General features: G+C 40.2%; 7 protein-coding genes and 1 non-coding gene across 16 annotated transcripts; 3 read left to right on the top strand and 5 right to left on the bottom strand.

Annotated features, from left to right (window-relative positions):
• Positions 1-9,359: 9,359 nt before the first annotated feature.
• On the bottom strand, positions 9,360-30,355 carry POP1 (POP1 homolog, ribonuclease P/MRP subunit). The gene is made up of 15 exons (XM_058815810.1): positions 30,235-30,355; positions 27,609-27,776; positions 26,596-26,771; positions 24,189-24,437; positions 23,570-23,657; positions 23,082-23,257; positions 22,213-22,463; positions 21,987-22,080; positions 21,111-21,222; positions 20,053-20,172; positions 14,974-15,089; positions 13,461-13,652; positions 12,422-12,576; positions 11,327-11,668; positions 9,360-10,539 (listed from the first exon to the last, which is right to left on the bottom strand). Exons 1-15 carry the CDS (start codon positions 30,353-30,355, stop codon positions 9,876-9,878), a joined length of 3,024 nt encoding a protein of 1,007 aa, XP_058671793.1. The 3' UTR covers positions 9,360-9,875.
• A 264-nt stretch (positions 30,356-30,619) lies between these two features.
• RIDA (reactive intermediate imine deaminase A homolog) lies at positions 30,620-39,305 on the top strand. Its single transcript, XM_058809091.1, has 6 exons — positions 30,620-30,737; positions 34,862-34,967; positions 35,510-35,564; positions 36,405-36,473; positions 38,011-38,066; positions 38,507-39,305. The coding sequence occupies exons 1-6, from the start codon at positions 30,676-30,678 to the stop codon at positions 38,567-38,569; spliced, it is 411 nt and encodes a 136-aa protein (XP_058665074.1). The 5' UTR covers positions 30,620-30,675; the 3' UTR covers positions 38,570-39,305.
• An 8,089-nt stretch (positions 39,306-47,394) lies between these two features.
• Positions 47,395-54,164, bottom strand: ERICH5 (glutamate rich 5). Its single transcript, XM_058819377.1, has 4 exons — positions 54,012-54,164; positions 49,761-50,180; positions 47,679-47,795; positions 47,395-47,579 (listed from the first exon to the last, which is right to left on the bottom strand). Exons 1-4 carry the CDS (start codon positions 54,064-54,066, stop codon positions 47,524-47,526), a joined length of 648 nt encoding a protein of 215 aa, XP_058675360.1. The 5' UTR covers positions 54,067-54,164; the 3' UTR covers positions 47,395-47,523.
• A 9,759-nt stretch (positions 54,165-63,923) lies between these two features.
• On the top strand, positions 63,924-67,779 carry RPL30 (ribosomal protein L30). Its single transcript, XM_058815349.1, has 5 exons — positions 63,924-63,984; positions 64,073-64,122; positions 65,002-65,147; positions 66,237-66,367; positions 67,611-67,779. Exons 2-5 carry the CDS (start codon positions 64,102-64,104, stop codon positions 67,658-67,660), a joined length of 348 nt encoding a protein of 115 aa, XP_058671332.1. The 5' UTR covers positions 63,924-63,984; positions 64,073-64,101; the 3' UTR covers positions 67,661-67,779.
• LOC131569291 (small nucleolar RNA SNORA72) lies at positions 67,239-67,373 on the top strand. The gene has a single exon (XR_009275783.1). It is a non-coding gene; the product is annotated as a small nucleolar RNA SNORA72 (small nucleolar RNA).
• A 1,454-nt stretch (positions 67,780-69,233) lies between the features above and the next one.
• Positions 69,234-137,636, bottom strand: MATN2 (matrilin 2). 8 transcript variants are annotated; one of them, XM_058804637.1, is made up of 27 exons: positions 137,495-137,636; positions 127,689-127,850; positions 112,567-113,136; positions 108,405-108,527; positions 104,962-105,084; positions 99,327-99,449; positions 95,251-95,373; positions 91,188-91,310; positions 88,861-88,983; positions 87,897-88,019; positions 87,616-87,738; positions 87,208-87,330; positions 86,998-87,120; positions 86,663-86,785; positions 83,819-83,941; positions 83,602-83,724; positions 83,386-83,508; positions 83,095-83,217; positions 82,773-82,895; positions 82,511-82,633; positions 82,223-82,345; positions 79,883-80,296; positions 77,320-77,472; positions 73,227-73,298; positions 72,618-72,722; positions 72,281-72,376; positions 69,234-69,518 (listed from the first exon to the last, which is right to left on the bottom strand). In XM_058804637.1, exons 2-27 carry the CDS (start codon positions 127,819-127,821, stop codon positions 69,466-69,468), a joined length of 3,810 nt encoding a protein of 1,269 aa, XP_058660620.1. In that variant the 5' UTR covers positions 127,822-127,850; positions 137,495-137,636; the 3' UTR covers positions 69,234-69,465. The 8 variants fall into 8 exon arrangements, with proteins under 8 accessions (XP_058660620.1, XP_058660654.1, XP_058660645.1 ...); XM_058804645.1 differs by having other exon boundaries at positions 69,413-69,546; positions 72,251-72,376; XM_058804671.1 differs by lacking the exon at positions 86,998-87,120.
• Positions 137,637-151,204: 13,568 nt separating this feature from the next.
• LAPTM4B (lysosomal protein transmembrane 4 beta) lies at positions 151,205-210,002 on the bottom strand. The gene is made up of 7 exons (XM_058809100.1): positions 209,781-210,002; positions 192,184-192,295; positions 185,148-185,221; positions 184,424-184,546; positions 176,910-177,008; positions 170,263-170,358; positions 151,205-153,195 (listed from the first exon to the last, which is right to left on the bottom strand). Exons 1-7 carry the CDS (start codon positions 209,874-209,876, stop codon positions 153,121-153,123), a joined length of 675 nt encoding a protein of 224 aa, XP_058665083.1. The 5' UTR covers positions 209,877-210,002; the 3' UTR covers positions 151,205-153,120.
• Positions 210,003-223,033: 13,031 nt separating this feature from the next.
• MTDH (metadherin) lies at positions 223,034-257,612 on the bottom strand. 2 transcript variants are annotated; one of them, XM_058806424.1, is made up of 13 exons: positions 257,107-257,612; positions 251,221-251,325; positions 246,969-247,050; positions 246,376-246,555; positions 244,946-245,014; positions 242,213-242,464; positions 239,453-239,539; positions 237,556-237,654; positions 235,380-235,504; positions 234,704-234,823; positions 232,205-232,324; positions 228,380-228,536; positions 223,035-226,778 (listed from the first exon to the last, which is right to left on the bottom strand). In XM_058806424.1, exons 1-13 carry the CDS (start codon positions 257,509-257,511, stop codon positions 226,708-226,710), a joined length of 1,872 nt encoding a protein of 623 aa, XP_058662407.1. In that variant the 5' UTR covers positions 257,512-257,612; the 3' UTR covers positions 223,035-226,707. The 2 variants fall into 2 exon arrangements, with proteins under 2 accessions (XP_058662417.1, XP_058662407.1); XM_058806434.1 differs by lacking the exon at positions 232,205-232,324 and having other exon boundaries at positions 223,034-226,778.
• Positions 257,613-288,358: the final 30,746 nt, after the last annotated feature.

Consider the following 288,358-nt stretch of genomic DNA (forward strand, 5'->3'; position numbering starts at 1 on the left):
TAGCCAAAATACCCTTTTCTTTGCCAACATATCCTTCTCCTATTGCTTCTCTTCATGTTGGCATCCTGCAACTGATTTAGGCAATGATTTACATTAAAACCTAGGGTGAGAACAGAGACCAACACGGTGAAAAGGCTTAGGTTGAAACCTCACTTTCAGTCCCTAACCTGAAGAAGCTGTCACCTCCTGATTCCAAATTTCCTAGGGTTTCAGTTGCCTGCAATTTGGTGGGATTGTGTATTTTGAAACATTTCATTCACAAGAATAAAGGAAGCAAAGTTCAGTTATTACTGAATGAGCAAGAAATGGAGGAAAAAGCCCCTCTCCTCATTAAAAAAACTACTCAGACCTTTCCCTGGCTTTCCCTACAGTCCAAGCAGGACTTCAAGCAGAAGGCAGTTTCAGGTAGTACTGGCATACATTTGCTATGGGAGTACGTCCATGGAGTGCAACACAGAGCCAGGTCCTGGAGGAAATTTCTGTTGTTAATTGGATAGTTACATGAATTTGGATGTCACCTAAGGAGCATATGAGATTGGGTGTTACTGTCTCAGCCACTCATTAATCCTGCACCTGGTACATTTCTGTGCAGCAAACACCACGTGCAGGACCATCATGTCATGAAATAAACAGTCTGAGGAAACCAAGGGTCTGGAGAGGACAAACCCCTTGCCCAGGGTGAGCTCTTGCTATGACAAAACTGTTAGTAGAGGTCTCCTCTGTAAGCCTCAGCCCTGCATGTTTAGCTGTTTGCTGGCTGCAGAATGAGAGTCTGGACAAAGCTTGTAGGCCATCCCCTGCTCACTGTGTGAGTTCTGCTGTGCCACCTGCAGAGGCTGTTGGGCTACAAAAAATGCACCTTGCTCCAAAAATGCAAACAAGTTGGACATCTAACTAGAGAATATGGTCACAGTGGATCTAGTTCTGAAGATCAGTTTCTTTGAGAAATGGGGAATAATAGAGCCCAACAAACAACACAAGGGTACAGTAAATATTGGCAATCTCTTCTGAGTCCTTCACAGAAGAGTGACATCTTTGTGCAGGGATCATCTCTTCTGTCTCTTTTTTTTTGTTTTTTTTTTTTTTTGTTTTTTTTTTTTTGGTTAAGAGTGGCATCTCTACTTAGTAAATACCTGATCTGTCCTCAGTGCATTTTGTGCTACTGAACAGCTTTATTGTGACAGGAGATGGCACAGAGGCACAGAAGCCAAAATGTCTTTAGGGCCTCAGAGAAATCACATCAGCTGTATCAGAAATCGTGTATAACATCCAGGGGAAAAAGATTAAAACACCATACTTGTGAAAAACATTGTTAAAAAGAAGTTTCAGACCTGCCTTGTTTGTTGCATGGTTAGCAGCTACAGCTTAGGCAGAGTAGTTACTGCTACAGCAGCTCTGCAGCCCTTCCTTGCAGACAGAGCAAAACACAAATATTGAAGCATGTTAGAGTCTGTAGCAATATGGGAAAGGGCCAAAATGGATGGTGGCAAATAGTGGGGAAAAGGTCATGAGAAAAAAAGTGAGGGAAGTAAGTTGTATTAAGCAGAAAAACAGGGCATGACCCTACCATTTGGCAAAGTTACAGAAATGTTAACCTTTGGAAATGCTATTAGTTCATTGCTGTTTGGAAAGTTGGCTAGAAAGGCAGCACTCAGGACTGACTCAGTTCTAGGGTTTCTGCTGTGGTAAGCACAGTAACACATGAACACACCTCCTCCCCTCTTGGAGGCACGCTCATGAGGAACAGCCACTAAATACTGTTATTCCTAATATTTTGCTACCCTAGGCAACCAACCATCAACTCCACACAGCATGACATAGCCTGCAAGAACTAGATTGTCTAGAATCAATTTGCTACTCCAGTTGAGTTTGATTTTATGATCTTAACACTTGTCATTTTGGGAAGGAACAAAACATTCACTGTTCCCAGGGTATGTAATGCTACTGGGAAGCCATAAATTTTAATTTGGTGCTTTATTTCCCTCATGAAGAGATGTTGTTCATATGTGCTGTCACAGCTGGGGGTTCCTCCTTTTTTCCTTGTCCCTTCATTAAGTTGGAATATACTCAGAAACACGACAGCTTTTGTTTCCATCAATGATGGATGTTAAAGTGAGAGTTTTGGTCTGGTTTTCTTGGACTAGGAATAGTTTTACATGAAATTTTCTGCTGGATGAGCTGGCACTCCTGGCTCCCTCTCCAAGCTCTGCCAATCACTATTTTTTTTCTCTTCAGCATTCAGCTTGAATTTGAAGTGGCAGGACATAGAGATTGATGGTTTTATTCTTTAGAGGAATGGAACTAATTCCGAGTGCATGCTGGAGCACAAAAGAGACTTGGGGAAGAGAAATGCCTTGCCAATTTATCCAAGTGTTTTTCAAGAATCGAAAGTGGAAACAGAACACTTACTAAAATATTTGTATTTTTTATTTTAATGACTATCTTAACTTATTGGAAAACCCATACCGTATGGAGTCTCCTGTAAGATATATTGCTTCATATTTAGGAAAAAATACCTGGATGTCTAAAAGCTTAGAAAAAATATCTGCTTTTCATTCTTTTCCATAGTATTTTCCACTTGAAAAAATTTTATCATGACAAAAAATATAGGTACATACAGCAGAAGGCTCAGTTAATAAAAGTATGCCTACAGGAGGCTGTGAAAGAAGACAGGTGTTACACCAAAGGAAATGTTAATGACAGAAGTCAAAGTTCAAAGGACAATCTTTTAGGTTTTCTTACAATTTGATGATATGGAATAAAGGTATATCCTGTCTGTAATGTCAGAAACCCTGTTTGGCTCCTGTTTGAGAAGTAGACTCAAGCTTCAGTCAGATTGGCTGAAGCTTTTAATATTTTTCAATACTCAGTGGTCCTAGCATTTTGAGGACTGAAAAGGAGGAAATGTATGTTTTCCTCCAAGTCTAGGTCCCTGTAGAGTAATTTATGTCCTTAAAAATATGCAAATTAATTTTACAAATGGATTTGGATAAGAATCAAGTTTTAATGGTCATCAATTTCATGACCTTCTAGATAAAAGAACTGACCTCTCTTACTGCTTAATAGACTCTGAAATCCAGCTGACATGTGGAGTTCACTATGTTCAATGGTGAAAGGAAGTTATTATTTTTGGTGGGGTTTATTTGTTCCCATCCCTGAAGACCACATGAAACCTGGCTACTGTCCTGGGACTTGTAGTTCAAGTTATTGTCTTTATAGTCCCTGGAGTTAATCTAATAGCCTGGGATCTTGACTGCAGAAAACATTTGAAGAAAAATGAATTTATGTTGTATTTCCTGCATATTTGTGATAGTTGTTTGGCAAACCTAACAGCATCCCTCCTCTTGTACTGTGGGACAGTAATCTTTCAGCTTTTGATGGTCTTTTACAGAAGGAAATCTGAATTAAAAAATAGTTTTCAAAATAAAGATCAAGATTTACTCAGAATAGGATCAAAGCAGAATTTAAAAGACAGATACAGCATAGAAAGATTTTCACAGAAAGAGTGACAAAGCTCTGGAATGGTCTGCCCAGGGATGTTGTGGAGTCACCGTCCCTGGATGCGGCACTTGGCGCCATGGTTTAGTTGAGGAGTTAGGGCTGGGTTGGACTCGATGATCTTTAAGGTCTCTTCCAACCTTGTGTAGTCATTCGCTCTGCTGTGGTCTTTACACTTCTACAGGAAAGCTGTCAAACCATGAACCATTCCACACCAAATGGCAAGGGCACAGGGTCTGAACTCATGGTGGGAGCCAGGCATGGGGCTTTGAGCAACCTGGTCTGTTGGGAGGTGTCCTTGCCCATGGCAGGGGGGCTGGAGCTAGGCAATCTTTAAGGTCCCTTCCAACCCAAACCACTCTATGTTGCTATGATCTTAAAGATGTGTGAAGATCTTCTGCGGCTCAGGCAATCAAAAGAATTATTTGCTCTAAGGGAAGCAGAGATTTGAAAGTCTGTTCGTTAGGAAGCCCCTTACCTTGTGTGTTGTGTATTTGCCCATGTGCAAGGCCTTGCACAACCACACCTTGTAACATCAGTGAGCTCTGGCCTCACACCAGCGTGCTGTACCACAAAAAGGGGGTGGGTGCCTCAAACACCACAAACAGGCCTTCAGGCAAAGAAGGAATTGCTCTTTTCTGGATATTTCTGCTTTCGTTGGATAATCCAAAAAGGAGTAAAACTAATCTTCTACATGTCTTTTAACCTAAAAAAGGAAAGTTTAGAGGTTGTTTTTTTATTCTCCCCCAAATTAACACAGAATGGCAGGATCAGGATCTCCGAGCTTACCTTTCTTACCCTTCCTTCTCCAACATGGAACGACTCCAGAGCTTTGCATGGCAAGGATTGGCCTCCACAGCTGCTGACACAGGGTGCTGTCTCACTGCTCCAAAAGCAGCTTCCACTGAGGTTGTTTCCTAAGGCTCCAGTGTGTGTCCCACTGGGTGCTGCTGGACACCTGCAACACCCCATAAACCTCCTCTGCCCCAGCATCAGGTGCAGGGAGACTTCAGGGGACACAGAAATCTGTAGTTTGGGGTTGCCATTTTAGAAGTTGGGCCATTGTGTGCTGCCTATTGGCATAAAAGTAAGTTCTTAAAGATACCAACACAAACTACATCTATTTTTTTGATAATTAAGTCTTATGAATACAAATAATTAATGCCTCAAAATACAGTAGCTCAGTGAAAGCCCTAGAAGGACTAAGGGAAACTTCAATTAATTCTTTTTTAAGACATTCCTCCAACTACTATGTACTAATGCTCATTTTCATCTGCTTCTCTTTGAAAAACAAAAACAACTGATTACAGTTCTCAACCAATTTAATAAACTTTTGTGCCTTCATTTGGAACCCCCTTCATGTATTTGCCAACTAATTTAAAAGAATTATTGCGTTGCAAAAATATTCAGAAAAACTGGATGCAATTGATTCCTGTAAGACACATTGTTCTACATGAAAATAAATTATCTATTTTTAACCCTTTAATCCCTGCTGGTCTGTACCAAAACTACTTCCACATGCATCTTAAAAAGAAAAAAAATCAAAAATCACTGCATTAAGCAGCTGCCCATCTGAAAAGTGTATTTTTAATTGCAGATTTACTGTTTTTCTGTGCATGCACTCTGGATTTTTTTCAGTGCTGAGGAACAGTAAAGACTTTGATGCGGATGACCCCTCTTTCCCACCCAACCCTACTCATTCTGAACAACTGGCTTTGCCTCTGGGTCAAAGCTTTCTTGGATGACACCTGATACAACCCAGGTAAGAGTTTTAGAAGTATATGTATGGTATTTATAAATAATTATAACTGTAGACACACAGGATTCTTCACTAGAGCCACAGTCAAAACAACTGGGGTGTCTCCATGGGTAGAAGGGGCTCACTTCTGAGGTGGCATTTAAAGTAACTTCTGAGTAATAAAGCTCTAGATAACTCAGGTTTTGCCTGTCCAAGTTGGTTTTTATTTCATCCTTTTGTTAGAGACAAAAAAAAAAAAAAAAGCCTTTAATATTACCTAATATGAAAAAAGAGAGCAAACCCAGAAGAGAAGTGATGTGAGAGAGCTTTGATGGACACAGATTTTGAGGTGCTTGAGCTCTCCCATCCACCACAACCATTTTGGTCTTCTATTAAAAAAACACAGTTTCTGGGCTAAGAACAGGATGCTGAGAGAAGGACTGAGCTGAAACAGCTTTCTCATCCTGGCTACTTATTTGATTTTGAGATGAAATGAAATACTGAATTGCACCATCCTTTCTGGAAAGTTGCAGAAAATCCTCACATATCTGGATAATGAAAATTTGAGTTACTCTCTTCCTTCAGACTGCTTTTTCATTCTCTGCTTTACTCTTGTGTCCTGAATGTCTTTTTGATTTTATTTCTTAAGAACTGGACTTAGCTAGTCAGAATAGCAGCACTGCTATAGGCCCATGATGAAAAGACAACTAGAATGGATCAAGCAAGCTGATGCTGGTAGACGTTACACTCATCTTAGAGTGTCTAAAAATGCTTTAAAAAATCATCCTGTGCAGGCATATTGCTACTGTAGAAAAAAACTGCATTTCTTTAAGAAGAGACCCAATGCAATAAATAAAAACTGTGCTTTGTCTTTTGTCACTTCACCTACTTTGCAAACTACCTTGAACTCATTATTTTGACCAGAGCCAAACTGGCTCTGACTTTCAAAGCTGGCACAAAATGGTTTCAGGCCATATCCCCTATCCTTTCTAAGTTCTCATTACTCCATAAAATTTTACTTGCTCTTACAGGAATTTGATGAGACCAGTGTTGCAAAGAACTGTAGTACAGCTGAGTTGAATTTGCACAAGGTGATTTGTGGGTGCTGTTTATATTGCTGACCTCTGTGAATATCATTTAGAAGCATGGGATTTTGGGTTGGGGTTTTCTGTATGTTGATTTCTTGGAAAAGGTAACAATGCAATTGCTTTTGTGCTTTTCTCAGTCTTAGTGCTTCAGAAATTGGCCTTTGGTGGTTTACTCCCCCAGGCTCTGCTCCTACTACCTATCTCACATGGACATGAGACTGGATCAGGTTTGACGTATCTGGCTCTTCCAGATTTAGAGCACTGAAAGCAAAATGTCATGCTGAATTTGACAGCTCTTTGTCTGCGTATGCCATGATCCCCCAAGGCTTCTATCGCCATCAAGCAGTCTAACACCCTGTCAATTATTTTCCCAGATTTGTTTCAGCAACCCCAGCTGCCTTTCTGCCAGATAACTTCTCCCATTACCTACAGGCTGCTAAACAGATTTCCCCTGAACATCTTTAACAAACACACAACAATCTGGCCCCGGTCCCACCTCACTTCATCCCACAGAGTAATCACCATCCTCCTCTGCAACCTCATTTTCTGGACTTGAGATGGTAAAGAATGTGTGTGTTGGATCCCCTCAGCTTGGTAGGTCCATTAGTCACTGCACCTGTCAGCAGAGCAGGCAACTGCCATGGAAGTTGTGGTTCAGCCTGGGAAAAGACCCCTCACCAGGTGAGTCAAACGCAGCATTTCCACAGCTGCTCTGAGGGAGCCACAAAAAGAGCTACAGGAGCCGTGTGTTACCATTCAACCTCCTCACTGTGCTACAGAGAATGCCAAAATTGCCTTCTGTGCTTCATTTCAGCTTCCAAAAGCTCTTGCCAAGCACAGAACGAGAGCTAAGGGTCTGGCCTGGCACCCATTTTGAGAAAGTTATCTGGAGGATAGCATGGGAACCTGAGAGCTTGTGAGAGCTGCTTTCACCAGGCCAGAGCTTCCTCGGTTCCCAAAAATGCTCGTGCATTACAGCCCACAGGAGCTGATCCAGATGCTCTGGGGTAAGTTAACCAATGTGCAGCAACTGCAGTAAGAGCAGATGTGTGCTGTAAACTACACCTGATTCAACATGATGAGCACAGGCATACTGTGCAGCTGATGCACAGATAACACAGGTTTAATTAGCCACAGTTTGATTATCCGGTGTTGACATGGTTTTTATGACTAAATCACCCTTGAGACACATGGAATCTGGAAATTGCAACCACAGATAAAAATTTCCTTGCAGCTACATAAAGTCACAGTACTTTTCTGACAAATTTTGGCTGAGAGTTTTGAGCATTTTTAACTTATCTGGTTTGCAGTGTATTTTACAAGGAGTGAAGTCTTAAGGCATAAATCACTGACTTACAGGAAAACAACTGTGTAACAATATTACAAGATATACAGAACAGGATGCACTTGAGTTCCAGTTTCTCTTCACTGGCTCACTAGAGATAAGGATCATAAATCAAAAATAGAGAATGGAAATCAAAGAAAAGTAACAGGAAGTGTCAAAATGAAAACCTGGCAGAAATTACCAATAGAAAGAAAAAAAGGAAAAACTCCAGATGTTGGTTTTGTTTTTTTTTTTTAATAAAAACCTTGCAAAGACTCAGTGAACAAAAGATCTACAAGCAGAAAAGAAAAAATGATAGCTTGGGTAGGGGCTTCTCTTTATTTCTCACATACAAGCCAGGTCTACTGAGGCAAGTAAATATCTATCTATTAAGATGAGGGAGGTGATGAGGAAAAAAATCATACAAACTTCACCTGCCCTCCTTTCTTCCCATGAAGCACAGCTCTGGAAACTGTGATTCTAGAACTATTTCAGTCGGGCTTACAATTCAAAAGGTTCATTGCATCCAGGATTATTACCATGAGAGAACTTGATCAGAGCAGCCAGGCTGTAAAGTTTAAGGGGCTCCTTATTCTCACATACCTACAGGCTGCAGCACTCACAGTCACAGCCAGGAGCGTGTGAATCCCAGCCCTGCCAGAAGCAAACTCTTTCCTCTGGGGCCATCTGCTGGCTTTCCTGCAGATGCTTCCCAGGACCTTTCTGGGACCATGATTGCTTTATCAGGTGCATCAAAGGTGAGCAGTGAAGAGCCATTCAGCATGATTTCTCAGGGAGCTGCAATCCAAGCTGTGCTGGAAACTGCATCTTTCTTTCCCACATGCCACCACAACTCCCACTGCTGGTGCACACTCTACAATCCATCTTCTGAAGACTTTAAAAACAAAATCCAGCCTCACTTCCAATATTTCCCTTGCAATCAGATGTTCCTCCTCCTTCCCCATGTGTGTGCCATATTTAAATGGTCCTATATTTTAATAATTTTGAGGGTAAAGGCACACTAAATCTTACCTCCAACAACTCCAGCCAACATTAATAAATTTGCATAAGAGTTTCAAACAAAACTGTGAAAGAGGAAATTAAGTTGAACACTGACATTTCGAAAGAAAAAGTCATTAACTAATCCCTACTTAATTTCTCTAAGAATGAAACTTAGTCAACAGACTATTAATTCCAGAATACATTACATTTTTATTTGTCCATGATCATTTCAGGATAATTTTACCAACTGACATATATTTGTATCATGCTGCTACTAAACTACAGCATATTACTGTAAATTCCTTTTCAAGTTCCTTAACTCAGGAACAGCTAGATGATTAAAGCTATCATTAAAAAAACCCAAACAACAGAATACCAAACACAAACAACCTACCCACACTACCCCAGGCAAATCAAACAGCTTTCTCCCTTTACCCCATAGCATATTTTACAAGTTTTATGTTTGTTTGAACAACATTCATGAACTGTACTGTAACATGAAGAAATCTTCAATTCTAGCACATTCCATACAAAACTAAATTCAGGTTTTGAGGAACAAAAATATCCCCTATTATTAACAGAAAATATGTGCTGACCCACTGTGGCATTCAGTAGCAATTTGCATGTGTAAGGCTTATTACCTTTCAGACCAGGGAGACAGACTGACATGCTTTCCAGTTTAAAAGCTCCAGTTGCCATAATTCCAAATGACATAGCTGGTCTATATTTTATTTGTATTTCATTTAAGCATTCAGCTTTCTCTGCATAGCTCTGGTGCACTGCAGCCACACCTATTCAGATACGAGGAATCAGGAAAGCCACTTGCTATATACACTGGATCAGACTGCATGCAGTTACATGTGAAAGTGCACTGTAAATTTACAGTCCATCTGAGCAAAGACTTCTAAAATTAACATGATGATTTCCTGTATATTGTTATAGCATCCACTGCTTTGAGGAGAAAAAATGGAAGAATATGCTTCTTCAGAGATAAAGAAGATCATGATAATGATCTGTTAGAAATCCTTAGCAATGCAGACATCAAAAGTAACTCTACTCTCTTTAGGCATTAGTTATTTTCTTGAATAAGGCTGAAAAGCTTTTTAATTATTTCATAGAGCTGTTTTGGCTCAGAATAACCTCAAATTTGAGACAAATCAGAAAGGCCACAATACAAAACAAAATTCTTTGGTATTTTTGGCATTCTACTGCACTGCAATGATGCTTAAACCTCAATAGTAAGTCTTGCAAACCTGTACTGTAAAGATGCTGGAGTCCTTAACAAAACAAGCCCTTTCTTATCTGCTGGCTGGTTGTGTAACATATAAATTAACCCAGTCAAGCTAACAAAACCCAGTGCTTCTCCACAGCCTACAGCCAATGAAAAATCCCCTCGAGTGACATACCCCAAGACAGTCCTGGAGCAGTGGGAAGTAACATCTGGGAGAGCATCTGACCAAAGACCGAGAACGAGGTCTTCATGGTCCTCAGCTGCTTCTTCATCTGGAATGCCTGCAGGATCACTCTCTAGGGACTTCACGTTATCCTTTTTCTTCTTCTTCTTCTTCTCCTCTTTTTGCTTCTGTACCTTGTCTTTGAATATGTCACGATGCTTGGGTTCTTGTGGACCACAGAAGAGTTTGTCTTTGCTTAGGCGCAGCAAGTCATCTTCTTTTGGGATGCAAATCATGGCATGTAATTCAGGGTTCCCCTTTCTCAAGAGTGACAAATGGACCCAGACAAGAGCCCTTGGGTAACTCATCAAAATTGGCAAAAACACATCTTCAGTCATTTCCTTCTGTCCCAGCCGAGAAACGAGGCGGATCCGCCGATCTTTCCCAGCAGTGGGGTAACACCAGGCTGACAGCTGCATTAGTAGTTTCTCACTCCTATTAAAAATTTTTGAAAACAAACATCACAGATAGTTACTAATGAGCAGTTTAACAGAAATCCAGGACCCCACATATCTGCAAGAGCACATTTAAAAAAAGCCCTAGGGCTTTCTGTAACCTTCCAAGCTGGTAATTGTATCACCCTTAGCCTAAAAAGAACTTTGGTGAGTGGAACTCATGAGTTGTCTTCAGAAGGAAGGAGACATCACTTGTTAAAACCCCCAAAGCTTGTTAAAACCACAAACACTCTAAAATCTCCAGTGATACTAATGCAGTCCAGAACTTTCAGAGTTTTCTTCCCCTGGTAACCACACAAAAATGAAAGACCTGTGCTCAGGCACTTTCCAGTACTGTTGCTGCCCTCATGTGTTGCACTGGAATGCGGGGGATTCTCTGTTTTCTGGGGACCTTGTTAAGGAGTGCAAGAATCACCTGTGGTGATGTATTAGGGAAGAGAATGCAAGATGATTTTCACAGCCAACAGTCCTAAAGTCACAAATATGAGCCTCTAAAAGCTCCATCGACCTGGAAGCAGACAGAATATCTAAACTCTAAAAACACAGTAAACTCCAAAGTGTTAAACTTAAGATACTTTAAGGAGTTTTCTTTATGTAGCCATCAAGTTGCTGGAGAAAAGCAGGATTTCCACTCAACAGCAGATTCTGATTTGTGACAAAACTATTTAATCTCACTGTATTTGGATGCTAATAATCAAGGCTGAGCTCTTCCTTTTCCCCAATTCAATACCAGTTAAGAAATAAATGTGTGTATAATTTTGTCATACCTGAGAACAATACAGTCACTTGTCTTAGTTTCATCTCTCTCACCAAAATCTTGGGTGCTTGTAAGATCCTCTGTCTTTAGGGCACCTTCAGAACTTGTTATTTCCATGGTCTCCTCTGCCTCACCATTCTCAGGAAAAGCTTCTCTGACCACTTCTGCCTTGGGGTCACAAAGGGTCTGCCCTTCAGTTGTGCAGCAGTCAGGATGTGGGGAAGAAGGACATAAAAATCCTCCTGAAGCTTTCATTCTTCCTTCCCAGTTCTTGGTCAGCTGCCCCCAAGGACAGATGAAAGGAGACAGAGTGCCCAGCTTGACATAATTTGCCCTTTTTGCAGGTGGACGTCTAAATGATAAATCAAATAAGTAGGTAAGAATATTTTCAAAATCAAGTACTTAAACCAGAAAGGGAATGCACAATTAACTTTCTAACCTCATTGAATAACAATTTTAAAATTACACTCTAGAAAATGCTGCTGTATTTATGTCTACATAAATATGCGGACATATTTATGCTGATGTATCTTTTCAACCATGCTAGAAACATCTACCTGCTGTGACTCACACCACCACCTTTTCCTCTGAACTTCTCCTATTTTCCCCTCCTATCTGGAAGGGGAAACAACACCAGTTGGTGCAGAGGACACTTCCAGCTACTCCAAAATCATGGTTAAGAGCTCTCTTTGTTGCAGTAAAAATGAATGCAATCTTCAGAATGCCTGATACTTTAATAAAATTAGATACCAAAATGTGCCTCTTAATTTACTTTATTTTTCAACACTTGGTACATACTTGGACATACTCCTTTGCATTCTCTTACCTCCTCCATTTGCTGCTTAGGTATCTGAAAATAGTTTTGTTTATTTTATTGCTATGCAGCCTTGTTACAGCTCTATAACTGAGCATGTCTCTGGGAATAGAAGGGTTTAATTTATATGCTCTGTTTAGCAGAGTTAAATGTATCTAGGATTCCTAAAACACTCGTGAAAGATCTCAAAAAGTCCAAGTCTAAATGAACACAAGAACATATAATTAAGGGAATATTTCAAGCAGTATTAATTTTTGTCATTCTTACCACCAATTTTTAAATTAATGTTACCGTTTAAATTTTTCAAGAAGACTTGTTTCCAGTTCTTTGGCAAACTGCATTCCTGCCTGGCAGTCTGGGAAGTCATTTGGAGTGTGAGGCGTTCTTTGGTATTCAGAATGCTTTAATGCCTCTTGCAAGCCACCGACTCGTACACCTCGATATATCTGTTATAAAAATCAAACACCCAGAAAGCAACGTTTGAACCAATTCTGGGTTCCTAGCTGAAACAAAACATTAATGCTCAGAGGGTACTTCCTTAGAAAACTGAAAGTCTAACACTTAAGCTTTAAAAAATAAACTTAAGCGAGGTTTCTACAGTTCTAAATGCTAATTTCAACAAAACAGTTATTCATGCTTTAAATTTAATTCTGCAAAACTATCAACAAAACTGAAGAGAATTTCGCAGGTTCTGATGTTGGACATTGCCAGGAATGTTGCATTACTTCAACAACCACTGCCCAATGTATTTTAACCATACAATAGGTATCACTGTAACTAAATCCCCTGAACATTCAAAAGCATCATTTTAACTGCAGAAAGGTAAAAAAACTGCCACCTAAACACACAAAGCAGGCTGCTTCAAACAGCATCAAAGGAGTATTCAAGCTTAACTCAAACTTTGTCTTAAGCCCTCTCCCAAATCAGCAACTTTGGTGACAGAGGTGTAGATAGCCAAGCTGGAAATTGATTAGCAGCAGGCACCAAATGATTTCTCTTTAGAGGCATATGCTTGTAGAAACACAGAGAGGTACAGCTTCAGCTTCTCTCCTGACTCCCCAGATTTGCTGCTTCTAGACTGCTATGTGGGCATAGTTGTATGCGGGCACAGCTGTCTCCCAACAGAAGATATGGAAAGCTAATGTTTAAGTTTCAAGGCTAAGCTTCTGTCATATAAACCAGTTCATACACCATTTTTTGAAGTGAAATTTTGACCCTCTAATTGGGAATTGGTTATACAATGTGAAGTACATGCTCTAAAATAAATTAATTTAAACTAAATTATATAAATTATTGAATTTACTTGCAATTTGCCATCAAAGTTACTTACAAAAGGAATCCAGAAAGCCATGCCCCAGCCCTTTGGGAGATAGATATCCCAGCCACTCCCCCATCCTCGTCGATCTTCTCCAGCCATTTTCCCTGGCTGCTGCACCAACAGAATGGGAATCTTAGATTCACAAGGACCCAAATCAAGATGTGATCCAGGTACCAGTAACTGAGCTCTCATATGGTTTAAATCCTGAGAAGGAGGAGACATTTCCCATAAGTTAATAACCATTCTTCTTCCCTCTTCCAGATACCCTTCCAAGACACAGAGAAAAGGTGAGCTTACAGCTAGGGAAAATACAGTAGTAATACACTATATATTTTAACAGAATTTCATCAAGGCATGAAAAGTTATTTTAGAAAAGAGTATTAAGCACCCTTTTTCTCCCCTTCTTACTTCCATAGTCCTTCATAAAGAGTAGGTACAAGGTACAACATAGATGAAGGAGGAAAATCAAGTTTTGCAACTTTGTGTTTATACACTTGTGCACAACACCAGATTGAACAAGTGCTTTCAGTCTGTTAATACATGGAGCAAACCTGAACTACATCCAAGCAGAGGGGCAGAAATTTTGGTCATCAAACAGTTTCACATAAAGCATGCTGGCACCAAGGTTTTGTCAATCACCAGTTGTTATATGCCATTGTACCACATTAAAAATACATTTACGAAGAAACAAACCATCCAACTCCCTGTGTTTTATCAGGTAAACATTAGATTTCATGACAGCATAAGAAACACTTATATATAAAAAGATTGTCATATACAAAAAGATTGTTCTGGTAACTGTCATGTGCTAGTGTAATATTTTAAAGTGTTCTGACTTTTTACACTATGTCAGACAGTTTGAAAGAGCACAAATTAAATTTCAGAAAGAATATTTGAAAAGATGTTTTTGCCATACACACATTTTCTCTTTCTGATTACAATGATGGCAAAAGTTTATCAGCTCTTGGGACTAAATCACATTTTTATCCATGCACTTTATGGGCTGCCCTCCATCGTCAATGAAAATGTGAAGATGGGAGATTTCAAACCTGCAACAGCAAACTGGAAGTTCTCTACAAAACACAAGTTATTGCCCAGCATACCCACAGCACAGTGTGCTGCAGTTCAGAAAAACAGGATTTCTTTCCTTTCAGCTTCCACAGTTCTTTCACTCAAAAGAATCATCCTGCCTACAGCTAAAGACCAGAGCCTTCTTGTGACACTCTTTTCTGCTACACAAGTCAAGGTGATGTATGAAAATCCAATTCCAAACTTTTCTGTTACGTAAACCTACAACTACAGTCCCACAGGCAATCCAATAAAGCTTTCTTTTAATTGAACCCATGGTCAACGGCTGTGCAAGAACACTATGCAAAGGCTACAAAAAAATCACAACATGTCAGCACCTGGATATTATGACATTAAGGAAGCTATTGATTAATCTTAGATTTATAAAAACTTCAAGAGTCTCCTTCTATGGACTCCATGAACCATTTCCTCAATGGCAATCCACCTACTGAGTTACCTGCTCTGAGATTTTATTTTCAGTGACGTTCTTACAGATGTCATGGTCCCAGATAAAGCTGTGAGCACAGTCTGCAGGTACACCCTTCAGGTACAGCTGCCTAACTTTATCATTATCTACAAAAGAAAAGAACCTTTAAAAAAAATCCAAACCATTTTTTTGGTTGAAGTACCAAATTACCAAAACCACCTCCATGTCATAATGAGCAGACAACCAAGAAAAGCCTGTTAAAAGCTCAACAAGCATCCCTGCTTCTGGCACACCTTACTATTACATGTTTTTCCAAACACAAAATATGAAATCAACTGTTCATGTTAGAAAGACCAACCTGGTATTTTCTCAACAGCATTTCTTCTTAATAAAAGACATGACTGTTGGCAATGTAAACTAAATCTTTACATACCACCTTTGATATTCTCGAATCTGGCCTTTCTGGCAGAGTGTGAAGCTCAACAGATTCAGTAAAAATCACAGAGAGCATCATTATAAAGCCTGAAATAAGTCTGCCTAAGTAAACTTGTAAGAGAAGCAAGAGTTACCTGTAAGAAATGTACATACAGGAAAAATTTGTATGGCTATGCTTAGCCTACAACAATTATTTAGTACTAGTTTCCTGCTCAGGATCCTTTCAGGCTGTGTGCTTCAACCAAGGGACTTTTCTTGCTTATGCCTGCACAAATCAACAGCTGTATACATTACTGAAGAAAAACAACAACTGCAGCTTTAAAATGAATTGCTGAAGTATTAAATAACCTATCTCTTCTTCGGTTTTATAATCTAAGGAAAGCAAAGAAAATGTGTACCTACCTTTAGCGATCTAAGGATTACCAGCCTTCAATGTACAGTACAGTACACACTGAATGCTCATCCATTTAAGTAAAGTAATTCTTACCAAGAAACAATACAATGAACCTATTAATAGTTTTGTGATTAAAAACTTAAGAGAGATTGCTCCTCATCTCATCATCCACAAGGTATTACATAGTAAAGGAACATAACATCTTCCTTTAATATGTAGGATGCTGTTTTGTTTTTTAAAATTATTTAAATCTCTTTAAAAAAGGTTCTGCTAATTTTTCTAGGTAATGTAGACAAAGACTCAAACACAGAAGACTTGGCTTATTCAGTGGTACTAAAAGTACCTACCAAAGGTACTGCCAAACATAACTGCAATAATTATTTATTTAAAATCCATAGTCTTTAAGATGCACTCATTACAAAAAGTTGCAAAATCCTTCGCAAGAAATACTAACTACTGCAGCACTTGTGACAGTTTGGTGATGTTACTGATACTTGCCATGCATTCTTGCTTATTTAATAAGCTAGATTTATCTGAGGAAAAGAAATGCAAAATAAATTATCAGATTACAGTGGCATTCCTTCAAATTAAGAACAATAAATCTAAAAAAGGAATCCTTGCCAATTAAGCAGAAGAATTCCTTCTCTGACCAAGAATTAAGAACAGTGAGCAGGAACCTAAGAGAGCTCAACACTCTTAAAGGCAAAGCACATTCTGTCTGGAGAGAAAGCAAGTATGAATGCCTCAAAAGGAGAAAAAGAGCAACAAAACTGTATGTGGTGCTAGGGAATGCCTTCCTGACTCTTACAGATAACCAAGGGTGAAGGGCACATAATTACAAGCATAAGGTAAGGAAAGTATTTTTCCATCTTCAGTACAGAAAGCACTTGTGAACACCAGAATCTCTTTATGTTAAATTACTTGAACATGTTCTAGTTCCTTCAACTGCAAATTATTCACTGCAAAGTTATTTGCTTTTTTTAACATTTCTTTCTATTACTACAGTTCAGGCAGCCTATCCTTGCCATATTCTCAGAGCTCTTTGCAATTCCTATATTCTGTAATGGCATGAGTATTTGTTGCCCCACTAGAGAAAGACCTTTTAAGTCAGTCTCTTTTCATCACCACCACTCATCCAATATCCTCCTTATTACCCTAAAATATCCTTCTCTAACTTGGCACATTCCTTCTCTTTGATCCTTGCTGAACCTGGAGAATTTATTCTTTCTACTAAGCATACTATAATTCAAATCATAATCCCAAACCCTCACACCAATTCTTCTTACCTCTCTCCTGTTTTCTTCAGTCCATATTTTAAGATTTCTGGGGAAATAACCTTACTGATGAATAAGTTGCTGGTAATAGTGAAAGTAAGATGTTAGGGCTAGTACAGCAAATAGGCAGTTGCACTACTAAGCACATGAAACTCATCAACAAGCTACTTCTGCTGGTGTCAATAGTGTGTACTTAGACAATACAGGCAAATAGAAGAAGGCTTTGCTCCATTTCAAGCTATTGATCTGATTTGCACAGCTGATTATCTGTCTTAGAAGACAGGTCTAAGAGTTCTATTTGAAACCTTTCCTTCCTCCCTTTCACAAAAAAAAAAGAGAAACACAGCCTGGGAGCAGTCTGAGAGCCCTGTGTCTGTCTGCAGGGAGGGAGGGTATCAGGACAGCTGGGGACAGATACCTACACCTCTGCAAGAGGTGCATTTACAGGCATGGACCCAGGCTCTGTGTCTGCAGAAGGAACTTTAGTTCACATATGTTTCATGGTTTATGTAGACGTTTCACCATACTCCATGTTGAGTGTTTTTTAAGGCAGTAGAATTTGTTTTCTCCATATGAGACAGTAACAACATATCAAAATGTCAGATGTGCACTTCAAACTGGAGAAAGGAACAGAACTAATGTGCAGTCATGTAGGAGTCTTACTCCTTCCTGAAGAAGTAATTCAGTTGATCTGAATTAAATCTGATCAGCCTGTGTTCACACAGCTTGCACACATGCATATGCACTGAAGAGATAAAGTAACTTGGAAAGACTGAAATTACATTTGATTTGTTAGTGTGTTACTGACAGGGAAAAACTATACAGGCATATCTCAGAACAGCATTTTGGAAAAAAAAGTAGTATGAACAGATGTGTATCATACCACAGACTACATGTATGACAATCCCTAAGCAAAGGTGATGGCTATAACTTACCTAAACTATTCACTCATTTGACAAACAATGCATCTTTAAATTAGTAACATTTATCTAAGAAAATCAGATGGCTTTTATACAATACTGAAGAACAAGAGAGGCTAAAATACATATGGAACCTGTATGCTAATGTACACAGTGCTATTTCAATCTTACTAGTATTAACCCTGATAGTACTTGAATGTCCAAGAAGCAAAAAAGGGGGGGAAAAGTGTGGAATATACCAATGGTTCCCTTTTATTGCTCAATAAACAAGATGTGATTAAGACAAATAAATTACTATTAACATTTTTAATAGAGGTCAGCTCACAATATTACTATATCTGAGTAAGGTCACAACACAATCAAGGCTCAGAAAGTTTATGTAATTCTAAGGATCTTTTTTTTTTTTCAGAAGGAGGAAACAAAAAGCACTGAAATTGAACTGCAGATCTTAGAGAAGTCTTTTTTTGGGTCAAGTTCCACTGAAAGACAGTGGTATTGTCTGTCTTCTTTCATCCTTCTGCTTACTCAAATTTTTCAGCTGTGTGTAACAGTAAGTTATTTAGCAGAACCTAAATTAGAAAGTATTATTCCATTTAGCTTTCCTTGCTAGATGAACAAGGACCTCCTCTTTCTCCTAAATAAAAGTCAGAGGGCACAGAAGCAGTTTTAAGTTCATTATGAAAAAAATAAAAAAATACTCAGAAAGAAACAAAAAAGCAATACCAGCTTTTCTGAGTATTTGTGGTATGAAAGATATTTTGCAAGTGAAGGCAGAAAGATTTTGAAGATGGACATTTCTACCCAGCCAAAGGAAGAAACACACAGGTACTCTTGACTGCCTATCTTACACCATTACCTCTTTACCATGGCCATCCTTCCTGAGGGAAAACCTGCTCCAGCAGTGGGAGAGAAACTATGAGGAGACATTTAAAATACCTAAATGCCTTGTGTTGATCTTGCCTTCCTGAACACATCCTCACAGACATGACAAGCAGAATGAAAGACATCAAATTACTTTCTATAGCAGCTAACTCTTCTAGCAGCTCAAACCAGTAAACAAGTGCTACATATCTCACTTTACTTCTCAGCAGGAAGGAACCAAAGTAGAGATCATGTATGCTGCAGCATTTCAAACAGGAACACTAATGATGAGAAAGTTAGCTGAGCAGAACTAATTAACAGAAAGGCTGCTCTAGATACAAAGGGTAGAATAGGAGGATGTAAGAACATTAAAATAGCAGAATTTTGCAAAGAGCTAAAAGTAACTGAAGTAGGTGTTCAACCTGACTTAAGTGATATGTGAGACTAGATGATTCTAGTGTCTTGCAAACAGACCACCAAGGAAATGCAGTATTTTGAAGTCTCTGGAACTTTCAATTTGTCCTATTTGCTACTGCTTGCTAGCTGGCTATCATGTTTCTCCTATTAGATGAGGCAGCCTGTGTCCAGTCAACTTAACGGGAATGTCCACACTGTACACAAACTCCCCTATATCCTGCAAATACTTTTGCACATTTTTAGAGGACATTCACATCCATATGAATTTGAATTTTGCACTGAAACATTGTGTAAGTCAGCACTGAAATGAAAATTTCAGAAGTTATGCTTGCATCTTTCATTTTCTATCATAACCAGCATCTTGGCCACCTGAAATACCAATCCTGCAATTTTTGCAGTGGAATTGCAACTTTTCAACATTGTGGGCCTATAAACCAGAAATAGCAGATATCTTCTTGGAGAGAGAAATAGGAAGACTAAACACCAAACAGAAACCTACTATGGAGCTTTTAGCACCTGGTTGGCCTTGCCAGGATTCGAACCTGGATCATCTGTATGGTCAGACAGAGGCTTCCATTGAGCACAAGACCAGCTTTGGTGCATGTCCCTCCCTCACAACTGCTGCTCTAGAACCTATACAACTTTCAAGCTGTTTCTGTTCTGCCAGGGGCTCTGGAAGTGGGAAATATTTTGAACCAAAGCCTAGAGGAAAACAGCAAGAGACAATCTATAGAAGATGACAGTAAATGAAAACAACAGAACACAGAGAAACTAGATCTCTTCATATAATATAAACAAGGGATTTCACCTTGGTATTTTTCAAAGTCTGGCATGGCTTTTGTCTTCTTTTTTGGCAAATTGACTCGAGGATCTCCAACAGTGAGGCCAAGTATCGTACCTGGTGGCATATCTGATGGTGAGGTCATCCCTTTAAAAACACACAGATGAACATTGCCATGAAACCACCAATTAAGCTGTGATCTTTTTCTGCACGAGTATTTTGTGCATTTTTGCCTGTAGTGATGTGACACCACTGTAAGCCAGTGAAGCAATCCAGAATACTCTATTTAACATGTTTGGAAAACTCACCAATGCTTGTTAAATCTCCAGTAACAAAAAACTCAACAAGAGCAGTGCAAGACTTGGTTTGCAATTACATTTACATTTAGCATAAAGTGAAGTCACTGTCACATACTCAATTCATTCTTTGCATTTGCAACCTTTGTTTTACACCTGTCATCAAGAGGAAGGAAATTCAGAAGTGCTTTGTGAAAGTTTTATCTCATCTCTGCTTAACTGCCTCACATTGGATAGACAGCTTGAGATCTACCAAAGTGCCTTACCTACTTCAGTGCTAGAAATTGAGAAGATATTGTTAATTTTATGATACTTTACAATTCAGCCAAACACACAACTGCTTATTTAGAAATGAATATATATAAACAAAGTATAATACTTTCACTCTGGATTGGAGGCTACCATTTTATCTGTGAATGTATTGTACAACTTATTGTCTTAATTTGAAGTGTATGGTGAGAGAGAGTGAGAGCATACATCAGGCTGTATATCCCATCAGCAACCCCAAATCTAAGTTTCATGAAGATAACAAACAAGATTCAGTTTCTCTATTAAGAGTTTGAACTACACAGAGGATTTAAATACCCTTAAATACCTGCAATGTAACATTTTCAATTCTTTGCCATGCCCTGACAAGTACCTAAGCACATTCTCAAAGGCATCACTATCTTGATCATCCAATAAATAAGCATGTACAAAATGAAACCAACTTTTTTAGCATGCCAATTTTGACCACTAGATTTTAAGTTTCCCCCCGCTTCCACCAGCAGCATCCACATGCCCAAATACCTTCCAATAGCTCAAAGACAGCACTTTGACATTGATGAAGAGATACTTTTTCAGAGTCTTTGCAGTTTTCTACCCACCAGTTATTCAGTTCTGTTTCTGAATCTGCCATCTCCTGGAAAAAAACGTATTTAATTAAACTCAAATAGTTATTCATTATTTTCTATCAGTATAAATTCAGTCTGTTTGCCTTAAACACTATAGTCACTTTCCTCCTCTTCAAGTTTTAAACCAAAGTAATTTTTTCTTGATGAAGTATAGTCCTATACTTTACAAAAATCTCTAATAAGCTATAACCTGTATTCCAAATATAAATAAAACAATCCACAATGCTTCCTAATTCTGTCATTAATTATTTCTTACAGAAAGCCAGAGACGTCATGACCTCATCATGTTTGCCTCAAGAGACAATAAAAAAACCAACATTAAAATCACAGTGATGCTATATGCCAAGATGAAATGCCTAAATCCTGGAGAAACTCCATATTTGATTGAAAACAAGTAAGTTTTTTGTACTTTACATGTCTTGCTCCCTGGTTTTAGGTGCTCTAGCTCATAGCTTGAGAAACAGGATGTGTGGTTTGTCAAAAGGAGTATGAATTATTCTGGACCTCTCAGCAGAAGCTACACAGCCTGCTCAGCACAACTGTTTGTATTTTCTTCCTACTCCCATTTAAAATCCAGGTGGGAGCTCTTCCTGAGAAGAAGATCAGCATTAGTCAAGAGGCTCAAAACAGAGAAGCCACCAGGGTAATACATAGGTTGGCCTTTATAAAAAGGAAAGCTAGATAATTTATGGGTCTTTCTAGCAAAAACCAAGCTTGCACGTTCTAAGAACATTACCAAAATTACACGAACATGCAAAGTCAATTTCCTTACTGTTTGGACAGAAGCTGCCTTCAGGGTCTCTGTGAGGATGGAGTGTGATAACGGGCCGATCAGCCGGTATCTGAGAATCTCCATGCTTCTGTCACTGAAACGGCAAAGTTTCAGGTGCATGTGCAATTGTACAACACACATTATTTTCCCCAGTACTGTTCAGCCAGAAATGCAGCCAATGTTATGTGGTTATGAGCCACAGCTTCTGACTCTACTGTGAACAAACCTGACTGCAATGCCAGTAGTCCGTGAGATCCAAGAGTAGGACTGGAATGGATCCCTAGTGCCGTCACCAATTATTTTTTTCACTGGTACAGCTTTTTCTCCTTCTTTATCCTCCTTCTTTCTTTTATTGCCAAGGCTCGTAACAACTTCCATTTGTTTTTCCTCTTGAACTGATACTGTAACAGGCTCAGAAATACAGATTTCTTCAGGCTCTGAACACTGAAAAATTGCTTTTAACTCCTTCAGTATATCCTTAAGAAAAATGAAGTTTGGATTAGGATGATATGCAGTACACTGCAAACCTTAAGTATACTTTTGAAAATTATACTCCATTATTTAATTTTCCTATGTGGATTTCAAGTAAAAAAAATTAATTCTGCTGAAGTCAAGGGCATGCTAAGAAAAGCTGAAAGTAATATTGAAAGTTGCTAAGAATTTGTTCTCTTGAAAATTAACATAAGAAAAATTGCCTGTGCACAAGATTTTAGTTTGTTCTTTTTTATTTTTTTTAAAGCTGATAGCTAAGTATCAGAATGTAACTATCCATGATGATACTGAACTTAGCCTGCTGGGGGTGCCAGTGGAAAGGATGTAAATCAAGCAAAATAATATTGCACATAAATCCTGAAGCAAGTGACACTAAAAATGTTTTCAGAAGCTGAACACCTCAGCAGCACACACCTTCTGTACAAGCATTATAAGAATAAATTGCAGAACATGAATATTGTTAGAGTGGAAATAGTCTTCCAACTCTTAGTTCCTGAAGCCATGTATTATACCTAGTTCTTCCATACTTTTCAGATGACATCTTTAGCATTAATAATGCACAATACATAAAGAAATAAGAGTTCAACTATATAGGAAATATACCTGCTTCAGAGCTGGATGCACCCAGATCCACAACTGTCTGTTTTCAGACCCATCCCTGGGCTTCCAAATAAACGTAACAGGACCAAGCATACCCTCAGGATAGCGATCTGCTCGGTAAAGATTCAGGGAGCCCTCAAATCTTCCAGACAGACAAGAAGCCTCTTGAAATGTCAATCCTAAAAAAGAAGATACTTATTGAAGAACAAAATAACTGAAGAATAAAATGCTGTTTAATAAACAAAGTAAAATTGAAATTCAGTCTGGCTGCTGAGTGGCTGATGTTGTACCATAATTAGTTTATTAATAAACCGCTGAAATAAAAATGTCTAGTCCTACTATGACATCTTAATTACATTTTTCACTCAAAATCAGTATCAGCTCTGTTACTACTATTGAGTAACTACTACTGACACATTACTAAAAAAGGTAAAGGATGTGTCATCCTTTAGTCTATTCAGAATCTTTATTTTGAACTATGTAAATTTTACCTGTGTCAATGCTAGATATTCGAGCAAGTTGCTTCAGAAGCTCATTCTCTTTACCCGTCAACTCCAGGCAACAATAATATGATAAGTCCTGAAACAATATGATAGGGTTAAAGCGAGCTTGTTAAGAAAGGATGAGACAGGGCTTCACAATTTACACTTAAGTAGAAATTTTTCATTTTCTAAAGTTTGCCAAAGTGAAATGAGTTTCTTTTTAACTTAAAATTAATAGCTGTAGGAAAGTGGTGAGGCATTTCTCATTTGAAGGCCAACCTGCCTCTCAAACCAACAGATCAAAAAGGACATAGAATAAATTATCTCTCCTCAATAGCTGCTCAGGTAGATGATATAAGGATTCATTTAATCTCTTCGCTCTTGAGAAAACTGAAAATGCAGTATTTCAGTATTTCATAGTTACTGTAAGACTCCTTTAAAGGCTCATCTTATTCTCTCTGAAACCTGCCACTCAGAATTACACTTAAAAAATTATTCATTTCATACCTGGCAGTCTTATTAAAAGCTGACCCAAAAGTACTTCACAGAGACAGAAATATTCATTATAACTAAGCAGTTGATTACTTCACCTTGGCAAAATATCAAACAACACATGTAGAGGTGGTACCTGAAGAAGGCATTGCTTTGTCATGGCTCGGTAACAAGCCCTGTAGCTCTTCTCTGTAGGGCTGTTTCCTAAACAGTATCCCCATTTCTTTACCATATGAAATCTCTTTGCATGCCAAATATGGGTTTCCAGCCAAATATTTTTTCTTTGCCTGTGATTAAACTCTGCTACCAAATTTATGTGGCGTCTTCTAGCTTTGCGGCATTTAGTCTTTGACTGTTCTTTTTTCTGATGCACAGCTTTCTCTGCCTGTTTTTAGAACAGAGGATATTGAAGTAAATCTCAAGGCAAAAAAAATCTGAAAAGAAAAAGGCTGAAATATAAGAATACAGGAAGAACTAACATTAAGTTATACTATGTTGGATCACTCTTGAGGGTAACTAACTTTGAAATTTTCTTTGCAAATCACATCCATGGAAGTGCATCAAGGTTTGACTGAAACTCATATATAAAGATCCCCACACATTCAGAAACTTAACAGTGAACAGTAAGTGCTGCTACCTCCTGTGTGAAGTTTTTGCCACACATCCATATATTCACATGAACAAATCAATGTGACATGGAAAATGCTTGGAGGTTTGAGCTCATTCAGAAGCAGTACAGACTATCAGACTGACAGAAAGGACCCTATCAGTTCTACAACTCATAGAAGCTGACAAGAGAGGAATGTGGCAATATCCTGACAAATTCTTGATAACCAGACCTAATCAAGGTCTGAACTATTACATATAGATGCACAACTAGAGAGGAAGGCATGACTCAATCAGTGTTTTTCTTTTTGTGAAGAAAAGTGGTACAAAGAAATAGGACTTCATCAAGAAATACTTGACAATAGAATAGCAACAGACCCATCATTCATCACAGAGAAGGAAATACAAGCCACTGGATCAGTGGTAGGTGACTGGTTCAGAAAGGCAATTACAGAAAAAGGAATGTGGCATTGTAGGTGAAAAATGTACATCTTTAATCTTGTTGAAGAGATAAGAGATGGTTGAGGTAAATGTTTCAATGAATGTGATCATGATAAAGGATCTAAGACAAATGAAGAAAATGCAGCAGAATTGAAACAGATAACTTTGAAGATGTAGATCAAACACTGAAAAGTAATAGGCAGAACCTTTACAAAAACAAGTAACAGAGACATGACAAGCTGCAAGAAAGCATGCAAACATATAAACCACACCAAAAGACCTGAAGGCAGAAAATGTAGCACAAGAAATACAGCTGCACCAGGGACAATTAAATAATCTCAAAAATCCAATGGGAGAGGAAGTGTGAGCATGTACACAAAAGTCAGAAAGGCCGTCATATGAAAGGAGTTAAAAAAGCAGGACACAAAAGAACCAAACATAAACATTAGAGAAATCTAGATTTAACAAGGATAACACATAACTATAACTATACAAAACAGTCCATGCCTTCTTCCTTCACTTCCCAGAAAACGAGCCCAAACTGCATCTTTTGTCATGTCTGACAAAGCAAAAAGAATGTGAATCAAAACAGTAAAATGTGAAGATCCAATAAAACACCCTAAGAAACATGTAATTGGTGTGTGGCTGAGAAGTATCTGAAATGATTTCTGAAACCATGAGCAACCATCTTCAGGAAATCAGGGTGGAGGGGGCAAGGTCTCAACTTAAAGACAATGCAAAAGAAAAAAAGAATGCAAAGAATAAATTTGTCAGTCAACCTTAACACAGACAAAATTTACCAAGTAAACTCAATTGATCATTTTAAGAATTCTGAGAGATTATAAAGTGATCAATGCCAAACACTGGGAACATCATTTACCAATAACATCCTGCTGAACTCATTTTTAGTTTTCCTTTTTAAACACACAGAAAGGCCACAGCGAGTAAGGAGGAAGTAATCCCCATAGGCAAATTCTGACTAAATGCTGAGATACTGCCACAAAATGAGTTCCATGAGCTGTTAGGACTAGTCAGTTGCTAAGTCTTAAACATCATGCAGCCTGCCAACAACCCCAGTGTATCCCCCACGTTGGAGCTGTAACACTCGAACCATGGCATCAGCTGCACTAGCTTGAGGCCAGTCACATCCTAAAGCTGTGCTGGGCTGCAAGGCAGACAGGTCTTACTGAGGGCTCTTGGACCACCTGGGACCAGTGCACCACTTGAACACCCTCTGCTCTAAAAGAGTGGACTCTTATCACTAATCTAGTAACTTTTCAAGATGTTCAGTAATTACAGAGCCAGGTGGTTAGTGAGACCTATTTGAGCTACCACCTGAAACTGAGGTGTTCCTGCACTGAAGTGAAATCTCAATCAAAGTTTAGAGTACTCAGGAAGTCTGGCAGAAGTTCAGGTCTGAACACTAACAACTACAGAGCTGAACGCTGTGCTTTGGCTGTGCCCACTAGAGGAAATGCTGTAACACACACCCATACCTCTTTCCTGGCCATCTCCTGGAGCCGCCTGGGTAAGCGTTTAACGTTGTGACTCATTGCTCGCCTCCGCATGTGCCTGGGGAGGGTCTGGAACACCAGAGAGTTGGAAGACTTCTGCGAAACCGCTTTCAACATGGCACTGATCTCAGCAGCACGAGCTTGAGCAAAGGCAGACACTGGAATGAAAGAACTGCATCAGAGCATGACAAACAGCAAACAAACCCAGAGGAGGATATTATATGTAAACTATGGAATTACTCCTACTACAGCAGTCTAATATCTTCTTGACATAAAATTAAGTACTGTACACTGTCACTGAAGAAATTTCAGTTCTTTATATATCCTGAAGCTTACAGATATGGTCAAGCAAATATTTATACATGAATGAATCTCAAAGCTGTTTAACCAACAATTCCTATTTGCATTAAATACTTCTTTGTTAAATTAGACTAGCAATCTTTTCAGATGGTATTCAGGGAGATGAAAAAAATCTTTAGCATGGAAAAAAAATGGAAGCAGTCACATATTATGGACTGTTTTGGAACAATGGAATAAAAATCCAGAGCTTGGTCTCATTCCATGTTTATGGAAGTGTATCTACTATAACAGCACTGCCATATTTTGCAAAGCTGATTTGCTCTCCTAAATAAACCTTCCGTTAGACAAAAAGCTATATTTAACTTGCACCATGAGCAAAATCAGTTTCACTGGCTACATTAAAAGCAGATGAGTGTCAGTACTCATTGTGCTGGCAAACAGCAACCAAAATGCATATTCCCTCACTACAAGCAGGTGTAACTTTTCCACTCCAAAGTCTGAAAGGACCCATTGAACAACAGCTAATCACTAATTCCACTTCACAATTACCTCTGTGTTTTGGAGAAAATCAGGAAAACCAGAAGAACATAGCATCAGTTCTAATTTCTGCTCTTGCACAAAAACAAAGACAGCAAACTTAATCACCAGCAAATTGCCCTGGACAGATGAATTATGACCTTTTCACATATACAAACCTGTTATGTATTTTGGCATCTCCTCAGATACACTCTGGTGTCCTCCTCTTCCTCTGCCTCTCTCTCCTCTACTTTGCCCCTTTGAAAAATACTGGTCTTTCCTGTAAGGCGGCCCAGATGACTGATTTGAAAATTTCTGCTGCTGCTGCTGCTCAGAACGAACATCTCCTGGAAGGTTTAAAGATGAAAAGAGGTTAGAGAAACACAAATAACTCTATTAGTCTTTTCTCATAAAGCTGCATTGCAGACTCATATTTACCACGTGTAACTGCAAAAGCCACCAGAAATCAGAAGAATTATATTCTTTCTTACAGGAATAAATAAGAATTTTACACTGCCTGAAGCAAACTTGTGGTAGAATAAGTAACTTTTCATGCTCTGAAAATGGTACACAATCCAGATTTTGCCTCCAAGAGTCAGAGCAAAATCAGTCCATGCAACATCATAGTGATTTTTAATATTGTCTTATCAGAGTTTCAGTAACAAAACAGCAAAGTTATTTTTTCCACTTGCTCCTTGATTTATTTTTCTATAAGCAAATGTATTCTTGCCTAACATATATTTCTTTTAGAGCAATAATTAAGGTAAGCATGATACATGTATGTTGGTGCAGTAAGTTACTTGTCTGGTACAAGCACTTAAACCAATACTGAAATTAAATAATTAAAGCCTACAGTAAAGCTTTCTAAGGTACAGACATACCTTTCAGGATTGCTAAGCACCTGGCAAGTACCTAAAGCTTCAGAGGGCCTTGAAGTCCTTATTCAAACACCAGTGTACATTCAGCCTAACAAATACTATATACTAGTTTAGATAACTTTATGTTCAGTTAAGCCTTAGTTAGGATTTCTAGTTCAACTTGAGATATGGTTCTCAGGCAGTTCATGCTAGACAATCCAAGAAAAAAAGCTCCAGCCATTCCCATCACCCCATCCACTACCTCAAGACAAGTGCTTGAGAGAACAAGGAACAATAGCATTCAGGGAGCTTCTCTAATCAAAATCAAAATCATTTCTGTGTGTCCACAGAACTGGAGTGTGAGATTAAATAAAACAGTTTTCAGGTTGATCAGCTTCTTAAACAAGCCTGCTCCTTTGTCCCAAAAATGCTACCATTGGCATGAAGACCAGCCAGGAGTAGATTCACATTCAGCAGCATCTCAATTTATGAGACTTTAAAAGGCAAAGAACTTCTTTTTTCCATTTCAAATAAGCAAGAAACTGAAGTTTTATGTTTAGCAGCAGTACTGTTGTAGCCTGCTGCAACCACACATCATACAGAACTGCAGTAATACTGCAGAAAAAATAATTTGGTGTAGAAATAGAAATTAGCTTTTATGTCCTGACCTGGTTTTACACTTACCTGAGAGCAGCATTTTCCAGACACTGAGGTGAAAGTGAGAAGGAAATAGCTGGGAAAGAGGGATGGAAGCTGTCTCAGTCAGCAAATCTGTGTAGGCCTACAGCCCAAAATTAACTCATATCACAAACACACCCTCTTAATGAAGGACATAAAAATCATAATCAGAAGACTGTTTGACAAAACTATCACTGACTTAATAACTAAAAAACCCTTAAATTATTTTAGCTGCTGTACAGATTCATAATTTTGTAACTCCTATTTAGGATTTTGCTTTTCTGTTTCTACAAAACAGCTCTGTAAAACTGTGATACTGACACTAGAGAAGGATGCTACATGGACAAAAATCTACGCCTTTTAACAGAATGGAAAAACATAACCATGTAATCTTGGAAGTTCACTGCCACAAATGAAGTTAGGAAAATGTATTTAATCTAGCAGTACTCCTGTAATGACATTCCAAAATCCTCAGACATGGCTGAGCATAATTTGCTATGTCATTCTGTCTGCTTAGGAACTCTTCAGCCACCTAAATACACAGTGACGCTTAAGGGTTTTTTCATTCAATCACAAAGATGCAATTTGTCAACTTCTGCAGGCCTCACAGTAACAAGTCCTTTTTTAAGTTGGGTTTTTCCCAGAAATAAGGTAGGTAACAAAATATCTAAATGTGAAGGTGGTGGTGGAAATTGAAGTCCGATTGAAGCACAGAGGATGCAGGTCAAACCTCAAAGACAAAAAGAGCATCTAGCATACAAACTGACAGGATCCTTCAGTCTTCAGCTGCAAAGGTTACGTGTGTCCAAAAAGCTCCAGTAATAACCCAGGACACTGACATTTTAGGGACATGCCTTGCTGCCTCCTGCCAACACCCTTCTCAGATACAGGAGCCACCAGCCCCAGGAGGCAAACCGGCTGGGCATGCACATCTGAGGGAAAACTGGTGCATGAGGGAAAACAGCACCAGCAGACTGCACCAGCCCCTCCTGCAGCTCCCAGGTCTGGCGGAAAAGCAAGGGAGAAACTGGATCGGGTATAACAGCCAAGTTCACTTTACGACTGGGAACTGTAAGGACTCGTTATGTAACCGAAGGGATGACAGAGAGAAGGGCATATTCACAGGGTACAGAATAGTTTGGGCTGGAAAGAGCCTCTGGAGACCACCCAGTCCAACCTCCCGCCAAGGCAGGGTCACACAGAGCAGGTTACACAGAACGGGTCCGGGTGGGTTTGGAATGGCCTCACACAGGGGCTCCCACAGCCGTACCTGGGGTGGGGCAGGCTCTGCTCCCGCCGCCGCCGAAGGGCCCCGGCTCTGCGGGCAGCGTGACGCTGGCCGGCTGGTTCCTCATCTTCTTGGCTCGCTTCTTCTCCCGCGCCCCAGACATCTCCGGCGGGGTTGAGGAGCCTCTCCGCAGCGGGGACAGGAGGGGAGAGATCGGCGGGCGGTGCAAGTGCAGGTGCAGCCGCAGCCCCCGGCACCAGCCCCGACGCGGCGCTCACTCGCGGCGCGGCCTCCACCGCCACACGTGGACACCCACGCCCCGCTACCGCGCATGCGCATTCTCCCGGCAGAACCATGAAGGACTACATTTCCCAGAGGCCCGCGGGCGGTGGTGGGCGGGGCGTGCTCCGGCAGAGCGCTAGGGGAGGGAGTGCAAGAGGGGAGGCCCCAGCAGTCACTGCAGCTTCGGGATCAGCTCCTGCCATGGCCTCCCTCGTGAAGAAAATAATCAGCACTGCTAAAGCCCCTGCACTGGGTCCCTACAGGTAATGCCTTAGAAAGATCTGAGAGTCTTGGTGGATAGCAAGTTGACCGTGAGCCGGCGGAGCCCTTGCAGCCAATGGTATCCTGGGGTGCAGCAGGAACAGTGGCCAGCAGGTCGAGGGAGGTGATCCTGCCCCTCTGCTCAGCCCTAGTGAGGCCACATCTAAAGAGCTCTGTCCAGTTCTGGGCTCCTCAGTACAGGAAAGACAAGGAGCTACTGGAGAGGGTCAGCAGAGGGGCCCAAAGATGATGAAGGGTCTGGAGCACCTGAGGAGAGATGGGGGAGCTGTTTAGTCTGGAGAAGACTGAGAGGGGATCTCACCGACACCTATAAATTCCTCAAAGGCAAGTACCAGAATCTTTTTCAGAATCTTTTCAGTGATGCCCATTGACAGGACAAGGGGCAATGGCCATAAACTAGAACAGAGGAGGTTTTAGCTCAACATGAGGAAGAATTTCTTTATATTTGGAGTGGCAGAGCAGTGGCACAGGCTGCCCAGGGAGGCTGTAGCGTGTCCCTCTCTGGAGACATTCCAAACCCGGCTGGATGTTCCTGTGTAACCTGCTCCAGCTGCCCCTGCCTTGCCAGGGGGGTTGGACTGAATCATCTCCAGGGGACCCTTCCAACCCTAACAATTCTGTGATTTTGGGAGCGGGAAGTCTCTCAGGAGGTGCAGGAGCAGGTTTTGCTGGCGGGGTTTTGGCAGGTCCCTGAGGTCTGTCAGGCAGGCCTGGGCTGAGGGCAGGACCCTGAGCAGGGCCCCTCCCCAGTAACCCCCGGGGCACCTGGAGTCCCAAAGCACGAGTGGGGCTGTGGGGCCACGGCAAACTGCAGCCGCATAGCGGGAGGCAGATAGCTCAAAAAGTTAGATTGGGAAAATAATTCTGGAATTAATGGTAAGGAGCGAATTAAAAAAAAAAAAAAAAAAAAAGAAGAATGACTGCTTTCCAGAAAAAGGTGCTTGGCTAGAGACAAACATGTTGTGCAAGGAAGCTAGAGATGCTGACTATGTAGGTGATAGAGAGTGAAGGCTGAGCCCAATCCAGGGCGAGCTTGGTTGGATGGAGAATTCAATGCCTGGGAATTGAAAAGCCTTTTTATTTTGAATCGTTATAAATGTTTTTCAGCCTAAAAACTTAACTGCTGTAAAAATATGTAAGATGTTCAGCATTTTCACAAGTATGTTGTTGTAGCAGTTTTGCATATCATTAAAATGAAAAATCCCAGTTTGAATTAGAGAAAGGCTTCTCTTTGCAATTTGGATATGAAAAAATGTTCAGTCAGTATAGTAGATTGTCATAGCTAAAGTACTAAAGGGTTTTTACCAGGATATTTTCTAAGAATTTTTAATTCTATATTCAGGCTTTGTGTTCACAATAGCATCTTTGTGCCTTTCAGGTGTATTTTTTGTCTCCATTACTTTGTGTCCTAAGCTTTCTAAGCTTCAGACTTCTTATAGGCATTATAAAGATGGAAAAATACAAAGTGTAGAAGCAGAGAGACATGACATGAAGGTTAACTTCTGTAAACAATAAACTGCTGGTGGATGGCAGCCAGGGGCCTGGCATTGCTTGGCATCAGGAGAACATCTGAGACATGGGAATGCAACAATTCTTTGTCTGCATGTCCACACCACTGTCCCAGACTTCAACATGGCTTTCAACTCCAAAATGTTGTGCTTATTGGTAGTTTTTGATGAAATACTGGTTATTGTGCAGCCTGTTAAATGTATGATGGGTCTAACATCAATAAGTTTATCACTAACTTAGTTTATCAGATTTTAGTAAACTTGTCAAAGTCCAGAGAGCAGAAGTTGCACAAGAAATAACTGCCCCATCTCTGCTGTGAGGTCTGAGCTTGGTTACACAGCAATGAAGGATTGGGATGAATGAACTGCATTCCTGGTTCTGCTACAGCCCTTCAATATGCTTTTTGGTGACCTATTTTTAATGTATTTTTCTATTTCCTTTACTGCATCCATTTGCCAGGACCTTGAGATGGGTAGGTAGATGTGTAAAAAGACACATATGTGTATGGATCTATATATCTCATTAATGTTATTAACCTTTTAAAGGATACTGTTCTTGTATTAATCCACAGTCATTTGTGTAAAGATCTGATTAACAGAGCATGGTTCCTAACACCATCTCTCTGACAGACAGTGTTGTTCCAAGGTCACAGTGTCTGCCCAGTTATGCATTCAGGCACACTGAAACGTGACTGACTTCAGACACACATCACATCCCTGCTGATTAATGAGTAGCTATGACTGGCCCTAGCTGCAAGGTGCATCTGCAGTTAAGAATTGATTGGGGTTTGTGGAGTTGAAGTTTCCCTTAGATGCACTTGTACATTTGAGTGCAGTGCAGGTGTACTCCCTGGCTGGTAAATTGTTCCTAGCCTCAGTGAATGGAGGATTCCCTGGTGAGCCCATCAAGAGGAGGAAGCTGAGCAGACCCAATAAGGCTGCTGCAGATGTTTGTCTGGCAGTGGTATCAGAAGGCTTCAGCTTGTTCTTTCCCAAGTTATTCATGATTTAGGACTCTCAGAAGGTCTCTGTTGAGATAAATATTTCACTGTCATTTGCTTTGTGATAAACAGTACAAGACAATCTCTTTCAGTGGAGAGCCCATACCTTCTTGTTGCACAGTTCCCTGTGCATCAAACACAAAGTTGTGCTCTGAGGGCCTCCCTCCACAGCAGCAGTAGTAGCAAAGAAAACTAAAGAAACGTATATCTACATGCACACATTTCTATCAACAAGACTGTGTCAGCTAGAAAACCATTCACTGGTTTCTCTTCTTTGTATGGTGTAGTTTTGTGATTTACTCCGGTTTTGTTAGTTGACGACAGAAAAAATAATTCCCATGTAAGACAGTTTACCATATCTGACAAAGTTACTGGCTATTTTTTCCCCTCATGAAATTCATGAATATGTAGGGCAGGTGTAACAAAAAAGATGGGAAGTTCAGACTGCCTAACCCTGATCATTTGACTGAGTCCCTAGATGAAGTTAGTACCTTGTGAGGTGAATGCATTAAGACAATCCAGCTGAGTGAATCTCAGAGAGATGTGCTGAAAATGTTCTCTGAATATGTCCCTCTTTTTCCATCAACATTAAAGGGAAGCAAACCTCCTATTTCAGATACTTCAGGGAGGTGCCTAACTCTAGTTTGTGTAGCTTGAGAGAGTTGTTGAATGGCCAAAACATTGCATTTTCTTGTGGAATGAGAAGAGATATGAAAAACGGTATTGACATGCCACAAGCACTTGCAAAAGAATCTTTCTATAATTTCTTTGCAAAATATTTTTAATTATTGGTTGAAGATAATTAAGTTGTGTCACTTGTATAATGTTTGCTAGGTAGTTTAAACCTTTGCTTTCAACTTTTAACCTCTTTGTAGCAGAGACATTAATAGTTGCTGACTCAACTTCAGCAAAAGCACACTTGACATTTTTATATAAATGTTTTGCAAATAGCTTGAATTTTGCATTCTTCTGAATTAACTCAGCAAAGAAGTCACTCAGGTTATTTGGTGAGAGGAGAGTGATTGTTCTAGGAATGGAGTGATCAAGGTGTTTTGCTGACTGGCCAAATTCATTACTCTGGAGGAATACTGCCAGAGAATCAGGGTGCAGGGTCACCTCACAGCTGTAACTCATTTTCATAGTGCCTGTTTAAGAAGAAAAATGTTAAATATCTTTTGACTTTCCTTTTTTCTTTTTTCCTCCATTTCTCTGCAGCTGAATTGTGGTTGAAAGATATTGTCTGCTTCTCAGACAGGGATGCAGTATTTATCTGGGCAGGTGCAAAAAATGTTTATATTTACTCTGCCTTCCCTCTGTGCTATTTGCTGTGGGGAACCTGTAGCTCAGTTTAGTGTTGTGTTACTGCATTTACACCTTGTGCCTTTGCAAGAAACAGGGTTTATCTCCTCGAGGGCAGAGCTTAGATGGTGTAATCCCAGCTCTTCAAAAGCATAAGCAGATTGATGTGTGACTGCATGTACAGACTTGCATGTGCAAAACCTCAGTCTTCTTCCTGATACATTATAAAGTACTGTAGAAAATTTGAAATGTTTTTGTGGGAGAACATTATACCTAAAATGGCACTTGTGCTTTCAGCCAAGCCGTGCTGGTGGACCGGACAATGTACATTGCAGGGCAGATCGGGCTGGAGCCTTCCACTGGGCAGCTTGTCTCTGGAGGGGCAAAGGAGGAAGCCAAGCAGGTAAGAAGTCTTCCAGCAATGAACTTGTAATGGAGTTGCCATGTGTCTCATTAAAGGTGGAATTGTGAAAAATTGAGGAGGATCGAGAGCACATCCCATTGTCCAGATGGGGGAAAAGCAGGAGGAAATCATTCCCTCTTAACTAATGCTGTCATTTTTCCAACAACTTGGAAAACACAAAGGTCGGGGTGGAAATCTGTTTCATGTAGGAAGGTATGAAAGAATCAGTGTTTGAAGCAAAGGTTCACACCCCAATAAAAACCCTGGCTTGAGTCAGGCAAAGTTTTACTCCTCCAGCAGCAAAGAGGTGGAGTGAGATAATAGGATGAGATGGAGCTGCATCATGTATTTACATCTAATGAGTGGATGGTTTAATATTTATTAGATGCTCCTTCCTATTATTTAAGTTAGTCTTTTTTTGACAGTTGAGGTTCTGCTGGTTGAACAGTAAAACTTCAGCCAAGTCACAAGTTATATTTACATACTTACATAAATATAACCCAGCTGATAGCTAAAATATTTTTGTTTCATGTTTTCTTTAGGCTCTAAAAAACATGGGAGAAATCCTGAAAGCTGCAGGCTGTGACTATGGCAATGGTAAGTGCTGCTATGACTCTGGCAAACAGGTGGTTGTTTTTACCTGAATTAAAATATTAAAGAATCAAGTGACCTTTAAAAAAAAAAAGAAAAAAGCTATTTGCTGAACATTGAATTGTTACCAATAGCTGGGAGAAAAAAAATTGTGAATTTAGGTTAAAAATAAAAGAAATTAATCTACATGGAAGTCTTTGCAATGGGTATCAATGGTACACTGTCTTTCACCAAAAACTTCTGGCAATGGTACTAATGTTTTAATTCCAGCTGGGGGAGCTCGGGTACAGACAAAGTTTCAGTGACTACAGACATTTTAAGCATCCTAGGCTTTGGTCCAGGTGAAAGCAGGTTTGTATCTGTGCTGTTAGTATTCTAGACACTGTTTTTGTGGGGAGGATTCTACTGGTGAAGCCACACCAGGATTAATGCTGGGTTAGGCAGTCCTGGGAAAAATTTTAGCACAGAGTATATTTTCAGACCTTCCATGAACTTTTTTTTCTGGCAGCAGATATTATTATATATAAGTTATTGCCAGCAGCTGGCTTATAACACCTGTTTTATTTGATCTGCTTATCAGTTCCGTGCCTCTTGGGAGAATTTAGCTTTTTCAGAGCTAGTCAGGAATGGTTTAATTCCCTAAAGTTTTATTACATACTACGTGCTCAGATTTTTTTAGGTGGTTCCCTGGGTTGTAGCTCTAATGGTCAATATCTGCAAAACTTTTCAAAATGTTTAGAATACTTGAGAGAAATGTATAAAATAAAAGCAAGAAATGCACTAAAGTTTTTCAATTTTTTTATGCAAATCAGAGGTCTAAAATAACTGCACTTACATAATTTCTAGTTGTGAAGACCACAGTTTTGATGGCAGACATGAAGGACTACAATGATATCAATGATGTTTACAAACAATGTAAGTAGATATTTTAGTTGTGTTTTACCATTGTGGCTTGTGGAACAAATTATGTTCATGGTAGTCAAAGTGTTTTAATGACTCAGATGATGTAGTTCCATATTTTTTGGAATTCCTGTAGAATTTTTTTTTTAAATTTCAAGTATCAGATCAAGCAGTGCCTAATTTCATGTGGATTTGTGTTCTACCATCTCACTAACTCACTGTCCTGTGAAGATCAGCTCCTGCTATCCCTACAAGTTGATATTCTTTGCCTCTTACCTTGCTTGATGTTCTGCTGTCCTGACTGTAATTCTACTGTAGGCAGCCTCCAATGCTGAATTTCAGATTTTATATCTCCATTTCTTTAAAGTCTGTATCTCTGAACAATTTGAGGGCCATTGTTATGGGACAGGGCTCGTTCTTTATACAAGGATGAGCCATGCTGCTCCCCTTGAAGGAAAAAAGAGAACAGTGCTTGGTCAACAAAAGTGAATGTAGACTGAAATAGGTGATTCCAAGGAGCCATGTTGTGCAGAATAATTTGGGACAATTTGCATGAGCTCCTTATTTATATAGCTTTGGCTTTTAATTAGATAGCAGCATCTGGTCTTGAATGAAGTCTCATTGAGAAGCAAGTAACACAGTCTCCTACTTGTCAAAATGTACTGGGGGTGTGAGTGCTTAAGCAGGGTAAAACTAGACCAGCTGCATGCTTAGTTACTTGTGACCTCCAGCTGGAGTTTGAGCAAGCAGTTGCTGCTGTTCTCTCATTGTGAGTTATTACCTCAATGCAGGACCCCAACACTTCCATTATTAACAGTTTTGTGATTACTGTCACTAGTAAAACTTTGACTTCGTTATGCAAATTTCTTGAAAGTGTTCAGTCAGGCTGGACAGGACTTTGAGCAATCTGATACAGTGAAAGATGTTCTTGGCTGTGGCATGGTGGTGAATTGGACTATGTGGTCTTTAAAGATTCCTTCCAACCTGAACTATTCTCATATTCTATAAATCCAGCTCTTATATCTTTACCAGTACCCTTCCCCATGCCTTACCCCTGTTCTAATATCTGTGTTTGTCAGGTCTAAATAGGTCTATTTTTCCTCTGTTTGTCTTTGATATGAGTAAGGTTGGACTCCTGGTGACTTCTGTGAATCTGGGATCTTTGCTCATGACTCTTTTGGCAGAGCCCTGTTTCTCTCTCCTGCTCCTTCTGTGAAAGAGCCATCTCCCACTCCCTGGTGTTTGAAACTGGATGATCACCATTCTGATTTAATCATCCTTTTGCAGCCAAGTTGGTGTGAAGGCCCTGCAGTGTCAGGTTATCACTGGCCACCAGGTCACAACTGCAGCTGACTGCTGGGGGATGAGTGGTGGCTTGCTGAGATTGAGAGCAGTCAGTCACTAAAACAAAAAAAAAACCAAGGCTGGCATAGAAGTCTTGTAGCCTTGAACCTGAAACTGTTCCAATGATTTCATTTTATACAGATTACTTTGAACTCTGTTTTATCAAGCCAAGGTTAGTGATTGCTGGATGTTTCTGTTTAAATTACAGTTTTCAAGGCAAACTTCCCAGCCAGAGCAGCTTATCAAGTTGCTGCTTTGCCCAAAGTAAGTGTCACTTTTCTATCTACAAAAAACCCCAACATTTTCTGAAATACTACTGAAGCATTCTGACAGCTTTTCGAATTCTGAAATAGCTTTGATTGCAATTATTTCAATAAAGACTCTTAATTAGTTTCTTTTCTAAGTATACCATTGTTATTCCCACACATTGTCAGAGATCTGCGTGTGAGATACATATTTCTTTATGGTGGAAGATAGATAAAACATTAGAAATAAGGGGTTATGATACTTGAGTAAGCATAAATTGAATTTACAACATAATGAACATTGCTAAATCAGTAATACAACTGATTTGTAAATAGAGTCAGAAATATAATCTCTCTCAAATGTCACTCTGTTTTTTATGAAGTTGTGTTGTTCATCCAATTGCTTCATAAAATAGATACATTAAATTCCTAATATGTTTCTTCATTGTTTTGTCACAGGGGGCCAGAGTTGAGATTGAAGCTATTGCCATTCAGGGACCTCTCCAAGATGCTTCAGCATGACTATAAATAGAGACTGGATATCTTACAATGGCAGTTTTAGATTGAGTTAATACTTCTCCCTTATATCCAATTCCTACAGCTGACTAACAGCAGTTACACACAGCTGAAATCAGTAAACTTACTGAGGAAAGGTGCTTCCTTCAGCACTCACAGTGAGTTCTGTACTGACAAACTCTGAAAAGTGCCTGAGTCCTGCTAAAATCAGCTGAGCCAGATTGCAGGACAGGATCTGCCCTTTGTGGGGGGTGACTGAATATTCAGGTATTAAGGTACATACCTGGGTGAATGTATTGAAGCTACACTATGGGTGATATGGACGTGGAAAACTGTACTGATTTGTAATTGTAGGTCTTTAGTAAAAAATTTTAAATTTAAAAAGTGACAGAAATGAGGAAACAGAACACATTAATTGCTTAGCATACACTTCAGAGGAATTTTACTTTATTTGCTTCTGAATTTTCTTAACCTCTTTCTTTACATAATAGATGACTGTTGGGACTCAGATTTTTTTTCATATGTAAGCAACTGCTTAACAAAGACAATAATGATTTCAGAAAGAAGAAAATTATGATTTTCTGAAGTGGTACCTTTATAAATCAGATAGATATTAATATCTACATGTAACCTTTCTCGTGATCTTTTTTATAGCAATTCAACTTTGACTGTTTTGATTTTAAAAAAACAATAAAAATTAAAGAATGTTTAATGAGAATAAAATAAAATTGCAGCTGCAAAATGTACTTGTCTATTATGGGAACAAACTTTTCTTTTCCTGATTGTGGTTTAATACTCCATTACAAAAAAAATCTCCAGCTCGCTTATTCAATAACAAATTTGAACCAAGATAATAGGCTTATTATCTACATCCTAATAGCTAAGGATTAAATTCTCCAGGACAGGAAGTTTTCAGCTACCATCATTACAGTTCTTGTAATTTTTTCCTCTGCCATTAAGGTCAGAAGCATTGATTTGATGGGGTGATTAAGCAATATTGAGAAATCCAACTGGTGATGCCAGTAACTTATCCCATCCCTTTGTATTGATCTTCTGTCAAGTAGAAATAGATACTGTGAGAACAGTCAGCCCTACTTACCAGTCCTAGATTTGATGTGAAACAGCCATTCCTCCTTTTCACTGAACTAATAAATTGTACCATTCTAGAAAAAAGATTCTTATTGAGGTTTTCACAGCAAATATATGCAGCTATAAGGATTTTTTATAGAGTTACCTTGCTTTCTCTGGGAGATAATTATTTTTATTAGAAGCAAGATAATGCCTTTGTTATTTCAAACAGCAGACTTCCAAACAGCCTTTGAAAAATGCCTGACTTTTCTCTAAATAAACTTCCTATGCATAAACTTTTTGTTGCTGATCTTGTTCTGTCTCCTTGGCTGTACTAATAAGGCATCTTATGCTCTGTAGCTCTGATTCCATAAGCAATCCCACCTAAGAAAACACATGCTCAGAAGTGTTAGGAAGGAGTTAGTACTAACTAATATGGCTATGACTTCCTAGGAAACACAAAGCAGATGTTCCTTCATTTTGTTAATTAATAATAATTAAAAGTAATGTAATTGAATGGAGTTACATTTAAACTTTTAAATGGAGTTCAATTCTTAATTTATATTAGGTTTCTCTGTTACATCTTTGTTTAGGTGTAATTACTTGGTTGGGATCTATTTCACTGATTTGTAGGAGATACAGTTCAAGTTCACTGTAAATGAGCTGATTTCAGTTGTTTTGAGCATGAGCTGTGTTCAGCCTTTTATAACCCCGTGGTTTATCCCTCCTCACTGCTCGCTGCCTTCCCCCTGTGCCCGCCTGGAACCCAGCGCTAGGTGGCAGTTGCGGTGTTCTGGTGGCGTGCCGAGTTGAGCATTGGCCGGTAAGAGTCCATCCCAGCCCTCCTTGGGTGGCAGGAGAGTGAATGCACCGCTGCTCTGCACAGTGGGGGACAGTCTGAGACTGACATGTAAATGAAACACCTGGAAAAGTTCCATGCTGGATGCAGCTAACAAGGCAGAACATACTGCTTCTATTAAGTGTTTGTATCAGTAAGGTGCATTCTGCAAAAACTCAGGAACAGAAAATCCCTTTTAGCTTTATGATTCTTCAGATGAGGATAGTTGTAGTTTTTAGACTATATATTTAAATCAAAGCCTTTCAAGACATTTTCTTGATATGTATTCTTCTGATACAGGAAGTTTAGAATAACTGAAATAAACTCTCTTATTTACAGCTCTCACATAGTAGTTTTCAAAATAAAAAAATCAGCCTTCCACAGAGAAGTGTAAAACATTTATTTTATTTAAGCAGAGTTATATTATTTGATTCTGTTCTTTAAAACAAAAAGGCCAACACCCATGATTCTCCAATATGAAAAGCCTATCTCCTAGGTCTTAATTTGCAAACTAAGTACATAGACATTTAACAAATCTAGTTTTAAATAGAGATATGTTAAAAGACAGGGTTTTGTTTTTCCTTTGCTAGACTGAGCTGCATGCAAAAAACAAAGTTGCAATTCATCTTGTGCCATCCTCATTTCGGCATTTAAAATCTCTTTCTATCACATATAACTAAAAAAACACAGCAAAACACCTCTTTCTGTGAAAGTTAAGCAATGTATGAAGTACTGAAATGTGTATGTTCTACCAAGTGTTTCTTTTAGTAATACTCTTTCTTCTTTAAGTGATTATATTCTCTACAGGTTAAATAATGCAAAAAATAAATTTCAGTACCTAGTTTTAATGAACCTGTGTTCTCTTAAACCACATAAACTGCCCCAATCTTCTTCTACCAGCACTTTCTCTTGCTGCAGTGTTTACCTAAAAGCAGTTCCTCATTGAGTGAAAGAGCCAAGCCCAGCCAGCCAGATGTGCTGGGATCTTCTGAGACCCTACAGTGTGTGTATGTGTCTGCACAGAGCTGGCAGGGTGCAAATTTAACCTCTTCTAGGGCTGTGTTTATTGGTAACTAGAAAAAATTTTTTACCAGAACTTTCTTGTTAGCTTGGAAAATAAGTTTGTTCTTTCTAGTGCACTGCCCAGCACTCCCTTCAGTGAGGAATGGTTACTTCTACCTTGGATGAAGTTGAGGACTGAAGATCGTTTAGCTTTTGCTAAAATACAAAACAATCCTCAAAAATGCTTGACTGTATTTTTAAAAAAACCAACATGTTGCTTAAGATCTGGAGGTGTATCATATAAACACAAATATTGCAGCAAATCCTCCTTTTCCCAGCTTTTAACATGAGAAAGCTCTTTGATAGACAAATTTCTGCTCCTTGCAACCTCTGAGTAGTCCCAGGTATGCAGGGGCAAGTAACTGCAGGCGGTGGCTCTTTATCCATAGTACATGCTTTGGTAGCTCCCAGACCATGAATCCCAGATCTCAATGAAATTTGCATGGCAGGGACGTCTTATTTCTCAGGGCAGGAGTGTTCAGCATATTTCTAGCGAGCACATTTTGATAATTTAGGTGATTTAACTTTTCATATTTAACATAGTATCAAGCATACTTCCTCTTTAGGAGAGGAAAAAGAGAATTCACCTGTTGTGATTAGAGACTTTATAAGGATGATGATGATTGAGAAATACTGCTACTGTTTAGTCATAAACTGGTTTATATTCCTCTTGTTTTCATCTGCATTGCTTAATGGCCTGAAGAAGCTGAAATGTGAAGAACATAAACAGTCACCTGTGATCCATGTTACAACGGTGGTAGAAAGAGTGACTCTGAGGTGAGCAGGTCATTTTGACTCCCTTGTATCTTTAAATTTTATTTCCAAGTGCAGTCTCCTCTGTTGCTATGAATACTACTGATCTCTGTCACAGAACTCTTGTTGGTTTATGCTTTAAAATAGTTTCATGCTTGCCAGACTGCAGTTCATGATCTTGCCTGTTGGCAGCCTGTCTCTGCCGATTTCATCTCCTGTGTTTTGGAGTGGGGCTGGGCTAGTACATGTGCTGGTGGCTGAACTGAATTCCCAGCTCGCAGGAGGAAATCAACTGAGGATGGAAGTGCTTGGGGCATCCTGGAACATGGCTGTAGACCCAGCCCAGTCCCATGTCACTTTGGGGTGTTCTCATCCTGCTCAATACCTGTTCCCCAACTCCTGAAAGTGCATGGTGTTGTTTTCATGGGATGGTTTGAGTATGTGGATAAAAACATTGACTACTTCTGTTTGTATTTTTGATGCTCACTTTAGTGTCAATAGATGTTTTAAATAGACCTAGTAGCTTGTTTTAGCTTCTCTGTTACAGAAGGCCAGAAAAGCTAAAAAATAATTAAAAGTGACATCCACCTAGGAAAAATTCCCTAAAAAATGTATGCATTTGGCTTTTAAAAGTTTGTGGTGTTGCCTACAGGAAGTTGACATTAAATGAAACTGACAAGTTCATAAGAATGCTGCTAAGGAGAAAACCTTAGATTTAATACAGCCAAGAACTATCAGATTATACAAAAGGTTAATAGGCCAAGGATATCAATTAGATTATTTAATACAAATCAGAGTCAGCTGGAGTCAGACATGTGCATGCACTATGAAATTATCTCTTAGAGGGGATTTGTATAATTTGCTGGTGACAGTTAGGATTTTTGTTAAGTCCTATTATACAATAAAGCTATTAAAAGAGCAATATTGTTCTTGCCATTTTTAGGTAAGTGACCATTTCTCCATGTCCTACATCCTTATGCCAGAGATCTTGTAAACACAGTCCCCAGCAATGTATTAGATCGAGTCCCTTTGCACAGGACATAGCCTCAAGCTGTGCCAGCAGAGGTTCAGGTTGAACATCAAGGGGAATTTCTTCACAAAAAGGATTATTGGAATGGGCTGCCCAGGGCAGTGGTGGAGTCACCATCCCTGGATGAGAAATGACTGGATGTGGCACTTACTGCCATGGTCTAGTTGACAAGGTGGTCTTCAGTCAACATTTGGACTAAAGTAACTTAGAGTTGTTTTCCAACCTAATTGATTCTGTGATCCTGCAACATTCAGCACCAGAACAAATTTCTACTCTTTATCTGACCCAAAACACAAATCCTATCTAGGGCCTGTTTCACAGGAAATTTGTCTGAAAGTATTGCCATTCAGCTTCATCTCCAAATTATTATTTAGCATTTTGGAAAACAACCCAGACAGTCCCTGATAGAATAGAGAAATATAATAGATAACCTTTTCTTTGGGAACAGGCTTATATTTGTCTCTTAGACAGGTTTGTATTTTCTCTCTTAGAAGTCCATTTTAGAAGCCACAAATGCATATGAGGAGAGCTACACAGCTAAATACAGGTTATTATTGGCCATTAATGTTAACAGCTGTGAAGTTATCTTCTAGGATTTATATAACTAAAACATCCCATTCAATTAAAAATGCCCCCTGTATTGTACTACAATCCCTTCAAAAAATTTGAATTTAAAAATGGGGAGTGAGCAGCACACAGCTGGGTCGTGGACACCGCACTCTGTTATCTTTTATTGGATAGATTGGAAAACTCCCCTCTGCATTTAGTTAGAGCTTGGCAAATTTCCTCTCCCAGTCCTCTACGAGCTGTACATTTCAGCAGCTGCCTGCATTGGTAGTCCAGGCACTCAGAGGACCTGCCTCCATACAATAATTGAAGAGAAAAAAGCTACACTCTATTTTTCATGCTATATAATGTTGGTTGAAGGTTTCAACAATCTGAAGCCAGTTAATCTGAACCTGGGAAAAGCTCCTAATTGAAAAAGGAGTGCTGTTGAAAAGGCATGCTGGTGTGTATAGAAGGCACTCTGTGGCAGGGAGATGAAAGTTTGAGTATTTCAAAAACTTGAAGTCCTGGCAGCTTGACTTCAAAAACTCTGTATTATATAAAACTTTTTCTGATGCCTTCTATTCATGTGTCTGTAGCTTGTGGTTCAATCCATGAAAGCCTTTATATTTTCTCAACCCAATAAAATTTAAAAATATTCATGTGAACAGAAGAGCAGGCCCAAGAAGAGGACATTCATTGAGACATAACTTCTATTCCTTGATATTAGCTGTCTCTGAAACACATGGAGAAAATTAATTTAGCAATTAATTGAGGGTATAACTTGATATTCACTAAATCTGACAGGATCTCAAAGTGAAAGTTCCCTGGAAGTATCACAGGATGGAGGGGATATCTGCTCTTCTCCCAGATCTGTAAGAATGTTCTGTATGGACCTAAAAGCAACCAGTGGTTCTGCTTCCTCTTCTGCCATCCCATCATACACAATTGCAGTTCCTGTCACAGACATTAACATCACCTCTGTGAGTCACTGCTACAGTCTCTTCTCCTCCTCACCCTGCTGCCTTTTCTCTTAACAACTTTTGAAATCACTACATCCTTCCAGTCAGATTTGGCACAGAGGCAGGCATTTCATGGATAGTAAATCCTAAGCAAGGACAAGAGACAAAGGGCACAAATTGAAGTGCCCTTTTAAATACAAGATTATTTTTTTCTTTTACTGTAAGGACAGTTAAGTTATGGAAATAGGCTGCACACAATTTGGGTTTTAAAAGTTTGTGGTGTTGCCTACAGGAAGTTGACATTAAATGAAACTGACAAGTTCATAAGAATGCTGCTAAGGAGAAAACCTTAGATTTAGCGATACAGCCAAGAACTATTCCACCCCTGGGGATTCAACACCCAGCAGGACAACCTGTTCCTGCTTGAGCAGGACTAGACAAGCTCCAGGGGTATTTTTCTACCTCAGCTATTCCATGACAAAGTATGGCTGAGGATCTGTGTCCAGCCCCTGAAGCTACTGCTGGCCATCAGCAGCTGAGAAGCTCTGGGGCTCACTCGATGGCTAAAAGGCAGTGCCCCAGGGGGTGACTGGCTGAAATCACAGTGTCTGGCCATCCCACCTCAAAGTACTCCTTCCCCAGCTAGGAGACTCAGCAAGGGTAGGGAATATGAGAATGTGGGACTTCCTCACACTGAGCTGTGGTGTTCCATGAGGGAGGGTAAGGAACACAGGAAAGGTGGGAAATTTTGCCTGGGAATGAAGATGACCAACGAAAGACATCCAACTGCAGTGATTCTCTGTGAATAAGATTTTTAATAGAACATGAAAAAAGCCAAGTCCCTTTAATGGTTTCAAATTCAACACTTAGTATGTTACTGAACGTTCCCTCGTTCTTAGGTGGACATCAGCTACCTTTAGAGCCCTATTTTTAATTTTTTTTTGAACTAGGATCAGCTTGTATCCTCTTAGTCATACCCTATTAGAGACAAAGATGTGAATGTTTTTGATGTCTCTCAAAGTAAGAATTTTTCCATTCCCTTAAGCAGTCTTGCTTTCCTGCCCAGAATCTTGCTTTATTTCTCCAATATCCTTTCAAGATGGAAGAATTGCTTCCTTACACAACAGAACCCCAGGTTTAAATGATCAGTATTCCCTTCTTAGCATTGTTTGCTCCTCTTGCCTGCAGCTGTTCTCTGAGCTGGGTCAGTGCACTCCCATCATCTGAAATGCATTACAGACAGAGAAGTAGGGCTGCTCTTTCTGCTCCCTTACAAAACTGTTAGGGAGAATACTGTCAAAGCAGGCAAATGCAGGAAGAATTTCAATAAAGCAATAAATTTCATCACTGGGTGAAATTTCTAGTAATGTTCAAGACCAAGTTGGATGGAGCTCTGACCAACCTGATCTAATGGGTGGCATCCCTGCCTATGGCAGGAGGGCTGAAACCAGGTGATCTTTAAGGTCCATTCCAATCCAAGCCTTTCTATGATTCTCTAACTCTTCAGGAGCAGGAAGATGTTCTTTGAGGTTTCCTAGAACAAGTTAAGTGCTTTGCTGAATTCATAGCACAGAGAGATGATTCTTTGCAAAAGCATAGGAGCTTTTATCAAATAACATAATTTCCTTTAGCCCTCTGGCAGGAGCATTAGCAGCAGTGCAACAGCTGGCTTGCCCTAAGGCTGTGACACATGCCAGCATTGGGAAGGAACCAAAGAGTGCTCACCCCAGGTGCAAGGGGCACCTTTGGATGTAATGAAAGACACTGGTGTAAGGTATCTGCCACCCTTTCTGCTGAAGCTGTTCTCCTCTGAATTACAGAAATACCTGCTAGCCCAGAGAGATTTTGAGCATGACCAAGTACAACAGTGATTAGGGGGAAGGGGAGAAGGAGAAGGCGATTCCGGCTATTGTATTAACATTTGCTGGGGGAAAGGGGGAGCATTGCCTGCTCATCCTTTTCCACATTCCAGCAATACCATAGGGTAACCTGTGGTGCTGGAATCACCATTCCTGGAGGTGTTCAAAAAACGCGTGGATGCAGCACTTAGGCACAAGATTTAGTGATGGACCTGGTAGGGCTGAGTTAACAGATGGACTCAATGATCTTTTCCAACCTAAATTATTCTGTGATTCTAATTCTGCCTTCCGGGGCGTGTGAACACCTTACATGATAGACTCACATGTGAGGTTCTTAGTGAATGTGGAGGAAGAAGAAGAAATAACTTTTGTAGCAAGACAGTGGTGACAGAATTTTGACCATAATCTCAAAGTCTGCCAGAGGGATAATGTTATCCCCTTTAATTTTTCTCTTCACTGATGTGACAGTTTTCCAGAGGAACTTTATTTGGCCTGTGGCTTTTCCTTCCCACCATGTGACTGAATATGCTGTGTAATGTGCTTTCATCAAAGGACCTCACTGCTGATTTCAACTGATAAGGAGAACAAGGGGATCTAAAATGACTGGCACAGAATGGAAATCACAAAGCAGCATTAAGGCTTAGGTTACAAAGACAAGCCTGCAAATAATAATAAGCAGAGTCATGACTTGAACAAAGGTTTTTTATTTTCCAAGACTACATGTTACAGTCTATCATTCTTCCCAAAGTGGGTAAAGTTATCACTGATAAGGCCTGTGTATTATATAAAGATGACCCATGTAAAAAGCATGACTTCCAATTGGTTGCTTCCAAAAATGTCTTTTACTGTAAAGTATTTTTGATTCTCTTGTGTAAAAATGCAGAAAGCAGCTGTATGCCTACAGGGGAATAACAAGATATGCTCAATAAGGACAGGACAGTCTTTGCTGTCTCTTAGACAACAACCCATGTGCTCCTTCCCTCCTCTGTCAACATACCTATCTCTGTCGCTGCTGCACTATCCACAGCTTCTCCTGTTTCTTCTTCTTTTGTTTCAGGCCCTTCACTTACTGTCTCACTGAGCAGCTCAGTTTCCACCTGTTCTCCCGTCTCACCTGGGAAGGGTAACCATGGAGATCAAATTAGGATCCACTAAAAAAAGCACCAAGTGTCCCAGCTTCTTTCTGTAAACGTGATTTTGTTTTGTAAGCTCTCCAATGCACATTATCAAGGCATCCCCTGAATGAACCCAGAGAGAACAAACAGGAAAACAAACACTTTTCATCATCCAGCTGAAATATGGTTGTCTCATGCTCATGAAGTTCTCCTAATTCTTTCACAAAACCCCCTTGATGCTGTATCCAAAGGAAATAATGAGTATATTTCTGCTCAAATTGTTTTTTCCTGTATTTTATTTCATAGATGTGCAGTTTTATTTGCAATTGGAAAAAAAAAAAACAGAAATAAAAAACATGGTAACATGCAAGTCTGGCTGAAACCCTGCTTTCCCAGGGAAGCTGCTGCCTAACTCATTTCCTCCCATAGCTATGAAAGCATAAAGGGAAAGCAAAACAAATGCTAAGAATCATATGCACCATAGCATCAAAATAGAAAATCCCTTCTTCCTCAGAAGAAAGGAAGAGAGTGCACACAAGTTAAGGCATTCCTTCTACCACGGAAATAATAGGAGCAAAACTCTTTTCCCCAAAAGCTTCATTCACTCGCCCTGCACACATCACTTGGTGCTAGAGGCCCCACAACTCATCTTCAGACAGACAGACAACTGTAAATATGTTTCTATTGATGAGATGTGACAGCACAAGGTCCAGGGTGTGCTGCTCTGCCTCTGGCACTGCCCTCAGGCTTACAAATGGTGAATAATTAAATTGGAGTTTGCAGCTGGGCAGGATGTGTCTTTAACAGGTGAGCAACCCGTCATTTACTGTTTACATAAAACAAGACTTTATTCCAAAGGATAGATGATTATGTAGAGGACAAAATGTTTTCATGAAGAGACACAGGAGAGGACAAAGCAATCCAACAACCATGCTCAGCTACAAAGGATGTGCAAAGAATGAGATTCATGGAGCCAGTTCAGAGACAAGCAGCACAAAGCCACAGGAGTAGTGGCAGCGTGTGTAACTGGCTCTGGAATTCACACGGATCAGTCCTTCTGCACCTCACACTTCTGCAAGGCCAAAGTGGAGTGAGGACGTCTCCCTGCGGAGAAATACTCCTCATGTGCTTCACTTGCTTGTTCCCTGAAGAAAAGCAACCCCAGGAATGCACCTGATTCCTTACTGAGCTACTTTGTACCTTTTAGGAGAAATTTGATTCCTGCTGTGCTCATCTTCGGCAAGTGCAGTCCATGTCCTCTGGGCACTAGCCCAAGGAGGAGCATAGCCTGCAATTTCCAGGAAGGAGCACATTTCCTGCTAAAGGTCCCTCCACAGCACATGGAAATCCCATCACCTCAGACACCACTGCTTCCTCACACAGCCTCTCTCCCTACCCAGTCATGTCCAAGCATTGGTGCAAAACCAGCCCGATATCTCTGCACTACTGCTTCTATTCTGCTTGTCTTGTAGCCAAGCTTCAAGGACACACTGGAGATGCCAAGTGTGCATCAAAGAGACGCTTTTTCTTCTACATCCAGCTTTATGTGTGCAGGGACAGTTGGCACATAATTAATAATTAGTAATTTATAATTTAATTTTTAGTACATGTGAGTAAATAATTGAACGTTGGGCTGCGCAAATATTAAGGAATGTATCTGAGCTACCCAGAGATACAATGTTTTAAATGAGGGGTATGGTGGGACATTTTACCTGCTAAGAACAAAATGAACATTAAATTAAATAGAAGAGGTGGAACTGCTGATTAAATTTATTACAGCTTGGACTTGTAAATCCGAGGCTTCCCCAGCCACATTCTTCTATGCCTCCCATTGTACAGACTCCCTGGACCAAATTCTGACTCCAGAAGCTCATTTGAGGCTCTTAGTAAAGCCAAGAGGACCCACACAGAAGTCCCTGGAGGTAAATTTTGGTCTTCTGAATTTATGAAAGCACAACTATTACCCTCAGCGAGGTGCTCCTCTTCAGCAATATGTACTTTCTCGACGACTTCCACTAGAGAGCTGTCACTGCCCTCTGCCAGCCCACTGTCCTCTGCTGGTTCTGGCGATGGTGCCCCAGCATCTTCTCCTGGCGCTGGCGGCGAGGGGCCCCTGCTCTCCTCTCGCCACACGGAGGGCAGCTCGGAGCTCTCCTCCTCTCCGGCAGGCAGCGGCTCGGTGCCCTCTGGCTCCTCCCTTTTACTGACCGACCCCGTCTGTCCCTCCACGTCGCGGAGCGCGGCTGAAGCCTCCTCTCCCGGCAGCTGCTGGCCCGGGCTGCTCCCCTCCGAGGCCAGGCTCGCACGCTCTGCTGGCTCCAGCGGGGCTTGGTCAGCTGCAGTTCCATGGTCACCTGCAGTCACGGTGTTTGCACCTGAAGATGCTTTCAGTCACAGCGGGGCAAGGAAAGGAAAAAGAGAATTACAGATAATTGGTGAATGGGCACGTAAGCTGGATGACAACTAAACCCACAGTGAACCACACAAGCAGTACCTGACAAAGAGCTCCCTCCTGGCTGGGGAAAACACTCCCTCCCAGGTCTGCTGCACATATCCAGTAGAGGATGGTGTGGCTCTTACAGTAAAAATAAGTTTTCATTTGATGCATGCAAAACATTTTTACATGAAGAGAGCAGACTTGTTTGCAAGTCAATGTTCAATTACATTTTCCCTTTTGAATCTGCAGCGTGCAGGTGGTTTGCTGGTGATGGGACACTGCAGGGAAGCACCTTTTCCTACCCCAAACCAAGCACAGCATCAATGCAGGGAGTGTGAGGGAGCTGCTGTCCTGGGCTGTGTGTGAGAAGTTCTGGTGGTACCTTCAGGTGGACTGAATACAACCCCTGAGAACCCAGAGGATGAGCAGTGCTCACCTCATAAAACAAAAACCACTTTGTCTGTCTTTTTCAATACTAAACTACCATTCATACTATGTTTTGTCTAGCAAAGAAAATCAGCAACAGGAAGCCTAAACAAATTAAAACTTCCACTTCTTTCATCTTTCATCAACTTATTGGCTAGCAAAGCAATGGAGTTTGGCAGAAAAAAATTTATGAATAAAGAACTGACAAAATTACTCTGACAGGTATTTAAGGATAAAAGCTGAAGAAAGCTGAAGACTCAAAATGAGCTATACCTACCTATCAGACTGACTTACTAACATTCTAATGAAATTCACTTTGACAGGATCTTGTACTTAACCTTTCCCTAAAGAATGTCAGGATGAAACCCCTGGTAATTCAAGCATGAAATCTGTTTATATAATAATTACAAAACTGGAAAAACTATATTTTCTGAGAAAATTATGATTGCAGTGTCAATGCCAGTAAGCAGAACCATATGATACTGTTCACAGATGAACACATCTACACATGTTCATATAGACATAGATGAACAGGAAAAAAGTAGTACACCCTGCTCTTAAAACATCTGCTTGAATATTGCTGCCCTTAAAGTAAATTTAGAGTTCTTTTGAGACATCCAAACAAAACAGCTCCCCAGCAAGAGTCACCTTGTCAGCATGTGCCTACAGACCCAGGGAAGGATGGCTAAGCCAGAAGAAGAGCAAGAACTGAGAATCTGGACTGTTGAGACAGACAGAAGGCAATTTTGACTATGAGACAGATAAAATCTCATTTGTCCCAGGAACTGTCAAATCATCCAAGTTCCAAACAACCCCTCCAAATCCACAGTGGCATGGCAATTTATAATGCAACAACAGGAGGCAAACTCAGCAATGGGTCTCTGACAACAGACCCCCCACCCAGGACAAGACCCTGCCTCTGACAGGGGGAAGGGCACAGGGCCCCAGCCCACGGGGCTCAGTGTCAATCTGTCGGGGGAATTCCTCCGTCAACCTGTTCAAGCCCCTTTGCAACCTGTTTACACTCAGTCTCCACTATACCCAATGGGAATGAGGGCTGCAGCCCACTTACACCCCCTGTAAAACACATCTCGGCTGGTTTTAAGCCTGCTGCTGGTCATTTCATCAAGTGGCAGTTCTTGCATTATGAGAAACAGCAAATATATTTCCTTGGTTGCTTTCTCTAGATCTCTATCACACCTTGTCTCCCAAGCACTCCTTTTCCTAAAATGAAGCTCAAGGTGAAACAGATACCAAATCAGAATAATGAGTAAATGTTAAACTTAAGCTACTCTAAGCAGTGATTAAAAAAGTAATGTATGCTCAGAGACCAGAAATTTGATGTTTTCACATTTTTATTTTTCATCCCTTTAGACACTTTTCACACCTTCACCTTGCTCAGTGCCAGATGGAGAGAGATCATTTAAAGCCGACAGATAGAAAAAAATGAGCCATGAAAATTAGCATGTTATACAGAGTTTTAATTCATGTTAGCAGTAAAAGAAACAATTCAAATGTATTATTACTAAGAACCTCCTGCAGCTGCTATAAGCATCAGCCCTATAACTTCCAGCCAGCCCTCTCTACATCAAAATGTTTTATAAAAATTGGATTATGAAATACTGCCATGCAACACAAGATCTGCACTGCTGGAAACCCTGGAAGCATTCCTGCATTCTCATCTGAAATGCTAAGAATTCCCTATTATGGAAAAAATAAATCCTCTCACTAATCTGTTCAATATCTTTATCCCCAAGAAAAATTAATATCATGTGGCAGTCAGCATTCCTAGAATTTCTTCTAGTTTTGTTTTATTTTTAAATTTAATTTTTTTTTATTTTTCCTGCTGTAGACTCTTTTAGCTGGAGAAACAAAGAAAAACACAGTGAATGTATGTGGGCCACAGCTACAGTATTTTCTCTTTGCCTTCTTTCCTTTTGGAAAAGCCTCAAAGTTTTATGAGTTACACATCACTGGAAGAAAATGAAATGCAGTTGCCCTTATTAACTTATTTAGAGAAGTTTTTTTCAAATTTTCTTTTCTTATTAAATTGTTAACATATCTGGTTAGTAATTGCCAAATTAATGCAGATCTTTCAACTGTAATTACAAACTGCATTTCGTCCTTGCTGTGACATTAGTGTATGTATTTAGAACATTTCATGACCTATCCTGCCATGAACATGCTTTTATACAGAATAATTAAAATACTCAGAATAAATTACTTCTGCTGTTACTTTGAACCCTTCAGTGCTCCTTTGCAGGTATCATTTAGTGGAGGATGGAAAGGCAGAGGAATTGGTACATTGACAGGTGACTGAGACAGCAGGTACAGCATAAAGAGGTTTCTCCTGATGCTTTCAGCAGATCCGTGCTGGCTCTGTGGGGGCACAGAACACACTCAGCCCATAACCTGCTCTCCTCTCTGCAGTCACAAGCCACAGCACCACAAGACAACACACAGAATATAAACCAATGCAAAAACCATGGATGCTGCAGGCACAGTAACACCAACAGATCATAACTCAAGAATACAGGAAAGAAATGCAGTAAAATGAAATGCAAACAACTTTTTTGGGTCTGCCTTCGAGATGTATCTTTCTGGAGAGGACAATTCCTGTAACTGCAGCATTCAGGTTCTTACAGAAGTGTTTCCAAACCTTCCTTGAAGCAAAGAGCTAAATATGATGAACATGGAAACAAAGTTTTGTTTTAGTTTTACTGAATAGCAAGGATATTCTTATGGAACATCCTGCAAATATACCTTGCTCACAAAATTAGTCTGCTGTGACTTGAGCCAATTAAAGCCACATGAACATTGCCGATGCTGCACACTATGTCGGGGTGGATTTTGTAAGAAAAAGGAAGGATAGCGGGGTCAAATATTACTAGTTCATTATTCTTTTAAAGAAGGAAAGAAAGGGCACTAGACTGGCAAGGTTCTACACAAAAAGACCAACAGCAGGACGTATCTGGAAATTAGACAAACAAAAAAAGGCTGCGGAGCGGAGTGGAAGTGACTTAGGCATTCATTCACAAGAAACACCAGTTTCGAAGCCATCACTCACGGGGCGCAGCTCCCTCCTCGGCGCGGGCAGAATTAAAAGCCGAGGCAAGCCCGACGGCTCCTGACCCCGCTTCTTGGGTTTCTGTGGGACGCGCACCCGCGGCGCCTTCCCCGCGACGGGACGGGACGGGACGGGACGGGACGGGACGGGACGGGACGGGACGGGATGGGACGGGATGGGACGGGACGGGACGGGACGAGATGGGACGGGACAGGACGGGACCACCTGAGCGCAGCGCGGCCCCGCATCCCCGAAGAGCTCTGCGGGCTCCCCCGCCCCGCTCACCCGGCTGCGGCGGCGGCTCCTGGGGGCGGCTGCGGGCGCTGCTGGAGCAGCCCATGGCGGGGCCGGCGGGCTCTGCAGCCGCTCCCGACGGCCGCCTCGGCTCGGCTCGGCTCGGCTCGGCTCGGCTCGGCTCGGCTCGGCTCGGCTCGGCTCGGCGCGCGGCTGGCGCGGCCCCGGGCAGCACGGACCTGCGGAGCCGGGGGGCGGCCCCGGCGCTGGAGCCTCCCCCGGCGCTCAGGCCTGGCCGGCTGCCCCGGGGCGGATTCCTGCGCTGTGCCAGGGTGCCACAAGGTGTGAGTGGCAGCCGGAGGGAAGGGACTGCAGGGCCGTGTGCCCCGGAGTTTAACCCTGAGGGTGTGCCCGTAAACCTCGCTAGCAAGCTTGGAGCCCGATAGCACCGAGGAGAGGAGACCCGCAGCCCGGCTAAGAGGGTGCAGGTCTGGGCCGCGGTATCAGACGGACTCGGAGGCCACGCCGATGTTCGGCGGTCCGTGAATGCGGCTGAGCTTGTGAACCTGAGAGTGTGGGGTGTCTGCAGGGAACCCCAGACCGGACCCGGGGAGGGGAGCAGCAGGGCTGGGTTACCTGCACTGGCTGTTTGTAGTTTTAGGCATTGCGGGGATGTGCTCGTACACACACAGGAGCCGCAGCCCCGCCGCCAGCCCTCTCTGCACACAGGAACAGCTGCGGGATGCACCCGTGGGACTGAGAGGGACAGACAGACAGACAGACCCCTGGGGTCTCAGCAACTCGGAGGCAAAAAGGAATCCCTGGTTTGCAGAGTCCTCTGGGTTCAGCGACCTGCAACATCCTTACCACCAGCCTGAAAGGCAAAATAAAGATAATATTTTTATATTTGCTTATAGGCAAATTGACAGATGCCCAGGAATGCTGAGATGACCTAAAACCTTCCCAGACTGTAAGAATGAGGAATCTTTGCCACACATTTGCTTGCATGAGCAGATAATGTATGTATTGCACCCAAGACATAATTTAATTATGTCAAATTTAGACTAGCCATGCGTTCTTCTAAATGAACTTTTTTTATCCACCCATAAATTTATTCAGACAAATCATATTGTATTTGGACATTTTTCCAGGGTTTGTGATGTTCCACAGCCAAGGTATAGCAGTAGCAATAACTCCAATAATTTCTGCAATAGTTTCTGCTTCCTCAGTTTGAATTAATTTTCAGGATGCTTTTAGAAAACAACAGAAAAAAAAATCCATTGTAGGCTCTATAGATTTCTATGTAGCTATATATGAGATTACTATGAGACACTAGACACTGAAATGCTGATAACTTTACGATTAGCAAAATGTTGCTTTGTGACAACAAAAGCAGAAGTGCAAAAAGAGGCTTAGCAACTTAAAAATTAATTTCAGAAATATTTAACATTCATGCTGTTGGTGTGAAATCCTTACTGCTGTGGTAGGAGCGAGCTCAGTTCCCTACACAGCACGTGGGGATTTCCTGTACAACACAGATGGAGACACCCAGGCATCCCACTGCTCTGCTGCCACAGGTAGGAAACAGAAGTGCCTGGGACTCCGAAGCTGAGGAAGCCTGACATGCCAGGAAACATACCTGATATCCCACCTTTCTTCTGTGATCTTTCAAAGAACAAACTAAGGAGGATAGACCACCAGGACAGGCTCATCAAACACTGAGCACTGAGGGAAATAAGAAAGGGAAGTTTACATTCAGTTCATTCTCTTGCCTGCAGAGCTTTGTACCTGCTTCCCTCCCTGTCCTAAGCAAAGGGTGAGCTGTGCAGAGTGCACCTCCCATCCAGCTGACTGATGCAGCAGAGAAAGGAACTCAGGGTTTGCAAGGCCAGAGAGAGGAGCACGGGGCAGTGTGTGCTGGCAGCAAGGCTCACCCGGGGTGCTCTGTACTTCATATTCTTTAAACAGCCTTGGATAGGATACAGAAATAGATATGAGAGCCCAAGGGCATTTTGGCACGTGACTCCCACAAACACTAATTAACAATGTCATGGTCTTCCCTCTTCCTGTGTGAAGGAGAAGTTGCATCTTTTGGGCAGGAAGGCTGCGCATAACAGAGCCGGTGCTGGAGCTGGGCACGGCAGGGCCACGGCGGGACAGGGCTGCACCTCAGAGTTTCAGCCGGATCACACGGCCAGGCCAGGCCTGGACAACGTGTGCCCTCTGCAGAGCACTCAGCACAGACACAGCCCCCGGGATAGCTACACACTGCCTCTCTGCCACCCTCCTGCCTTCTGGGAGCACGGGATTGCACAGACCTTCTACAGAGTCCCCAAGAAATTAAAGTGACACTGTGGCTGCAGCATGATGTTGGCAGATGAAAATCCTTGGTAGGTTTTCCATCCCATCCCTTCCCCTCGGCAGGGCACCTCTCCACAGACTCTCTGCCTCTAATCCAAACCACCCAGAGACTGCCCCAGCCGAAGGCAGTACCAAAGTAGCTAAAAAAAACCCCAAATTTAAGAGCAAATAAATGAAACAATTATATTAAGCTAGTTATTTTATTCAGGATTACAAATTGGGAAATTAAAATTAAATGTAAACTATGAGTATTTAGGGATAGCTGTACATCCAGAGGTAAAGCAACAAATACCTATGACCTCTTATATGCAATCAGCCATACACTTCCAAAAGCAAACTTCATGAAGATTTCTCTAAGGCCCTGATTATTTTTAAGTTCTCCAAGCCAGTACTACATGACCAAAGTTGTTCCACTCATTCCAGAGCTCACTAGCTGTTAAGATTTTTGAGTATTTTAGATATTATTCCTACTGCAGCAATTAAATTTATACCTATTTTCTGATAGTCCCAAATCTTGTTACTTTCCATATCACAGTGATTTTTCAAGATATTATGTTATTCAAAAGTTTTCTTTTTGATGACTTCATTTCTCAGCTCTTTGGGTACAGGACAACTAGTACCTAAACAAGTAATAAAATATTCTAAATTGTTTATTGTGTCAAGTAATCCAGGCCAAATGTTTCACTGTTTCAAATATTTGTAGGTCCATTGAAGGCTGTTCTGTGATGCTGATTTATGAACTGCAGAGAGCTGCCTTCTGAAACAGCTATTTTTGTTTTGCCTGGGATAGCAATGACCTTGAAACTTAGCTCCTAGTACATGCCTTGTAATTTTCTGGAAAGGGGTCAATCTGAAGATTTTCTCATCAAACTAATTACTGTCTTTAGAAATCTGCACCTGTGGATTTCTGCACAATTTGACTCTTAGAAAATGCTGTTTCTCATTGTACTGGCACTGGATTTAAGCTGGCTACACATAGAGGTATAAAAATGTATGTATTTATACATGTATATATTTATGTATGTGCACACACACATACTTAACATGCTTTTATTGGCTGAAAATCTATCCAGGTCTGCAGATATCCAGGTATTTGCAACAGACAGAATTTACCCTCAAGGTTGTCCCTGTTCCCTAATGAGATAGCCTTTCTCCACTTGACCCATTTTCCTCCACAACTCCTTCCTTCCTTCCTTCCTTCCTTCCTTCCTTCCTTCCTTCCTTCCTTCCTTCCTTCCTTCCTTCCTTCCTTCCTTCCTTCCGACACTTCCTTCCTTCCGACACTTCCTTCCTTCCGACACTTCCTTCCTTCCGACACTTCCTTCCTTCCTTCCGACACTTCCTTCCGACACTTCCTTCCGACACTTCCTTCCTTCCGACACTTCCTTCCTTCCGACACTTCCTTCCTTCCTTCCTTCCTTCCTTCCTTCCTTCCTTCCTTCCTTCCTTCCTTCCTTCCGACACTTCCTTCCTTCCGACACTTCCTTCCTTCCTTCCTTCCTTCCTTCCTTCCTTCCTTCCTTCCTTCCTTCCTTCCTTCCTTCCTTCCGACACTTCCTTCCTTCCGACACTTCCTTCCTTCCTTCCTTCCTTCCTTCCTTCCTTCCTTCCTTCCTTCCTTCCTTCCTTCCTTCCTTCCGACACTTCCTTCCTTCCTTCCTTCCTTCCTTCCGACACTTCCTTCCGACACTTCCTTCCGACACTTCCTTCCGACACTTCCTTCCGACACTTCCTTCCTTCCTTCCGACACTTCCTTCCGACACTTCCTTCCGACACTTCCTTCCGCCACTTCCTTACGCCACTTCCGCCACTTCCTTCCTTCCTTCCGCCACTTCCTTCCGTCACTTCCTTCCGCCACTTCCTTCCTTCCGCCACTTCCTTCCTTCCGCCACTTCCTTCTGCCACTTCCTTCCTTCCGCCACTTCCTTCCTTCCGCCACTTCCTTCCTTCCGCCACTTCCTTCCGCCACTTCCTTCCGCCACTTCCATCTCCCTCCCTCTCCTTTCTTCTTTTCCTTTCTTCTCTTTCTTTCTCCCGAACCTTCCCGGAACCTTCCCTTCCCTTCCTCATGGTAAAGCTGCTTCAAGGGTGGCTGAAGAAAGGTTTTAATTCAGATATTGTGGACCTGTGCCTTACTGTGATTCTAAATTCCCAGTAATCTGAAACAGAGAGCTGCATTCTTCTGCCTGACAATACAGGGGATAGTTCAGTGCATGGCCCTGTGAAAATCAGATGAACATGTTTGCATTTGCTGTAAATGCAATGATTATCAGAGAACACAATCTGTCACTTTTAATAGCTCTGATGTGCAAAACTAGAAAATAATGGCTGCAGGTGTTCACACAGCATTGTTGTGTAATTGTGCAGAGACTAGACCAGACTATAAATCAAAGCAGGACTGTATTTTTTGCATATTTTCATCCTTGCCTACACACTGTTCTACACATTGCCTACTGACACTCAGGGGAAGGGGCTAAGCAGGGGTACAGCTTCAGATGTTCCTCTGCATCCCTGGCTGCCAGAGTGATCCCCACTTTCTCTGAGGATCAGCAGCGCTGCCACTTCAGCTTTATAAAGACCTCAGAATTTCAGAGAATTTAACAGAATGATCCATCCCAGACTGTACCAGAAGGTGCCCATGTACTGCTCATTTTCCAGACTTCAGAATGATTTTTTCTCATTCTTCTCTTTCTCTTCTTTCTAACCTTTTCTCTCAGTTAACTATACACTGTCTACAACAGCACACATAATTAGCACACAAACCTTAGTACCTCATTTTACTGTTCATTGAATTTTCCAGTGAGTAGTGAGAAAAGCTGATGATATTATTACCACTGCATTTGTGGGGGCAGTGCTTGGGGTTCTATAACACAGAGAAGAAGTAGCTTTGGGATTTCTCTGCAGAAAGGTAAGATTCTTGATGATGAACCCACATAGGCACTATGTCCAGTGCTGATCCCTTGCAGCGGCAAGAGACCCCATGGGTGACACTGGCCAGCTCCATGAACTTGCTTATCTGTCCCCAGGTGTGTGTGCCCCTGCCACCATGGCTTGGTTGCTGATGCACTGCCATTGGTGTCAGTGCTGCTGCAGGAGATTGCCTTGATGCTTTAGGATTTTAGCTTTTATATTTTTCATATATTTGTAAACCCGCAATTCTTTAGTGTATAACTTAAAACTCCATATAGAGTGTCAGCTACTGTCTTCCCCATTTTGGTCAGACAAAACAATTCCTCTCTAGGCCTGGGAATCAAGGACACCTTTCTGTCTCAGGCCCCAAGAAATGTAAAACAAAAGTGAGTTGGGAGGGGAGCAAACTTGGGATAAATGATTTCATTACCTGAAGCTGTAATTGGAAGATTAACCCCCAATATGCAAATGGGCAAAACTTATAAAAGCATGGAAATCATGACAAGTCATTAATTTTTTTGGGTGTAGACCCTGGGTGGACTTTGTCTGCCTGAAGTGGACCTGAATGCCCTTCAATAAATATAACCACTTTTTATACCCTTAATTTTGTCTGGCCTCTGTTTTTAATTAATCCCAACAAGGAATCACCCTGACTTCCCTTTTTTAGATACACTGAGTTGGTTTCATTCACCTAAAATGAAGTTGGTTTCTAATTTTTGGGATAGGTCAGTGTTCCACCACTGACTTTTCTTGTAGTGCTCTCGCTCTTCTACCTCTTTGTACCTCTAGCTGGTGCTTTCTTACACAACCTTGTCAGCATTTTAGTGGGGAAAAGTGGTGAAAGAACTTCAAGACCACTGCTCTCTGGATTAAGTTCTCCCTCTGTGTTGGAAACCCTGCTTCTGGCCTCTCAGCAGAGATTAATTAGGCCAGGGTGAGGAGTGGTCCTGCTTTCCCCAAGTACTCTGCATTCCCTGCATGCTCATGTCCCCTGCCAAACTGAGCCCCAGAGCCAGGGGAGCACCTGGCTCAGCCCCAGAAGGAGCTGATCTCCCTGGCTGAGCATGGTGGGGCAGGCAGGGTGGCTGGATGAGACCACAGTGCCTGCTGCTGGTGCTGGGAGAGTGACACTGCTTTTCCTGAGCTGCTCCCTGGGTCACTCCATCTTGAGACTTGTTAGTTGTCTGCTGCTTCCCTGCCTTTCTTCTATTTCTGCTGTATCACAGCCCTGTTGTGGAGGAAAGTTCAAGATCCCTGAGGGTGTTGAGGGTGCCTGGATGCCAAACTCTCCCTGATGTGCCTTCCCCCATTCCTTAATCCTCAAACAGCTGCTGTCAAGGCCCATGCACTCCCAGCTGCAATATGCCAACGTTAGACAGTGGCTGTGTAATACTGTTTAAGGAATTTTAGTGGGGCCAAAGCCTTTTCTCTCTTCTAGTGTAATTTTCATCTGATTTGGACTGGCTCTTTGTCTTTATAAAGGACATTCTATAGGCCACAGACCCCAGGAGAGGCCTTCACAGAAGGGAGATCTGGGGACTGAGAGAGTCAAATGTGCCCATTTCTGCATGTATTCCCACCACCCCCAGACCAATCCTTATTTTACCTAGATTTAGGGCAGAATTTGGGGTCTAATGACAAAAGTGTCTATCAGAAAGTTCCTTTGGAAATGCGGAGATTTTTTAAAAGCACATTACTAGAACGAAGCAGCGATATAAACTGCTAAAGAAAGTCGCTCTCTCCTAACGGGAGCGGAGGCTGCAAGGGTATCCTTGGAAACAGCTCCCTCTCCCGGAGCCATGCACGGCTCCCGCATCTTGCAAGGCGACGTAAAACCTGGAATAGCCCAAAGGAATGGCACTGGAGGCCACTGAGCTTTATATTCCCTTGCCTGGAATTCAACAAGGATGAAAGATGAATGTTTCACCAGACCATAACCAACAGAGTAAAAGTATAAAGAGTTAAAAGCAAAGTCACAGTTTGATGGGGAATAACAGCAATGCACCTGATGGCCGGGACTAGGGCAAAAAGTGGAACAGGAATAGAAAGAGTTTACTTTTCAGTTGCCAAAGAAAAGTTTGGAGTATACTTCAAAATTTTTTGAATCATACTCTGTAAAGGGATAGAAATGTGTTTTTTCTTCAATAAAAGATATTGGACTATAGAGACACAACAAAATGTAACATGTTTATATTATTATTTATATACTACATGTATAATTTATGTGCTAAACACAGACATTATTCCCAGAGAACTTTACCTTTAGAGATGGACAAATGTCAGAGTTTCACTTGTGATATTTCAGCTCCATTTAAGTTTGGTAACATTTTTTCCAACATACCTTTGTCTCAGTGTTACTTTAGATCTTAATTTAGATGCTTAAACTGATCTGTCAAAACCCAAGGTTGTTACCCAGAAAAAATTATTGGGGTGATGATTTGCATTTTGACCAAAGGCTGCCTGTCACTGAGAAGGATATCCTGTTGGAAATATTTTGGTTAGGTCTGTGATCATGCATCAGAAAAAGTTACCATGGAGGTAGCCATACCAGGAGAAGGGCATAAAATACATTGCTATAAATTATTTCCCTTATTTGAAATAATACCTGTTAATAAAAGCATACTAGAATAACTGAATGCAACATGTTTTGTTTTGGCTTTTTAGTTTGTTGCTCCATATTCCATATTGATAAATGTGTTATACTTCCTAAGGCCAACAAGCTTTGCCGTGCTTGTGCTAACCTGGTGAGTCTAGCAAAACTCCTATGCTAGTTTTGTAATTTTATAAGAAATGTACACACTGTGATGCCTTTCTGGGGCAGTGTCTTAAGAGCATCAAGTCACACCAGCAGCAAACCTGTTGTCCTGTCCCCAGGCTGGATCCCTGAGCATCTTCTAGGGGGATGTCACAAGCAACCCCCGCAGCTCACACTCAGAGCATCCACACTGCTCATCCCTGCAGGCGCCAGCTGAGCTGCTGCTGCTCTCTCTCCTCCCTGTGCCAGCCTGGCCTGCTTGTTCTAGGATGGACAGCACTGTGGGATTGAGAACAAATGTCCTTGGCCTGAAAATGGCAACATCATGTCGCGGCCCTGGTCCTAGACATTGCAGTGTGTGTGTGCTCAGTGAAATAATTTTCAAGCTGCTGGTTTCCAGAGTGCATGGAGGACAGGAGGAAGTTTCCCAGCACTGTCACTCTGGCACAGCCAGGGACTGAGCTGCTTGGGGATGGGCTAAGGACACTGCACAGACACTGCACAGCTGGTGGGAGTGCAGAGCCATGGCCCCAGCAAACCCGGGAGCTGCACTGAGGGCACCCAGAGCTGAAACTCTAACACAGGCAGAGTCAGGCCCAAGTCTATTCCCAGGCTCATTGGCTGGTTTCATGAAAGAAACCTGTCTGTGGGCTTAGGCTCGGGCTCATCCCAGAGCTGTGTCCCATTGGGACAGGCCTGTCATGCAGGACTGGGGCCTGTCAGGGGCTGTCATGCAGGGCAGAGGGCAGGCGCTGCTGCTTCAGGGAGGCAGTGCGGACAGCAGGGACACGGGGCAGACCACCACATGTCCCCTGTGCTGGTACTTTGCATTGCCCTAGAGATTTACCTTCTCCATCCCACCATTTCCCCCATCAGCCCTGTGTCAGAAGTGACAGTCCCAGGGACACTGTTCTGGTGACATCCCACCCGGAGTACTGTGCTCAGCTCTGGGGTCCCCAGCACAGGAAGGACATTGACCTGTCAGACCGAGTGCACAGGAAGCCACCAAGATGATTACAGGGGTGGAGCTATGAGGAAAGGCTGAGAGAGTTGGAATTGCTCAGTCTGGGAAAGAAAAGGCTTTGGGATGATCTGATTGTGGCCTTTAGGATAACCTGATTGTGGCCTTCCAGGACCTGAAGGGAGCCCACAGGACAGATGGACTTTTTTTTACAAGAGCATGTACTGCTAGTGACAAGAGAAAGGGGAATGGCTTTAAACAGAGAGAGTAGTTTTACATTAGATATTGGGAAGAAGCCCTTTACTGTGAGGGTGGCAAAGACACTGGTAGAGGTGCTATGGACACAGCCCGACCCTGTGAGGTATTCAAGGCCAGGTGGCATGGGGCTCTGAGCAAGCTGGTTTAGCAGAAGATGGCATGGCAGCGGGGCTGGAACTAGGTCAGCTTCAAGGTCCCTAGCAATCCAGGCCATTCCGTGATTCCATGATGGGAGACTCAGGCCGCTACGGCTCTTCTCGCATCAGCTCCTGAAGCCTTCCGCGAGGCTGTGATGTGTAACATGCGTTAATGCCCCTCTGCGGAACGAGGGAAGTGGTAGGCATGGGAAAGGGCGGGAGCCGGCCCCGCCGCCGAGCCGGCCCCGCCGCCGAGCCGGCCCCGCCGCCGAGCCGGCCCCGCCGCCGAGCCGGCCCCGCCGCCGAGCCGGCCCCGCCGCCGAGCCGGCCCCGCCGCCGAGCCGGCCCCGCCGCCGAGTCCCTCACCCAAGCCCCGCCCACACACTCCAAGTGCCGTCGCTCGTTCAGCCAGGCCACGCCTACATTAACTCAAGACCCGCCCCCACACAGTGTAGCCCCGCCCACTCCGAACAAAGCCCCGCCCCTCCCGGGGCCGCCGCCGCCGTCGTTCGGGCGCATTGGCAGCCGTGGGGCGGGGCGCGGTGTGCGCGGCTCTCGCGAGAGCTGCCGCGGTCTTCGCGCGGTGCTTGCCGGGCGCTCTTTCCTTTCTGGCGGCCCGGCCATCTTGGCGGCGCGTCTGCGGTGAGCGGGGCCGGGCCGGGGGCGCGGGGGCCGCTGCGGGCGCTGCTGCCGGGTTCTGACCGCTCCCCTCCATCCCCCTGTGTTCCAGGTACCGCCCGAGCCGCGCGAGGCAGCAACATGGTGGCCGCCAAGAAGACGGTGAGTGAGAGCGGGGCCGCGCCGGGCGCACGTGGCGGCGGAGCGGCCGGGCAGCGCCCTGGTGCGCGGGGGGACCCCGGCGTGGCCTGGCTTGGGGGCCGGGGGTGCTGGGGGGCCCCTGGGCACGGCCCATCGCGGCCCTCAGAGCTCGGGCCGTGCCCTCCTGCCACTGGCCGCGTCCCTGGGCCGCCTCCCGCTGCGCTCGGTGTCCTCGGGTACCTCCGTGCGATGTCCTGGGGGCTTGCAGAGCTCCTGAGGTGGCTGCAGGGAGGGAGAGGTGGTGCCGAGGGGGTCCTAGTGCGGGTGGAGTTCAGGTTTTGCCTTTCCTGCCATGTTCTGGCCTTTCTCTTACAGTGGCTCTGACAGATCTGAGTTTCTTGGTCAGAGGTGGTGATTTCGTCCGTCAGATGTGCCTAACCTGTTGTCATGAGCATCACGCTCCCCTGTTGTAATATCAGTTCGATATCGCACAGAATTCCTTCTTTCTGCCGCTCCATGTAGCGTTGTCAGTGTGTGCCCTGGGGAGAGACAGGCTCTGAACCTGGCTTAGATTTGCAAGGCCTTGACCAGCAGAGCTTGACAAGAGCTTGTCAGATACATGCAGATGTCACTGATTTATGTAGTGCTTTGAGATGTATTTTTGTATTGAGAGATGTGGGGATAAGAAAGGACTTTCTGAACTTGTGAAAACACAGTATCAGCAATGCCCCTGCCCATAAGCTTTCTTATACTCTGGTGAGTGACTGGCCTTTCCTATTCCATGTTTCAGATTATAGGGAGATTATGAAAAGTGCACGTATTTGAAATTTCTCTATTGTGTTCCCCATTGTTTTGAAAAGCGCGAAGTAACACAATAACATTTCTTTACATCTTTTTCAGAAAAAGTCCCTGGAGTCCATCAACTCTAGGCTTCAGCTGGTTATGAAAAGTGGCAAATATGTGCTTGGGTACAAACAAACTCTGAAAATGATTCGTCAGGGCAAAGCCAAGTTGGTCATCCTCGCCAACAACTGTCCTGCTTTGAGGTAAGCAGATGTGGGAGAAAACAATTCCGAGATGGGCTCTTTGTACAAATGCAGTTTGTGCTTCGTGCTAATTGCTCCAGAGACTTAATACAGAGGGCTTTGCTGGCATGTTATAGAGTGCTCTGAAATTTGTTTAGTAGTTTGCTGTGTAATGATTTCAAGTCTAGAAGTGTTGAAATGCTTCCTGGTGTTTTTCTGGCTTTCTGATTCAAGGAGTTTGCACTAGAGAAAGTCATGGAAGCTTTTCGCACTTGATAGCGTTCACTAAGAGTGTAATGGGGCTGAATTCCTATGTTTTTCCAAGGTAGTATATTGGAAAATAATTTTATAGTTAGAAAAACTGATGACAGATTTAAAATATTTGAAGTACTTTGCCAAAGTTAGTTATAAATTTGGGGTCCTGGCCAGTGAAACTGATTTTTTGAGAATGTAATTTGTACTAGTATCATGATGTTTTCCTCATTGAATACCTGGGCCCTTTCTGTTGTTGAGGGATATTGACAGGCTCAAGACAATGTCAGTGCACAACCCAGAAATTAGATACTTGAGAAATAGCAAGAGTGTTGCAGTGGGCAGCAGTCCCCAGTATTAGTGGGGATCGGAAAATGGTTGGGAAACAGTGTTGACTGCTAGACTGTCCTGGTGGAAGTCAAAAGAGAGGGCAGCATAGGTGGACTTCTTGTTTTAAATTAAAATACATGGTTCCTTTCTCAGCTGCAACACCTGTGCCTCTCTGTTCAGCATCTGGTCACCACTGGCCATCAACATTAACTCTTACTTTATGCACTTTGGCACCTAAAGAAAGGCCTTCCAGAGGTCTACAAGTGCTGAATCCTTCTACCATGTAGAAATGAGCCTGAGTAGGAGCAGCCTGAAGTGTTTGTTGTTGCAAACCTTCAGCAGACATCTAAATAAAGGTTCCTGAGCCACAAGTGTGGAATGATGCTGCCTCACAAGAAACAGCTGTGTTTCTCTGGGTGGGAAAGAAAAGTTAAAGGTTAAGTGTGGTAGGAGTTAAAGCTGCTCTCTCTGTATTGCAGTTGTCAGAATTGTTTGTGGTCATGTTAACACCCAGTTTTTGGATTTCAGAAAATCAGAGATCGAGTACTACGCTATGCTTGCTAAGACTGGTGTCCATCATTATAGTGGGAACAACATTGAGTTGGGCACAGCGTGTGGAAAATACTACAGAGTGTGCACACTGGCCATCATTGACCCAGGTAATTCCCTCCTGCAGTGTAGAGGAGGTGTCTGTGGATCCTCCCTTCTCCTGTGAGTTGCAGCACTGAGCAAGGAATGAGCAGGAGTGATGACACACTTGACTGCATTTTTCCATCAGGTTTAATACTTATAATTTTCTCTGACCAAGATCCTGTTCTTTTGTGAGTCCAAGGTTCTCAGAACCTGGAAGCGCTGCTGCATCTCTTGCACATAACTCTTTTACTGCTGAGCCCTGTGAGCATTTTGTCTGCTTGTCAGTCTGTAGGGAGGTTTTGGTGTCTGGGAAGCAACTATGTGGGACCTTTTTCTGAACCCATCAGCTAGGACACGGGCTTGCACAACATACTGTTTACAACAGCCCTGTTTGACTGTTCTTAGTCTGAGACAAAGGGTTGTGACTTGTCCTGCTTCCCAGAATAGTATATAGAAAAATAACCAACAGGCAGGTGGATATTCATCAAGGGAATGAGAATCACGTTAAATGCTTCATTTTAAAACTACATTTGTGTGTAATTAGTGTGGTTTGGTAACAGTGTTTGTCCCAGAGAGTTGCTCAGATTCCTTATATAGAATGCTAAGTAGGTGACTTCCCATCCTCTTTCCAGAATGTTTTAAGAGAAGAGTCAATCCCTTGTTCTGTTTGTTGACCAGAATGCATACACATAGGTTTAATGATTCCTGTAATGACTTTAACCAGCTGTTCCCCAAGTCACAATGAATGATTTGAATTTCCTACTGCTTCAGGAAACTTTATTTAGCTTGCTTGTATTCAAATAGTAGCTGTAAACTTGATTGTCAGAATGTCACTTTCAGGTTTGGTTTTGGGTGGGGTGGGAGCTGTAAGTCAGTCCCAATGCTCTGGAGCTGACAATGCGAATATTCTCGCTGTCCTGATATCTCTGTGATCAGGGGAGGCTAGACATTCGCTAGAGTAAAACTATGCATTGTGTCCTCCAGGACTAGATGGCTGTTTTAGTCCTGGCTTTGTAAATGCTGGTGACAGGTGCGTAATTACTGGAAAATACTGTGCTTGGATTAGAAAAACACAGTTAAAAGTATTCTTATCATTGATTTTATCAAAATTATTTGTTTTTTCCTAAGCAGACTGTCTGTTTTTTTAGGTTGTTTTCTTTTTCTAGAATCACTGTGGTGATTTTATGAGTAGGGGGTGTTTTTCTTACTTTTATTTCAAAAATCATCTTCCCATGGGTCCTCTTCTAACAATACATTTTTGTTTTACAGGTGACTCTGACATCATTAGAAGCATGCCAGAACAAACCAGTGAGAAGTAAATGCTGTAAAGGTGTTATTTCTACAATAAAACTGGTTACAGATCTCTTTTAAAGAAAAATTTGTATTATACTTTTGTTGGTTTTAGGGAACAAACTATATAAATGAAGATTCATTACCACTGCTGTGCTTCTTGTTCTGTTAGAAATAACCTTCACATGGCAAAATTGCTGTTCTTTCTGTAGGCATTGTGGATCTTAAAAGGTAAGTGAAGGAAGGCTTGATCATGGCTAGTATGGTGCCAAATCCCAATGGGCTGGGGCTCCCTTAGTGTTTGCTTGTGGAGTGCTAATGCAAACAAAAGCCATAACATAAGGGACAGCAGCAAATTTGGGATGTTGGTGGGGAACCCTAAGTGCTTACTTATGTTCAGTATTTCACACTGTTTTTACCTAGTGAATCAAGTAGAATGTGCATCAGTTCCTTTGTCTTTTCCATCCAAGAGTACATACCTGTAAAAGGACAAACAGGATATAGCTTCTAGATGTATAGGCTTTCAGTAAGATACCAGTTAACTTCACAAAGCTGTTTTTAAATCAGTAGCCTTTTTTTTTTAGTTTTCTGAAGATATTGGAGACAGATGAGCTGGTGTTCTCAAGGCAATTGCTGAGAATGTCAGTATCTTAGAGATTTGTGCCTGTTTTGTTTGAGACCATGACTGCAGGATGTTCCTTATTACTAGGGATTGTTAATTGAGGTGGCAGTGATTTTCTGACATGGTGAAAACAAACACCTAATGAAAATCAGGATGTACCTGTAACCCCGCAAAATTCCACAGTATGCCAAAGCATGAGGTATCTTTCAAAGCTTGCTGTTGTATATCCATGTACACTCACCAGCTTGTCTGACATCAGTTAATCACTTAAGTTTTGCTGCAACTACTTCTGTTATAAAGTGAATGAAGTTTGGTGTTTCCATTTGGAGATAGTCAAGAGGCAAACTCTGAGGTGTGTCAGAGCAAAGGAGGAAGTGCTGGTATATTTGCCTATTAAACCACAGATCTGGATGAGTTGCAATCAAGGGAAGGGAGTGAGACTTGAAGGTACTTTGGGTGGCCAGAATAGAAGCAGTTTGTTTGGTTTTGTTTGTGTTTTAGTGTTTGACAGGTGTGCAGCTAGCTGAATTGACCAAGTAATATTTTCAGAATTAATATACTACTTGCATTCAGGAAAGTTAGAGAATCAGTGAATACTGACAAAAGGACAGCAGGGAGAAGTTGGGTAGTCTAGACATAAGGAAAAGGTTTTGAAACTTTAAGTTGCGATGCCCTGATAACCCAGCAGACTTTTCACTTTGGTAATTTAATTCCATTACAGTTTAAACACAAATGTGTAGCTACATTTTTACTTCCTATTGATTCCAGTAGTAACTTTTTTGAAGAATCCAAGTCAATCCTAATGGCTGTGAATGCTGTCTCACTTGTTCTGTGTATGTCTTTACATAGAACTATATACATACACAATCTCTGTGCTTAAAATGCTAGGAGTGGAGGAGGGAAATACAGAAAAGCAAGTCAAATTCATACCCTAAAAATACTTCAAAACATGAAGGTTTCATTTCAAAAAATAACACCATTTTATTATTTTGCATAGCTTATTTCAGTTATTCTGCTTAATTAGAACTTCTGCTAGTTACTGAGTTGTTTATATAAAATTATCAACATTTTTATCTGCAATCAATGCAAGACAACACATGGCATATAAATGCAAGGATCCAGAATATTCTTTTCAACTTCAGACACAAAGAAAATAGCTCTGACAAGTTTGTATGTATAAATATACAGTGTAGTGTACGCTTCAAATTCTGATCAGTATTTTAGTCTGTTTTCCAAGTCTTCCATTCTCTTCGTCATTTCTTCCAGTAGATAAAAGTTAAGGAAAGAGAGCTACTGATAAAAATGCATTAAAAAGTCAGCTACCTGATTGCTATGGTCCATAAACATTCTCATTTGTCCTCTTACAATCCCAGTAGTTTCTCATACACTAATCCCCTTTATTTTCTTCTGATTTGATCAGCTGAGTTGAGAAAGCTGTGTGAAGCCCCATTATTTAACAGGTTTACCTTGACATGGAGTTCAGACTGTAGCTTATTAAAAAGGCTGGTTCTACAAATTGATTGCTTTTCTCCCTTTTAAAGTGAGGGTAAATATTTATCTAGTTAATGCTGTTTAAAACTGTTTCACTTAATCATGTGGAAAACTGCACATAACTGGCAGTAGATTATAGAACTCTGGGGCTCTGAGACCCCAGTAAGAATGTCTGCTCCTCATGATCTGTTCCTGTCCACAATTGTGGCAGTGGTTTCCAGACAAATGTGGAATAGAGCACAACAAACTCCCTGGGATCTAGGGCTGGTTCCAGTTACAGTAAGAAGCTGTTGCAATACAAAGTAGTGTACAGTATCCCTTTCCTGATAAGCACTTCCAGTTGGCAGGAATGCTGTCTCCTGCAGGAAGATGTTGCACTGGTACTGTTTACTTCAGGCCCTCTCTCTGAGTGCCATGGAAAGGCTGCAGCCAGGGGAAGCTGAGAGGAAGAGGAGGCCTAGCATCAAGTGAGATCTGAAGTCACTGAGATCTACCTCAGAAGGATGAATTTGCTGCACCCCACTCCTTGCTTGTTTGACTAGAGTCTTGATTTCAACATTTTAACGTCTTGCACAAGGGAAAATGGAGAACTGGGCATATTAATTGGGATCTTTGACACATTGCTGTTAGGAATTTTTAGGGCAGACAGGCAAATAGAACTTGGCCTCTTGAGTTTGGCCAGAACAGCTACGTGTACTGTCCTCATTGTCAGCAGGAAAATCTCTTGCTAGTAAGGAGCAAGGGTGTGTATCTTGCTTTTGTGGGTGTTCAGTCTGCCTGCACATTGGGTTTGGTAATTGCTCATCTGTCTGCTGTGGCAAGCTTACTCTGCACAGGAGCACCATGTGGAACTGCATTTTCTTCAGCCATTTTTCTCAAGTGTTCACAGAGGCCAAGTTGAAACAGTGAAACTGCACTCAACTTACTGATAGAAGTTAGTGTAGCTGGACACAAAACAGTTTGGACTGGTCACTCTGAATTTGTATTGTGTAACTGGAGCTACTTATGTAGCCAGTTCTCCATCCTCCACCCCCCAGATCTCTGGATGAGGACTAGCCAGCAGTCTGCAGTTACCAAGGACTAGTGTAGCACCTCATACCTGAGCTTGCTCTTGAGAAAAGGCAGAGAAATTAGGTTTGTAATAAAGACAAAACTGGATTGTTCATTCTCTTCAAAGCAGTGGCTGCACAGTGCTCTGAGGAAGTGCTTAGCACTGTTCCTATCAAAATTCCTAGTCTCTGGTTCAGTGTTGACAGATTTTCTATTACCTTGAGCCACTGGAGTAAAAATCACAGTTGTCTGCTCAAATGGTAAAGTAAAAAAGCACACGTTGCTAAGCTTCTAAGCTTAGTAACTAAGTTCTTTGAGTAAGCTCAGAGCTCCTCACAGCCCACTGCAAGAGATTGTGGTAAAGAGCTTCTGAAGGGGCAAGAATTGGTCTCCTTTCTTGTTAGCATGCAGGCTGGAATGCTGCATGTCATGTAACACTTAAGGATGTGGGAAATAACCTAGAAGTTTTTCTCCAAAGTTGATGGAAGAAGTCCTATCAGAGCAGTATGTGTGTTGATGAACATTTGAAGCACCTAGCAATAACCTTACATGATGGCTTTCTCCTCTTTTATGAAATCTGCTTTGCATGGAGTAATTTAATCAAGTGATTAGAACATAATTCCTTAAAGTGTCTGCCATGTTCTGCATCAGGTTACCAGTCACCGAGGGCTCTGCTTGCCTCCCTCTGCACTGACAGTTCAGTCTGAAGCTGTTCCTGTCTAGGAAGCACAGTGATGAGCTGTTGGGATCACTGCACTCTTCTGTGCAGAGAGTAAGCGCTTACTGCTCTTGCACACAGTTACACAAGTAGAAGATGTGATGTTTTGTTAGCGTTTATTTGATCAGAAACAGCTTTCATGAATTTGCTGCATAAATAGTGCACAATGAGTTGTATTGCCAGTTTGCTGCTGTTTCCTGAGATGTGGATTTGCAGGCAGGGTAAAGGCTGCTGCACTAGCAGCTCCCTTGAAATAGACTGATTGGCAGAAGCTAGCGATCTGCACTTTGCTAACTTTTATCTGCATTTCTTTTAACGCAAGATTAACCAAACCTGAGTCCTCTGATTTCCTCCTTATCTAGAGTATGGTTTTAAATGACTCGCTGCATATGTGCCTCACCAAGGAGTTCAGCAGGGAAACCTGTAGTCTGTAAATGCTATTTCAGTAGCATCTGAAGAAGTAACCCAAAACAAAGCATGTTAGTCTTGAATTTGACCAGTTGTTTCTTTGCTATTCCTGAAAGTGTTTACTGTAAGGAGTTATTAAAATTCAAGATCCTTGTTAATATTTTTGTTCCTTCTATGAAGAAGAAGCAGATTAAAAGTTAAAGGCTTTGCTTATTGGCAACTATTACGTAGTTTAGATTTTCATAACAATAAACTGTTTTTAGCTATGGAGGCAGTTTAGACTTGATCCAAAACCATGTAGTTTGTTTTAAGCTGCCTTTCTTATCTTACCTGTAAGAAGCAGTTACGCAGAAAGGATATATCGCTGGGTGAGTTTTCTTACTTCACTGGTTGCATAGTTCTGGAATGTCACAAGGTTTTCACACTTGCACTGGTCATTGTCTTTTGAGGCTTTTGCTGAAAAAGAGAAACACTTAAGTATAGGCTAAATGCTGAATAAATTGAATAGAATGGGGAGGAAATGACAAGGCATTCTGAATGCAGAGCAGGTTTATTACAGCTGCCTGTTCTCAAAACAGGTCAACATCCCAAGGAACACCCTGAGGCAGATTCTGTTGGTACTGGAAAACAGTACACAATATGTAATCTTCCATGTTGAAAGAACAGTGGGTTGTTCTAAACAAAGGAACCCAATTACCTGTTGTTGAGTGGATGTGACTGTCTTCAAAAAGATACTTGTGATGTACTGCAAGATGTGGACAGTCAATGACATCTGTGATGGCTATTGTGGTTGATTCAGGTCCTGCAGGAAACCCCCCCCAACACTCTAAAAATCAGACCCACTAAATTATAATTTTTTTTTTCTACGTGCATGCACTGAGTTCTCCTTAATTAGTAGGTAATTCACTCATTCAAGGAAAGGATTAGGGATACAAAGCTATGAAGGAACCAGGCTGTTAGGCTGTATTTACTGTATACATGATATAAGTTGTGGGTTGCAAAACTGAAAGGGAATTGTGAAGGTTCCTGTGAAAAACAGAAGTGATTGAAAGCTGAACATGCTTTAGGTGTGAAGCCCAGTGTTGAAATACAAGCTTCCCCATGAAGTATTTCATTCAGATGATGTAAGAAGCATGCAGCCATGCTTTTGTTACAGTGAATCTCCATTTTTCACATTGCAGAGTGACTTGGAGGGGCGAGGAGGCAGGGACATGGGATAAACCATTTTAGCTGAATTGTGAGAGTTCTCTACAGAAGGCAGCATGAAAAGGCAGCAGGAGAGGACACTTGAGTTAAAACAGCCAACCTGAAGGCTGTGGACCAGTCCTATGAAGCCTCCCAGATGATGCATCCTGCTGGTGAGGTGACTCTCTCAAGGCTGGTAGATAGAAATTTCCAAAGGAAATGATATCACAAAAGAGCAATAAAAATGTTCACATTCCCCACAATTGATGTTTCTTGCCAGTAGCTTGATATTTGTCTCTCATAACACATGGAGAATGCCTCATACCTGTGCAATTTAGAAGAGGTCCAGTGTTGAAACTCCACAATTTGCCCTTCAACTCAGACTATCAGAATAACTCCTCCAAAACCAAAGTGATTGTTTAATAATAGCGAAGCAATCTGAAATGACAGCAATCTACTTTGTGTCCTACAATGAAAATTCTTTCATGTTTCATTATCATCCATCATCCTTTGGGGTGAACTGAATAAGAACATTGCTTGGAGAAAGAAAAAGTTTCTTCCTGCCCTTCAGTTTTCTTCTTTATAATGGGAAACATTGATCAGGGAGTTGGGAGTTTTTAGGTGAGAAGGGTGCAGCAGAGTCTATTTGATACACTACAGGCAAAAAATACACGTTTTTAATTCATGAAGCACAGCCTTTAAAATGTAAGGATTTATTTCAGAGTCCACACTCACGTTTTTAATTCATGAAGCACAGCCTTTAAAATGTAAGGATTTATTTCAGAGTGCACACCCCGATCTTTTCAGTCAAGAGATGGAGAGGAAACAGAAACCTGTTGGGAGGCAGAACGGCCGCCATTGTGTGCCCTGCCCCTTTCCTGCCGCCAGAGGGCAGCGTGGAGGCGGCTGCGGTTCCTTAGGCACGGGTCCTTCCCGAGGACATGAACACTTCACCTTCCACTGACTCCGGGCCCTTCATGGCCGAGATGGGCTGAAGAGCAGGTATTTAACAACTGCACGTGACCGATGATGCCAGGGTGATGGAGCATCTGGGACACAGCCCCTCCTCTGGAAGCCAGAGCCCCTTCCCTAAAAGTGAATGCATGGGGGTAAAAGGTGACAGGGCAAACTTGCACCATATACCATGAAGATGCAGTAGGGAGGTGGAAGATGCTTCTGTGACATCCAGGTTTGCTATAACTATTGGGGTCCCTGCTGGTTTAGTCAGTTTTGACAGATGCATAATAATATGCAGCTGTGCTAAATTGCACTGGGAAGGAGATGAGGCCCTTTTGAGTGGAGGTTAAAAGTACTGAGCATGAATATCAGGGAAGAACAGATGAGTGGTTGAATAAGGAGACCAGAGATCAAGCAGGAGAACTACAATATTTATATAGAGAGCTATAGATATCTCAGTCTGCATGGGAACCAGCTGCTGGAAGGAACTCAGATTTTGGAGAAGAGTTCAGGGCAGAGAGGTGTGGGATGAGATCACAAGGGAATGAAACGAACCAGAAACAGAGTCTAGCTGAAGAATGATCAATGGGAACAAGGATGGTGAAGATTTCTGTTGTAGGAGCAATGGAGAAGGTAAGATGAATTTTGAGTGTTTGACCCTGGGTAATGACTTGCTCTAGAAGTTGTTCAGGAGCTGCAAGCTAATGAGGGGCTTGTTTAGGAAGGGCAGAGGAACTGACCTGAAGTGTTTGAGCTTTGGACACTGGGCTGGTATGGATATGTAATTAGGGACTGAAAAATAACAGATGCACTGGTAGAGGTGTGGCAGGAGGTCTCCAGTTTGGAATAGCAATTGGGCATTTAAGAAACTTCTCTTCAGGCTTGAAGAATAGTTGGGGCTCTAGGATTTCTGATCTCATTGCCTCTGTGAAGCTGAATAAACACACAAGTAGTGACAGAGGCTGATCACCCTGAATCCCTTGGTGAAGTCAGTGCAATGAATAAATTTGTGGGGGAACAATGCTGAAATTGGATGTTGATTTTTAGTGTTCTGTTTTGTAAAAAAAACGCAAGTAATTTGTTAGGAGGAGCCTGTGAGAGTGTCATGAAAAGCAGAATCTGAATATTTGCTGAACTGAAAACTATCCACAATTTGGAAGGAGAACAGAATGTTAACCAGGTGGCTGCTGAGTACTGTCATCTGATCAGGGCTGGGGTCTTGTGACAAAAATAGTATATGACCATGTAATTAAAAGCTCCCACAATGCACATGCCCAGAGCTGAAGCTGCAATCATATTGAGTGTGTATTATGTATGACATTGCTGGAGCCTCGTTAGTGCTTCCAGTCAGATGAGAAATTAACATGAACCAAGGCAGTGAATGGGAACCTTCCAACTGAATTCCTTTTAATAAGAGGCAAGAGGGAAAAAAACCCCTCCTTTTTTGCCTTTACTACTAGTCATCAAGAATAATTAATAGTAATCAGCAGCTATTTTACAAGGCAGAATAAAAGAAAAAAGCCTAACCCTCAAAGAAACATTTGGAGAACTTTTACTTTAGCTGGAAACATGCAGTGCATCCACAGCTGGGATTAGGGATGAGAGGCTCTGTGGATCTCCTACTGTCCTCACAAGGTGCAGCCTCAGAAGACCTCAGCTAAGGATCAAAGCTGGAGTAAAGACAAAAGTCATTGCTATTGCAAAGGAGGAGAAAAACTGCGCTGTATACAACAGAAGGAATTAAAAAAAAAAAAAAACTTTTAGATTATGTAACAGGTTTGGAGGCAGAATTTCTGGTGGAGTGAGTTGATGAGTAATAGGTAGTTCTGGAGTGTCCAGAAAAACCAGGCTGGTCAGTCCTCAGTTCACAGGTGTGAGGCATTCATTGCCTGTTGTTGAGAGAGGGGCAGGCCAGAAGCTGAAGCACCAGTGCTGCCCAGTTACTGGAGGTATAGACAAGAAACTGCCACAAAGGGGCAGGATTTACTTCTTTTTTAATATTTCAAATAATGTAGTTAAAAGGAAAAAAAATGTGGTTGCTAACCACTGTTGTGGGTATCTGAAGGATGCATTTCCATCCCTGAGCTCTGGAGTTTGCTGGTCAGTGAGAGTTATTATACTGGGGTTTGCTAATGAGTGAGAGTTATTGTTCTGGCTGCCAGATAGTTTTGGGTTTGGCTTCTCCAAAAGCTTTTAAGATGACATGCTGTCATTGGAAGATTGTCTGCCTAATAAGGTTAATTGAACTGACTTAGCTTTATGTTATCATTTAGTATTTCAGAAAGATGAAACTAGGACTTCTTAGGACTGAAGGACAAAGAGTATGCAAGCTAAGAAACATCCTCAAAGTCTTTTTTACAGATTCTTTCTTGAGATCTGTATAAAGAAAATAAAGAAATGTCCTGCAGCTAATTTTATACAATAATGTAAAAAAAAAAAAGAAAAAAAAAGGCAACATCTGTTTTGATTTAATTTCAAGAAAAACAACCGGATAAAATCTAGTGAAAATTAAATAATCTTGCACAATTCTATTCTTATGACTAACATCATTCCATGTGTTGTTTCTGAATTTTGCTTCAGGTACCAGTTTGAATGTGCAAAAAAATACTGAGTCTTGGAAATGTGTGAGTGGGAGAGATATGCTGTCCTCTCTCTGGCTCCATAGCTTTCATCTCAGCTCAGATTCCCCCTTCCCCTTGCAAAACTTCATCTGGGAATGTTTATATAAAAGCTGTTTGTTCCTGAGTGAAGAAGGGTGCTTTCTGAAACAAACCTTCCACACTTGTGTAGCAAAACTCAGAGCTTGTGCAAAACTGACATCCACTCTTTGTAGCTGTGAATGGATGTTCAATGAACTATTTTTAGTCTATAAATACACACTACAGGTCTTGATGGTTTATTTTGCTGTGTTTTAGGTTTTTGCTGCTGGTCTTAGGATTTTTTTAAAATTCTCATTAAGGTATTACAAATCCCTGATTATTTTCCCACATTCCCAATGAAATTGATCATGTTTATTTGGTGGAGTGGGGTTCATTGCATGGCTAACTTAACCAGAGAAAAAGAAAAGAGAAGAAGCGATTAATTCTTCTAGGCGTAGAATTGTACATTTTATGCAACATTCATGAAAATAAAGGGAAGATAATTTACCCAGTGATTGATTAACAGTATATATTCTTCATGTATTAAAGAGTAGAAAAATCCAAAAAGCAAAACACCGGAAAACATTTACTTCTATAAGGAAAATGGAATTTTGTTACCTTCACAGATTTGGGCTCTTAGCTCTTCACTTATGTCCTCCAGAGCTGTGAAATCCTCAGCATAGAAGAGATGTTTATATGATGGCTCAGAAGCAATTTCCAGCAGTTCTTCCTCAATTGCTTTTCCTATTCCAATGGCATAGATGATTATACCTGGATTCAAAAGAAATTGCACATACTTATTATTTCAGCAGTTCTAACTCTAAGCACTTGTTCGTCCATGAAAATAAGAGAGAAAGCGAGAGCCCAAGAAATGTATGTTATATGTAACTTTAAAATCAGTGAAGAGGGTTAATATGTTGTAATTACCGGGAGATTTGCAGAAACTCTCTTGTTTGCTGTAATTTGACATACAGTTTTTGTGTTAAAGAGATGACACTTGCCTGGCCACTATTGATAGTAAATGGTTCCAGAAAGAGTATCACAAACAATCCAAGAGAATCACACAGTTCAGCCTCACAATTGCATGGCAAGTCCCTGGTTTGTGTGTGTCTGTAGGGTATATGCAATGCAGGGTTGTTGGGAAAACCTATTGCATATTAGCAAATGGGGCAGAATCCTGAAAAATGGCAGTAATTTTTCAGAAAAATACCTAAGTGCTTCATTGAAATCCTCAGAGCACAATGAGGCTTGATTCTTGCTCTGTGAGGGGCACTAACAGGCTGGAAGGGCCACACAGGAGGGTAAGAATGGGAAAACAGAAATTTATGGGGCTAGGAAAGAAAAAGCCTTACAACAGGGATGCTCAGGACAAGTATTTCCACAGCAGAGGTGCTAGGGAGAAGGTAAGTGAGGATGTGTAATTTTCTTAACTCTGGAAGCAGGGAAGGTGGAGTGATTCAGGGCCCTCTCACCAGATAGATTTTAAACAAGCAATAACTACAAAACATAGAGATCTTCAATAATCTCTTTTCCAGCAGTTATGTTTTTATGCTCGTGAGCATATGGTCTGATAGAACATTTCTCTTTATATCAGTTCTGGCTTAGAAAGTGCCCACAACAAGTACTGATTTTGTGATTCATAGTACAGCTAGGACCTTCATAGGTTTAATATCTTTATTTAACATGAGGTGATAACTGCTGCACACTCACTGAATTGCAACTTTTAACCTTTCTGCTGAAGAATCACGGGTCTGATAATACCACAAAGTATGCATTTTCCAAGTTTTAAACTTTTAATGTATCTCCTTACTTTTCTTCATTAATCTGCCTACTACTGCACTTTATCCAGGAAAGGAAATTGTCCACCAGAAGCTAATTCAATTTAATGAATGCACCAGTCATGCTGAAGTTATTGCTATTTAAAGACTTGGGGATATCAGTGATAAAGTTATTCAGGGTCCATTTCATATTGAGCATTACTCTATTGGTTTTGCTGCAGTTACACAGAAGGTGGGTTTGGCTTGTAGCATTGCAGAGTCAGTGTAAGCAGTCCAGAGCTGAGGTTTCATTCAGCAAGTAAGGAAGTTGGTTTGTACTTCTTTCCTTCTGTAAATCCTCATGTAGTTTCATCTCACTAGCAAGCCTGTAAATGTTTGGGGGTTTTAAAGTTTTTAAAATCACTTTATCTTTCTTTGGAATTCCACTCTTATTAGCACATGCCCTTCTCATATCCTTGGGTGGTTTCCCCTTTTCTCCTTATGGAGAGGTATTGATCCTGATCAATGCTCTACTAATCATGTATCAAATTCTGATTAATATGTCAAATCAATAAAACAAGCACAGAAAAAAAGATGTGCAAAATCTTTTGAAGTCTGGCTATTATCTCTGTGTTGTGGCCTATCAGCCATGGTTCTTAAAGCAGTTTCTCATAAAATTAAAAAAAAGGTTTAGCAAAGAAAAAAGAGATTGTTTATTTTCTTGACAAGTTTTGAAAAATTTCAGTTCACTCTGCTAAACAGATGAAAAGATTCTGATTTGTGATACAGGTGTTCTAAAGGATGGATGTCTGCCCAAACATATTAGAAATTTAAAATCACCAATGTTCAGTCACATTTCAGCATATAGGCATGTAGAAACAGTAAGATAGACAGCACTACAGTTACATTCTTTCCAAAAGAGTCATCTTCCTTCCAGAACACCATTAGTGCTATAAAACTGGTTAGAAATAAAGAATATACCCTATAAACATAAATATAACCAATTATTACCATAGTATTTCTCACAAGAATAGATTGCTGTATTTTGAAGAGACAGCTTGGGGTTTCTTTTCTTGTTTTCCTAAAATTTTTGATGAAGTTCCCGGTGTTCCCATGTCTGTGTATCTAATGTCTACCCTTAGAGGATACACTCAGGGATGCCAGGTGGGTGGCACCACTACCTGTGGTGAGGCATTCCCCAAGAGCCCTGCTGTGGGGAGGATGCACATGCCTGGCAGCAAAGGCCCTTGTGAACACAAAGATCTGATGTGCAGGACAGTGGCCACTGTCACTGTACTGGTCAGACTGCTTTGGCAAACACTCTCTCTTTGTTAGACATCCAAACTGTTACTACATCTTATTCCTAACAATATTTGCCTTTTAGAACGAGACAATAAAAACATTGACACCAAACTTGCACTTACCACGCTGCTTTGCTCTGGTAGCCCACTCAGACACTTCATCCTGGGCCCGCCCATCCGTAAACACAATGGAGATTCGAGGCACGTTTGCTGAGAATGGTCTTGCTCCTTCTGTCTCTGTGAAGCTTCTCTCAGACATTTGCCTCAGTGCCAGTCCTGTCATGGAACCTCTGCCCATGTATTTCATTTGTGACACAGCTTTCTTCATGTCTTTGGCTGAGCTGAACTGCTTTAATGTAAACTCTGTACGAACCTCAGTGGAATACTGAAGCAAACCAACTCGAGCAGCTTTGGGTGAAATCTCAAGTGTATCCAAGATTCCTGAGACAAATTGTTTTACAATTTCAAAATTATCCTCTCCAAGACTTTTTGATCCATCAATCACAAACACCAGGTCAATTGGGCCTTCAGTGCATCCTGCGAAAAGAGCAACAGAGTGTACAGATCAAGAAAAAAGTCCACAAGATTGGGAAAGGGATCTGGATACCCTGGCAAAAATTCAGGAATCATCTAAAGTACCCTGTTCCTGGCTCGTCTTACTGTGCCAATGTGTCTGAAGATGTTGTGTACAGTCTGTCTCAAAAGATAAGAGTGGGCCAATAACTAAGAATTTAACAAAATTATAACCACAGCAAATATTTACTGAGACATATTCTGCTTTGCAGAATACTACACCTGTTAAAAATGCTTCAACAATCAGCAAATGTTTAGAATTTCTCTTTAGTGGAGAGAACTGAAAAACATAGACAGAGTTGCCATCATTTTCTTCCAGAGATAAGCCTGTATACTAAGCTTGCATTTGTCAAATTTGTCAGCACTAAGAGACATGGAAGAGAATCACTGAAGCTGGATTAGTGTTACAGGCTTTACAACTATACAACACTACTACTAGTGTTACAACTATTTAATTATTGAGAGAATCAGAATTGTCAAGATAAGGGGGTTTTTGCTTGTAAGTGTCTACCAATTTTGTAATTAGAAGACTTATGTATTGCTGCTCTATTTCTGGTTGACCCATTAGAGCTGGGAGTTTGTCAGAAGACAGGCAAATTTGTAAAATTTGTATTTCTCATACTTTTTGGCATATGCACATGCAAAAATCAAAGTAGTTTGTAGGGCATCAATAACAAGGTTAGGGATTTTAGAGATTGGAGAATGTCTTCCAAGCTGCAGACTGCTTCTGCCAGGTAGGTTGTTTTGTTTTGCTTTAAATTCTGGAGAGGAATTGCCTTCAGCAGGCAGAGATTAGTGTGCTTTGTGCAAAGGCTAGCTGCAGGACTCCTATTTGAGCTAGTTCCTATTGGATCAATGTAGCTTCCAGGGAAAATATGCCATACTAAGGAATGTAAGATTTGCTTCTTAGTCTGGACCAAATAAACTTTGACCTCCACTCACCTCTGATCTTTGTACAGGCAGAATGCTGTAAGCACCACACAAAAGAGAATTATTCAGCAGAAATTACTGGAGATGTTACCAAGTCAAAGTACAAATAACAGATTTTCAGCTTTAAAGCTTGGACTTCTATTCTTAGGAAATACCTATTTTAATACCGCTCAAGAATTCCTTTCTACAGTCATCTGAGAAAAAGACACCTCACATGTACTAAGGTGATGAAAATGCAATTAATGTACATATCAGAACCACCTCAATTACCACTGCATAAGTCAAGAAAGGGCAGCATGGTGCATGGTGTCAGTTAGGATCGAGAACAGCCAGAACAGCCAGAACTTGTTCTAATCACAGTCTCCTCAACTAAAGCATCCATTTTTGGCAGAATAAATGTTATTACTGAATTCCAATAGAACTTCTCCTCCAAGTATTAAGAGATGAGGAGATAAATAGATGTTATGTTGGAAGATAAGCAAATAAAATTAATGAGATTTTAAAATATAGTACATAAAGATAAAAGACCCAGAGTATATGAACCTGATTAAAATGCACATTCCTTGGTAATAAGATTCCCTTTTGGCTTTTCCCTGAGGTTTCAAAAGAATTATTATTGTACTAAAACAACTCTTCCAATTTGATAGATTTTTATATAGGAGAGCATCAAGTTAATTGTTTGAGACATTTTCTGCCACACACATATGCCCTGGGCTTTCAAATATTATATCATATTTGAAATGAGAGGCTGTGGCAGTATTCAAAGCCAAGCTATATTTGGCTTGGAGACACCTGGTCTAGTAGAAAGTGCCCTTGCCATCAGCAGGGAGATTAACTAAGTGATCTTTAATAAGGTTCCTCCAACCCAGACCATTCTATGATTCTATAATTTTTTTGAAGGGAGGTAAATTAATTTTAGAAATAAAAGAACCAAATGCTTTCTAAATGAAATATACTTACTTCTGCATGTTTTCTGGTCCTCTTTTAGTACATATCCCTCCTGGCATTTGCAGATATAGGAATCGCCATTATTAACACAAGCATATTCACAACCATGGTCAACTGATTTACAGACATCTTTACCTAGGAAAAATTGAAGTATTTTTCTGTATTCTATTTAACATTTTATAAATCCAAAGATCCCAGCCATTATATCTGAAGAACAAATGACAAAGGAGTACAATATCTTTGTTCATTTATGTAGCAATGCCAGAGAAGAGGGGCTGACAGACACAATGAGTTACTTACTTCGACATGTCCTCCCATCTAGTCTCAGGACAAAGCCCTCATGGCACTGACAGCTGTATGAGTTGTTAGTATTAACGCACACATGTTCACAGCCATGGTCAATGGATTTACACAGGTCTTTATCTGAGAATTGTTAAGAGAATCCCCTTATTAGACCATTTCTCTAATACAAAACTGTCATGAACAAGCTTTGAGTGAAAGTAAGTCTGTATTTCTTTTAAGACTGAAAAACATATTCCCCATAGAAGTTTCAGCTACTCACTCCTGCATGTTTTCCTGTCTCGCCTCAATATAAATCCCTTGTGACACTGACACATGTATGAATCTCCAGTTGGAACACAGACATGTTCACAACCATGGGTGACTGTTTTGCAGACATTTTTACCTTGGAATAATGAAAATTGTATTTAGCACAGTTAGCTAAGTAAATAAATTTCACAAAATATAAAAAATTTGGCTACGATTTGCTATGAAGGAGCTCACATTAAGCTGATTCTATAATAAAGACACAAATGACACACTACGGTTGCATAGTGTGTTTCATTAACAGATCAGGAAGTACAAAACAAGATTAAATAACTTACTCCTGCAAGTTTTTCCATCTTCTCTCAGTATGAAGTCTTCATGACACTTGCAGACATAGGAATCACCAGTATTAACACAAATATGCTCACAGCTGTGGTCGACGGAGTTGCAAACATCTTTATCTGAGAAAAGTGGATGGGGTTTGTGAGGTGAGGCTTGTTAGGGAGAGACAGTATCTTTTTTAAACCAGCCCAAATAGTTGGAAATCACAAACATACATGTGTGCACTCACACCCACAACACTTGAAAGCCTCAAATAAAAACATACTTTTATAGCTCAGGGTACTCACATCTACATGTCTTGCCATCTTCCTTCAGTATGAATTCTTCATGACACTGGCAGATGTAGGAATCCTCAGTATTCACACAAACTTGTTCACAGCCATGGTCAACTGAGTTGCAAATGTCCTTGTCTGCAAACAGGAGAGTTGGTAGTCAGCACACATCAGCAGAGGCCTTCATTACTGAATGTGTAATTCATGCAATTAAGTTCCTGTGCTGCTTACTTCTGCAGGTTTTCCCATCTTCTCTCAGTAGGAACCCATCATGGCATTTGCAGGTATATGAATCACCAGAATTAACACAAACATGTTCACAGCCATGGTTGACTGATTTGCAAAGATCTTTATCTGAAAACAGATGACAGCTTTTGCTGGTTAGCCCATTTCTACACGAGCACGAGCTGCAGATAAAGAGTATGTTGAGTAATATCAGACTACTTACTTCTGCAAGTTTTTCCATCTTCTCTTAGCTGAAATCCCTCCTGGCACTTACAAACAAATAAATCACCAGCACTAGCACACACATGTTCACAGCCATGGTTGACTGATTTACAAATATCCTTGCCTGGGAATAGTTAGATAATATTTATGTGGCTTGTTAGTTAATTTTTTTAAAATAAATACAACAACTGGAAGATCAATCCCATGAGCAAAAAAAGATGGAAGCTTGCAAACTGAAAGCAGATCTCTCTCTCACTAGTTAAATGATGGACATCTTAGCTTACATTGAGTATCTATTCTTTATCATCTGACCAGAACTTCATGGTTTGGATGACCTCCAACTGAAAATAAACCATTTTAGGATTAATCTGACTAGATTAAGGAGGAGGAGTTTATGTTAAGAGCACCAAGAGTGAAATGGGGGAATAATTTAGTACAGTCATTTAGCATAAATGCATACTGGTAAAAACAAAACTAAGAAAAACACCACAGGACATGATTTAACCATAGGTCTTGACATCCTTATATCAGTGCCAAGAGTCTGCGTAAACAAAACCTGAAAGAACAGGAACTACTTATATAAGACAATAAACGAAATCTAACTGGATTGCTGAAAATTGATGCGAGGACTTTTATGACTGCAATGTTAAACCACTTGGTTAAAACCTCTTCAAAAAGGATAGATGGGGAGAAAGTGCAGAAGAAAGTGGAGCCATTTATCAGCTTTCCCTTTTTCTTCTTCAAGCCAAACACAAGAATTATCAGTTTCTAATGGAAAACTACCTTTACACAAAAAGTGGCCTCCTGAGAGCCAATTTCAATTTGGCTCTTGAGGTTTGTGTCTTTAGAAGAACTTCAACCTGAGCCAAATTTCTCGGGGTTTCCAGCTACCAAAAGAAAAATTCCAAAAGCTACTACATAAGACAATATTCTGACTCAAAAATAATTATATTTAAGACATGGCAATCTAAATAAGATCTGGTCATAGTGGGTAAGGGAGAAATTACAACGTAAGTAAAAATTAGCATCTGCTTATACACAGCTGTGCACAACTCAGAAACATTTGTTTATAAACAGAATAAAATACAAACCAGCAGCAGACATGGCTATTACTTCAGAAGGATAAATTTTACATAGCTGAAAGTAAGCATGAGCCAGACTATGTTGGGATGCAAGAGGGAAATAATAATAGTAATAAAAAAGATCAATGATTGCACTATTTAAGGTTATTTTACTAGACACCCCCAAAAAATGTAGTCTCATAATCTAAAAAGAATGTCAGGCTAGTTAAAAAATCTAGAAATTGAAGTTGAAAACAGCTATAAGATTTGAAAACAAACTGAAAGAAAGGAACATTCACAGTATTTACGGAATGGGAAAAAAGTAGGAATTTGAAACACTGAAATAATAAGATGAAGGAGAAGGGGGTGAATGGCCAACCAAATAAAGGGTAGTATGAGTACATTATTTACATACTATTAGGAACAAAAAGCATTTTAACAATGTATTATTAATTAATGGACAGAAAAGTAGAACTCCTAATCTTCATGCAGAAATATTAAACACTTTGGTGTATTCAGATCTGAACCTATGAAATAGATTACTGATGACCTTGTTGGAGTGAAGAGTTTCACTCTGTGTGAAGTGACACAGCATCTAACTAACAAACACACACACACTTTTGAATAAGAAACTCCAGATAACTTGCAGCAGAGAGTTGCAAAAGAGGTTTCTGAAGAATATCATTGATGCTTAATGTTAATTTTCAGGAACTCCTAGAACTCTGAGGAAGCCCCAAAACACTGAGTTGTCTCCATTCTCAGTGTATGTATACACACTGAAAAAGCAGTATGGTTGCATATGGTTTAAAAAGATGAGTAGTTCACTGTAAGCCTGCCAGACTGACATTTATCTCAATTAAAATAATGCAACAGATAACATGGAACTCGAGTCAGAGTAAAATCAAAGAAAGAGGACTAATATAAATCAATTTGGTGTTATGAAAAAATTAATCCTGGAAAAACTAAATAAATATAAGGTAACATGAATCTTTTTGGATAACATCAAATCATATGTATTTTAAAATAGCCAGAATTAAGGATATACGTTTAGAAACAAGGAATGAAGGCTGTACTTACAGCCTTAAGGACATGGGACACCTGTAATACTGTGAATCTTAAATAACTTTTGATCATGGTAGATAACTAATTGAACATGAGTACTAGCAGAATATTTTGGTCAGAGACTAACACTGTCTTTTGCCAAAAAAAAAAAAAAGATTAAACAAAAGATAAATTATTTTAAAAATGATAGGTAGATTCAAATAAGAATTAGATGAGTTATTGTTCCTCTGCTGTAGATCCTGCTGTCTCCTATTAGAAGACTTTCTTTCACTGTGGTGCATTCACAAGGATGCTGATAAACAGCAAAGGTTTTAGGGGAGCAAGAAGTGAGTTATAAAAAGATTAGAAGACATAAAAAGCCTGAAGGAGTTTAATTTGCTTATAATTTACAAAAAAAACATGCTAACAGGTTACAGAACAAGTCATGATCTGCATGAATACAGACAGAAGAACACAGTACAGTTAAATGTAGCAACATCCTATGCTCAAGATTAAAACTCAATATACTTAATTTGGAAATGAAGTTCACATTTTAAAACCTACATTCAAACCTTAAAATTGTCTTATTTTTCTGAAATGTAGCTTTAGTTCAAGCAATCCTTAATTCATACAAGTCTTATGATCTATAGATAAAAATATTCCATTCTGGCTACTATGAACCAGTGAATAATATTCTAACAAGACAAAAAATACATTTCTTCTTTTATTAATAAACTACTTACTTCGGCATGTTTTCCCATCTTGCCTTAGTACGAATCCATCATGGCATTGGCAAGTGTATGAATCATCATTATTAACACAAAGATGCTCACAGCCATGACTGACTGACTTGCAGATGTCTTTACCTAGAAATAATTTAGAATTTATTTACTACAGTTTGATGAGTAAGAACATTTCCAAAACTTTAAAGACTAACAGTAGTAAACTCTTAGTAAACAAAAAATTTTTTCTCCTTTTTGCAAGGAAAAATCTCCTATAAGAACAACTGCCTCTAAATAATATGTTTTTTCTGTAGATGTCTGAATATAATAAATATAGTAACATTAAAATAACTTACTTTTACATGTTTTCTTATCATCCCTCAATACAAAACCCTCATAGCACTGGCAAAGGTATGAACTATCAGTATTCACACAAATATGCTCACAGCCATGGTCAACAGAATTGCAAACATATTTATCTGTTAAAAAATAAGATTTCCATATTTAAAATATATCTCCAAATGCGCAGATTATAAAGAAAATCTACTGAAGAGAAGGAAACTTACTTCTGCATGTTCTTCCATCTTCCCTCAGTGCAAATCCCTCATAACACTGGCAGATGTAGGACTCATCAGCATTAACACAAACATGTTCACAGCCATGGTGAACTGAACTGCAAATGTCTTTATCTGAGAACAGTTGATGATATTTGGTTAAAGAAAATCTACAGCAAATGGATCATATTTTCTGTTTCCAGTCTATTAGCTGATCTATTAAAAGACACTATTTTTGTCCACAGAGTCTCTTACAGTCAATTGGATGGTCTAAATGTATAAATGTATAAATTCTATTCCTATATTATACATATGAAGACTACTCCTTTATTATGACAGTAAACTCTTGTATTTGTTTGAATGCTTCTCAGATGTACATACTGTAAATAAAATTCTGTGAGTAATTCTCAGAGTACTTACTTCTGCATGTTTTCCCATCTTCTCTCAGCAGAAAACCCTCATGACACTTGCAAACATAGGAGTCATCTTCATTAACACAAATATGCTCACAGCCATGGCTGACTGATTTGCAGATGTCCTCTCCTGGGAATGATTGATATAAATGTAGGTTTTGAATGAAAACATGTTAGAGAATATAGCTGTCGAAAGGAAGTTTGTTGCTTCTTTTCCAGTAGGAAGTAAAAAATACCCCTTTCTTTCCTTGTACATGCAAAAGTGTTCAACAAATACCAGTCACTCACTTCTGCAGGTCTTGCCATCTTCTCTCAGTTCAAATCCCTCACGACACTTGCAGACATAGGAATTGTCACCATTAACACAAATATGCTCACAGCCATGGTTGACTGATTTGCAGACATTTTTACCTGGAAATAATTTAATATATAAAAATTCTGTCAGTTAAGGGTAGTATGTTCAAAGTTAACTTGCTTTTAGTGTATCCTAACTTTTTGAGACAGGCAGAATCTGTCTCTGCACAGAATAACAAAAGAGGGTGATGTTGTGAAACAGCAGCTAAGAATAAGAAGCTTTTAATTAATCATGGTAATACCTGGACGCCTTTACTTTTTTTCTGTAAACATTTTTAACAGCAAATGTTGATATTAGATATTATGGGGATTGCAGTAAGAAAATACTGAATGCCTGTGAGTTTTTCTGAAATTTATCCATGATTCTTCTTTGATCACTTGGTGACTTATGCTATAAAAGTTGAGAAAAATTAATTTTTTCCTTGATATCTGACACTCATAACTGTGTAATATAGTCAAATTTGTAACTCAATTATGATATTTCTGTTGCAATAATCTTGATCCTATTTTGGACAAATGAACTTTCCATTAATAGTGTTGCAAGCTTCATGCTGGATAAGACTTTATAAACATTATATATTTTTGCCTTGAAATTTTAGAAGAAAATCACAGTTGTCCCAGCTCTGGATAGTTTTGGACTCACAACTGTCTAATTTCAGGGCTACTTTTAAAATGTCACTGATGTTTAGGATGTGATTCAGGTGCCTAAAAGTATGCATTCAGTACCATTTTAGGTGCCTCAGCATATTCAATATATCACCATACTGCTGGCAAATGTGACACCAAAGGGGAAATATGACCTCTAGAAATCCTTGAACATTTAGGCAGTCCAATCCTACCTTACAGATTTCTTCTGTGTGTGCAATATTAGACTCTGAGTTGCTGAATAATAACTTACGTTTACACGTTTTCCCATCGTTACGGAGCCTGTATCCTTCGAAACACTGACAAGTATAAGATCTGTCACCATTCACACACAAATGTTCACAGCCATGATCACTTAGAGCACAATGGTCAACTCCTGCAGGAACAATCAAAATTATTTAAAAATTTAACCAATTACTTTTTATCTCTAGTGTTTGCATTCCATATAAGCAAGTAAATATAAATACATTGAACTGCTTAAACAGTAATTCAGTTTCTCATCTGATTATAAAGCTTCAATAAAATGTAAGAGGCCCTAGTGAGGTCCTACTTTTCATTTTTTGCTTTAAGCAGAGTTGAGAACTCATACTTTTATGTGTTTAATGTAACTAAATGGAGTCCATATCTGGATTGGATTAAAGTGGATTAAAAAACCAAAATACTTTGGCAATGATTTTATATAAGACACTGGCAAAGACATAAAAGCTACCTTGTAAACATTCTTTAAATAGTCTCTAAATAGCCTGAAGTGAAGGTGGCAGTCCCCAGAACCCATATGTGGACCTGAACCAGTTCCTGTGGCAGCAAGAAGAAAACCTCTCAGATGTCAGTGGGATTTGGCTTGGACTATTCAGGATTTTACAAAGAATTGCAAATGACAAGTACTGTCAAATATGGTCTACTTTTCATCTCAAATTTCCCAAGTGTTTCTTCTCTGTCACATAAGGACATAGGGCTCCTGAGACTTTGCAAGCAGGACTTGCTACTGTCTATTGGCTACACACACTTATTTTTTTGTAATGAATTCTTGGAGTACAGATTTGGTTACCATTCAGGTGTTCCCATAGCTTTCTTAAGATACTTGAGTCAGTTCATATAACACTAGAATGTCCCAGATATTTTCTCACTAGGACTGGTGTATGTTAAATGCTAATCCCTTCCTTTCAACTTACCATTCAGGAAATTGCAAAGTGCCAAAACTCTGTTCACGGTACCTAAAAATGTTCATGGGGTTTCAACCTCTCATCTAGAGCTCAGGAATAGGACAAATCTTTCCTAAATATATATGAGGACAGGGGTATGAGAAGAGGAGCTATTCAAAAAAGCTCAGTTTCATTGCACTCAGCACCATTTTCATACAATCATAGAATATCCTGATTTGGGAGGGACTTGCTAGGACCAATCCAAGTCCTACTACTGGCCTTGCACAGGACAGCCCCAAAACTCACACCATCTGCCTGAGAATGTTGTCCAAATGCTTCTTGTACTCTGCTGCTGATAGGTTTCCAAGTACAGCCTGAGGAAAATAACTCAGGAATGAAAAATAATCTCATGTTACTAGGAAGGAAAATGGATTTTCCGTTTGAAGTTGATAAAACTCCATTATTTGGCTGTTTCTAAATTTTCAGTGGTACTAGAGATAAATATCTAAAAAAAATGTTTTTAGTAGACCCTATTGTTGTTACATGTACACTAATCATACTTTTGTGTTACTGTCTGCCCTTTTCTAAAGAGCTGCAGTGGCAGACAGAAGCAAAGTCTGTCAAGGTATTGGATGGGGCTAAAGAGGTTTCTATGAAGACAAACACAGGGATAAATACGAAGGCAAATTGCCTTTGCTGCTTTGTCTCTCTTCTCTCTAGATATTTTTTGTGGCTGAGGACTTGCAGTTTGACTTCTCTTGAAACTTTGTGCCTGAGAGTAAGAAAAAGGGTGAACTCTCGAGCTGCTCCAGAACTCCACAAGCTTGAAAGATAACATACCTCCAAAATCTGGAAAAAGTGGACAGAACACTCTCACCAACGAGGTCCATAAAAAGTCAAGAGGTAAAATGCACTCATATTGTTCTTTTTTTTGGCACTTTCAATACATTATTTTTCCAGTTAAGGAGGCCATTCAACTGTTTGTGAAATTGTATAAATTCTCAATGATAATTTGATTTATGAAGAGTGGAGAGCTGCTAGGACAACTGCTCACTTTTTAAGGGTTCCCATGCTAAATGTAAAGCTCAGTGTGGGGCTCTCAGTTCTCCTCCTGCCCCAGGTAAGGTGGGGCACTTTGCCTTGGGGATGCTGCTGTCCAGATGACCTGTCAGATACATTTGTCATGTGACTGAAAAACTATCCTCAAACCAGGGGATGAATATGTCTCCCAAAGCTTTTCTAAATATATGAGGACTAACAGTCATCTTGAAAAATATTCTTTCCTAAATAATTTTTCTGTTTCTGCTTTCAAATAATTACTAAAGTATTACTGAAATGCAGACAGTAAGAATAAATTGAAGGCAAGTCTTTTTCCCTGTATGAAACCAAAATCCTTTCCCAAGGGAGTTGAAGTAAAGGATGTTCTCACAAGACTCACGTGAGCAGGTTTTTAGGTCCTCATTGATGACAAATCCTTCAGAGCACTGACAGACATAGGAGTCACCTGTATTTAGGCACAGTTGCTCACAGCCATGGTTGCTTTCAACACAGTGGTCCACTCCTATTGATTTGTGTTAATGATTGAAGAAATCACATTGGTGTCTTCGATACATAAACTATGACACTGTAGTTAGTACATGATGCCTTTGCAGAGCAAGGCAAAAAGATTAGTACAGTTTTTTATTTATGCAAGTATCCCCACCTACTTGAGTAACCTGAGTTAATTAACAACACCTAAGTGAAATTATTAAAACAACCCCATTTGGCATATAGCAAACATGGTGAAATGCAGATTTCCTTTGCCAAATATCATCACAATGTGATTGAACTAACAAAAAGTGGAGAGAAGGGAGAATCCTGAAGCCCAGTCTGGTCTCACCCACAGAATCATGCTTTCCTTCTTTAAAAAGCATTCTGTTCACCCTTAAATTTTCACAGCAAATATGAGTATTAGCAATTTTTGAAATAGAAATTATGGCTTTCAGATGGTTTCATAAAGATTAAATTCTTTTTTCAACAGGAAATCACCAATTTAAAACTTTAACTGGCCAACAGGTTCAAGCAGTTAAAGCCTCATGGGAGACAGAAATTATGAGTGTGAGAGTGTCTTAACATGTTCCATTTCTTTGATTTTCCTATTCCTATTCCAAGTAACATAAAATGGAATATATCTTTTAAGTCTTGTATGCAACTAGTTGTGTGAAAGACAAAAGGTGGGGGAAGGGAGAGAGGTGTGAACTGGGTTTAAGAAATACATTTCCTCACAGTGGACAGCAAAGCTGTAGGGTGAAATACATGCACTTGCAGATGTACTATACAATTTGCTGTCTCTGTGAGTATAGAAAAAGCACATTTTAGGAAAAAAGCTTTGAACTTCCTCATAGTGTTTTAGTGGTGGTTTGTTAATGGCTAGTTTTAGTTATATAGGCCCAAATCACTTTAGCTTAAATTGATCAAAAGTAGTGGAGTTCCCTCAGACACACACACATAGTCTTGCATGTCTCCTCTGCAAATCATTTACAGATGTGAACAGACATGTCTGCAGCAATTTGTTTACATTTAAAAAAATCTGTACTTAACAATAAATCACTTATTTTAAATATTTCTGTTTATTGGTTTGTTTAACTAAGCAACGAGTTTGCAGTAATTGGTCCAGATTTGCCATTATACACAGAGAGACAATGTAGGCTTGAACAAATGAAGCTGAGGTGTCAGTTTTTACCAGCTAAAGCAAGTTCCAGCTGGAACCTCCTCTTTTTTCCAAGAGTTCACATCATCATGAAGAGGCTTGTGTAACTTCTCAGAGCACACAAAAAATGTGGAAACAAAAAAAAGAAAATACCCATATTCTCTGTGAAAAATTACATCTGTTTGGCTCCATCTTTTCAATACAAACACCCACATCAATATGAATTTTTAACATTTAAATATTTGGGGCTCTCATGCAGAATTTTGTAACACACTCTTTCGAAGAGTGCAGTAATCACAAGGTGCTAATTACTGGGCTTTGGAAATCATTATAACTGTAAATGTTGTAATCATATGTGCTTTATTACATGTGTAAAAAAATGCAAGCAGGGGAAAGGATGAGGAAAGCTCACTGTTTTGACAAACAAGGAATGTCTTGGAATATATTAATTTTTAGAAATTCAACTTGAGCTAATCAAAAACTAAAATAGTCAAAAAATTGCAACTCATCCAGGTTACCCTAAATATGCTTTTACCACAGTTTCTTTAAAAATTATTATTCCCTGTCCTACCAAGTGTTTTAAAAACTTCAGTGACTGAGCATTTCTTTGGAAAAGTAGGTTGTAACTACATCAGGGAAAAATGCTGCCAATGCTGTAGGTGATATGCAAAATGGTTCTCTGCAATAAAACTATCTTCTAAAACTGGGTGATGCCAAGTGGGCAGTGGTGTTGGGTTTCTCTGGGAAACACCAATCCTTCATTTAGCAACATTCTTCTGAAAAAGGACACCTCATGGAACGGATCACTGAAGCTGCAAACACAGAGAAGGGATGGGCCTCTTCACATCCCCACATCCCAGCATGCAGCAGCAGGAGGTGTGCAGGTTACACAGCCCATAGCAATGATATGGATGTTCAGCAGCAAGCATTGCCTTTGTGCTACACAGCACCTTTGAGTGAAAGGCTGAACACATTTCCCCAGTTATTTGAATTGGAGAAAATGATGCTTTAGTTCTCTGTTGGATCAGGGATCTCGCCATAGCATTACTTCACTAGGCCTGGCTTCTGGTGGACTTTGCAGTAAGGTTTGCATGACTCAGAAGCATCTCAAAAGGGACCCAGGAGTGTTTTCTCACTGTTCACACCTCTCCCTTGCAGCAAACTATCCACTGCAGTTCATGAGACACACTCATTGCTGCACGTATCACCATGGTGTTCTTGGGTGTATCTGGGATACGTTTGCACACAAACAACTCTTCCATGTTAACACATTCGTGTTCACAGCCATGCTGACTTAAAGCACAGATGTTTATTTCTGTGGAGAGAAAAATTGGAGCCAGCCATAGCGGCTTCTAAAGTAAAATGGCTTAGAAAAACTCTCTTTTCTCAAACAATACTGGTTTCTGTGCTTTGGACACCTACTAAAGCTGACAGTGAGATGAGGACCTGAGAGCAGACTGCAAACACTCAGCTATGTAAGGCTTCACTCTGACCCCCACAGATCTCCTCCTGTAGTCATCAGAAGTCACACATGGTGGTGAAGGAGGAATGCCTGGTGCTTGTCACCACTCACCTACTGTCCCTGACTTCTGAAAAGTGCATATGTGCAAACATTCTGCTTTACTTCACAAGCTTAGCTAACATGACCCTTGTTACAACAAGATTTGGAATAGGAGCCCAATCCTGGAAACATCACCAGATTTGCAGCCAAATCCAAAGACCCATAAGGAAAAATACCCCAAATGGGAATTACAATTTGCATTTAATTTGCAATTACATCCTTGGCAATAAATATTTTATACGATGCTGTTCTTTTGCTCTATTGGCTCTATTTGCTCTACCAAGGCTATTGAATCTATAAAAACCTGAATGTATTAACATACCACATAGATAATAAAAAGCAGAATAGCATGGATTACTGCAAAAGCAGCACTGTGTAGCCAAAAACGCTTTGTGAGAATGTATCTTTAAGACTAAACAAAACTACAGTTTCAAAACCAGATACATTTTATGAGTGCCTAGAAATAGAATTAGATCGCTCCAAACAAGTTTATTATTCATAAAATATCCTTAGTACAATTTTCTCCCCCCAACAACTGAGTCACGAGATCAGCTATTTCATTTTGCTGAATATATTCTCTCTAAACTTTAATACATCACAGTAAAAATCTGCTGTGATTCCAGGCCTCCAGTCAAAAAGAGCTGTAACACTAAGTCATTCTAAAGTAAAAGAGCTGTAACACTAAGTCATTCTAAAGTAAAAGAGCTGTAACACTAAGTCATTCTAAAGTAAATGGCACGTGTGACTGGTTTATAACGCTAACATTGCTCATGCTGTTTTTACAATTTTTTTAGGAAACTGTAAAGTTTCCTGGGTGACTCTAAGATTATTTTGATAGCTGTGTTGTCTGTTCAATAAATTTCCAAGCTGATGAAATGTATATGTCCTTGGCTAAACCAACTGGGTAAAACAAGGTGATTTTTTTTTAATTTCAAAGCTATTAATGTCTTTACAAGCCAAGGCCAGAAAGTTTCAAATAAGTAATGAACTTTAAGTAATTTTGTTTCCTACACTAATCCTCAGGTTTTCATAAAAGTCTTCAAAAATGTCTAATATACAAAGTAATCTACAAAACAGAGAAATGTATACATTCCCAACATGATTAATTCAGTTAAAGTTCAAGTTTATAAAGAAACATTTGTTTCAACCTTAATTATAGAGAAAACTTCCCTCTTTTCAGAAGGGAAACAATTCACTCAGGTTCAAGAAATAAAAGCAGATGAACTTTATTATGTCCAAAGAATTACTCACTTTTGCATGTTTTCTTATCTGGATTAAGTCTAAACCCTTCTTGGCATTGACAAAAATAGGAATCATCTGTATTAACACATTCCTGTTCGCAACCATGGTCCTGAAGAGAGCAATAGTCTGGTTCTAAACAACAAAAACATTAGTGCCAGTGAGTAATACAATTTCTTGGAAATAAACTAGGTAAAATGAGTTATTTTGTTTTCTTTTGCCTTATTTTTTCCCTTAGGCACTATTTTGGTGTTTTACCATATTGTTTCAAACCATGAAAATAAAATGCTTCATTTTTTCCAAATATCTGCTATACTGATGTACATCTGACATATACTACAAAGAATTATTGCAGAACATAAATAGTTCATGCAGTAGAGAAGTTAGAATCTTAAATGTTTCCTAACATTTTGCAGCTAAGCCTTATACATTTGCTCATCAAAATTGCCTCTACTCACTCAGAGCATGTTAGACATGATGTGTAACAAACACACAAACATGCTTTTGAATGCTGTTTATTAGATCATAGCAGGACAAACAAGTCATCAGGACTGTGGAAGTTTTTAACAGATATGAGTGCTTGCTTCACAATTCTTCCACTTGAAATGCCCATGGAAGAGAAGATGAGCAGTCTAGAAACAGCTACCACTTGTGGATAAAGTAACTTAGAAAGGACAGCAATTGTGCACTAAGCACTGAGATATTTCCCCTATAGAGTTTAACATTATTGATGAAGTCAATGAACATTCACTTAGATGCAGAGTCTGCCCATCACTTAGTTTTGTGTCAGTGTAGTTAATTTACATTAGTGAAAAATGCTCCTAACCCCTTTCACTGCCAAAAGTAGATAAACAAGTCACAAATTACATAAATCACACTTCAAAAACCGTCCAGGCACTTTTGAACACCTCATTATATAACCTGAAAACTCAGGGGGTTTTATTATTCCCAGAAGTTAACTAATTATTATTCCCAGAGGTGATTTGCTTTCAGAGGCGTGGACAGTTCTTTCTTTGGATTTGTGGAAGGTTAATGGAATTGAGTGTTTATATATGATGAAAGCCCTTTGTGATAATAAACCACCTATATTTTCAGAATAAATGAAGTGGAATGTGACTTCCTAAGAAAACTCAGAAGGACTATAATTTCTGTACAATCACTCTGTATATTAATCAACATTGATAACATTAATTAACATTTCTTTTACCAAAGCTTTTTCTGACAGCATATGCACATACATTTATACATAACATGGAGATATCTGTTCACTAAAATGAAAATTAGAAAATATATTTTTGTTTAAGAGGGCACTGAAGAGACAGAACCCACAAAGCCTTGTGTGTGCACCAGAGGAATGCAGTTCTATGCCTTCTGGACCTAAGCAGTGTTGTGGTGCATTTACCTGCTCAAATCCTTGCTCACTCAAGGAGAGACTTTTCCTGGATAACTGATTCTTAAGGTGACCACAAGGGCTGAAGAATATGTATTATCTTTGTTGAAACCTTGAGGCTATTCTGTTTGGGATACTAAAAACACTCTTCTAGTATGTTTATCAACACAGCCCAGGTTAAGGATATTAACAGAGCCTTGCCCAGCTACAAATTATGTGAACCCAGAACTGAAACAGGTCTTTTGTAAAGAACAGTTGAGGCTCAGCAGCAGCCAGTACAAGCAGAAGCTGCCATCTGTCCTCTTGAGGGGAGCAGCAAGAGTGGCAGGAGTCTCCTTAATAGTGGCTTTAATGTCCTCCACCTGCCTCACTGATAAACCAAACTTGCTGTGCCCTTCCAGCAATAGAGCACTCTGATGGTGCTGGCAAGGTTGGCTTCATGAGCACTGCTCCTTGTGTCTCATTCTAAGAACTTTGGAATAGCTCCCAGAGAAAACATTTGTTAGATATGCATGACCATACTGACAACACTTATATTTCCATGCATTTCTTTGTAGCCATGAGCATAAAGGCTTACTTTCTGTTTTTGAAAGGGAAGTCAGGCTTGTGAGACAATCACGAGATCTCAGGAGTGGGCGCCTCAGGCCTGCTTGCTGATGCAGAGAACTGCTCTGGCATGTGTGAGTCTTGACTAGTTGGCCATGTTCCCTGAGACTCAGTACATAAGCCAAACATGTAGAAATTTATGTTAAATTTTTAAAGTCACAAACATTTTAAATCCAGTGATCTGTAGTTTGTTGGCATTGTTTATGCAGACTCAAACTCAGTGTGATTTATAACATATGGGAACTAGGGGACACTTTTGCTCTGAAGAGCTCTCGTGCTGTCTTGACTTTTGCAGCATTAAGAGCTACACAGTTCTTTCATTCATGCTTTAGTTTATCCACAAAGCTCAGAGGATATCAAGTGTAAGGAATAGTGGCTTAGTAAGTCTTATTTGTGCTTATTTATGCCTAATATACTGTCTCAAGCAACAGATAAAGGATAGAGACAGGTCAAGCCTGAAATACTAGTCTCCCAGAATACTCCCTCAGATGTCAACATGCTGTGAATCATCAATTTAAATATGTTAAAATAATGCATACAGTTAGGCCATAAACTAAAAATCAGTCAAGGAATATGAAATGTTTATGCAGTTTTAAGGACTTTCTTTGGTTCAAACTGGAGGAGAAAACACTGCTCAAAATCCAAATTCTTAAAACAAAGAAATTAACAAAAACTTGTGCTTGGGCAACTAAAATAAGATTTCAGATAGGTATGGATGTGGAAGTATAATTAGCCAGCCCTTAGCTGATAGATACTTGACAAATGGGAATGTTAATACAATCTACAAATGATGTTAACCACTACAAATACTCTGGCCCTTGGGAAGCAGAAATTTCATCTTCCCTGACTCTGACCATCTAAAAATTATGTGTCCAATCTGGCAAGTCATCGAGACCCCCTGTATATTCAAGGAAAATACAGGCACTTCCATAAATTTGTGTCAGAACTGGAAGGGTTCACCTTTGAGAAGTGTATGTCTCTTTGCCTTGATGGTAAGAACACATATACAGACTGGATTACATGTTTTCTCCCTAAATGTTAAATTTAAATGGAATAGATATCAACCATAATACACAATATAAATACAACCTATGGGCTAACCAAATCTCTCATCAGAAGGATTGAAATGCCCCTCACACAGAAATGCAGTTGTATACTGATGCATTTTTTCAGAAATAATGTTTGAACATGTTATTCAATAATATGGGCTAAATTCATCACTGGCAGCAGCAATAGTCTAAAACTAATGGAGCTTTCCTGCATACAGGCACAATAGTAATATTTCTTTATCAAAGCCCACATTTATGAAGAAAGGTAACCAGGAAGGTACATTAAGGTTTTCCCTTGACATTTCCTTAAAAGGGAGTTATGAACATTAAACACTGTGGAGGTTTTAGCTTTGTTTCCCTATTATGGGAGGCTTGGCAAGAATATTTTCTGGTCTGTCAGATCTCCTCCACTTCATGTCCACTCTTCATTCCAGTAATTTTTAAATCTTTTTAGCCTGGTATGGAATTTGACAAACAACAAACAAGCAAAGCCATGAAGTTATTGTAAGCTGGTGGAAACACGGAAGCCTGGTAGAAGATACTGATACTGACAGAGCTTTGCCACACCATCAGAGAACTCACTCTGGAGAAAAATCCACAGAAAACCAGACTGCAATGTTTCTTCTGATTGGGAAACTACTGATTATTTTAGATCATCTTACAAAGCAAACTGATTATAAATAATTTTGCACAGACTTGTTTGTTTACCCAGATGGGGAGATTATATTCTAACCAAAAAAAAAAAAAATAGAATAATCAAAGAGAAATCCAAGGCAAAGCTTTTCAACAGCTTTGCTGTTGAAAAAGAGCTGGGTTTCATGTTAAGTTTTCTGTTCATAAGAGGGACCTTTACCCTTAGGCCCTCCCCTCAAAACAACTTGCTTTGCTTTCAAGACCTTTGGCTTCCAGGGCACTCCAACCTAATGCATTTCTATACCTGATGCATTAGTCAGCATTCTCAGGACAAGTGGGAGGACTACTGCTGGCAGCTGGAAGACAGAAAAAGTATAAACTGTTCATAATTAAACTTTATCACAACTTACTTCCACAAGTTCTTTTGTCTGGATTTAAAATGAACCCTGGGTGGCATTTACAGTAATAGGAGTCCTTGGTGTTAACACATTCGTGTTGGCAACCATGGTTATCCAAAGCACAGTAGTCCACAACTGAAAAAGAACAAGATGAACGTGCAATTAGGAAAAAAACCCAGAACTGTTATGCATGGATATTATGGTTCTAGAGACACACAGTAGCTATAAAAAAAGGAAAAGCTGATGTAATTGCTGTCTTGAAAAGCTTGTCTGCAAAAAGTAGTGCACTCACAACAACAGTTGGTAAATCAGATTTTAAATGAATTATTTAAATGAATAATTTCTCAACTTTGAACATTTATCAACTCTCAGACTGTCAGGAGCTTTCTCAACATGTTTTCTCAGATCTGGAAACCATGCATCAGCGAGCATCTCTGTCCAATGTTCACACTGCAGTCCAGGGCATAGAAAAGTTTGTTTGATTTAGTCTTCTGTCTCTGAAGTCCCAGTCCTGGAATTGCTCTACTTTTCCTTAGTTCCCTCCCAGCTGTGTTAATTCTCAAGAGCTGGTTCTGTAGCCTGAGTTTATAGGAAAATCTTGGCATTATCTTCTACACTGAAAACTGTCACAGTACATTCATTTCTTCTAATGTGTTCCACATTCATTCTGTGCGAAGCAGCTACAACTGCAAAGCCTGAGAGTTTCAGGCTGATATTCTCCATGGATATTCTGCTTATATAATGCAGGGGACAAAAAAAGTCACAGGCAGTCCTGTCATCTATTTCATAACTCTGGTCATTTATTACACAAGTTGATTTAAAGTTGCTAAAGAAATAAAAGGATTTTAAATATTTCTTTGTAGGTTAAGCTTCGTCTTCACAACAAAAGTCTTAGAAGAAATTAAAGATAAGTCACAAAACTGGTGCTCTATCTACAAAGAGCTGCCAGACCTACATTAGGAAAGTATACCTGATTCTTTCTGCAGAAGACAGTCATGTACTTAGCTTCATACCAAGACAGGTTCCTCTTTGCCAACTAAGTAAAATTTTTCACTGTTTTATACTGCTGAGGCTCACAAATTTTTTTAAGAGGCAGTAATTTGTTTTAATGCAATCAATTTTTTCTTCAATTGCCCCACCTATGTAAATCATGCACACTCAGGTGTGCTACTATATTTAGTCAAGATCATCTAGTCAGGAAAGCAGATAACCTATTCAGCTACTTTGAAAGAGTTTCTTTTAACCCTTCAGAATAGTTCTGTTGAATCAAGTCAAATTACTTTCTGGCTACCATGTGATACCATTTTCCTGGCAGGAACCTTCCTGTTTCCAGAATCGATTCATATTAAAACTTATTTACTGAATATGTATTTCAGGGATATAATGTGCCATACAATTAACTTTCCTCTTAAATTAATTCCAATGTGCACATTTTCAAGTGTTTAAAAGGCACATTAAGAAATAAGTAGGCCAAAGAATACATGCAATTTAGCATCATACCTAGGAAATAGCCCATATGGATGTCTTTGTAAAGTTACCTCTTCCTCTGCATTGAACCTTAACAAAATTAATTTCTATTGCAATATCTACAACTGCCCAACTAATGATTATAAGAGTGAAAATAGAATATTCAGTTGTAAGAGAGACACAATGACCATTTAGTTCAACTGTTTGACCAGTTCAGAGTTGACTTTGCCCAAATGCCTCTCACACACTGACAGGTTTGGAGCATCCACATTCCTACAGCATTCCTCCTGTAGGAAGCTTGTTCCAGTGTTTGACCATCTTCTTGCTAAAGAAATGCTTCTTAATGTCCAGTCTAAACTTCCCCTGGCACAGCTTTGAACCATTCCCACGTCTCTGGGAGAAGAGCATATTTTACGCTAAGTCACGAGATATACATGAGATGTGAAAACCTAAGATTTCACTGTTCTGAATTTTCTCTCATGTCTATTTCAATAAGAAATTTTTTCTAGATGATTTATTAGTGTCGTTTTTAGTGAGCAAACTATTAATTCAGTTGTCATCTCTGCATATTTGTTCCACCTTGTTTTTCTCACTTGGCATTAGTAAGTGATGAAAACCATCTTTGACTTCCAGTTAGCAGTTCTGCACTCTGGGTGCTTACATTGCCCTCTATGAACCATGGACTGCATGGGTCACCTTTCTCATAAGGGGTTGTTTTAGCCCTATGATGTTTATAGAGGTTATTCAGGTGCGGGATGATGAAGGAAGTTAAAGAGAAGGGTAGGAGGAAAAGGTGTAGGGCAAGTAAAGGCATAAGGAGGATGAAAAAGAATATGAGGGAAGAACAAAACACACTCAGGGAAGACTCGTAAGAACCTAAGAAGCAGCCAAAAAAATCCAGTAGTGCCAGCAGCCAAGCCGCTGCCAAGAAAAAGGGATCCAAGGGCAGCAAGAGGGATACAGTCTAACTAACACTAGTGCCAGGAAAGAGAGGACAGCATGTCCAGCAACACCAAGGTGGAGAGACTGAGTGTCCAGCAGCCTAATGGAGAAAGGGTAGCTCATTACCAGCAAACAACAGCTGACAGGACTTTGTCCATGTGAAAAACAGATCAAAAAAGGCAAATCTGCCAGCTAGATTTACCGCTGAGCAGACAGTTCCAAGTTTTGTTTATCCTACAAATTCCTTCATAAACTGCATTGGAAACTCTCAGATTGGTTGGTTGTTCAGTGGTCAGCTTGAATGGATACTTGTGAGTTCTGGCTGTGAGATTTCATGTAATTATTGCCATTCAGGTAACTGGCTGGCACATGTCAATAAAGCAATTAATATCACCACTGATCCTTAAATTAACCCATCAGAAAAAATTAATAAACATGCCCATGAAATGAAGTTTCGGTACTTTCTAATTTGCTTTTGCTGGAGTTAAAACTTTGGAAATCACAGAGATCTTAGATGGAAACCTTTGACTCTTTCCAAGAATATCACAATGCATATTTCCTACTGAAATTCTCTTTTCATTCTCTGGAAGGGGAGGAGTGACTAACCTTAATGAAGTCACTGATTTTTGCAAAATTGTTGTTATTCTCAGTGATCTCTAGTATATGTGTGCATCAAGATCTTTATTCAGATCCTGCTCATTTGATAACACATACTTGACAGAAAGGAAGGATTAACTAGCTTAGGAGTAATGAAAACTGAGAGTTATCACTACTGATTCAGTACTACACATAGTCTCCCTTAAAAAATTTTCCAGCAAGGATGATTATTCATTGGTGATCACATCTGCAGAAGCTGTACATTCTTAGTATTAGCATATTTCTCAAAAATCTCAAATTGTTCAAACCTGAAAAGTCAAATTTTAAAGGCTGACAATAGGATTTGCAGACAAATTAGCATCAAATTCCTAAATTACCCAATCTTTTCCTGTTCAAGAAATGTAGAGAAACTAAGTTCTGCACAGACCAAATATAATTAATATACATTTAACCATTCTTGTACATCAGTAACAAATTTAAAAGTCAAGTGCCAAATATGCAACTGAAAAAGAAAAATAAAAAATAGAAATGTTAATAATGTGCTTTAAAATTCCACTTAATACTGCTAATTATTGCAGTGGTATGAATAGCATGTACTCATGTTTTGTTACTAAAAGGTACAAATTAATAGAAATCACGTGGAGAAGAAAAACTCCTGTAAAGGACAAGACAGTGAACCCATGCATGCTCTATTTTGAAAATAATAGAAGACAGAATATGAAATCTTTAAATGTCAACAATAGTGCTCATAATAAATGTGTATCTCTTCAAGCCAAAGAGAGTCAGTGAGGAGGTAAGAAAAAAAACGTCAAAGATGTATCATGCCTCCAAACAGCAATTGCCCCAGACATTGCAGATAAGTTATTAACAGACAAAAGTCCCAAACATCAATGCAAGAAATTCAATAAGTGGCATAGAAATATTATGAAGTTTTAAATAACAAAAATAGATTTCGCATTTATTACAAAATTAATATTAGACTTGACATACAAAGAATTTCACCACAATGAAAGCTCTGCTTTCCTGGAAAGAAAATCTTGGGCTGTCAAGGAACTTCAGCTTAATAGAAAATAGTAACAACAGCTGATGACACTAAGCATGAATATTTTGGATTAGAATACCTGGTAGGAAAGAATCAGGGATGAAAGCAGTTACCAGAGGTCACGGATTTCCTGTCTCAGGATATAGTCAAATAAATAGCAGAGAAGTATATCCTTTATTCTAACACAAGTAAGTCAAGAGAGTCAGCTAAGGTTATTAGGTGAATGTTAGATATAGAAATCTGGGCCAGAACATAAAAACTTACCTAAATAACCAGTATTATCTGCATTTTCAAAACAATTTGGTTTCAAAAACCAGGTTCTTAAAATGGTATATGAGTGGCCAAATTATGCTGGAGACAAATTATATTGAGACCTTCAAATACTCCTATACTGAAATCATGAAGCCAACAAGTAAAGGAAACATTTCTGAAGAGTAAGCGCAGAGTGAATATTCTTCAAAACCTCATGTTATCCCAGGCCTAAAAAACCTCAAAACCTTTTTTGTGTGTCTTGCATGAAGTTACATGAAGAAAGTTCCATAAATTGTCACCTATTTTGCATTTCAAAACTGGGCTATCCTGGAAGTCAATAGCTTTTTGAAGGTAATAAGAGGAAGATATGCTAGAGCTGTCTTAAAATGACAAGAAAGAGTAGGCTGTTGGACAAAAGCATTGTGGCAGCCTGTGGCAGAATTGAGGCCAAGGACTGACTTGGATTCATTTCCATGGCACTTCAATTTGTGTTTGAAATTAAGCATGCATCTAAGTGCTTGCCTGAAGAGAATACCTAACAAATAATGTAATTTTGTATCCAGATCTCACTAGGGCTTTTTGCAGTGGAAACAGAAGACAGAAGACAGTATTTTCTCAGAATGGAGCACGGAATGAAAAGTTTACAAGAATAGGTACATAGACTTGTAAAAGAAATTGTAATAGAAGCATTTACCACATATGAACAGAGAAGAAGATGAGATATTTACAGAGTAATACAGAGGGGAGTGTGTTTTGTGTTAAAGAGTTATTGTACCATATTTCCACACTCTCTCTTTTGAGCTGTTATTCTTGGAAGTTATATTTATTTCCGTATTGCCTGCAGTGAAAATTAAAGGAACATAGTGGATGGTTTCCTAAAGTGGTTAAACCGTCCTAGAAGTCAACCTTTCCAAAAAGGAGTTGAAATGTCTCCTCACATCACCATAAAATCAAGTGAAAAAACATCAAAAAATTGTCCTCTTTTAAAGTTTTTCTGTGCATAACTTCTGTCTGAAGAGCAGCTACCGAGATTGTCCGCCTTTGTTTTTTAATGGCCACATATATCATGCCAGTACATTGCTGGCCACCTACATGGATCTTGAATAAAACATCGGGTGTGTTGTCAAAATGGAAAATTACTTTCTGTGTGAAATTGGTTGGAACAATTTTCCCAAGACACCATTCATTATCAGTAAAGGCCTACAAACATGTAAATTTTGTGTGCTTTCTCACTACCACTCATACAGGAGAACATATTTGTCTATAGCTAAAGTGGATACTCTTTTATATTGAGTTTTGCTTTGGTTTTGTCAAGAGATAAATGTGAATTGCTGAATTCATACTCACCAACACAGCTCTTCCCATCTGCATCAAGCTCATACCCTTCATAGCACTGACAGACATAGGACCCAGGTGTGTTCACACAAATCTGCTCACAGGCATGTTTCTCCACAGCACAAAGGTCCTGAGCTACAACACATAATTGCATGAGTATGACATTCTTTAACCTTCTACAATGCACAGATAGACCATGGATCAAAATAAATTTCAGGAAGCTATGGGCAGCTCTTTAGAGATGAGCTCATTTTAACACAGATCATGCCAATATTCTGTCAAACAGTGAAAGACAATAAGATCAGTCACTCAAAGCTGAAGCACTCATTTCTTCAGTTGATGGCAAAGACTATTAATGGACCAATGGTGTCTAGTAGAGTTTCTTGAGGTATGTTTCCCTAAAATGTTCAAAGTGCATTTTTCAGGGATTTTTTTTTAAAGAAAAGTAATTGTGTTTATTTATGTATTTTTGGGGCTTTATTTTGCATAACCAGATAAATGATGATGAGGTTGGAAAGGGAAAGAAAAGGAAAACACAACAGCAAAAAACTCAGGCATATTTAATTTCTGGGTTTTAGAATTTTTCATTTTTATGCAAAATACCATAGCAAGTCACCCCTCCCATGCAAAAGATCTCAAAAAAATGACCATGACAAATGAGGTCAGTTCAGCACCTAGCCAAATAAAGCACACTGGGCTTTCTTTTCAACAGACTAAAGCTTTATGAGAACCCCAAGTTTCCCCAGCGAAAGCTCTGGAAAGCAGAGTGCTTTGTGTTATTCAAAGACTGCTCAACACATAATGGTCATTTACAGCTACAAAATAGGCTTTTGGAACATGTTTGAGGAAATCAGCCAAGCAAAACCAAATTTTCTTTTATAGCTGTCTGCTTCATATCAAGCAGCATGATGAACAGCATAAACAGTCGCTTAACTCTTTTGTTCCAGTGTAAACACCCACAAATAGATAATTTTCCAGCTTGTTTCAGCTACATTCCTCTTTTGTATCATTTTGTTTATTAATGTAAGATTCGAGCATCTCTAGAGAAGAATGGGAGAGATTAGTTAAACAAACAAATACAGTGTAATAAGTAAAGAATACCCATTATCTAACACAAACACTCTTCTCTAGAAAAGTTGGACCACAGTACACGAAAGGAGCATCCTTCCATGGATGCAAAAACGTAATAATTAAAGAAATGTAAGAATATTTTTAGTTTAAAAAAATCCATTTCCTAGCATGAAGTGAAGTTGCCAGTTCATTGCTGATTGAAGCCATTTGGTTAAGGGCTTTAAAGAACTGACTACTGATAGCATATACTCTCACAACATTAAAAAAGGGAACAGAACAATAAAACAGAGTCTGACAAAAGAATGAAAAGATAGCATAACATTAGCTACCTAGCATTCATCTTTCCTGCACTGTTTAATTCAGAAAGAGTTAAATTTTGTATGTAAAGAAACTATTTGTTCATTGAAGAGGTGCTAATACAACCAAACCTTAGATAAGTACATCTGGTTTATGTTGATCATGTATTGTACTTAACTTAAACATGATGAAGATTTATTTTACTTAGACGTCAAGTGAGGAATCCATTGTCTCTGTGCACTTGTGGGCAATTAACAGCTAGTGAAGGTAACTAAAATACTCCCACATGGTGCATTTTTCTTTCACTGTGATTCTCCTACCTCCAGAACTAAGCTGCCCCCAATGTCCAGGCTTGACTCCCCATCCTCATGAATTCTGTTACATCTCTGTGGGGGTTTTAGACTTAATTGTTTGATCTCCTCTAGACTGATAGGGCATCATCTCTCTTCTTCACCAGTGATTTGCACCATCCTAGCGCATTTAAGGCCAGTTTGATGACTCTCAGATTTCCAGTGCTAATTGCCAAAATTAATTTATAATTTGGTAATGTAAAAAACCTAAACGCTGCAAACACATTGAAGGATTAATTTGGCTTTCATATTGATCAAACTGCAATCTAGTATCATCTGATTGACAATCAAAGCAGGTCAAGCAAAGAAATCATGTGAGAGGTAAGTGGGGAAAACCAATAGATATCATAGCTAAAAACAAGGTAAAGCAATGCAGCAAAGGGCTTTGAAAAATGGTAGAGAGGGAGCATATTGAGGGCTACTGTGCCTGGGTCACTAGCAGGAAAATTACATACAATTCCAAAACTCTTGGAAATTAACCTGTATTTGAAGCAGTGCAGTGCCCAAATGTTGAACTGCTGGCTGAGAAAAACTATGGAAATGTAACAGAGTAACAGGAAGAAGAGACAATAAAGAAAGAATTTTTCAACTTGTAATTAATTTTTTTTAAATTTATTTACATACCTTCACTGTTTCATTGGTGCTTCATATTTGATATAAAACAACTCTAAGCAAGAGAGACTAAGAGTCCACTAATCTCAAGATACCTGGCAGTTTTATGGCACTCTCCTAAGATACAGAACATCAAATACAATGATGGGATTTAAGCCTGCAGTCTTCACCTTAGGTCTAAATTATCGATTGTAAGAGCTACATCCTATGCTCTTATGATTACTGTCTCCCACAGTTTCTTGAAAAGATGTTTTCCAAAATTTTTCTTCTGGCTAAAATCAGTTCAGCAGCTTTAATTTGAATCCATGCACTTTCATCTGCATCTGTACACTGCTGTGTAATAAAAACTTGAATTTTTAGCACGTACATTTTCCACAAGTAATTAAATATAGTGTTACATAATTTCTTTAACATAAGGTGGATACAGAATAAATTTGACGTATCCCCCTGATGTAAATTGCTGTTAATTACTTGGAAATAAGTTAAAATGCACTAACAAAATACTGACACAAAAATCAAAATTAAAGGGAAATACAGTTTGTTATTATAAACTATACAGCCAATTACTCAAAATGAAAGAAGTCAACACTTTTAAAGAGAGGAATGAGAGCATAAGCAAGTCTTCTGAAACCATTCTTTAAAACGTTGCAAATCCTTATATTTCCACCAGCAGTTAGAAAGAGCTTTTCAGAATGTCAGGTTGTTTTACAGTTTTCTAGTATAGGGTCTATTGCACCATTCTGCACCTTTTAGTATTTTAGTACTGTTGCTAGCTGAACAAATTAGTAAAGTATATAAATTCACTTCATTTGAAATTATAAAGTTACTGATTTGGTTGTTTTTAATTGTTGAAGTTAAAATACCAATAAAATTAAAATGTAACTTCATATAGTTACAGTGTACCTCTGCAGAGTTGTGTATAAAATTCAGCTGGATATACTTCAGAAAGATTTGTAAGAACTTCACTTAAAGCAAGAAAAAGAATTACAACTTCACCTTTCTAGACACTTTCTGATGATTATCATTAAATATGTACTGACCTCAGTTCTTTATGAGCCCAACAGAAAGGGTAAGTGATGTTAAACCCTTTTTGGGAGTATGAAAGAGAAAAGAAAGATAACATACTGCTGCAAGTCCTCTGGTCAGCATTCAGAATGTATCCTTGTTTACATCTGCACAAGTAGGAGCCAGGGGTGTTTATGCAGAAGTGATCACAGTGATGCTCAACTATGCTGCACATATGAGGCACTGAAAGAGAAAAAGGAAAACATTATTAGCTGCTGATCCTAATTACTTGTGGTCACAACTGAAAAAAAAACTGATGTTGAAAATTTTAGTGAAGTAACTCAGAAATTTCAAATTAAGTGTTGCTAGTAAAGACAAAAAATGAGATCCTAAGAAAATAAAAATACACAAAGGAGTATTTGAAAAATCTAATCATTTGGTGGCCCTATGAAGACAATGAAACAAACCTTTTATAATCAGCTTTAGAAAATAAGTGAAATTTAAGTGTAAGCTGATTTAGAGGACATTCAACTTCTCACATGAAGAAAATCACCACACAGTACCCAATAATAAAGAAGAATTATTAAAAAACAACTTAATGAAGATACTGTTTTGCTTGCTTAGTTATTAATGTTGAGGAACGTGCAAATAACACATGACGACACTGAGGATATGCATCTCCAAGATTCATTATGCAGGAGCTGAGTTGAGCTACCCCTCCAGATTGTAAGTCTTTCTGAGTCTATTTTTGTTCTGTTTGTATTTTATGTCTCTAACAGCAGGTATTAAAATGCAGCAGACAGCCAATGAAAGAGAAAAAGAATGAAGGCCCATTCAGTCAAATTAATTGTTGAACTATTTTTCTCCAGAGCAGTATTTGGGGATTAAGAAATCCTGATTTTTTTTTTTTCCAATGCAGCATTGCTTGTATGTAATCTCCATAATATATAGGTGAATTACTTCTCAGAGAACTTTGTGTGGAAAAGTATCTATTTTGCTCAACAGCAATCAGGGATTGGTGTGTTCCTAATGCGCTAGGTTGACAAAACTCTAGTAAAATTTATGGAATAGATATTGACAGTAATCTTCTAAAAGCCACAACAGAAGCCTGCAAAGTACCTTAACCTGGTGGGTGTGGTACTGGTGGAAAAAACCCACATGTGATTTTAAGATATTTACTATGTATCTGCTCTTTGGCACGGTTACTAGAGTTAGGTATTTATTGCTAACACACAAACCACCACAATTTTCTAATCTCTTAATCAGCTTCTTGGATTTCACAAATTTCTCCCATAATAAATCTTCTCAAGTACTTTTATTTATATGAACACAGACCTACTTTGACTTCTTGTCTTGTCATCTTTCTGTCATTCTGAAAATGAAAGCGTTCAATGACAGTAGTCCAATAACTCCCGTTCCTTCTGAGAGTACATTGTTGCTGTCTGTTACCAATCTTCCCATCTACCACACAAGTACAGTGTACATATTCTGAAGTGTTTCTGTTGCTCCCATTTCAAAGCAGTGATAGTCATTAGTCTGATTTCTGTGGTGGAGTCTGCTCTCTGAATGATTTCTGCAACCTCATCTGTTGCAGGAGGTGTGATCATAGGAAGGTAATAGGGTGATCTCATAGTTAAGGAATCTGAACATGAGCCTTGTTGTGACTTAGATCTTATCTCTATATCACAGGGTCCTTATTTGATTTTGGGCAAGACAATAGTATCAGTATCTTCAAGGAAATATCAGCCTTCACACTGTAACTGTTCAGACAGAGACCTGAATCTGGATTTGCAAGAGTGCAAGTGATGGCTGTAGAGCTGTGAATAACATGTTGTATTAGTCCAAAAATGTTACATGCCTGAAAATCACATCCGGGATTGCACTGAGTCAAATATTTAAAGTTAGTGGAGGTAACTTTAGGTAGAGTCAAATATTAAGTTAGTTTTGACAAACATAACCCTGTTTCTGTTCCTCCATTCCTCCAGTGTAAAATGGGCATGACATTGCTATTTACTTTACAGGAATATAATAAAGACTTTATCTGCTCCTGATTGCTCCATCCCAAGTCCTGTCTTTCTCACACTTCATCTAATCTCCATCTCCTTTCCTGGATTCTCTTCCCATTTCCACCAACATTTTTCTGAGTTTTCAACTCTTGTCTTATTCTTCATGCCTCTGATCCCCCAGGATACTCTTTGCTTCTGTTTTACCTTACTGACTAGTAATAAAAAGGGGTCCTGGCTTCATCTGGTGTTTCTGATACCCCCAAACCTTTAACAGTCAGGGGCAGGAACTGTAGGGAACCTCTGACTTAATAGAATAAAGCACATCCAGTTCACAGGGATTCTTCTGAGAATATAGGTCCTGGGTACTTAATAATCTCTCCCATTCAGTAGTAAGTAGTGGCTAGTTTGGCTTACTTCTTGTTTTCCCCACAAAGCTTCACCATTTAGCCATGGTTTTCTCTTGTCATCACAGGAACCATGAAGACACATTCCCACAGACACAAGGGTGATTCAGACACAGGGACGGCTCAGGGGCCAAGGTCTTTTCCCACAGCACAAAGCCCAGCAGACAGCATTCCAGAAGACTTGACCAGAGGGGTGCCTTCAATTGCTTTAGCAAAGAAACAAGGTGTCCAGATGTTCCACTCAGCTACTGATACTGCCTCTGGGTCCACACCTGGGAGGACTTAAACTAACCACATTTCTTGGAGGAATGATGAATTTCAAGAGAGCAATCATAGCCTCTGCTTCCTAGAATTACTCTCTTGAAATTCATCAAGCTGAATGCTGCTTCACAGTCAAGAGCAAATAAAATATTATGGATCCTATCTCCAGTTTAGCACCTTATGTTGAAATCCATATGAATCTAACAGTTTAAACTCTCTGTTGAACCTGGATCTGAGTTTTTAAACATGTCTTAGGATCTCACTTTGAATTCTCAGCACAGCAAATCCTGTGGAGGCATTTCCTGGGAGCAGGAGGCAACTGCAATCCTTGTCACCTCCATAGTCCTCCATCAGCAGTGGGGGGTGGCTTCACTGCGGAACACATAATTTTGATTAAAAGTGAGCTAAAAACTCTAATAAATTTATTGGATATGGCCCAGTGAGAAAAAAATCCAACCAAGTAAATGTTATTTGTATGGGATTTGTTTCTAAAACACAATCTAAAAAAATCAGCATTTGCTGCACATTCCATTTAAACTCTGAATCCAATGATTAGTTTACTCTTTCTTGGTTTTTAAATATATCCCACTATGCCAGATAATAATACAGCAAGGAAGAAATGGGAAAAAATCTATTATCTGATGAATGTCTTTGTTGGTGTTTTGTGCTGAGACAGTTCAGCTGCTCTTTGAAACAATTTTGGAAAAGATCAAGTAAGGAAAATCCTCCAGACTATCCTTACAATAAGCTGCAGTTCTTTTCTGGCAAAAGCATCCCTAGACATGAGTGACCATTTAATCTTACCCTGCATTCGTTTTCTGGATTCTAATGAAAAGACATCAGCTAAAGGCCAAAGTTGTAGGAAATATTTTCACATTTATCTCAGGAATAAATAAAAAGTCTACTAAGCACATAGATTAAAATAAAATTAATTACAAATGCCATGATATTTGCAAAAGGTAATTCCTTATCAGGGAATTACAGATGGAAGTGATATCTCTATTGTAAGTTAATGCTTATTTAAATATTTACCTTATTGGATGAATAAATAATGTCACTGTAAAGGCTTTTCCTAACTTCCTGTATTTAAAACAGATGGAATACAAAACCTTCTAAGTCTGTGTTTCACTTCCAGTAACAAGACATATACAGAAATGATTCTTTGCATAGAATTCGTATGTAAGCTTTGGAAGAGATATTCATGGACTCTCAAGACCATTTAAATAACTGAAAGACTGTCCAGCAGTTAAAAGTTTCACTGCTAAGAGAGACCACTCTTAAAATGAAGAGATGAAAAAACTTAACTAATATTCAAATATCATAAATCATAAATTTATTTCTATTATGTAATAAATAGGAAAATCATTATATGTGTGTTTGCCTAACTGCTTACGACCACGAGCAATGAAATAATTTTTTATGGCACTTAAAAGTAGCATGAGTTTTCCCCATGTGTGTGACTGCTGTTCTGGATATTGTTTGGCTAATCTCCCTTCAATACATATGTTCTAACAGATAAGGTTTCATGTAAAAAAAAAAGTTTATTGATAATGCTTATTTTTTTTGTTTCACTTTCATCTATATATTCAAATCTATAGATAAAAACCTTACCACAAAGTTTATCTTGAAAGGCAGAGGTCAATGTTTCAATCTGACTGAAATTAGCAACCAGAAACACATGTTCTTCATGTGGTTCACTCCCAATGGACTTCAGAGTGTTCATATCCACTCTTCCCACTCCAATAGCAAAAATTAGGATTCCTGAGTTACGTGCTTTAGCAGCAATCTCTGCCACAGGATCTTGAGGTCTCCCATCTGTCACTATCATGATAATTCGGGGTACATTCTGCCTCAGAGGTCGAGCCCCCTCTGTCTCTGAAAATGCAATGTTCACTGCATACTGCAGAGCCAGTCCAGTCATGGTGCCAGTGGAGAGGTGCATCATCCTCCTCACGGCTCTTTCGATGTCCTGCTTCCTCCTGAAGGTCTTCAGTGAAAACTCCTGCTTGACGGTGCTGCCGTACTGAATCAGACCCACGTGCGTGGCGTCAGGGCTGATGTCCAGAAACTGCAAGATGGTCAAAATGAACTCCTTCACTTTTTCAAAGTCATAATGGCTCACACTGCGAGAGCTGTCAATGATGAAAACAAGGTCCAGACGTTTGTTGTTGCAAGAGTTTTCTAAAAGGAAAATGCAAAAACAGTACTTTACAATTTCAAAAGGCAAATAGGTTCAGGTTTACTGTCTAAACCAACTCTGACAAGTGCTGTGAAAATTCAGGAAAAATAGGACAAAGCACAATTAAGAATATTTGGGCAATATAAATTTGTTCTCCAGTATATAATAAAAATGGCCTGATACTTGATCATTATATGTATTTTTGTGTGTGTGTGTGTGTGTGTGTGTGTGTGTGAGTGAGGTAAGTGCCCAGAATGGTTAATGGCAGTGGAATGGTGAGAAAGAATCACACAGCTTGGGTTGAAAAGGGCATTAAAGATCATGTAGTCCAATCCTCCTTGCTGTAAGCAGGGACACCTTCCACTAGACTGGGTTTCTCAAAGCCCCATCCAACCTGGCCTTAAATACTGCCAGGGATGGGACATTCACAACTTCTCTGAGCAATCTGTTCAAGTAAAGAATTTCTTCCCTACACCTAATCTAATCCTGGCCTCTTTTAGTTTATTATTAGTTCATTCCTACCTGTCCTACCACTACATGCCCTTGTCAAATGTCACTCTTCAGGTACTTGTGCATTACCCTGTTTTATCACTGTTGAGATTTTGACCTCACTCCCCATGCAAGAGTGGAAATCCTCTCTGAATGACAGTTAACTATTTAAGTGGATGCACTGTGATGCTTTATGTGGCAGGGCCTGAAAATTTAGAAATCTAATACTGTGACAAGTCTATCAGGAGGATATAAGTGTTTCATTAAAAACAGAGAAATAGAACACAAAGAAATACAGGCCAAAAGCATCTGTTAATTGCACTGACTGATAAGAGAAGGGATGGATTTTTCAAGGAAGTTGGCACTAAGCAGCACTTTGCATGTACAAAGTACTGTTCTCAATGATGTCAACTGCAGCTGTGAATGCTCAGCAGTTCTACAAATCAAATGTCATGATTTCAAGCATGTAATTAATACCCATCTGGGGAAAGTTTCATGTATTGACTAGCTTAGCATCACAGAGAAATTATATGGTTGCATCAGAGAGAAAACCCTGTTGTCTGCAGTGGTACTCCACTCAGCCAAAAAAAACACTCATACTGAACACTCCCTGAAATCTATGTCAGCTTTCAGAAGACTTTTATTCCAAGAATCACTGAAGCAGAAATATTACAGACAGAGTATGTCTATATCTGACTATGGCACAGATGGGCAGGCCAAGCTATTAGGGATAGCAGTAGAAGTGATGGCTGGCTGTCTTGTAGGAATACTAAGAGCTTTCTGGGACTCTGGGTACATCCTCTGGCTTCTGCTCAGCATACTTTTCTGAAAGAATATGAGAAATATGAGACACATGCATGAGTTGCATGATGAGAATGGATAGAGACTGACCATTCACAAGAAGCTGGCACATGACAGGTTTGAGGCAAGCCTGTGAGTTGAGCTATCATACTTGTCACAGAAGACAGCATGTGGAAAAAGGACTTTGATGGGATGCTGATGAAAAGAAATCAACAGAGGTTTAATGTGCATACTAGAGACTCCTCCAAATTAGGAAATCCCTGCATCATAAAAGCATTGCAGTTCAGGGAATAACTGCAGGTGGCATTTTCTTGTCCTTAAATTATTCCACATGCACCTACTTTTGACCTCTGTCAGAGTCAGAACATAGGGTCAGATATACCTATGGCTTCAATCATTGTGTCTGCTCATCTTCCTAAATTCCTGTGGCTATGAATAAACCTGTGAGGTTCTTAGTTGTGTTTGTATACCTAGCTTGAAAGATTAAAGATGGGAAGAATGCTCATCAGACTGTAGTGGCATCCTTATTTTACTAAGATGAGACTCCCCTAATCAGTAGTTTCCAAACTGTATTGCCAAACCCAATTCAATCCCGGCACACTGTCATCCATCGTGTACAGTGAATGAGGCACTAGGGAATGTTTGGTGGAAAAGCAGTGTCTGACTGTACAATCAAAGGACATGCCATACTGCACTAGTACAAGTGGGCCAATCAAGGACTCAATTGGAAAAACATCTCTCTGTAGACTGTCCTTTAAACAAATTCGCTTGTGACTGCTGACGAACACTCACCATGCACTTCTGCCAAGGCAGGGGGTGAGAAAGATGCCTGTTTTCACTTGTTAACTCAGAAGCCTCTTTCATAGATTACCAAGAACATTTTTTGGCATAGAATAAAAATGCTCTTTAATGACAATAAAAATGACTGCCTGGATTTATTCATGTGCAGTCTACAGTACAGCTTTATTCATAAGCGTAGGAATATGCTCGGGTTGCTTATTCTTTCAAAATCAGAGCAGGCTGAATATAAGCCAAGCTGAGCAGAAAAAAAATTCCAGTTCTAATGGGATACAGATATCCTGACATAACTATTTTCCACCTTATTATCTTAATTGCCTTATATACAAAAAATGACAAATTATCTTTACTACTATAACATGAATGATTTCAGCAATATGAAGATAATGCTAAGTTATGATTTGTGGGAGCAGACCAAGAGGAAAGAAGGATAATTACAGAAAAAAAGATTAAGAATATGTGTGTGCATATGAGGGGAAGGACAGATAAGGGAGAAGGGTAAAATGGATGCTATTTTATTTCCCGTAAAACATTTCAGTGTTTATGCATTAAAGGTAAATCATGCTTGACCAGCCTGATTGCCATCTATGATGAAACGACTGCCTGGATGGATGAGAGGAGAGCAGTGGATATTGTCCACGTAGAGTTCAGCAAGGCTTTTGACACTGTCTTACAAAATCCTCATGGGCAAACTCAGGAAGTGTGGATGATGTGGACAGAGAGGTGGCTTGGTTTGGTTTGGTTTGGTTTGGTCTGGTTTGGTTTGGTTTGGCACAAGGTATAGTTAGAGGCCTGTCACTGGTGGTATCTCCCAAGGTTCAGTACTGGTCCCAGTATTGTTTAGCTTTTCACCAATAACTTGGATCAAGGGGCAGAGGCCTCCTCAGCAAGTTCCCAACAACACAAAGCTGGGAGGAGCGGCCAATATCCCAGAGTGCTGAGCAGCCCTTCAGAATTACCTTGGCAGGCTGGAGAGATGGGCAGAGAAAACCATCTGAAACTCAACAGAGGTGAATGCAGGGTCCCTGCACCCGGGGAAGAACAACCTGCACCAGTGCAGGACAGGGACTGACTTGCTGGAAATAGCTCTGCAGAGAAGGACCTGGAGGTCCTGGAGGACAATGAAATGTCCATGGGCTGGAACTGTGTTCTTGTGGCCAATAAGGCCAAAGATATCCTGGGCTGCACTAGAAAGACCATTGGCACCAGGTCAAGGGAGGTGACCCTGCCCCTCTGCTCAGCCCAAGTGAGGCACCATCTGGAGTGCTGTGTCCAGTTCTGGGCTCCACAGCACAAGAGAGACATGGAGCAGCTGGAGTGGGCCCAGAGGAGGGCTACAAAGATCATGAGGGGACTGCAGCATCTCTCATATGAGGAAAGGCTGAGAGAGTTGGGCCTGTTCAGCCTTGAGAAGAGACAACTGAGAGGGGACCTCATCAATATCCATCAGTCTCTGAAGAGAGGGTGTCAAGAGGATGGACCAGGCTCTTCACGGTGGTGCCCAGCAATAGGACAAAGGGCAGTGGGCAGAAATTGATGGGCAGGAAGTTCCACCTGACCATGAGGAAAATCTTCTTTATTTGTGTGGGTGCACTGGATCAGGCTGCCCAGAGAGGTGGTGGAGTGCCCCTCACTAGAGATAAGCAAGAACCATCTGCACACAATCCTGTGCCATGTGCTCTGGCATGGCCCTGCTTGAGCAGGGAGATTAGACCAGATGACCCACTGTGCTCCCTTCCAACCTTGTCCATTCTGTGAAATCAAATCAGAATTACAGCCATGGTGTTGAGGCCTTTTAATTGGAATATAAAGATTTGGATCCCAGTCTGAAGAGGCTCATTCATCTATTCTGAAGTCTGGAAAGAATCTTGGTGGGAAAAAGCCTGGAGAGCCTTGGTGGACAGAAACACATCACACTGTGCTGAATTACTTTAGAAAAATCTATTAAGCTGAATGAAGCACAGTGTTTTTCAAAACTACTTTGACCAGCAAAGTTCTATCTATAGAAACTTTTAATAAAACATTTCCAAATAAAGATGTATTTAAAATCTTTGTCTTCTGATTTGGTATGAATTTTTTTTTAAATGCTGTAATTATTAAAGTTGATTTAACTTGGGCTCACTGAAAAATATTATATTACTCTTCTACAGATAAAAAATCCAGCTTGGTGGTATTTTGAGGAGTGGCAATCAGTAGTAATGATTGACAGATCTAAACACTCATCCTCTCAGATAAATTTTCAGTCATAGCTTTTTAGCAGTTACATGCTTCTCTGTCCTGTAAACTATAATCTCTTCTCTGACCAGCTCTCATTTTCAACAGTGAACTTTCTCACAATTTTGGCAAACATCTTCATAACTAAAAGTAATTCCCTTTTACTCTTATGAAAAATTACTCATTGAAAAGAGCTACTCATCCATAAACCTACTTCTAAGTTGGCAGAGGTCTTTTATTGCCAACACAAAAGTTAAAAAAAAACCCTCAGTGTGGGTTGTATTATCCAAAGGGGAAGCAAGGAAAGGGAAGACAAGCCAGTAGTAAATATGTTCTCCTTCTTTACTCAGTGTCTGCTTCGTAAATGACAGCCACAGTGATGCCACCTTTGGAACACTAACAATGCAAGGAAATTTCAGTTCTACTGGGAAGAATCCAGCTAGGATCCAATTACTGAGATTCATAAAACAAGGCTTAAAATAATACTGAGCATCCTTATTTCCTCTAAAGCTGAAAAGTTAGTTAAATCATTTTATCTGATGACTGCAGGTTTCCTTCTATTCCTTTCTCAAGGCAAATTATTCTGAGCCTGTTTTGGCTTTGACAAAGCTCACAGTGCTTTGATTTTGCTCACCCATCCAGGTTCTGTGTCTGAGAGCATGTTTCTATCCCCTCATTTTTCACTAATGTTACATTCCCTTAATACAACTAAAATAACACTAAGGAGCTTTCTTGGGCATTCAAATTGACTCCTCTAGACTGTTAAATCATTAGAATAGTTCCTGATACTGTTGTCTGAGGGCAGTTCACATTTTCTCAAGCAGTCCTCAGGCATGATACAGCATGAACCAGGGATCCATCCTTTGTGGACAGAACTGGTCTGTGAGCCGGGGTATTCCCCAGCAGAGAAGCAGGCCACGTTGTATCACTGGTCTCAGTGCCAGAGAGCAGTCTGAGGCACCAGCTAAGTCCAGAGCCCACCTGGCTCCATCCACAGTGTTAAACTCAGTGTCCTGCTCAAACAGAGTGGCTGTATGCAAGAGGCCTCCTGGGAATAATCCCTGCAGGGATTATTCTCTGTACCTTCTGAATCATGCATGGTGATGCCTAGTTTTTGTGGGTCACAGACAGCTCCAGCCATCTAACAGCAACAATAATGGTGAAGGTTCCAATGTGCAAGAATGTGCCCAGCACTGCTTCATTTCCTCAAACATTTCCATCTGTGGATATTCAAACTGAACACATTCAAAGACACAAGTTTTAGATGGTCATTTTTCAAAAGTGTTTGCAAGGTGGTTGTCTTGAAAAAATGCTTGTTCAAAAATGAGTTAGTTATTTTCTGGTATTGTCCTACATCTTTATGACCCCTTAATAATTTTTTTCCTTTCTCTTAATCTAGATATTACTTATTTGGCTTTATCCAGTAGATGAGAATGGATAAATGTTAAAGAAGGTTATTGTTGTATGCAAAGCAAAAGGAGGTCAGCTCAGTTTGGTAAACACTACAACCAAGTTTACATATTGAAAAAGTAATTTATAACAAGTAAATATTAGCTCCATGAAGATGTTATAGAGTATGACAATTCAAGCAAAAAGAGTTAAGAAAAAATGAGATCATAGAATAATTATTGCCTGAGCAGACTTTAATGGTAATTTTAATATTTTTTGTTTCTTAGCTCACTCCCCAGTAATGCATATACAATAATTACATGTCCTGTAACGCTGCCAGCAGTAACACCAGGTTTATTTTTAGATTTAATCTTTGAGTAACAGAACAAGTTTTTACTGAAAAGTAAATAAAAGGGGGAGAAAACTATTCTCCCTGTTAGCATATTTTACAACTTCTTTCTAAATGTCTCTTCTTTCTTTACCATTTTATTATTTCATTTTCCCTGCTCGTCTTCTTTTTACAACTTCTTTCCTTATAAAGCTCTCCATAACTCCTACAAAATTTGTTAAAAGATGTATGAATTTCCTGGGTGTCAAATATTTTTTTATTGAGCCATATTTCTGGTTTTCCCTAGATAAATATCCAGCCAGAAAGATTGTGTTTGACGTGTTCTCAGATAATTCCAAAAGATTTTCTAGTTCATCAAGAAGGTTTAATCTTATAAAATTATAGACTATATAAAATTATACAGGTAAATAATAGGCAAATTTCCAATTCATTCGTAAACATACCAAGTGCAAAATGCTTTGGGAAAAACATTTCCTGATTGTGATTGTTACAAAGAATAAATGAAGAAGAGCATTTAATTCCAAGCACTTCTGTCTCTAGTGAGACATTTTGAGCAAGTTAGCTTTCACTCCTTTTGGGTTTTTTTAATTTAATTCAAAGATGGACAAAGTATGGTATGGTACAATTCATATACAAATATCTATATATGAATATGTATATTTCATATATACATATTCATATGTATTATATATGTATGTTTCATATACATATTATATTACATATAATCATATCTAGTTCCTGAAGTAAACATTAGAAACTGCCCAATATCCCTTCCCTAGCACACATACATGCTGCTCTTGGTTCTGCAGGTGATGCTACCTCTTCCCAGCTCTGGGACAGGCCATGGATCCAAGACCTGCCCCTGTACTTTCTGGCCCCATGCCTGCTGTGAATCTTTCCCCAAACACACAGGCCTATGGCCCTAACCCAAATGTTCATTATGAGTTTGGCAGCTCACCCATTTTTCCTTACAAATTTCTTCATCTGGGAACAATCTCTAAATGGAACACAGCCTCCAGACATTTCTTTATTGCCTCTGACAAAATCTTTTCTGAACTTCCAAAATTTCTGGGACAACTATACAGCAGGAGGCTCTTGTCCAGAGATTTCCATTTCCTTCTACATGCAAATGCTTCATTATTAGTCACTACAGTGACTAAAGTAGTATATTACTTTGTTCTCACTTCACCTCACTATTTCTATTCCTTCCCTGTCACGTTTTTCAAAATAACAAGGTCATTATTAACACTAAGTCTCTCTAAATCCAAAGAACCAGAACTGACACATAGTATTTCTTCATTTCTTTACCTATACTGGTGCTTCTCTGGTAGGAAGCCAAAGAACCAGAACTGACACATAGTATTTCTTCATTTCTTTACCTATACTGGTGCTTCTCTGGTAGGAAGCCAAAGTATGGTGTAAGGACAGTCTCAAGTTCCTTAGTTCTTTCTGCATATTTCAGCTGCTCTGAGACAGAAACTGTTGGGTTTCCTGACAGGAGCCAAACCTGCTTTCACGGTCAGGAGGACCAGGGAGCAGGTTGTTTTCCTTGCAGGCAGTGGAACACCTGCACAGAAGGATAAAGTATCCTCATACCCCCAGGCATATGACAACATGAAAATCTACCCACCACTCTCTGACAGAAACAAATGTTATGTGCTCTCAGCTAAGGATAGCTTACACCCATGAGAGATGAGGAATTCATTTTCTGAGCCACGATGAAGAAACTCGTGGTACGCACAGTAATGCTACTTTGTATCCTGTTCCCACAGCCAGCCTGGAAGCACTTACTCTGTGACTGTCTTTTCCTGCACTCACCTGTAAAACATCAAATCACAACCAACATGAAAAAGGTGATTGTGTGGGAGAAGGTGATCTTTTTAGCTTTCTGCTTGAAGATCTGAGACTCCTATCTTACCTCAGCTACTTAGGGTGTTGCTGGTGACACAGAAATTATTAGAGAAAGAATGGATACAGAAAGTAAACAATTGTTAGTAGCAGCACAATCTAGAGAAAAAATGTGACCTTACTGAGTTTGTGGTGTCTTGCTTTCAGGACATTAGCTTAACCTTTTAAAAACTCTTATAGATGCTTTTTATAAGTTGTCCATGTATTTGTTTATGGGGAAAGCTGTTAGCAACCTCAACATTACTCATTGATCAGCTGACCTGAAACCACATATTTCTATCTATTGGTAACAGTCTAAGAATTAGATTCTTTTCCAGAACAAATTCAGAAACAGCATGAGGAGATAATGCTGTATACCATTCCCCCTGTCTCCCAAAACATGTGGGACATCATGTCCACTGGTGAACCAGCAGTTCTTCTGATTCAGCAGTACTTAAATAAGATGGTGTCTTCAAGGTTCCAAAGCAATTTAAAGTATGTTGTCCTCCTGCACAATAATGTCTGATCACCCACTCATGCCTATAAAATGAAATGTTCTTGAAGTTGTGCAAATACTATTTCCATGAATTTCAAATTAATTTTGCACATATGTACTTTTTAAATTAAGAAGGCAAAGTGCTCAAAATGAAGTCAAAACCAGCACACTGCTGAATATCAGTGTTCTTTCTTTTGGCATGATTTTTCTTCAAGACATAATACACAGAGGAGGCTTTGAGCTCCTTGAGAGTATACTCATAACAACAGTTTTTTTACTCACAGTAATGTTCCTCACTGAATTTTTTCAAGGCAAACTTTTTTTCAAACAGAAATGGTATTTCACAGTAATTTGAGGGGGTTGTAACAAACAAATTCAGAAATACAAAGATCATTTGATGTTTAGCTCATGACTCAAGTTTTTTTCTGTAACAGCAGATATTCTTTCATCCTGTGGAAATAGTACAAATTACCTTTAAAAAGGGAAAAGAAGAAAAGTGGGTAGGGGAGGGGCAAATTAAAAATAAGAAAACAAAACAAAGAAAGATGAGAGGAAGGAGGGAAAAGGCTTTGATAGAGGAAATACACATTAAAGAAATACAATACAATTTCTTTTGATGCTGGAAATCAAATTATACTCCATGTAATTTAAATTACACAAATACCCCATAGGTGACTTAAAAGTGAATGTGATTTTGACACATGAAAATTAATAATGAGTACAAAAGTTGGCAAGCAGAATGTTGTTCTGTGGTTAAAAACTGCTAGCACAGACCAAAATCCAAACTTTCTGATCTCCATGATAATTGGCTACAGATGAGCATACTCAGATCAGAACATAAATCCCTGAGGTCTGTCACGGTCCCAGCTAGTCCCTCATTAGCTGGGGCTGTTTAAGGGATAACAGCTGCTGCAGGAACAACTGGCTGGGCAGGGATGTGGCTGCTGATCAGATCTCTCTTTCTCAGATTCTGGGATCACTGTGAGGGGCTGGGGAGGCACAGCCTTAGCACAAACCATGCTACCAAGCCTCAAAGCCACAGAGAGAGGATGTTCTACTGTGGATAAACCCTGGAATCTGAAAAAGCAGCTACTGGGGGGGAGAGGCCAACAGCTGAGAGATAAGGATGAAAGTTGAAATTTTGAGAGTCAGAATAAAGTTCATGGGTGACCTCTTAGCTATTGAAACAAGCACTACTGGGAAGCAAAACACACCATTGCTAATATTGCCTTGAGACACAATGATTGCAGTATCTATCTACACACCTCCGAAGGAAAACCCAGGAGATTTTGCTGTCTGTAAAATGCTTTGCTTGCTCTCTTTCTAAATATAATGTGTTCCAATTTATATGACAACATCATGCTTTGAAGAGAAAACTGATAGGTAAATAAATGGATAGGTATTTGATTACCCTGTATCCTTACAAAAGCTTGGCAAGGATTTTGCTTGTATTTTAACTACTTATGTGGTAATTCAAAAGATGTAATTTGCAATCACTTCCTACCTTCATCTGCTGCATGGAAGAGTTTTCATCTCCCCCAGTACCATACCAGTACAGTATGTCTAGCACATGATGTAGTTACTGTGACAAAATTCTCATTTCAATTGCAGTACAGATTTCAGTTACAATAATTTTACTTTCTGACAGGATTATATCTGAGGACATAAAACTTGTCAGGCTTGCATTTATGTGAAGAAATAACACATCCATACGTTGAGGCTGTGAATTAGCTCCTTACAGCAGAAAGCATCCCACATTGGCTCAACATTAGTAGAATTTAGAGATCTCTGGTCAGCTCTTACTGTATAAATATACAATTAATTAAACCAAAATTAAACAGGAATCTTATCTGCACTCTACAGAAGCATGATGGGTTGGGCTCACTTTTATCACATACTTTTCCTTCTAATCTGCTGCTAAAATAACTCAGAATGTTTAACCTGATAATGTCTTCAGCCCTAAAGTTACCTACACTCAAGTTTAAGAACTGGGTTGAAGATAATAATCCTTGGATTAGTTTTAACTGGATGTAGCAAGTGATTCATAAACTTAGTGAGTGTTCCACATAGTTCCTATTACTTCATATTATTAGTGGAATCATACATATACAAGCAAGAGACAAATCATTGTATATTTTGTTGCAAAATATAATTTAACGCAGACAGAGGCATTTGCATTTTGCAGCAGCTTCCATTGAACAGGAGCCAAGTACATTTCCTTCTTGGCCTCCTTTCCTTTCTGTTTTAATTTTGTGCAGTATCTGTTAATTTTTTGTTGTTTCTTCTGGTATCATGTAATATCTAAAGGAAAGCCCCCTAAATTAGCTTTTCTCCTTACACAGTTATTTTCAAAATCATGTAGCTGCATGTTTCATATTCCTAAGGAACAGAAAGAATGTTATGGCTTAGAATAGTATTCTACATTCTAGCTTTCACTGTATTCACTACAGCTTTCATGCATTCACTTCAGATCTTTCCAAAGTATGCCCACATGAAATGAAATACATGCCAAGTTTATTAGAACAGAGTTAATCAAGAAAAAAAGCAAACACAAACACTTGTGGGGTTTTTTTTCACAATGTGGGAATTTTAATTTGCTTTGCTTTGTCATATATTATTAAGATGCACTAGGGCCAAAGTCCAAAATCTGCTTCAGAAAAAAACCCTCCCAACTTCAAACACCAAAAAGGCACTACATCTTGGATCTACAAAGAATGGATGCATGTTGCTTTTAGACATTAAACCTGCTGAAGGGTGCTGTGGACCTCTCACTGGCCTTGCAAACACGATATGGAAATCACCACTCCGGACAAATGGCCTTGCTCTTCATCAGTCTGTTTAGGTGCAGAAGGCCATTTCATTATGCCTGAAGGGAATCAGCTAATCTAACAGACACAATTTTATCTTTATAATCATGTAGCAAGCATATCACTGCTTTTCTTTAGAAAAAACCAAAATATTATTTTCCTTTCACAAATCAGGATAAGCCAAATTTGATCCAAACTCTGGATCAAAGTACTGATGAAGGGAAAAAGAAGGCAAAATTTAGTTCATATCTCAGAAAAGGGGAAAGGTGACTGTTATCTGCAACAGAAAAGAGAAACTGACAATCCTACATCTTTCTGTTGTTTCACAAGACCTTGCACAACTATGGAAACAATTCTTTAAAACATAAATACAGCTGCATGAAAACAGCATCTTCCAGCAGTAAAATACAAATTTTTATTACTTGAAATACATGCATATCTAATATGCTGCAAGAAAGACTTAAGAAAATGTTAAAAGTTAATTAATTTGGCATGATTGACAAGTTTCTAATATTTGGAAGTCTGACTCAGCGGTTCATAAAAGAAAAACCTGCAAAGGAGTCTGGTTTTCAAGGGCCACATAATGAGAGTTCCAAAAACTCTATTTCCTATATGTTCTTGAACAAGATATTTTAGCTCTTTCACAGAAATGACTAGCTATAGCAATAATCATTTTAAACAGCAATAAGCAATGCAAAGACCTGCCAAATTAAAACAACATGCATTGAGATTTAATTGAAAAATTGAGGAATAAGAAAAATATATATCTTTTTAGACACAGCTTATTCCTCCAGAAGACTTTGTTAAAATGTATAGGCAATTGGACCTAACAAGACTGTTAAGAAATCTATGAAGTATTAGTGCATGGCTGATGAAAAATTAAATCCACCTAACCTGGATCTCAAAGTACTTTTCTCTCTATATGGACAATCCCACAGAATTTTTCATCCATTCCATTTTACTTATTTAATTTGTCAGTCTCCTAGAACAATGACTTTTCTTCTGTACTTGGAAACTGCTGTTATTTTACCAGTAAATAGTTATCACAGCAGTACACTTTTATTTTAAAAATGGTGAAAAGAAAAGGAATAAAATTATTTTGATACTGCTATACTTACATAGCATAAACTTTCATTTTAGTCCCGAAAAAGAGACTTCCATCTAAAAAAATCCAACTCCCAACCTTAATTTTTATTACTTTTCCAGGTACTTGTTGGTTCTTTGCAGCTAATTTGCTCCATTTTGCCTGCCAAGCAAGTCTTTACACAACAGCAGCAATTGTCATCACCACCACTACTTATAATATGCACACTACATAGAATGTGACAACTTCTAATCCCTGTTAAGTTGCTGGAATTCTGGAGGGATTTAATTAAGTCTATTACTTGATGTCACTGAGATCGTGTTTTGGCCCTGTTCACTCTCATGGCATTTAAGGAACACTCAACTTTTCAGCACAGTGGCACTTTACATATTCTGTTCTTTACAGAGAGGCTTGTTTTTACCATGCCACTGTTTCTATACGTTGCTGCACATAAGCAGGTGACCTAATTTCTTGGAACAGAGAGCAAGACCCAAGAGTCTGACTCCAAACTGCCACATACTTTCATGGGCTGGCTCAGAGAATGTTCCAAGTTTTTTGCATCATTTAACATCTTGAAGAGGCTCCTTTAGCCAAAACTGTTTGCATCCTGCATATGCCAAACTGAGTAGAGATCCACTGGTTTCCAAATGCAGGGACCAGAAATCTCTTGGCTTTTGAAAGAAGAAATAAATAATTTATTCTACACGTTTTGGTTTGGTAACCCTTTCATATATTTTCCACTATTTAAATTTGAAAGAGGCTATAAAAGGAATTTTTTAAAAAATCAGAGGGAAAATGGCAACTAAGGAACGTGACACTTTCTGTTTCTCCACATAACACCTTGTCTCTGCAATAATTTTCTAGAGACGGGCAGTTTATTTCTTAAAGTAATAAGTTCCCTTAGGGTATTTGCTAGGAATCCTAAAATATTTGGGAAGAGCTCCTATATAATCACATTTTAGAATTTATGATTTTAGAAAGTTTGGGATTCTTGTTAAGTAAGGTGTGAATGTGAGTATTTCTTTTTGTTGTTCTATATCCATGGTTTTTTGTGAATTAGATCTCCAGAGCTGTGGTTTTCAGCATTTAGTAGCAGAACCCCAAGTGTTTCAGGACGGCATCTATTAGTTTTGAGAAAGATGAATAAGAAATGGAAATCTGTTATCTTTTGTTTTAAATTTGCCCAATTTAAATGTTGAATTGAAAATCAACATTTTAAAGTAACAGATTGTAAATGGTACTTTATGGAGTTTTACATCATGTAAAGGATTGCATTTTATTTAGACAAGCATTTCACTGATAAAATTTGGTGCTCTTCTCTCTATTCCCCCATATTCTTTCTTTCTTCCTGATGTATCTTCTGCAGGACATTTCACATTCCTCATGTTCACTTGGGTTAGGTGACCTTTATGGAGCCCACTTACCATCCCCAGTGGCTGCAGAGAGGTATCTGATGAGATCTACTACTGATGTGAATCAATTAATCCCTAATGATGGGCTGCGTCCAAACCCCATCTATGCTGTACTCTCATAACCTGACAATTACTTTAAACAATTAGCAAAAGACAGTTATTCTAAGTCACAAACTGTTAGGAAATGAAAAAGTTGACTGCTTGGTGATGCACAGGTGATGACCAACAATAGAGAGATGAACCTTATATTTTAAAACATGACAGCCCATAAGCTGAAACTGATACATCCTGTCCTAAGATTTTTGGCAAAGGAGGAAAATTATAAAAATTATTCATTATAAAATAAGCTACTCATTATGAATAAATCTGACAAAATAAAAGGATTATCATCAATAATGTAATGACAAGCCTCATTTCAATAGCCACAGATTTCTATTCAATCATCTTTATGCACATTACACACATGTAGACAGGTTAAATTTCCAGCATGGTTAAAGGTTCGTTTGACAGAACCTCCATGGACCAACACTTATTTCCTCTAAATACTGAAAACAAAGTTGTTTCTTTCTTTTTCAAGCCAACAGTCTGGTAGCAAATATTTATTTAATACCACTTACATAAAGTAAATCTAGTACCCCAAAAGTAAATACCTTCTTTCAACAGCTGCTGCCTGGTCAACAAACTATCACATACCTGCTGGCAAATGAAAATCTCCTTTTTGTTATAGACTAACTCAGCCAAGGTTTGTCCAGCTGCTTATGCCTTTTATCATTTGTATTTGAGACAGTTTTTGGTAGTGGTGTTTGGGGTATTTTGTGTGTAACTTACCCAGCAGAGATTGTGTGTTAACATCCCTTCTTCGAGTAAAATGTCTTCCAGAGAGATCCTTTGCCATGACAGTGGAAAGCAGAGCGTGTGCAAATAGCAGAAGGAAACATGCAACCATTTTCTTCATCTTCATGAAACAGAGGGACACACAAGGATGTAAAACTGCAGGAGGAGGAAAGGAGATAAGTTCTTTGATTACATAAAAAGATGCATTCCAACCACATCAGTCACCCAGCAGCATTGCTTCCCTTCCATCACATACAAACATGCAGACACACAGGCACCAAACAATACCTACAACTTCAAGAAATAAGGTTTACACAATAACACAACAGTTGGCAGTCCCAGTGTAGCATTTCTAAGTTCTGTTAGTTGAAGTCCATCATCAACACTGACAACAATTTACAATAATCAAGTATTTTTAAAGTAAGAAAAGGAAGTTTTTTCACTCAGCCTGTCAGCATAAACAAGTTTCAGGAGGACACAAATATATTTTTGTTATTCCACACAGTGCTCCTTCGCAATTTTTTTTAGAAGTTTAATGGTTCTGTAGTCTGAGGGATTCTTGCTGCAGAAAATCTTGGAGAATTAAAATAGAAAGAAGAAAATATATTTCAGAAACAGCAAATATAAACGTGAACTGGCAACAACTCATGCTTACTTTTCAGAAGACAGTCCATGGTTGCTAACATAAAGATGTCAGTGCAAGATTAATCTTGCTTGTAGGAATAGACTCCTGAGGACTGGCAAGGAGCTTGCCATAGGTTCTGGAGCAATTTTATCATACAGAAGAACAAATTGACAGCCAAAATTCCTACATTAAGAGATTATTCCTGACCAGGAACTTGTTAATGCTCTATAAAAAGCCATGGCTAACTCTGCCACAAACAGAAAACAAAGACTGACATGCTAGAGATTAATTTTCTGGCTGTGCTCCCCACTGGTGGCTTCCTCAGACGGAGGCTCCTTCTATGCTCCCCCAAACCTTTATTGCTGTGGTTGAGAGCACCCCACAGGAGATGGATTCAGTCTTGGAGTGGGTGATAGGATGAAACTTAGTAAAGAGCTCCCCTAGGTGTGCAAGAGATGGATAGAACTACCCACTTTCATAACAAAGAACTGTTTTAACTGAATCTAAGCGGAACTTCTGAAGCAGTGCAAATTTTAACAGTTATTCTTGGTGAAGTAACTAAGACTTGAAAACAATTTTAACAGGGCCCTAAATCTAACAAGCAGTTATGTAACAGAAGGCAACTCAATGCTTCACTTCTGAAAGATAATTCATTTTGTTTCCCACCATGAACTATTCACTGACAGAAAGGAAAATTCTGAATATTTTCTCTCTAATAAAGACATCTCATTCATTATTTTTCAGTCTTTCCCACGCAACCATTACACATTATGTATTTTTCTGACTATCAATCTATTTTTCCTTTTGTGTATCCTACTCAGCAGCCCCAAATGCAGACACAATGTTCTGGTGCATATGCCAAAATGAGTCCTTGCACTCAAAATGCCCACACTTACTTCAGTGTTCAATATTATCCAGTAATGGGCAATACATGATTTAAGGACATTTGAACTAGGAAACAAATGGAAATACCTGGTGTTTATAAAAATGGCCACAAAATAATTAAATTTCTGGGCATCTGGATGGTATTGCTAGTGTTTTTCCAGTGTTCTAGTTAGAAACAGATGAACACTGGAAACAGCGCACACACCACTGGAAATGGGACCATGTTTCCCTGGAGGTAACAGTTGTTACATCTGGAGATCACCAACCCCAGGTATCGCCTCACTCCTCGGAACACCAACACAGACAGGAATTCTGTGCCAGGGGTCTCCTCCGGCTCAGGCCTGTTCATTCAGCACATGTGGCAAATGGACCCCAAGGACACATGCCAGTTCTAGCACTGATGTTTTAGAAAATCAGAAGCCATGCTGTCACAGGGTGTCACCGTCATATTTTCTGCAAAAATCCCCTTGCCCAGGATTCTTGTCCTGGGAAGCTGAGAAGCCTCAGAGAAAAAGGAAAACAATATTATCTCATTTGCTTCTCCTGTGTTTTTCTGCTTTGGAATGTGTTTGGAGATTGTTTATCCAACAGGTGCATGTTTCATTGGTTTCATGTGAATTGCCTTAATGACCAATCACGGGCAAGCTGTGTCAGGACTCTGGAAGGGGTCATGAGTTTTCATTATTATTTTTCTAGCCTTCTGTAAGATCCTTTCTGTATTCTTTAGTATAGTTTAGTATAGTATTCTTTAATATAATATAGTATCATAAAATAATAAATTAGCCTTCTAAGAACATGGAGTCAGATGCATCATTCCTTCCTGCCACAGGGCACCCCGCAAATATAAGATCAGGGTTAAAGAGAGTAGAGAAATGTCCTTGTTGCAAGGCTGTTACAGGATCTAGGTATGAACAGAATGCTCAGGAGGGCTTTCTGGCTCTTAACTACTTATCAGAGGCCTAATTCATCCCTCCTTTCTCTTCACCCTAAACAGCCGTGGAAAGGGCACAAAACTCTAATAAATCCATTTTAGCTGTGGCTGATGGCACGTTAAAAAACCAAGTACAATGCAGCAGAGCCTTCATAAAACATTGCTAAACAACCCAGTAACAGCATGATGCCAAAGGAAATGGTGGTAATACAGTGACTCAGGACAGTCCCACCCCAAAATAAACTCTCCTACATTCTGACACTTAAAATACTTTACACCTTTGCAGCAATTTTTGATATTTGGTCATACTTACAAATTCCCTAGACTCATAGCTGTCCATAAGCAACTCCAGAAATAAGAAAAAAGAGTGTTTGTTGTGATTTGGAGTCTTTGAATTCTGTGAGGAAAGTGTTTACATAGCATTCAAATATATGATTAGATGACCATATAAACTGAGTAGTCTCCATAATCATTCATTAGCTGTCACTGAATTCTGGAATACATTAAATATTTTCAATTTAGTCTAATTTTTACCAATTCCTTCGAAAAGTAAGGTTGGAATACTAAAGAAACAGAACCACTGAATAGCATATTGCTCAATAGTACTTACTTTGAATTCAGAAACTTTAGATCCTCAGATCTCAATATCTCAATATCTCTAGTCTGACAATCAGAAAATAAATCTACTTAGAGATCCACCAAAAAGGATCCAGCTCTTGCTAAAATAAAATCTACTATGAACACACTCCTACCCTCACCAACATTGTTTAAAATACTGTTTTAAACAAAAGCTATACTTAACAGCAAAGAGGTTCAGTTACTTCATTTTCAGTGAGAAGGAAAAACCAAAAAACCCCAAAGCCAAAGGCTGTATGTGTGATAGCATACACTGATCCAAGCCTGCTGTCACCCCCTCATCCACACTGAAAGCTTCTGTGCTGCTTTCCTGGGGTGATGACAGCCTGGATTGGGTGCTTGGCTCTGGCTCCAGGTACACATTTGTGTCCACTGCTGCTTTTACATGACCAGTCTGTACTGTGGTTGCACGGCTGCTCCTCATACAGTCCTCCCAAGGTTCTCTGTTTATCCTCTGGGCCTTCTGCAAGGTCTCCTGTCCTCACTCTAGAAGCTGGATGGTGTTTACTGCATCACGCTTGGTATTTAACACCTCATTTTTCCAGCAGGCTAAGCTCTTCTGCCACAGCCCTCTGGGGCTGCTTAACCCTTGCTCTACCAGCTGAGAACACATTCCCAAAGTACCAAAGTTACAAAGTCATATTTTTGTGGCTACCTGGTGAATGTTTTTCAGGTACTGTGATTTGAGCTGTCAGCACTATACCATTGGGAACTAACTCCCCATGGCAGACCCAAGACCAAGTCACTGCAAGACAAACATCCTGGACAGCTCAAAAAACCAAAACCAAAAACAACAGCAACACAAAAACCCCAAAAACCAAAAACCCGAAACCAAAACAAAACAAAAACACAAAAAAAGCCAAAAAACCAAAAAGAACAAACACCCCAACAACAACAAAAAACCCCAAAACCTAAAAATACCCAGCAAGAGGAGGTTTCCCAGTCCATGGGGCTTTACCCGGTTGAGCACCAGATTCACCAGCTTTCAGTGCTCCACTCCTCTAGCCACAGTGAGAGGAAGAAGAGTGGGGCTCTCACAGCAGTCTTGGAGCACTCAGTGCAGCACAGTGCTGTGCTGGACACGTGAGGAAGCTGCTAACAGAGAAGAGACAACTGCTGCTCACAGAGGTACAATCTGGTGAGGGCTGCTGGCCATATCTGCAGCTGTCTAGAAGTTTTGTATAAAAGAGGAGATTTTCCCAGAAGATGGGCTCCTTGTTCTTTTAAGGCTTCCCTCATTCCCTAACTGGCTGCTAATCAAGAGCTGAATATTGCCATGGTGTGTTCTTACCAATTTTACCTGTGCTAGCTTAGCCATATACCCATGCACCAGAGTAATTTTTCTTATGAACTGTTCTGGACTTTCATGAACCACAGTGTAGGAATACTAAAAAATAAAATTGAGATTTCCTCTTTAAAATAGCTATTTCCTTTGTTGGACAGCACTGAAACAATACAAGCCTGTTTCTCTGCTTTCAAATATCTTTCCATGGAAGTCTCCTTGAAAGGGATTGATGGCTGTTTAGGGCAGAGACATTACTGAATATTCAGCGTCAGTGGTAATAAATCAGTGACCTTCTGCACTGCCTGTTGCAGGGTATTAATATTTGTCCTCTTCACTGTGATACCTCTTAAATAATATCAAGGGAAAAGAGATGCTCTGTGGCTTATGCCAAAGTCAGTGTCCTCCCACCTCTTACCACACTTCAGGAAAATTTCTTTTACAGAGAAGCAGAAAACCCCTCCACTGGCCTGTAAGATCACCTTTTTTTCACTCAAGTACCTTAAAATGTACCTGTCTTTGCTGAGCAGATCATGCTGAAAAACAAATTGGAAAACAAGTAATATGTTTCAGCTCATACCTTCTGCTCCTCTGTATGGTCTCCCTCCTTGTCTTGTAGTTCAAGTTTTCTTCCAAGGCTAAATCAGAAACATAAACTCCCCAGATCCCTGCCTCTCCACCTTCTCCAGCTACCAGCAAAACTGGCACAATACACAGAAGGGGAAACACTCAACAGTTACGTGGAACATCAACACCTGCAAACAGTATCCCCCTCTTGAACCTTGTATAATTTCTCATCATAGATGGGAGGGAAAAAGAAGACAAAAAAAGCACCAGAGGCAACAGTTTTTAGCACTACAGAGGTTGCCTTTGGCTTTTCTTGTTCCCTAGTTAAAAGTGACAGCCATTTACTCTCATTAAGTTTCCAACAGACCTAACTTCAGTGTTTCTAAGTTATAAAGAACATAAGTTCATAGAAGAGAACCATTCTGAAGTTCTTTCAGCATTCCTTATTATCTCCCCATTTTTAAGGTAACAGGAAACTGTGATCAAATCAAAAACTTTCACTGAATGTAAATGAACTGCAAGCAATCTATGTGAGTCAATAAAATCAGTCTGTTTCCCCAGTTTAGCAAACATGGTGAGTTACTTGGAAAAATAAATGAGGTCTTATTACACGAAAGCCACAAAATACCTCTTTCTCAATCCCATCATCTCAGAAATTAAAAAAAAAAGGGCTGCAGGCACTGTAAAGCCCTTCTAACTATCAGTTACAATATATTCCAAAGTACTTCACTATTCACAAGCCAGCACATGCATTACTAGTTCACTACTCATTAAAATCACTGTGTAGCATGGGCATCAGGACACAGAGTATTAGTAATTTCCTCTGTCTTTCTGGACCAGTTGCTGACACTTGCAGTTTCCAGTTCTAAAAAAGACCTATAGAGGCCCACAGAGTCCAACATCACAAATCATAATTATATATCATATATATATATATATATCATGTCCCTAGCCATGCAGGTGTTGTGTGGGGGCAGGTGGCCACAACTGGGAGGGTGATATTTAGCATACCAGCAAGTAGCACCATCCTGCCTTCATCATTACAAAGGAGCACTCCACTGTCACCCTGTTTCATCAAGTGATGCACTGGATTTTCTGTAACTCCTTGCTGCATAAGGAAGCCTTCACCAGGCTTAGCAACACAGGACAGGTAGACACCTATTCTAAATCATGGCTATCAATAGCATTTCACCAATAGAGTTAAATCACCAAGAAGAAACAGAGTTGCAGGTGCTGTAAATTTGTAAATTCCTCACATGCTGCTCAACCCTGATGGCAGGCACTAGGTGCCCATGAACCCGGATGCCCACGAACACATAACTGCACCATGTCCTGCAAAGCATCAGAGCAGTACTCACTTGTTAAAACATTTTTTAGCTCCTTTTAAGAGGCTACCTTGAGCCATTTGTGCTGTCAGTAGTATGAGATAGATCTGGCGAACTCATTATCTGAAAGTCAATTAGTAATTGTGCTGTATTCTGAGACAGCCAACCCAATTACAAACAGTTTTCACAGTAGCACAGCAAGCCACCACAATAACAAAAGGAACTCTTGACTTGGCAACACCAGTCTGGTATCAATCTGAAATAATGAGTGTCCAGACAGCAGGAGTAACCTGAACCTGCAGTGGATTTAGGACCAGAAGTTGTGTACTCCAGTGTGAGAAGACTGGGACAAATTCTTTGGATGGGTCCATGAAGCTTCATGGCCACAGGTTGTTTTGTATCTGCAGTGGGACACAATCCTAGCCTGTGACAGCAATGTCTGTTCCAGACATGTCTGCATAGTGGTGGGGACAGGGTGACAACCACAGACTCACAAAGTCTTCCACCTTTGTCTCCCATGCTTCTATACAGTCCTCCTCATCCAGCACATATCCCTACCTTGGCAACTAAAAGGATATTCCAGTGCTTTCTGTACTGAGAGATGCCCCTGCCTTGCATAAGAATTGGGCTGTGGCTGAATCTCCACCAGCTATTTACTCGAGCTGCTGCTAAAAAATCCCACAGCGCAGCTGTAACTTGGACTAATAAAATCAAATGTGACAGTGGAGTAAATTAACTTCGATTGTGAAACAGTACAGGGAAGACCCAAAATGCATTAAACAGCAGCTCCTAGAAGGGGAGGTGAATGACATTTGGTAAGCAGCCAAATAATCAGCCCAGAAACCCAACCCTGTACAGGATACCCATGTGCAGAGCATAACCCAAGGTGCTACAGGACCCAGGAGGGTAACCACATTCTGGAAGCTGTCCAGAGAGTGCTGGGGATGGGGAAAGGACAACTTGTCTACCCAAGCACAAAGGCCAGATAAGCACACACAGGAATTGATGAGTTCAGACACCAAAATATACAGCATATCAGAAAGAGCAGAGATCAGCATTCAATTTTACTGTCAGATGTAAATATCATAGTGGGACTGCTACACAACAGACGACTTTGTTATTTAATGGGCTTAGAGTATATGTACTACATATATAATTTAATTTTCTACAGCTCTAATGAAATGAAGGGACCTGTTGCTTAATTTAAAGTCATCTGTCTCAATGACATACAGACTTCCTGATATCACTGCTGTAAAATGAATAACCTCTAAATCATATAATGATAAAATATTTAGGTCAGAACGGACCTCTGTAAGCCATCAGGTCCAACCTCTGCTCAGAGGTGAAGCTGAGGACCATTTCAGTAACTTCTCATCACATAAAAGTTAATGGTGGCGCTATAGAACAGTACACCCATAGTATGGTTTACTCTGCATAGTTTCCAGTGGTCAGACAGCAAGCTCTAGCAGTGGGAATTCTTATTTTATGACAGCATCAATCCCCATGCCATGATTTTCTTCAGTTGCCACTTGGACAATAGACCTTTTCATTATCTTGTTCTTTTGAGAAAGACTCATTTGCACTTTCTGGTACTGAATCTCATCTAGACATCAGAGTTTCCACAACACGCCCAGAAAAGTAGCATGGGAAAACTGAGAAAATTCACTTTTACCATGCACAGCAAGTATTTAAATGAAAGCATATATTATATGACATATTATACACATGCAAGCTGCTTAGTTTTGTCTCTGAAGTAGTCACAAGCCACAACAGACTTAACTGCAAACAGAAAGGTTTGGGAGAAAAAAAGGATACAAGGGTTCTGAAATTTATTTGTGAAGTTCCACTGACCCCAGCACCAGCACCACTGTAAACCAATAATTTGGGGATTAAACCCTCTCCATTCCAAATACTCTTTGTTCATAAGGAAAACACTAACAATGTATAAACACTAACACTGTATAAAATGAGCTTGTTAATGATACCCACAATATAATTAAATAGTGTTTACTGTTTTACCTTCCAATGGAGATGGTTAATAAGTCATGAGAGAGTATTTAGATCTGATTAGCCTTTCTGTAGTTTGCCTAGACTGACTAAAACATCTTTCACCATCACAGCTGGGTCCCCAAGCCCCAGCTCATAAAAAGTAGAATGTGCATTCCCTTGTTCATGAGAAATCCCAGTGAAGTCAATGGAGACACATAAAGTAATTAGGTGTCAATATTGAGTGCAGGATTAAGGATCTTAACTGCAGCTTTGAGTAACTGAGTGCTGCATTTTCTGAAGATATAAAACAAATCAAATTTAATCTGATGAATATCACAGTGATACACATTACATGAGGAAAAGTTTAGAAAATCTCATGCTTAAAGCTGAGACATCTCCATGAAAAGTGTAATACTCCGAAACTATTTTGTAGATTTTGTAGGATTTAATGGAAAAGCCATATGAGTATTTTATTTAGCTCTTGATTTAAGGCAAATTTTTGATGGGATACAGTTTGATGATTTCTTCTTGTCGGCTGCTTGACAGAAGCGCAGCTGTAACATGTAACACAACATGTCACCTTTTCAGACCTCAGTCAGGATCATTCTCCACAAACAAACCCAAGCACTTAGGAGCTATTACATAAATCAGCAGGTTGCATTCTTTTCTCTCAGTCAACAATATTCTACAGTTTAGCAGTGATAGAGGCCAGTTTGACACAGAAAGGACTGCCTTCTGAAGCAGGAATACATAGTCATTAAAGATGCCATGATAATTTTTGCCAGATTAAGGAGCACCATCTCAGGAGAGTTTCCAGGGTAAGTATATTACATTTAGCAAACCGCCCCTGACTCCAGCAAACGCAGGGCTCTGAGGAAGCCCCTGCACGTCCCAGGTGAGCCCTGAGCTACCTGAGGGCTGTGCCCTGGCACGGGGAGAAGCCGCAGCCCGCGCTGCCGCAAGCTGGTAAAGACACCTGCAGGCTGCTCTCGAACACGTTTCTAAGCCAAGTTCGGTTCCGATGCTACACTGAACTTAACAATACACCGGGGGTGTTTCCTTACAGCAGATACTGTTAAAGGAGTTACCGCGGCAAGCACGGAGAGGAGGATAAATGAAGAGTTTCCTCGGACCCACGCAGTCCAAAGGAAAGGGAAACCCTTCTCCTGCGGGCTGCACCACGAGCAGCGAACCGCTCCAGCGGGACCCAGCAAGTGAACATCCAGCTCAGCCCCAGACGCCGCCGCGGCCCCTCGCCTCGGCCTCCCGCTCCCCGCCGGGCCCCCGCCGCCCGCGCTGCAGCCCCTGTCGCCCGCGGGGCCTTCCCGGCCGCCCCCACCCGGAGGGGCCCCCGGGGCAGGGCCGTCCCTCCGCCGAGCGGGGCCCTGGGGCGGGGGTGGCTGCCGGCAGCGCAGAGACTCGGGAAGGCAGCGATGCCGAGCCCGCCGGGCGGCGCGGGACGCGGGGCGCGGTGTCCCCGGGCGGAGCGCCGCGGACCCGCCTGGCGGGCGGGAGAGGCGAGGCGAGGCGGGGCAGGGCAGGCGGCAGAGCCGGGCTTACCTGAGGGGCTGGCGGGGCCGCTCCGCTCGGCGCGGCAGCGGCGGCGGCCGGGAGCGAGCGCGGAGCCTCCTCCCCTCGGCGCGGCCCCGGACGGCGCTCCCCCGCCCGCCCCCCGGGAGCTGCCGCCTCCCGCCAGCCCCGTCCCCGGCGGCAGCAGCCCAGCACTGAGGGGAGGGAACGCGGGGAGTCCCGTATGGAGACACCGGCTGCCCTGCCCAGACCTCCAGAGCCGGCGCGGCACCGGGAGGCCGCGGGAGGAGCCGCGGAGAGCCGCGTTCCTCGCTCCTCAGCCGCCTGTGCCGTCAGGGATGCGGTTCTTCACTCCTGCCTGCCTCCCTGAGGGGTACGACCGCCGTCCCACTCCTTCCCGCCTGCCCCGTGATTGGGACCCGCTCCCTCACGCCTGCCGGGAGGAAAGAGAGGGAATCGACGGCTCTTGCGGGACACGGGCTGTCGGCCCCAGGCGTTCCCGCCGAGTCCGAGGGACGCGGGGCCCGCTCCCTCCCGCCAGCCCCGTCAGGGATAGGGGCTGCCGGCCCCTCGGGGCTCCCGGCCGCGGTGGCCCCGGCCCGGCCCCGCCGCCCCGCGCACCTCGGCCCCGCTGCTGTTCCTCCCTGCCAGAGCTGTGGCGGGCGGCCAGGGGAGCTCCCGCAGCCCCAGAGCAGCGCCTGCTCCGGCCGAGCGGGCTCTCCCGGCGGGGCCGTGGGTTCCCGCTAGAGAAAAGCGGTGTGGTTTCTGTCTGGCGGCTCAGCGCATCCTTCCCCGGCCAGCGCCGTGCTCCCCGGGCCGCAGCCTTCCAGGGATGCCGACCAAAGGAAACGTCGGGGAATGGAAATCCCATTCCCCGCGGGCCAAGGCAAACAGTCCCTGTGATTCATGCGGTGTCTGCCACCGCGGCGAACCGGTGGGAGTCTCCGTCGGAGAAAACGCTGAGGGAAGCGTGAATAAGTTGGCAAGTGGCAGGGATCGTCGTTTCTTAGCTGACACAGCAGCGGCGCGGTCAGTAGTCCAGGTGGAAAAACTAAGTGTGGGGTTTATATCAACATTTACGTTATTATGTATGAAGAAGAAAAAATAAAACTCCTGCTTTGTTCCCAAGCAATTGTGATTTCTGTTTCCTGGCAAACAAACAAACAAACAAAAAACCCCAGTGAAAGCCATTTAAATGGCAGAGATGAGCTGGGCCCACTGTCACTGTCCAGCATAAAAACATAAATCACCAAGCCATGCCAACTGCAGTACATCAGGTATCAGAGGAGTCTCACAGAGGAGACTTTTACCCCTCAGAGCTGCTGGAATAATGAGTAACTCTGGCAATCAGCAGAGCTACTTTATGTAAGTTTTGTAAAGCACAATTAATTGCCTGTGATGTGGGTGTACAAAATCTAATCTCTAAAAGGAAGCATACAGATAAGAAGCAAATCTAAAACTGAAAATGGTTGGATTCACCTTATCTTTAATTCTGAGCACTGATTCCTGAACCTTTCCTGTAGCCAGAGAAAAGGGAAAAGATAAAAATGCAACTGAGCACTGATAGACATTATAGCAAACCCAGCAGGGCCAAGTGCAGAACAATTCTCCCATTCTGTTTCTGTAGGATGAGGCCCAGTCCCAGTCCTAATTAATGCTCTGTTGTCTGAAAATACAGAAACCATACTTCCATTTTCCTGTGCTGTGGCTTGAGGCATCAGCTGATTTGCCAGAGGAAGAAGAAAGTCAGGAGAAAATGTTGTAGTGACAAGATTATGTGAGAGCCCAGAGTAACTCTGGTGGCTTTAGCTCCAGTGTATACACAAGAGAGCCCATCACTAGAGCTCATCCCAGAGGCCGTGCAGCCTGCTGCTGTTGGCAGGATGAACACAGAGAAGGTCTCCCAGAGGGAGATTGGAGGAAAGGATGATGGCAAGTCAGCACAAAGCATCTCTTTGTTTCATAAGAGACAGCATAGGAGATCGGACACTTTTATTTGACTTTATTTGACTTTGGTATTTATTTATACCACACCAGAAGTACTATGTAATCCCCACATTTCAAAGTCCCAGTCTCTTTGCTGCTTGTCCTTTCTCAAATGATGAGCTTCTGTCCTCCACTCCCATCGTGTGACTTCTTTTGGATTTGGGAGAGCCTTTGTTCAAGTCTGTCAACATTTGATACACTGGGTAGAGGAAGATTGGAAGATGTTTCGTAAGGAAAAAGCTGGACCCTTCTATCAAGCCATGCTTTGATATGCAAAGAATCAAAAATATGGCAAAAAAAAAAAAAAATCAGGCAATTCTTAAGCTTCATGAAGATTGCTGACTAGATACCTGAAACTTTGGGTCCGTTTGTTCCTTTCCTGTCTTCTCTTACTGCCTGGAAGAATTACTCTCATTCTGGAAGAAGGGATGTAGGCTGCTTCTCACTTATCACAGGCAATCACTTATTACAAAAACCACATTTCAGAAAGTAGGTTTTATATTATAAGCAGGTGCTTTGAGTTAAACAGCAAGGAATTGATTTTCCTCCTGCTGTTAGAGGACTGTGTCAGACCTTCATGGTAGTTAGACACTTCCTACTCATTTCCAGTATAAAAGTATTTATGGCAATTTTGTATTTGTTTCCTAATATCAACATTGTCTTTAAACCTAAAGAACTCATTTTGTTCTCCAAGGCTTGCCTAGGGCATTTAGTGAGAGCAATCATTTTCAGCTTTCATTCTTGTTTCACTCAGCAAGTTCTTGTTGTGTATGTGGCTCCTGAGAGGGCGTTTGGCAAAACTAAACATGATGCACCACGCAAGCCCTCTCCACTTCTCCTGATGTGGTCAAGGATTTCTTTATCATTTTCAGGGGCCACAGCACCACTGATGGCTGATGGTCACCTTTGTGTCCGGTTTAGATATGCAGCTGCACCTGTTTGCCAGTGGATTAATTCTCTCTAATACATGATCTTGAGGGTCTCTTCCAACCTTGATGATTCAGTAATTCTGTGATTTTATACTATGCTATTTCATCTCTCTTCTAGTTCTTTAATTTTTTTTTTGCTTCCAACTAGCATTCCTAATTGTACTTATTGTAGATATCAAAGCAGATGATTGATTTTTCTGTCTTTTGAAGAAAATATTTTATTTATCTGACTGTGAGTGAAACTTTTCCTTTGTGTTGGATTCAGTGGCAGTATTAGAAGTATCTTTTCACTACCTAACCAGGTTTAAGTTAGCTACAAACCATACCAAGATTACTACAGATCTTCTGTAGCATCTCATACCTTTTTTATTACTGCAGCTTTGCTTTTATGCATTTTCCTGTGAAATATCATCTTACATTTAAATGGATTTTCCAGATATTTAGGGGCAGGGAGAGTTGATATTTTTCTCCAGCATTACCAGGTACACATTAAATTAAGCTATTCTATGCCAACAATATAGTATCTACTACTATCTACTAGTACTTTCAAGAAGCCTTTAATCATTAATCCTTTCGCTACAACTTCTTTTTCAAGTTTTCTTCCTCTTCAGTCTTTTAAAACACAGTGATTACTGCAGAGACAAAGTATTGGCAAATGCCACCACCACCACTGATTGTACTAAAAACAATCATATTTTGGAGAGTTCCTAAGGTAAAGTTTCTTGACTACAGGTAAAACAGAAGATTCACCATATGAGGCTGTAACTTAGAAATGCTGGACACCATCCTTGGGTATTTTTTTTGTCCTACCTAAATTTTTCCATAGTACTATCATTCAAAAAAAATGTTATAGAATATGTCATTATTCAAAAAACTGGTAATAAAACATAGGACTGCTTAAGGAAACAGATTTTGTCAAAATATCCCTTTATTCTTTCTTTTTAATGGGCTATGAAAGGATCAATATGGGTTGAGTGTAAACATTATACACTTGGACATTTCTTAGGCGCCCACATAACACAATATTTTGACTAGGGAGCTATAATGCTGCAGCAACAGCTTTGCACATATGAAATACATTGCAAAACAGATGATAAATCTCAGCTGTATGTGAGCAAAGAATACTCATTAAGTGAGTATGTTTCAATACAAACTCTGCAAGGATAAATTTTTTACTCCATAGTGCTTTAAATTCTTTATCCACAGCAGAGAACATATTCTATTTTGGCTACACCTTAAAGCTCTGAATTCAAGGATAATGTTTAAAAAATCTTGGAGTGGGATAGCAAAGAACTGAAAGAACCATTAGAGAACTGGAAAATATGCCATCCAGTGAAAAGCTCAGGAAATGCAAACTCAGATTTACGAGATGACTTAAGGACACCATATAAGTAAGTATATAAAGGACAAAACTTCAATAAAAGGTGTCTTCAGTGAAGCCGACAGAAGTGTAATAGCACTTAATGATAGAAACCTGCAGACAGAAAAATCAGAAACAGACTGGTTTATCTACATCTCCGTCCTTCATATTCTATAACATTTTGTAAGGGAATTTTTTTTTTTCTCCTTTGCAATTTTTTGACTAATAAAGAACTGCTGTTGTGAGGCAATCCATAAATTAATGCAGAAAATAACCAGTTTGGGGTAATTCTTTATCTTTTTGTATATTGAAGACTCAAAAAAGATCTTGTATTTTAATTCCAAAAGGGATATGTAGAGAGCATATTTAATGGTTGCCCAACCTTCAACTTGCTCAGTTTCACTGCTCCCTTGGTGCCTGCAGCTCTGCGTTGCAGACCACGTTTTCTCCAGCTGTGGAGCTGGGCATTCACCTCCTGCCTTGGCCCAGAGGGATCTGGTATGGAGAAAGACATCAGTTTGTACAAGGTTGAGCAGTCTGGTGCCCAGCTCATGCACAAGCTCCCTGCAGCTGTTTGGCTGCCCGAGTTCCCCTGTGTGCTCTTACATCACAGCCAGCACAAACCAGCAGAAATCTACCCCTCACAAAAAGCAAAGCTGGCTCCCAGTGTTTTTTGCTGGACAGTCTGAGATGCAGGTGTGACTTGGCTGCTGCTAACTGCTGTTTGCACAGAGGCTTGGAGCACCTGTCCTGGAAGAGTGCCTGAGAGTGAGCACAGGGTGACCAGCACAAGGTCTCACAGAGAGCTGAACAGACCTGCCAATCTTCCGTGGCTCCCAAGGTCCTCTGCACAGCCCTGGCAGCAAAACCCAGACTCCTTGTCTTTGGATGTGAGAATAGGATTGTCAACAAAGGGATTAACATTTACATTTCTTTATGAACTTCATGAAGAACCAAGTTTCTGGGGCGATTTCCACAAACCTAGGCATCGCAGAACCAAACTTTCAGGAGCCAATTTTTTTTAAGGTTTTGATTTTTAAAAAAAAAACCACCAAAACCTCTGAACATATACTTAATTTGAAGATTGTGAGTAATCTCTTTTAAATCTAAATTCAGTGCAGGGTTTGGTGCCTCCTGTTATCTCCTCAAGGTGTTCCACGAGTCAGACTTAACTGTGGCTCAGCATCACAACTGTACCATAGCCAAAAGAAAAGATGCTTCCAGTACACAACATTAAATCAACACCAAAGCTTTTGTATATATGCATATGTATGTACACATCTACTGTGTATATGAATACCTATGATGTATATAATACATATATAATATATATTAGTAAATTATCACAATGGCCTTTTAACAGAACATATTTCATCTGAGATATGCAGAGTCAGGCAGCATTCTTTTAACTTTTTCTTTTAAAGATGTACTTATGAGTTTAAGTACCACACTCCTGTTGATATGTGCTACAAGAAAGTCTCTTTCCTTTTTAGAGTAGTAATATCATCACTAAAGAGGAAATCAGAGGAAATCTCAAGCCAGGAGCCACAGCAATGACAGATCAGGCAGGTATTTCTGCTGCAAATGTTGCCACAAAAGCCCCCAGGAATCTGAATGGACTGGTTACCCTTTGGCTGTTGAGCATCTGAAACATATTTTAAATGTTGATATAATTTTCTTTCTGTATTCTTTGTATGAACACCATTAGGTCAAGAGCCATACTGCCTAAATTCTGCCAGAGTTGCAGTTCAGATGATATTTGGGTGCTTATTTGAGCACCACACAGACATTACATAAGATTCATGAAGAACCTTGTTATTTCATTTAAGATCCAGACACACATAATAATCCAAAGACATTATTACATTTAGAATATTCTTTATTGTGCAAGGACTGATTTAGAGCTAGCAGTTTGCATGCTTTCTGGATCATGTTGTAAGATCTAAGTTGGGCTTCTTGTGTGTGTGATGTCAATTTTGTCCCAGAATTGAGTAAGAAAACCTTGTCTTGCATTCTGAAGGAGAGTTGCATTTAAGCATGACATGGCTTAAATTGCCAAGGGAAATGGTGAAAATGCAGTTTTCCTGCTCACACGTTCAAAGTTACAGCAGAAGTAAAACCTGTGAATATACTTGGCAGAGTAGCAATTCCAGGATAATTTTTCAGCTAGATAAAGTATGTGAGTGCTGTCTGTGGATGAATTCCGTATATACTTTACCAACAGTATGTAACTTCATTGAGTCCTGCCTCTTTGATCATATATAAAATTTTTTTAAAAGTAAACATTATCCAGCCTGGATGGTAATCATAAGCTGCCACATAGTTCTGAAGAAAATTAAGAAAATAGGTAACCTATGCATAAGAAATACTTGCTTTTCAGTTACCATCTGCAAGAGTTCTGATTTTCTTGTTCCAAAACATTTTGAAGAGTCAAATGGAATTTCCAAGAGAATTTCAGTAGGAAGAACTTAGTTAATTGCAATATGTGGGCCTCAACAATCAAAATTTTGCCTTGTGCCCATTCTCTGAGCCCCTGTGGCTGACCTCAGCTGCTATCCATGGCACTCAGAAAGATGGAAGTCTGCAGAGGGACAGAGACAGCAAGGCAAAAGGAGCCTGAGCCTGTATGTCCAGCCATGCACACCAGGGAGTTACTTGCCTTTTTCATTTACTTTAAGAATGTGAAATGATTCTTAGATTCAAGTACATCTCATCAAGATTCTAATCCTCAATCATCTAGAAATAAACCACAGCAAGATGACCACAGAATTGTGGGAGAGATGTGCAAGCTCTTTACACATTCATACCCTTTGATCTGTTTCAGTTCCCCTGCTTTTATGTGTATATAATGAAGTTTACAAACCATGAATTATGAACATAACTGTGTAATTTATGTATCATTGATCTATCAATAACACTCAGGATAGTCCTTTTTACCACAATTGAGAAATAAACACTTTTCATTACATCTGTGTTTGAGTCTTTACCAAATTTGTTTTTAACCAGCAGCATGTTCCTGGAATTATAGAAAATGTTAGCTCAAGGCAGAAGAGTCAAGTAAGAAAGCAGTATAGGTTTGCAAAATATCTGTCTCTTCATTTCCCTTTAGAGGTGGTATAATGTATGTGTACAAATTAGAATCATGTAAGTGTCAAGCAGGTGGCTAGCTATAGGAGGAGATGCTTAAAACAGCAAAGAAAAAAGTGGAGTGCACATCCAAAGCAGAACCTGTGGATGTAGCAAAAGGACGATGTTCTCAAATGGATGATGAGATAGAGAAAATTATCTACCTCTTCAGGAAAACAGATTAAATTTAGCCTTGAACTCTAAATCCTTATCTTTTAAGTGATTTTTAAGTGATAAAAAATGGAGAATCATATGGTAATTGACAAATAACCAGTAATGGTTGGTCAGAGTGTTACTGACCATCTGTAATGTACCTGCTTTACATGACAGCAGTTTGAACCACAGTAAACGTCTAGGGAAAAGAAAAGTTGGGAAGGGAAGGGAAAAAGAGAAAAGAAGAAAGTCTTGTCTTTATTTAGGAAGAATAGTAGAGAAAGAAAAGATTGATAAAGTTTTGCTTTCAAGATGTTGTAGGAATTCAAGAAAACTCACTGTAACTAGCAGGAACTTGCATTCTTTATTTTAAGATACCAAACACCTGCTGATCTGGCACTTCAGGAGTCAGCTGAGACAGTTTGATTTCAGCAGCACTGGACCCAGGAAAGGGTGTCTCCTCTAACTAAACAATTAAGACTGATGCTTCCACTGATAAACTTGAATTTGCATAGGCATTGCAAAGTCTTCTTGATTAATTGCAGTACAGTGTGGTTTATAAAACAAATGACCTAGTATTACACATACATTCTACATTTCCAATCATAAGGCTGTCAGATACAAATGTTTTAAATTATTTAAAAACTATGGTTTGATCTCTCTGTAGACTAATAAAGACAGTTAATAGTACAACAACATTATGATCTTGTTGATAAGCATTTCAAACTTTGCATGTCAATAAATAAGAAGCTGAATTCCTCAACTGGCAAAAGCCATAGACTTTTTATTGCACTAAAAATAATTTTAATTTATTTATTTCAAACTACTTTTTACTAAGATCTCAATTTTTCCTGTTTGCAATAGAAACTAACAAAAATTTTATCTAGGTCTTTGAGAAATCTGTCTTGCTTCTGTTTGTCTATGCAATTCTAAAGACTTTGCTATCTATAAATATTTTATTACAGTCAACACAGACAAAGGCAGGATAATGAATGAGAGCTGCAGCAACTACAAACAAGAGAGACATGAACCTTAAGACACATTCACATCAAGGGGAGGAGACAATTTCCATCCCAGCACAGGTATATCAAATTTAAGAGCAATAAATACCTCAGACCATAATGGTTTGTACAAATGCCATCTCAACTTCCATTCTAATCCAAATAATACTAAACACTTCAGAACAAAATTCAAAGGAAAAAATTACAGATGTTTCAAAACATGAACAGGTTAAATACAGAACTAATTTCTCAACATTAGCACGTGCTCATCCAACCTGTTGTGGGTTTTTTTTGAGGCAAAGGAAATGTAGATCTAATCTGCCTGCATTTCAGAAAAGCATTGCCACAGAGGTGATTTATAACTGAAAAAGGAACAAGCAGAAGGAATGTGAGCTAAGTATGGACCTAGCTCATGGACAGGCAAGACATTCTGTGTTGGGTGCATGTAGACAGCATGAATACAACCAGAGATCACATCCTAAAACTTTCCCAGCTTGTGACTCTATCTGGTCTCAGAACCCCTGAGACAAAGCTGTTTGGTAGATGTTTGTTTGTTTTCTCAAACATCCACCTCCCTTTTTTCTTAGACACTCCTTTTTTTAGCTCCTCCTCAGGCTGGGTGTGTAAAATGAACTGGTCTGGGCTCAGCTGGGACTGTGCTGCTGGTACAGCCTCTTGTACAAGAGCCACAGATAAGGCAGCTCACACCTAAATGTTGCTGCCCTACACCTGCACAGTGGCAGTTCTGGAACCATGCATGTTCTGTTGCTTGGTGCTAATAGGAGTGCAGCAGTTGACAGTGGAGTTTTTCTGAGCTTCCATTTTTAACCAGGGCTACTTTCCTAGACCCCTGGAGTGCTCACACAGTGTCTGTTGAGTGCAATGATACATTACCTTTATTTGAAACTTATTTGCCCAAATTACTATGTCAGGACTTTTTAGCCAGGCTGAAAATTTGAATTGCAGAGAGGAATAAGTAACCAAAAGGTAACAATATATTATGTAGTGCTTTGGGCTTTTTTTTTTGCTGACAATTCACAAGATAAAAAAACACAAAGAAAATATACATTGAAACAGAAACCAGTCAGTTCTAGATGAACATAAGGCCACAGATACTGTGATTAATATCTATGGATTTAAAAGGACAAGATTTGTATTTAAAAATAAGCAAAGTCAATTTTTTAAAGAAAAAAACACCCCAAATTAGTGAATCAAATAGTCTGTTTTTAAGAGCCTTTTGAACTTCTTTAGCTGTTTTTTTGATGAGAAGCAAATCAGCAGGATCCCACAATAGCAGGAAATTTGAGCTGTTCTGTCCAACTGACAAAGCTAATTTTATCCTCTGTTCTAATGCAATGAAAGAAAAAAAAGTCATCCAATTTTTCTAATGATTTAATGGGCAGAAGATTTTATAAATTCCCAAAAGATAAATATTTTAACTAATTGCCAGCTCTTGCCTTTGTTCTTTTACTTTCATTGTTCTTTCTGTCCCAGGTGAGTGTATCTGATATTGCCAAGAATGATATTGCCACATTCATATAAATAGTATCAATCTCCTGGAGTGTCCCATTGATTTATTTTTCATCTGTTGATCTTAAACTGGTGTACTGGTGATACACAAAATAAAACTATAAAAGCACTTGCCTATCCAGACACCTTTTCTCCCTCTATAAGAGAGAGGGTGCCTGTTTTGTGCTTGCCTCTAGCACAGAATGAAGGCTGTAATATCTTCCATCCATAAAGTAGAACATATCTCATCTTATTAGGATGGTATCTGAAATTTGAAGAGCACCTTGCCCATCCTGGCCTTGAATGGGATCAGAAGATTTGATGCTAAAAGTTTACCCATGTTGGACCTCCAATTTCATGCTTGCTTGTACTGTCATGAAGGGTCATGAAATGGGGAGTTTTGGAGAGGGAAACAGATGCAATATTACATGAAAAAAAAAAAAAGGATCTGAAAAAACCCCAACCCTTTCAAAACCAGAAGCATTTACATACTATGGGAAAGTTTACATGAAACAGAAGCCTGTTACATCTATAGAGTTAGGATGCACATAGGTATTGTGATAGAGCTCAGGGATTCTGGGCTAAAAAGCTTTATGTGGCTCATCCCTGCTATTGCTGGTCATGTCGACCTCAAAGAGCAAACAGAAGTCTTCTGGAATGCTTGCAGAGCCTCTGCAGTGCTGCAGCTCCCTCCCTTAGAGCAGCTTCACAGCTCTTTTGTCTAGCAAAACTTCTCATGTAAGCCAAGTAGCCAGCCATGCTGCAGGCCTGATTCATCCCCTTGTTGTTTATTCAGCTTTCCAAGTGACCCTGTGTCCTCCACTCAGACTAATTAGTTAAGTCCAGCTCTGGCTACAAATGAAAACATTTCATTATTTCCTGAAAACTCTCCTGTCTGAAATGTTTGAATAATCTGTGTCCTGATTGCAGCTATGATAGAGTTAATTCCTCTGAAGAAAAAGAAAATAATTCACTGCATTAAATTTCACCAAGGTTCTTCTCTAAAATGAACTACTGTTGTAGCTCATTGTCCAGGGTATAGCTGTAGAACTGCCTCTTTGCTTTGAAATAGCTTTGTATCTGCTGGCTGGCTGACAATGAGGCTTTCACTCCCAATGCTAGAGTATCCTCTTCTGCTGGAGGTGAACACAGGCTGCAGGCAGAAGGTCACAGATCTGTATTCCACACCCTGCTGAGCTATTCAGCTGAAAAACTGGCCACAGTGCAGAATGATTCCAGGTCAAACCCATGGGCGTGGAGACATCATTTACAAATACCAAAGTCACTAATCCTGATTTATCAGAGCCAAGCCTCCCTTTAGATAGCTATAGCTGCTGTTTTGGATTTCTCAGAGCTGGAAACGGAGATAGTGTTGAAATATCTCCATAGTGAATTTGCAAGACATGCTTTTTTTGTGATATTTGACTGCAGTTTCTACAGCTAATAGAGATGGGTAAATGGGAAAGATATAACCTGGCTCCAGAGAAGCAGCATCTAAGGAGAGCAGCTTCTATGGAGAGAACATCTAAGAAGTCTCTAAGGATAAAACTTGCCTCCAGAGGAGCAGTTTAGAGTTGTCTGTCTGACTAGACAGTTTGGCAGGCATTAAACCAATCCTCCTTTTGGTTTAGAAATAATAATCTGTAGACTTCCTTGCATTAAAACAAGTAAGACAAATGTATCATCCCCTTCAGTGATAGAATTCTGAAACAGAGCTTGTCTAACAGCTAATATAAGAGGTTACATGAGCAATTATATTTCCTCATGACCGCAGCAGATGAGAAAGAAAGGGCACATAAGTCAACCAATATTGCAGCAGTGAACCTTGTTTCTGTGCTGTTGAGAGATGTACATGAATGTTGCCCTCCCATGTTCTGTTTCTGCTCCTGCTCCTTTTATATTCCTTTTCTGCCCTTAGCAGTAGCTAAGTCTTCCATTTTGCACATTCCAAGTGTGCACAGACTTGTTATTAGCAACAATTTTTAAACTGTCCATGGTATCCCCAGCCAACAGGGTAGTGGTGAGGAATGCGCTAATTTGAAAGAATTTGGAATTTGCTTGGAAGTGGTTATCATTTGCTCTGCTTCCTTGCCAAGATTTTATCTGGCTGTGTATTGATTTGATGTGGCCTTTACTAACATATCAAGACTGGATTGTTTTTACCAACCAGAGGTTTTCCCAAAGAGTACAGACAGACTAACACCTAAAATGATAGTCATTAGCAATTGTTTTAGAAAACTTCATGTACTTACAAGCATGAGTGCCACACTGTTGGGTCACCACTACAAATTCCTTGTTGCTTTTTCCAGTATAAAGCATGGAATGTAGAATAAAGGAAAGCTGCATTGCCGCATTGCTGAATCAGGAATAAAAGCATCAGGCACATATGAGAAAAGTTGGATTTGTGCCTTAGCATGTGTAGGATTTGTGAAGCCTGCAATGTCTTGTAGCACACATTAAAAAAAAAAGAAAACAAAAGAAAACAAACAAACAAAAATAAACCCTAAACAAACAAAACAAAAACAACCAACCAAAACCCCAGAAGATATTTCAGCAAAAGATCTACTTATATTTCTGGTACTATCAAAGTTTAGATTCCTGTTTGCTGGTTTTGGCCTTATATTTATGATGTTTCATGTTTCATTTCCTCAAAGTATTTTCTTTCCACTGCTAAGTTGCTAAAAATTATTAATAAAAAGCAGCTATATTAGAGTTTCAGATACAAAACCAGGAGACCATTTGAGTAAACAGATGCTCTAGTATCTGTGAGAAAGGAAAAAATGCAAGGAATATTGGAAAAAACTCTTAGGAGTAAGCAGCTCCCAAAACACAGAACCTTAAGAAGCCAACTTTTTAATAGGCTGTGTTGCAGATGACTATTAAAAAATTAATTACAGAAAAGCTGTGGTGTAAATTCCCCAGAATTATACATGGAAATGGAGAATGAATTCAGCATCTGAGGATAAAAACCCTTCAGCTGGAGTTTATGTCTCTTCATGTAACCCACAGAATCCCATTTTTGTTTGGGAGGAGTGGAACCCATGTGTCATGGGGATTCTCTGATATGTCACCAGAACTAAACTTATATTACATTATCTGTTACCTCCTACCCAGCTGTTTATTCTGTGTGCAAGAATGTCATGGATTTGATACCACAACTTTCCTGCCCTCTTTCACTCAAACTGGACTAAATCCAAGGGGAGTTCTGGCAGGACACACTGTACTCACATTTATGCATGCATGGGGTGTGTGAAGAAGTCTTGATTCCTTAGTGAGACAACTTAAAGTCTTAAGAAATTTCATGTGAATTAGCACATTATCCCTATTATGCTGTGGAGAAAAAGTCCCAGCTTTCAGAGTAGCTCATTTTAGCCCTTTTCTGTATTCCACACTTCATCAGACCTGAAAAAAAAATGCCTGTGGTTTTGGACAACGAACTAAAACCTTGAATTATCTTTTGGTCTACTGTGCAATAAATTATAGAATTTACTGTCCTTTACTCGACTATACAGTATGATGGGAAAGATGACAAATTGACTGGTGAGTGGACTATATTTTAGTCCTCTATAGAGAAAATTCTACAGTGACAGACTGATTGGACAGGAATTTATGTATGTTTGTGCTTGGAAGACAATAAAAAATTATTTCCATAGTCTTGAGGAAACAATCCTTTTTATTGTAGAGAAGTTTGTATACACAGATGCAATGTATTTACAACCAGCTTTTCTCAAACAGATGACTGCATAACATCCTTCACAAATCTGCCAAGAATGAAAGAAAATGAAGCTCAGAAGCCCAGCCAGCCAGCACAACACCCAAATTCAGATAAATTCCCAAAGACACCTGTAATGAGAGTAGATGGCATTATTCAGAAAGGAAAAAAATAGGACTGTGACAAAGATCAGTGATGGTTTTCAGGATTGGTTCATTCAAATTCATTGCTTAGATAAACCATGGTGGATAAACTATGAACTAAAATTTCAACAAGCAGATGGGGACCTGCCTTTGCCAGGGGTGTGGGAAGGACAGGCAGAAAGCATCTGTCCTTTCCTTCCCTGGCTTCTGCAAGAACAGCTCACAGTTGCAATCTCTGTGAAAAGGATTTGTTGGTCCTGTGTTCCCTGGAAAGCTCTTTTCCAGAAAAAGTCAGAAAAAGTTCCACATTTCTTCAGTGAGCAGAATGGAGTCAATGCACTAAGGGTGAGGAGAGCAGAGTGTGGACTCCCATGCCAGCCCAGCCACAGGAGAGATGGCACCTTGGTGTCTTCTGGTGCCCCTCCAAACTGTGACTCAGCTCTGCACTGCTCTTCCCCTGGGTGCTGTGCAGTGGCACCAGCTGAGCCTCAGCCTGTACAATCACCCCAAATGCAGAGGAGACAATGCAGAGGGAAACAAGGAGAGGTAGAGACACACATTATATTCCCTTTTCATGTTTCTTTTCAATTAAAAGTAGAAACTTAATCAAAACAAAAAGTTGGATGTGCAGGAGGCACTTCTCTAGAGAAGAAATAAATACCTCACACAAACATTCAAGGGTGGATGAGTCCCATGAGAAAGATTCTCAGTACAACCAGTTCAGTCATAAAAGGAATCTATACTTTCACATTGATGTATATGAGAAACAGACAAAACATATCTGCTGATGCTCAAGGAATTACATGCTTAAGTTCCCCACAGGCTGGGAACATGTATCTTAGAATCTGCATAATTTAGTTAACACTCAGCAGAACACTGCAATATTTACAGGCACATTCCAATGGGAAAACATTTGCATGTTGAGTGTGAAAGACACAGCTTTGTCACCTAATCATGGGACTTTAAAGCAGGGATTTTGTGACCTCAAAATACTATTTGTGAAGTTAGTGGAGAGGAAGAAGGTGTGTAGGTGGGTAAAGAAAGTAATCAGAATTTGCTAATCTTTTTTTTTTTTTGAGGATTAGAATGGTTTCAGGCTGGGATGAAGTAAGTCTGTGTAGACCACAGGTTCTGGCTTATTACACATAGAGTGTTTTGTCTATTCTCATTTCCCATACTTCCCAATTAAATATGTTTCCCATTAGCCAGGTTGATGAGAATAGTGCATAAGACTAATTATTCTTCTTGCAATCATCATCATCATTCATAGCATAGTAACTTCAAAAATACTTGCAGAAGAGGAATGAATTGGAATGTCACTTTTTTTGACTTGGTCTGTATTCTGAAGTTGAATGTGGGCATCTGAGAAACATATTTGCAATGTTTTGGAAGTTTTACAAATTAAAAAATTGTTACACTCTGAACCTGATTGAGAATGCAAAGTTCTACTAGCACTGTATGTCAGACATGGTGGAAAAAGCTATTCAGTGACTACTGTAACCCTAGTGCTACCCAGAATTATTCTGAAAACAGTTCACTAGTTTCTGAAACTACTGTAGTTGCAGCAAATTATTAAAACTATCTACAGAATATGAGTCATACAATTTATGTTTCAATATGTCAGCAAAACAGCGAAGTGTAACCCACAGAGGTTATATCCTGGAAGTGAAATTATCAAACTATTGCTTCAATGTCTGTAAAGTAAAGCTATCCTCCCTAGGGACACAGCACTCTCACTCATGCTGACACATAAGGTGGTGGTGGATCTTTAGCAGCTCCATTCACAGGATCATCATATGGTGGTAACAGGACCTGCAGGAAAGGAAAAAAGTTTTTATTTTTAAAAAATAAGTCAGATGAGAAAATCAACACAAAAGAAAACCCCTAAGGCCTTGTCCACAACCAACCAATCAAACCCCAAAACAACAAAAAACCCCAAACAAACCAACAAAAAAAACCCCCAAGACAAAACTTCAAACCAAAAAAAAAAAAAAGATTAAATTATTAAACAGGAGCAGAACAGTTAGGAAAAGAAATATTAGCATGAAGTTCCTACTTTTCAATATGTATATTCATAATCTGTTTCCATTATGAAAGAAAACAGATTTCTTCTCATTTCATAGTAACCTCAGTAAAAGCTTGATGTCATCAATTCACTGCAGGTACCTGAATTTGCTCAATCTGGCATGGCAGTGACAGTGGCTGCTTCTTCTGCAGCTCTCCTCTGTCAAGAGTGCTAAACCTTATCTCCTGGATGAGTGCTCAAACTGCCAGAGTGAGAAAAGTCCTGAAAACCTCTCCTTCTGAGCCCTCCCTGGAATAGCTAATCATTATTTTGGAGTGGTGAAAAAGAAAGTAAATGGAGAACAAATTACTCAATGTCTAAATAAATCTCCAGATTTATACTTCTGGAGTACTCAGCCATGAGAAAGAAGATCTATACTCCCAGAAGCATTTCAGTGAATCCTTCAAACATCTGACAGCAATTAGGAAATTAGGACAGGTTTAGTCATATATCAACCCCATCCACTGCAGTCCAGGCAGCTTTCTAGGACATGGGAGATGCAAGTTCAGGCCACACAGGGCAGAGGAGAGATTTGAACCAAGACTCCTACTTGTTTAGGAAAGCATGCCTAAACAAGCAATTTTTAATGGCACCTGCACTGACAATAGTTAGCTTGCATGTGAAAAGACAAAGGAGGAGTTGGTCTGTGAACCCCAGCAGGGAGTGAGGATAAAATAAATGTCTGAATGAAGAATGAGTGTACATTTCCTAAAATATCTCAATAACAAGTAAGAATATCACTTAAGTATACTGTCTGAGATACTTTATGCAGCTGATGATAAATTATTCATAATGGAATTTCCAGATTTATCAGCATTGCTTCTTGGTCAATTAAAGAGCATGTAAAGCTGATTGTCTAAATGTACATAGGGAATATCCGTAGGGACTTCTGCCATGAGAGGATTTCACCAATTCTTATATAAGTTGATAACCTGCCTTCTGCAAAGAAACATCCATAATCATTCCTTTTGGACCTCAACCACAACATACAAAATCAGTAGGAATTGTTCTGTAGATTTAAATAGACTTTGGAACAGGATTTTGTGGGGTAGTTCCAAGTGTGATTCACATTATACTCATGTGAGTTTACAAACATGCATTGATGACCATGTGTTCAAGTACATCTGTGCATGTTGTTAAGATTACAGAATGGCTACCTTGGCATCTTCAGCCCTTAATCAGGAAAGCTTCATTACTTAGAAAAGGAAATTGCAAGAGCTGTTTCTCTTCATTAATACCGTATGTTTGAGCTTGCAAATGCAGTATTTTATGCACTACATGATCTAAAAACCCTCATAGTTGAAAAGCATTTAATAAATAATGTCACCCTTAAAGGCTGCAAGCATCTTATGACTATTTATCTAGTGAAATTAGAACAAGATTTAGAATTTCAAATATATATTATGATAAAAATCATAAACTTATTTTGCAATGTAACCTCAGTAAATCACAATGCTGAAGCATGTTAACTGTGAAAAGCACTACAGATTAAATCCCCTTCCTAGCACTGATCCCTAGTTTAATAACAGAATTTCTAGTAAAATCCTCATGTTACTAAAAAAAGTTTCTCAAATACCCTGAAACATGTTCATTAGTTTATTACGACACAATATAATTAGTCATTAAATCTGACCTAGAGATTACTCTGAAAATGAATGAAGTTCCCCTTGTGAAGATTTAGCTGTCTTACTGCACTTTTGTAATGCTAACCCCCAACCTGTGATCCATTTCTTTCAGGTTCAGAGTCTGTTTCATCAGGTGTGACAAGAAGTGACAGCAGGCCCTGTCATCCAAAGAGCTGTCCATCTTGCAGCTGATAAAGATGAGCTGATAAACAATGGATGAACCTCTTCCTGTGCTCTGATCATCTTTTAAATCCATGTGTCCTAAGGCTACTGTGTTTACATCAATATTATTACTTCAGCATTGAGGTTACTGTCACTTCCAGTAGGTCTCCTGCCCTGGAGAATTAATGATATGAGTGAACTTCTCCATTACCTTCACTCTTTTATGAAACAAAATCTGTCTGGTAGGAGAAAAGCCTCCTGGTGAGGCTTTTACATCTTGGGAGTAAGCACTCCTTCATTCTGCAGACCCAAATCTCATATGGATCAATGGCCCTAAGGGCCCTCAGAAGACACTTTCTCACTTACCAACAATTCAACAAGAGGTGAGAGGAGATAGGAATGCCTGTAAAAGTCTGGGCAGCTGTAGGTACACAGTCTGTGGTAATTGGGAGTGGGGCAGTGGCAGAGCCTCATCTCTAATGGGCACAGCTGTGAAAAGCAGGTGAGCAGCATTGAAAGCAATGAGCCATGGAGTGCCAGGTGCACTGAACAATCACCAAAGGGAACAGAGGGCACACAGGGGTAATGCATGTAAGATGAAGAATGTAAAAGGCTGAGCTAAAGAACAAGAAGGGCAGCTGCTTGCAGCTTTCTGAAGTGGTATGGTGTTACTCTGTGTGGGGAATGCTTAAAGCCTTCTGAAGTTGTATGGTGACACTGTGTGTATCATGGCTGTCTCAGCTGTGACACGTGCTGTGACAGACAGCAAGGAGATAATGCATTGCTATGCCTCAAACACTAATGGCCACTCAAGTGGGCAAGTTGGAACAGAACATTCCTGGAAAGGTGGGACATACAAAGGTAGGGCAGTCCCATTCTGGAGCCAATTCTCCTGTTCTGTGGTCACCACACAACACACAAGCGCAGAAACAGGGTCAAACAGTGGTTATATTCCTAGAGAGGACTGCGGACCACCAAGGACCCCAAACACCCCCTGACTCTTTTTGGAACTCTCCATCAGAAAACTCTGCATGCTCCATAGTGTTGCATCAGATACAAAAAAACTCCTCCCTGGAAGGGATCTGGGTGCTCCTCTGCTAACTTGCAGGTACACAACCTGACAAACTTTTTGGTTTGTGGGTCCCCACCCTCAATGGAACACAACTGTAACCATTACTTTGACCACAGACATTGAAATTACAACTGTCAGATCTTGTCACTGGATCCACAGGTGGTTATGTCTTTCCTCTCCACTATCTGCTCTTAATCATCCATCCATCCATCCATCCATCCATCCATAATGATCCTTCAAACCTAACTGAAAACCTTATATGATGGCTAATGGAAGCAGACAAGTGCTGTGAATATAAATCAGCATAGATATTCAGGCAGTACATTATGCTCTCCAGAGACAGAAAATGGAAGCCAGTCACTGAGCCAAAGGGTGAATTTGGAAACTGGAAAAATAGAAACTCACTATTCAGCCTTATCTGTGAATCTGATTGGAATGGATACAGTCTAAATTGATTGACAAAGTACAAAAAATATGTGCATATTTTAGGTATATAGTACCCAAGGCTGAATCTCCACTCAGACAGCTGACACATTTAGTTTCACAGGCATTATGTTTTTACATTTCTTTGTTGTGAATTGAGAAAAATATATATTTGCCTGAGTGCTGTGGGAATCATGTTTGCAGAGTGTTTGAGACTGTCATCCACAAGTCGCTATAAAAATTATGAAGGACGCTCATTTTTTTGGTACTCAGTGATCCCTATGTGAAGACATTCTGGCTTTTTTCAGTAGACCAGCAAGAAAGTTTGGAAAATTAAATAGTTGCAGAGTTCAGTCTTATAGCATGCCTAAAATCTAAAGGACAGAATCTCCTAGCTTATTTCACAAGCCCTATAACTGCATTAATTTTATTTAAGAAGCAAGTACCATTTTAACACCATCCTTTAAAATGCAGCCAGATGCAACATTACTCACTGTTTGTACAATAGTCTGGTGTAAAAGCATCACAGAGAGACTCTGAAATCAGAGCTCTAGGGGTCTCAAACCAAGAGAGTTCAAACCCACAGCTCCAATCTGCCATATGAATGCTCCAGATATAAGGTTTTCAGCTGGGGAGGGAAACTGGGGCTACGTAGCCCTATGCTCAAGTGGGACAGGGAATGCTAAGTACTGGGTTTTGTTCCCAATAGCATTTAAGCATTTTGTGATAAGCAGTCTTGTATAATATGCAGAAGTAATCCATAACTGACCCATAAGAAATCCTGTTCCTGACTTAGCTTGTGTCATCTGAGTGGTTTGGTTAATTGTATTACATAAGCATCTCTATTATAAAGCACATGATACAGAATGACCTTCTCTGAAAGAAATAATTACCAAACAAGTTTGCCAATGGCTATAACATATTCAGTTAATATAAGCATATGTCATTTCATATTTTTTACATCCTGGTTAATCTGGTTTTGGAGAATAAGTTTTTTAAGGCATTGCTTAGAAATATATCTGAGAAGAAACACAGGTAAATACTTGTATACTCAAAAAGTTTGTAGCTAATCTTGTCCCAACAGTGTTTTGTTTGTTTCTTTCTTTGTTTGCCTGCTTTGGGGGGCATATTGCATTATTTCAATAATCACTCCTTATCTTTGCTGCTGATTTCACATTTACTTGAACTTTCAGGAGAAAATTTTCTTTCTTCAGCACATGTATAAGTTTTCTCATATTGCTGCAGTGATTCTTGTTAGAACTCAAACTCTTAGATCTCCTCTTTCTAAAGGAGAAAATGTGCTCAGTTCTGTATGAGTAAAATAAAGTAGATCAATTGATAATTTCTGCAATAAAAAAGATCAATTGATTATTTATAAGATCAATTTATTATTTCTGCATTCTCACTCAAACATCACTGAACTCAACAGAAATCTTTATGTGTATCCAGAGAGTTTTGGATTGCTTTTTCCAGCAGCCATTTGCATTCTCCACTGGATGGAAGGGTACTGTTGCTGCAAAGAAGCTTTGAGTTTGAACAGCATTCTGTTTGGCTGCTGTATGAGACGTTTGGGAGTTCCCATGACAAAAAGCCTTGTTGATGTCTTGTTAGAAACACACAGAGCTCTATTATACTTTTATCCAACACCTTCTTAAATGCCAAAAAAGGCTATAGATTAAAAAGGTCAAGGATAAGAACTGATGGTTAGAGTGAGCATTCACGATGTTTTCTCAAACTTTAGCATAAAACACCTTTGCTTTATGCTGAAGGACTTTAGGTTGCATCACACAGATGACAGTGACAGATGACAATAAATAATTGTGTGGAATTAGGGTCATTTCTACTGCAATTTCCTCCTGGTCTTGTCCTGGTCCTGTTGCTATTGTTTGAATCTCTGACAAATCATTTAACTTTGCCTTAGAAGGATTTCACATTTGTAAAACAGGTGTATTATTTGTTACATCTTAGAAGATGTTGGAAACATCAAGACAGAGTCAAAATTCCCTTGGATGACACTTGGATATGACTGTATGACACAGGTGCTAAACTGTGGAAATATTTACAAACTAAATATGTATTTGCAGAAATTTCAGCCTATGCCTGAAAATGTTTATCCCAAGCTCTTAACAACAGCTTTCTATGTGCTGCACATAATTCTTCTGCAAAAGTGACCTTTACATTTTAGACACCTAAATTCTTAGGGAGGGCCAATGTAAGTGTGTGGGGAGGAAAAGAAGGGAGGGCAAAAGGAGTCCCAGGTCAAATACCAAGTGTCAGCGGGCTCAGGCTGTATTCTCTGTTTATTTAAAAGAGGAGGGAGAGTTTAACCACAGGGTGAATAGTGTTAGACAGATGGGAAGAATGTGCCAGAATATGCCAGTGCTGAATGCAGTGCTGAAATAGTCACCACATGCCTTTCCTAATACAGGGTATGTTTTCTCCTTGATACAGCACAAGGCTGATGCATCAGGTTCAGAGACAACTGAACTGAAAGAAGAGGTTTTAAGCAGCACAAGCCTAATTGCACCAGCCCTCTGCTTTGGGTTCATTTTATCTCAGTGATTCCAGCCATGACCAACGACCGACTTGCACCAATCTGACACCCCTGTGTGCTTTGGAGAGGGTTTAATGGTATGCAATCACATTTACTAATTTCATGTTTACTTCCCTGCTGACCTGTCATTTACCCAGCCAAGAGCAGTGGAATTTCCTCCCACAGCTGTGGTGCTTTGAGGAGCCATTAACTGCAACCTAAAGCACGTTCAGCTGCAGTGAAGCAGCATCCAGCCTACAAACAGCTCTAGAGGGAAGGCTGCCATCAAGACCACCTGTCCCATTCAAGACAGTCCCAAATGTACTGTCAGGCTCTTGGCTACACAGATGTTATGAAGATCACCTGGGGAAAACAGCAGACGTCTGTGTGCATACAGAGCTATAGCCAGCTGATTGCTTCCCTCTGTAGGCAGGAAAGGCTTAGGATAATTCTCCCTTTGCAATGTTTGCCTGTCAAGTTTGACAATGTGGTTTTTTTCTGAGCAGTCTGAGCTTACAAAGGAAAATGTAAAATTAAGGTATATTTTTTTTCTTAAAAATTTCTGAAATCCAAATCTCTTCAATTTAAGCTCTGTTGTGGAGACTCGAGCCACAAAGTGGTAGCTATTTCCTTTAGTACTTTGTGTGACAATGAGGTCTGGACTATATGTAAATATCACTGATTATTTAATCAATTTTGTATTTTATTTGAAAGTAAATAAGCCTATTAATGTAGCACTTGTTTTACGTCCTGTACAAGATTTACTGGAAGCTACTAAATATAGGGATTTTATTGAGGCTGACCTTCAAAAGTTTTCAACATTTCTCTGTGTAGGGGGAAAAGAAGTAGCATTTATCAAAAGTATCTGAAGAAATATGTTTTTTCTATAATGAGTATCCAAGAGTTCACAGAATCATAGAATATCCTGAGTTGGAAGGGACCCACAAGGATCATTGAAGCCCAACTCCTTGCTCTGCACAGGACCATCCCCAAGAGTCACAGCATGCGCTTTAGAACATTGTCCAAATGCTTCCCGGGCTCTGTCAGGCTGATGCTGTGATCATTTCCCAGGGGAGCTGTTCCAGTGCCCAATCACCCTCTGGGTGAAGAACCTTTTCCTGATATCCAGCCTAAACTTCCCCTGACACAATTTCAGGCCATTCCCACTGGTCACCAGAGAGAAGAGATGAATGTCTGCCACCACACTTCCCCTTGTGAGCAAGCTGTAAACCACGATGAAGTCTCCCCTCAGTCTCCTCTCCTCCAGGCTGAACAGACCAAGTGACCTCAGCCACTCCTCACACAGCTTCCCCACTGACCCTTCACCATGCTGGTGGCCCTCCTTTGGACACTCCCTAATAGCGTCATATCTTTCTTATATTGTGGTGCCTAAAACCGCACACACCAGTGGAGAAACAAGTATTAAAACTAAATCCACTGAGAATTCAGTTTTCTATTTAATCCCTTAACACAAATTCACATTTTACACTGACTGTATGAAAAGGCTGACAGCCTTCAGGAGAAGAGGGAGCTTTCTTCCAGTAGTGAAGAAAGAGGAATAATAATAATACCAATACTACTACTACTACTACTACTACTAATAATAATAATAATGTGGTGAGAAGCAGTCAGATGTTGCATACAAGGTGAGCACTGGAGAAGTAGGGATTAGCTTTCAAAATGCTGCAGTTAAGCACAAGTCTGTAGGAACAGTTCTCCTGGGTAAGTTTGAAGGTCCATCCAGATACAGTAATAAGTGGTGGATGATAAAGAAACAGAAGTGCAAGACAGAACAATGAAAGAAATTTAGAAAGAGCAGTGCAAGCATATGTAGTTACAACCTGCCCAGAATATTCTCTAAACTGTCAGAAATTTGATTGTCAAGGACTTGTTGGGCTACTGGTCATTAAATTAATTTTTCTTTCATTGATTTTTCTAGCCTGTATTTCAGTCCATGTTGATGTCTAGCACTGCAGTGTCCCCTGGTAAGCAGACCCAAAGCTCATCTAGGTGTTTCATGAAGAAATGCCTTTGCTTTGCTATGAAACCTGCCAGTAGCTGTTCCACTGAGTGTCCCCTAGCTCCTTTCTAAGTCAGTGAGCACCCTCTCTGCCACTCATGACTGTAAGGACCTCTGTCAGGTCCTCTCTGGTTCTGCCCTCTTTCATCTCACTAAGGGTCCTTGCTCCCCTGCAGGGCAGCCCCCACTTGCTTTCCTCATACCAAGAAACCCCCTAGGCAGTTTTGGGTCCAGGCTGAAGGGAGAGCTCCAAGACCAAGTTTGTGAAAGGTGATGGGGAGGGAGCTGACCTACATTTGAGCTCAGCAAAGTGGCAGCCACTTTCACCCATCTGACCTAGTCAGATGGTCTTCCAATGAAATCAACTGCCCCTTAGAAGCAATTCTTATAAGTAAATGCTTATAAGTATCTGCTTCAAATGTGCTTGTTTACAATGTAAATGGATGTTTTGGTCAAATGAGTCCAGTCAAAGCAAATGTTTCTGAGGAAGTAATATAACAATGTCTAAAAAATGTTCCCCTCTTTCTCTTTTGATTCCTCCCTGTTCCCAGATAAGAAGACCCCTGGGTATAGGGCAAAAACCAAAGCTTCACATCTGAGTCAAATCTTGTTTAATATTAAATGAGAAATGTTTGACTTTGCTTCATACACAGATGCTGTTATGGTTTCGTTTGAATGCTTTTGCTTGAAAATCTGTCCAAAGTATGCTAGTTAATTACTATTTAAGGATTTCATTACATGTTGTCTTTCAAATAAATCCCAAGAAATCTTCCTCTCAATGTGGACAGGAAGTATTTTCATGTTTATGTGTATGTATTTCCATTAGAAACCACACTAGAATGATTACAGATGGAGTAACTGGAAGCAGAACAGCTCAGAGATAATTTATAACCCCATTCAGCAAAGAAGTGCTCCAAAATCATTTGAGCAAAGTTAGAGCTGGTATGGCTTTTCTTTGGAAAAACTGCTTGTTTATTCCAAGCCACCATCTCTCCAAGACACTATTTAGGAAACTTTACATGAGTTTATGAAATTCTGTAATGAAGCAGCACAATGTTTTCAGCACTCTAGATAGATGAATAAATGTATATATTTCTAGGATACAACAATATTTAGGGACAGACTGTGATTACCCTTGTGTGGGAAGAAAATTGAATTGACAAAGGTATTGTCTTGTTCCATCATGTGCAGTCTCACAAAAGTCATGCAGAATAATGGTGTAATTACCCTCTCCATTCAGAGGCATGGAGCAACAGCCCTCTTCAGGTCACAGACATCTTTGCTACATCTTGGTCAGCCTCATACTGCTGCATCATGATTGTGTACAGGCAGAACAGCATTATTTTTTCAATTTTTCCTTTTTTTTTGTTTTCAAATGAGCACTTTCTCAGTAAGCACATGCTTTCTCAGGGTATATTCATTTACAAGTCATCAGTACTGAAGACATTGAAGCATACATCTACTCTGTGTAACAAGTGGTTGATGTCTTGAGTGCAGAAAACTGAAAGATCACTACTCTTTCAGTGGACTTTTTAATTACTAAATTACCTCTCTTTCTAACCTTATCTTTTACAATTACATTGTGTATTCCACTCAAGAGTTAACAAGACAGAAAGCTGGGTATAGCTCACAGGGGACACCCAAATTGTTTAACAGGACTGATGATCTCCCAAAAGTGTGGTTATCACAGCCATGCTTACATTACAGATGCTGCTGGAAAGGCTCCTGTCTAGATATAAAAAAATCTATTACTGTAAGTAAATCACAACTGTAAAGCACCTGTCAGCCAGAAACTCCCAAAAATTTTTGCAGATCTTCTAAATTTGGTGGATGAATATCCACTCATCCTTGCCCTTTCTGAAGCTGAGTGTCTGTCCCAGAGTTAATTTAAAGCAGACCTTGCTTTCCTCACTGCTCATAAGGCAGAGGAGCAAAGCCACAAGTGCTGTGCAGTTTGGAACAGACCACAGTGGACAGCCCTGTGTCCATAAAGAGTCCCAAGGGACGCTTGAGAAGAGTGCAATTGCTCTAAGGGAGCCACTAAAGTGAAATGCAATGAGACTTAAAGCCCCTAAGTTAGGTGAAACCATCAACAGCCACAGAAGGACAGACAGGCCTCCTGGCACTGCCAAGCATGGGCAGCTGGGTGTCCCTCCCTAGCAGGGAGCGTGGCCTCCAGGCCATCTCTGAGAGAACACAGCCACCCCTGAGCCACCAGCTGTCACCACTCCCCCCCAGCTGGGGCTCTTCAGCATCTGAGTGCTTTGTGGGGCTGGGAGAGCTTTGTCAGAGCCTGGGGAGGGAGGGACTGGGATGTGTGAGGAGCTCCTCCTCTGCTCGGCCTAGGCCAGGGCTGTGCTGGGCAGTGCAGGAGGCTGTGATGAGGTGACACCAGATGAGGCAGTGCTGGAGCTGCAGCAGGACCACGCCTGGGGAGAGCTCTATAGCTGGGCAGGGCTCCTGCACTGGCCAACTCTGCAGCTAAAAATGAGCCCCAGCATGGCTCATTTCTGCTGGGACTCTGCCTCACACCCTGCTGCTACTCCCTGCTTGAGCAACACCTTCCTGAGCAAATTCTCACCTCCCCCATCCTTAGGTACACAGTGTAACCATGACTTGAGCCTGACCTGGAAAATTCACACACAGCTCAGCTTAACACCCATACACCCTGGGCAACAAGGATTTAAGTTGTCTTTGACTTTTGCTGCACTGATATGTATCCTTGGAATTATACTGAAGACTTTGACTTGTGTTTTGAAGCCCAAAAAGCAGCAGCTGTCAGATGGTAGTGAATCAATCCCATTAGGATAAAAAGCACTAAAGAAAGAAACACTGCAAATTTCTAAACACTGTTTTTTTCCTACATTGCAACATACCCAATTAGTGAACCCAAAAAGATTTGGAAGATTTAAATTACACGTCCCCATTTCATGTCTTCTTTTTAATCTAATTATGAACACTGAGATCATATTTGTCTATTTTATTGTAAATCTCTCACAAATTGTCACATATTAGTTCCAAATTCCAATATGTCCACTGCAAATAAATACAAATTTAAAATCTTCTTAAGAAAATAGATAAACATGTATATTTTGAACTTGTAATTTAGCTCACGGGTAAATTTATAACTGCCATAACAAATGAAAATGTTTTGGAAATCTTGTTTTTGAACTTTAGAGGGTATTTGCTCCAAATTGATATTGTTAATAGTCCATTCCAAACAGGACAGCTGGCTTCTGACAGCAGCTACCTAATAATAGTTGAGACCCATAACAAGAAGTGCAATTAGCCTATAGCACTAAGCAACAAAGAAAACAGGCAGCATGAAGTAATTCTGACCACAGGGAATGCTGGATTTTAATTTAAAAAATCTTCCATAAACAGGGAAAAAGTGGAAGCAAGAACTGAGAATAGATGGTAAGATGGAAAGTTAAAAAAATTAGAAAAATAAAGGACCAATCTGTTCACTAAGATTAAAGGTCAGCTGACAAGGCATGGGACTTCACTGCAAGTAGAATATGAAATGCTGAAGCAGCTGAAGAGCTGTTTGTTGGCAGATACAGACCATCATGATACTTTTCTGCAACTCAGAATCAAACAGAAGAGGAAGAACTGCACATGTGGCATGTGCATACTACCAAGATGTGAATGGTGGCATCCATGGGGATCTTGAGCCCTTTGAAGATTCTCTCATTAAAGAAATTGCTTGTGTGGTTATGTTTACAAAGTGCAATTCTGAAGAAAAACAGCTCCAGCATTTAAACCACATTTCTAGGTCTCATGTAGACTATTACATCGTATTACTAATGAACCATCCCCTTTACTTATTGCACTGGGTAGTTCTACTTATATCCTTTATTTCTTGTCCCTGATTCTTCCTCCTCTTCTCTATGTCCTGCTTTACCTGCCTTTCCTCTTGCAGGTTTTACCAGACAGTTTCCAATAAGGAAGGTCAAGAGTCCTCTGCCTGGACTCCACTGGGGGCCCTGAATGCACTCAGAGAGTCATGCCAGGGATATTAATTTTGGAGGTGTCAGCTCATTTTGAAATATTTCCCTGGTTTCTATTCACTGCAAAAAGATATTTGTGATCTAGTGGCCCAGTAACAGTTTGTGGCACACAAACTGCCACACAAGACCAGCTACCTGGTGAGCATTGACAAGTGTGTAGGATTTTTACGGAAAACATTTTTAAAGCAGAATTATTCTCTGAGCTGTCTTCTACTCTGACACATACCATCCAAAATCTGGTTCAGCAGCTGGAAACCATAGGTTCCATAGCACCTATCAGAAATAAGAGCTCTTGCTATGGTTTATCTGTCTCTGGGATCCATCGCGTGCTTCAGTCTGTTTAACTGGCATGAGTCTAAGGGTCCTTCCCTCGGTCCATAGCCAAATTAATCACCAAATTAATAACACAATTATACAAAGAATGGCTCTTCCAACTTTACCAAAGAATTTCTTCCTGTGCTCAGAGAAATCATCCAGCAGGAATGAAAGATCTACCTCTGCACTTCTCAAATAAGTCTCCTATTGCTTTGAGAAAGGGAAGGCAAACAAAAGTGTTGACCAATTAATTGCAGGTTACTTAGTTGAGGTCATGTCCACAGAGGGAATATATCTGCATTTTTAAAAAAGTAACTTGTTAACCATTGCGGATAAGGGTATGTGAGATAAAATCTATTGAAGCGATTTTATAAAGCACATAAAGATCTAAATCCCACTTTGAAGAGAGATTTACAGCTTTACATTTTATCCCCACTGGCAGCATGACCGGAGATGAAACTTCCATTGATTGGCTTCAGTGAGATTTAAAAATAGACAGACTGAAATCCCCTGGCTGTCCAAGAGCACAATAGAGCTGCTACTGGTCCAGAGAACAAATGTCTAACTTTGGGTTATCTTTTGCACCTCTACACTGGCATTTTTTCCAAACTGGATGAACATGTCCATGGTACTACTGTGACAGTTTAAACTTGTGTGGAAAATCAACCCTCAGCCATGGTGCATTTGAGAAGGTGGCAGGAGAAAGCAATCCCAGATTGGGAAAGGGGAAAAAAACAATCCTCAGGTTACTATGGATTGGGAAAGTGGGACAAGCAATCCTCAGATTACTGCAGGGCAGCTACTTTACTGCCATGCCAAAACCTCCTACAGACATCTCCAGAAACTGAGAGTACTGGAAAAGCACTTAGGAGGAAGGAGATCCATATTCCCAAGAGACTCTGCTGTGACTAATGCACACAGCTGGATTCTCAGGTCCTCAGGAGCATGAGTGTCACATCTTCCCCCTGCCTGGGGTCCAGGCCATTCCCTGCCCAGCATCAGGTGGCCCTCCCATGTCATAACACAGCCTGTTGATGGAGCCAAGCCAGGCAGATTCATGTGGTGTCAAATTTTGATCAAAGGTCACAGAAGGAGGATCTCTCACCCAGTGGGCAGCAGGAGTTTCCCATTCACAGCCTGCAGCAGGAGGAGGGATGTTTGCTCCAGATGGCACACTTGCAAAAAGGATGGCTTAAACCACTTACACCGAGTGACAAAAATCAGATTATCTGGTAGCTGATAAAAGGTTAGTTACAGATCAGATTTATGAGCATTATTTATAAGAACCAGTTTGACATGGGGAACTAACTGGAAATTTCTGTGCTGAGAACAACAGAGTAAATGGGCAGCATGAAGCAATTCAGACTAGAGGATTGAGTTTAAGACAAAATCCTCCTATAAAGAAGAAAGCATCCAGCTCTGGGGGTCTCCTCATAAGTAGGGCAAGGACCTGTAGGAGGCAATCCAAAGGAGGGCCACAAAAATGGAGAAAAGGAGGCTCCAGGGAAACCTTATAGCACCTTCCAGTATCTAAAGGGGGTCTACAAGAAAGCTGCAGTGGAACTTTTCATAAGAGCATGTAGTGATAAGACAAGGGGGAATGGCTTTAAACTCAGAGTAGGTGTAAATTAGATATTAGGAAGAAATTCTTTACTGAGAGGGTGGGAAAACATTGGAACAGGTTGCCCAGAGAAGCTGTGGATGGCTCATTCCCAAAAGTGTTCCAAGCTAGGTTGGAAGAGGCTTTGAGCAGTCTGGTCTAGTGGAAGGTGTCACTGCTCATGGCAGGGGTTGGAACTAAATGATCTTGAAGGTCTCTTCCAACCCAAACCATTCTGTTATTCTATGAATCCATAATACTTAACATTTTTACTCTAAACTGTAGCAATTTCACCGAGCCTCATATTTAAACTTAGATTTTTACTTCCATTTGTACAGATTCTTTTAGATTCTTGCTGATGACAAGTACATATCAAAAAACATCCCTGAAGATGAGAACATACCCTGCAGGTATGACCTGCAGCTCTGTTGGAATTCAGGTAGCAGGTTTGATTCTAAAAATGGCATATTTATTTCAATAAAGAGGGCAGAGACTGACTCATATTTTTAAGAAACTTGAAGCTCATGATTTAAAGGCATATTGGTATGAAGAAGCCCTGCTGAAAGAAGTTTCCCAGCATTCATAAAAATGAAAAACCTTCATTTTAATACAAAAGTACACTTGAATGTTGGAAGAATATTATAAATTACACAGACTGCGGTGACCTATCACAGCATTTCCAAATTTTGTAAGGTTTCCTCAAGAGCTCTAAACTCTCAGAGGCCCTCAGTATTTCACTTTCAAAGCCCTTTTCTTCCATACTTCATTTTGAAGCCATTTTAGACCAACAGTGTTGTGCCTGTATTTTTTCACGGTCATGTGGAGAGGGGTTTGTGTATGTTTCGGAATGCAGACATACATGCAGGGAAAGATAATCTCCTTAAGTCTGTGATTCCAGGGAGTGAACAGAGGGAAGAACTGTCTTCTGACTCACAGTGGAGAATGATGGGGATTTAACCCCACACACTGTCATTCCTTCTGAAGCTCAGAAAGAGCAGAAGAAAGAAAGAGGCTGCTCAGGAGCACATCAGCTCCTCCATCACAACCCTGAGTGCACCGTGCTGGTGGGCGCCCATGGAGCTTGTCAGGGAACAATGTGAAAGAGATGGATATGGAATATGTCACCTAAAGGTGAAAGTGCTCACCCTGACTAGAAAGAAGTAGTCAGACATGGGTCTGAATGAAGCTTGCCTCCGCCTCAAATACATAATTCAAAACTCAGGCTGTTAGCAACTCTCCTCTTACCTTCCTCCTGAGCCTTTCTGTACTCACAAAGAGGAAATTTTCAGTGACTTTTTTCTGGTTAGCTGATAAATTCCCACACAGCTCTTTCTCATTTAATGTCATCTTATTGAACTTAAGAAAGCTGCATCATACCTTACAGGAACAGATTCTCACCTTATTAAAATTAAAGAAGTGTAAATACTGGGGAAGAAAAGGAGTCCAATGGTCAGAGCCCTAGCTAGGAATGCACAACCTTTCTCACAACCTGCTTTTGCTTTAGATGTCTTCTAAGAGCAAGATAAGCAAAGTTAAATTAAAGGCTCAGTCCATGTCATCTGTGAAGGGGATAAAAGGGCTTCCTTTTCCCACAGAAACATTTGGTTATTACCAAATACAAAAGTACTGAGAAGAGCTTTGGTAGCCAGGCATCTCTAAAAATAGTCTTTTGCCTTATGAAGGCAGCAGTGAAGCAGGTGGTTTTAATGTAACTTTTAAAAACTAAGTTTAGTTTCTCAGATAATCCAGCTGACACTCTCTCACTGCTGAGCCTGCTGGCTCTGTGGGTTGTAGAGTCAACAGTGTTTGAAGCTGAGTTACAACTACCTACAGGCTGAACGAAAGAGCTATTAAAATCATTTCACAATTAATTCCTGGGTTTATCCAAAGTAGATTCCAGTAAAGAAAATACTAATACTTCTTAGCTCTCAATAAATCCATGTTTTTATATTTAAATGTCCTGGTTGCCAGCCGTGATCATGGTCTGTAAAACTTCTTATGTTTTTCTTGAAGCTTCAGGTATAGAAGACAAATAACTATGCAAGAGTTACATATTTTATGTAAAAGTAGTGATGGTTTACTAAGCCCTTGTGGCTGCATGGGAATCACTCATTTCAAAGGATTACAGCTTATAGTCTAAAACCTCAGTGTGTGGAGACCACCCACAGTTAGGAAAACCTGAGCAAGGCAGTCCTGGGATTTCACCCAGATGATCCAGAGGACCAAGTTTGTGCTGCTCTCATTCTGTTGTGTAAATGGTGTAAAGAGCCTTGTTCCATCAGCCCTGGCTCACCCCAGGGGCTGCTCGGGCACAGAGCCTCCGGGTGGAACTGAGCAGCTCCATGGCAAAACCACTGCAAACAGAACTGGCTCTTTTCCAGAGACCCCTTCTTCCCATAGTCCTTCAGTGCCTTCTGCAAAAAGCTTAGCAATCATGTCTTGCACATGTGCATGTAAGCACTAAACTACTAAAAAGTGAACCTATGCCTTCCATTCTTTGAGGTTAAAATCTGTTTATTATTTTCTTTCATGTCGATCTTTGTTTCATTTGGTCTCCTTACCATACAAACCCCATCATGCACTGGGAAATGAATCACTGAACTTCTGCTGCCTTTTAGCTCTTCTCTGTGAGTTTGTAAAGCACTACACCAGATGTTAAGTGTCCTAAACCACAGTTTCTATAGATAAATCAGAATTTCACAGCAGGTGTAGACCATGGCATCCTTGAGTCCCAATCAGTCCCTCCACAGTCCAGATCATCACACAGCTGGAGAGCTCAGAACTGGAGGTCATTCCTGGGACCACAAGATAAACTGTAGTTTATGATTAACACAGATTCTTTAACAGATAATATGCATAAAATAAAACCAGCGTTTTAGCAATAAATGCGATTTGCAACCACTGCATGCTAGTCCCCTGAGTTTCAAGTCCAAACATCATCAACAGATGAGGACTGCCAAAGGAATTAAGGTAGTTAAATAAAGAGTCAGAAACAGAAAATAAAGCCTTTAAATGCATGATAGTACAGAAATGTTTGCCATGTAAGATCCTTACCGCAGTGTCATTGGTGGTGATGTACACCAGCACATCCGAGTTGTTTCTGCCATTGATGTATCGGTAACAGTTCCACACACAGCTTATCAAGTACCCCTGAAAAGAAAAGGGATTTATTACTCTGTGCAGAAAATAAACCATGCATGCTTGTCTGATAGAGCATTTCCATTCTTTATAAACATGAACATCAGCATGATAGAAGCATGGGGCAGTCGCTTCCCTGGCTGCAGTGACTGTGAGAATGCCTGGGGGCTCTGTGAGTAATCCAGTGTCATTCCCCATACTGATGGCATTGGGGTTCTTTGGAATTGGGAAGGTTCTGGGGACACCTTATGGTGGTTTTCAATATATAAAGGGAGCTTATTAAATCAATGGATTCCATGTGACTGGAATGGTCTGGGGTCTTGGTATTCTTGCCTGGCTAGAGAAAATTGCCGAAGTAAAAGCTTTTATTGACATCTGAAGTTATTACTGACATTTTAAACATTGTTAAAAATACTGGTGGGTTTTTTTTCCTAGTATAAAACAAAACCTCCAGTAATAGCAGCAATAAACCTACTGCAAGATCATAAACTTCACTGCTTTTGTTCTTGGAGCTTGGGTAGTGCTGCTTCCTGTCAAACAATTAGTTGTCTCCACTTTTTTAACTGGTTGGGCAGAATAGCCACCATGTCATGAGCAGGAGAGATTTTAGTCTGAATAGCAGAGATGAGCAAAGTGCCTGGAAGGAAGATAAGAGGCAGGAAGATGTGGAGGAGCTGGAGTCAGATCCACAGGATGTCGGTAACGCAGCTGGCAGGACCAAAGCAGTTCTCTCTGTAGCTTTCTGCTTCCCATTGTTGGAGGCTAGGGTTTTACTTTTGTTTTCTTTCAAACCAAGACATTCATGTAATCACACATGATGGTGATGAGGAGAACTTTGTGTTTTGATAGTGCCCAACTTATATTTTTACTTAATGGGTCTGCACAGAAATTCTTCCATAAACCTAACACATGTAGATTAAACTGCCAGCACTGAATTTGCATGTGTGTCTCACTGAGTGAGTCATACTTTTGTGACTCACTAGCACTGATGGCCTTCCAAAAGCCTCTTATCCCTGTGAGCCGCCCTGTGCTTCCTCTGTCTCCAGAGCTGACACACATGAGCTGTGTTTTTCAGGATGCCACGTGATTCACTCATGGCTTGCTTGCAAATCAGGAAGGTTTTTTTCCACCAGGGCTGGCTAAAATCTGGTAAATTTGCTTCCTCTTTTTTCACAGCACCTTACAGACCCTGGATTGACTTACAGCTGTTGCAGACTTTGACAATAATTTTGGCCATCAAATGGAGAGAGCAAAAGGCTTCTGGAATGAGCTAAATCCCAAGGGAAGATTAGACAGGCTCTGCAGACCAAGCTGTGGGCTGTGCAATCCCACCCCAGGCTACTGAAACAAGTAAAGGCACACACATGGAGAACTGCATCTCTTCCAGAATTAAGTAAAATGTCATTGTTAATTTAAAGTAGTAATAAGTAGTTCAGCAGCTTTCAGTGCTCAGATACTATAGCCTGGGAAAGGGATAAGAGGTAATGCAGAACAGAGACTGAATATAGTACACTTCTGTGGGGACACAGCCTGTCTATATAAGAAACCCTTTACTTTAAGCCTACCTATTTGCAAAACTATTTCTATACCCCTTCTGTCAAAACCCAGAGTGATGGAAGCCCTGTTTTGGATAATACAATCCTCTCAGGGAGAAGCAAGTGGGAGATTTATTTTTAAATGCTCTCATTCCATGTGGTGAATAAAACACACTTAACCCCACAATGAACCTCTACAGCTTTCCCAGCTCTAAACCCTAGCTCTGCATGCACAGGCTGTCTCTCACTGGGTGAGGTATGTTCCTTGAATTAAGGAGGTCATCAGCCAGCTCACACCAAGGAACTGGCCCTGAGACACTGACCAGCATAGGGCAGAGAGTGGCAGCAGCTCAGAGAATGTCCCTGTCCAAGTGCTCTGGCCATGTGCTCCTGGCCTGCAAACCATGACTCACAGAAACTTGTTTTCCTCAACCTGGAACTTTATTTAGCTCATTCCTAATAATTATTTTCTACCAATACTGCTGCACTGTTAAATGAGGCTCCTGATTCAGTTACCAATTTACTTTCCTGAAAGACTTGGCTGAGGTTTCTATACTGCTTTAAAATGTGGTGCTGGACACACAGTATATAAATATATTTATTTTTATCTCAGAAGACTAATGTTCACATTTGAAATTGGCCCTAGATTAAAGGCCTCCCTTGGCCTAATCCCCTTGAGTGGATCTCCTGCTTACCACAGCACATACTGGTGACAGACAGTGACACCTTTTGGGGGAGGCAGCCCCAAGCAGCCACCACCAGAAAAGACAGGTGAGTAAAAAGGCTGAATGTAGAAACAGGCACTGTGCCTATTTCTAGCCAGCTTTTAGTCCTCCCCTTTGGATGGTGGGAAATTACTTGAGACCCTAAGGATCTGAAACTCACACAACTTTGTCACCCTGTCTCTCACTGTTGCAGTTGCAGACTCACCTGTTTAGCTGCATAACAACAGAAATGAACTGCAGACCTGTGTTCATCAGATGCCTGACCAGAAGACTGACCAGCATCTTTGTGGAAATTAGAGGTTGTTGTATTGCGCTGCTTCTTGCAACACAGCAAGGGAAAGTCTGTGCTGATCTGGGTGCCAGCAGCCCTCTGGGTAACCCCTCACTGGCAGCCAGTGCAGGGTGAACACCACAGACCCAAGAGAGCCCCCTCAGGTTAGTAGCTGCCTGCACTGAATCCCCTTTGACTGCCCAGCTGCTTTGATTTTTCTGTTTACAGAGCTGAGATGGGCTTCAGTCACTGGTGAAAATGAGATAAAGATCTCTACACAAACTGAAATTTATACAAAGATTTCAAATTATGCTAATGGAAGACCAGTTGACCACATGTATTTCCCATGTTGATGTTACAGAGAGAGAAACAATGGGTTGCTGTACTGATAAAATCTGGAATTAAATTCATCTTCTCAGCACACTAGAATGTGTATCTTGTGAGTTTAAAAGGGTTGTATAAGAACAACTGCTTAGAACTGAAAGAAATGCTGTAATTGGAAAGAATTAGTATTAAACCAAACCACTGCTCTGCAACACTTTATACGGCATCTTACAGGGCCAGGACATCAGCTGTTGGCTAACAGTCACACACACTGAGGTATGCAATTTTAAGCAACTGATTCCTGTTTTAGAGATGAGTCTCCCATAACTATCCTGTCATCATCAGTGCTGGGACTTGTCCTAGGCCTTTGTGGAACAGGTGACAGCCTCATGGCTATGTACTGGCATTCCTGGGAGTGGGGACCAGAGCTGGGCTCTTGGGGCTGTGTTCATGGTCCCAGGTGCTGCCCAACAGCCCTGCAGGAAGGCAGCAGATGCCAGGTGATGTGTTGCAGGGCTCTCCCCCTGCCAGGAAGAATGCCCTTGGACTGAGGGCATTCACCCAAATCTCTCAGGGAGAACACAGAACTTCATTCTTATCTTTTCCCATCTGCTGAGGACACCAGGACATGCAGAGTGGTCTCACCTCTGGGCTCAGTACCTTGGAGATGCAGCTTACAGGCATATTATGGAGAACACATCACACTGGCAGCTACCTCTTCCTACCTACTGTTCAGAAAGAGAAATGCCAAGGAACAGCCCATACTCTGAAGCTGCAGAGTGCTTGGGGCAGCCTGGGGAAAGGTTTAATCTGGCTCATTATATTTATGCTCATCTGAGCTCATTTGAGCCTAAGAAGCTTCCCTATGATGGAGAAGTTGAAGCCTCAATTGTCCTGTCTCAGAATCTGGGAGAGCTGAGAGGACACGACTCAAAAGTCCAAACCAACTGCAGAGGACACAACTCAAAAGTCACAGTGTTGGCTATATGCAATTTGAAGTCCTGTGTATACAAATGCACATATAAATACATTTGTGCTGATGGATGTCCTTCCTCAGCCAGAAATGAAGCATCTATGTTTCATGGTATGCAACTCCAGTTCAGTTTCTAGACAAATACAGTGAATGGAATAATGTACTTTGGTCTACTCTGAAAAGTGTTCTGTGTGAAACCACCTGAAATTCCCATTAGGTACTTCAGATGCAAGTAAATTATAAGGACTAAAAAGGCAAATGCTTGTGTGTGGTTAGCTTTCTTACCACCCTCTCATGTTCACAAACCCATGACTACAAAACACAAACCCAGCATCTAATACTGCATAATCTTGCTTTCTGCTCAGCAGTGTTCTTCTCTGAGTGTAGCTTCACCCAAACCAAAAGTGTCATAATACTAAATACTTCTGAGGAATTAGGTGATTCTGTTTAGTATTTCCTGCCAGTTGAATGCAGCTTTTCCTACTGTAGCTTTTCCTAGGTCACAATGTTTTGGTTCCTCTCCCTATTTCTAGTTGAACTCCAGAGGGAGAGGAGGCATATTTTTTTATACACAGTACCTTACCAGTTTCAATACATAAATGTGGTACCATCTGTTAAGTCTATCAGAGATGAAATGTGATGCATCTGTGTGTGTTCAGCTTTTATTTGATGGAGCAGATTCTGTAAATCTGCATAGCAGCTCTTCTGGAAACATAAGAAATTCAAATGAAAATGCTAACTGGACTTTAGCATATGTTTCTGTGTAAGTCACATATTTTGTGACTCATTTATATGATAATACATTGCTAGAATGAGCATTACATAAGCCACATACACTCTTGGAAAAAACATGTTTTACCACTTAAAAACAAAATGAGTCTTTGGCACTATTAATTTCTTAGGTTTCTTGTCTCTGTAGTAAGCATTTTTGCCATTCCAATTTTAGTTGCCTTTTTTTTTTAAATAAGCTTGAAGCTTTATTGACATACTTAGTCAATGAAACACCAGACCCACACGGGGTAAAATCAAGCTGTTGGTTGCATCACAGAGCACATTCCCTGTGGGACCTCAAAAATCTATGGATTTATTAAATTCACACATATTTCTTAGAAGTGCAAATAAAATCAGCTGTATGGTTGTGAACATATAAGGCCAGAAAGCTGAACTCTATTGCTAAATCACAGCAGAGGAGTGAGCACAGCTTCCAACAGCACTTTAATACACCCTAGCTGTTGAGTTTCTTTCTCCAATTTTGAAGTAGCTTCAATAACCTCATCTACCTCTTTTGCCACAGTAACGTTCCCTGTATATGACATATGCATTGTCTGGAAGCAGCACCTTTGGTGTCACTGTGACACTTTGGGACTTCTCTAATCTAATGCAAAACTACTTTGTAGAGAGAGCAAGACTAATCTGAAATAAAGTCCCACACAAGAAATACAAAACCAGCAGCACTGTGTTTGAGAAACTCATAGAAGGCTGCAAGAAAAGCATATTTTACAAGAGATCCAGTGCTCAGGGTACTAGTAGGAGCCACAGGTGATTGTTTTTCCTACATTAATTTGTCTGATCTTATTCTGAGCTCCTTTTGAACTTCTGACCCACAGCAGGATGAGTCTGCTGCACTGGACAGTCAACCTGGATGTGGTGGTTTCACATGAGCCCTTTCCAGCTGCTCTGGGAATGCTACCCCTCCTCTTTGCCTGGTACCTGCCACCTGCAGGCCTCTCACCCACTAGGTTTGCAAATAGATTCTCATTCCCTGTGTCCTTCTGTTGCCAGGTCTGACAGTTCTTTATGGTGCTCTTCCCAGGAGAGATTGCTTTGATTTATTTACCTGCTCTACAGAATTCTTTCTGAGACAGGGCACCCACCAGAAGGGAAATCATGCTTCCAGAGATGGTGGGCATCAGAACTCGCTAAGAAATTATACAATTTATATTTTTGGTTTTTCTATTCCTTTCTTAATATTCTTAGCCTTTGATTTACTTGTTTGACCAGAAATGAGCTAAGCTAATATTTTCATGGGTCTATCTGTAACAGCTACAAGGTCCCTTTTGTAGTGGTCATTCTTACTTCAGAGCCCACAGCAGTGTTTGTGAAACAAGAGCATCCTTCCTCAGTGCCCACTACTGAGTTTTTACCACTGAGTTTCTCTACCATTTCCTTGTTCAGTCAGTCCATCCCATGAGATTCTCCTGCAAAGATTTCTTGACTAATTATTTTCCCCATTTTGAATGACACTGCAAGAAAACGTTGCTAGAGTTCCTTCGCCTTCCCAGATCTCTTACAAATGCACTGAACTGCATGGGTCACAGTGTTGGAAAGACTGATAATTTATCTTTATTCCCTAGCTACAGTCCGTGATGTGACCTTTTCTCTTCTCCCTACACATTTTAGGGTGGTTTTTAAAGTTTTTCACAAGACACGCTGCCAAACACATTCTGAGAAAACAAGAAGTCTGTTTCAACAGGTTCTCCCTTGTCCACTGCTTCAAAGGATTCATAAGCCATGAGTTCCTCCTACAAGAATCACACTTCCCCATTGTGGACTACATGTCCTTGTGTTTGCCTATGAGATTTTTCACAACTTTTTCACATGTCTATAACCCTGTTTCCTATAGGTATCAGGCTGCTGGGGGTGTAGTTACCCAGAACTCTTCTAAAGACAGACTCCCAGCAAGGGACATTCCACCCATGACCAGAAGTGGACTTTATACACAACAGTGCACTTACCTTAAAAGCCAAAATGATACTTATGAAAAGGAGGATAATCACAACCAGACATGTAGGGTTCACAGACATAATCTCTTCCTTGTAGGGAAAATTGTTGGGCTGTGTAAGCAAAAACAAGCAAAATACTGTGAGTCAATCTCAGAAGTCATTTAAGAGCCATTCAACTAGTGCACTCTATAATTAACAGCTTACAAAGCTTTCTGTGATCCACTAAATCTGGAGCTCTCCCCACCAACGACCAGTTTCAGTAAGTGTGGCTACAGCAGGCACTGTGAACACTCAGCTGCCAAAGGCTCCCTGGAGGGCTCAGGGATTTGCTTGTTGCTTTGGATGTGGTGTGGGCTCTCTCTTCCTCTGTGCACATGGGCTTGTATCTGACACAAACTAGCAGAAGTCTGAGAGCTTTGCAGCAGGAAATCTTCCACCATGGGAAATGGCAAGCAAATCTCATACTTACTGAGTAATCATTACACTGACACTGGTTGCCAAAGAACAATGGTAGCTCTTTCCAGAATATCAAAGCAGGAAAAACTGGACAGCATAATCCTTTCACCTAATATTTTATGACATTTCAAAATACCTTGAGTCTATTCTGCTCCATCTTATTTTGGCTAAATTTGAAGTACTTCGGTAGGAGCACGTGTTAGTGCTGCCAAGTGTGTGCCCCATGGAGTCATGGGTCCTACACGGGGCCACCTCATGATTTCAAGTTGAAATGTGGAAATCTGCCCCAGGCCCTTTCTTACCACATACATGAAATAGAAGTGACAAAATGAATCTTCCTGCTTAGCACAGGCTCTAGTGATTTAGAGCTGTGAAACACTTTAGGATCAGTGACTGAAAAACAGCTGCTAGAAATGTTTTACTGTATTTTTTATTGCTTAAAATTCCAAGCCCTTTGAAAAGAATGTTCCAAATAATTCTGAAATACTGCAAGATACAAGTTCCTGTTTCAGTTAGAATAAACCATTGTTCACAGACAGAGCTGTTCTCCACAAAAGATAACTCCACTGCAACAGTAGCTCATTATATCTGAATGCAATAGTTCCTTCCACAACTCCCTGTTCCCTTACAGGTCTAATTACTTAACCAGGCCAGCTCTGCATCCTTGTCAGGACAATTAACCAGACCGAGCTACAACTGTATTCTTGGCAATGATGGTGTAAATCCAGAGTAACCCCTTAATAACCCTTATTCCAGCACTCAGCCCAGTGCACCAGGAAATTATCTTTTTTTTTTTTGGACAGCTGCTACTGAGAATAGCTCTTTATTTAGCACTTCCATGAACTGTTCAGAGTGGTTAACATCAACAGCAGCTGTAACCATTTGCAGCTAGATGTTACATAAGCACATTTTCCACTTCTTGACAGCAATGTTTCTGTTCCTCTGCTGAATTCCATGACTGAAGTTTTTATCATGTTATCTTCTTTGTTGAGGTAGAGCTTTTGTAGGGAACTAGCTTGCTATAATTCAATAAGTTACTGCTTTTTTTTTCCCACAGAAGGTTATTCTAAATATAGTGGATGCAGTCACCCAGAGACCAAGAAAGCAAGAGTATATACAAAGAAACAATGCACTTAAAAATTAAACAAAAACTTTATATGCATAAAATTTAAGTATTAATGCCCCAACCTGCCCTCTTGTTTGCAGAAGAGACACCTTAAGTTAGGAAGGTAGAAAGTCCAGTCAGTTAAGGACAGTTACAGTAAATCTGTATCCAAATGATTTTTTCAGTACTGATCTACCATTCAAAAAACAGTCAAAATAGTTTGTGAATATAATAAAAAATTCCTATTAAGACTTTGGTTCTCAAAGAAGAACCTGGTTTTTGGGAACCAGTCACTGGTCAAAGACTGGATGACTGCATGCTGTGTTTTTGGCCATAATCTAATGGCTGTTTCTAAACATCAGCTCAAAAGGGCTTTGCACAGGGGCGAGAGGAGGGCAAGAAAATGACCAAGAAATTTTTCTGCTTGAAAATCAGGAACATCTGCTGGAGCCATGATCCCTGGTCAAGTCTGGGGCAGGGTGTGCTGCCCAGCAGTGCCTGGCCTTCCCTTATACCAGCACCAGTGTTTCAGGAAATATTTCAGCAAAGCCAGGAGAGCACATGAGGAACAAATACTGAGGTTTGTCCCCTTCAGGCTCAGCTTTCTGACTCTCTGTCCTGAGAGATGAAGAGATGAGAGGTGTAGGCAGCCCCAGCAAGGCAGGTGGTTGCTGCACCCATGCCATGGTCATCCCCACACACAGGTGCCAGGGAGATCTTGGTGCAGGATGTGAAAATGAAAGTCAGTCTCTTCTGGGGCTTCCAGGCTTCCTGTGTGGGAGACAAAGCTTTCAGTTCTCTGATGGATAGCCCAGGAGCACTGGGTCAGCATGGAAGAAACCCCTTTGGCTTTTTTTGCTAACTGGGCTGGGCCAGCCTATGAGCAGTCTGATCTTAAATCCCAGCTACAAACCCCTCCAGTGCTGTAGGAAAACCACTTTATGATACCTGAACCTTTGGCAAAGAATCAGGAAAGATGGTAGGAAGCATCTCAACTGGCTCCAGTCTCACACGGTACAGGGACCACACTGGAACTGGTGCCATTAGGCAGCCCTTGTGGTCCCATCCCATGGCTGCAACTGTTCCCAAAATCTCATGAATTCCCACAGAAAAACAGCTACCAAGAGTGGTTCAAATGAATCAGACCACTGGTCTTCACTGACTGCAATGATGAATTTAAATATTGATGTGGATACATGAGGTGGGAAAAGAAATTCTGCTCCTGTCTTGGGAGTTTGCTCTCCTGTGGGAAGACCAATAGCTGAAATCCTGCTGCTGGGAAGGTTCCAGCACCAGGCTCGGTGCTGAAACTTCTGGAAAAAGATCAGTGTCAGATGTTGTGCAAGGCTTAATGAAGCTGTGACTGAAATACATCTGGGTGGGAAAAACTAAGCCTATCATTGGAAATACAGGAGTGACTTTGGAGCAGAACATGATGAAATTTTCTATACAAACAAAAGGTAATTGCAATGGTGTTGCACTGGCAAGCTAAAGTTGTAATTAAAGTGTCATTTATAACCTTGTCATGGATATGGAGAGGGCTGTGTGCATAATAATTTACCTGATACGTTATTCTCTTTTATGTCCTCTAGACATTTCTCCATAAATTTAAAAGCATGACTGATACCAACTGAATTGTTAGGCAGCAGCATTGTAAGCAGTCCCACAGTAAAGTTACTTAATATACTTTGAAATTTTGTTTAGATGAACTGTCATAGTCCTGCATTTTGATTAGAAAAAAGTTTGCATAACTCAGTTGCAGACCAGCCTGTTCTGCACCTGTGCTTCAATCATTTCATATGCTGTTATCAGATGACAGAAGATGAAGTGTTTAATTGGAAGGCTTTAAAATGCCAATATATCAAAGATTTAGTGGGGTTAAACAAAAGAAATGTGCTTTAGGTTAAACTGCTTTAGACCTCTGCTTAGAGCAAGAACTAAATGATTTTTATTTTACATATGTTGAATTTGCTGTATGCAAAAGTTTTTGCTTTTTACATGACAATGATAATGACCAAAATATCCAGTGTAACTCTTAGAAACTTTGATCACATGATCACCACAAAACTTACTAAATTCAAAACTTGTAACATTGACTGATTTTACATGACCCTTCAGGCTAAGATGCTCCTGCAATCCATGGCAATTAAGTAGCACACCTGAGTGCAGCTGGGTATCAAAAGGCAACAAGAAGTTTCCAAAGAAGAAGCCAGTACAGACTGATGTTACCAAACACCCTGCGAGCACTACTGCAACACTTTCAGCTACGGCCCTGACCAGCTCATTGATATGTGATCATCATCTTGCTAACAGTACATGGAGAGTTTCACAGCAGCTGTAACTCATCACCCACACGCTGACATCTGGCATATGTAAAAGTAACCATAGTATGATACCAAAGTAACTATATAACAATACCAGATAGTAGTAAAGTAGAAATGGTTAAAGAAACAGGGTTTTTCTCACCTTAGAGCAAACAAAAAGTTCTTCTGAGACTGCTAAATGTATTCTGTTACCAAATGCAAACTTTCTTCCAGATATTCCAGAATGGATTTGAAGAACAGTTGGGATTTTTCATTTACCTTATGGAGCTGTGCCCCCTAAAATACCATTTCCCCAGTGCAAAGCAGCTTTAGAGGAACAGAAACTGTAAGAATGCCAGGAAGAAACACAATCCTTGTTCCTGCCTACCCTGGCAGACCACTGCAAAGGGGTGAGGGCAAGACAACCCCAGGGCTTGGGGTTTGCAAACCATCAGGAGGGATCACACCCGAATGGCCCTGCATTCATGGTGTAATTGCCTGCATTGATTTTCACCTTGTCCCATATCTGAGTATCTGGTAAGGGTGGATGTGCCCTTCTCATCTCCCCTCTGCTCCTGCCCACTCAGACAGATGTACCTACTCTGAACCAAATGTAACAACCTTATGCCAACAGATGCAGCCCTTCCAGGTAAAGGGACAAGGGCCTCCAGTTGAGCCACATCACCCAAGACACAGGAGGCATAATCAGCTTCAAAGTAGATGCAGAACAGTTTCAAAACTTTTTTGAACAGGTGACATCAACTGTTCAAAATTCATCACAGCTCTTGGTAGTTTTTCCCCATCACTAATCTCCAGCATAAATGATAAAATACAAACTAATCCTTGTTTCTAAATGAACTTAACTTGAACTAGCTTCCAGCTGCTCATTAGCATTATGCCTTACATCTAATTTAAACAGCATTTTAATACCTCATTATTTTGCATATGAAAGCTCTAATGGCACTACCTCTTGGTCTTCTTTCTCAGTAAATGAAGCAGGAAAAGCTGATTGTCTCTCATCATACTACAAAATATCCAGCTTTTATATAGTTTATTCAAAGGGACTTTTCTGTATGTTCTCTGACTTGCAAGCATTGTTTTTTTACAATCAGTCTCCAAAAAATAGATGAAGGAAATCCACACTACCGACAGAGAAGGGAAGCCTCCTCTCCCTTACTATTAATTGCTCTTTTTTCTGTCCACAAATCCCAAGAGCAATTTTTGCAAACAGCAAAACAACCTAGGGACTCTAGTTTTGGCATGTAAATCCCTAGGCTGCTTACAGGGTCACTGCATCCCAGGCACAGTTGTCAAACTGTATGCTCATCTGTATTGCTCAGGCCTTTACATTCCTTGGCATTAATCTCTGTAGCAACTGAGATTGGTGGCTGAACTCAAGTTCTCAGGCAGTCCAGCTCAGTGTCAGCCATGGGTTTCATTAGAAGTGAATCTGCTGGGAAAAGTCACAAGTGCTGCCACTGGGAGATGCAGAGCTGTGCTCACTCTGGGCAATGCAGGGGAGGGGCTTCCAGAGGATGACACAGAACAGCCAGATTATATTCCTGCTCACAGCCTCCCACCAAAGGACTCAATCCCTCCAGACAATGAGCCTGGAGAAGCTCTCCCACGGCTGACATCAGCTTTTGTGAAGTGCCTCTTGGGGTCCAACATTATTAATGGAAGTCAGGAGGAGCATGAAATCTACTGCGGATTGCTCTACTGAAAACAGAAACTCACTGGCAGATGGTCAGCTTGACCACAGCCCAGTGCAGTGTGCCAGCTACCCTCTCCCAATCCATGTGATACATCCTGTATTGATCTGGTGCTTTATTGTTGCTCTGAGCATCATGGCTGTAAAGCCAAACATCTCATCAAGCCCATTATGCCCCTGCCCATCTTTATTGATGGAGTCAGTAATCTTGTCAGTGAAGGAAAATGAGCTTGCCTGCAGGACTGATTTCCCATGAGACTGTGCTGGCAGTCATTAATAATTTTTTCTGGTCTAATCCATTATCAATTGACTGTCCTCTCAGCCCCAGCCCTTCTGTTAATATTCTGCTTGGTAGCAGTGTCAGGCTAATCAGCCTATAATTATCCTGGAAATCCCCCTTGCCCTTTGGAGCACTGACAGTTTAGCACTCCTGAAGACCTGCGGCATTTCATTATCAGTCCAGAATATGATTTACAACAGCAAGACAAAGATTTGTGCAACCAAAGATTCAGCACTCCAGAGCAGCAGTACAGATCACAGAGTGCTGTGCTGCACCAAATCCCTTCCAAAACCTGCTCTTTCTATTTCTGCTACAGAAGGACCTGTTATTTTTTTATCTGCAAGGAAATAAAGGGATTTTTAGCACACATTTCAAGAGGAACAGCTGGTCTTTGCCCTTCCAGTGAGTCAGCTCCAAATGCAGCCCCAGATTTTCAGCAGAAGAGCAGAGGCCTTTAAGTGAACATTGACCAGCCTGTTTTTGTCCCCATCAAGTTCTTGCACAGTGACCAAGACTGAGTAAAATCTGGTTACAACTCATGCTCTGGGAGGTGGGGAGAGCTCTGCAGCCACACAGATGCTTGTGCTGCCAGAAGAGCAGGGCTGGCACCGATGCAGCAACAAGGGTCTGTAGGCAAAGGACAAGCAGCAAGGCTCCAGAAGTGGCAGTGCCAGCTGTAGCACTCCCAAACCATGGCTGTAATTTGCTCTTTTCCACTCATATCTCTGAGAACCTTTTGATTTATGCCTCTGCTTCTCTTCCAATGCAACATCAGCTGTGAATGCAGGTGGGTGTTAAGTAAGATGAAGGATAACAGGCTCCTGATACATCCCAGCTCTCACTGGCATGACACATTGCCTCTTGCTGCAGATTTGTGTGGCTACTTATCTGCCTGCTGGTTCTCATTACCTGTTATTTATACTGGCCAGCTTTCCATCCACACAACAAAGTTCACAGCCAAGCTAATCTGTATTCAGGCTCTCAAGGCAGATTTTCAGAGACATTTGCAGCACTGGCTTCTCCAGAGCTCTGTGACTCCACGTGAACCCTGCTGGATGTGGGATGTGCTCCTGTGATGAGACAGAGGCTGGTGGGCTCTTGTCTTTGCTTTTGGGGGTTGTGATCATACCTTGTACACTTATGCAATACTGGCCATGGATGTTTTTCAAGGCAGAATAAGAAGGGAGACTCTAAATATCCCTAGGACAGAATCCAAAATATTTTCTAGCAAAACCAAACCTACACTCAATCAAACTCCTGCCTAATTAAATGTGTTATAGCTACCGAATAAATTAAAAGGAGCAATAAAATATCCTTGAAAGAGTACCAAAAATAAGCCATATATGAATACAATAACTCTGAATGCAAAAGCAATTATTCATCATCCAAGTCCTGCATATATATATATGCATATATATGAGTCTCACTCTAAATGAATGGTGCTAGAGCTTTCATATCATTGCAAAACTTCTGAGCTTTTCACAAATATTGTAGTAAGTTACTAATGTAGCCTTGCAAGGATGTTGAATTCAGTCTGGCAAGGACTGAAAGAACTTCTCAAGGACTGTATGAGAAGGATACCACTGGCCAGAAATACAGGGCAGAAACTCCACCGTATAGAGGTTTTTCCCCCCAAAGCCCCCAGAGGTCTGTGAAGATGAAGTGATTTACCAGCTGGTGGAGGTAGTCCTGAATTGTGCTGGGATAGACGAGCACACTGATGGCAACCAACGTGTTGAGGGCAAAGTCAAAGATCTGGTAACAGAAGAAAGGGATGATCCAAGCTGCATGTTGCTAAAAAGGAAATAAATTAGAAACTCATCAGCCATAAGTTAAAATAGAGGAATATGTCTTTCTAGAGGAATCTAAGAAATATTTGACATTATGGAGTATTAAATCAGCTAAACGAAATATGACATTCAGCCAAGAGGTTTGGCCAAGGCAATTTGGCAGCTTTACCGCAGTCATATGTGCAGTGCAACTCCCACAACTCGCTACATTAGGAGATTCAGAAACCACACAATACTTTTCCTTTCTAATTAATAGGATTAATGTTGGAACAAACCACAGGCTTGGGAGGTGAATGGGAAGAATTCCCTTAACTTTGATAGGTACAAGATTCAGTTCTCTCAAGTCACCGTTTGCCCAGAGCTCACTCATACTTGAAACTGCAGACAATCAACACAACTGCAGCAGGGGGCCCTGGGGTACCACTGATCCAAGCGATCAGTTCTGCTGCCTCTTCAACTTCTTTTCCCTCTCCCAATTTTCAGCTAAGCAAGTAAAAAAGCAATTGTTAGAAAAGAGTTTTCTTAATTTTGTTTCTATGGAGTTGTGTGGTTCACTTTATTCGTGTCTCCCCGAATGTAATGAATTATCAAATGTAATGAATTACCTTATATGCACCATATGTAGCCATTGCACAGATCAGAATCATGAGGAGAGAAATTGCAGTGGCAATGCACATATCTGGAAAAGAGACATCAATGATTGAAGGCAAATTCAGAGCTTGGTTCAGTTATTTTACCACCTCCTTTGTGCAGAGCATCTCGTATGCAGGGTGGAGATGGAGTCAGGCGCATTGTTCAGGCATTGCTGGAGGAAATCTCTGGCTTTTGTGGGGAACCTCCTAAATACAAGAAGCACAGACAGTGCTTCTATCTGTTCAAGTGCTGGCACTTACACTGACACTGCGCAAACCACTACAGCCTCTATAAGACCATGGAGATGAATGGTCTGGTTTTTCTATGGATTTTCTAAACTCAGGAGCAGTTTTGACAGGACTGTTTTACTCGTGGTGCTGATATCTGTAGTGAGAATGTGTCTGCTTTTCTGCATTCCAGATTGCTTCCTCACCAACAGCTGCTGCATACCATTGCTCATATATCTCTATACTGTAAAAGGAGCAAAACTGGCAGATAAAGTCATCTTAGCAGAAATAACATGAAAAATTTCATTTCAACCAATAATACTACAGAGATGTATTTATTAATGGAAATGTATAATTGTCAGGAAAGGTAAAGCATAAAGGAAGGAAAACATTCTATTCTTTAAAGCTTTGATTGGACAAATTACAGGACTCCTATCTTTTTATTCTACTGCTGACCAGCTTTCAATTAACTCTTTATTCGATTTAAGAAGTTCCTAAGCCATGAACAGTTGGAAGGAGATCCTGGGGGAAAAAAATCACATGTTTGGTCTTTTCATATGCACATCCCTAGGTAACATTACAGATCACTGTCAGGAGATCAGAAGTGAATTTCTGAACTTGACCTTACAATGAGTTTGGGAGTGCATGGAACATTGTGCTTGTTTTCTGAGGTTAAGCCAGTGCACAAAGAGGACGTGAGGTATATAGGACATGGCTTTAGAGATCCCACTCTGTTGCTATCTGTGAGGTCCATCCTGTTCACATTGCTGTCACCAGGTGTGTTTAAACTACCTACCTCGATGAGGTACATGAAGGAGCTCTGAGATGCACAAACACACCACAGTGTTCAGGATGTTCACTACCCTGACTTTGGAACCATTCAAAGTGTAAAGATGGCATCATTTCACCACAGAACTGCCACAACATCTAACTCCAGCACATGATGAGGGGCATGGAACAGTCCTCAACTCAACTCCCTGGATGCAACAAAATCAGATCCTGGGTACGTGGCCTGGAGCCTTCAGCCAAGTCTCTGAAGGGATGTGGCAGCTGTGGACAGGTCTCACCTGCCACCAGCAGGAAGCAGTGCAGGCTCAGCCAGGTGATGGCTGAGGAGGAAGGACAGGCACCAAGTCTGATCTGTCATTATTTCCAGCCTACCAGAATGATCATCCATGTAGAGAACAAAAGACCCAGTCCTTGATCCTCCTGTGCCTGAGGGAGCACAAACTTTGCCCTAGATGGCACCAATCCAGATTTCTGCATGCAGAGAGGAACCTGAGACCTGTGAAGCTGGAGGGAAAATGAGCAAGAGGAGACTGCTGCTGGCAGGTGAGGACATGTCCAGAGCTGCTTGTGTTCTCTGGCTCCTTGGGCACTGCACCTACCAACAGCAGGATTAAGGACTTCAGAACCCAGGTTTCCCCTTTTCCAGAGCACTGCCTGTGTCCTAGATTTCAGGATTCTTGTTCTCTCTCTTTTGCCCCCAGAGTTTGTCCTTGTGATTGCATAGGAACTCAAATGCCGCAGAAAAGGTCCTATGGCAGGTACTTCCTAATTAAATGGATTAAATTTGAAGGACAAAGTGCCCTTTCCTGGCACTTGGAGGAGCACATTCAAACCACTGTGGTCTGATGAGGCCCTGGAGCACAGATCCTTTCTCACAGCAGAAATGCCTGAATCTTTGTCTTATTGTCAGAATCAGCAGGTGTCACCCAGGAGAGGGGCCTGCACTCAGCAGCGAGTTTAGCTCACCCTGGTGCTCCCTGCTGCCTCCACAGCGGCTTCCTCCAGCTCAGCTCATGGGTGCTACACGATGCCACGGGGAGGCAGCTGGGCCCCCTGCTCATCATTCGGCAGGGAATGACACCTCAGTCATTCCAAACTGCTCTTCAAAGGCACCTCCTTCTCCTCTTAGAATGTGTAGAGACTCCAGACAACCAGTGCAGTATTTGAGCTGCATTACCTCGAGCAGTTTCTAGGTTTTCAGGAGCTGTAAAGGCTGTGCTGTGCCTGTTAGAAGTGATCTGAATTCTGCCCTCAAGAGGAAGAAGTATCCACAAAATATACCTCTACTAATAAAATATATACCTCTACTGCAGCCTCTTAAGACACTTCTGGCCATTTACTCTGGCTGCCTACATATGTCCTGTGAAATCAAAATTATTTTGAATAGACCAGATACACTTAAGGTAATGAAAGAAAAGAAGTGAAAATTGCTGCTGTAGCCACTAACCTCAATTGAACCTCTTGTAAAAGAGGCTCATGGATCACTATTTTGATTCTGACCATCAGTTTGGAGGCATTGCTTATGCATTTGTTCTTGATCCCAACCACCTCCTTCCTGCACCTGGGGGGAAGCTGCTGCCATTGTCATTTGCAGCAGATGCAGGAGTCACAGGTTCCACTTTGCTGGTGACTGTGGCAGCTCTGGTTCAGAGCCAGAGCCCAGCAAACTGTGATGAGCTTGACATTGAAGATCTGGTCTGCACACTCCTGCTCCCTGTCTCCAGTGTCTCCCTAACTGTGCTCCACCATGCCAAGTCCTAGTTGGCTCAAGCTAGTTCTTTCTCATTTAAGGCTTCATTGGGTTTTTTGAGCTGTGTCAGCTTCAATTAATCAGAGTGAAACTAGATATGCAGCACATTAAATGAGAAACTGACAGGGGTGTGTGATTTTTTTCCAGCCATGCTGTGCTTTCTATGGCTAGAAGGGCTGCACTTGGACTGCTGAAGGGGTTATCCAGCCTGTTTGTCCTAGATGGCTTTCTGAGTTTTCTCCTTGGTTTTAAAGAAACCAACTGAGTTTTTTAATTCTTATACCTTGCAGTGACATCCTACTTTCCTGACTCTCTGGAGAGAAGCTGCTGCTGGGGCTGGGCAGAGCTGCTGCCATGGGGTGCACAGCAAGCTGCAGCTCAAGCTCCCTCAAATCACCTCAGAAGTATTTCCTTGTCTTCCTCTCTCCTCTTGCAGAGGTGGGTGCTGCAGGGACAGGGAGGAGCAGCCAGCAAGGCCAGTCCCTGGGTGCGGAGTGATGAAGATCTCAAATCCCCATCACCTGCCCCAGCCCTGGAGTTAATCACTGGCCCTCAGCTTTGAGAGCAGGGACAAGAAAGCTGCAGATCAGCAGCCTGCAGCCCTCCCTCAGTCCACTCTCCCAGCCTTATTTATCCAAGAGCCTCCTGACTGCCAGCTGAGGATTACTGCCTTGCTCTCTCCTGCAGGCTGCTTGTGCAAGCTTGATGCCCCTGCTGCCAGCCACCAGGCAGCCCCTGGGTCAAACCTGCACAGCAGCAGCATTTTCTCCCTGGGAAAGAGAGGTGGACAGTGAGAAGGAAAGAATATTCTGCACCTTTGAGCCCAGCACATTTACTCTAGAGTATAAAATTAGAGGGGAAGATGCTGCCCTGAATATCTTATACTGGGAAGGGATTTAGTTTTTTGCCTCTCCCTATATCTGGGACTAGTACTGTATAAGAGGTGTTGATGGACTGGGACAGGAATGTACCTACTCCACCACTTCCTTTTATCCCCCAGCAGAAGTCCAACCATGCTGTCTGTAGATTTCTTTATAAAGTTTTTCTATTTGAAGTAATATTTTCAAGTCCTGGGTGGATGTTATATTCAGCAGAGAGATCATCACATTATTGTCCCCTGTCCTGAGATGTCTGCCTGTCTTGTCTGCCCATCCCAGGGCAGGGACATGGGCAGATTTTGACCTAAATTGCTGATATCAGTGTCAAAGTTTCCCTCAGTTTCTGTAGGTCATGCAGAGGATTTCAATCCTTGCTGTCATGTGGCCTGTGAAGTATCACACACACATCTCTGACACTATGACAGCAGTAAATAAAACCAAGCAACACCCACTGCTTGTTTGGGCTGTTGACATGTCAGGATGATGATCTGTGTGTCTGGAGAAGCTGAGCAGAAGGCTCAGGCAAAACCCTCTGGGAAGTCAAAATTAATTAGAGGGCTTTTCCATCTCCTGCTCTGAGATTATTAGTCTTTTAACAGCAGCAGTATTACATTGAGCAGCTCACACATTTCTAATTTTCCCTAGTCCAGCTTCTAAACTCCCTCAGGAAATAATGAAAAGAAAGACGAGACTAAATGGGCTCAGCTGAATATCCAGCACAGGAGGAAGCCCAGCATTTTACCAGGTTCTGGGATGTACATTTTGGGGAGCCACACACACCACACACACTGGTGTGCACAGCAAGCTGCAGGTGGAGCGGCTTGCTCCCTCCAGTACCTCCCTCTGCCACATGGTTACATCTTGGCAGAATTTCTTCCCCCTTGCTTCCTTTTCTAGGATAGAAGGGAAAATAAATAGCCTAGAGCTTTTTTTTAAGTGTTCAGGTAAATCCTTTCTCTGGCTAATCAAACAGGTACTTTGAAGCCTCTGGTAATGCCCTTGGAACCACACTAAATCCTGGGATTGGAACTGATGTTGCTCTGGTATTTCCAAGCAGTTTGCACCAGACTGGCTTTGGCTCTGCAGGTTGCAGGAATTTTCCCCACTGCAGGAACAGAAAATTGAGAATTCTCCATAAACCAGGCACAGCTAGAAATAAATCTGAATATGATTATTGGGAGAATCCTGGTTTCTTGGAAGTCAAGGAGTCAAGGGAAACCTGTCATTAACTTCATTTGACTACTGTGACACAGCTGATAAGGTTTGTTTTTTTTTTTTTTCCAGATGATGTTTTCAGATCTTTTATGAGGGATTCTCTTACAGGAGAGAGAGGAAGGGAGTGACAAATGTTACACGTAAACTCTGTGTCTGCATTTTTTAATTGTTTGCTATTGATAGGAGGATCAACAGGAATGAGAATAATGGGTATCAATGTTTGTGTCATTATTATTTGTCAACAGAAGTACATACAGATAACAACTTTGGGACCTTCTTTAGAATAAAAAAATATGTATCTTCCTGTATTTCATACACATGGTTTCAGTGCATAGAGCTAACCTGGAAAACACTGCTTCAAAAAAGACAAATAAAAGTAAGAAAAGAGCAGAGTATGTGGAAGTTTTTCTGATGATTTATCTCATAATAAAACATTTCATTACATTTGAACAAATACAGTCATGCTTAAAGAATAGAAAAAATAAATTATCTCCTGCCAGCTATTTCCAGTAACCATAAAAGTCAATATCTTGACTCAACTGCCTTTACTCAGTAAGGCACCAAACCAGAGGGACTCAAAGAATAAAAGGAGACATTAATTCAAGTGTTCATTCGTAATTTAACTGCCTGTGAAATGTTCCCTTTACCAAATGGAAATGAGGTTGCTCGGCCCATAAGCCATCCTTTCACAGTCTTGCAGGGTTCACTTCAGAAGCCTTGACAAAAATATACAGAAAATACAATTTTCAAGTGTAGATGGAAATCCCCAATGTACTTTATCTGACAGCTACTGCATTACAAAACAGAATTACAATTTGAAAGCCTTGGGCACTGGCAGGCCTCTGATGTCAGCTATATAAAACCACACTGACAGACAGTTATTACCAAGGTTAATCTCTGAGAATTAGGACAAGGCAGTCAGTTTTAATATGTCAGAATCAGCTAGGAGCCCATCTGTATCTACTGCGGTCCTTACTTTCTTAAATCCAGTTATATAAAAAGATTTTTAGTCGGAAGTTGTAGGTGGGTTTTCAATGAAGACACAATAAAGTTGCAATCACCCCTTATCATTAATTCAGTGTAGATCCTCAAGGCATATCTGCATAAAGACCTTGTGGAAATAAGCATCCTTTCAGTGATACCCAGCATCTCTCACAAACAATGGGCAAAATTTTCATGTGTGGGGCTATTGCTTCTCCTACAGACATTTTTATTGACTTCAGCAGGAATGAGGAAAGGACTTAGAACCTTTAGCTGTGGATGGGGGGATTCTGAGCAGAAAGACACCAGTGTGATTAGCAACAGATCTCATTTCAGACTACCATGAGAAATGTTGAATGTAACCATTGTGAGCAGAAATGAAAATAAACAGACATTTTTATCAAAATCACATGGAGGGAAAACTTTACTAGATATGAATTAATTAAATCAACAAACCACCAAATAATTTGGAAAAGTTATGGAACAAGGAAATATTCTCAAAGGACAAGAGTTTTTGTAGGAGACATAAATGGCCTAGCTTACCCTTCTCTGAAACTATATTAAAGATTTTCTATGATGCCTTTCAGTAAGAGAAGGAATTGCTCTGTGTTATTGCTAATATGCCTGTGACTGTACAGTTGATATTTGCATTTGCATCCATTTGAGCAGGTTTCTGCAGGTCATGCCAGATGCACAGGGGGTGCATGAACACATCCAGCATGAAGGAACACACTCAGCTGTCTGAACAGCAGCATGGGTTCCTGTGCATGTGCAGGCACTTGGGATGTGGTGCTGCAAGATGCAGAGACTCCGTATCTCCCTCTGGCCTGCAAAATTCCCCTGGGGATATCTCCCTCTGGCCTGCAAAATTCCCCTGGGGATTTCAGCACCATGCTCAGGGATACATCTCCCTGCCAAGGGCTGGCTCTGCCCCTGCCAAGTCAGGACACAGCAGAGCAGATGGATTGATTACTAGTAGGTAGGTGGCAGATAAGGTTACTACTAGGAAACAAGTTTGAGCTGTGTCATGACACCTTTCACAATAAAAATGAATCTGCAAGATACAAAGGTGAAGCAATCATTAAAAGGACAGTAATTACTGAAATGATAGGACAGTTACATAAACGCTGGAGCAATGAGTGCTAGTAATTAGGGAATTTGTACTTACTGGCATCATCCATAAATTCAAATTCACCCCCTAATTCAGCACTAGTCAGGTGGTACTGGTCAGGATCAGTCAGGGCACTCAGCAGAATCAGCAAGACCACCGAATTTATAATCTACAGAGAGGAAAAAGGGAAAAAGATCAGTCTGTGAAAGTAATCCATGAAAAACCTCTGGGCAGCACACACCCACCATGTTTCACACCACCTGATAGAGACTGTTTTCCAACTGTACAACTGTAGTATTTAACTAACACTGTAATTCATTTCTTTAAGCTGGTAAACAGGACTGACTTCTTCCCTCAGCAACAGCATGAAAATTAAACAAAATGTAGATTACCTCTTTTCATTCTGACTCTATTCCACAGCAGAAAAGTTACTGCTGCTCTTTCAGACTATAAAACACATTAGCACATTCACCAGTCCTTCTGAGATTATTACAAATGGGTGCTGAAATCAAGGACTATCAGCATGGCAGAACCAGAATTGGGGACAGACCCTGTAAAACTGCTGGATGACCAAAGAGGAGCTCAGTTACTGGAAAGGGCTGTGTTCTAAGAGGCCATGAGTGAGGTGCTGGCTCAGGTGAGCTGCTAAATGAGGAGGCCTGGGGGGTGGCAATGTGAGCCCCGTGTCTGATGCTCACATTCCTGTGTCTTATGGCACAGATGGACATTCACAAGGCCTTGGCTATGAAATGCAGTAAGTGAAAGAAATGCCAAGAATACCAAGTGATCCAGCAGAAGCGGATTGTCAACAATCAGCTATGGACGGATTGGAGAGGTAGCCAAGAGCTGTATTTTAAAACAAATCTGAACAAAATGCTCATATTGCTTTGAAGTGAAGAGAGCTAATTGCAGAAAAGAAGATTGCTCAGCATGAAATAATACAGCCAGGCTAAAAGCTTATTCTACAAAACTAGGAAGATAACTGGTGAAGAAGAAAAAGGAAAGGAGAAAGCTGAAAACAGTACGCTTGGAAAGATGGATTTCATTGCTTTGGTTCTCACTTCAAAGTCATCCTAATCTGATCACAGGTTACTAACAGCAACAAGAAGGTATAGGTGTAGCACAGGTTATTTCAAGACATAACAGGCTAGAGACTTTCTCAGGTAAGATAAATCCTTTTTGATAGGGAAATTCCATCAAGTCCAGCTGATACCAGATCTGTTAGCAATCTTTGAAAACTGCTGAGAATAGATTGAGTTCACAAGACAAGAAAAGAGCAAGCACAGTTTATGCAATTTCAAAGCAGGAAGATCATGTAACGAATTTCTAGATAGACTGAGAACAAAATAAGAACAGATAATCAAGCAGTCTCCCCATTAACACTTCAAATTTGTACGGTGACAAGTAACAATCACCATGGGCTTGTCAAGGACAAACTGTAAGTAATTTATCTTATTTTCCTTCTCTGACAGAGCAAGAGGCCCTATGGATAGGGCAGAAGCAGTAGATCACATCTCTGCATCTTAGCTCCCTTTTTTGACATTTTGAGATTCTCACAAATGAGCATGGAAAACCTGGTTTGGTTGAATGTGCAGGAAGGTGAATGCACTGCCAGCTGCATAACTGTACTGAAAGAACAGCTGTGACAGATTTAAGGATTCACAGCCAGCAAAGATACATTGGTTAGGGTTTTCCAGTGTCATTGAGAGACTTGTTAAGTCACTTGTAACCTCTACCTTTCTCTAATTTGCAGACAAGTTGTAAGAACTTTGTGAAATAAGATTACAATTATTTTGACCAACTAGAGCAGAATTCAGACAACAGAGCACAATTCAGCTCCAAAAAGCATAGAGTTCAGCTTTGTGGCTACATGGTGCTGGGCAGTGCTGCAGAAACCTGGGCAGTAGATGCACAAACTATCCTCCCACTTGCCCTCCATGGGCCTCTGCAGAAAGGATTCAAAGTCCTTCTAAAATGTACAAGGAAAAACCCTGGGGAGGATCCTGCATCAGAGCAGAGGGCAGTGAGACATCTGGAATGTAGGACAGGTAAGGAACAACCAGGGGTTGCTTAGCAAGGAAAAGGCAGGCGGAGATGCTCTCAGTCTTTTATGAGCAGAAAGGTGGGGGAAAAGAACAAGGCAACAGATCAACTGGCTAAATAGATCTGAATTACAGCCAAAGAAAATTTAAGTTAATGTGGCGAACAATTAGAAAAGAGGCAGATAGAGATTGTCTGGAGGGGGTTAGAGATTGTCATTACTGCATTTTTACATAGAGTAATTAAATAGCTCTGTGTGGGGAATGCTGTAGAATGGTCTTGTCTTTCTCTTGGTTTTGAAGACATCAGATGGTTATCAAAATTCAAAGTACATTCCATAAATCTTACTGGGTTTTAGCATCATGTATAACTCCATATCACACTTAGTTCTTGTTTTATACTCCTTTGTAGAAAGCTAGAAGATATAAGCCAGTAATAAATATGTTACCTAAGAAGACTACTCAAAATATCCAAGGAATCAGAAACAATAAATGCATAGAGTGTTGCTATTTAAAGACATATTTTTGGGTACAGATATAGCCATGAAAATTCATAAAATACTGATCTACACACTCTACTTTCTCCTTATGGATATGTCCTGATTCAGATTATGTGATTGTCAGCATTGCCTTAAATTCTGTATAAGACATAGATTGTGTTTGCCTGATCTGAAGTCTGCTGCAGTCAGTAGGAATCTCTCTAATGCTCTTTAGTGCATTACTTTTCTATCAGTTTGTTCTCTAGAGATGCTCATAATCATCTGAGCACTTTCCAGCTGTGCTGTCAGCAGTGCAAGTGAAATACACCATGTGCTTGTTTGCTCCCTCTTTCTCCCAGAAATGTGTGCACAGTTGGGTGTATTGTGTTCATTAGGGTTTTCCTTTTGTTTTGAAAGTGATGTGACTGTTGAATTTTGAAAAATGTTCTAATGCATTCATTATGTCTGTCTAAAAACTTCCTGATGTAATGTTTTCCAAGGACACACAATCAAGGACAAGAGCATAAAAAATTATTCCCTGTTGGTATATGCAGTTAGTATGAGAGTTGAAATCTCCATTCTAGGAAAAGCAAAAGAGATTCCTGTGCTCTTTTGATAGGGCCAAAATTTCCTTCAAGATGTTTTACACTTTTTCAGCAACAAATTGGGTAACAACCAATCAGCAATGCTTAGAAAGCATTTTAATTATGCAAAGCTGCAGGAAGCTGCTAAACCCTGTACCTTCCCAGTGAGACACACTGTCCTTCTTTCATGGATGGAGAAACTGAAAGGTGTCCATGGCCATACACCAGTGGGGTTGCAGCAGGATGCTCTCCCTGGAATGGGGCAAAATAACTTGAACAGTGTCCTGTTTGCAAAGCTGTCAGTGGTAAACAAAGAAGGGGATTCATGCTGCCTTTGGTGTTGAACAATAGCTGAAGCCAAGTCTGACTCAATCCCGAAGTTAAACACTCTGATAGTGAGATAACAATGTGGCAGACCTGCTAAAATACCTGGATAAAGGAACAAACGAGTGCCCCTGCTGATAGTTTATCTAAAGCTCTGAGCTGACACAGCTGGGCTGGAGGCAGAATGGCTGACAGACAATCACCCAGCTCCAAATTGAACAGCAGGGCCTTCTACCACAGCCCTTCCTGCAGTGCATGTGTGGGCACCTCTCCCCTGAGTGGGGATGCTCATCAAGGTTACCTTTCAAGGCTGAGTGAAAGAAACTGGCCCTTGGTCACTGATATGGGTGGGTAACATCGATCTGTTAATAACAATTAAATATCAATTAATAATTTTTTTGCTAGCTTTAATACAATTGTTTCAATATTGCTTTGTGGTGTACTATAATAGTTGTTATATCTCCTATACTGTGTTATAGTGTATAATAATATACTGTGTTATAGTATATAATAATTCTGGCTACAATAGTTTTGTCTAATCATTATAATAATAAAACCATTATATTTATTTATTTAAATATATCTGGTTTGCTGTCCTTCATCCTGTGGGACAAAGTTGTATAAAGGTTCAGTTATACCTATATAATCCTTTCGACATAAACTGTTGATGAAGTCTGGGGTTAAGACTGGATCCAGCCATACCCAGACTCCTCTAGGAGGAGTTTAAAAAGCAAGGGGATCCTTTCTACACCCTGTAACTCAACAGGAGGGTTTCTTTAATAAACTTTATCAGAAGCTCCCACTCTGCCCCTGACAGGTGCTCAATAAGAATAAAATGCAAGACTTTGCACTGTCAAGTCAGGACTGTGACCACAGGGTCCTACAGCTGATAGCACCCAGTGCTGTCAGGGGCTCAGGAGAGGAGCTCCAGGGACACTCGGCCTTATCTGACCTGCACAGCCCCAACCTGGGCCTGTCCCCACCCCTGCCCATGGCCCAGAGCCCATCCAGGGCAGCCTGGGCTCACCAGGCCCGCTCCCAAGGGTACAGGACACGCCAGTCCCCAGCCATGCTCCCTGAGGACCCTGCAAAGGCACGCTGCAGCTGGTCTCCAGCTGTGGCCCTGGCCCCAGCCCTCTCTGCTTTTGGTTGGCACCCCTGGTTTGTCCCCTGCCCTGCTGGGGCTGGTGTGATCAGCCCCAGTTCTGCCTCTGGGCTCAGTCCCTGCAGGATGGTGTTCAGAGCGCCCTAACAACACACTGGACAAAGAACCTACAGAAAGTCCTAAAAATGCCCAGCTGTGCCCTTATTCTGATATGGAAATAAAATAATTATCTTTAAAAAATCCAAAATCTTACTTCTCTGGCAGCCGGATGGAATTACATCCACTTTTTTAATCAATGAAGGGGAGGAAAATAATAAATAATGCTTTATAGAAAATAATAAATAATGCTTTATAGAAACCACAGAATGTATGAAGCCAAGGAGAAAGAGGAAATATGGAAGAGACATCCAGATGTTGGAGCAGTAACTGGAGTTCTTGCTATGGGCTTATAAAACATAATTTCAGATTTGAGTAGAAGACACTTTAAGCAGCAACAGCTCTGTGAGAAAGGTGCATGCAGGCATGAGCATGAGCAGGTGATGAGACTGGGACTGACCACCAGCCACTGATGCTGCTTCCACTGCACTGTGATAAAGAACCAGAAGATCAGGCACAATGTGAGGCAGTTCTGCTGGAGAGGATGTCCAGTGTTTAGGATGCAAGGACACAACCTCATGTCTTCCACAGGCAGCACCCAGCAATTATAAACTATATAATGCACGAAAATTTCAGACTTCTACAGTCAATAAGTCACCTTTTCTCCATGTCTTTGGTTACAGAGGTCAGCAATGAACTGTGGTGACCCACGGGAATAAAATGCAGGGGAGAGGTGTCAGAAACCACTGCAGCAACAGGTGATCAGAAAACAAATATCACTGTCATTTCAGACCTTTTGTAGAAGTGCAGATGCATGGTATCTACCCCAGCTTATCTAAAATAAAATTAGTTCCAGTAGCTCCTAAGAGCCTGCCATTAACACCAATCTACTGATGATCCCTAACTCAAGCAGACAGAGAAATGCTTTGGCCAGCAACTTACACAAATGTCTGTAAACACTGAAAGAATGGAGTTACAATGGCTTGCCAGGAGCTACAATGGCTTTCAGTCAAGAATCGAAATAAAATAGCTTTGTTAAAGGAGTTTAAGAAGAAGAAATATTATGCTCACTTTAAATCAATACACTGCATTAAAAACAGTGATGTTTCTATTGAAGTCTACAGGTTCCCCTCAACAAATATTCTACTGCAGCTCTCCCAAGGCTTTCTAATGCAGTGAAGAGAAATACCTATATTTACAGGAAAAAAGAAGAGCTCCCCCAGCTTTATTTCCATTGAGGGTTCAATCTATAACTGAATCCATGCGTGTAGCAGTCTGAGTGTTATGGGTGGTGAAAGATATTTGTTCAGTTGTAATTCTGTGACTGCTTTCAGCCTCACTGAACTCAAGAGAGATCCACTTAAGCACTCTCCTTAAATCTCAGCATTGGTGGTGAACTAACTCCCTGCCTATGTCCCTTTTTGCAGTTCCAGAGCTGCTTTCATGACACTGGGAAGCCCTGTAATATGTAGGAACTGGCACACACACAGTTCTAGCATATTTTTAGTACCCCTCAAAACTGGCATGGTTTAGTTTGTTGTCCTCTACAGAGATACTAAGGAAGCAAATTGCCAAGGACATTAATTTTAGTAGTAAGAAATCCTAAACATTTTTAGTAAAACTTAAGAAAATCTCAAGCAGAACCCCTGTACCCTCTTCTCTCTCTCCAAAAAACTCTGTTCTATACAGAAATGATAGAAACAAAACATCAGTCTTAAACTATTTTTGCTCCTTGAAACTAAACAGAAGAGTATTTTCTAGCACCTGGATATTTGAAGTCAGTATCACTATCAGAAGAAGTAAGAATGAATGGAAAATGTCTATTTAAGAATCTCAATGTCTAATTCACCCTATCTACCTTTCCCTTTTCACTAGGCATGTTCTTTCCATATTTTCATTTTTTTCTTTAGGCATAAAAGATCTTAAGAAAAGCAAGAACACTTTTGTTCATCAAAAGGACAAAAGAACTCTACAAAGGAAAAAAAATCAGGGTCAGGATTTAACCAGCTCATGGTAGATTTGCACTATCTGGGGTGCATTTCCCAAACTTCTCTGTTAGTGTAGATAATGAATTAAGGTTTATTGTCCCATATAGGAAGATTTTTCTGTCCGTTTTCTGTCTCCCTGTTAGACAAAGTTTTGTGTTTGTACGTGTTCATTGGGGGCTTTTTCTGAACTCTGACTGAAGAAGAAACAAGGAGGCAATTTTATCAATAGAGGTTTTTAGCTGAGTGCTGTGAAGAGCAGGCAAATAGCACATAAGGAACAGGAAACAAGCTGTCCCTTCAGTGTGCCCATGTTTCTTGACGAGTCTCCCTGCAGTGATTCAATCCCTTTCCCTCTGGAGGCACAGGAGCCAGCACAGCACAGCCAAGGTGTGAACTCCAGGAGAGGAGGAGCAGGAGAGCCCTGGCTGTCAGAGCAGACACCTCTCCCTTTTCCCTGCTGTGTAAGCCTTCTGCCTCATGCTAATGAAAATGTTTCAACTGCCCAGGGCCTGGGGACAAGCTGCAGATGTGTTAGTGATGCACAACTTAATGAGTGCTCCAAGTTAGAAACCCAGACACCCTCAACTTTCATCCTATCTTTTCATCCAATGGAGCAAAACAGCCTGAACAGAAACAGAGAGAGGGACACTTGAACTTGGGTTAAAAGGGAATCCTTCACTCCTCTGACCAGTGAAACACATTATCAGGCATTATAACTGAAGCCAAAAGGTTGAAGGAATTCAGAAAAAAATTATTTATTTACTAAAAGGAAATGCAAGTGTTTAGTCATATCACAAAAGATCTGAAAAACAAAATATAAGCCTTCCTGCTTCAGGTGACTGCCCAACCTTAACACTACAGGATAATAAAAGAAAATGTTGTCCCTGAACAAGCTGTTCTTTCTCTCTGTGTGGTTTCTCAAAGCATGGTTCTAGCTGCTATCTGAAATACTGCACTGGAATAGGAGGAGCACTAGTCAGATCAGAAGTAGCAATTAGGATTTTATATTCTTTAATTTGGAGAAGATAGGGTAGAGTCCGCAATTCTTGTCACTATTTTTCCATACTACTTATGAGAAGGCAAAGAATCATCCAGGCAGGCTCAGACTAGCATATTGCAAAGTCCATATTATGGAGAGCATATAATAGAAAGCTGCATAAAGTATTTCAATCAGCTTTTATACATAATTTCAGCTTTGATTGCTATGACACTCAACATTGAACTCTAAAGATTATGCTGATTAAATTGATATAGGAAGTCCAGAATAATTTACCAGCACTCTTCTATACAAATGACTCAACTGCTGCCTACTGCCAATCTTTTAATAAGTTTAAAACCCAAACCACAAGAGGTCTGTTATTAGTGAAATATGGTAATGCTTACATTTATTTAAAAAAAAATAGATGGACAGATTGTGCAATATGCACAAGAGGTTTCTGGCTCCCTAGAGATAGAGTTTAGTTTGTTATATAGTTGTGAGAGACTGAAATGTTATGGTGTGTGGCTCAGATATTGTTATGAAGGACTTTTTGCCCATTAGGGCAAAACTGTATAAAGAAGCTGCAACCACCAAAGCCTTCCTCTATCTGAAGATGCCTCCTGAGGGTAACTTGGGACTGTGAGTTAAGCTCCCTAAGGGAACTTGGGATAAGATAAAGGTGACGCTGTTGTTCAGTCATCTCAGGTCTAGGGAGAAGGAGACAGACTGAAGGAGAATGAACTATCCCCAGAAAGCCAAACCCAGCAGCTGTCCTGAAAAGCAGCTCTGGCTGGGATTGAGGCGGGGAGGCCACAGCCCACAGCCTCATCCTCTGAGTCTGCACAGACTCTCCCCAGCCAAGGGGGCAGGAGGAGTTTTGGGTGTGTGGCACAAAGCAGAGGCAGTGAACAGCCATCCTCCCCTACACCAGCCCCACAGGCCACATTCATGAGAGGCAGCTGAGGGGGTGCCATAATCCATCACAGACCCCCCAGAGTGCTCCCAGACTCATTCCTGGGGCCTTGCAGCAGAGCACTGCACGTGATGCAACTGCTCCAGAGCCTGTGGCAAGAGACTGTGCCACACCTGTTCCTGCAGGACAGCTCCCTGGGCATCCCCAGCTGCCCTGATGTACATTAACCCACTGAAATCTGTGGTTTGAGGGACCCTCACCACCAAGGAGACCAGAAGAACAGGATCAATAGGACACCATCAGGATCCATGGAGTGGTGATATTTTCCCCTTAATCTGTCTCTCTGTCATGCTCTTCTTCTCCCCCATCCTTTTTCTATTTCCTTCTATCTCTTTCTACCTCCTATTTGCTGTTAAATAAAATCCATACTACTGACTTTGGCATATGGTCTTGCTTGCACCTTCATTTGGGCAGAGGCATCTCTTTCATAATTTTAATAACAGAATTGTAACATTATTTAATCTTAGTCCCTCCCTGGTTTAAAGAAATAAGCTATTTGTATACAAATTTATCAGTGGAGTCTTTGTTGCTTCTCCATTGTATTTAAAGCAAGTTGAACCTGTATCTAAGGAAAGTCCTGAAAATGACTGCTGAGGTCTTCTGCCCAGCAAGACCTCTAGGGAAATATTGGTGGAGAAATATAATCACATACACAATTATATCATTGTCAGATCAACTCACAATTTCTACTAAAGGTCATCTTGGTTCAGGATGCAGTGGAGAACTAGCAGAAAATTGGTATGCAATAAAACCTTATTAGAAAAAGGGTTGTTCAGGTGGGATTTGCTTGGTTTCTGCATTTCTCCTTGACTTCCAAAAATGCATGTTTGAGCCTTGCAGCTGACTGAAAGCTTGAGGGCAGAGCTGCTGAAGTGTGACTTGATGTGAGCTGTGGCAGGTCCCACAAGGTCCCACTTTGGTGTGGCCTTGTGACAGAGGCTGAGCCATCGCTGTAGCTCCTACCCAGGCTGGGCTGCCCAGGTACCCCCTGGCCCTGGCCAGCTCTCTGTGTGTCCTACAGTAGCGCCCAGGGCTTCTGTGCTCAGAGTCCCCTCCACCCTCCTGGACTCGGCCACTGCCCTGCTGAGAGGACTGGGCTCTGCTTTGGAGAGCAAGACACATACAAACACTTCATTAAAAAAAAAAAAAAAACTAACAAAAACCAACACCAAAACACACCAAATCTTTGATCCATGATTCTTATGTAGCCACCACAGGCAATATCCAGAGAAGTCATACAAGTGACTGCACCCTTAGAGCACTCTGCAGCCCAAGGCAGGGATTTAGTCATGCAAGGAAGAAGTGGAAGGGTGGTACAGTACAGATAATTACAGAAATAGTAAAGAACAGGATCACATGTATCCTGTCTGGCTGGCCACAGCTGTTTCACTGTTGGGAAATGCATCTCTCCAAGGTGAAAATCTCCCACAAATCTGTGTTTCTGCCAAAAGCATTTGTCTTGTCTGTTTTAAGCAGCTTAATATATCTCTGGATAGAACAAGACCTTGCTCAGCACATGCTAGCAACAAAATGAAAAGCAGTCACAGCACTCTCAAAACCCCTTTCAAGGCTGAGTACCAGGATAACAATAGTTAGAGCTGACTGCAGACACCTGAAAAAGAGCTGACCCTCAGGAGGTCCAGGAACAGTGTGCCAGGCTCATGTCCATGTTAATCTTCAGGGACGCCTCCCTGGCAATTCGCCTCACGCTGACCAGGAGCACTCTGACACCTTCAGACACAAGTGTGGGTTTTTCCTTCTTATTCTGCTCTTTGGAGATTTGGGACTTTAAACCTCCAGCCCTGCTTGAGAACAGCACAGAAACTGCCCTGCACATCTTCAAGCCTCGGCCACTTTAAACTTCCAGAGTTTTACAGTCAAAGCACAAGCCTCACAATAAAACAAAGAGAAAAAGAAAGCAATCAAGGAAATTAATTCCTGGCTATTTTGCAACATCCGTTCCATACGTCCAAGAATATATAAGACTAATTGCATTTTCACTGACGTCAGTCTAATCAACCATCAGTTTAGGAAGCTTAATGTGTTCTCCTCTGGCTCACTAGGAAATACATATTAACCTTCAACAGAACTTCCAAACACATTTGACTTGATTAATGTAATACCTCCTCTCCTTTCTATAAATATATTCATGATTTTTTGTATAAAAACCCAAATGTAATTACAGCATACTGAACTCTTAATGGGATTCTTTCCTTCAACAAGCATTTATGTAAACTTTGCTCCTCTTACAACCAACCATCTGTTTTTTCACTGAAGGGAATTTATTATCCAATTGAAGGCCTTAGTAAGAAAAAATGGGTATTTTACAAAGGTTTGCAGTTTCTGAGGTGATAATTGTATTGATTACATGAGACAATTGTGTGATTATCAAAACAACTGATGCAGATTATCAGCTGTCATTGCTATGATTACATACTCCATGAAATATCTTACTGTGGTATTTGGGGATATAAGAAAAACTGCCTGTGTTAGGGGATTAGAGCTTAAAGACATTTTCATAAATCCTTGTGTTGTGTCACAGACTAATAAACAGTTCAGTAAGTGCAAGAGCCGCCCAAAAGACCTTTTCAAGAAATTTTATCCCTCCAATAACTTAAAAGGTTTTTGCAAGAAAAACCAATTTTAATAAATGTTTTCATGTCATACTGATGTATGACAGAGTCTGGGACAGACTAATAAAATGCTGCTTCTACCTCTTTCTGCAGCACAGGAAACACACAAATATGGGGTTTTTTTCACCTAGAACAGAAAGCACAGGTAAAACTTGGGATATGGTGTACCAATGAGCCCATCTTTTGCTCAGATAACCTTTTTGGCCTGCTCAGGGATGGATTCTGTCACACAGGTAAGTGATTAGGCTCTTTGCAAGCTATTTTATTGATTGTGCCATTTAAATTCCTCCCATGCTGTCCTTTATTTTGCAATTCGACTGAAGAGGGCCTGAAGCATGAATTGGAGAAAAAAGATGGGATAAGGTCCTGCACTGCTGAAACCTACCTGGGCCTGTGCACAGCACAAAAGAGTTCTTTAGGAAGTTATCCTGATGCCATTCTTGAAGCTAATACATATTAAATTATTTAATAATGTATCTCTAGAGAAGTTACAGTCAGAATATGGTTATTGAGAAGGTCCTTCAGATAAGGTCATTTTGTTCATGCTAATGATCATTATTAGTCTTTAGTTTTTGCTGTGACATACATAAAATTCATACATGTGCTTTCAGTTTGTTAAGTAAATGACATACAGGGCCTGAGCAGGTATTTGTGTGCAGAATCAGTATTTTTTTTCCCTCTGGTCTTGAAGATAATGAAATGGATGTGATCCAGTCCAAGAGCATATACCCTGAACCTCCTCTGACTCCAGTCTCAGCTGGATATTCAACATGTACATCAATCATCAGGGAAGCCTTTAAAAGTAAGATTAATATTCTCCTCTATTCATAATGAATTCCAAGTTTTCTCTCCACTCTCCACAACAGCAAGCATGTGCATAGGAAGAGTCTATTGAGTTATTGGGGAGTGTTACTGTTTTTTTTCCATGATCTTGTCTTTCATCTTATGAAGTAAAGACAAAAGAAAAACTAATGATCATTTTACAGACATGGCACTTGGGACATAAGTATTTCATCAATTCAGCCATTTCTATTAGAAGAATTGGGAATCTCATTTAATTTGACATTATGACACCTTCACTTGCTAGTGGAGAAATTTCACGCACTGCTGACACTACGTCTCCTACCAAGGGATGGGAATTGGGAATGTCATGGGCATCACCCAGCTCTTCCCCTGAATATACAGCCCAGGTCTTGGCCATGGACAGGAAACACCTGGGGAATCCACAGCAGGCCCCATTCTGCAGGAATGCTTTCCCCAGGGCCAGCAGCACTGGGCTGTCACTGGAGGTGCTAAAGGTGCAGGATAATCCCACCCAAGCCCACTGGGACAACACTGGAAGAGACATCCCTGGGTGATGTGAAGGAACTGAGCCTTCAGTGAGCTGGCTGCTATGGCCCTTCATACAGACATAAAGCTGAAAATCCTTTATTTTAGTCCACTTCATTCCATATAAAGCTAATTTTCAAAGTAAAACACAAGGTCTCATATCAGTATTCATGAAAATTCCCATAACCTGACACTGAGATAACACATCAGGCTTTCTGATTGTGTCGTTTTGCTCTTTTCACAACTTCAGTTCTTTTTTCAGTTTTCAAAATCTCCTGATTCTCCCAGGTTTAAAAATAATCAAGAACTTCTTAGAATTTCTTTCTTTTCCCTAAAAAGGCCTTCACCGCCTGTTCAAGGGACCCTCAGGCACAGGTTTGGTGATGTGAGTAGTCTCAGACAGTGTAAAGCTTGCAGGAGAGCAGACAGAGCAGCTTGGAAGGCTCCAGTGCAGGGATATTTTGTTTACATGAGCAGTCACTGCTGATCTCTACCCCCTGCCAAGTAAGCCAAGATTACTGAAATCTTCTAACTGGTATTTAAGCACATTGCCATACATGCTGTTTTGCATCAGGCCTGAAAAATGCCAGGACATAAATGTGGCCTAGTCACAAAATATATATTTTCACTCTCCTTTTGACATCAGATCAAGTTCACTCTACCAATCTTGTCAGGGTGCTCAACCTTAAATCAGTGAGACCACAGCCCATTGTGCTTTTCTTTTCCTTTGCAATGTAAGTCTACTACCAGTATATATTTTCATCATTAGGATTCAATCATTTTACTAAAAGAAGACTGGGACAGAGATAGATATTAAACATGCTTTCAACAATATATTAAAAAAAAATCCAGAACTGAAATGTCACAACCAGCAATTCATGCCGAGCTCTCCACAAATAGCAGCTCAAGCATTTAACCCACCTTGGCTAAAAACTTCAGCTCGCTCTATTTATGTTCTTACTGCACATCCTTCAGCGAGGGCCACACAGCTCGATAACCTGTGGTTATAAAAGGTTCTCAGCCTCCCATTAGTTTTTATTTTTAGCCCCTCGCTGTCAGGAGCTCCGGGAGGGCAGGGGCTCCCCAGGGGTGCCAATGGTGAATGCTCAGCACGTTCTGCAAGAGCGCCTTGCCCAGGGCCAGCAGCTCTGCACTGGCGCTGGAGGTGCTCAAGGTGATGCTGCAGGGTCCTGGGGGGCTGTGGGACCGCGGGGAGGAGCAGCCTGTGCCCAGGGCTCTGCTCTGCTCTGGGGCACCGGGCACACACAGCTCTAACGAGAAGGCTCCTTCTTCTATTGTCTGTTCTTTTTTAAACTGGTACCTTACAATTCCATCTTCTCCCCACCAAAGCAACCAAAAATAATCAGAATTCCTGCTATCTCAGATGGTGTCAGTGGATCCTCGGGGTGTGCAGAAACCCCACTGTCAGGAGAATGGAAAACCCTTCCATGACACTGTCAGCACATCTGATGTTGCTCCTTGTGTTTAAGACAAGGAAAGTGGAGTCCATTTCCTCAAGAAGAAGACACGCTGTGTATATAAATGCTGTCACTGACAGGGGTGTTGTTACTCTGACTCACCAGCACTGACTGGGTCACTTGGGAGCTGAAATGCCAGTTTCCCCCGGACTCCAGCACCCACTGGAGATCAGAACTGAAGTTGGCTCATTTCAGCATTGTCATTGTTCTAAGCAGCATAGTGACAAAATTCAGCTATGGGAAGTGACTTTCTAGTTTAACTTGGTTTGTTTTTTTTAAATACAACATTTGTAAGACTTTTGTGCCCCAAAATGTTTCTGCGTTACTACTGTGACTTCTGATGTTATGTTATAATACAGACAAGTGTACAGTCCATCTCAGATAAAAACTCAAAAATTAATAACCAGCCAAACCAAACTGTTTGAAATAAACATTAACCCTCAGTCAGCCATATTGCTGACATTTTAATCCTTAGCATAATGTTTGTATTTAACATTGCAGCACCCTCTGTTAAGCTTTTCTCCCCAAGGCAGCACGCTAGTCCCTGAAGTGTGGGCTATTCTGCAACCCCATTAGATATTCTCTTCAGGAAATTTCCCCTGGCTACTCCAACCTTTGCAAGTTACTTTTTACACTGAAGTACCTCAGTGCTCAGTGACTTTATGTATATAGTATTATTTTGCTATATTGCAAAATCACACAGCAGCGTGTTATATTACTGTAGATGAGCACCAATGGCTCTACCAGGAAGAAACTGCTGAAACACAAGAGCTATAGAAACATTAGTATTCTGAGATCCATCATGTTCTAAAATAGAGTAAAGTTAAATATTTTTTCCCAGCTATTGATACCTTATGAGACCATTGTGAGTCTGTGGCTGCTGTGCTTGAGTTGGGAAAGCCCCTTGGGAAAACTTTTGTGGGAAAACTCCCTCAACAGCAGCATTGACAACTCCATGTGCACTCAGCTTCCCACTCTCCCCACTATTTGTGGGACTCCAAACACCCAGTTAAACATTACAACTAAATTAAAACATTAAACTTAAAGCTTATTGATGAGGGGGTTGCAGAATATGGAGACACAGCCCTGGGGCTGTGCCAGCACTGCTCAGCAGCAGACAAAACCCTGGTGTGTGATCAACACCTTTCCAACTCCTGGTGCACAGCGTGGAACCCAGAGGGTTGCTATGGGAAAATTAATTCCATCTCAGCCACTATTTTTTCCACATTTACTCAGACATTAAATTCTGCCTCCTGAAATTCTGCTAACTCAAAACTGGTTCAACATGCGAAAATGTTGTGTTAAAAGTCTGCCAAAACTTCAAAGCTACTGCTTTTTCCTCCTTCAGATGCTTCTACTACTGAATCATTGTATTCGTTGTCATAGAATTAATAAAACTTACGCCTCACAGGTAGTGAGAAATGAAAAAGCAACAAGAAAACTATTCATTCTCAAGGTTGATATATTTCCTCAAGTAATTTCCTGTAAGGAATAATGGCAAAGGATATGTAGAATAGATATTGGTGTTGCAAAAACTCAGAGAGGGTTTTTGAACTTGGAAGTAATGCTCATGGGTCATGTGTGGTTTGGAGTAATGCAACCACCCAAAATACATGCAGAGAAAAAAAAATGCCACCAGAACATCTATTTTTATGTTAACCCTTAACAGCACATGGTAATAAAACCATGATATGGGTTTATATGGGTTTATATGTTATGTTATACGGTTATGTAACCGAACTATAACTGCTCTTCTGAGCCAAAGAAATCTATTTGTGTTTGACTTTATCAGCCAGGGCCATTCATTCAAGGAACTACCCCTTCCTTACTTTTTGTTTCCTAACATAATAATCAATCAAAAAGGCTTAGCATTTATTATCTACATGCATCTAAATATCTATTTTTAATTATTAAATTTAAAATTCAAATACTTGCAATAGCAAAAGAAGCACAGAAAGAAATGTGTTCTGTATCAGTTTGAAGTAATTCAGAAATCCAGCCTGAAAAAGTTATGAAAGCAAAACTATCAAGAACTGTAAATCACGAAATACCTGCTCATAGAAAAGGAAATTTAAGACCAAATTTTGCAGTAAAATACTATGTGAAATTCGCCCACTGGTATTTAAATGTTTATAACAGATTAGGTAACAGTCTTAAAAGCTATCAGACTTTTCTTTGTATCCAAGCCCAGGTGATGCACCTCCCTCTTCCTCAAATAACTTTAGGTCCACTGAACAGATAAAATATCTATATCCCTCTCTCTGTGGAGCCAATGTGAAAAGGCTTCGTTCAGCTGAAGGCAGAAAGAAATAACAAGCTCCCTAGAAGAAATGTTCAAAAGCTTTCAGGTCATATTACAACTTAGCAAAACTTAATTGCAGCCAGGCAAAGAGAGGCATATTTTACAATATTGTCAGTATTGTACAGCTGTGGATGTTGCTATTAACCATATTTTATTAAACCAGGAGCAAGAAATGGTTCAACTAATGCACCATTTTCTCAGTGGTGAAATACATATTTTACAGGACATAGAACATTTTATATGATTTCTAGGACATAAATGTCAACCTAGCTTTTTTATTACACGGGTTGAATTTATTTAATGAGCTGCCTTACAGCGGAGGCAGCCCTGCATTTTTCACTTGCTTCTGCGGGGAATTTCAGTAGTTAGCAAATGAGCCCGGGTCTAATCTGCTTCCGTCTGCAATCATTTGAAAAATGATGCTTGGCAAACAGCTCTGCACAGCCTCGCCATCAGACGGAGATCGATTCCTCACACCGAGAGACGGAGCAGGCTGAGAAGCGCATCCACGTTACCTACAGCAAACAACCAGCCCTTTTTATTCTAACACCCAGCGACTACAGCCGGACCAGCTCTGGGAAACCGCTTTCCCCACATTGCAAAGGATGGGGAAACAATGGTCAGAGAGGAACCGAGAGCTTAACGCGGCTCCCCGGGCCAAATAACCGAGCGTCCAACAGCCCTTGGGTACTGCTGGGAACGCTGGTGTCCCCAGGGTGAATTCCGCACTCGTGTCCTGTAATCCCGGCAGAAGCAAGCTGTCTTTCCAGCACCTGCGAACAGCTGCGTGGAAGGCTTCAGCTCCCTACCAGGCACACCAAAACGCTACTGCCAAACGACGACCTGCCACACAGGGACAGCAGTGACAAGAACACCCGAACGCTGTATGAAGCAGCCACCAGAGATGATCAAACATGATTTTCTGCGCGGCGTGCCCAGGGGCCGGGCAGCCTGACTGGAGCCAATGCACCGGCGGGGCCCGTGGGCTGCAGCCACCCCGGCCCGAGACCGCCCCGAAGTTTGGGGGCAAACTCACCCCAGGGGTCTTCACTTATCACATTTTCAACCCTCACACAGCTTTTGGGTTGAGGCCCTCCCGTTCCTGCCCGTGCAGTGTATCCTGCATCCCCTGCCGCTGCCCCGGCCCCTGCACACGCACTCGCTCCGTGCCCCAGTTTCTCAGAGCCGGCGCCCGCCGGGATCAGCGGCGCGGAGCTGCTGCGCATTCCTCCGCTCCAACAACGCGGCTCCCTCCGAAACCCGCCCGGGCAGCGGAGCCGCTGCGATCGGCACCCCCACCCGCGGAGCCGCCCCCCAGGCTGCTCCGGAGCCGGGCCGCGCTTACCAGGTACCACACGCCGAGGATGATGGTGCCCGTGCGGACATGGCAGCAGAGGCAGCAGCTGTTGGAGTAGAAACGCGCCCAGGGCGAGCTCAGCATCTCGGCGGCTCCTCGGGGCTTCGCCGCTCCGCGTCTCTGTGCGCGCCGCTCCGCGGGGCGGGACCGGGCTGGGGCCGCCCCTCCCGCCGGGCGGGACCGAGAGCACGGCACGGCACGGCACGGCACGGCCCAGCAGGGCGGAGGGAGCTCTGAGGGCTCTGCGGGCGTCTGTCCCCGCAGCAGCAGCAGCAGCAGCAGCAGCAGCCCGGCCCCAAAGCGCGGGAGGGTTTCGGGATGCGCAGTCCCGGGCGCTCAGCGAGAGGCAGCCCGGCCCCAGCGCTGCCGGGCCAGGGCCGCTCCCGTGGAATGCTCCTCAGGGGATGCTCCTCAGGGGATGCTCCTCAGGGGATGCTCCTCAGGGGATGCTCCCCGCCGCTCCTGGAACGAGCCCTGTGAGGGCGAACCGGCTCGGCGCTTCCTTGGCAAAGCTTGTAGTGCTCCTGGCAATTTTTGAGTGGCAAAGTAGCAGAAATAAACTCTATTTCTCTATAAGGAAAGATAATATTGGAGGAGGTCATGGAATGTTTGGAATTTACCCCCAAGTTCTGCATCCATGAACCTTTGTTTTCTTTCACAGTGTCCTCCTAATCCCCTCCCAAAGCTGCTGCTATTGGGGTGCCTGGAATTTCCTCGTGTCACTGATACACAAGGTAAGGTTGAGCTCATGGCCACTACCTGTAGTTAATGTCTTGATGATGGTGGGGTGTGAGGGGGACACGCATCATTAGGAGGAAGGAGCCAGTCCCGCATATTCAAGCACTGTGCAAATTTGAGCTGAACTTCCTACCAAGCAGCTGACTTTTCATGTTTTATTATTTGTCCTCCAGATGAAACAATGAAGAAAATACTGTCAGAAGGTCTGTATGTCTACCCTGACCCTAAGCATAATTTATTTACTGCCATCCATCTTTGCTTGCCACCAAATTCCACGATTTATCATCAAAATATAACATTGAAAATACTCCAATGCTTCCCTATATGGTTGCTTTGGGGCTCTTCATTATTTCATACATACATCTGCGCAGAACAGGAACTTCAAGATAAAAGCTAACTTGGCACAGATGAACATTCTAACTCTGCTTTATCCCTACTTATAAAGCCACTATAGTAAATTAAATTAAAAATACTTTAAGTAGAAATTTTACATAACCTCTGTTCCTAGTTTGTCCTTTTAAAACTGGCAAGGGGTTGGCAGGAATTTTTGTGTATAAAAGGAAAAGCCACGTAGCCCTGAATTTATAATTTTGACTAGATTCTATGCATAAGCCGAATATTTTTAAGATTGTTATTCAAAAATGAAACTAAAATTATTGTAAAATGCAACATCACTATTGACAAATATTCCAGAGGCCAAAGGAAAATCACCAGCCATGGGGTCTGGACTATCTCACTGATAACCTTGAGAGACCTTGTCCTTTAATGCCAGAGAGTAGGAAAGTTAGAGATGAAATCCTTGCATGCATCCCTTGAGGAAGACAGGAGCATCTGGTTCATGAGGGCTATTGACCAAGCACCTGACCTTTTCAAGGCAGAGGCAATAAATTAAGGGGGATTCCATAAACAAGGGCACACAGATGCAAACCTGGTGGAAAAGGGACCAGAGAGACAATGCCAAAACGCAGAAGTGTCAGGTTACTGACTGATGGCCCATTGAAGAGCTCTGGGAAGGGTCACCTGCGGTTTGGAACTGATAAGAAGGGGAAACAGGAAGAACAGGAGGGTTTGGGATATTTGAGGAGGACTCTGCAAAACTTTGGAAGGAATCATTAGAGGAAGGGGATTGTGAAGGACCAAAGGGGAGACAATAATTAGAGGAGGGGCATCAGGAAGGAGCAGAAGGAGGATCAGACAGACAGGGGTATAAAGGAGGTCAATCGTGTGCAGAGCCTGGCTGGACAGACTGCCCGCTCACCCTCACTTCTTATAAAACCTTTCTTAAGTGTCTCTCTGTAGTTTCCCCTCTCCACACTGTGTGTGGGGGCTGTAAGGAGCAAGTGCCAGCTGCTGGGGGGATCAGTGAGGGATCAGTGGGTGGCTGGGTGTTATTTGCTTGCAAGCATCAAGCTAGACCAGCTGGTGTCTGCTCGGATCTTCTGTGAGTCCTACTCCTACGTGTAGGAGGCACAGATGAGGGCAGCACCTTGTCTGTGGCCATCTGTGCAGCTGTCCCTGCTGGGCTCCCGTGCCTGCAAACGGGAAAGCAGCAGCTGCATCCCTCAGCCTGGGATGGGCACAACAAGCTGGTCTTTAGCAGCCAGGCAGGAGGAACTCGGGTCTGGAGCTGTGAGAGGCAGACACAGTTTATAACACCCTCCAGCACAGCCCTTCTCTCTGTGAGGAGAGGTTAACTGCATGTCTGCTTTCACTTAAGGTTTCCCATCAGTGGCTTTAACCCCCATATTCTCAGAAGGAAAAGGAAGAAAGAATAAGCAGCAAACACTAATCACTTCAGAGCACTTTCCTGTATAATTATTAATTTCCATTCAAAAAGCCTGATGGGAAAGAGCAGGAAACATCAGGCTTCATGTCACTCTCTGATTTATAACGAGCTGTATTTGGTTTGCTTGGCAAGTTTTTGGTGGTGGGAGTGTTCAGAGCCTGAGTATTGCCACAGACACAGACCCTCCTCAACACGGCCTCTCGAAGTAAAACTTCGACGTCTCTCACTTTGCCTTACAAAGCAAGAAATGACAACCACGAGTTCCAGCGGGGGCTTTGAATCCTGAATACCTGATCTTACACCCTGATGATGGAAAATCATTTTAGGTGCAACAGGGCAACTTCTAAACTGGATGACACCTGAGTTTTGCCAAGGTTTCCAGAGGTACAACAGATACTCGAGATTGTCATCTTTATTCATCAAAACTTGAACAGGATCAGTATCACTGTCTTGCTCAGCAAGTGAGACAAAGTCAAGAGAATTAACAGCTTACTTACAAGCACTTGTTTCAGCTGTGTTGAAAAAATAAATAATTTTTGCAGTGGGATCCATATGGTAAGAATTTTTTCCAAAGGAACACTCAATGCTGAAATTAAACACTGCACAGGGTCAGAGCCTGACACACCCTCGCTCAGCCGCCGGTCAGCGTGAGGGCTGTGGGGCGTACCCAGAAAGGAAATGCAGGCTCATGGCTCCTGCCTGCTCCTCTGACCGCAGCAGAGCTGCAGATCGCTGAACTCCATTCACACAGCCGGTCACTCCCCACAGCACACCCTGAGAGCTCTGCTGGGAAGGGACACAGCCCCCTTGGCTGCTCCGCAGCTGTTCCCTGAGCTGCACTCTGTGTCCTGCTCCTGCTCGGTATTCCCCATCTCTCCCCCGTGATCTTCTCACTGCAGAGACAACTTCTCCCTCCTGCCAGAGGATGCTCTGGCCCATTCAGCATTTTCTTGCGTTTTCTAGTGCTCACTAAAAACTGCTTCCCAACGCTGTTAATACCTGTCTGAACAAGACTGCTGGAAGAGGACAGGTGGCTTAGGAACTGCTTGTGACTCCCACCTTCTATTTGCCCCCACAGAGGTGGTGCAGCATAGTTCAGCTGCTTTGAATAATTCAATTACACTGCTGCCCAGCATTGCCTACAGCACTTAAATAAAAGGGCAGCTCAAGAGAATCGCATCTCCTGCTTGCAGGATTAGCCACGTGCTCCAGAGTGAACAAAGGTATTCTTAATTGTTTTGTATTTGGCAAATTAAGATAAGAAAAGGGTTAAACATTGCCCAGAAACCAAGGTCTGGGTATTGTCCTCAGGCACACGGAGGTGAGGACTTTGAGGAAGAGACTCTTGTCGTAGTAAAGAGCCATTTTAAGAGTCCTTTTGTTCAGCCTGCTTCAGAACCTGTGTTTCAGGATGGCTGCAAGTGATTAAAGTATTCAGAGCTGTAGGAATACTTAATGTAATGAAGTTTAGAAAATACCCGTACTTTCTAAAAGAAGTAAGCCTCCAGTAAAAGTCTGACACTACCCCTCTGCCACAAAGACTGCCCAACATCCAATCAGATAGGGCTGCTGCTACGATCCAGACTGGGTTCAAGAGGTCATTAATTCCCCTGGTTTGCCTAAAAAGGATCAGAGAACAGTATTTTTCTCCAGCATGATACAACTCAGAGCACAGAGCCTGTAAGAAAGGCATTGCAATGACACAGCTTGATGTGCTTGCAAAGCAAAATTCTTGTGTTTCAGCACCAAACAATGGACAACAAATGGTTGGTGTTTGGTTTGGTTTTTTTTTTTAAATTTCTTCTTTCTTTTAAAATTTCAGTTTAAATCATTAAAATTTGTTGAGAGAAATGCCTGGAACTTTTTAGCTCACTACTGGGATATTTTCTCATGATTTGTCTTATAGAAGATAGTGATTCTAATATCTTAGGAAATTTATATACGTGCCCATTTTCCTTCCTGATGGTAAAGTGTACTTGCAACTCCGGCTTCCTTGTGCCACAGCTTCACAATTCTACTTGAAGGTGGTGGTTTTAAGAAATATGTTATTAAAACATTTTGATATATTGCCCTGCCAAGAGCTGAAATATTCTCCAAGAAAAAGCTTGCTTTACTGCATGCTTCTTTCCCTGCTTTTCTTACTTGAAAGCCTCTCAATTTTGCTCTGAAAATATAGGACTCACAAGAAATGAGTCTAGAGTACACTGAGATTCAGCTCTTTTTTCTTCTGGCGTTCTCATTCATGCCAGCCTCACAGATTAATTGTAACATTTTGGATGAGATGAAATCATCTGTGCTGCATTTGCAAGAAGCCTCAAAAATAAGCTGGACAGTTATCTAATTATTTGCTTGGCAGCAGATTTGCAATTTGGTAACATGTTCCCTCAGATACAGTTTGCTTTCCCTGGGCTGCAGTCTCCTCAGAGATCTCTCCACAGGGAATGCCTGCATACCAAGGCATGGGGCTCTTTTGTGTCCACCCCTGCTCTCCTCTCCCCTGCCTGTGCTGTTCTTTCTCAATCCCTTTTGCACAGGGCTGCCAGAGGCTCACGTTTTCCTTGGAGAAGATATTTACACTGGACTTATAGCCTGGCTCTGCCAGTACCTTAACAAAACAGAACTCTCTCCTTTTGCCCTTGAAGTCTGTAATTTTTCTGTAATTTCTGTAAATTTCTGTAATTTTTCAGTTCTCCTGGTTTTCCCCTGCTGGCTCAGCATACCTGAAGATACTGAGAAGTGCAGACATCACCACTGTTTGCAACTGTTATCAACAAAATTGGAAGGTGCAGGTGTCCTGTATCCAACTAAAACTCATCAACTCTTCTCCACCAGGCTAATGAGCCCTTTACTACTTCATATCCAAATAATTTCTACTCTACACAAACTCTTCTCCAATTTTTTTGATAAATTAACTTTCTGCTTATCAGACACTGTTTTCAGTCCTTTATGTTTATTGCTTCCCTCACCAGTGTGGGGATCTAGACAGTTTTGTACAAGCTTTTAAAACTGCAGGTATCAGGCATAACAGTATTCATTTATTCAATGCACACAGGATTGGGATTGTACCCCCATTCCTCTCCACTACTTGGATTAAAACATCCCCTGATTTACACTTGACCTTTTACTACACCAAACCAGTGGAAGGTCATGCTTGGAGCTTTTTGGTCTTTTGGCCTGAATGCTTATGCTGGACACAGCATTAAACAGACTGGGACATTTTATCCATAATCTGTAGCCAGTTATAGAACATAAAGTACAGCATGCAAGGATGAGACAGGGCAGTTGGATAAATTAGTTGTTGTGTTGCCAGTACTCTCACTGCTTGCCAGATTGCTTGAGCAAAGGAAATCTGTGACAGTTTTTAATACTGTGTTGAGTTTGCAGAGAGGTCACAGGTCTTTGATTGATAGGAGAGGCAAGCCTTCTAAGAAAAGCTAATATACATCAAACAGCATTTACTTCCTTTTAGTTCCATTAGTTAGATTAGTTAATGTTTAATTTATAGATTCATTTGAGTATGGTTCAACACTGGGAATGTTTCCAGATTTAATTCCCTTCTTCATTATGCCATTATGGGTTTTCCCCTTCTTTTAAAAGACCACCTTTTTTCTGTTTTAATATAAAAAGATGTAGACATTCCCATCAAACATGTTTTGTTCACCTACCTGTTTGGATTTTTTTTTTGTTGTTATATCTAGTAGAACTCATGATCATTTTGTCTTCTATCAGCAATCTCAGTCTAGTGATAAATCATGTCCTTACATTCTAGTGAGAACCAATGCTGATTTTAAGTACAGTCAAGAAGAATTGAAACAACACATCTTCCATAACTGAGATTTATTACTGCCTGTAACTTACACAGGAAGCACTTCTCAGTTTCAGATTTTTAGATGCCAGTCAGGCTTCATGCAGTAACTCACCACTTCACCTGGGGACCTGCTTAGACTTTGCTCCGGATGCACTTTAGTCTTCTGAATATTAAGCCAAATGTGCCCAAACCTGGAGCTTTGAGCTACCACCAACTTTAAAGCAACTGAAAAGCATCAACATCATTACTTTGAATATCTATGGAGTTATCCCACTTTTCCTGCTCTCTTCCAAGTCTGCTGTAGTCTCAAACAAACTCCAGGGAATGCCATCCAGTTCTTCTCAGCAGTGCTCACTGCAGGCAGAGGTTTGCTACAGAACCTTACAGAAACTTTCAGTCTCATGTGTATTGTTTTCTATGCTAAAAAAAGCACTTAACTTCCTCATAGTGCCACATCCTCTGCTTGTTTACCCATCCACTGCTTATTAGAGAGTCATCAATGGAGATAATTGCTTTCCAGCCAAGCCTTTGGAGCATGCCATAGGAGCTGGTGGCTTTGTGCTGTCAAAATATCAGCTGGGTTTGTCCCCTCCAGCTGTCTGTCCTGAATCCCCTTGATGACTGATTTGCTGAGCACAGGATAGCAATACAAACCCAGTTAGGCAATATGTGCCTTTTTCTGCAGAGGCAGACTGCAAGTACTGTACATGCAATGTAACCTTTTATATGCACTATAAGTAATTACAGGTTGAGGATATGTCCTTCATGAAGTGCAGAGATACAGCACTGGTGATATTACTGCTTCAAGAGCAAGGGAAACACTTCTGAACAATGCTGATGGTGCAGAAAGTTTAATTGGATTAAGTTTGTTCCAATTTATAAATAATTTGTATGTATTAGGAAATGCAACTAGGAAATCTAGATTTAAAGCTACATAAGACAGAGCCACCAGTACCATGTATATGTGTGTGTGGGATGAGACTGAAGCTAATACTGTGTATTTTGTATTGTTTCTTCTAAAGAAAAGAAAATCAAGGCTGCTAACATTCTCCTAATTATAAAAACCAAAGCCACTCTTGGCTTCTCTTCATCACAGTCTCCTAAACATCCTCCTAAGGTACCTAATGCCAGAAGTAACAGTGATAGTTTAAATCATATCTCTAATTTTTCATCTTTTGCATAGCAAATCACATAATAAATGCCAATACAATTCCAGTGAAATAGCATTACTTGCCAGTTGACCTCCAGGTGCAGTATAAACATTGTTTCAAAAGCACATCTCACAATCACACAGCTTTCTGCTGTGTCCCAATATAATAGGTTATCAATGTATATTACTATACTGGGACTGTAAAGCATTTTATAGGCATGCACATGTCTGAACATGTTTGATTATAGCCTTAGGCAACTTTGGGAAATCCTGACTGAGCCAACATTGCAGAGCTGTCCCAGCTCACAGTGGTATTCAGTAATGGACTAGTCAAGGCACAGGGGAAGTGTAATTGCAGTAAGACACAAATGTAACTCACCATCTGCACGGCAACTCATTTAGTGTCAAACATCTATGAATAAACCTTTGGAATACCAGAGGTTTAGTCTTAGCTTTCAGAAACCCCATCTCTGCAGACCAGAACAACACACATTTGCCACTTTGGAGAGAACTTTCTTTTCATTTTTAATGTAAAAATCACTGATCACTAACATGACATTCTCCAAACTCAAACATAGTTTGAAAATGCAAATCTGTACATATTTCCCCTTCTCTTTTGATGTTTAATGTATATGAGCCTTTAAACCACTTAACTGCCACGTGAGGCAGTTTTGTATTTGTAAGACAAAAGACTCCTCACTGTGAGTTTTACCATGTTGATGCTGATGCTGATGGAGACATCCTTAAAGCCCTGAAAGAACACCCTCTTGATAGCTCACTTCATTTGGAGCAGGGCTGAGCTGCTGATTTGACATAAGGAAAAAAAAAAAAAAAGCAAAAAAAAAAAGCAATTAGGACTTCTTTCTTCAGTTAAACTTCAGTTAAATTACCTTTTTTGAGGTAGACTGCTCAAGAAATATTAGGAATATTTGGCTGTAAAGACTTTAAAGCCTCCAACAGTATCATGTCCTCTCCTCCATACAGCAGCAACACAAAGCAGAAGTGAAACACTGTGTGAAAGATAACAGCGTGGTGCTCTCAAGAGATGTTAACATTACATTAAATGTTCACATAAGAAAATGTGTTCCAGCACAATGCTCTCTGGCAGCACAAATTCCAGTGGCATACTAGTGCAAATTCAAGACTTTTAGAGATAGAATTCTTAATGCAAAGTGAAGCACTTGCAGTCCTGCTTTCCCATAGTGATCTTGCTCTGCACAAGATGTTCTGCCTCAAAGTGAAATAGATAAAAAAGTTATTTTCTAATGTGACATATGACTTCTGACTAAGTTTGACCATAGTTTAGCATTCACATGATGTGATTGCAGAAATCCAAAACATATGGCAATCTTTGGGTATGTAAAACCTGCCTCTCTCAGTCATGTGTGAGGCTTTGGAACCCTTCAATTATGCATCTCTATAAAATATTTTTTGTATTCAAGGCAGTACAAGTTGAAGTGTTTTAATAATTACAAAAACAGTCACTAAATTTTCTATTCTGCATGCCTGCTAAGGTCTCACAGAAAAAGACAAGCTCCTAAAACATCATGAAGGATTTCCATGGTTAACAGCAGGCTGCTGAATGAGTTGGATGACTTTGAACTGCATGTCTGTAGTATATGAATATAAAATAGCACAGTATTGATTTGCCAGCTCAATTCTATCAAGTGCTGATCCCACTCCAGAAAAGCACTTAAGTACTTCTTACTACTAGTACTGCTGTTCAGAAGTGTTCAATACACAGGTGAAGTCCAAGTAACATTATTTTTGTTTATTAAAAAGATAGGTTTTCCTTTTTTTTTTAAATTAAATAAACACATTTGTTAAGAGCAGACTGCTGTTTGCAACTCCATCCTTGGAAAATGCAGAAAAGAATTCCAACAAAAATGAAGAAAATACTGAAAGTATCTGCTGATGAAGATTTTAAAGTGTTTTTAAATAACCAGCCAGGCATGAAGATGACAGACCATCATGCCTCAAGGTGGACCTCAACTGTGAAATACAATTGTGTGAGTCTTATACTTAATGCAACACCAATATTAACCCCACTCTACATAGGCCACAGACTTGACTTACAGCAGAAACACCAGAGAGCCAGAATAATTCTGGAGCAAGAATAACTCTCAAGTATCATCACAGCCCTCCCCTGATTTAACAGCTGCCTTTGCCCCTGCTGGAGGCGAGGCCGAGGGGCAGGGCAGGGTTAGGCTGAGCTGGCATTGCTGCTGCTGGGTACTGGCCACTGCTCTGCAAGAGCCACCATGCAGTCTCAGATTTGGTTTTTCTTGAAGTGGCTACTCAGACCATGCAGGCAAGAGTTCAGGAGAAAGAGTTTAACCTGAAAAAGTTTCAAAGCAATTGAAAGACTCCAACTTTGCAGCCAGGCTAAAAGGCAGTGCAACTAAGGCACAAAATTGGAACAACATACTTCAAAAGTCAAATGAAACATGATGCTGGCTCAGCAGGGTTACTTGCAACAGATGACTTGAAACAGGCACCTGAGGCAGCTGCCCTGTCCTAAACTGCCCCTGACAAAACTCAGTTGGGCCAAGACTACAGGCTTTTTTATCACTGAATTTATAGGCTTTATTCCCCCTCACACTACCACTGATGGATTACATTCTTCCATGATTCAGAAGACATATGGTGGTGGTTATGAAAAGAATACTGTTTAACACTGCAGCAACCTAAAGCAGTAGAGTCTTTGAAGAACACATGGACCTGACAAAGTCTCAAACTTCTGGAGAAAATCACCCTGGTAACTGCAGAATTTGATTGATAGAAATACAATTCTTGAGATGCATTTTATGTATACCGCAGAAAAAAACCCCAAACCACTTATGGAAAGACAGGTAGCAGTGATGAAGAATTTTTTTGTAGTCTGTTTTCTGTTCATAATTTTACTGCATTCAAACAATAAAGTATCTTTATTGAGCTTTATGGCTTTTGGTGGTGGCATTGGCTTTTTTTGTTGGTTTTTTTTTGTTTTAAAGTACAGTACAAGGATCATCTGATCCAATCTTTGTAGGCAAAAGCACAGTTGAGACAAGATGGCCCAGCAATCTATTCATCTGGATCTCAAAAGTCTTCAATGTTGGGGAAATCCACAACTTCCCTAGGGAGATTATTCCAAAGGCTGATTGTTCTCTTTGTGAAAAAATTTCCCCATGTGTCCAATTGGAACCTCCTCAGGAATAACTTGTACCCATTATCCCTGGTCTTTTCCATGTGGCTTCTTTTATAAAGGGAGTTTCTATTTTTTCTTTAAATAGTGGAACATGGTGATAAGGTCTCCCCTAAGTCCTCTTTTCTCAAAGCTGAACAAACCCAGTTTTCTCAGCCTTTTCCCCTGTCACAGGCTTCACAGTTTGTGGCTCTTCTCTGAACTCTCTCCAGCCTGTCCACATCTTTTCTGCACAGCAGGGACCAAAACTGAGCACAGCATTCCAGTGTGGCCCGATGAGCTCTAAGCAGAGTGGGACAATGACTTCTGGATCTCTGCTGGTGATGCCCTTGTGGATGCAGCCCAGCACCCCGTTGGCTCTCTGTGCCAGCACAGCACTGTTTGCTCATGCTGCTCTGATTGTCCACCTGGATCCCCAGATCCCTTTCCACAGAGATGCTCCCCAGCTGGGTGGATGCCAGCCCTATGGTGCTGCACACCTGGGTTATGTTTTCCCAGGTGCAAGACCTGATGATTGCCCTTGCTGGACTTCATCAGATTCTTGTTAGCCACTCTCCAGCCTATCCAAATCTTCCTGCAGGGCGGCTCTCTCTTCCAAAGCATCCACTTTCCCACTCAGTTTGGTGTTGCTGGGAAACTTCATCATGGCGCACTTGATCCCATCTTCCCAATCACTTTCTGAGGATATTAAGCAGAGCTGGGCCTGACACCAATCCCAGGGGACCCCACTCGTGCCACGCTGCCCATTTGAGGAGGAGCCATTGACCAGCACCCGCTGGGTGCTGCCTCTCAGCCAGTTCCCACCGCCACATGGAGCATCCATCCACACCACAGCCCATCTGCTTTTCAGAGGGAGGCTGTGGGAAACCATTCTGAAGCCTTGGAGAAATCCAGGAGGCAATGTCCACCCAGCCCACACCAACCAAGCAGCTTGCTTTGTCACAGAGGGTGACCAGGTTTGTCAAGCTCAATTTGTTCTTCGTCAATCTGTGTCGGTGATCCTGTGCCTCAACTGACTTATGATAGCTACCAGAAGGTTTTGTTCCATAATTTTCCCAGGTACTGAAGCAAGACTGATGGGCCTAAAATTCCCTGGATCCTCCTTTAAGGCTTTCTTGTGGATGGGGGTACATTAGCCTTTATCTGTCTTCTGCCATAGCCCCAAGTCCACATCATCCCAAGATGATGGAGAGCAGCCTTGCAATGTCAGCTCCTGTAATAGCTCAGCCCCACTGCTGGCTCTGTGTTTGTGCAGCCTGGATTTGGCCCCAGGGCCAGAGGCCCAGCAGTGCTGGTGCAGACAGAGGTGAAGGAACTGTTGAGAGCCTCAGCCTTTTCAGCATTACCAGTGACTAATTCTCCTGTCCTGTTTATCAGTGGGACAGTAGTTGCCTTCTGTTTCTGCTTGATGTTTTTATACCCAAAGAACCCATTCTTGTATTTTTTGACATCTTGGCCAAATTCAATTGGAGCTGAGCTTTTTCTTTTCTAACTCCATCTTTGCACACCTTGGCAATGTCCACATAGTTCTCAATAGGTGTGGATCCATATTTCCATCTCTGGTATGCTTTGCTTTTGAGTAGACTCAGAACCTCGCAGTTAAGCCAAGGGGGTTCTTGCTCCTCCTACATCACTTATCTTTAAAGGGGATGAACTGTTTTTGTGCTTTCAGAAAAAAAGAGCATTCTTAAGAAAGTCCCAGCAATCATTAGCTTCTTTACTCTCCAGGGAAGCTTTTCCTGGAATCTTTCCCTTTTTGAAAAAAATTAACACTGCAGTGATTTCAGACATGGCTGCAGGTATTTTCCACATTCACTGGCTGCCTCTGTGAACAGGTGAAAATGCAAGGTTATTGATCTTCTGCAGTGCCTTTGAAGACTTTTGAGAGCAGAAGCAAAGCTTGCACCTGTCCTTACACATATGCCCAGCCCCTCAGCAGCAGAGGGACAGCAGTTGATACAACTCCTACTCTTTTGGCTAACTGGCCACAGCTCAGGAAGGCGCTGCTCTCCCAGGTCCCAAGCCTCTTCAAAAGACACATTAAAGCCCAGCCAAGCCTCTTCAAAAGACACATTAAAGCCCAGCTGTCTGAGCAAGTCCAAGTTAAAGAATCACATGAGAGAGGAATTCTCTCCCATCTGGAGCTTTGTTTGCAGACATAGCTCCAGGCATGACTTTATTTGTTAGCTATATAGGTAAGGCTGGCCAAGGAAATTTGAAAAACTGTGACAGCCCTTGTCAGAACAGCTTCTGAAAAAACACACCTCAGTAACAACATATTTGATTTATACTTCACCAGGTATTTGAAATAAGGAATCACTTGAAGTCAGAGTCTATTGAAGAGCTAAGTGGAAATACTGTTAGTACAGGATTTGCTATCTGTGAAGAAACAGGGAACCACCTCATACCTAGTCAGTTTTGAGCCCATTGTAGCAATCTGGTTCTGAGTGATCCACGGCTTACCCTCTGCCATGGACTGAATTAAAAATACTAAGCCAAGTTAAGGGATCACTTAATGCTACGAATAAGACAGCAAATGTGTTTTATAGTTGCAGATGTTCCTAAGCCTGTTTTTTTAAAGAGTATTGTATGAATTCCTGAAACCATGAGTTTCATGTTAAGAGTTTTAAATGCACTTTTCAGAATACACCTCTATTAAAGACATCACAGTTTCAGTTAAAAAAAACAGTGAACCAGAAATCTTCAGCTTGGTACAAATAGCCAGAAATGAAAAGAGCAGAAGTTCAAGAGTTTCCTCAATGAAGGACCCACTATGCAAATCAGACAATTTTTGTAATGCAATTAAGTTTCAACAGGACAACCCATGAATCATTAATAACATGATACAGAACACAATCAACAATAATTTCCACCCCCCACCAATGAAGAAACAGAAATCATCCCACCTTGCTCCCAACATCCATCCCAACTAACTGCAGTTCTGTTAGTCCTGCAGTGAGCAAAATCCATTCTGTTGCCACATTACTTTCAAGTTAAGACTTATCAGTCACACAGCCCTTCCTGCTCCTTCTTCCCCAAATTCATTTGGCTGATACTCCTTGTTCTTTAATGAAGTAATTCACTCAGAATTTTAACAGTAAAATATTTTTAGAAAAGTATTTTAAGAAGCAATTAAAATTATCAGGCTTTCTCCTGCTGTCTCCTTCCAGTTACAGAGAACAATGAAGAAATCTTTTAGTACTGGCCTGAAAAATCAGAACTGCTCATTTTTACTCAGTGGTCATCAGGAGGAGACTCACAGGTACAAGTGTCTGTGAGGGGCCTGCAATTTTTAACAACTGAAATCTTGATTGGCAACCTAGTTGAGTTAAAGGCACAACAAGTAACAGATCAAAGTCTGCTTAAACCATGTACTCTGATGTCTGCATTTTCCAAAAGCCTTATTCACAGGATAATCCCATGGCTAGGAACTATTAATAGGGCAGTTTCAAATGAGATACAATTCAGTTACAACACAACAGTACTAGCAATATTTCTATAAATTTTTGAAATGCTTTTAATATGTACATTCTTTCTTAGCAAATATTAAAGTAGTGCTCTTCACTTGCACTTTTTTCTTTAGACTTCTAAAAGGGTATCAGAAATACAGTTTTCACCCCGCTCCAAACCAATGCAGTTACCTTTGTAACAAGCACATATGAATTCTGTACACCTTCCCCTCCCCACAAAGGAAATAAAAATATGCCATGGCTATCCAATTACACATCATCACAAGTTTAAATTACACATACAAATAATTCCAGAGTATTTAGAAAAAAACAACATATTGGATTTATGAAATCATTCCATGCATTCAACAACAGAAAAAAAAAAAGGAAAAAAAATTAAGTTTCTTTAAAATGGTGGCTTTTTGCTCTATCCAAGTACCAAAGTCTGGATTCAGTGTATCATTAAGACTAACCACTGCTTGAATCATAGAAACATGACAGTACATAGATAACCAAGTTTCTATTTATAGACAATATGATATAGAGTTACTACCTCTCCAATGAATGTCAAATAAAGCAAATTTCGCTTTCTAAGACATTGAAACTGCATATTAAGAAAACAGTAAGAGGTGTTGCTAAATAGGTCACAACATTTTGAAAGGAAGGCTATGCATTTATATGACCCTGCTTAGCAGCAGCAGTTAGTTAGCAGGGTTCCTATGTTTTAGCTAGTTTGTTTCTTTTTCCAGGATGACAAGCTATTTGACTAATCCAGAAATATCACAGATTTTATTTTCAAGAGAAAAAAAAGAGTTTTTGCAATGAAGTCCTTGGGGGCAGTCTCTTTCATTACATAAAATCTTTGTATTTTCTATAAGAGTCTCGTAGCATAACATACAGATTGGAAACAGATTTCAGACATACATTAAAAACCCAAATTCAAAGGGTATTTTTTAACCTTTACTCTGAAGTCAAGTAAAATTATAATATTATTTACATGCAAAGGACTCTGCATGATTCCATAATATCCTATTTTTCATGTTTACCTTAAGATACTCCTTGAAAAGCTGTACTTCAGTTCTAAATTTATTTCACATGAATAATGACAAATATCACTCATAAACATTATTCCCTCCCAGTGAATAAATCAATACCATCAATTTGCTCAATTTATTTTAACAGGTCAATTTAGAGTGTCATGTTCCTGACATACAGGAGTTAATACCTGTGCAAGTTAGTATCCATTTATTAGGAAAGCTCTCCATTAGCAGGTGCATTTTCAGTACAAGTAAACCCAGCTTGCTGCATTATCTGCTCTTGCCTTGCAATACTGTCAAACTGCAGTTGAGTACAGTAAGAGCACAAGATTGTTGATCAGTACCACATGTTACAGCTGTTAACAATGCTATTTGTGCCACAAAACCAGAAGTCAATAATTTGAAAAGAATCCTGACTCTTCAACTGAACTTACCAGGTGATGTTAAATACCATCCTTAGCAAACCAAATTTTGTGAAGGCTATTTACAGTGTACATGGCTAAGCATGTACCTTACAGACACAAACACATCTCCACTTCAATACCACCTCATTACAGTGCCTGAAAATGACAACACATCTTCAATGCCATTTTAATTAACAGTTTCAAGCGGGAAATGGTCTTTATTTTACAACTGCTTTACTTGCATAATTTTTTTTTATATAAAAACACTAACTCCTGTCCAGAAGTCTAGACACATTCTACATACTACAGGTTAAGGCAGTAAAAAAATGTGTTCCTGATAACTGTTTTTGACAATGTCAATTAAAGCTGTCTGAAGCTACTCCAGTTCTCCAACAGATCTTTGAAATCCAAATCATTTGTGAGTGAAAAATTCACTTTGATTTCTTCAGAGTTTTAGTAATATAGACAACAGAATTGGGTGTGGTAAGTCAACAAGTGTTAGGAGAAGGAAAAGTTTGATTTCAGTTCATTTCATGAGTTTAGAAGTTGAGAGAATAGATTTTAGATGGGATCCTGAATCAACCAAGAACTGTAGGGAATGAAAAAGATAACCAATTTTATGCACATTACTGCATTCTTAAAAATATACTGTTATCTTCAATAATTCAAGTAAGGTAATAGACATTATAAAAAATAACTTCATGAACCATACTCAAGTTTCAAATCACATTCTCAAACTTTTAACCCAAAGCAGTTTTATTGTGTTAACTTCATATAATAAACCATGAAGGTCTGACTGTACGAATGGTTAATGATTTGCACTCGAGATTCCTGTGATAGCTAGCAGACTTGCTAACCAACTTACTGTAAAGATATGGCAGATTATATGTATTGAATCAAAGCACTTTGATTTAGGCATAAAACAAATTCAAATGGTTGACATTCTGTGCTTCTAATGCATCACTCATAAGAGAGGCAAGAAACATCCATTATTGTAGACCATTATTTTTACAGAAAACCCTTCCTTGAAATTAATCTTTTATCCGCAGCTGTAGATGAGAGTATAATCTGTTGTAAACAGGGCACTGTGTTGTAAAACCAGTTTTTTTAAAATTAAGATCTCTCTCCAAAAGTTGGGAAAACAAACTCTTCAGAATGTCTTTCAAATGTAGCATGTTCTGTTTGCTATATCATAGTTACTTTCATTTGATTCCTTTTTAAAGATGTTTGTGTTCACAGCAGTTCTGTTTTTAAAAATTGTTTGAAATTTTTATAAAATTCTGTACATGTTCACAAATTATTGCATAAACAGCATAATCTTCATGATAATATTCAGCAACAAATGTCCATCTTAGAAGTTCACGTTTCCCTTCTTGCTTTTTTCTTCTTTTTAACTTGTTTGGGAGATTCCCAGCTTTCTTCAGACTTTGCTAAAAAAAAAAAAAAAAAACCAAACAATTATAGTGTTAGGACTAAGACCATTTACACAGAATTGGCTTTTAAAATCCTGGATAATACACACTGTATTATTAGGAAGTGATCCAGAATAATCAACTAGAAGTTTTATTCTGATTAAAAAGTAGGATGAAATTGGCATGCATCTAACACAACACATGCCAATTTCATCCTACTTTTTAATCCCACAAATACTTAAGAGTGATAAATGTGAAAGGCCATTCATTTTGCAAATATATTACTTACAGTAGAGTCATTGTTATTTTCTGGCCTAGAAATAACATACAGGTACACAATTGACATTAAATGCTCACTCTTACCAGATTACACTGCTCTTAACCACTATATCTGAGTAGTTTTAAAAAGTATTGAACTATGTAAAGATGTGGTTACATGGAATCCATAATCCAATAAAGAAGCACTACGTTCTTAATAAAACAGACTGCCTTAAAACATGCTGGCTGCCAAAAGTAGTAAAAAACATTAAGTATTGTACATACTGAACCTAAGAGATGTTCTTTCAATTGCTGAGACATGAATCAATCACAAAAGATTTCATATTTTAGAACCAGAAAAGTTCTAAGTTGATACATTGACTTGAAATATTCCATTGTTTCATGTGTTCAAAGCCAAGAAGCCAATTAACGCAGCAGAATGAGATTTTGTAATTATAAAGTCATCATGCATGTTTCTTCTGAAGTCATTAAAACCTCATTTTGTACTTCAACACTTAGCCAGCAACTTATTATAGATTGTCAGTATTTATTAATTTTCTTAAAGAATCTGAATCAAAACATTTTTTTTTCCCAAGCAATACCTTTCACATCCTCACTTCCCTTCTAAATTTCCTGTTTTACTGTGTGAGTACTTCAAACGCTTTTGAGTACGAACACTTTTGTCAAGTACAACAGAGGGTACATTTGACATTCCTGGGCACAGCATATTTTCAAAAAACAATATACCTGCAGCAATTTAGCCAGATTTATGCGCTGCTAGACTAAAAAAAAAAAAACTCCACCCAATACCTTTCTACTCCCAAATAACCAACTGCTTCCCTCTATGATTACATGGAAGCATATGGAAAAAGATGCTAATGAGCTAAATTGAGAAGTCAAAAGACCTCAGTAGGCTGAAAATGGAATTATTTGTATTTTTTCCCAAATTTCTGGTAGCTAAATATTCTGTCAACTGCAATGTGTAACCATCTGTTCTTCACTGAAGAGTTACAAGCAGCCCTTTGAAACAATGTTGGCAGAACTCCTTAGTCACAGCATGGAGCTCCAGTCCCAATGGTGACGAGTCCAAATCCAAATGTCTATTAAGGACAGGACAAGCCCAACAGACATTTTCAGTCATCCAAGCATATGAAGCCAATTTTTCATCACAATGAAAACAAAAATATCAAGGTGCTGTTAACTTTAAGGAAGTAAAAAATATGGCAAGATGTATAAATAAGACACAATGATCTGATATGGCACTTAAAACTCAAACCCCAGAGCAAAACATTCTGACTACACTCTAGGGGAAAAAGCACATTCTAACTTCAGACAAATAAACTGCACTGAGAGATACTTACTCTGTGGAGGAGGCACACTGTTTTGCTTAATATTGGGACTAGAAACATCTGTCTCTTGCAGCATCTGTGGCACTTGGGAAGCGATCTTGTCAGAATTGCCCTCTGATACAATTACAGATGGCTCAGTAGAAACAGCAAGCGAAGGAGCCTCCTCAGACTATTTGAGAAACATAAATAAAAGTTTTCGAAAGTTTAAGTAATGCAAAAGCAAACACTCTTAAATGGTGTTATTCTGGCAGTATACTTAGCAGCTGCTGAGAAGATGGCATTGAAAAATTAAGCCAATATTAAAATCCTGAAAAATTTTCAATTGAGGCTGTAATACTATGACTGCCATCTAGTGCCAACATTTTTAATTGCATACAAACAAAGATAAACAATACTAATTCTTAAAAGACAGCACATGTAAAGAAAGGGAGACCAATCTATAAATCACCAAGACCCTAAAAGGATTCTAGAATATTCAACAGAGATGTGAAACAGTGACAGATATGCATTTGGTTGCAAGGTAAGCAGGCAAGTTAAATAGGACCAAAGATAACTCAAATCCAAAACAAATCACACCTCCAGTCATTCCTATAAACTGCTCAAAACACTTTGCATATGCTTACAGAATAACAAATATTGGCAAAAGCAGTCAGCAAGTATTTCAGTGGAACTTACTGCAGAAATAACTGCCAAGTAAAAGGTACTTGTGGTATTTTTCAATTATCTAGTTGATGTTGAAGGTTTCCACTACGGAGGCAAAATGTAACTGTACCCTAGTGTGTAGTACTTATTGCAATTAAAATTATAGCAAAACAGAAAAAAAAACCATTTTGACATTCCAACAGGAAAGTCAAAATATAAAAAAATATAAAGATCTCACACCAAGTCACCAATGGCAGAAAGCTTCAAAAAAGAATGTATTAGAACACAGCATCTTACCAAGCAACAAACCCCAAACATTAAGGTGTTATTAAGAAACCATAGCTGTAGTTGTGTCACAACAGCTGAGACCTGGAACTATGAAAACAAAATACTGAAGTCTACATCCCTGGATGCAGATGTACAGATCCTACACCATAGTCACCGTTTTTACTGTTTCCATCACTATAATGTAACCATCTCAAAAATTCAGTCAGAACATTCAAGAGCAATAAAATATAAATTTATTTTTAATCATATCATACTAAGCAAGAAATTAAACAGCTTTAGTTGAAAAAAACCCAATACATTAATTTAAAGGATAGCAGTTCTCTGACCTTGCATGAACAGTTTGCTGTGCTCTTACAGCTCAACTGAAACAAGTTTTTTAATATCTATAATTGCAGCATTTCTCTCAATCTACTGAAAAATTAGTAATCTCAAATCTTTTTATAGATCGACCATGCTGATAAAATCAACTCCCAGCCTACAGGAATTCCAAGCTTAGCCAATTCTAATGTTGTCTAATAATTAGCAATCATCAGTTACATAAATAAATGAACTTAACAAACTGTGATTTCTAAAACAAAAGGAGGATATAAAGCTTCTAGTGCAAGGTAATCAATTCAGGTTTGGCATGACAGTTTTGTTAGGACAGTCACACTTGACCAGCAGGTAAATCAACTCAATTAGGATTTTAATAGCACAGCTGCCTCAGGTTGACTAAGAAACATGTTGCAGCTTGAGTGTTACAGCATGAAGTATTACTGCAAATGCAATGATACAAATACATAGAGCACTCTCTGGAAATTTTTCCAAATAGTTCTGTCCATGTTTTGAATACAGGAAAGTGGGTAGTGATGAAGACATTAAAAAATGCAAGATATGCTCTCTGCTAATTCAGAAAGGAGGCCTGAAACAACAAATAAAGCCTATTGGATAATATAAATAGTAATGTGCATAATTCTATGATTAAATAATGAAGTAGTGACTTGTCAAACTGTTACTACTTTTTCCAAGTATCTCTCTTCATTTAAAACTTGTGCCTGCTGATAAAATGCAAAAGGTTTCAATGCAGCCCTATGTATAGCATGGGGGAAATACCATCACCAGATACTGTGATGTGAAACACAAGGTTTAACATTCAGCTGTTTCTGATGTTTATGTGGATACACTGAATAACAACTGGTTTGTACCCTATATTTCATTCTCATGTTTTGGAGCATTGCTTAAGGCTAAACTACCTTACCTTGGAAACTTCAGTAATCCGTTCCACACATCACTCACAGACAGTTTCTACAACTTTTTACAACAGCCAAGTTAAACAGTATTGGAAAGCATCTTCGCATGTGTGAAATTACAACGAAGCGAAATCTGATAGCCAATCTCCTTTATCAAGGAGACTTGATAAAGACTGACAGACCATCTGCACTGTCAGAGACAACAATTCACAAGTTTCCCCTTATCAACTCTAGTTTCAGAGAATATTAGTAATAATTTTGTTTGTCCTTTGCCCCCACACTAAGTTTAATACAGAACATGTCTTGTTTCAGTGACCGCTTACACAGCTATGCACAGACACATACATCAACAGATTGAATTTAAGGTTCAAGAGCAACAGAAGCTCTCAAGCCCCTCAAAAAGGGTGTAGTGTAGGTCTACATGAGATACTGATGCCATCAAGTCACCTAGGAAGCTGGGTGTGATTTTAAACAGTAAAGCACTTAGCAAAATCTACTGAAACTGCGCTTGTATTTTGGCAGTGCTGACAGCTTGTGAGAAAAAAAAAATAACTGCAGATATTTTCCAAATCAATTTAGATTTCTGAACAACAGAATCTACAGTCTTCCAGGATGCACTATTATGCCACCTTGATGTCACAATCCAAGTTTTCTGTCTACACATTTTCAATTAAGCCTCTAAAATAAAACAAAACCTCACACTTCCAGGAGTTTGCATACACAGGCAGATGCCTTTTCAAATACAGCTTCAAAAGAAACCATCCCCAACACCAAACAATACACTAGTCAGGACAGAATAGGCAGTTGTTGCCAACCTTGACTAAAGGCTGAACTGATCTAAACTAAGCAGTTGTACTAAATAACTGTAGTAAGCTCTACTTTGATAAGCCTTAAGTATGTCTGAATGTGTTTTTTATTTGGTGACTTGCAGTCCCTTGTAAAAGTTTTCATTCTGATGTTTTCATTTGACTCTTAAGAACTCATTTTTATGAAACTAATGCTTAGCAATTAAAAATTAAATCTCAGTATTCTGATATATACTCTCTGGTACCAAACTGCTGTGTCACTAGTGTCGTTCACTCTTTATAGAAATTAAAAACAAAAATCAAAGCCACTAGAAATATTAAATATTTTACACCTTCCTAGAATGAGATGCTTTATTGGGTAGCAGTACCTAAGAAAGCTGCTGTTTGGAGAAAGACGAAAGAGAATTTGTATTGTCTAGAATATGTTTTAACTGTGAGCTGAAGCAAACAGTTTGTGAATTGGTTCAAATAAAACCTTTTCTTACTCAGCCATTAAGCTCAGTAGAGCTATCAAAAATCAATTTTAGATTGCATTTAAATCAGAATATATAAGTTAGTAACACTTCATTCTGTTGCAACATAACAGTAGAATATGCCACTAGTCTTGTGCTCAGATCTCTTAGTTCTTAGGTTTCTACATTTCCAAGTTTTTAACCATTGCTTGAATATTCAAACAAGTAAGTAACTTGCCAGTAAAGAAAGTCACTACTGATTGGGAAGATACTGCTTTACAGAGTAGACATACTTTTTAAAACTCATAGCTGACCTCTCCCTAAAATTCAACTATGACCTTATCTACACAAATGAATTTGTCAAATGACTTGAGCACTTCCAAATCAAATTGTAACATAAATCAAATTTTGCATCCCTACCTTAGCTGGTTCACTAGTACTTATGGTCTTCAAAGAAAAAACTCTTTCCTGCTGTGCTTGAACTTTTGAGGTATCCGCCTGAAATTGCTCTCCAGCTTCTCTATCCAGTTCTTCAGCATCCTACAAAAAGGGGAGTGGGAGGGGAAAAAAGAAGAGCCTGTGTTTGTAGTCAAGTTCTGACTCTTCTCCCCTGTCAATGAGTTTTGTTGCCATAATCAGCTTCTATAACTCAGAAAATCCATCAAAAAGAATAATTGAAGTAATGGGCTCACACTAGCTTATGCTAACACTCAAAATGTATAGAGCATAATAAAGAAATACCCATAGAATCCAATAAAGCCCAGAAAGCAGAATGCTTCATGCATACTAACAAAAATCCCAATCTCAGAATGAACCACACTTCACACTCCTGTTAAATTATAAGAATGTGAAATTAAAATGAATTTACTCTACACACTTAGCAGAAGTATTACAATGACACTTGACTGCTCTTGGTTCTATGCTTTGTTACAAGTTTTTAAATGCAAGCTGTATAGTTTTCTATCCTTACTATGCTTTAATATTTTTGCAACCCAGTTTAGTTTACCATAACACTTGTAAAGTAACCCTCAGTACAGAAGTTGGAAATATATCCAAAGTACCCAAGAGCCTCAACCTTTACTCCTCAAACAATCTAAAGTGGAAAGTTTTCATTTTTAATGTGGAATTAAGAGTCGTTACACTCGTTAGTGGCACTAGAAGAATCCTGTGGTTGTGAAGAGGTCTCTGAGTTTAAACTGCAAACACTGTTCCTTCACTTATTTCCTTATGAAAATGCAGCCACAGCCTAAGTCTGACTCCTGACAGTAAGGAACACATATTGGCTTACTCCAAGCTCTTCAGCTGGCTTCTACTGCCTTAACAAACACTCAAGTCAAGAAATGAGTGTGAACATTAAAGTATAATCAATGAGAGAGATGAAATGTTTAAATGAACGTGCTCCATTTTTAGAGGATAAATACACAAATTTTAAATGAGTTTGAAGTAGGGCTGGCAAGTTAAATTACTAAACTGTTATAACAAGGGTAGCTTCTGTGAGCAGTTCAGTCTGTTCCTATCAAGCAAAACTCCCAATTCTACATAAAAATTTAATACAGATAAGTTCTTATCTGTAAAATGATGACTTCACAGACTGATGGACTGAAAGAAAAAGTAACAAAATTGGACCGGTTGGAGAACAATGAGTAGAATAACAAATCTGATTATGTTAATATAGAAAGTAGGACTCGACACATGTAATTTAAAAGACAGCTCACAAGCAATGGGAAGAAATTCAGAATGCCCTCACTGACCTTAAGTTTCATGTAGGACACTCACAAACACCTGTTAACCACAACTTATTAATCTTGACTTATAGAGTCATAGCAGAGTCCAGAACAAATTTCAATTAAAAAAAAAGCTGCAGCCCTAGTGCTCCCAGACTGAATTTGCCTCAAAAGAAACAAGGGAAATCAACACAAGCTCCACCTCCACACAGACAACTTGAAAATAAAATTTCCTTATAACAGGAATTTAATGTTTTACAACTTTAATAAACTGACTATGTGATAACCATAAAAGCTAATCCAAAGCAAGTATGACTGAAGATTTGCTTTCCCTCTCTAATTCTGTCTAATCTAGTCAGATTCCACTGAACATTGGTCATTCTGTAACTGTAAAGAATGTAAACTATGAATGGCTGTCACAATAAACACAAGCAGGATGCATTCTGATCATTAGCTATTAAAAGCTTTCTCCCTCTAGGAAAGTACTTGCTCCATCTATTCAAACATGATTCAATTGCCATGTGAAGTGCAATATGCTTTTCCTAGCTTTACAAATCTGTTTCAATGCAATTCTTCAAAAGCTATTTAAGAAACAAAGGAAACTCCAACCATCCTCAGTTTGAAAATATTCTTTCCCTCACTGAAATCTGACTCTCAGAGTAGTTCCACCAACTGAGCTTGAAACATTGGCACTTACCATTTCTCATAAATCAAATTAAAACAGTACTTCAGAAAACCATTATATTCTCACGAAATTGTACTGGAAGACAGCTTAAGAGAAAACTTCAATTTCTTTTATTCTCCTAACTAGCTATATTCACCAAAGCAGATGTCTTTCAAAGGACATGAGGAAAAGGCTTCCCATGCAGAAGACAACTCTACCTGGAAACATCCCTACAGTACAGAATCCAGATTTGACAGAAAATAAGTAATTCAGGATAAATACTTTCCATGCACTAAGTGCTTTTCATAAATTCAGCAAAACTACAAATTATCCCACGTTCAACTTGTGAATACAACAAATTAAGGAAATACTAGTAAAATAAGAATTACCTTAACTCTTGAGAAACAATTGTAGACAATCCAATCCCATAAAGAAATTAATTTCCTAAAAATAATTTTTGTTCAAGATGCCAATAAGGCAATTTTGTGAATTAATTCCTTGCAATTGTCTTTTAAATCATTAAGATTTTACCTGTGCAGGAGAGTTAGCATCTTCACCCTGCTTCTTCTTTTTCTTCTTCTTTTTCTTGGATTTGCCACTTGCAGAACTCTGAAGAATTGGCTCTGCTTTTTCTCTATCATTATCTGAAATCTTCATATGGGAACAGAAGGTATTTAGCATTTAAAATGACAATGAAATATACCTTGTATAGACTAAGCATAAATCAATAGCTAAAAGGAATATACATATACAAGTGGAAATGAGCACAGTGTTATCTATTTAGTTCATTCTAGAAAGACCACATTCTTACATGCTATCTGGTAATACAGGTAGAGGAGCTGGGAATGGAAAAGGCAGCAGATCACCAGGAAATAGTGGCATGGAAATGCTGTTTTTCATGCTGAGAATTAAATATTGTCAAGAAATATTTATAAAAACAGATCTAAACCCTCCCACTCTATACTGATAATGTAGTCCTTGTAATTACGGCAAGACAGAAAGGTTTAAGTTGGAGCTAACTGATTTTTCTCTTCTCAATAACATTCAGTGTTTTCCTTCTCTGTGTACAGAGCAAACACAGTCGTGCTACTCTTATGAGTGTAACTGTGATGAGAGATTACCTTTAGCATTACCCTTTTAGTTACTTTAAGAAATGGCAGTGGTAAGGCCAAAGTCCTGGAGCTAAGGAGAAAATACCACCTTTTACCTTCTGAGTATCAGATCTCTCTTCACGCTGAGGAACAGAAGCAACTTTTTCTTCATCTACCCAGTTTCCCCACTCTTCTGCTGGCGCATTCCAATCAGAGCTTGGATCAGCTGAAGAAAGTCCATCTACAAAGATGAAAAGGTTTTTTCAGGAATATTGCCTTACCCTACAGGTGCTCATTTCCAGTTTAAAAACCCCCTACACATACATCTACTTCTTGATATCAAGATATAAATAGTAATTCCCTGTCTTTCTGAAAAAATGGTAAAGACTTTATTGATAAGTGGAGGACTTTTTAAAGTAATGAGTATGACAGTGATTTTACAGAGTCTAATCACAGCAGCAGCTAGCTAGACGCAGTTGCTTCAAGACATTTTTCTAAACTATTTGAAGAGGAACAAATTTAAGAATTGTTATCTATCTTAAGCTGTTCTCTGCATTTTCTTTCTAGCTAGTGAAAAAATTAGGATGAACTGTAACACTGATCAATCTTGCCTTAGTAAGATTCCTTTACAAGTGATAGATCTGAAACTAAATCTTACTGATTCAAGTAATCTTGTAACTTTGCCATTTTTAATCGTCTTTTTTTTTCCTAAGACTCTTAAGTCCATACTCTATTTTGTTATTATTCATTTATAACGGAATGATAGGATTAAAGGGTCAGTTGCATAAAAACTAAAAATATCAGAAGGGAAGAACTAAGCCTTAGACTGTTTAGTAGAAAGTTGCAGCAAGCCAATTGTAAAACAGAACACATTGTAAAAGACTGCATTTTCATTTCACATTTATATTAACATCACAAATATTTCTTCCCCTCAGTCTATACCAAACTGAAGAACAGCCAGATTTGGTCTGCCAACTATGGCATTCAATTTAAACAATGAAAATAAAGTCAAAATAAAAATCAGTAATAAATCCAATTAATTTTTTTGGCAAACATTATGAAGCCAAAAACACATTGAGATCTTAAGATTAGTTGGAACATTTAGAATAGTTAGAAACTTTCCTAATAAAAATATTATCTTAATGACACCTACTTAATATGCTAAAATTTACTGATTTGAAAAATATTACTCAATACTTTTCAGTTTACCTACTGCCCTCTCAGTAACTGCTTAAGAAAAAAAATTCCATTCTTAGTAGTAATAAAAACTAGTAGTATTTGTATGTACAGTTAGTTTTCTTATCCTGATAAAGCAGCAGGGTGTATCACTTTGGCCTAAACTTGCATTTGCCCACTTCTGCTAGTGTACTCTTAGTTGACAACTATGACAAAATTTTATTAACAGAAGCTTGAACCATAAACATTCTATGCTCAGATATGTGAATCAATTATGCTTTTGATAAAACATAAAACTGATTACTTTCAAAGGATTAACTGAAATGTGCTTTCCTTCTCCTTAAACTAGGTAAAGCACAAAAGGTAAGTTTCAAAATTATCTGGTAACAGAGCAATCATGCCAACAGTGGTGGAGTCAAGGACTGCATCAATCTATTCCACTTTTCCAGTTATTTAACTGCACTAAGTTGTTCTTAGGGAGAAGGTAACAATGCAAGGCTGCTTCTGTCAGCTTCTGGAACAGTTCTTCAGGTCAACTCCTAATGAGATGCACTATGCTTTTTCATAAACAGGGAGGAGAAACTGGGGAGTAAACAACCACTGTTCTACAACTCCCAAGTAATTTCAGTTATTTCTGTCCTGTATATGCTTCCTATATATGTAAGAACTTCCTAATGTTTGCTAAATGAGAAAGCAAGTAAGATTAAATATAAGAGTCTGATGTTGCCTTAACTTTCCAGTAAGGTACAAACATGTAAAAACAAACTGACTCAAATTCTATCTACTAAAAACATATTTTGCAGACTTGCAGAAAATTTCTCATCACTTGCAGCAAGAGTCTTTCATTACAAAGATTTTTCTACCTTAAAATGCATGAGCTCTCTCACTTCTGAGTTTGAATATCCAAGTATTTTTCCTAAAAATTTACCATTTTCTATCAGAATTTATTAAAATACTTATTTTTAATTCCTTCAAACTGTCTATTAGCTTACAGAATTCAAGTATTTCAGGTTTTTCCTCAGATACCCACCACTGTCTAATCCGAGTAGCTAATATAAATAACTACACTTTAACAGTAATTAACACTTTTTTAATGAACATTTTAGAGGAACATACTTAACCCAGACCATTCGTCATCAACAGGGGGTTGAGCATGACTTAAATCCCACTGAAAATCAGAAGTACCAGCCTGAGAAACTGATTCACTGTTGGAACCTGAAAGGGAATAAATAAAATTGTACTTGTAAGTTAGCAAGCTTCCTGAAGTTTTCTTGGAGGAGGAAGTCCAATCAAAGTAGGAAAGGAAGACAAAAGGCTCAAAGAAAATGTCAGATTTTAAGGACTGCAGAAGACAGGAGAACTAGTAGGGTCTTGTGCATAAGGTATATTCATAAAACAAGGAAGCTGAAGAAGGAAGACAAAATAAAGCCATGAGAAGAACTCAAAAAGAGATAAGAAGAGTGAGTAAAAGCAGTCTCCTCAATCTGAAAAACACCAAGAAATTTTATGGGAAATAAAACTGTTACCCTGTATCAATAAGATCTCTTACAGTTAAAAGCTTAAAATATCACTAGAAAGAAACCTCATTAATTACATTGCAGATCAAACAAATTATACATTACTAAGAATCCACTTCTCATTTAAAGCAAAGGTTTAAAGAACATAAAAGCAGCAGGACAAACAACAGTAAGGCCAATACCAGTCATGATAACAGAAGGTGTCACATATCTAACGTAACTATTTTCAGAAAAACAAACAAACAAAATTTCACGAAGAAGTAAAACAACAAAAACTATTTGTAAGAATTAAATAAATTAATATTTTACTGTATGATGAAACTTCTGAAATTCAGTTTGAATAGAATGTGGGTCTCTATTTTACATACACCTCTGCAAAAGATACCTCAGGTGACAGAAATATGGACATGTTCTCATTTCTTTTGTGGTCACTTTGCATTACAACATTGCTGGCTAAGGTACACCAAAGAAAACTATTTCTCTGGAAGTTGAAATGGTGGTATTGCAGCTGAATCTTAGCTCAGTGTGTCATCCTAGTATCCTAGTTTATTTAATAAACTGTCATAAGTCTTAGCTTAGAAACTGAACTTGGTTCCAGGTGGCTGCTTGGGATTTTTTTTTTTTTAATTAAAACTCTCTGTACAATTAAGATGCTGGACACTGAGCCTAAGTTCAACAGTTAAAAGCCTGGACACTGCAATAGAAGCAAATGTAGCCTAAGTGCATAAGCACTTGGCCAGCTATCTCCGAAAAGGAAACTGCCATGCCAAGCTCATGGTGTAAGCAAGCAAGAGCAAAAAACCTGACATATGATCCCTTTATTGCATAATAAATCATTGTAGGACTTATGTTAGTTGTTTAACACACAAGATTTATTATGAAGACAGGTTTGTACTCTATAGCACACAGCCCTTCAAAAAAGAAAACCCCAGAGCTTCAGCATTTCCATTCATCACACAGAGAAAGACTCAAGACTTCAAATCCTGCCTATGGAACATATTTTCAAAGTAATGATTCAGTTCCTTGATGGGGAAGAACTCAATCATCAAATAACAAACTCCCTCACAGGACTGGGGTATATGGGCTTTCCCAGAAAGAAATCTTCAGATCTCTAACTTGAGATATTGCAAGGCTGAGAAACCTCTTATGCCCATTATTTAGACTTAACACACAACCAAGGTGGCTAAATAAGAAATCACAGAATCATAAAATCATTTGGGTTAGAACATACAAAGATCACCCCATTCCAACCCCCTCTAGTTCCAACCTTCTTACTAATATTCTGTGATTGATCTAGCTTTTGATTATCAATTTAATACAGTTATATTACTGCATAATTTTAGCATAAGAAAATAGCTTATTAAGTGTCTTCGACCCCTTTGCAGTACAATTTTCAAAGAAAAAACAGAAAATGCATATTTGTATCACTTGGCAAACTCTGTTCCACCTAGTGGGAGTGGAAGAGAGTGGAAAAATCTATTGAAAGGCACACATACCAGAAACTCCAGGAGTTAATCCAAATGAGGAGAAAGAAGTAGAATTCTGTTCAGAGGTATTAATCCTTGCATCCACATTCCAAGCAGCTGTGGGGAAAGGGAGAAAAAAAAAAAAAAGAGCATCACACACTGCTGGCAATGTTGAAAATGTAGCTATTTAATAAGGAATTGGATCAGAAAAATACTGGCTAGTCCAGCCATGATTGCCATGATGACATTTCACATAACTGAGGACATTAGTTAGTGCTGATAGAGTTGTGACTTGATGAACACACAGCTTGAAACAATTGTTAAGCTTTCCAAGACCATCTTCCCTTTACAGCTTTTTCTATATATAAGCTTCTCACAAAAGAGAAGTCAATTGGTTTTTGAGCCCCATACTATTATTCCTCCCATTACTGCAATCACTAAATTTTGAAAAGTACACGTAAATGGAGCACAGCTTGGAGTATATTTTATATATATGTTAAGAAGGGAAAAAAATTCAGAACAATTTTTGATGAATAGGAGATACTGCTTAAAAACGAAGACATACTAGACTGTTACATATGCAAGGCAGAAAATAAGCAGAAATAGCCAGTAAAAACTACTAGTGGCTTTTATTTAGAATTACATTTACTTAATTGGGGAAGAAGGGGGTAAAAACCAGACAGGTATTCCAGATGTTGTCCAAAAAGTACACAGCCACTAACCCCCAATTTACTGACTCCTGTGTTAATGCATCCCAGCATACTGTTTGTGTCCTTTGCTACTAGGATCTACAGCTGGCTCACATCCACCTTGGGGCCCACCAAGACCCCTTATCCACAAAGCTGCAATCCAGGCAGTCAATATCCAGCCAGGGTTGCTTCCAACCAGATTCAGCACTTGATGTTTGTCCTCACTGAACTTCCTCGGGTTCCTTGGCCCATTACTCCCATCAGGTTCAGGTCCTTCCGGATGGGATCCCTGACCTGGACTGTTTCAACTGATTCCTGCCCCCACATTGAAGTTTCATATAATCTGGAAACTGGATGTGAATTATATGGTTGCCTCCTCCAGGTCACTTATAAAGATGATAAACAGGACAATTCTAAGCACAGCCCTGTGACATCCCCCTTGTCCAGCCTCCAGAGAGAGTAGGACTTACTGACCATTACCTTGGGCCTGATCAGTTTTACACCTGTCCTAGTTTGGATGCAACAACACTGTGAGAGACAGTGTTGAAAGCATTAGTCAAGCCATCATGAAAGCCTTTCACAGCTCTTCTTCACCCACAAAATTATTCATTTTACCAAAAGCAAATCAGCTTGGTAGATATGATGTATCCTCAGTAACAAAACCAACAAAAAGTTGATCAGTCACTATGAACTGCCTTATTAGAATACACAGCAGAACACATCTAGCCAGAACATGAAAAAAGCCCTTTACTTCTACTCGGCAATGGTAAAGCTTCCAAGGGTATATCAGATCTAGCCTTAGGAACTTAATTTCAAGATCTGCCAGAGAAATAAAAGAAGGTCTAGACTTCTGCAGATTATGGCTGGGGTAGGGCTGTGTTTTGGATTTGTGCTGAAAACAGGGTTGGTAATACAGGGATGTTGCTGAGCAGTGCTCACACAGAGTCAAGGCATTTTCCACTTCTTGTATTGCTGGCAGCAAGGTGGCTGGAGCTTGTCTTCCCAACAAGAAGTTGAAAGAGACATAGCCCGGACAAGTGACCCCGACTGGCCAAAGGAATATTCCCTACCATGTGGCACCATGCTCAGTATAGAAAGTGGGGAAGAAAGAGAAAAGGAAGGACATTTGGAGTTATGGTGTTTGTCTCCACAAGTTGCTATTAGATGTGATGAAGCGCTGCTCTCCTGAAGATAGCTGAACACCCACCAGCCCATGGGAAGTAGAGAATTATATTCTTGCTTTGTTTACATGAACAGGTTTTGCTTTCCCTATTAAACTGTCCTTATGTCAACCCTGGAGTTTTCCAGCTTTTCTCCTCCTGATGTCTCCCCTGCTGGTGAGACAGTGAGCAATCAGCTGGATGGGGCTTGCCTGCTGGCTGGGGTTAAGACTCCACAAGTCTGAAGTAACACTGCTTTCCAGAAGAGATGAGGATACTTAGACTGAACAGTGGGGAGGGCCATGTTACAGCATTTACTAATAACTTGATGACTGTTGCCCAGACAGAAATCAAGAAATCTCTTCTCCATTATTACTATGGACAGCACAGGAAAAACAGCAGAAAACTGTACTGAGCACTAAAAAAAAAAACAGTTTCTAATGAGAAAAATAGTGTAACACTGTTTTGAGAAAAACAGTGTAATGAGAAAACCAGTGTTACACTAAGTGTCACAAGAGTTAAACAATGTTCATGCCTGTGGCCTAAAAAAAAAAACACCTGCCAAAATGAGACAATTGATTTCATCATGTAGGATCAACAGAAGAGACTGACAACCTGGGTTTTAAGACATTATTTAAAAGAAATTATGCTCCAAAATGGCTTAGTAATCATCTCCAGAACTTTATGAACAACATTGCGTTCCTGCGTTCCTTCACAGAAATAATTTTATGTCAGATAAACCCAAAAAACCCAGGTTAATTATACACAAAAACATAGATGCTAAGCCATCAGCACTTGCAGTAAACAGAAATTGTTCTGTTAATATTTCACTAGACCATGTCAAGATTTTTTAATATATAAACAAAAATATTTCAGAGACTACTAAAAAATACATTTATGTAAAATCGCTTACATGAAGCAAGTTCTTGGAAATAGCTTACCAATAGGAGTGAACAAAGAACGCTCTTTCCAGGGCCTGCCCACCAGGCTTACTCCCCAGTCCTTTCCATTTCCATTAGCATCTCCAGTGTCTTGGCCCCACGCCAATGTCTCAGTCTTCCTCTTCCCAGCTGCAGTTGAAGGAACAGATGTCCATTTCTCCTCCCCTACGCCAATCTGTGAGGAGATTTTTACAGGCTTCTCATTCCAGCTTCCTCCATTTACTGTATGGCTTTCACTCAATCCTGGAGAAACTTAAATACAACAATAACAAAAGGATTATTTAACTGGATGGAGAATTAAAATATCACATATTTGCACATTCACTTAATAAAAAACCCCAAATGAATGGCAGCTTTGCTACACCAGTGTGATACAGACAGGGCTGCTGCTCTGTCTCAGCTGATTTTCCAGTTCAGATGATATGCACCATCTGTCTACCAACTTGAAGAGGGAGGAAAAAACAGGACCAACTGCACTCTCTTTCCTCATCCCTTTCTTTATAGGGCTTGAACCCAGTGTTGGTGAACTGGTGGTGTCTCTAGAGTAGAAAAAGGGTGGGGAGGGTACTTTCAAAACTGTCAGCTAATTTCTCTTAGACAGTATGGGGATGACTTGTGGAAAAAACCCACACACTAAATGGTGAGTATTTCCTGTTTCATAACTGCGTGCAGCAGTTCTCCAAGCAGGATGTAGACAAAATTACCAAGTACTAGAAAATACTTCCTAAACACTACACAGCATTTACAAAGAGCATAGATATCATACTGATCATAGAATCCCTCACAGTGAGAGACAGAAATCATAGTTACACTCAATTTGTAACATATTTTATGTTTCACTAAGGTAAAAGACCACAACACTGCAAGAATCTGTTACATGTTACCCTCATGAGAAATTACTAGCCACTGCAAGTTTAATGTATTCTTGGAGAAGTCAGCAGTACACTGAGACAAAGATCATAATAGAAGATTTTTACATTTATGTCCCTATAAAATATAAGGGCTAGTGCATCCAGCCTCCCTTCCTATATATCACAAACCTTTCTCAAAGTGCTTTGTATATCAAATCCCCTTTCTCTTTTTATATATGCAGTGGAAAAAAACAGAAAAACTGCTCTTCCACAAGCATTTAAGAAATATTTGCATATTACAAGTGTAACACTTAAACAGTAAGCCAAACCCTTATGCACAAGTCAGTATCATATGCCAACAAAAAATACAGACCAAACATTTTATCTGTCAAACGAACTTGTAACTGACGCAGCATCAACATGCCCAATTCAAGCTGGCCTCCCTGACATAGAATGAATTAGATGAGATATGCCTAGATTTTCTCAGACAAATCAATTCCAAACACAGACATCTGTAAGGTCACCATTGCTGTACAAAACCACTGCCCTTGGTCTACAGCACCAGCATTGCTCCTGTCAGTCAATGTCCTCCTAGCATCATATGAAGTCTTAGGCAACAAAAGAATACTGAAGAGACAGAAACCAAATTGCAGTTGCTAGAAAAACTTTTCTGCAACTTTGCAAAAAGGCAGCTGAGGTTCTGAAGAAGGAGCTTGATTATTCTCTGTTTTACTCTTTTTTTTCCTCTTTATTATACTTCTCGCTTGTCAAAAACTTCAACTTCTAAATGACCAGCCAGTTCTCACTGAATCACAGAAAACCAAAGATTGAAAAGGATCTCTCAAAGTCACCTAGTCCCACCTTTTGTTCAATGCAGAGGTAACTTCAAAATTATACTACATTATTGAAGTTCTGGAAACCATAAAGGCTGATTGTCCAGAGATGCTCTGAACTATCTCATGAAAAGCTTTTTTTCCTCATGACCTTCCCCTTACTGAAACTCAGTTATTTTCCCCTGTGCTCCCATTAGGCATCTCTGAAGAATTCAGCACCCTCCTTCTCAGCCATGGTATAGGACATTTGTGTGTGAAGTAAAAGCTCTCAAAAACAAGCAGAAAGGAATTCACTTTCTCGATCTGTGTGCTTTTATTAATTCATTTTTTGATTTGCTTATTTATACTAGTTATTTTTGATTACAGCAACACAGCTAATGTTGGCTATATGTAAGTAACAACCATCTTGATTTCATTATGTCAAACTAATTCACTTCAAGTATTATTATAGCAGTATCTGTTATTAGAAAACTGTTAAGATTTACGAGTCAAATATATTAAGTTTTGTGTATGACATATGTCAAGTATATTCTTTTTATAAACATGTAAGTTTATAAGTAAGAACTTTCAAAACTTATGTATTTATGCATCTCAAAGGAGAATGTAAAGAACTGAGTAACTTGTATATTCAACCTGGAACAAGTGTAAACAATAATCAGGACTTGTGAGCTTTCTGCAGTTTTCTATATTGTTTTGACAAAACAATTCATTAACACAAATACATGAGTAAGTCTGAAAAGCTAGCATAAAGAATTTTTCAGCAGAGCTTAAAAATAAATGTTACTGTTCTGCACATAAAGGTTTTTATAACAGGTAATTTACCTGAAAATTCAAAATACTGAATTGTATTTCTACATGTAACAGAGACTGTTTTCAACTTCTTAAGAAATAACTGGAACTTAGAAGTATAATATTTGCATAGCCAAAAGAGCCAGATGTACAGTAAAGTTCCAGGCCAGTAGCTCAAAACCCTGCACGGACAGTTGCTGTTTTCACTTCTGTAAAATACTCCTCTAGTTACTTAGGATGACCAATAACAGAAACTTTACCTTGTGGAATTGATGACTCCCCCTTTGCAGGTTTAGAACTGTTAATCTGTGCATTCAAAAGCGAATCACCTGATTAAGAGCAAAAAAAGGTAGATTAAGCTTTTTTAAAAAACAACACCTGTAAAAATCTTTTAACAATCCATTACTAATATTTTAAGAAAATAATATATTAGTACCTTACAGTAAATTCAGACACTTCCAGAAAACTTAAGGATAAAATTAAAACGCTCTATTTTTTATTATTTGTGTTTATGCTGCAGACAGAATGCTGTCAAAGTGACTTGGGACCTATATACCAAATAACTACAGATTTCAAAGAACTTAAACTACTTTCCCAATGAACAAAGAGCATAAATCTAAAACACAGGTTGTTATTTACAAGCAAAGAGTGGCTCTAAGTATTTCAGACCTGTAACTCTTTCTAACATCTCCCTCACCATAAAAACACTAGATACAGCTAAATTCTTTTTGGATTAGTCTTGTACACGGTGATACACAAGATACAAAAAAAGTATGAGAGGTTACAGTAGTTACAGTTAGTAACAGTGCATCAAGACAGTTGGAACTACCATTTCTTGAAACTCTGTGCAAACTGAGGGAAAAAAAAAGACAACAGGAAACAACTGATCTAGTCCTCGGGGCAACAATGATGCACTCAGTCAAGGTGCAAATGAGAGTCAATGAAACAGGACAGGAGGGTGAGGCATACCAATTTCAATGAACTGTTTCAAGGTACCAGACAACTGTTCAGCTCAGTCTTTTTGTGGCTTTGCTAGAACACCAATTTTCCTTTAATTAAAACACCTATTTCTCAGTTTTACCCAAATAGGAATTCCTGTGCCCACACAATCTTTTGCTTCTGTAACAGCAGCAGCTGTATCTACTGAATCTTCAGCTACAGTAATTGACTAGTAAATCTCAGCCACATGTGCCTTACCTATTATGAACAGCTTTAGTACATGATGCTACTAAATCTATGTTGGAAAAAAATACCTACATGTTAAGCAGTGAATGATATTTTAAGAGAACTTCAGAGGCATAACCTTCCCACAAGGAAGCACTCAAAAAGTTAAGGAGTTGGTGCTGCCTGCAGCAGTGCTGAGGATGCCTTTGAAGTTTCTGAAAACAAAGGGCAGAGTCACAGAGCACAAGTGAAGGAACAGGGACGGGCCTGTGCAGCAACCAACAGCGCACCAGCGCGGATGGAGGCTGGTGCCTTAGCCACTTGCTCCAAAGCACTCTTGGGTTTCCCCAAAAATATGGCTAGAAATATGCACAATGAGAAAGTACTTTTACACAGCTTGAAATAATTTCCTCAAGAGTTTCACCTCCAAATATACCTAACATACATCCAAAACAGAGTCACTATTTAAGCATTCAAGTAAAGTTATCTTTCTAGGACACATTCACAGATCTATCAAGCATCATACCTTTATTTTTTCTGAGACCAACTGGAAGTGATGGTGTAGGCATCAGCTGTTCAATGGATACAGTAACTGTGTTTTCTACGCCCTGGAGATTTGATTCTCCTGAGCCACTGTCAGTCAGCACCTTGTCTCGCTTACGCTGCTGGCGCTTCTCTCTGTTACTGATTTTTGTTTCCCAGGCTCCTAAAACATCACCCAAACAAAAAATTCACTAAGGCAGAGAGGAAGAAAAGATTTTTAGCTTGTTTCATATCAAACAGAAGTCTGAGGGCATTTTAACCAGTCAGCTTCAACTTTAGATTGAAAACACAAATTATTAAAGCCAAGGGTTTCTGCGATAATACTTGGCTTCACAGAGCAAAACATGAATAGCATGAACACCTTACTATCCATAGTTTCTCAGTTTTTATAAATTACTTTAAAAAAATCAGTTGAAGTTACTAATTACTGTTGTTTCAAAGAATCTATTTCCATATATAATACATGACTATGGAGTTATAAGTTTCTTGTGTTTCTTTATGAACCAAACATGAGTAAATCTTAAACAGCACTTAAGCCACAATGTTTGCACTTGGTGTTAAGTTTGTGTTCAGTACCTTCATCAACTTCCTTTCCATCCAGACGAGATGTATCCTGAACTGTTTTGGAATCTCCCTTTGATTTCTTTTTTTTCTTTGACTAGAATAAAAAGAAAACATTTTCTTAATGATTACTTACTGATCACTTGGTATAGTGATTCAGAACTCACTCTCCCCCTAAAATATAGGAATAAATTTAAAAGAGATTCTCCAGAACAACTCTCTGTGAAAGACTTATGCAGCACAGAATTGGCAGGTGGGGGGAACATTACTTATGCTGCAGAGTACAAAGCCAGTAGAAGCTACGCCGGCAGCATCATAGTCACAGAGGAGTAATGAGCTGTTTAGCAGGCAGATGCCACTTTGTCAAAATTTGTTTTGTGCAGAAGTATAAAGTTACACATGAAGAAATAAACAATGTCAGCGACTCCTTTAAAAAAAAAAAAAAAGGTTAAAAAAATCTAGCTTGTAAATTACTTCAAAACACAAGCTGTGATTAGAGCACATACATTCCAAACTCTCTTTTCCTCAAGGTTTCACCAGTTATGGCTTCTTGGATGTAAGACCTAAGCTAAACAAATAGGAACAGACATGACTGCTTCTGCAAATAGTTTCAGTGCAACAGGTAGCAATATAGAGTGTTGAAAACATAGTATTGAGGAAAAAAACCCCAAGATATTGGGAGAAAATATATTGCAGAAAGTCTTGGAGCAAATTGACTTGACTACCTTAGAAGGAAGATACAGTACTGAAAAGCTTTTCAACCTAGTGAAGAAAGGTATAAGAACTACCAGATAAACATGAATGAAAAACAATGAGACTTTAAAAAGAAATATGGTTTTCCCCTCAAATGTTACAAGGGAAACTATTCACTGTCTCCGAAATATTTCAAGAATGCTGGACATCTTTCTGGAATACATCTGCCAGTCAGACTAGTAATTGCCAGCTGTATACCTGAGTTCCCAAAATTTGGTTTTCTAGTCTTAAATGTCCAAGAAGTGTCTAACAATCTCTCTGGAATTCAGAATTGGTAACACCTAAATTATTACTACATCTGCTGCAGATATGCTATGGGCCCCACAATGGCATGCAGCTCATGTGCCTTAGAGTTACCACGTCCCCAGAGTAATCTGTAGCTTCAATACAGGTGCTGAGAGCAGTACAGCTTGTTAGTGCAGCAAAGATGATAAAAACTCACTGCTTATATCAATGCTGCATCACCACACCTATAACATTTGGGAACTAATTTGAACAGTTAGCTCATGGTTTAATGTACATGGGGACCCAAGCTGAATTTTCATTTGCTCAGCAGACTACCTTTGCCCACATACCAGCTAACTAACTTCTGAAAAGCCTCCAAAAGAGAAGGGCTGGTTTCAAAAGGAACCTGAAGAGAATTGGTTCTAAAAATATGAACAAGTCAAATTATTTGCTAGGGCATCTTCTAATGAAAGAATTAAAAAGGAAAGTGAGAATTAGCATTAAAATTAGTTATATATTGCCTCTTCAAGCTCAACTAGAGAAAGATTACAAACAGAATAAGTTTGTACCTTTGTCAACCATTTGCAGCTACACTGAGACTGGAACTTGAGATCCTAAAGTTTCTATCCACAAAGCCATAACTACCCAACTGTCCTTTGGCACTAAGAGAACACCTGAAATTACTTCAGAAGGCTCCCTGACAACAGTTCAAGATGACTACTCTTCCAAATTGTGACTTCAGTTTCGTTAAATAACTAGCTCCTACGGTAGTATTTTATGCTTTTAAGGAAAACATCAAAGTTTAACAGCTGAAAAAGAAGTTTGTGATTAACAAACACTGTTTTTAAAAGCAAATCTTGAAAACGTGTTTACTTTCCTAAACTGTGTTACCCTGTTCTGAAAAACCAGAACCATCCTTTTTTATCCAATCAACCCATCACCTGCTAAACTTTGTACTGCACCAGTTGCTATCTCAGTACCAAACTGATGGAAAGAAACAGCAAGAGATGCTAAAGCCAGAGCAAGCCAGCCAGTCATTCTGCAGAAATCTATGCATTCAGACTGTCACCTTCTGCAACACACAAAGATGCCAGTGTTGGCTCTGCCAACAGCCAAGGAGCACATGAGGAATACTGCAGGCCTGCCAAAATTATTTAAGTCTTTAGGATGCATTGTGCCCCATGCAAGAACAATAGAAAAATAAACCTTTCTTCTTGATCCCTAGCTGAGTAATCATTTCTAGTATTTAAGACAAAGCAGTTATGTGCTTGCAAACAGAACGGATGATGACATTTTAACTTCCCACAATCATTTCTTAGGGAACAGCTCCTTACACTAACCACTAAAGAAACCCCTGTACTGTGGCAAGTCACTAATTGCAGAATAAACCCGGTGAGCAGCCAGAGTCCAGACATTACCCAAAGCTTCCCCTCTCACAAAGCAGAAAAACACACATGAAATTCACAGCCCTGAAGCAGCCAAGAAATACAGAAACACAAAGGATGTGTGATTTTTACTGAACACATATACTGAAGCACAAAAAAATAACCATGCCCTTTGGACCATATGCTATATGCATTCATATATGTAACACACATGCACATACAACTTCAATCACAGCCATTCTCTTACACCATCCATCCCAAAGATGGTACACAAAGACACTTAAACAGGACCCCCTACAACCTCAGCAGGTTTGTAATGTTACACATGTTATGGATGCCCTGAGAAGCCTTACCAAATAATTAAAAGCCTGTACAGTTACCATAGTTCAAAGGAAGTTCTTAAGCATGCTTTTAATTGAAGGGTAACAATTTACTCCTGACCCAATCATTTTCTGCCCAGGATCCCCCAAAGGGATATGAAACCACAATTTGAATAATCATCCACATTCATTTAGTGGTACTCACTTCCTAGAGCTGCAGTTTCAGCTTCACATTTTAAAATTCATGTCACTGTGTTTGCAATTTTAATGTGAAGTTGAGTTTAGAATCTAAACACCTACTCTACTTGAAAACCTGCAAATAGAGTTGTTCATTCAGGTTCAAATTGTGGTATGTTCTTGGGAAAAAAAAACCTCAGCAAAGTCAATCTGATATGCAAAACATGGAGAAGAGGAAGAGCCACACAGCATGGAACTTTAAGGCAAACCTATTTCACAGAAAAGTCAATCAATTTGCAAATTGCAAAAACATTTAAAGTCCTACAGCAAACTAAAAGGATACAGTCTTTTATCCAAAATACTAACCACAAAAGAGGGTAAGCAAGTGTATTTATTAATTAAAGCTGGGATTGGAAGGGACCTTAAAGATCATCTAGTTCCAACCCCTGCCATAGGCAGGCACACCTTTCACTAGACCAGGTTGCTCAAAGCCCCGTCCAGCCTGGCCTTGAACACTTCCAGGGATGGGGCATCCACAGCTTCTCTGGGCAACCTGTTCAAGTGCCTCACCACCCTCACAGCAAAGTGTTTCTGACTGTTTATACACAACCTTCTATTTTTCCTCAGTATAGTTACAACAAAAGCGCTTTATTTAAGAAAATAAGTCAGAAAACAACGACAGTGGGAAAACTTCATGCACAATGTTAGTAAAAGAATCAAGCAAAAAAAATTATCAAAGGCTCAAGCATATCCATGTTGCCCATAAATAACAGCATATATAACAAAAGAAAATTAGTCCTCACGGTTCAAAAAAGAACACTGCCAGTAGTAAGGTTACTTTTAGATTAGACATTGCAGATGAATGGTTTAAAATATATTTTAATGTAGCTGTTTAATTTGCATAACAAAAGAGCCCACACCAGACTTCAAAGCTCACATTTACCATCAAAAATCAAGAACTCTAATCAGCAATGGATACATCTGGCAAAAGAAATAAGCAGGCACATGGTCTAAATCCTTTGAATAGTAGTCCCCCAATTGGTAGACCATTTACAAGGCACTTAACAATACTATCATTATGCTGCATCCCCATGAAGCCATCAAGATGAAACAAACTTTATTTCTGTAGGCTTAAGGCTGTCACATGATGAACAGAGATATCAGTGTTTAGTGGGGGGCTGGGAGTGGGGTTTTCTTGACAAACATTCTGCAATAAGGAATGTCTCAGAAGTTAAGAAAATACTACTTTAGCTCTTTTCAACTCCAAATTAGATTTAGTACTCTTCACAGTAAGAAATCTGCTTCTTCATTCATATAAGTAACAGGATTTCAAACCAAAACCAGTTATTAGATATTGAAATATTATAAATCAAATGTCAACATTTTTGCTGTGTATCCATAACTAACCTTTTCATTCTTCTTTTCTGTGTCCACAGGCTGCTTTATATTGTCTTTATGGACAGTTTGTATTACTTCATCTTCAGATACATCAAGGAAAGACCGTCCATTAGGCTGTGTAAACAATGAGCATAAATAATAAAAAATTAGAGAAAGCAAATGAAACAAAGCTCAAATTACACTATTACTGAAATGTAATTGTTGATGGAAAAATGCCTGTAAGATTATTGAATAGAGAGACCAAATTGTAGATTGTTGTTCAAAGGATCTACTGCAATTCTGTATTTATCAAAGAAATGAAAACAGAAAGAGAACAAGTCTTATAATTTCATCTCACTCCTATTTACCTTTCATAGCAGAAGGTAAATTTCAGAAATTTACCAGCTTTTGAAATTACCTGTAGCTATTCTGAAAACTGATTCAGCTACAGTTGTACATACCATAAATTATCTAATTAAATTAACACAATTACCACTTTGTAGCAGTTCAGCAAGAGGACTAACTTTAAAAAGTAATTTCTACATTGACCAAACATCTGCAATTTCTCTCTATGCAAGTTCCCTCCCAGCTCACTTCCTTCACAAGTTAAACTTCATAGTAGAACAGAAATTAGAAATCAAACATGAAGCATGACTAAGCATAGTAGCCCATTGTTCTTTTCAGACAGACTTGATTACAGGTGTTACACTACTCTACCATTTCTCCCTCACACAATTAAGGAAAGAAAATGAGCATGTATTATTCAATGTATAAAATTAAAACTCTGGACAATCATTAAATGAGTCTTTACATTACTTTTGACAGCAAAAGCATACACCTTAGTCTACATATTTCCCTTACAGAAATGTAGTAATTTAGAAATCATTTACTTCTAACAAAAGGCTATGGCTGAAGTTACTCTGCTTAATTGCAAAAAAAGATCTAAATATTGTACCACAGTCAGCCATTAATTTCACTACATGGAAAACAATTGTTAAGAGTAGTAATTGATAGAGTCCACACAAATATCACTGGTTCACATTCAGAATGACTCAGATAAATGAATGACTCAAAACTAAATAAGCATAAATAGCTACTTCAAAGCTGCTTTAAATCCTGCAATTCTCTCAAAAGAAATTTCAAGCTCTATTACCTTTAGTTAATTTTTTTTTGCTATTAAAAACCCAAAAGCTATTATAACTCTGCTTCACACAAACCTAATTGCCTCCAAATAAAACAAAAGCCATATCACAACTTAGCATGGCCTATTCCTTCAAATATTAGATCTGATCCTCAATTTAACTGTTAGAGGCATTTAAGTCTTGCCACATTGTACTATGCCTGCAAATCACCCAGCATGATTTCACTAGTGCATAACACAGTATTGCTTACTGTAGTTAGCAAGCATGCCAACTTCTTCAAAGTAACTATAAATAGAAATTGAAAGATCAGGTCACCTACCCCTCTTCTCCTTCAACAACCAGCTTTAACCTAGACTTCTCATATCTAACATGCAGTGCATTTCCCTCAGCATTCTGAAAACAAAGTACAATTTACAAGTCTGACCTAGGAACTCTCTCTAAAAGTTCTTCTAAACCAAGTTCGCCTTATTGGTATATTCCACAGGGATACCAAAGAACTGATATTTCATCTTCAAAATAACTCATTGTCAAAAGTCAGTTCTTGTGCCTCTCTATTTTCTCCAGGGACTGCTTAGAAGTAAACTTAGATAACACATTTGATGCATCTTGTATTGGGTGTAGACCAAAAATTTTACAGCCAACTAACTTTTTAAATTCTGTACCTTGCTTCTTAGCTATTACATATGTACCTTAAATTGAAAAGTACTTTATTAATCCCTTCCAACTATTCAATAAATAGAAGTTTTATTTTTTAGTTTAAAAGAACTTCAGCACTTTCTCTGAACTAATAAACGAATTCATATCCATAAAAAACCCTCTGGAAAAATTCATCCACATGACTGTTCAAAATGGTGTCTGATCATCTGATCATGTAAACAACAACCTTTAGAAACATGTTAGAAAACTTGGACTTTGATACATTTGGGAGAAATACATCCCTTAATTGTAATAACCTCCTTTTCAGTGGAAGCTTTCCACATTTATTTTCTGCCTATAGATGAATCATAGAATTTTAACCAAAATCCATGTGACCATTTTTGGATGAAAGAAAGCAATGGAAGCAAGAAACAAGAAAGTTTTTCTACAGTATTCAGAAATGTTTAATTTTAAAAAGACAACCACAGCCCAAAGTTTAAAACTTTATGGGTAATAAATTAAACACACACTGGCAAAATTAATTAACTCAAAATTGTGCAATTTATTATTTGCCATCTTTTCTACCCTCATCTGAAAGCTGCCAGGCAAGATGCAACAAGGCAGAAGTAATGCTGTCAGTAACAGCATTGATTACTTGAATGCTTTTCTTGCCTAAGGACCTTAAAATTCCAATACTTAAATAAACCTTTTTGCACACACACTTCATTTGAGGGTGTTAAGATATACCAAACGTAGAAAAGGTTTTGCTTAGACTTTCAAAACAAACAAAAAGTACTCTTTAAACATGGTAGTGCAAAGGATAACTCAGTTTCATGCTTCAAACAGCATTAATGAAACTGCTATCACCTCAAGCTACAACGCTGTATTAGCCAAAATCTCAGTTACCCATTAGAAAGATACCTCTGCTTACCTCTTGGCCAAAGAAAGAATCTGGTAACCAATGTTTTCTGCAAGCTTCTCTTCAGAAAGAAACGAAGCAATTTTCTCTATGAGGCCCAAAGAATCCTACAGCCCTACTTTTGCCATATGAGCACTAACACATACACAAACCAACACCTGAATATCAGCTGAAAGTATAAAGTCTTTTCACAATCTAAGTGCAAATAAGCAATAATCAGCCATAGCCCAAAAAGCTCAAATATGAAACTTCCTCAAATGAATGCAAATACTTTTACTAGAATGTGTAGCATTTATTCTCCAGGTGCATGAGAAACAATAGGAAGTACAAAGTCAACTTGGTATTTTCCACATCTACAAATGGATGGTGTGAATGGCTTCCTTTGGTGGTTGCAGAGCACAGAAGATGGCTACTCTCAAGTTTCTGTGGTGCTTGGCAGATTGCACAGAAACCATGTAAAGAACAGCTTCACTTTTTTTCTACTGAAGTAGGAAAGGCACAGTAATTATTCAGAAGGGGGAAGAATCAAAATTAACTATAAAGTTTTATGGACAGAAAAAAAATTCTTAATGAGGCTAAAGACTTATTTAGACAATTTGCCTCTTGCAGGAGTTAAAATAAAAACGAAAAAAAAAAAAAAAAAAGCAGCTGCAAGTTTACTGCACAGAATCAGATGTAAAGACACCATGATACCCTGCTCCAAGCAGCCTGAAAGCCAGAACTGGCTCTGTAAACTTTATTCTTAATGAATGCTACACAGTTTCAGCTTCATTTTTTTCAGTCTGTTCATAGCAAGTAAATAAACAAAATCTCATAGGTACTACTGTATTCAGTCAGCACAGTGCTATTCAAAGAAACCTATTTTACTAAGAACACGTAGGGTAAGTTGGACCCTACTTATACAGGTACTGAATAAAGCCACATGCCAGGAAAAAACCAATCAATACTCCTCCTCAGAAAAGCCACAGTGAGGAAGACTTCTGACCCTGACTGATGAGTGTTACACATCACCTGCCATACAGTGAGCTCAGGAATTCTGTATTAAAGTAACCCTACAGCTTTTAATTAGACATCTGTAGTGTGTTCTTAAAGCCACAGAGCAGTTGCTCTAAGCTTTCTGAACTGCCTGCAATGGAAATCTAGACCCTGGCATAGCAAGGCTGTAGTAAATCTACTGCTAATAGGCTTTTCCCTCCAGCCCTCAGTATTAGCATCACAGCACACAAGCCACACGATGAAAATCACCAGGCAGCAATCTGTAAGAATTTTTGTTGCAACTTTACGTTTCCAATGCTATTTTGAGAATTTTTCACATAAGTCAGAAAACACTGGGACATGCTAATATTAGTCTCTAAACTTATCTTGGAAAATGAGCACAAGGCAGGCCTATTAAACTTTGTCACTGGTATAAACTTATTTGCACTTCAGTTAATGATTCAGTTTGTACATTTCCTTTTGGAAGAAGGTAGGATTTTTTTCTATCTCACCATGGAAATAATGAATACAAAGTACTATAAAAATAACTTTTAAAATCCTAATGATACAGAATGACGGCTTAAAAACTACTTTGCTCTTTTGATTACAAAACGATTTGCTCCTACATTGCCTTAACTTTATTCTATGCCTACATAAACCAAGCTCAATAGAGTACAATTATTTACATTCACAAAAAAGTCAGTTATTTTTTATATAAAATTACTAAAGTTTGTTTTTGTGAATCTGTCAAGTCAAGAGAGATATCCACCTATTCACTCAATCTTCTGTGGAGGCATTTTTAATGTCTTTGGCAATGACTTGCACGAGCTTGTTATTTATTTTCATATTGGAGTTTCAACAAAATAAATGAAGCAAACTTGATTTAATTTCTAGGGTTAGTCTTTGTTGTCAAGAAAGCATAACATATTTATTTGACCCTGAAGTATCTGCTTCTCAAGATGGGGAAAAAATTACATCTTTAGGTTGCTTTCTCCAAAATGGAGAACCTAACTACACTGGAAAGATTCTGAATCATGTTTTCTCTTCTTGGGCTCAACATTCAGTCTCTTGCAACTTCCAGAAACAACTTCAGTAGTTCAGTGTTCAGAGACAGGTTGGTGACATACACTCTCATTAAAAAGTTTCCCAAACCTCTCAAATCTTAATGCTGCCACAGACTCAAGTGAAGATACAAACCTAATGTGTCTCCTTTCTCTCATCATTAGGGAAACAATTCAGATTTTATAGAGCAAGATATAATTATACGACACAGTTGTAATAGGCAGGGGACATCTGTTACACTTTCATTCCTATAATCTATTTGGACATAAATAGGATTACAAACATCCTAACAATACAAAAGCTATAGAAGCAATCCCCTTCAAGCCCCAAAACTGTGACAACTGTAAGCTTTAAAAGGACAGTTGACAATTTCTGCATTCTACTAATTTTCTCTTAAGTGGATGGATGCATACTGTAAAAGCTGGAAGGTTCCCACACATATTAAGGATTTAAAAAATATAAACTACAGGAATGATCTCTTTTTAAGGGGCTGTAAGACACAGATTTCCTTATTAAAGGAGATGATCCTTACAGTAATAACTAAATCAGACACATTCCTACTGAGGCACGCTCACAGCAACATTTGACACTAACGTGTTCCATTGAAAATATAAAGCAAAAACCTGACTCGAGTTTGAATCATCACAGCATTCATAGAGCTTAGAATGCTGCTTCCAATGGTCTTTACCTGCCTAGACTACAACTCCTGGCTTGAAACTCTAAGCCATGCTAAGGACTCCACTACTGGTTGCTAACCCTATTATTCAGTGAATAACAACAGTAATAGCAGCTTTCATACGATTTTTGTTTACAATAAAACGCTTCCAAAAAGCCAGCCTTTTCCTCATCACCCAGGGTTATTAACGTGCAGTTTACTTGTGGCAGCGCTGCTCCTCCAGGTTTTCAAAGAAACAAAGTAACCCAGGCGACCTGAGACGGCTCCAGAGCAGACAGGACCCCCACACTTCCTTTCACAGGCAAATATCGCACGGCGGCTTGCGGAAACCTCTACGGCACCCGGATCCTTCCCACCGCGGCAGGGCCCGGGGAGCGGCAGCCGGGCTCGGGCCGCTCGCAGACGCGACCCCACCGGGACCCGGCCGGGTGCCACAGCCCGCCCGGTGCCGCCGCTGTCAGCTCGGTTTCACCCCCGCTGCCCTCCCGGCCCTCACCCCCTCTTACCCGCGCCGCTTTCTCTGGCAGCTTCTTCCTGTTTCGCTTCTTCTGCTCATCGCCTTTCAGGTTCAGCTGCCCGGGGCCCGGGCCCGCCGACTTGCCCTGGCCCCCGCCGGCCGTCAGGGCCGCGCCGACCGCCTCGTCACCCTTCCTCACGGCCGCGCTCCGCGCCGGCTTCTTGCGGAGGCCGCCCCCGCAGGCCGCGGCCAGCAGCAGCCCCAGCAGCACGAACCCCAGCGCGGCCGGGACCGCCAACGCGAGCCAGGTGGGCAGCGCCTGCGGGTCGAGGCCCAGTTCGAGGCCCAGTTCGGCACGCAGCAGCCCCAGCCCGCCCGACAAGGCGTCCCGCACCCGGGCCGCCGCCTCCTCAGCCCACCCGGCCGCCGCCTCCTGCCAGCTTCCCGCAGCCATCGCGGTCCCCGGCCTCGCAGAGGCCCGAACCGAGCGGGGCGGCGAAGGCGCGCTCAGGCCGAGCGCATCGCGGCCTCGGGAGAGCCGCGCCGGCCCGCCCGAACCGGAGGCACCGGGGGTGGGGGTAGGACGGGACGGGACAGGACGGGACGGGAGCGGAGCCTCCGCAGGACGCGGCTGCCTCAGCCTCGGGGCCGCCCGGGTCTCCTCCTCTTCCTCCTCCCCGCCCTCCGCCTCGCGCGCGACGTCACCGCCCCGCCGCGCGCCCGCCGCAGCGCGCCATCAGCGCCATCAGCGCCGTCAGCGCCGCGCGCGGGGCGGGGGCCGCGCCGCCTCCTCAGCCTCCCCGGCGCGCCCGGCCCGGCGCGGCCCAGCCAAGGGCGGTGCCGGCGGGGAAGGCTGCGAGCTCGACGTGGCAGGCAGCGAACGGAGCGGGAGCGGCCGAAGCCGAGGGGTTGGAATCTGAGGTCATCAAATCCAACCTATGACCGAACAGCTAGACCTTGGCACTAAGTGCCACGTCCAGTATTTTCTTAGACACCTCCAGGAGTGGGCAGCCCATTCCAATATCTGACCACCCTTTCCGTGAAAAAATTCCTCCTAATCTCCAGAGTGAACCTACTCCGGCGCAGCTTGATGTCCTCTCGTCCTGTCAATGTTTTCCTTGAAGGGGCCGTCCCCCCGCCCTCCCAACCTGGCTACAGCCGCCTTAAAGGTGATAAAGTGACCCCTGAGCCTCATTTTTTTCCAAGCTAAACACCCACAGTTCCCTCAGGAACACAGGACTTGTGCTCCAGCCCCTTCACCAGCTCCATTGCTTTTCTCTGGACATGCTCCAGCACCTCAATGTCCTTCTTGTAGTGAGGGGCCCAGAGCTGAGCACAGGATTTGAGGTGCAGCCTCACCAGTGCCGAGTGCAGGGTGACAGTCACTTTTGTGGTCCTACTGACCAAGCTATTTCTGATCCAGGCCAGGATGCCCTCAGCCTTCTCGGCCACCTGGGCACACATTGGCTCATGCTCAGTTGCTGTCAGCCAGCACTCTCAGCTCCTTTTCCGCTGGGCAGCTTTCCAGACACTGCGCCCGAAGAGTGTGGCATGGGGTTGCTGTGATCCAAGTGCAGAACCCAGCACTCAGTCTCACTGAACCTCTTAAAATTGGCCTCAGCCCATCGATCCGGCCTGTCCAGATCCCTCTGCAGAGCCTTCTTATCCTCCAGCAGATCAACACTCCCACACAACTTGGTGTCAGCTGCAAACTTGCTGAGGGTCAACTTGATCCCCTTGTCGAGGTCATTGATAAAGATGTTAAACAGAACTGGAGCCAGTACTGATCCCTGAGCAGCGCTGCCAGTGACCAGCTGCCAACTGCATCAGTTCCATTCACCACCACTCTCTGGGCCTGACATCGAGCCAGTATTTCATCCAGCAAACACTGCACTCACCCAAATTGTTAGCAGCCAGGAGAGGGCTGTGCAGTGTCAAAGGCTTTACCAGAGTCCAGGTAGGCAACATCCATACCCTTTCCTTCCCTCATCCACTAAGTGGGTCACCTTGTCATAGAAGGACAGCAGTTAGTCAAGGATGGTTTAGCGTGGACTGTTTTCATTTTCCAGAAAATATTAACTGTTGTTGTTGCAACTGGTTGCACATTTGAGCCACCCTAACATCCCAAATAATGTATTCTGTAAGTATTCTAAGAAGTTTAAGATGTTGCACTATATAGATAGAGGTGACAGAACAGTGATCATGTAGTTATAGTTTTAAAGACATCAAAGAAATATGTCTAACAAACTTGAAGGCATCATTCACCTACAATGAATATTTTGTGTTTTGTATATATATAGATATGTGTATATATACATGCCTATACCTATACCTATACCTACACCTATACCTGTACATATATAGAGAGAGATAGATATTAAACAGAGGCCATAGAACAGTAAATATTGTTAATTTTAAAGAAAGCACCGCAAGAACCTGGTGGGGCTGAATGCCACAATCCAAGCGATTGCCATGGTTTTCACTGCGGCGCCGGGACACCACCAAGTGGCAGCACCGTGAAGAGCTGAGCTCTTGTCGGAAAAACATTTCTGTCTTAAAAAAGAACAAAGGGCGCGGTTCTGCACCTGGAAATAGCCAGTTTCAGTTAGATTCAGTTAGGCTGGTAAAGTAAGTTAATCTGAAATGAATAAATATATTTTTATTCTGAAGCAATGAGATATAGCCATAAATTGGTGTACAGTTGTAGCAAATTGAAATATTTTGAAGAAAGTCTGTGCGAGTCATTTAAACAGTTGGGAACAAATATACTAAATTTTATTTGGAACTAATTTCGACACATATTAGTCTAGTATTAATTTTCAACTATATTAATAGATCTGATCAAAGTTAACCCAAGGACTCTTCCATCAGTGCCAATTTAAACTATCATACCATCTTTCTCATGCCATTCTCCCAAAGATTGCAGCATAAGATTGACACATTGCACATGACACACTAAAAAAGAGAAAATTATGGAAAAACCAAAAAGAATGGAAACAAACGGTAAACTTAATTTTTTAAATGTCAGCTCTGTTGATTGTGCAAACATTCCTTGTTTTACCACAACAGCTATTGGACATACCTTACACAGTACCTTACCACCATATTTAAAGCTCCATGGCTAGTTGCCATGGCATGAAGGAAACCCAACTATTGCTTTGCAGTCTCAAAATACCTGTTTCAAGAGGTTTTAATGATTATCTTGAACAATATTGAAGTCATGTGTCTTGCAGCTGTAGACATTCTTTAGATTAGAAGTCAGATGGATATGGCAGAAGCAGGTAAAGCCTCTGATCAGGTTAATAAGCAGAGTCCCAATAAAAACATATTCAAGGTTGTTGTGACAGGAAATTGAAAAAGTCTTGAACAATAAGCAATTTTGCTGTCTTATATGGATTGTGACTCTGAGTTGCTATAAGGTGAACTCAGTACATAATTCACTGAAAATACAAAGTCAAATACCCATTATTTTTCTGGAAGGAGGGATCAACAACAACAAGAACATCCCTGATCCAAGAATCACCATCCTTGGCAATGTTAACAAGTAGCTGGAAAAGGGATGAGTAGTCTGTAGAGAGAATTTTCATTGAGAAATTTCTCATCTAGGTCATGGTTGGATGCCTTGAGCCAAGGCTCAGCCCAGGTTGAGAAATGGGTTTAGAGTTAAATGCTGGATTAGGAGAATGAGGCTCATCATGCCCGGAAATGCACTTGGTAAGGAATAACCAAGAACTGCCAAAAAGGGGTAGAACATTAAAATAATTCTTCCTGGTGACATTTTTCATCCAGGCTGTGGCTGGGCGTGTTGGAGAAGGCTCAGCTGATGCCTGGGATTAGGGTTAATGTTAACATTACATACCTGGTTGGGAGAGAGATAAAACCTGGGGCTACAGTTGGTGTGGGGCAGAAAAGGAGCAGCTGGAGTAAGGGGTAGGCTGCAAAACACCTCTTCCCTGGAATCTTTCTAATCTGGGTGCTAGGTCAGGATCTGGAACTAAGGCTCAACCCGTCCTTTGCATTCAGACTAAGTCAGACTTTTTACAGGGCAGAGCCAAGAGCTCCATTTTGATAAAAAGATCTGCTGTAGGAATTCTCTTCGGATAACTTGTTCATCATGACTGTGGCTTGGGGACTTTGGTTGGTCTCTGCACATACCAGGTGTTGGAATTGTGGCTACAATTAGGCTTAGGGATAGGAAACAGGCCAAGTTTGAATACCCACTTGGAGTGGGGCAGGAAAGAATTATTCTCAGAGAAGTTTCCATCTGGTTGATGGTTAGGGGCTTTGGGCTGTCTCAGCCTGAACCTGTGATTAGGGATCTGGTTCTGTTCAGCTTTGGGAAAAGGGAGAAAGCCTAGCACTTCATTTGGTCAGGGATTGAAAAGGGATTCCAAAGGAAGGGATGGGGGCAAACATAATTGTTCCCTGAGGACATGTTCACCTGGGCTATGGCTTGGGAATGTTGAGCTGGATCTCACCTGACACTTAGGTTTGGGTTTAGAGTTGGATGAGACACAAAGAATAAAAGCTCCAGTTTAGTCCAGTTAAGCCTGGAAAGACGTTGCCAAAGGGAACAGTAGAGTATCAGAAGAATTCTCTCCTGAAGTCTTGTGCTGTTGTCTTGTCTTAGAGACAAGTTTAGGGGAAAAACACTCGGGAATGAGTGTTTCCTCTAAAAAACAAAAGGCTTCCAACAATCCCTTTCCGTCAGTAAGAAATGAATACTAAGTGGATGAAAGTGAAAAAATCCCCAACCATTTATTGACAAATAGAGTGCTCATTTGGCACAGTAAAAAGTAAATAAATGCTAGATATTGAATTGTCAGAACTTAGCCCCGTCCACCCCCGTGCACGCACACACACACACACACACACACACACGCATGCACGTGCGCACACACACACGCATGCGCGCGCACACACACACGCGCACACACACGCACACACACACACACATGCACACACACACACACGCACACACACACACGCACACACACACACACATGCACACACACACACACGCACACACACACACGCACACACACACACACACACGCACACACACACACGCATGCACACACACACACACACACATGCACACACACACACACGCACACACACACACGCACGCACACACACACACATGCACACACACACACACATGCACACACACACGCACACACACACACATGCACACACACACACACATGCACACACACACACACATGCACACACACACACACACATGCACACACACACACACACACACACATGCACACACACACACACACACGCACACACACACACGCACACACACACACACACACACACATGCACACACACACACACACACACACACACACACACATCGGAGCAAAAACCCAAAATGCTAGGGAAAGAAAAAAGCCAACATCAGTTTGCCCCTTAGTGGATACAAAATGGCATGGGTTTTCAGGGAAAACTAACAAACAAGAAAAACTCCCAGCAGATGTGAAACCTGGTGAGTCTTTGACATCAGTCCCCTCTTCACAGCACAGGAAGCAGGTGAGCTTTCTCTTGCTGTCTCAGCTTTTCCCAAGATGTGAGCCTGAAATGGAGAGGCCCCTCATCTTTCCCACTAGTCTCAGACCAAAACCAAACCATCCAGTTCACTTCGAAGTGCTGCTGAAGAATTTCTGCTGCAGCCTCTCCAAGTCCAGGAAGGACAAAGAAAAAAACTTTTGCCTGGCCTAACAAAAAAATCCACGCTAGGCAAGCAAAAACCCAGACCACATGGCAGGGACACCTGGGCGTGAGGCTTTGGAAAAGCCCACTGAAGAGCTTCAAGGCTCCCTTCTCCCTCCAGACCCACCTTAAAGCTAGAGCAACCATTTTTGGTCATGAAGCATGCAATCAGGGAATAGACTAATCATCATAAAATCACCCCAAGACAACTGTGTTAAATTTACATGAGGATGTGTTTATCTGAGTCATAGCTAGGAACTCATGGTCTCATCCAACACAGAGTCTGGGGTAGCTGGGGCAAAGTCCCCACATAAATTTGGGGTTGGGAGAGAGACAAAGCACAGAGCTCAGTTAGGAGAGAAGCTTGAAGGAGATTGCTGAAGGAAGGTGCATGTTGCAAAAAAATTTTGTCCCCTGAGTGCTTTTTTACCTGGGACATGGCCGGTGAACCTGGGCTAGTGCTCAATCACCTTCTCAGAGTGGTCAAAGCAAGACTTAGAACAGTTACATTTTTTCTGATGCGGTGCTTTTGGAAGGATTTTTTTCCTAAGGGAAAAGGAAGAGCTCATTATATGAGTAAACCATGTCCCTCTCTGACCTTCAAAGTTCACCTTATTTTTTTTCCTGTTGGTCTGGTCAGCTTTTTGAGCTGAGACAGAATCCTAAATCAAAATTCACTGTTAAGGGGTAATGTGTTCTTCAAAGTCTTTCTCAATTTTACATTATTTTTTATTTTAGTTTACATTCTTGTACATAATCATATAATTCAAATACAGAAACATTCTGCTAAAAATACTAAACTTAATTCCCTGTACAATGGATAAGTCTGTTCTCATTAAACCTTGCCATAAGTAGTGTTTAGTCATTAAAGCTAAGTTGTCATTATGACTGATAGAGCTCAGTCCTTGGGAGGTGAAGAACACTTTGGCAGACTATTCATGTTCAAATTTCTGTCAGGCCTAAACACTGAGAAGAATAAATTGCAAAGACTTGCTACCCACCTGAGAAAAAACTCCTTGAATTAATGGGAAGCAAACACCGAATCATAGGCCTATTAGCTCATATAATTGGTTGTATAAAATTGTGTTAAATGTACATTAAATGTCTCCTGTAATATGTGTGTTTGGAGAGTTTTCACAGGTTTGTTTTTTTTTTTTTTTTTTTTTTTTTCTCCATAGGCTAGATAGTTTTTCTAATACAGCATTTTAATCAAGAGGTGTTGCTGTTCATAGAAGTGGCACAGTTTAAAGTTAACTTTAAACCATGTGGTTCATTTATTAGCAATACAGTTACAGAATCCAGTCATGCAGGCTCATTTATACATTTAGCCTGCAGTAGCACTGCAGTCTGTGTTGCTCACTGTCCTATGCTGTCAGTACCTGAGCTAGCAAGGGTCAGAAAACTGCTGGGATGTCAGTATAGGTGTCAGTACAGACATATTCAAGTTCTTTTGGTATGTCCTGCTCTAAATAATTTTGTTACAGGCTTGGACTGTTTTCTGCCATTCTGTCCCAGAGGTAGGTGGAAATATTCCAAAATACTAAATCAGCTCAGGGAAATTACAGTTACAAAGGAAAATGTGTCTCTTTCAGTGAGCTTTCAGTGCAGCACACCTTTGATGACTTTTGTGGACTGGCCTAGAACAGAGACTAGATGGAGCTAAAGAATAAAGCGGATATTCATTAGGAGGCTTCAATAGATCCACCTTGGGCAGCACAAGAGCCCAGCCAAGGCTACAACCAAGATGAACCCAAAATGGTCACAAAATGGACAACCAGTCCCGGGATCTCACACTTTTTAAAGTTCTGGTCCATTAGCATATTGGAGTTAACTGTCCAGTTACAGCTTTAGCCCATGAAGTCCCATCCTTCTTATTTTTCTCTCTTCAGTCCACTGTTGTTTATGCTCTTGGGTCTGAGATTTGGATAGGTTGTTCTTGGTCCCCAGCTAGAGAAGGAATTGTTTTGCCTACCTACTCTGTGAAGAGAGCTTACTATCCCCTAATATGAAGATGAGAAGTATGCACTAAAGCAGTACAGAATCTGAAAAATATTAAAGCTAAAACCTGAGGCATCACCTTAGGCATGCAAAGGAAGCCTAATCTCATCCTGTTCTCCCTGATGGCTCATGTAGCAGCGTGCTGCAAAGCTTGGGCACCCTTGGCTGTGAGGTCTACCACAGAAAAGACCTGTACTTGGCAGCTGTAAATTTGGAAACCCAGAAAAACAAACCCATTGCCTGAGGTAGAGTATCATGTATTTTCCATCCCTTTTTTTAGTCAATGGAAAGCTGTATAGTCCAATGGGAGAAGGAAAAAAACACCAGTCAATAATGGAACTATGAATAATACATAGAACATATGTGAATTCAGTCTGAAACGTCAGTCCTAGAGATGGTATTTCCTAACTTCTGCGCACTTGATTTGGCATTCTTAATTATTCTTAATTGAAAAATTTGCATACAAATTAGACTTTTTAGAAAATCAAACAGAAAAAAAAGTTCTCCTGGTTTTAAAATCTGCTTCAGAGAGACATTATTCCCATACAGATTAAAAACTTCAGCTTCATTTAAAACTAATTGAAACCTGACTCTCTGAAAGACTGTAGTGTCCATAATATATGTGTCTATGGTGCTCAATAAAACAATCCCAGGGATTGTTTCAGTTCCTGACTCTGGGGTGGCACACTCTGGCTCACACTCATACTGCTTTAACTGATGAACTGTGTCCATACTGAATAGGTTGTGCCTCTGGGTTTTATTTGGGTACCATGTGATGTTCCTATGACCCTGAGAGATAATTGCTACTTTTTTGTAGATTTTTTCTTAGGTCAAGCTGTCAGACACAATGTGAGGGCTGTGTTGCAGCTTGCCAGAGAGAAGTTTTTATTGAATGAGATTGAGGGTTGCACGCTTTGCTGTGTGATGTAAGGGTCTATGAAGATATTTCAACACATGAGGGTTGTGTAGGTCAAAACCACATCGACAGTGCTTAATGTAAAATATCCTGAGCATGCTGCCTGAGCTTTGGTTGGAAAGTTAGCTGGTGTGGTCCAAACCAAGATCAGGATGCACATTTCCTCTTCGTAATTGGCCAAGCTCAGCCTGAGAGTCTAAAGTAGAGCATGAAATACCACTTGGATTTCTGTGGAATGTGTGCACTAGCTGCCAGACCAGTGCTTTTTGGTAGTCATGAAGCTGTTACTCAATCATTCTGTGTATTGTTTTGATCTAACCCAGAGCACTACTGTGCAAAACATTCACTTTTAGAAAAACAGAGTAAATTAAATTGATGAATTCCCATTGCCTGCAAAGTCTCCAAGAATGGAGATTCTTCAGGTTCTCTAGCTTCATGTGCCAGCACTTGTCCACATTCATGTGAAAATTATTATCTTTATCTCCAGCTGGAATGTCCTGTGATGTGGCTTGCAGCCTCTTATGTTTTGCCCATCTGAGAAGAGTCTATGGCTATTTTCTCTGCAACTCTTTAGTTAGCTGAAGATGGTAGTTAATTTCCTCTCAGCCTTCTCTTTTCCAGGCTAATCAAAACTGAGTCTTCTTTTAAGGCATACGACCCAGCCCTGTAAGTATGGAAAAATATTGAGAAAGCAGTAAATTTTACACTGAGAAAATAGATTTTAGAGCCTGAAACCAGCATGTAAACAAAAAAAAAAAAAAAAAGAAAGAAAAGAAAGCTGGGACCAAAACAGAAGATACTTGGGGCTGAAAACTAAACCTGGACAAAAGCAAGACTTCCTTTCTGCAAAGAAATTTTAGAATTTATGTATTTTTAGTGTTATTTATGTCTTTTTAGAATTATGTCTTTTGCTTAGTCTTTTTCTTGTTTTAGTTTTTAAAAAGAGAAAATTTTATTTTGAAACAAAAGTTTTTATTTTCAAACTTTTTGCATGTCTGAACAGAAATATTTTTATTGCAAAGAAGCTTAACTGTTTCAATCTATATGGATTTTCCACCCTGTCTTGCAACTGAAACCTTTAGTCATAAGTTTGACCCAAATTCATAAACACTTCCCTTTAGTTCCGTTTTATCATATTCACTATTAATTAATTTTTCTGTGTGTTGAGCTTTAAGAAACATTTTATAGCTTCTGAAAGATGAACAGGCATGTTTCATTTAAAAAAATGAAGACCTAAAATGTCACAAGTGCTGAATTCCAGTATTTTTCAAGGCATTTCCATGATCATGAATCAGTGGGATCGCTGGCAATCACTGACGACTGTACACTGTATTTCTGAGCAGCATTCCAACTTTCTGCCTGCAGCTGTGCTGTCTCTGTGCCATCAGAACATCTTACTTATGGCCTTTGACCTTAAGAAAATTCTGCTCATCCCCTTTCCTTCTTTCTTTTCATTCTATTTATAAAGTCCCTTTGAAGTAAATAAAAAAAAAAAGTAGTCCTCTAACCTAAGGAATAACTTTTATGATAATTAGGTTTATTATGTGTCATTTGTGCAGACTATTCAACAATTGCTTCTCCTTTTTTACTGTGTCTAAAATAATCATTCTGTTTCCTGATTCTCAGTACATCAGCAGTCTGTGTGCATTAGGGAAGAAATAACATTTCTTTACAAGACAATGGATTCCTATTAAAATCCAAGGTGCTTGTTATGCAGGTGCCAAAGTGCTTCCAACAGTTACGGTTTTTAGAGTAGTTATATTAATGGTGGCCATTTTTCTCAATGTTTTCTCTGATAAATCCTGAAATACTGCATTTCTTGCAGTAGCATTTGAACAATAATGGAGAGACATTTTTTTAAAAGGCCAACAGATTGTTCATTTATTCTACAGGGCACAAATAACATGCCGCATGCTCTGTAGTAGATAGTAGGAGTTTTTCCTTTCTTGTTGGTCCTGGTTCTTTTACTGCCATTTCTGCAACCTCATCTGTTTATCCTCTGACTTACCTTCCTCCTAGACCTTTCAGTTCCCTATGACTCTGCCATGTTTTTCCTTCCAGAGTTATGCCTGCACTCTTGCCCTTTTCTAATTCCATAGCTCCTGTAATTCATTCGCAGCTACTTCTTGTTATAAAAGATATAATGCTATAATATATAATATAACTGAATAAAACCCTAAATAATATAGTTTGAAAGTTTGGTAGCCTTTTCTAGTGTTACTCCATGTGCATGTTACATCTAGTTTTCATCCTACCTGTGTTATCATAAATCATCAGACCTGCTACAAGACTTGCCTTAAGCTGGTGAAGGATTGCTGAGGCTGGTTGGGAAAACCATTAGCTGAGCACCTGGCTCAAGTAAGGCCTAACAACTGAACGATGTTCAGAGCAAAGTGGAGGCCTCACTTCTGAAGCACAGAAGAGCACCCGTGCCTCCAGACCAGCCATTGGCTTTGCCCTTCTTTTCACTGTATCAAACAAGACTTGCTACAAATCTGGTTCTTTAAGGAAATAAGTATGCATGAAAAAGCTCTCTGGTAAAATGTCAGACAGCCTTTACTGCCTCTTTTGTAGGTGGAGGAAGACTAAAGTGTTTATTTTACTCTTTCTGTCAACTAAGAATTCTGAGTGAAAGTAGACAGAACTGCCATGGAGCCTGGTTTGCTTATTAACTTTCACCCAGTAAGAATGCAAGTGAAAAGAGAACATGCCTTACATGTGTTGTTACAGTCACCAATCCTCACCAGTAACATGCAATTGTTCCCTCCTTTTGGGCTAAAACTTATTGTATAAAAGAAGAGGGGTTTGAGGCAGAAAAAAAAAGGAAAAAATATAAGAGAGGGGGGGAAACACCTCTGCTTGTCTGGGATCAGTCAATGGACTGTGTCTCTCCTCCTTCCCAAAGGGAAGCATTTAGGTGAACATCTGTATGGGAGCAGTTCCAGGAATATTTATTTTCATCTATATATATATACATATACATATTTATAATAGATCCCTGTTACTGTACCTTTGGTTGCTGTACATACTAACTCTCTGCAATTAGTGCATTTACCACTGTCAATCCAAAACTTGTTTTCCTGTTTCTTCAATAAACCATTCTATTTGTGACTCTGCATCAAGTAAGCTCTTACTGAACTTGGCCAGACCTCCAGTATCAGAGTGGTAAATCACACTATTCCTGAATCTTGCTCACACACATTGTTATTGATTAGACTCAATTCATATTGTTGAAGTTGCACTACTTGTGAACCTGTGCTCATCAAATTCTTACTGAACATGACCAAACGTAGAGTGCTGAACTGGTTATAATCAGAAATTAAACCCAGCAACACCCAGCCTCCCTGATCTCTGAGAACCAGCTGGAACACAAAGGGTTTATTTTCTGTCAAATTTCTATACTCTTAATAGAACAAGTGCAAAGTGTTCAGGGCAGGTCAATATCTCTTTTGATGTATTATTTAATTTTTTTTTTGGTGGGGTTAGGTACACTGGCATCCCCTTTATGCATCCCTTCTGGGACACCACTGCAAAATTGCTTTTTGTTACAGTTGTACAGAGGACCCAAACACTTGAATGGATCAGGCTGGCTGAGGAAAGGAAGAAAGAGGCTCCATCTGTTATATGATTTAAAGAAGAATGACATCCTGAAATAAGGAAAAAAAATTGTCTCAATGTACTCCATTTTTGGCTCTTCTTTAGAGCTCTCATATCAGTCTTGGCTCCTAGGGAGTACTTGGCATATTTCCATCCTGATTAAATAGTCTGTCTAGACTGATAACTATCCAAGCCTCAATAAAATTACAGCAGAAATGCAGCTATTGGAACTGTCTTCTGAAGAAGTGGAGAACTAGAGTAGTTTAATCCTCAGGAGTGGGGAGAAGATGCTGTGGTACTGGAGAAGGACCGATCAGGAGAATGAAGAGTAGCCAGAGAGTTGCAGTGTTGGAAAATTGTTTGGGATAGCTTAAAAAGAAAACTTTAATCTAATCCCTTGTGCACACTTCACCAACCATGGTAGCAATATACTAGGGTGTAAGGGAAAAGTGAGACCTGCATTTAGAGTAATAATGACATGAAAAATAGCTTATTTCCTTTTATTATCATGATTCCTAATCAATTAATTGACATTTTAATAAGAAGTAACTGATTAGGAACATTGGATGTATTGTTAAGATGCTGCAGCAAAGCATTAGAAAATAGGATTTACGAACTTGAATCCATTTAATGAATTTTGTCTGCCCTAAGACAGTCAGCAGCTTTATCCAGCATTGAAGAATGATATGGATCACCTAGAAAGCTTTACACTGTGGAATCAAGTAGAAAAACTAGGTGAAAAGAGACGAGAGAAAAAAACCCAAGTGTTGGACTGGTGTAGTTCATCACACCTTCCTTGCATTAATCCTCTCAGTCATAAGCCAACAAAAAGAATAGCAGGATTTCACACTTTTTGTTTTCTGAGGAATGTGCTGATTGCATTTGCATTTTTACTCAGGACTAACAATATGACAGTGTTAAAAATGTAGTCTTTTCCATTCAAGTTGTCTTTTGGTAAAATTCACGTTAGACTTGCACATCTTGAACATTACGTGTTGCTGAACATTCCTTGCAAGTGCAGAATTTAAAAAGGAACAAAAAGGGGGCTACAATTTAACTACTTAAATGAACTTCGTATCATCTAAGTTCTTCAACTGCTTATTTTTTGTATTGCTAATTGAATTCCCTGAGAAACCCAATAGCATATATAATGTACAAACAGAAAAAAAGGGACAGTTTCTGTCCATGAGACCATACTTCCTTTAAGAGGAATATTGGTGGATATCTCCTATCACCTTTACTTGGTTCAGAAATATTTACTGAGCAAATAATCCTTTGTCATGTTATCCTTTGTCCCAGGCACAACAGTCAGAAATCTTGAATCCTGTGCACATGCAGTCAGTTCTCTACACAGGTACTTGGTGCTGTTTTCCAGAAATATATTTGCCATGCCCTTACCCCTTTTATGCCTCTCTCCTAACTTGAACACTTTGGTGGCTTTGAAAATTTGGCCTTATTGTAAAAAGTGGGAGGAGTTTACAACAAAGATGAACTACCCAGAGACCAGGGAATTGAAATGCTTCTTAATGGGGAGAGAGGCAAAAAGACTTGCCAAAAGCATGAAATCATACCAAGAAGAAAAATGTCACAAATGATCCCACTGAACTCAATATGGGGTTTTGTATTGGCATGTGTCTGTGAATTTAAGCTCAAACATCCAGAAACAGGGCTACAGAGAAGCAGCAGCAAGTTCCAAGTGACTCTAAAAAGTTTTTTTTCCTCTGCCTCAATGGTGCCAGCTAGGAGGTGAAGGGGGAGAAATTTTATGCATTTTATACACCACCCCACATTTGAAGGGTATTTGTGTGATTTGGATTCTGTTTTCCTGATACTCGTCCAGGAGAGTGAATTATTTTTTGATCCTACCAAAAAAACAAAAATTGTAAGAATATTTTCAAGATGTCATTATTTTTCTTTTTGGTTTTGTTCCTCTTTTTGTTTTGACACTAATTAGCTGCAGCACATAAGACAGAGCACAGCTCTTTCTGAGTACTAGGCAGCAATACCACACGACTCTGCACTCACATGAACCCAAGACAGGAACAGGCATGCATGGACTGAGAAAGAAGAAAGAAAATAGCTTAGAACATAGAGGACATTTATAAAACTCTGGTTTTGACCACCTGGGAAAGGTTTGATGCCCAGGAACCTTTGCTACCAGAAAGCAATGGAAGGCTTTAAGTACAGACATCACCCACATAGCTCAAAATAGTGCCTTGTCTGTCACTGAATAACATTGGTTGTTCTTTCACATTTGCTCTGAATCCAGTGGAAAGGCTATAAAGATCAGTTGTGGTAATAAGGCTCTCTTAAAAGTATAGAAGCTATACTCTAAATACAAGTATTTTAGGTATTTGAAATATTTTAAATAGTTGGCAAAACATACATTCTATAGGACATTAGATATTTCATATGCAGCTTTTCAGGGAGCAATGGATACCTATCTATTCTAAACCCACTCATCTGTAATGTTATACACATGACCAAGTATCCTTTAATCTCATGTACATTTTCTCCTCTTATGGAGATGAGCGTTTTCATTACAGTCTTCAGTGGATAGGGGCATTATGCAGTGTGTCTGCATTACTTTCTCTCCATTCATCAGCTGCATGAGAAAATTATATCTCTCTATTTCTGCAGTCACAAAATAACTGATATTCTAATCATTGTTATTAAAATCTGAAAATAATTAATTACTAATGGTTTATCAGTAGAGTGCCCCTGAGACCAATGCAGTCTTCAAAAATTATGAGTAAACTGGGAGGGGGGGAACTCTTCAGATTTCTTTTCTCAGCAAGGTACGTGCATGGCCAGGGACTGAATGGGATTCCTCATATTATCCTGCAAGAAATGCAGCAACTTCCAGTCAGCCTGTGCTCACTGCCAGCTGCCCACAGCTCTGCCCATGCATCTTGTCCTCTCCAGTCTGTGGTTCTCAATGTGCTGGCTCTCCAAATGTGTGTCTATACTTTTCAGCTCTCTTCACAACAGAAGAAATATGAAAAAACTTGAGGTTCATTTTTAAAGCACCATGCAATAATGAGGATGGCATGTCTAAAAACAGTTTGAGATGATAGATCACTGTCTCTTCCTTCATGCCTCTCTCCCACTCTGTGAAGGAAAGGTAACCTAAGAGAAATGCATACATACACACACATGCAGAGCCTTCCTAAGGGCTGTGGAAATACCTGGATATAGCCATGGTAAAAACAGACTGTCTTTGATAGGTGGTAAGTTTACTGAATTAAATTCTTCATTCACCTCTGTTAAAAGCACATTTTAGCTAGCAAAGAATCTGTTTCCTTTACTACACTAGTAGTAAATGCATAATCAGAGCAGGTGAGTGAATAAAACAGGAGCAAAAGATAATGTGTAATGACATCACTTGGGGATACCCAGCCTACAGTGCATGCCTTAGAAAGTCCACTGAGACATATGTCCCATATTGACCAAGGAGTCTTGAAATAAATGATGGCTGAGAATACTCAGTCTGACAGACTTCTCAAGCCAGTACTAATCTCTGCTCCAACTAAATCCCGGCTCTACTCCCCCCTGTCTCAGTGACCGGCCTCCTTTCATTCCTCAGCTTATGTTTTCATGTTTGTCTTACCCATATTTTTTCTTCGCTCCTAACTCCTCCTGTAGTCTTTCTTTCTCAGCTTCCCCATTCACAATGATTTCCAATCTTCTCCTTTAGATTGTCATCTGCTCTTGACTACTTGTTCTAGTGTCTTTTCCTAGACATTTGCCACTATTTCCAACGTATCTGATCACTAATTGAATCCATCTCCCTTTCATATCTCCTTCCTACCAACCTATTTGTTCACTTTCACGCTCCTCTAGATCTTCATCTAAACCCCACCTTGAACTAGGTCTAAGGCAACCACACCAACCTTTTCTTTTCTCTTGGTTGTTCCCATTCCACCACTCTCAGTGCCTTGGTAATCCATCCCAACTTTCCTCTCATGCTGCACCTTCTGCACCACACACCACACCACACCATGCCACACACCACGCCATGCCATGCCATGCCACCCACAATTACCATAGCGTTTCTGTTCTGGCCAGGTCCCTTTTTTCTGTCCCATACTACCAGGACTCAGTGTGGAGACTGTTTAAATTGTATACTTGGTTTCAGATCACAGGCCAGGACCAGCCAGCCATGATGTCAGCTTGGAGCCTGAAAGGCTGTGAAAGCAGTGTGCAGCCCAAGGCTGGAGTGAGTGGATGTACTGCCATATCTGCTGGAAACATGTTATACAAAGGCTTCAAGGTTTATAATATGGGCAGGCTTTGATAAAATTTTGTGAAGATAGCAAGAAGTTTACTTTGATAAATAGGCCACCCACCTTGCAAACAGGAAGTCCCTGTACCAAAGGATGAATGTACAATAGCTACTAAAAGAAAAGGCTGCCAGAATATTTTAACATGCTCAAAACAGTGTGTTGGTTTTGGTTTTTGTTTTTTTTGGTTTTTTTTTTCTCCTTAATTGTGTTTTCAGAAACAGCTGAAATCTTTTGACTGAAGTTCTCTACAAAATTGTCCTGAGGCAAACATCCAGCATGGAAAATTCCAGACTGAGCTATTAATGTATGGCAAGATTATATGCTGCTGATAAGAGGGAATTGGGTTCAGAAGTGATGGATAATTGTCATAATAGTACTACAAGTCATACTACAGCACACTAATGTATTAAACAGGTAATGTACTGCTGCTACCAAAGAGTAGCAAAGGCAGTGTGCAATTTCTGTTAGCTCGGGTAATGATAGCATTTCACTCCACTCATTCACATCATGGAAATGTCAGTTTGAAGCCTAATGGAATACTTTTAAGGGCATTAAAAAGCACAGACAAATAGCAGTGTTTTGTCAAAATACCAAAGATATATATTGTGGAGGTTTATCTGTATGCAATACATATATGTGACAGTAGACATCCATGTCTGTAATATGATTACAGGATCACTGAGTTTGATTCCCTTTCTAAAATGTTTCATCATCATGGTTAACTGAAATGCTTTACTTGTGTAAAATAAGAAGATCAAGACCCTTTTCTGTTCAAGTATGCAGTACTGCTGTATTCTGTGTTTCTGGCAAATGATTACAGAGTGGATAGAGGAAAATTGCATTTTTGAAATGCTTTGAATAGAAAATAGGGTTTAGTGGGGTTTACTAACATTCCCTCCCCCTCTTTTTTTGCCTTTTTTTTCTCTTTTTCTGTAGTAGCAGTGGTAGAATTGTGGGATACCATACTGAGAAGGGGATCAGTACTTTGATGAAGTCTCTAGTCCTGTTCCATTAGATTGGTCTGGAAATCATTTTTGCTGTGACTCATTTCTCCAACAGTAAACAACATGTGAAGGTCTTTATTACACTGCAGATTGAATTTCAATTTCTCAACAATTTCTAGAATGCTGTTAATTCAATTTCTTTGTATTTGGCCACCTATCCAAACAATGCCAGCCTCATCAGTGCTAGAAAATATCCTTCCAGCAGATGGCAGGTATTGCTTATCCAATGTAATCCTGTCATCCTGATCAGTACTGCAGCCATGGGACCAGGAACATCAAGAAAAGCAGGAGCTAAAAGCTGAATAACTGATTCTCAAGACACAGACATTTCAAAAAATCTTAGGTAGCATTACTAAAGTTTGTCTTATTTTTTACACATTTAGTTAGTACATAATTCCTAGTGCATGCTTTTCTTTCATTATGGAGTATTTTTTAAAAAAAAAATTGAGTAAAATAATGGTTAGGGATCTAGCAGTTCAACAATAGCAGAAACTGGTCTAATTTGAGCAAGTGTTATGATGTTTGAGTACTAATATTTCCTTTTACTGTCTCACATGAATAGCCACTGCTAATGTGAATCAATCAATTAGAATTCTTCTTTCAGTGCTGAAGTCTCTTAGGCCTTTTGTAACAGGAGAAACTCATACAAGTCTGGACAATTTGGGATAGATTTAAAGCCATGGTATGCTTTACAATGAATCTTGACATTTGCTCTATTTTTACTGCCATTCATCCTACTGTTCTCATTAGCTCCCTCATTCCTTTATAGAAGTTCATAGAGCCCGAGAAGTTACAGTAAAGTTCACCTCATGGTGTAAGAAACATAAAATAGACTAGCTGATGGAGAACTCTAATTTCACTACAATGTGCTCCATTCTGTTATTATTTGTCTACTGTTTAAGAAAAATGGTCCAACTGGGAAAAGACAAGACAAAGGAAATAGTAGGAAATAGCTTGATCATTGCAAAAAGTCACAGCCTGAGTTATTTTCCAGATCTGAGCTCTGGTATGAAAGACCATTTTACTTATAAATTATATGACATTTGAATTCCATTCTTATTTTTCTTTGATACTTTCTGAATCAAATCTCTCAAACTCCCACACAGGAGATGCTGTACCATCTTGTATTTTCTTTATTAGCTGTTCAGCTGAGAAGATCGAAACTGTTCTTCTTTGGTACCTTGAAAATGTTCTGCAAAGGACACTAGTGAGTTTTGTAACCCCCTTTTTTCTTTTTCTTTTGTCTCGTGGGATTTGGGCTTATTTTTCCCTAGCTGACTGGGTTATTTTGTTTATATGGTATATTAGGAAGCCATTTCTTTCCAGTGTTTTATTTTAAAATTTCCTCTGTCATGTTTCTATCTTTTCTTCTGTGAAACACTCTTTAGACAATGATCAGCTTCTGTCAGGACAGGGATCCTCTTCACTCTTAATGTGAAATATAACCTATTTGCTTAATATGGCTCTCTGAATAGAAATTCAAATGCTTCATGAACACCTCAAAGTAAACAGGTCTTCCATTTCTTTATTATGATAACAAGTCTCTTGGCAAAAAACAGATAATGCCAGCTGATGCTTTGTTGATGTTATTACTACTGATGGTATTAATATGTTGGTAGGAATTTTACCCACATCTAATTTTGAAGACATTCCATAGATCAGAAGGATCAAAAAGAGACTGTTAAACCATTTTTCCATTGGTTATCTAGTGAAAGCTTGAGAGACATGATATTTATTTATTTTTGCTGAAGTCTGTTCAATATGAGTAGGAGTTTCAGAATTTGTGAATTAAGGGAATTTCATAAGAAGTGTATGCCAAAGGTCAGGTTTTGAAAGTATCCACTTGCAAGTCCAGCCTCCTGCTTTGTAATTAACAGAAATAGCTATGTCCAAGAGAAAATATATTACTTTTTGAAGAATCAAACTTTCATGCCAGTGTGAAATACAACATGAAGTGTTTAATAGCACCTACTTCAGTATGCAACATTAGACTGTTGGACTTCAAACATGAATAAGAAGAATTTAGTATTTAGAATTTAGAATGTAATAATTCTAAATTATCTGTGCAGTCTGATGGGGAATCTAAGTGTCAGTAAATGTACTTCAGGTCTTGCACAATATAATTTTTTGCATGATAAAATTTCTATCACATATAGGAAGCAAGTATCTCTTCATCATAAATAGTTGTCCCAGAAGCATATAGATATATTTATAAAACATTAGCCTTTATTCCTCTAAGCATAGTGTGCTGCTGTGTCATTGTCCTGATAAGGATCAGGAGATTAGCCTGGGTTTTAATTTGGTTTGTTAAGAACTAACCATTGTGTGCTCTCCCTTTCATGCATCTGGAAGGAGAGAAAGACAAAAAAGAGAAAAAAGAGAAGGCTGATTGGCTAGAAACTTCTGCTTATCTTTCCTCATGCCCTGTTCATTGCTGTGGGTGCTGTGAGGCTGACATAGAAATGTTTTTATGCAACAAGTCCATCAACAATCCTGTCTTGAGAATCTTGACTTTAGGAGGCATAGCTTTTCTTTCTTCTTAAATCAAAACATAAAACCTTATGTGATACAAATATTCATATATCTGTCATATTTATAATTTCACATCCAAGCATCTATACTGACCAAACCATGAAGGAAAATAGCAGGAAAATAACAGTAAGAGGAACTATTGAGGTTTAAATGTGATTTAGTGCTGCTGACAGTTTCACTGTGGGATTATAATCAGCATAACCTTACATAAAGTTGTTTATATTATCTGATATATAAAATTAGTTGGAACTTAATCATGTCCTGGACCACTTATTTAGGCATGAGATCTCCAAAGCATGAAGCTCCTATATCCCCATATTGCTGGAACTTTCTGTACAATATGTCCCAGAAGCAAGGAAGGATAGAGAAAGGAGAAAAGAAGGGTAGCTGTGGAACTTCTCACAACTCAACACATGTTATGAACAATCCAGTTTGAAACCTTGTGTTGTGCAGTGAGCGCTTGCAGGAGGACCACCACTCTTATTAGAATACCCAAGGGTGCAAAGAGATGGGGTCAGCGTTCTCAGCCATGCTGCAAAGCACTTACATCATCAGTCATCCACATTTCCTTTCTTTGGAAGCCCTCATGGGAGATAGGTACCTCAAAACTTTATCTATCAGGAACTTCATTTCTTGCAGTGCTGAGGATAACAGCATGTTCTTAATTAACAGAGCTGTGACTATAATTGTGCAGCACTCTGAATGAACAGAACAGAAGGCTATTTAAAGAACAGAGAGGGATACTTTTCATTGTCTGTGGTGGGGGTTTTTATAAATCAAAACGGAGCAGTTGGAACCAAACTATGAGAATGAATTTGTACTACAACTGCTATAATTGAAATAAAAGCGTAAATCAACCCTAAATATAAACAGAGAGCATGAAAACAGATTTATAAAAATTGTTGGATTTCACTGCATGTACATTTTTTGTGAAAGCATTCAACAGCTAAGTTTCTTGTTTTCTTGTCCCCCTTAAGGTGCCCCTTTATCTTTTCTGAATTATTTGCAATGAACTATCCTTCTCTTTTACACTCTTTTTCAAGGAGGATCTCAGATGTGAAACCTGTGGAACGTCTGGGAATGATACAAATCTGTGGAACCATGGAACTGCATGAAACACTAATTTTCTCCAAGCAATCTTTCCCAAATTATCCATACTTTTACAAAGTGTTTCTTTCTAATGTTTAATCTTGTTTGAATCTTTTAGAGTTGAGCTGCTTATAGTCACTACATAAATATCTGCTCCCATTATTTAATGCTTTTCCTCTCCCACTTTTCATTTTGTTTTCTCCAAAATTGGGTATAACATCTCCTAGGGCAGGGGCAGCATTTAACTGTGTTTCTGCAGAGCTTGCTACAATCAGATTCATGAGTTTGTATGGCTACATATACACAACTCAAGACTTCTTCAGACTCTAGACCCAAAACATTTGCACCTGGTGAGTCATGCTATAGGTTTCTGTGGAGGCTGGTGACCTGGCAGAGACTCAGCACCACTGCAATGGCATACCCCTTGCTCTTTCAGAGGCAATGGGACCAGTAGCCAATTTATCAGAAACCAGCAGAAGAGAATGCAAATATCTAAGCGTTATTTTAGCTCCTCAACCTGTTTTGTTAGGGTGCTGCAGAGACAAGGCATAGAAACAGATCTCGAGGTATTTGTGAGGTATTTGAGAAGGCTTTTCCTGCCCGGTTTGGCACCAGCTGGCCACATGTGCTGACTCAGTGAAGAAGTGACAGCATGGTCAGTTACTCTCCAGGTGAGCCCATCTGTCCAGCAAACAGGGATCTCAACTCTCCAATCTTCTCCTGAAACCGCACAGCATGAATGCTTCCTCTCAGTGCAATGCATTTCATCTCAGATGAAACAAAGCTTGGCAAAAAAAAATGTGCAAACTAAATTCCTTTGTATCTGCTGTATGTAAACATGATATAAGAATCCCTTGCTCTTAACGTCTGTCTTTGCCATGGGACAAGAGTCAGCTTAAACTGGCATTTGAGCTCCCCTCCTGGGTGGGAAAGATATATGAGTAGTTGTAGCTGATGGGTCGATGGCAGCTAATATTTGAAATTATGACTGTCTTTTTTGGCAGAAATGCTAGTAATTATGGTTAAATTTTCAGCCTTCCAACAGTAAACTTTATGGAAATGGGCATCTCCAAAAATCCCTGATGGAAAATACAGGTTCCCTAAAGTGAGCTGAGGAAACAATTTCTGCATGAATAATCACAAGAAGCCCGCCCAAATCCTCTGAAACCCCATTTGCTGCTACTCAATCCACCTCTGTGCCACCAGGGTCTGCAAGAACTTTGTTAAGCCCCAGCAATCTGAAGTCAGTGCTGGAGCTGGTGTCCTGCCATGGTCTCTGACAGCAGCCTGTCCACAGCAGCCTGTCTCCTCTCTTTGGAGCCAGGTGCCACACTCCTGACATTATTTCACAGAGTGTTTGACACTCTGTTTATATTACTGAAGGAATTCACAGAGCTACATTTGGTATCCTCCACTTCTGTATTAATGGCCACAAATCTGTACATCCATACTGTTACTGTCTCACTGTCCTAACCTTAACCTAATTATACTCATTCTCTCATTTGTTACAAGGTTCCTTCTGCTACAACTCTTGTGTCGTTTATCATCTTGCTCTCCCTCCCTGCCTTCCACTTTCTCGATCTCAAGATCTGCTTATGTAATTGAGAAGGATGGGAGAAAAAAAATTAAGATATTTGTTTTTATGTAAACTCTAAACAAAAAATAAAATTAACTGCAAGAAAATTGTAAACTGTTAAAATTTTTTGAAATATTTAAATGCTTAACATTGAACCTAACTTTATTTCAATTCTAGATTGTAGTTTTGCTGTAGGGGGCTTACAGTATTCATACTGTAAACAAAGAAAAGCCAACACCAGCAGGACTAGCACAAATCACATTACAGTCCAAAGCAACTCTACTTTGTACTCTATTTTGTAATCTCTAACCTTTTTTATCTTTCATCTTTATTTTTCCTAAATTCACTTATTTGATCTGCAAGCACTTCAACTTTTCATAGTTTTCCATATGTGAGACATTCCACAGGATCTGATGATGTTAAATACAGTGTGTTTAAGAGGCCCTGGTCCTTTGGAGCTGTTACACACACATCACACACATACTTAGCCTGGGGTATTGCAAGAGATCCCTGTGATCGATGAAAAGCGAATACTTGTAGAAGCTTCAAAATAGGGCACAAGTCCTACATTTGTTTTGAAAATGCTATGGTGTTGTGCAGCTAAATAGACATGATCTGTGAAGTGGTCATAGCATTGCTATTCATGAAGTAATCACCTTCATGTTTTCCTTATAAAGCTATATTTAACCAATATACCTCATTAAATTATGCCTTAGTTTCTGGTTATTTTTTGAAAAACTTTCCCCACTATAGAAGCATTCAGTGACTCTCAGTCATTCCTTGCAATGTGGCAGTGAATTTGGACAACAGACTAAAGGGTGGAATTGATATGGAGAAATTGTCAGAAAAACCCAGTGCTACCTACATAAACATGCTACATGAAGGCACTGGTTTTCTTTGTTCTGCAAGTTATGAGCTCATACGTCGACATGGGAAAACAGATGTTTAGATAAAAAAAATAATGAAAAGGCAGAATAAGGAACATGTCCAAGTTCCTTTGGCTTTTGTTCAGGTGTTCCATGGACAGAGCTAATGGAAATCATGTGGAGTGGCTGATTATCATTGGAATCAGATGGTCTTTTTGTAACTGTTTAAAAAAAGAAGCATTTTTACTCTGCATGCACACATCTTTGATTTACTGGGCTTAGTTAAAATAGTCTTTCACTGCTTATTATGAGAAGGATAGAAGTCACTTGTCAGAATGTACTTAATCCTCTTCTGAGGAAGAAAAAGCTTGTATCATGACATTAGTAGAAGATCACCAGATCTCTTTTGTTCCTGCCTGTGACTGTTGAGATGAAAGACCTGACTGTCTTGGCCTTTGCTCCTCAGCTAGTCATCTGTGCAAAATGACAGCACTTTTTGCACATTTTAATACAGACATAAGATTCTTCTCAATGTGCAATACTCTGGAAAACAATTTCCTATAGTGTTCATTTGTTAATGCCTTCCAGGCCCAGTTCTTAGTCCTGACTGAAGTGTTGCCATCCTCTTCTACTTCAAGAGATGTGTTCCCCATCTTCTTCTGCCTTCATTTCCTCCTTATGATCCTGTGGGCCAGTTACTTCATGGTCTGTGGTGTGATTTGTCATGTCTTTGGCTAGGAAATCCATGTACTAATAAACAATAATTGTTTAGGGATCTTCCCTTCCCTTCCCTTCCCTTCCCTTCCCTTCCCTTCCCTTCCCTTCCCTTCCCTTCCCTTCCCTTCCCTTCCCTTCCCTTCCCTTCCCTTCCCTTCCCTTCCCTTCCCTTCCCTTCCCTTCCCTTCCCTTCCCTTCCCTTCCCTTCCCTTCCCTTCCCTTCCCCTGATCAGAGTATGAAATTCCCTCCCAGTTCCAATAGGTAGATATCAAATATTTTTTAGGTAGATATCAAATATTTTTTTTCTATTGCTCTCAGTTTTGGAGAGCAAACAGAACTCCCTATCACAGAGAATAATTTTTGTTATGGCTTTGGGATCCCAGCTTTTTCAGTTGCCATAGAGTCATGAATGCTGATCCTCCTACACCTCTCCCATACAATCACTTTCAGATGCTATCTCAGGGCACAGTGTACCATGGAACATTCTGGTAGAAAATTATATTAAAGCAATCAGTTATATCACAGTCTTTAATGAAGACTTTCATGAAGCAAACTTGCTAAGTTTTTTGAAAGATAGAATCTGCAGCCTACAAGGGACTGCTGAGTGCTTGTTCAATCAGCAAGTTTACACTGAGAAATGGCTTAGGTATATTTATAAAAAGTAATTGTTGGATAATCTGATCTAAAGCCTCCCTTGCTTGTCAGATTGCCAAAAGATAAGTTTATAGTATTACTTTAACATAATTTTATTTTATTAATTTAATTATTAAGTCATGTTTGCCTGAGATAATTCATACTGACCTTAAAATGAAATGGAAACAAATGGTGCCAGAAGTAAGAGTCACCAAGGGAAGGATGATACACAGCTGTCATCCATTTACCCAGAGAAACAATGTTAAGGGCTCAGTTGTCAGCTGCACTAGGGCAGGGCTCAGCCCAGTTGGGACTCTGGACATTGCTTTTGTTCCTGGGAAAAAATGATCCCCAGATTAGATGGGAGTTAATATCTATTAGATCAGCTTTGCACTTCCCAAACTACCAAGTTTCTTTCTTGGCCTTTGGGGATCATATGCTGCTGCTCAAAATGATTTCAAGAGGAGAGAATAGTTTCTCAGTTTCTCACCTGAAGTTTGCCAGATTTTCATTCTCTTGCTCCTCTTTGTTTGACCAACTGTGGTAACTTCCCAGTGTTCTAATATTTCTTATTTCTAGTTCTTTGGTTTAAAAGCATCCCTTTTCCTTTTGCCACCATCTCCTGACCCCAGCTGTCCTCAGCTCCTTGAAGTTGTTAGTGTCATGATGGCAGAATCTCCATTGGTCCTGGAGCAGAAAAACCAGAATCCAGCTAAGACATACTTGGTGAGTCTAACAATATCTGATTTGTCACCAACTACACCCAAAATATCTATAGGCCCATCTCCACATGTTCTTTTTATTTCTCTGACTGCCCAAAGCTGCCTAGAGTGGTTGACTTCAGACACTATAGGATTGTATTAAAACTCAGAACTAGTTTGCTTGAGCGTTTGATGCTTGCCAGTCAGCACTCAGAACTAACAGCCCAATGCTGCCCTGTAGAAAGCAGCTGAAGCCACATTTGGAGGCACGGCAGCATTAAAAATCCAGTCAGTGACTGACAGTCTGGCCAGACTTGGGATGTATCCTTAAGGGAAGTTTCCTTTTGGTTCAAACTTGAAGCATAGTTGCTTCAGGGTGATGGGAATGGCAGAACTACTGGACACCAAAGTTGCAAGAAATCTTTGCTTCACCTTCCTACCAGGGAGTAAAGACTGGTCTACAGGGTGCTTCATTCTGCCAGGAGAGACACTCTTCCTCTGCCACCACCCGAGAAAATCCAGCACACAAAACTGCATATAGAGGATGGGATTAGTTCTCAAGTGCTTAAAAGATGTAAAGCTACTCAAATGCCAGTGTTAAAGGATTTCTATTCCCAGATGGCAGAGAATGAGCTCATAAAGTGTTAGTCATCACCTAAGGATGAAATCTATCTAATCTTGAGAAGAAAAAGTATAGAGCTTCAGTGGGGGAAACTTATAAGACTAAACCTTTGCCCTCCTACTTGGAGGGCAGCTGTGTACTCATTTACTGCACAGTCAGAGCATGTGCTTACATAGAAAATGCCTTCATGTGACAAGGCTATAGGACTAGAAAGGAAACTGCGGATTTCTCTACCCTATCTCACTCTTCTTCTGCTCTTCTCTCTCTCTCCAAAGTGAAGTTATACAACTTCTGCTACCCTTGGAAACTCTTTGGCCACAGGATAAATGCGGGTTGTATTTTAACCTAAATTATGTCATATAATGAACTACTAAGAGCTGGTTTTAATAAAGGAATTAAAGCAAATGAGACTGCTGACAGACAATATGATGAACATTCTCAAATTCCTTCTTCAGTATTGGTTTTATTCCAGTTTCTCATTAAAAACATTTGCTTGTTGTATACATAAACTATTTCTGCAACAGCTGAAGTCATCCAGTGAGCCACGCAAATCCAAATGTAAGTTCCAGGTCCCTGTTTTCAGCAAGACAATTTTGTTGGATAGGAACCCTGGTGATGTCAGAGATTTAATATTTCAAAGCAGGAACAGCATACAAACATAAAACTGAAAGAATTTTGGAGAGACTCTGTGTAGTAATACCACCAAAGAAGTCAGCCTTGCACAGGAAAGTGAAGCAGTTAATGATTACCCTCTCCTGACATCAAATTATGGACATCAGCATTATATATCCCCTATAAGTATAAATATAAAAAACTGGTTATGCCAAAGGCATCCTGTCCTGACAGATGGAGGAGTTCTTTAAAGAACACAAGAAATTATAAGCACAAAATGGTTTTTCTTTGGTAGAGAGGTTATTTTTCCTCCAAGCTTCAGCAATCAAGATTTGAATAAACTGCAATTTAAATGGCAAAGGCATCTGAGGGAGCTTGGCTTATAAGTGGGGTATTGCTAAAGGAGAATGGGGCCATTCTTTTCAGGGAATATTTAAATTTGAATACTGATATTTGGGAGAAAAAATGGAGAAAATACAAACTAATTTTGGCTTTCAAGTTTGGGATTTTTAAATTAAGAAGTAGTTATTTTCAAAGTATATGGTAATGGAATTCTGATTGATAATAAAATTGGAATAATATTCTAATATTGGAATGTAAACATGAGAAAAACATTTATGAATAACCAGTTTGTAGCTAGGACTTAGTAATACTGTAATTTGTGTAGTAGTCTACTTGTATTATACTTTAGAGCTAAAATAGAGTATTATTTCCTAAACATGAGAATTCAAAGTATATCTTAAGGAACATTTCAAACAGGGTAACAGAGAGCTGCAAGCAAAATTAACAGTGTTTCTACATAGTCTTGTACAAAGGTAATGTAGAGATTTCAAGGAAGATAGATGGAGACCATTTCACTATTTCATAAGTGTTAATGGAATTAACACTTATATTTGCTTAGAAATTGAAATGAAAAATATTGGCTTAAGATAAAAGATAAAATTAACTACCCCTCTGAGAAAGATTTTTTTTCTTAAGAGACTTTATTAAGACTAGAAATAAAAACACTTTTGACAAACTAATGAAAAAATGCCTCAGTTCCTGAGGCACCAAAGCATGAAGAGCTGACATGCTAGAGGACCACTGTGGTATTTATAGTATCAACAGTACTTTATTCTGAGATATTAACAAGTATTGAAATTTAATAAAATATAATAATAGAACTTTTTTTGGTACCACAAAGGTATTGTTTCTCCCTTCAAGAAAATACTTCAGTATATCTTAATCAAATTATAGAGTTAATTTAAAGGTATTAAGATTTGGAAAGCAAGTACTGAGCCTCACTCTAATGTGCATTAATTATACTGATCAATGGAAGTTTTTCCAAAAGCAGTTAAGAGCCCCCCCATATTATGCAGTCTACAGAAATTGAGGTGCTTATGTTTCTCATGTATCATCATTGATGAAATATTTCTACAGAAGCAGCAGCCATTCATTTAATGGACTTTACAACATCCTATAAACCAACTTTTTTCCATGCAAATCTCCTGGATTCCGCTAGGAATGGAGCTTGTTCTGGTGTTTTCTGCTTTTTCTGTTGGCTGCAGAGCTGCAGGTATCAGCCAGCAAACCCTGCAGAACAGATCCTTTTGCAAGGCCTGAACAGTGGGGCCAATCCAACAGGCAGCGCTCATGCAGTGCTCCCGCAGTTGCTACTGGACAACAGACCTGAGTAAGGAGTGGAGCACTGTGTTATTGCACAACTAAGCCTCTCCCATCCATATAAAAGGAATTTTAGATTTAAATTATCTTGGGAAGAAAATATCTCAATCTAGGAAGAGCAGAAAAAGAAAAAGGAACTGTTTCTGGAAGAGAGGAATTGTATGTTTCTAAGATGCCAAACAGTTTATTCTATCTACAGAACAAAGGCATGAAAAGTTATTTTTTGGTACTGAGATCAAGAGAGACATGTCAATGTAGCATTATACTTGTGTCAATTTATTAATACAACAGTAGTGCCTCTGGCTCCAAGCTCTGTCACTGCCATTGCCATTGCCCATGGCATCACACTCCATGGACCAGCAGAGTGACCTGAGGGTGCAGAAATGCAACCAGCAGAACACTGGCCAGATTTCCATGACCATAGGCTGATGCTTACAAAAACACCCTGAAGTAAACTTCAGGTTCCATTTCAGCAAGGCTGGAGGCAAATATTTTGCCTTGCCTCAAGAGGTGTCTCAGACACACTTGTAAAGCTTCTGCAGCTCCATGTAAGAAAAAAAAATCATAATGAAGTGGAGATAGTATAGTGAGCTGATGAAAACAAATCCAAGCAAATTGCAGCTTCACATTTTGGTTTTATTTTGAGCCCTATGTTTTTTACATTGGTTTCATATGTCACTTAGATGAAGGTTAGGGGATTCTTACTGGAACTCCTGAATATCTTGTATTATAGTTCTGGAAAAATTCCTTGGCTGTTTGCCGCTCTTTCCAGTACAATGTTATAGTGTGACAGATGGATTCAATAATAGTGGCTAGCTATCCAGAGATGTGAACCATAGCGGGTACAGGACTTAAGTGTCACCATGATTATGCTGTCCTACATGTCAATACCTGTTTTCAGGAGGAAGGAAGTAGCCATGGCTATAAAGGGGTACCATTCTGTTTTTATATGGTCTCACTGCTCCTGGAAGTAAGTCATCTTTTCCATCCCCTTAACTGCGGGAACATGGTAACAGGTTCACAGATACTCCAGGGTAGCATCAACTTGTGACCACAAACTTCAGCAAGTGGAGAGAAGGACAGAAAAGTGGGATACAGTTCTCTGCTGCTGGAGAGGCCCCACTCACTCTGTAAGGTGAATTTGCCTAATGCTCTCCCTAACCATCGCTGGTGATGTCTGCTATCCTGGGTGTGACCTCCTATGTATGCTTCTGGTTATGTTTAGGCTCTTTAACCTGGCTGAAGCGTGTGTGTTTAGAGGTTTGTCAGCCCATACATGCTCTGCTGTTCTTCTGGGTGTCAGTGCAATATACTCAGGGTCTTCTGCTTCAGCCTGGACTGCAAAAGAAGTCAGATCATCAGGACAGCACCCAAGCAATCCAAAACTACTGAGCAGCATTTTCTCAGCGCTATGAGACAGACTTGCTCTGTGCAGCTGTAGTGGTAAAACAGCCATGAGGCAACAGAAAAGGAAAGGTTCTCAGCTGGCCTTCATTCCATGCTCCTGAGCCACTGCAAACACAAATTGAAAGGCTGGTTTAAAGCCATTTGCTGTTAAAAATCAAGTTGCTTTTTAAAGAAACCAGGATCAATTTACTGAGCTCTTATGTACTTTCTGTGCAGGACATGATCAAGAGTTGTTTTTCCATCTCTTACTGGGAAGGCCATTTTAATTCTTTAGCTTCATTCACTGTCACGTGAAGTAGCTGTTACCACCTTCACAGTGTGCACCCCCGGGAGCAGAACTAAAACAACATTTGTTTTATTCAGAAAGAAAGTAGCTGCTGAGGCTACTTAAAAAAATAGTCTCTGAAGCTCTGAATGCAAAAGGTCAACATCTAATTTATGGGGGCTTGAAACAGGGCAGAAACCTGTCTCTGTTCCATGGTCTTTTATATTAGGCCAAATTTGATGCAGTTACATGGACTCTGCAAAAACACTCTAGTGATTTGTTGTTGTTGAGATGTTGACTATAGAACAGTTCCGTGTGACTTTGATGTGAACAAGCAAATATTTCAGCCAGCATAGGAAACATCTGTGTAAGGCTGATCTGCTCTGGGTTGTGCTTCTGCATGTTATGGGATGTGATTACTATAAAACTGCAGAACCACTCAGAGCCAACACTGTTATCTAGGAGTAATAAGAGTGGTCTTAGAGCCTTATAACAAAGGTAAAAAGATATTCCATGATTTGCTGATTGATTCCTCTGTTTCCACTGTAAATGCAGATTACTTAGGCTAGAGCATAGCAACCAGCTCTCCCTTTTATGGGGGTTGTCTACATAGTTATCTATACATATGGACTGCACATGCCCAGGGTACTGTGGCTGGTTCCCTGACATGTGAAGCCCTAGGAGCACCCAGGATGGCAGCATCCATCTCATATTCCTGCTTTTGTGGGTGCTGCTGAGTATATTATAGACACTGAAGCCAGTTTGGGCTGAGCAGCCTGGGCACAGGGAGCTGTGCTGGACCAGGCAATGCCCAGAGTCACCCAGGTGGCTCTTCCCCAGGCTTCCCCTCATGACAGGTTCCAGGGCAACTTTCCATCTCAGAGACAGCACTGGACCCTGGCTGGCTTCTTGCATTCCCACAGCACTGCATCCAGCATCCTGGCAGTTCAAGAAAGGAGTCGAGATGAGCAGAATTTCTTGTATTTTCTAACATTTCTGTTGAAAGTAGCATCCCAGTCCCTCACTACTCAACATGAACTGGAAGCTGTTTCTTAGATGCTTCCCTGATTAACCCTTTGGTTTTGGGGCGCTT

The sequence above is a fragment of the Ammospiza caudacuta genome, chromosome 1, assembly GCF_027887145.1.
Source record: "Ammospiza caudacuta isolate bAmmCau1 chromosome 1, bAmmCau1.pri, whole genome shotgun sequence".
Classification (NCBI taxonomy): Eukaryota; Metazoa; Chordata; class Aves; order Passeriformes; family Passerellidae; genus Ammospiza; species Ammospiza caudacuta.

Excerpts from the sequence above, each read along its gene's own strand:
- RPL30 (XM_058815349.1), top strand. The coding sequence starts at position 64,102 with ATGGTGGCCGCCAAGAAGACG. Across the intron at positions 65,148-66,236 it reads AACAACTGTCCTGCTTTGAG|AAAATCAGAGATCGAGTACT; the intron begins GTAAGCAGATGT and ends TTTGGATTTCAG. Across the intron at positions 66,368-67,610 it reads ACTGGCCATCATTGACCCAG|GTGACTCTGACATCATTAGA; the intron begins GTAATTCCCTCC and ends TTTGTTTTACAG.
- LAPTM4B (XM_058809100.1), bottom strand. The coding sequence starts at position 209,876 with ATGCTGAGCTCGCCCTGGGCGCGTTTCTACTCCAACAGCTGCTGCCTC. Across the intron at positions 184,547-185,147 it reads CTACATATGGTGCATATAAG|CAACATGCAGCTTGGATCAT; the intron begins GTAATTCATTAC and ends TTTCCTTTTTAG. Across the intron at positions 153,196-170,262 it reads TCACCACCAATGACACTGCG|GTCCTGTTACCACCATATGA; the intron begins GTAAGGATCTTA and ends CCTTTCCTGCAG.
- RIDA (XM_058809091.1), top strand. The coding sequence starts at position 30,676 with ATGGCCTCCCTCGTGAAGAAAATAATCAGCACTGCTAAAGCCCCTGCA. Across the intron at positions 34,968-35,509 it reads CAAAGGAGGAAGCCAAGCAG|GCTCTAAAAAACATGGGAGA; the intron begins GTAAGAAGTCTT and ends TGTTTTCTTTAG. Across the intron at positions 38,067-38,506 it reads AAGTTGCTGCTTTGCCCAAA|GGGGCCAGAGTTGAGATTGA; the intron begins GTAAGTGTCACT and ends GTTTTGTCACAG.
- POP1 (XM_058815810.1), bottom strand. The coding sequence starts at position 30,355 with ATGTCTGGGGCGCGGGAGAAGAAGCGAGCCAAGAAGATGAGGAACCAG. Across the intron at positions 23,258-23,569 it reads AATATCTAGCATTGACACAG|GATTGACATTTCAAGAGGCT; the intron begins GTAAAATTTACA and ends CTTCTTTTTTAG. Across the intron at positions 21,223-21,986 it reads AGGCAGCTTCTGTCCAAACA|GAGATGGCAGATTCAGAAAC; the intron begins GTAAGGAAATTG and ends GTTTTTTTCCAG.
- MATN2 (XM_058804637.1), bottom strand. The coding sequence starts at position 127,821 with ATGAAGATGAAGAAAATGGTTGCATGTTTCCTTCTGCTATTTGCACAC. Across the intron at positions 83,509-83,601 it reads AGATGGGAAAACCTGCAGAA|ACAAGGACATTTGCAACTCA; the intron begins GTAAGCAGCACA and ends TCCTGTTTGCAG. Across the intron at positions 80,297-82,222 it reads GGACCAGAAAACATGCAGAA|GATGCACTGAAGGCCCAATT; the intron begins GTAAGTATATTT and ends CTCTTTTCGCAG.
- MTDH (XM_058806424.1), bottom strand. The coding sequence starts at position 257,511 with ATGGCTGCGGGAAGCTGGCAGGAGGCGGCGGCCGGGTGGGCTGAGGAG. Across the intron at positions 246,556-246,968 it reads TGGAAAGGAAGTTGATGAAG|GAGCCTGGGAAACAAAAATC; the intron begins GTACTGAACACA and ends GTGATGTTTTAG. Across the intron at positions 235,505-237,555 it reads TGACGAATGGTCTGGGTTAA|ATGGACTTTCTTCAGCTGAT; the intron begins GTATGTTCCTCT and ends TCATCTTTGTAG.
- ERICH5 (XM_058819377.1), bottom strand. The coding sequence starts at position 54,066 with ATGGGCTGCTCCAGCAGCGCCCGCAGCCGCCCCCAGGAGCCGCCGCCG. Across the intron at positions 47,796-49,760 it reads AGAGGAGCACCTCGCTGAGG|GTGAGACGGGAGAACAGGTG; the intron begins GTAATAGTTGTG and ends TACCCTTCCCAG. Across the intron at positions 47,580-47,678 it reads TGCAGCAGCGACAGAGATAG|GCATACAGCTGCTTTCTGCA; the intron begins GTATGTTGACAG and ends ATTCCCCTGTAG.